Genomic DNA, 216,832 nt, shown 5'->3' on the forward strand with positions numbered 1-216,832 from the left:
TAAAGGATAAAGTTTATTAAGTCTCCCTGCAGTCAAAGTGGGGTCTTGTTACTACAGTTGAATGTTTGAGTTATTCTGCAGTGCTGAAACATCAGTTTGACTACAAATTTACTGATTGAAATTAAAAAAAAAAATTCCCCTGTATTTCCTGGAGTCAAGGTCTGCTTATATAATTTGTTTAAATATCACTGAGCCATTCCTGGTCCAATATCAAGGGATGTGATGCAGAGAGGAATTTCCTGCAAGGGATTAATAAAGTAAAATTAAAAATAAGAAAGAAATGCCTGCCATCATAAGGTAAATCCTTTAAACTAGACAGCCTCACCCTTCCTTGAGCTGCCACCTTACTGTGGTGGAGGGGTTTGCACACCCCATTGATCCTAGGAGGGGTCGAGGGGAGCTATGGAGTCTCTGCTTTTTGCAGATGATTTGGTTCTGTTGGCTTAATCAGGCCTTAATCTCCAGCTCTCACTGGAGAGGTTCACAGCCTAGTGTGAAGTGGCCAGGATGAGGATCGGCACCTCCAAATCTGAGACCATGGTGCTCAACTGGAAACAGGTTGAATGCCCACTCCATTTGGGTAATAGGTCCTGCACCAAGAGGAGGAGTCCAAGTATCTTGGGATCTTGTTTACGAGTGAGGGAAGAATGGAGCGGGAGATCAACATGCGGATTGGTGCAGCGTCTACAGTGACTACAGCGGACTGTGTACCGGTCTGTTGTGGTGAAGAGGGAGCTGAGCCAAAAAGCGAAGCTCTCAATTTATTGGTCGATCTACATTCCCACCCTTATCTATGGTTACGAGCTGATCGCAGAAATGAGGCCATAATGAGTTTCCTCCGCAGGGTGGCCAGACTCTCCCTTAGAGATAGGGTGAGAAGTTTGGTCATATGGGAGGAGCTCGGAGTAGAGTCGCTACTCCTCTGCATAGAGAGGAGTCAGACGAGGTGGCTCGAGCGCCGGGTCAGGATGCCTCCTGGATGCCTCACGGGGGAGGTATTCCGGCAAGTCCATCTCGGAGGAGACCACAGGGAAAACCCACGAGACACTGTAGAGATAATGTCTCCAGGCTGGCCTGAGAGCACCTTAGGGTCCCTCCAGAGGAGATGGACCATGTGGCAGGGGAGAAGGAGGTCTGGGCCTCACTGTTCCGCCTGCGGTCCACACAACCCTACTTCAGATAAGCGGCGGAAGATGGATGGATGGATGGATGGATGGATGGATGGATGGATGGATGGATGGATGGATGGATGGACAGCCTCAGCCTATGGAATGTATGGCATCTTATTGAAGGACAAAACTAAAAGAGGAGGTTTCTGATGATAATAATTTGATTGCTCCTGAGGAGGATGTGTGCTTCATCCACCCTCATCGTCCATACTGATTCTGTTTCTCTTGCCACAGTTAAGATTGCACGTTCTGAGGTTGTGAGTCTCCGACAGATAATACTTGAGGGACAATCTCTTGCATTTCTTAGTAAAATTACACCACTCAATTGTCTGTCATATTTGGCTTTGGCCCAGTGGCAAAGAAACATCTAAATGCACTTAGCCTTTGTCAGGGTTTTTCCACAAGATTTCACATTCTGTATGTTATTGCTGTGTTCTACCTGTGAAACAATATAAATAGAAAATACACTGTATAGTTACTAGACCTACAGGAATTAATGTGAAACACCATTTGCGTTATTTCTGGTTTAGTATAGGTATAATTTATGTAATTGAAATATGAAATGTGAAACAGGTAACTGAGATTACTTAAACCCACCAAGCTAAGGCTAGTGGAACAAGAATCTATTCAAATGTGGCTCAAATGTGTTCTAGGTAGAACCCAAATTAATGATACCTGTTGATCTGAGGCAAATCTTTGGTGGTAAATGTTCAACTCTAATTGTAGATACCATTTTGATTTCAGCAAATGGGTTCCATGACTACCTGTACTTTTCAGTTGCTACAGCACTGTCAGATGTGCTGAGTAATTATAATACATACAAATACATTTAAAATAAAAATGTAGTCAATAGGTGGACAGTGACAAAGCAGACTGAGTACCCGTTCTCACCCTCCTAGTGGTGTCAGTGTGAACCGGTTTCTGTTGAAAGGCCGGAGAAATACTGTTCTCTAACTTCTGTTCTGTTGAGGGAATTTGAATGGACTTCATGTTCAATGTTGTCCCCTGAAACAGAGTTGAGTCGAATGGAAAGGGGGAAAACAAATCAGGCTACGCGAGCATTCGTTTCAAGACGTTTAAAGTTAGCTTGTATCAATTACTTAAAAATCAAGTTCTGTTTTGTTTTAATTCAAAGCTTACCTTCGGTTGACTAAAAGGCTCTTTATTGAAGAGAAAATTAGAGAATTTTAGCGGTCGTGAATATACAGCAGTTGTGTTGACTCGGCAAAACAATTTCTTTATCTATCGTGAATATAAAAGGAATAAATGATGCGGACAGGAAAAAACACGGCATGATCATCTCAATTCAGTGCCCATCACCACACCCGTGTTAGTTGTGGTTTGTTGCCATGGTAACGTAGTTAATGACTTCTCTACAAGGTGTCTCCTGGTAGGCTGCGGGAGCCGCACAGCGGAAGTGTACGCCGAGGTTTGGAGGAACACGAAGAGGAATAGAATTAGTTATCAGCTTCGATTGACGTGTAATTGAAGCCCTCATAAGTTTAAAACAATGATTATGTGTTTGAATACAGTAAAAGTATAGTATGGTAATAGAGAAATTGCCGTCAAAGACAAATAAAGTTTCTTGGATTTGAAAGGGAAAAAAAATCTGTGCTTTATCTGATTCTGGTCCGCAATCACTATGTAAGCGGTCATTGTTTTAAGATTATTATACAAAGGAAATAACCATTTGAAGTAACAGTCTCACCATGGTTTATGATAGATATTTCAACGCCGACTACAGCAAATAAGAGTGAAGACTTGCTTTAAAACAAAGCAAACAGGAAGACTCTTGCATGTCACTCATGTTTCAATCAGCTAAACAATCTAACTGGATAAGACTGGGTTATAACATCTTCTTCTCTCCTTTCAGCTTTTCCCTTCAGAGATCACCCAACAAAATCACCTGCCTCAATCTGACCCTATTCTCCGCATCCTCTTCTCTCACGCCAACTAATTTCATGCCCTCTTTCACTGCATCCATAAAACTCCTCCCTGGTCTTCCTTTAGTCCTCCTTTCTGGAACTTCCAACCTTAGCATCTTGGCAAGGTACAGAAAACCTTCCCAATATTGCAAATTCAAATCATTGCAAAAATGAAAGAAATAATAAGCGATTTGGTTCAAACAAGCTCAAGCATTGGTAAGGAGGACAAAAAAGCAGAATAAAAGGATACACTTGAGAAAGCAGTGGATGGTGGATGAACTATGGGGACAATTATCAGGATTGGAGAGGGACATGAGGGAATGAGACTATGCAGTATTGACTGATGAAGAAGAGAGTACTAAAACAAATAAGAAAAAGTAGGATTGATGGATAGCAATGCAGCCTCAAGGCGGCACAGGCCAGTGTCTCCCAGAGCCGGTCCCCAGCCCGGATAAATGCAGAGGGTTGCATCAGGAAGGGCACCCAGCGTAAAACCAAATATGAATAAAACCCAAAAGAAGAAGAAGAGGATTGATGGATAGCTCTTTGTCAAGGTGAACAGCTCCATTAACTTGACAGAAGAAAAAAGAACAAAAAGGTAATATCTAATACATAGAGATATCAAGTACAAAAGTGTGGTGTAACTAACTAGACGTGTGTGTGTGTGTGTGTGTGTGTGTGTGTGTGTGTGCGAGCGCACGCAAGCACGTGTGAACGTGAGCCATACATGTGTAAGAGGACTACAAAGAGGACTTGAAACCCCAGTGAACATGGTGACTCGACAGGAATTTCCAATTTAAACTGCAAATTTACAACTCCACTCTTTTATCACCCTTGACTGTCTGCGGTCATGACATATGACATACATATTTGAACGGATATAGCAGCTCCTAATCTTCTTCATCCCCTATAAAGTAGGGACGTAAGAAAAGAAATTCTCACAAAGCCCAAAGTAGGATTTTCTCACCATACCACAATATTATAAAGCCCAAACCATAAAATAATTGACAGAAAATTCTAATACTTTGAAACTAGAGCCATTACTGGTCCTTCTGAACAAACAAACATTTTTTTTTTTTTCAAATATCAATTTTGGGTAACAGTGCTCAGACATACCATTTCAGTTATTTTTGCTCATTTAGCGGTTAACATCCTTTTTTATTTTGCATGGAGGTAGGCTTGAAAACAGTTTCTGTCCTTGTTCAGACAAAGATGCACTCTGCATTTCTCACAGCACACATGGGCAAAGAGACCTACGCAGTGGTTGCATCTGTGTCGTGTTTCCCATGGTTGGAAATGATCAAGGCCATCCTTTCTCACATTGGGGGGCACTTCTGTCGTTTTCCTCTTCCGGGGAGGGGTTGGTGTTGCTTTTGGAGAGGATGTGGTCACACTTTTCCATCCTCAGACACATTGAGGTTGTCCTGAAAGTGAATTGGTGTCACCAAATTCAGGAATCGACCCCGTGACATCACATTACAAACTGGAGTGTATCTTGTCTCCATCTCCCAGTAACCGCATACATTGGGCATCTGTACTAACCCCGTGTTCATGTACATACCCAGAACTTGCTCGATTTCTCAGGCATTTGTGTTCACCGGCTTTTCCATTTTTCTGTACACTGTACAAGGTTGTTTTTTCAATTTCTTGTAGCACAAGAAACACACAAAATCTTTAAAATACTAATATTGTGTCTAATCAAGCCTTTCTTCAGAGTCTTCCTCAACATATTCCAAAAACTCAACAGATACTGGTTCAAATTGGAGCATCCACTGTTGCTCCTTCCTTTTCACTTTGCCCCTTGCTGACTGCTTTGGGGTTTTGTCCTTTGGTTTTATTGTGTCCTCTTCTGGGACGTCTGGGCCTTCATCATCATCACTACAATCTGGGTTTTCCCCTTCCTCGTCATCAATGTTATCTGGGATTTCTCCAATCCTTGCAGTAGGAGTCCATTTCTCCTCCTCCATCATCATCATCTTCCCCTACCTGTTTTATGTCACTTGAATTCCCATCTATAATCCTCTTCGGACCAATCTACAACACTGCATTTTTTTACCATCGAAAAACACACATGCACACAAAAAATCCCAGATTATTGTACATTTTTTCCTTGAATTTGTCAGCTTTTAGTGAAAATCAGTGAGCAAAAGAAAATGACTAGCAATAGTACCATCACAGCACCCAACTAGTCTATAATCATCTAATTTTCGTCTTGAAATGGACAAAATTATGCAATTTAAACATTTAATTAGTTTACTTGAAAAAAAATTGTATGTTACTTGATGTTATGTATAATGCATGAAATACAATAAAATGACAATTGACTGATTTAGAGTTATATGACCTTGTATGCATGCTGTATCAAATCTGATACAGCATTTTCAACAAGGTTTTACTGGAATATATATTATAAAATATTAAGCAATTTCACATTGCATCAACTGTTCCTATTGATGTTTCACAAAAAAAAAAAAAAAAAAAAGTTTTTCTGACCTTAACTTTCTCAGAATTGACCAAGTTTTTTTTTCCAAAAAAACTTCCTGTGTCTCATTCTTTAGTAATGGTGATCTTGTAGCATCACTGGAAACCTCCCTAGACATGCACTGCATGTACCTAATTGTATACATTAGGTATTATTGGGTATTTCAGGGAAAGAGATGTCACACTTCTCATGTGGAGGGCTCAAAAACTCATGTATGATATGTTTGGCATTATGGGGTTAAGCATCTGATTCAAGACTCAAGATTCAAAATGTTTAATATCATATGTACAATATGAAAACATGTTTCCCTGTAGAATGAAATTCTTACTTTGCTGTCTGCAGTGAAAAAACCTTAGAGTGGAGGAGTCTGCTCTATTTAAAAAAAGCGAGCAAGCAAACACGTCTATCAACGAGGGCACCATGTCACAGATTTGATTATTCATAAGATACTTACCAAAATGTTATAGAAATTGAGAAATAAAACAACAATGGCCCTTCACATTAAAATATTGTTTTGGTTTTACTACTGAATGTTGATGCTTAAACATCACCTAATGCTTAAAGAATTAAATCGCGTGGTTTATTCCTTTTCTGATTTTCATCAGCTTAAAATGTGACAGGGTAGCAGTTTCATTTGTATAATACTGTAGCGAGTTACGAATGTTAATGTTACATTAAAGCTCATTTTCTGTGTGATTTTGGTGTTGCTGGAAATAATGGGGTATGGTTTGGGGGTGCAAGGAATTCTGAGGGGTTACCTGGAATTGGACGCAAACAGGTGTGTGTTCCAGGTTCGCATGGCGTGGCGTGGCTGTGGGCAACAACAGCTATCGTCATTGAACAGAATAACGTTCTACCGTCACTCAGGTATTCTCCCTGACTGCCAACATTACAATAATAAGGACAATTTAGCAGAGTAAAACACAGAGCAGAAACAATGTTTAAAGAATACATCATGATCCAATAGTTCATACTTGAGGAAAATGGCATCTACATTCCTTAAGTGACAAAGGAATAGGTACATACTATGAATTAAAACACTGTATTTTTGTATGACCGATCATAATCAATACACCAGCTTTTGCTCTTGTGATTTTGTGTTTCAAACAAAAATGCAGCTGTGAGGGCTGTTGTGTTATGTAATATATCTTTGCCTGCAGCAGGGTCACAACAGTGCTCAAATTATGAACCCAAGGAACTCAAAGTAACAACACGAGAAAACATCTATATAATAGTTGCAAACTATTAATAGTTGAATGCATTTGCTTAATACATGTATTTAACTTTTTCATTGATATTATTTTCTGTTATTGTGCTTTCCTCAATCAGAAGAAATTATTTCTTTTTCAAAACTATTTCATTTTATTTGTCACAAAAATTACACAATGCTCTAAGTGTCGTCTTTTTCAGCCATCCCACCACTTTAAAGAAAAGCATGAGACCTGAAGCCTCTCTCAGACTAGATAATATAACATTGTCAGTATCTGTTAACTACCAAGAGGAAATAATTTACAGGTTTACAACACTTAAGCTGAGATAATGTTCCTTTATTGGGTCAGGTTTCAAAAGCATAACTATTGTTTTATTGTCGTCTAACAGTCAAGCTCGAGGCTTTCAGGCTGAGTCAGCACTTTTAATGTTCACAGTGTGTGTTTTGCTCGTGCTTGTGCTTGTGCTTGTGTGTGTGTGTATGTGTGTGTGTACATAGAGACACAAAGCCTGAAACCAAACAATAGCCCTGCTCAGGCATATTTCTGTCATAACAAAGGCACCTGGAATTTAGATCTCATTGAATGTTCAAGGGCATTTTACTTTTAACTGCTCATCAAACACTGCACATTGCATATTTTGTCTTTCTATCTGTGTCCCTCTGTCTTTCTTAAGCTCACCTTTGTCCCCTCCACCCCCTTTTCTCAGTCTTGTCTCACTCAATGAGCAACCGAGACTGCTAGAAAATTGGATTTCCTTAGCTCCGCCCCCGTTAGCTTGGGGGTCTATGACGTCACTGGCTATCATGACAACCATCACGGCGTCCGCCACGGCTGCCCTCAATCTGCCGCTCAACTGCCGCCGTATAATCTTCGTCTATGACAGGGGGCTCGTCCGTCCCTCTTACAAAAAATAATAAATATTAGATATGGAAGCAGCCCTCTCCTCCAGCCTCAGCAGGTAAGATAGATTAGAGGGCCCGCGGACCGGAGGAAACCTAACATTACGGTTGTCAAGACTAGTCTGTAGCTTCAGTTAGCATCAGGATAGCCGCGCAGGATCCGTTAGGATCGCGATCAGGGCGTTATGTGTGTGTTAAGCTAAGGCGTTGAAATAGGTGTCTTGATAGGGATTCTAGCTTTTTACTAATGCTGTTATGGGGACAAAAACATGCAGGCTCCAAGCCTCAGCCCGACGTCCTCGCACGGAAGAATCTAGCCATGCCCCGGAGCGGTTTCAAACGTCAAATAGCTGTTTGTTTTTTTAAGCTTGTTTGCTTAACAGGTGCGTTCAGTGTGCTTGTATTACAATAGGAATTTTGCAACCCACGGAGCCGGTCCGACTGTGCGGTGTCACAGTCTGTGTTGCGACAGCACCAAGGACAGCTCCGCCGGTTGCAGCGCGCCACATGGATATAAAACACTCAGCTATTTTATGATTGTGGATAATGTAGATAATAGATAAACAGGTCATGTTAGAAGAAAACAATTCACGCCTGAGCTGATACCATCTTCATCCATACATCTCCTGCACTCAGGGTCACTGGAGCAGATTGGGCGAGAGGCAGGGTAGAACCCAGTGAACACACAGCCACAGGGCAACAGACAAAGACAACTGTCACTTACTCAGGGCAATTTTCCCAACCAACCTGCTGCATGTTTTTGGATTGTGAAAAGAAACCAGAGAACCCACAGAGAAAGGTCCCCTTTTCATGCTGAGGCCAAAACACTAACCACTGCGCCTATCTCGATCTACAAAAATATAATATGTGGTAGCCATATAAATGTCTTCTTCTTTCGACTCGTCCCCTCAGGGGTCGCCGAATCCAATCAACTGCCTCCATCTAACCCTATTCTCTGTATCGCTTCTCTCACATCAATTAATTTCATGTCCTCTTGTGCTACATACGTAAATCTTCTTTTCGGTCTTCCTCGAGGCCTGTTGCCTGGAAGTTCCAACCTTGGCATCCTTCTACCAGTACATCGTCACCCTCTTAAAGTAATCGCCTAAGTCATTTTTTTACAAAAGTGTTTTTTTTGCCTAAATCATCTCCTCATGATGCTGACCACCTCTGGAAAAATTGCCTACATCCTCAGTTAAACAGATTGTGCAATTCTACCCTTTAGTAGAAATTGCCTATGTTAAGAGTGTGTCAAATGGTTCAGTTGTTTGTGTTTCCTGAAAAATCTGAAAAAATGACCTAGGCGATTATTTTAAGAGGGTGACTCCACTATCCCTCCTCTGTACATGACCAAACCATCTCAGTCTGGCTCGTCTGACCTTACCCCCAAAACTTCTAACATGAGCTGTACCTCTGATGGACTCATTCCTGATCCTATCGATCCTTCTCATTCCCAAAGAGAACCTCAACATCTTCATCTCTGCTGCCTCCAACTTCTGTCTTTTCCTCAATGCCCCTGTCTCTAAACCATAAGACATTGCTAGTCTCACCAATGTCTTGTATTCATTACTTTTGATTCTTGCAGTTTTTATCACACATTACCCCTTATACTTTTCTCCAACCATTCCAACCTGCTCTTAACCTCACTTCCACACTCTCCATCGCTCTGGACTATTGAGCCTACGTACTTGAAATCCTCTACCTTCTTTAGTTTTCCTTCCTGTAACCTCACTGTCCCATCGGGGTCCTTTTCAATAGTTTTAATACAACCTGCCGATTAAACCTATTTTTATGTGAATGCCATATTGCCCTACATCTGTGTGAATCCTGCTGCACTGCAACATAAAGTACACACAAATCATGTTGTGGCAGACTGTGTAAGAGACCAAATAGTCTGATTGTGTTTATTTAAAGGGTCCGTCAACTCCACATGTAAAATGGTTTATCCAGATCTACTTTTGGTTTTACAGATCTCAGAATAAAAGCTGACCAGACATTTACCCTCAACCTGATACACCAACTGAAACTCCACAAGTAGCATCTTCAAAATGTAACCTTTGCAGACTAGGTTATTAAAATTCGCAAGGCTGCAATCTTGTTTCATTGATCCTTTTTAATCTGATATTTATTGACAGTTTTTAACTTAATTGTTTAAGGTTGATTTAGCAATGTTATAATTGAGGTGACTTAAATTAGGAGTGGGCTATTTGTAAGAAAGTTAGAAGTAGCAAAACAATTTGATCTTTAATAGACATTTTAATAGACTTTGATACAAATAATTCATTGGACCATGAGTAATGAAAGTGTCAGTTTAAAGCTCATCAACCGCATGACTTCCTTTAAATTTTTGCATTTCTCCAAATATGTACAGAAGGTTTGGACACTGAGTAACAAAGATGGCAGACCTACATTTCAATGGCATTTAAGGTCCTATTAGAAAGTTTTTCAGGATTTAAATGGGAGATTTAAAATTCTGTATAGTTCTTGAGCATCTCTAGAACCTTTTTCATTGTCCTTATGTTTGTTTTCTCTCGATAATGAATATTTATTTAACACAGCAGAAGAAAGTGTCTATCAAATAATGTATAATTGTAAAGTATGACGCTATTATTTTGTGTAATTTAAATTCTTGTTTGAAGAAGTATTAGATTTTTGCTGAAGATTTTTGCTAATGCCTGGCTTTTGGGTAAAATGAACTATGGGGCTGTCGTGCATATTTATTCTATACCCAACAACCCATTGAAATAGCGAAAGAAACATAAACAAAAACAGTTGGTACTATAGTCAATTTTATACATTTGGTTTCAGTGTTTTGTTTGTTCTGCTGTAGTTAGCAGTTTAAGTATTATTTCAGAATTTCTTCAATTTAGCAGGTATAAGCAGCATTTATACAAAATGCAAAATGAATTGATTTTTTTTTATTTTAACTCATTCTTATCAACCAAAAATACAGTTTTGTTTTTCTTTCAGACTGCTCAGCTCCTATAAATCACCAAAAAATATGAACGTCTACATAATGTTAATGATGGACTGCTGGCTCATTTTTGCGTTAGAATTTAATACAGAAACAATGGGAACATGCAGGGAGATTGAACACCCAAGGCAAGTATAATATAACAGGAACCTTAGATGGCCACTCTAAATGGGCTCAAAATCATCAGGCTCCCCTGTTCAAGATTGGTCTGGTAAAAGCTACAGCCTGAAGTGTCATTGTATTTTAATAAGAAAGCTTGAGGCAAAGACGGGACATTAACTAGATTATGGCTTTACAAGTAGATTTATTGCAGGAATCACAGATTACTTCAAACTTTGTATAATGTGGTAGCTCTGGGCACACCCAATCAAATCAACACCCCTGAATAACAAATTGTCATTATTATTATTTCAGTTTTTTTAATTTATAGTCTTTTTACACAGTTTGCCATTCCATGGGATGTTATTGAATGTTTTACCCATAATTAAACATTTTAGCTAATATGAAAAAATATTTTTAAAAATCATTGATTACTCTTGTGATGACGTTGAGCACTATCCTGGAATGCAACTAGTGGAATATTCCATTTGTGTTGGAAATTCAATATGTTTTGAAGGGCGTGGCTTCTCCTTATCGGCATATTAGATACTAAATAATGCAACTTGAATTTTATTGCTGTGTCTGAGATTTTATCTAGAGTTTTCAAAAGTATTGAATTGCTTCACCGTGGAAATAGAATTTTACAAAAAATGTTGTCAGCAGATTTATTACCTAGACCTTTATGTATGAGTTTGTTTTTTCATCATGCTATCATCATGACCAGACCGATGATGATTGACTAGACCGTTTTACCCCCAAACCAGCTGGCTAAATAAGCAAGGGATTTGAGTTTGGACTTTCCTATTTCTCAGCAGATGGACTCTTTTGACCAGTGATGTTATAGTTAAGGGTCTCAAAAAATACAGTCTTGATTGTATTGTCAGTCAGTACATGGCAGTAAGCTGATGAATTATCAACAAAAAGTTAGGCTTGAAAAGTTCAATTTTTCTTGTTGAGTCGCATTGCTTCCTTTTTGATGTGTTGGTAAACTACCAGGTGACTCTTCTTCTGAGTGTATTTACTCCACCCTAATCTCTACATTGGTCTCACAGCTATTTAGCGCTTATTTTTACTGTAAGGCCATTGTGCCACTTTCAAGCATCTAAAAACTATATTCAACTAATTCTATACAATTTGGAATAGCTATGTTATAGATTGTAAGAGGGTTGATCCATAAACCAAAAACCAAATCTTTATTAATATGGTTTACTTCTGTTTATTAGGTTTTTATCTTCTGTACTTGTGCCTATGAATTGTTACCTTAGAAATAAATTATGTCGTGTTAATCTGTATTCTCAATAAAGCATAGCTTTAACAAGATTGACACAGAAATGATTATTGCATTAATTGTAAGTTAGATACCTACTGGAAATATTTGTGGTAGCTGCCACCGTGCACTTAAAGTCCATACCCATAGTCTATATCGACTGGTGCAAATTAATCATCACACTAAATCCGTTGCGGACTGGCTACATTTATTATTAATCAATATGATTTCCATGATTTTCAGCTACAGTTATGAAGATTACAAAGAGACAGCTGACTGGCTGCAGGCCAAAACAACACAGCGGCCAAAAGTAGCCATCATTTGTGGTTCAGGCCTAGGTGGCCTTGCAGACCTGCTTGAGGACAAAACTGTGTTCCCTTATAAGGACATCCCACGATTCCCCACTAGCACTGGTAGGTTGTTATTTTTTTTAGTTTTCACGCAAAAGTAGCAGGTATTAGATGAATAATAAGAATTTATAATCAGTGGTCTAAGAACATGAGATGGTAATAGCTTTGCATACTGTTTGGTTGTTGTACAGTTCCAGGCCACACTGGTCAGCTGGTGTTCGGGAAGCTGTGCGGCTGCGAATGTGTCTGCATGCAGGGGCGATTCCACTTCTATGAAGGCTACAGCATACACACTGTAAGCCGTTGCATCGAAATTACATGACATGTACATATAAACACTGAAGGCAACTGATGGAGGTAAAGCTGGATGGACGCATATTCACTAAACAGTAATGTATTAATGAAATAAAACTGTATTACTGTACTCTGTGGCATCACAGTTATTATCATTAGACAATGTTAACATGAAAAGAAATTACATCAAATAGTTATTGAAAAGTTGTTTTTTTTGTTTTTTGTTTTTTTTCAAAAATGTAATAGCTTTGTATTTGACTTTTTTTTTTTATAAATCTTGGATTCATACGATTTTATCATTTTAAGCTGAGTAAACTTGGTGTCCCTTAATGAATTTTCAACATCAGCTGATGCTATGCCCTATAAAAACTAGCTTTGCTAAAGATTTACCTAGTCTCTTCAATGATAGGCTGTTAAAATTCAACACCATGGACGGCATGGTGTCAGCATAGGACTGGCCTTTGTACTTTTATGAAACTTGCTTTATTTTAAAGATGCGCTGTAGATGTAAAATCAAAGGTTTATGTATGCGCTAATAGAATGCCAGATGCATTATGACCCTCCTGTATCAGTTGGGAATCATTATCGACATAAACTGAGCTACACCCAGAGACATTTGAGCATGTCATCGGATGTATGTGGTCACCAGGAAAAGAATTAAATATACGTAACCATTTTCTCAGAAGTTGAGTTGGACTATGTCCTTTGTTATGACCCTTAGCTCTACCCACACAAAGGCCTGCCTGGCCTTAACCTTAACATGAATAAGAATCTGAAAAATGACAATTTTCTGCATGAGGACCGGCAATCTGAGAACTACTAGCAAGGCTACTATTTTTTTCTTAAAAATGAATTAATAAACTTCCCAAAAAATTGTCATGCATCCTATCAAAAAAACAGTTATAGAGAAACAGTAAGCTCCAATCAGCTGAACATGTTGACAGGCAATACCAGCTGGAGGGATGTTGAAAAGATATTTAGTAGCACAAAATTGGGGTAGTTTAAACATTAATGAAAACCAGCAGTCCATTAGCATATCCATATTCTGGTCTCCATAATGTCTGTCTGTAGCGTGCCTTAAAAATGTCATATGTAATACTGACATATACAAGGCTGGTAATATAATGAGGGAAAGTACTAACAGGCATCACGCTTATCACTCCAGGTGACATACCCAGTGCGAGTCTTCTTCCTGCTGGGTGTGGAAACTCTGATTGTGACAAATGCAGCAGGCGGACTCAATGGCAACTACAATGTGGGTGACATTATGCTCATTAAAGACCACATTAACATGCCAGGCTTTTCGGGACAGAACCCTCTGTGTGGGCACAACGATGACAGGTAGAGCACAAACACATGCACACACACTACTTTCTGTTTTTTCAACCTCCAGATATCTGTCCCATTTCACATGCCTTAATACCTTTTGCATGCAAATATGTGTACTCTAAATTACTTTATGAATAAATTAAACTCACAACTAAACTAAACTGAACACATCTGATACCCAAAAATTAAGTTATTATTTTTCTCTCTAAACACGTTTATAGAAATACTCAAAAGAATTACATTGACACAATGAGAAAGTAGTATCACTAGATGTAGCTGTATCTGTTTAAGTATGAAAAGCATGTGGAAATATCACCCCAGCAGTGCTGTGGTAGTTAAGCAATATGAAGGAGTAACTTCTGCAGCAATTTGAGTACTTTTGAGTTTCAATTTTTTTGTAGAATTTATTCATATTCAAGTAATTTCTTGCACATACATTTATGTAGATGATTTTTTGTTAATATTTATGTTTTTCCTCAGTCATTTTTACATATTTGCCTCCTGGTTATGTGGTGCAATTTTAGCATTTTTAATGTAATGACCAACATTACTTGTGGCATCTTCTGATGAGCTTAGAATCAGAATAACTACTAATGAGAAACTTATTCACTATTAATAGCAGCATTTGATGGACCCTTGGTATTCATCAATTGACTATCCCTTCAGGTTTGGCGCACGTTTCCCTTGCATGTCAGATGCCTATGACCGTAATCTGAGGGCCTTGGCCAAACAAGCAGCACGAGAGCAGGGCTGCGACAGCTTCCTACAGGAAGGGGTTTACTGCATGCTGGCTGGACCATCATACGAGACCATCGCAGAGTGCAAAGTCTTGCAGATGCTCGGAGCTGATGCTGTGGGTGAGTACACATCCTTCCTGTTATTTTAAAAAGATGTTTTGATGACAGAGAGTGAACACATGCCTGACAAAGTAAAATAGGAGCATGTAAAGTACACCAGAAAGTGAAATTATGAAAAGGTGTTAAAGGCCTGTCATCCCACCTTGATTAGATTTATTAAGGATTTTCAAAATAACCAAGGTACTTGCTAGTATTCCAATGCTGTGAAGCGGTGAAGCTGTTAATTTTTATAACACTCACAGCTATCCCTTGTTGACGCTGAGTCAATGTGTGACTCTTGAATTTATTCCCAAGTTTCACTCAATTCAACTCATGACCTATCTTTAGCAGTGGTTGGCATATCCATGATCTAAAAGTGAAATGTGCTATTATTTTATCTTACACATATCTCTTCACTCACAGCTTGACCTTCAGATAGCTGTGCATATTATCAGTTTTCCGAATCGTAACCGCTAATTTGCAGAGGCTTCTGGTGACACATATCAAAGTGGTGCCCTGGAATTAAGCCTTGATAAAGCTAATACAGTGCATATTACAAATTACTTAACCAGAACTAATAATTTAGCAATGTTCTATATGATCTTCATGAATGTGTTAACACTTAATATATATCAAATAGAAGTAATGTTTACCTATGGTAAATCAAATGTTTGTCAATGTTTAATGTTAATGTTAAATTGTCAGTTAATACTTAAATCTGTACTTGGTAATATTAACACATGAACCTCCTTTGAGATCATGTAACTGTTGTTCTATGGGTGAACCAAACTGAGATTAATTTCTGCCGATTTGACGTGGTGGCTCGGAAAAAAGAATGGAATGATGCAGCTGCCCAGGGCTGGAATTCTCTGATACTTGTGAAATATTGTACAGGATGGTTAAAAAGTAAACAAAAATTGCCCATTTTTATAGAATATTGGTACAAAAGCACTGACCTGTTTATTATGAGTGTACACAGCGCCCATATTATCTGTAACAGACTTTTTTCGTACTTGACAGGTATGAGCACAGTACCTGAGGTGGTGGTGGCTCGTCACTGTGGTTTGCGTGTCTTAGGAATATCACTTATCACCAACAAGGCTGTGATGGATTATGACAGCAATGAGAAAGCGAACCACGAAGAAGTGTTGAGGACTACCCAGAGCCGAACGCAGGACCTCCAGAGGCTTGTCAGCCATTTTGTCACTAAGATTTAGCACCTTCTGGCACCAGACAAAAAGGTTTGCATGGAATTTGATAATTAAAGTTTTCAGAAGAGGTAATAAATTATGTACAGATGGGTAGTTGTCAAAGCTGGCAACAGAGAGAATCCATGCAAGTGACTACAGAGGAGGGAGGAGTAAAAAAAGGAGGTAACACTTAGAAGAATGTGAAAACGAATGGACTGCAGTGCAAGCAGTCACAATGGCCATGATTATTGTCATTATTGTGATCTGGTTAGCGCCAAGGTCTTCCCTTTCTAGGGTTGAATCACAGATGAAGGCCGGAGTGCAATAGGGGGTCTGCTTTGCTCATCTGCTAACCAAGTCATATTAAATCTTGAAAAAAAATGCAACAAATGCTTCTTTTTGTATTTTCTTCCCAGATATTGTTATACATCTAATGCACAACTTTTTGTTGATTGCTTATATTTTAATATTTTGCACGATATTTCCCCAAATTTAGCAATTTGGTTCAGATCCAGACCTCATGAATGGATTTTATGAGCAATAGATTTCTCCCAATAGATAAAGAACAAGGAGAAAAATAAAATAAAATATGTGGCGCTTCAGTGGCAGCTTGCTAAATAAGTATGAGAGATTTTTCCCCGAGTTCAAACAAACAGAATGTCCAGCTTGACCTTGTACACTTGATCAATATATTTATTTGGCTAAAATGGAAGGATGTAAAAAAACACCTACTATTTGAGGGCTGCAAGAGGGTTTTCTGCTTAAGCAGTGTTGATGTAGGAAAGTTTTTTCGAGTTGGATGGCCTAGGGATGCTTGAATACCAGGACCACAGCACTATAATATCTAGATGGTGTATTGTAGTTAGGACTCCAGTTCAATTACCTCTGTACTTATTTTGGCCCCTCCTGCCAGGTTCTGTTGACCATGTCATTCATTAGAGCTGGAACAGCCTGAGCAATCCTAGTTCAGTAGTTCGTCCACCTCTTAGATAATTTGTATCAGGCTTAATATAAAATTGCTAACAGAGGTCTTAAAGAGAGATTCCACCATTATGAGAATGAAACATCTAGTTTTTTCACTCCCCTATGTGAAATATACACAATTCCATATTAATGGTCCATACTGAAGCATATTAAGTCATAAAAAGTACTGAGTTTGCATTTACTACAACATTGCAGGCCATTTTCCTGTTTGGGGAAAACTATGCTCCCTTGTTAATCTCTGTGGTCCGATTTGTTAAGTTGTCACATTTTCTGCAAGAGACTAATAACTTCTAATAGTGCTGCACGCTCATGTTAGGATTAAATTCACTGAGAATATAATAAACTATTCTGGCTTTTGACTTCAAGCATTTAACATTTATATTGAGGTTGCTTTTACCAAATAAAGACGGTCTGCTGTTATTTTCTATCGTGAATGGAAGACATGTTTACTTAGGTGTGAGGTGACAAGCAACGGGTGCTGAATTGCAAATGCTGTGCCACTAATCGGCTCCGATGTTCATTTTCTTCATTTGCTTTTTACAGACAGTCATTCAACTGCTAAGTATTTATGACATGATGCATAAACACTACATCTACACCTCTATCTGCAATTTCATTCAGCCCTTTACAACAGCACACATGTATTTCAAATACGCCCCAAAGAGATAAAGACGCCAAGAGATGGAAATGAAAAGGAAACGGCTCCTCTGTTCCAGGCTCCTTTATGTTACATAATTCATCTGTATACTGCTTGTAGAGGTGCAGCCCACTGTGGAGCTGAAATATTAATACAAACGAAGGAGGCAGCCCATCAACAAAAACACAACACCTATGCCGGGCCGGACATTTGGACCCAACTGAGCTTCACCCCAAAAAGGGAAAATAAAAATAAAAAGATCTACCTATTTGACGAAAATAACAGCTTATCTGATTCACAGTAATAATAGACAAAAAAAAGAAGTAAAAAATCTGAATTACAGAAGAATGTGTGTGACTGCGCGGTCCCCAATGGATCCCCAATGTTGATCCATCTGTTGTCGTGGCAACAGACCCACGGGCTCACTCCTGAGTATTATAGGATAAAAATTGTAGTGGGAGAAATAGAGCAGGACATTACTGCTTAGTTTACACCTCTTAACGCTGTCCAACACACACACACTTTCTCTCTGTCACACCGACACACACAGCTATAATGCGCTGTCATACCCCTGAGAGCACTATGAAGCAGCACAGCTCCGGCTGGGGAATGTGACTTTTAAAAAGACTTAATCACTGGTGATGGAACATCTCTTGACTTTCACACTGTCTTCCAAAGGGTTCAGCATCCGGCTGCATATCAACGCTGTCACCTCCGAGGCAGCTCAGGTCAAGTTCAGCGACGCACCGGGGTGCGGGCATGATGGTGCACATTCTGCTTACCCGAGCCATCGGTCTTCGTTTACAGCAGCGATCGCTCTGTCAGCGATATACAGCCGCACTTCTCACACCTTTTCTTTCGGTTAAATTACTCGGAATGGAAACAAGAACAGTAAAATATTACCCCAAAGACCGGTGGTAGGCTTCTTTGCTGTTTATATATTTGTCAAGAGTCCCATTTTCTTTCTGAAAGATAGTATTAGGGGTATCACTGACTTACCATGGCAATGGAAAATTGCCTCTAGTGCATAGATCCATCTCCCTCTCCAAGAAAGACAAATTTATCAAAGTGCAATGTCAATTTCAATATTCTCTAGACTTTTTCAGAGTGCCAAGACAGCTTAAGAGTGTTTGTGTCTGGACCCCTTCTGTACTCTTTGATTTGTTAAATTCTCAGAAAGGAGTCAGGAAACTCCCTGATGTCATCTGTTATTTAATACTCAAAGCCACTCTTTGGATGGAGAATGTAAAAAAACAAAAGAGTTAAAGGCAAGAGCTAAGAAGCCGTCCGCTCAAAGACATCGGCGTTTCTACACACACAACTACTAGAGGTCCCACAAGCTGAAGACATTGCTCACGGACCCTAGACAGGTAAACAAACTGCTTCATTATGGTTATCTAACATCTCTGGATGATTTCATATAGGAACTTTTTCACTGTAAGACTTTTTAAGAAAGGTCAATATATTCACGGCCCAAATTACCAATATAATCCCCTGTGTGTTACCATGGACTTGCTTATTACATCCTTATTAGTTTATTTAATTTTTATTTTTTCACATGTAGCAAAGGAGCTGAAGAATTATCTGAGCAGTCCCACATGTTTAGTCTTGTACCCTGAATATGAGCTGTGGCTTAAGTAAAATAATTTTTTTTTTTTTTTTTTCAGAATTTACATTTATTATGTGGGCTAATCACCAGTGGCTAAAGGCAGTGTGGGAAATGTGATTAGTATGTGAGCTCTAATTAAGTCTGTAAAGCCTCACACACTGGCAGATAGGCTTGAGGAGCTGCACGCTTAGATACACACATTGATGGGGGGGTGGGAGGGTGCACACACACACAAACACACACTGGAAGCAGAAGTATGGAAATAGTGCACGCATAGAAACAGCTGCTCGAGCTCCCTTGAAACACACACATACACACACACACACACACACACACACAAATTCGAAAGTAATCATGCAACAACAAAACAATCACCACCATCTGCATCTCGCGTCTCAATGTATGGCTCGTGCACGCGCACACGCACGCCGGCCCATGCATGATCCAGAAAATGGAGCGACATCCCATCGCTCATATATATACCAGTGGGATGAACGCTCTCTCTCTCTCCCCCACAAATACACGCGCACGCACACACACACACACACACACACACACACACACACACGCACACGCTGCGGGAACGCGCGCTTACTCAGCGCCCCCAGCGGTGATGTTGCAGCTCCCGCGCCTGGGTTAAAAAGCACCGGGCGCCGCGCAGGGGCCACAGAGAGAGGTTTCTTAAGAGGAGAGACAAGGAAAAAAGTTTGCAGCGGATTCCCCCCTTTCTTCCTCTTCTTCTTCTTCTTCTACTACTTCTTTTTCTTCCCCGACGTCTGACCTACAGCAGCCTTGGAGAGCATCATGGCAAACAAAGCACAGCAGCCTCCTCACCTGCACCTGGCCGAGGTCACCGCATCCCAGTTCCTGGACATTTGGAAACATTTCGACACTGATGGTGAGACGCACATTTTTGTTTTTTTTCTTTTATCACCCTGAAGTTTGTTCAAACTTAGAATTCAGCTCTGCTTTTAAATGAAAGGAGCGTCAGTGATTTCTCAGGGAGGGGAAAAAAAAATACAAAAATGAAATGCACTCTTCAAAAGAGTCCAGTTGAGATCAGACAAACCAGCTTGGAGCTGGTTGGAGATTGCACGGAACACGTTCAGGATCTTGAATCTTCAGGGTTCGTTTTGGATGCTCGGACATCTGACAGATCCAGCATCAGCTATTTTTAGGAACATGAGCATTTTGAGAGTAATTGTTTTTGGCTGTCCTCATTATTCCCTCAACTGGTCTGATGGTCATTAAAACTGTCAAAAGCACATTTTCATCTGAATGTGATGCCTCTTTGTGCACAGAATATTCTAATCTGCTTTGATAAATAGCTTTATAAGTTTTTTTTTTATTATTCTTAATTGTCAAACCAGCCACTCCCTGTATGGTAAGGTGTCATTTATTCTTTCCTCTTTTTCCCTTGGGTATGCTACAAATGCTCAAAGCATGTAAAATACTCATAATAAGACAAAATCAAATGAACATGGAAATAAGCTCTGAATGTGGTACACGGAGAATATTTAATCTTTTCATGTATGCTTCCTTTTCTCAAGAAAGCCCCATCCTTCAAAAGCAAAATGATTTGTGACTAAAATTTTCATGACGTTTTTATTCTTAACTCACTGCACAAGATTTTTTTTGTTCTTAAATAAATCAGGTGAAATGAAGTTTTATCAATCCGTAGAAGGTTACGATTGTTATACACTCAAAGGATAAAAAAATTGGTTCATGATTTCTTGTTATTGACAAAAATGTGTTGTATTTATTGTTATTAAATTATTCTATTTTTCATTTTTGTATTTTTTTTAAATTACTTAATGATCAGCGTATTCTCTTATTTATATTAGTATTATATAATATTATTATTTCTACTGTTATTATTGTTATAATTATTATTACTTCATTTAGCTGCCAACCCACCTACACCCAAAAAGACCAACATGCTTTTCATTTGTCCAAGTCTTTCCCATTGCAGATGCATCACACAGTCTGTGCCGTTGTCATCAAGATGTGCAGGGAGCCAACCACATTCCTTTTTAATTTGACATAATTTGACACTGCTACTTACTTCATTTTTTTATGCTCTGTTTGAACTTGATGTCCACCGTAGGGATAAAAACAAACATCTTGTTTTCCTCAATTCTATATTTAATTTCTCTCTGTGGGTGCAGCATAATAAGCATGTAGTGGCTTCTCATCCTTTATCCTTTAAGTAGTAAAAAAATAAATAAATGAAAAATGAAATGCCATGAGTAACTAAGCGCCTGATTAAGTTCATAAACACTGTCCATACTGTCCATACACCTAAAATTACACATATCATTTTCAATCATAATTTACCCGTGTGTGCAATGGACTTCTGGTACATTGAAAGGAAGTAAACCAGCCAGCTTCTACTTGCAAGGTCCAAAACACACCTGCACGCACACACACACACACAAACACACACACACACACATACACACACAACGCATATTCACTCCTGGGGATTCATTGTTAATGCAATGTGTTTTGATGCCCGCACCCTTGCTGAAATTTATTCCTTGGGGAAATCACGGTGGAATGAGTGGATGGGTGGGGTCCCATGAGCCAGGCGCTAAGCATTAGCTGTCCTACCTGTTTTCAGTTTGCTCCCTGACCTGTTTTTTTGTCCCACCACCTCTAACATGTGATTGCTTGAATCCTAACACTGAGGTATTTTACATACTCTGCTTTGCAATGAGCCTCTTTGCAAATCAAATACGACCAATGCATCAACAGATTTGGCTACAGTGTTTGATTCCTTCCCTCATTACTGTGAGTGTATTCTGGCTCTGCAGAAAGAAAAGAGAGCTAATTTGTTTGCTCATATTGAGTAAACATCTCTGAGTTGGTTAGAAAAATACACAGGAGGCAAAGCACCCAGAGATGATGAAACTACATATTCCCCTGTTGGCTCAGGATCAAGTCTCATCTGGATTGCGTCTCTCACAGCTCCTCGCTGCTGCGTCTTTCTTATCTTTCTCCGCTGTTGCTGTCAAGCCTTTACATTTCTACCAGTTCAAAGATGGAAAAGGAAGCAACTGCGGCTTCTATTGTTAATTATAGAAAATTTTCTGTCAATTATTTTTATGAACAAGGACTTAAATCTTGCATATTTATCAAAATCGTACACCCCCCTGCTATCAACCAGCTCTGTTTCTACACAAAATATCTAAATGGCAAATGGCAAAATATTCAAAGGCAAATGCACTTTATACACGATGTAATTGCACCATTAGTTTGTATAAGTGTCCACTTTGAGAGTTTTCATATGTTGGGGGTTGAGTTAAAAATCACAGCAGAAAGAGTAAAGTCCCCCTCTGGGGCTGAGGTGACAGAGTATTTCAAAGAGTGTGTAAATGGGCTTGGATTTTATCAGCTAGCCTCAAGCTTTAACAGCGTCGGGATGTCGCAAAATATCATCTGCAAAGGTACAGGAGCGCGTTGATATTAGGCTCCATTCATTATGACATATAAAAGTCATTGCTTGACATTTAAAAGCACAGAGGCAGAAGTTAGTTGAAGTCAACCATAAACATCCCCACAAGAAATGTTTTTATTTATTTTCGACATAATATCCGAACACCAACATTGTACCAACAGTGTATATCGCATCAGTTCGATAGGGAGAGAAAAAAAAATGCATTTTGTGTTTGTATGAGATATTTAAAAAAAACATTTAACAGCAGCACATTCTGCAAAGCCTGCTCCATCTAAATATTTCCAAAGCTTAAAAGCTGATTTGAAGAGGGAGAACTTATATCTGAACCCGGGTTTTTTTACAAAAACAAATTCCACGGCTTGGACAAATGCAATAAATGAAAGGGCCCAATGCTGTATTTATGCTGAATACACGGCAGAGCCCCGGCGTAATCTATTCATAAATCTATTTTTATTGTTATTTAATGCCATTTGCCTTTGTAGTTAATCACATTTCCTTGTTTAATTGTCAAGCGAGCAATTTCTCTCCAGAGTGCTAAATGTCAGTAGGACCCACAGGAGGAAGACCGAACAGCAGCGAGGCATTTCACTGTCCCACATACCGAAACCGCGGAGTTTGTATTGATGAGTTTTGATGCCATCTCTCTACCCCCTTGCACACACATGCACACAGAAAAATGTCCACAGATAGAACAAAGACCTTTAGATGTTGGTTGGAATGAGAGGGAGGCGATGACAGGGAGAGATGGTGTGCTAGAAGACAAGGAGAGGAAGTTGGGGTATAATAATCTTTGTAAGTGTTTAATGAGGCAGCTCTGCCTTCCAGGGTTTTATTGAAGCAGCTAGTCCTATCATTCAGAGCCATCTGTCCAGCCATTCAGCGAGCTTGTTGATAGAATATTGGCACAGATTCACATACTACCTGGGTGAAGTAGGCACACTCATTTGTCCTCTCCATAAAAGCTGTCAAGTCAGAGGAACCCCAAGAATAAGAATTAGGCATAAGATAAAATAACCGACTTCAAGAGAAATGGGGTCATGTTGAAACATAGGGCCAAAGAGCATTTAAATAAAGTATAACCGGTAGGAGAAAAGTGACATCTAGTTACGAAATTGTTTGGTTGACACGAAAAAGTTTAGTTATTGACAGGTTTCTCTGCACAGACTGTTGTCTTCTTTGATGGTAAGCCCAGAAAATCTATATATTAATGTCAGAAGGTTATTTTCAAGAGGGCACAATTATTTACCATTGAATTACCCTTTAATTCACATCGATTGGCCCTTTTTTCTAAATTCCCCACAGATGTCTGTATTGATCTTCATGGAATAAAAGACATCCCAGAAGTGTACTGTTCCATATATAGCTTCTCCTTGCATACAACCCTGTGAACATACAGTCTTTGTGGAGTGATCGGTTTGCATCATGTCAGTCAATAGTCTCGTGTATTGAACCAGAGGGGAAGGAAGAGAGTTACTGGTAAAAGGCTCATGTTTTAATCGATACCGGGGCAAAACCAAGCCCGGGCCAGTTTGACACCGTGACACTGTGACCGAATCGGTTTTGATGGGATTTTTTTTTCCATGTCAGCAGTTCAAAGAGAGCCTATTATGGTCTATTGTGTCTTGAATACATGACACTAAGATGTATGTGTCTTCCAGGCAATGGCTACATCGAGGGCAAGGAGCTGGAGAACTTCTTCAGGGAGTTGGAGACGGCCAGGAGAGGAGCCGGGGTGGTGAGTTGAGCTCCCAGAGATCAACCATAAATGGTAAGAAGTATATCATGCTAAGTAAATACATTCCTTAGGACCCATCAAACCCAATATTCAGAGAAAAGATGAAGGAGTTCATGCAGAAGTTTGACAAGAACAAAGATGGAAGAATTGAGATGTCAGAGGTAAGGCAATGGGGATTTCTCTCATGTTATTATAAAAAATAAAATAAATAAAAAAGGAGTAAGCGCGGTCGCATTTGAGAAATACTGTGACCGTAGTCCCTCTTATTTAGTGATGAAACTATTACAAGAGGAAAGAAAAAATAAAATAAAATAACTATAGTAGGTTTGTCCAAAGGCGACAATGTTAGGTAATTTGTGCAGCACCAAGGTATAGTTGAGATGCAGATAAATGCTATAGGGTTCCATTATTTGCCAGTGAGGACTCCAGACTTAATAACCACAGTATCTTATGCTAATTGCCTCCCACTATTATACCAAGCTATGTGACTTCTACCTGCAGTTTGTTATATAATCCCAAGATATGTCATGAATAATTACATCAACCTGCCAGTTCGAGAGCACTTTGAGTTTAATACATGTTGACTGATAGGGTAAATCTTTGCATCTGAAAAGGGTTCTGTGTTGCTGTTTTAATATTTATGTGCTTTTACTGTATGTTTTGACTTGATTGAAATGTAGTTCACGTTTTCTGTTGTGAATGGAAGGAGAGGAGGGATTTTACAAAGCTGAGAGGAGTAAACGTACAAGTGATGGGCTTCATTCGCCGTCTCAGTACCCCTATCAGTTCAGTAAATGTAGTCTTTTGGATCTCTTTAAGGAAAATCCAAAGAGAAGGTTTTTCTGAACATCAAAAAACATGACATTTAAGGACAATTCTAAATTGGGTACAGCCTGGTTCCCAAGGTTATGGGACTCTATTATTTATCCTTAAGTTGTCCATTTCAGTCTTGCAGACAAAAAGCTCCAGAGTCTATCACCTTTCTCAAGGCTTATCAACTCCACCAATGTAGTTTCTCACCACTCCCATTCCCTTGTTCTTCACTCCAGCTGGCCCAGATTCTCCCAACTGAAGAGAACTTCTTGCTCTGCTTCAGACAGTTTGTCAGCTCCAGTGCCGAGTTTATGGCGGTAAGAGTGTGTTTGTTATGGTGTCTTTATGTACAGGTGAACCCTCCTGACAAGAGTTTGTAAATTTATTTTCATTATCAGAAAACCATTAAACATGAATCTATTTATTCACCATAAGCAATAACCTTAATTGTTTTACATTTTAGTACAGACTAAGTACAGGATTTTTCATGTTCCTTTCCTACAGTCAGCTTTTTTTTTAATCTACCTATTTCTATGGTTGCATTGGTGAACAAAGTGGAATGACCTTGAACTAAAACTGTACTTATGTTTCATGACTTTCTGCCATTTGCTGTTATTCAGCAATTGCGGGACAATTTGTGCTGGTTAGTTGAAATTATGTGATTTGCATGAAACCGATTCATGTTGCTTGCATCAGGTACTACGTCTCTTTCTTTATCGAGGGTATTTGAGCTTTAGATATGTTAGCAGGCCATGGAGGAGGCACTTTGGGCCCCCCTAGTGGCATTGCTGAAAAGCTTTGTCCCTTGTCTGAGGTCTACTAAAAATCTAATTGATAAATATATATGGAATGTACAGAAATATATCACACAAATGTCTTCCTTTGAATAAGCCTTACTTTTAAGAAACAGAAACAAACTATGCAGAAAAATATCTATATGATCTAGTCAAGTGGTGATTATGTTGGTCACCTCCTTCTCTATGGTTTTACCTAGTTTACCAGTTGTTTGAAATAAAACTTATTTCACCAGAAATACCAAAAAGAAAATAGTCCGTTAGCTGATGCCTTTGTTGGCATTTTCACTTGATCTTAAATCTCTACTGTAGAAAAGAAGCCATTTTATGTTTTTGTGGCAAATAAAATGTTTCACATAATGGAAGTTTCCATTGGAAAAAAATGGACCTTCAGTTGGATCATGTTTCTACACAAAGCTACAATATGATCACACCATTGATCTGAGATGAAATACCCATAATTAGTCATTTGGTTCAAACAATTATTGATCTGAAAGTAAGTGTGTTGCCAAAACAGAGAACTTGGCTTCCAGGGAACTTGGTGTTAGCACCATGCATGGCATCATAAATCTTATGTGGCGAGAATTATCATTGATTTTGAGTAAAAACTCCCTGTCAAGTTGTATTTGAATTCCCCTCTATATTTCAATACGGTACAAAGACATTTGATGCCTCTGTGAATTATGAATAATAAATGGTAGTCAGAGTAACAAATGCTCTCTGCTGGACTTGATCTGTGTTGAAAGGTACCTGTAAAAAAAGGAAAACATATTTTTCCACAAAATATATCCCCAAGAAAGTCCCAGTAAAATGTCACATGTCATGTAAAAGCCGATAAAAGATTGAAACCAATTACAAACCAATTACATGGGGGAAAAGACACTGTTCTTGTCCCACATGTCACATTGAGTAGATGTAATGAAGCAAGGGAAGAAGAATGACTGAAAGAGAAGGTGTGGAGCGAGTAGGAAACAAAGGGCAACTGATAGGGAGCAGGAGTGGACTAATGAAACATCGATGGGAAGTTGAGAACCAGAGTTTGATAGCATAAAACAGGAGAGGGGGATTAATCGGTCTTTGTTGAAGGGTGCAAGGACTAGGAAGTGGACAGAGAGATTTTTAAAGGGTTGAATGAGGAAGCAGAACCTTCTATTTTCAGGGTCATATATAATAGATAACAGCTCTGTAGCTCCTCTCTGTAGAGCCCAGAGGAGGAGCAAAGGGGAGGAGGAGAAGGAGGAGAGAGGGAGATGGCCATCCATCTTTGATAAGGAGCCCTTCTTTGGACATGGACAGCTGCTAGATTAAAACATTCATTAAAATTACTTTCTCTCTCCTCCCTGATTCCTGTGCCTCTCCATGCCCTTCTCCCGGTTAACGGAAGAATTGCATTGTATTGAGCATTGTGTGATTACAATGAGGGTTCGGGCCTTTGTGACCCCCCCCCATCCCCCAAAACCCACATGATTCCTGCAATCCACCTCTGCAGGGAAAATCAAAACTCTTACCGTTCTTTAAGAACTCGCTCAGTGTTCGATCAGAGCGGATTTATGCGGGGAGTAGAAATGCAAATAAGTATAGGGATGTGTCTTTGTATGCTGAGTATCAGTGGTGGGAAACTGGTTTCAAATCGATGTTACTTTTGTTCCGTTTATTTTACTTAGGCATGGCGGCGATACGATACGGACCGCAGTGGCTACATCGAAGCAAATGAGTTGAAGGTATGCTTTACTTATATGTCAAAGTGAAAATTGAACTTTAAAGGCTATAAAAATGATGAATAATGAAGCCACAGCTCGTTTCTTTCTCGACATTTGGTCCTAATTTTCTTTTTGTTTTCTCCCCATCCCATCCCCCTTTCCCTCACACACCCAGAGCTCCTACCCCAAAGTGCAATGATGTGGTAATAGAGCAGTCCCAGTTTTTCCTTGTATTCATGTGCATTCTGATACTGTAACGCTTCTTTTGCTTCAATTTTTCTCTTAGCAGTAATATATTTTCCAACATTTTGATTTATTCATTCATCTAAATACAAAGTGCTGACATTGATCTAATTTGAAGGGATTTCTCCCGGGAAAGGAATCCATATGAGATTCAAGAAACTCCTCGATTAGTGTTAACCTTCATTCTGTATAACATGACCTTGGTAATGTGGGTGAGAAGGATATCACTTATGTTTTTTTTTTTTAACAACATTGCTCTAAAAGTTGATTATGGTTTTGTGACATCACATAAAGCTGTGATGCAGAAATCTCTATAGCCCAGTTTTCTATGCTGAATTTAAAGTCTTTGGTGTCAAATGTTGCCCTGTGTTCAATAAATATGATGAAATTAACTTCATTTGAATACTCATCAATTCAGACTTGGAATGGTTGTTTTAACAGGGACACTGAGTTGGTATGGTTGTGCCATCATTTACTTTTTAGATCGCAGATAAGATATTAAAAATACAATTGGATAAATGCAAAGAAGCAATATGAATGTTAGTTATACTATGTGATGGTATAAGTTTGTGGTCCTGAAGGTTTAAAATGTGGAGATTTCTCAGATTTTAATCATCATAATCATTTTAACATCTATATATGTAATTTTTATTTATATTTGAAGTTTTTATTGTTTTATGCAGACAAATCAGATAGTACCAATATAAGATACTGCCAGGTCAGGGGTGCCACTTGGATTAGACTGGAACATTTTAAAACATTCCGTCGAAAAATGGCAGCATTGCGGTTATTTATTGTATCTATCTCATGTAAATAAATGCAATGTCTGAATGTGAGCCGTCTTTTTTGCTTACGTAAACTGTAACTGATGAACTGTAATCTCTATTTCTGACTTTTTGACACTGAGAAGTCTCAGTGCTCAGTCTAAATTTATTTGATTATGGCAAAGCGAAGTGCCAGGCGGCAGCTTTGACATAGGTGAACGTCGCTGCTGGAATGGAAATCCATTTACCATTAAAGACTTTTTCAGGTGACGTTTCTGCTGCTAGAGGCTTAATCTGTTGTGCAAATTGCATTTACATAAACACCTTTTGGAAGACGTTGTGTCAAATTATGCAGAGGAAAGTGCTGGACTCTAGGGAGATGTACATTAGTAGGGTTAGAGGCCACAGCGTGCTCACATTAGGCTGCTTGGTTTGCTCTGGGATCACATTTCTTGCAGGCCAGATCAGGTGCAAATGAAATAGTCAGATGTGAGTTTTTGTCAGCTTTGAAAACATGCAGACGAGGCCACAGGCAGCGTGGGTGGGGTGGGGAGGCTCTGTACATCACTGCGGGACAATGATGGAAGGAAGCACACATCGCCTTGTAAATAAGTACATTGATACGAATCCAAATACATGGGTTTAGTGACACGTGTTGATTTAGGTTGCTTTTTCATGTCAAAATGGCCGCTGTAAAAACAAATGGTCTGTTGTGCAATAATGCAAAAACAGGTGCCAAGTAATCCAGCCAATGTATCTTCAATCCTTCCTTCTTTTATTCATTCATTCCATTTTCTTTTCGTTAATCTCTGTTTTCTTTTCTTTCTTTCTTTTTTCTTATTCAAGTGGAACCTTTTTCTAATCAAGACATAATGTTGAGTCTTTTCACCCCATATAGACCTTGAGATTGAAAGTTTAACCAACTCAGTATATATTTCATTTTTTTTATTTGATTTTTCAAATAGACAGTGTAACTTCTCTGTTCTGTCCTATTTTTATACCTGTGTCCCCCAGGGCTTTCTGTCAGACCTCCTGGAGAAAGCCAACAGACACTATGACGACCAGAAGCTTCAGGAGTACACGCAGACCATAGTAAGATAATTGTGACCCCTAAAATTGTGCAAAAGGAGCAGGCTGATTTAAAAGTAATAACACAGGCATGTAAATCAACTTACAGTTTACATGTATTAAATGAGGTAAGGGAGAGAAACCATAAAAAAAAAAAATACAAACAGATGACCTAGCATGCAAATGTCACATTTTCAAGAAGTACAGAAACCATGTAACGTCTTTACGAAACCAGAAATCTGGGGACCATCTGGCCCAGTGGCCCTCAGAGGACCATTTTGTCGGTGGCAGCTCTACTGTGTGCCGCAACGGTCGCCCCTTGTGTCCTGCAGGTTGAGTGTTTACAATCCAGATGTGATCAACATCTGCTTCATCTTGGAGGCCTCGGAGCTGACCTGACCTCATTTGCTCAAGCGGTTTCTCGAACACAGATTCAAAAGATGATCTCGATTGTTCGCATCCAGTAAACAGCTGCAGAGCAGAGCAAGACTACCATTTAAAGTATAAAGACCGATTAGTTTAATGAATCAGTAATTATTGACATCACGGATGGCTATTAATTATTGAACCATTTGATTCATAATTTTAAGTTTAGTGTTGTTAGAGTAAGATGTAAATTACCTAAAAAAGATATCCAAATACTAACAAACAACATAAAGGGTGTTCTATTGTGTCTAACACCTTGGCTTAAATGATTTATGCAAGTATTATGCAGTCCCTTTACTGGTACTGATGGAATATTTAGCTCTGAGAAACTTACTAAATTCCTAACAAAATTATTGACTTTAGGCTTGCCTATTCTTTCCCTCAGTCAGTGAAATCTATTAGATGACTGCCTTCGTTTTGACAGCTCACACTTATTAAAGTACTTCCTTTCCATCAGTTTCCCCTATTCTGATTCTGCTTTGTAGCTCCGGATGTTTGATCTTAATGGAGATGGAAAGCTGGGACTGTCAGAGATGGCAAGGTAATGTGCTGTTTAAGGGGGTTTTTTTCAGTCGGCCATCTCAATGTTGAAACACACTGGCCACTTTTCATTCACTGTCAGCGACTCTGAATAATTGAACAAACTATTGTGCCTGCTAATTAAATTTTCCACTCTCACAGGCTTCTCCCTGTTCAGGAGAATTTCTTACTGAAATTTCAGGTAGGGCAAAAACGGCATTGCAAACAGAAAGTTTTGTATATACATATGTATATATATGTATGTATGTATATATTCACACAACATACACAATTACTTGTGAGTGTTGATTGTAAAATTTGTCCTACTAGGGTGTGAAGCTGAACAGTGAGCAGTTTAATGCTATATTCACATACTATGACAAGGTAAGTGATATTTTATTTATGCTGGTATTAATAAATGAACTTTTTACACTGCTGAAGTCCACAGATCTAAATTTCTAATCTAATCTGCTTGACTAATGGAAGATTTCATTAGGAGAGGACATTTTGTTCTTTTCAGCAATATCTCATGATCCACAAGCTGGTCAAACCATGTTCTTAACACTGTTCCAATTGAGAGGGAAGACAGAAGAAACAAGGTGCATCAGAGCAGAAATTTCTCCTTCTCTCTCCCTTTCGCCTATACAAAGGCACAAATACTTGCTGCAGACTTCTGGATGGAACAGTGTTGCGTTTATTTTGAGTTTTTTCTTTTTTTGCCTTTTTTTTTTCTTGGGTCCCACACGTTTTAAATGGATGATCACGATTAGATCTCCAAAATTGAAAAAAGCATACTTATTTAAATATAATCTTCCAATTCAGAGAGTGATTAAAAGATCAAATTTATAGTAATTTGATTTTTTTTGGTAATGCATGTAAACTACTGGATTGTATCATATCTGGTATCAATTACATTTACATTACTATATTCAGTTTTAGACATCAAGCTGGTTGACATGGGATTAACCTTTTCGTGCTGGTATTTTGTACAGTTATTACCCTCAGAAAGTAGTATACCAACACTGGTTAGGCTTGATCATAACATTTAAACAGTTCCCTTCCCCCAGAATAGGAAATGGACTGAAAGCATTTCCTGTAAATGAAAAGCAGCAACATGGACTGACTGATTGAGCCTCAGCCTTTATCCACAGCATGATTACAGCACAATACAATTTTTTTCAGTGACATACACAACTGACTCACTGCCGTTGTAAGTAACTTTTCTTGCAAAGCAATGTGCAAGTTATATTGTGTATGTATATGGCTTTCTCCCAAGTAAAAGCCATTTTATTTAATTGCTTGGTGTGGTAGCTTGCTACCTATCTACAGATTCTGAAGTTTTCTTAAAAGGCAAGGAGCGTTTGAGTCTGGTTAGCTGTGTGGCTCAGCCCTGTTCATTTGGAAGTTTCCAATTCAAGCTCATAAATATGCAAAGCCCCTGCTTTGTTTTGCTTTGTTTTTTATTTTTCATTTAGATGTCCATGTGTGCTTAGGAAAAGTATGCTCTGTATACCTTTCCTTTTTATAAACACTTGAAGGAAGTTGAGGAATAGTTCAGTCAGTTGTAGTTCGGTTTATCTGTGCTACTTGGGGTAGTGACCCAAGTGTAAAGGCAGAGGCATTAAATAGCTGTAGAACATCCAGCATTTGTTTGATTATTCCTCTACTTAAACTTCTGTCAAGCCAAAATCTACATCTGTTTAAAGATCCTTATTAAACTTTTAAGGAAGAAAACAAGTCCATCACAGTAACCGTGCCACAGCCCTCTATCCTGAATGTAATGCATAATTCTTTATATATATATTTGAAATTTAAGGTGATTTACCCTGAGGAATCATCATTTTCAGGCATATAATATTCTACAGTGTCATGATGTTTGGCACCATATGCAGTTTACAATGAAAGCAGCACTTAAATGGCTTGAAACTGATTTCACGAATATATGCTTCATAGCCCATTTATTTCTCAAGTTCAATCATTCTAAAATTGATAGCAGTGGTCTGTTCACAGAACCCAGTGTAATTGTGATATATAACACCCCATTCAAGCAACACTGTATGGTGCATTAACCACATTGTATTTTGCACAGTCATCATTATTTAAAAGGAAATGCTGCCAGGCCATTGTGATTGAAGCATCCATGTGTTGTCTATTGGAAGGAGATAATGTGTGAGATAGGAAAAAAATCCCAAATCGGATTTTGTGCTAAGAAATGTCCATTAAGATTGCTAATAAATGTTGTAGTCTGGATGATGTTTGGGCTCCACGTAAATGGATAATTGGTTAAATGATTTTACAAATGAAAACAAAGGGCACTGTTGCTACTACTAGAAGCGTTGGCAAGTGAATGGACAGTGATGATTGAGGCTGGGTGATATCACACGTTGTTCCGACTTCCCGTAACTCATTAGAATCAGATTATTTTTTTCATCTGAGGATCCATATTGGTTCAAACCAATGTCTGGTTTAGACACATCAGACATCTACAAGTCTTTAAACTACCAAATCCCAACTGACTTGCAAGTTTGAAACTGTTGGACACAGCCGGACATTCTCTGGTGAATTCAACGCAGAGTGAGTGTGGGATTGGTCGAGTTTATCAAGTAGCTGGATTTAAGCACAAACAATATTTACTGAGGATGAATCATTTAAAAGACATGCCAACAAAATTCCATAATGTCTCTTGGTCGATGTAAAGTTACTGCTTTACTGTTCACTCTTCACAATGTGCACTGGGAAAAAAAAACCTCCACTGAGGCACAACGCTGAGCGGACATCAGGCACACATTTGAACCTTGAGTATAATGAGAATCAGGATTTTTTGTAAACAGAAACATCAGAGACTTAGCAGTTTCTTACATAATTTTGGCCTCGTTGCAGTAAACACAGCAGTGCAATCTCCATAGCGTACTGTTTTGAGCCCCCACCCCCACCCCACCCCCCATTTCTGCATAATTTAAAAATAATTACATTTTTTGTTCTTCTGTCAACCTCCTTCAGGATGGAAACGGCTACATTGACGAGCAGGAGCTGGATGCTCTGCTACGGGACCTTTACCAGACAAACAAGATGGTAGGATCAGTGCTTTGGTGTTGAAGTTTGATTGAAATTTAAAATTTTTATTTCACCCTTTCTATACCAACCCCATGACAAATATATCATGATAGCAAAAAATGGGGAAAAATCCATGGAGAGGAAATGTTCGAAGCATCCTTTTGGAATCCAATCCTTCCTCTTTTATAATTAAGGGACAAGCAAGCATTCTCAGCTCAATCGACTAACCTTACCACCTTTTCTCTAAAATTCAGGAGGTGGATGTGAAGAACCTGACGGGCTACAAGCAGAGCATCATGAGTCTGTCTGATGGAGGAAAGCTCTATCGTGGCGAGCTGGAAATCGTCCTCTGCAGGGAGCCAATTGTGTGATTCTTCCTCCTCTGTTGCTTATCGTATTGTCTCTGCCTGCCTTGCTCTCCCAGTAACACACCCAATTCCAGCTGCCTGGCAACAAATACCAGGTGCATGTGCCAGACACCCCTCCCCATTATTCCCATATAGCCCCCTAAAGTTACATCTTCAGAATGAATGATAGGTGCACTAAACAGTTCTTTCCTAAACCCATATTTTCTCCAACTCTAATGACTTGTCTGAAACATCTAGCTAACTCCCCATTGCCATTGCCAAGAGATGATTTAATTTTCAATGTTTGTTTAAGGCTGATACTGTCAAATGAAAATATTAATAAAATGTATTAACATAAAAGGGTTTTGAGATTTTGTTAAATAAAACCAACCATGATTTGCTTGATGTTTAACAGTCAGCAGTGGATAGACATACATCCATATAATAAGTTTGACACTATTTGCCTTCTGCAGGATTTCTCCACACACGTTTTATTTATTCAACAGCATTTCCCAGTTGAGCTCCCTGGCTTTAAGCATGGTGTTGTTAAATTTACATGTATAAATGATGGGCACAAAAAGCTTGATAATGTGCTTTTAAACCTACAATTAAGTTAAAAAACGAATCCCAATGTAGGAGGCGGTTAGTTGTCACTGGGCACCACAATACAGCAATTGCCGATGCTCTACCCTGCAGGTTCATTGCCAAACGTTTGCTGGAATAAGGAATATTATGAGAATAAGTTCTTTTTTCACCCCATTTGCAGCACAATGTTTTTCTTGGTTGCATCACGAAAATGACTTTGGAAGTAGAGTGATATTGCTGATTCTGCACTGTGAGGCACCAACTGTGTTTTACACTCGGATGAATAAATGAGCAGCCTAACAAAACATTTCCTCCTTCCATCTGACACGCTGAAGCTGCAAAAAACAGGTCTAAAGGTTTAGATCAGCTCAATTTTTAAATACATTTCTAATCACCTGACAGTTTTTGTCGTGTTGTTAAGTTTCAAGGATGTTCCTTTCTTAGGGAGAAATATTCAACTATAATCAGACAAATTCTGAACAAGAAGGTATCTGAAGTGCACAATGAGACGTGATCTTATCCACTACAGATAGCCTTATCAGCTATTGTGCTAGCACACTGAAATCATCTTTTTTTTTTTTTGGTACATGAAAATTAAATGAAAATGTAAAAAAATGCCCTTTCTCATGAAATATAAATCCAGACTTTGATCTGTATCTGTGCTCAACTCCTTCTGCCGGGACAAACCGGGCCACCATATGGCTTACATAATCTGTCAGAAGAATAGCTGTACGCCAGCATGTGCATGACCTCTCGAATGGGGGGGCCTGACACCTGACTAGTGCAACTCATAAATAACTCAAGTCGCCTCAGTCAAAAGGAATCTTATCAAATTGACTATAGATTCAAACAAATGACAACTGTCGTGTTTCTCTGGAGCTTTGAATATAAGAAACATTCATTGCATTTTCCAAAATCCAGCAATAAAACATAACCGCTTAAATAAACATAAAACTGTCTGAAGTCTTAACCTTCTCCTGATGTGCCTGGGGTTTGAGCACTCTGCTACTGAGCTTGGATTCTGGAGATACTAGGTCAGGACATTGTATTTCTAGTAAAAACCTATGTAATTGAGTTGGCATGCTTTTAAAATCACCTAAATAATACAGTCGGCAAACTCCCATCTCACAGTGAAGCTGGTGCAACCCCACATAAATTAATTAGAGGCATTTAAATCTTTATATGATATGTAGCTGTACAACACAAGTGTGAAAATACCATAATAAATGCTCCGATAGGGAAGCAAATGCTATAAAATAGAGTCCAGAGAACAGGTAACAGTTACATTTTAATGTTGAGCTGGTTTGGAAACTGAGATGCCACATGATTTCATGTAGCATGGTTAACATTGCCACTGGCTAAGGTTATACATATTTGTCAGCAAGTCTTGAAAAGACATTGCCCATTAGGAATAACTACCTATAACATGTGTCATATTAAAAATAAATGCAGAATGCCGTGCAAATGCAGAAATTAATTTTGCCATGTGGTGTATTTTTTTTTAGAAATAACGGAAACTATGGGTCAGTGAGAGCTTTTTCTTCCTAAATAAAGTTCTATGTCAGTGCAAGAAATTTGACATATAGAGTTAGAATGCTTAATTCCCTCTTGAAGAAGTTAACATCCCAGTAATATTGGGTGAGGAGTAGATCTTGTGTACTCAAATATTTCTGAAGAGACAGCTGGTGGGAGATTAAACTGTCCTCAGTGTTGTACAACATGTGATACGTGTCTGTCCAACAATATTCCATCTGTTATCCAAAAAAAACAAGAAACCACCTGTCACCAACACAACTGAGAAAACCACAGATTTGAGTCGTGCTCAGCTCAACCTCAGCTTTAAACCTTATTTACACCCGTGATTATATAACTGCTAGGATATAATTGAATTGAGCATCTGAAAGCTTTGGAAAATAGTTTAAGTACAGATCAATTGCGCAGGCAACATGTAAAAGCTACCTAGCAAAGTTTAAAATAAATAAACAAATTAAAGTCATATTGTTTGTTCAAATTTGTTCAAATTGTGGCAATAAATGACTATATGTTTCGTTGAGTAGTGTGTGTGTGTGTGCGCGTGCGTGTGCTCACACTAACATTCAACAGCCTGGCATTGTAATTAAAAATCTACATCCTAACACTACCAGTAGGTGGCTGTAGTGCACCAATAAATTGTTAATTTCTGGGCATTATAGGAAATACAAACTATTTTTACATTGGATAGAAACAACTCAAAAATTTTCCCTGCTTCATTTACTCATTTGATTAAACTCAAGCAGTCTTGGTGATCTATAGGTTCCTATGCTTTCTATGCATGACATCTCAACATATAACTAAAAGTACTAGACTGAAACCAAAAGACACTGTCCAGTTGCACGTAATACAACTATGTGCCACCTTTGATAGCACATAGTTGGGTTTTACACTTTTTTTACGCATTTTCTGTTCCTTTATCTTCTGAGATGCAGAGCATATGTTGTCATTTAGCTTTCATCTCATTTGATACTGCCTTTTAAAAGAGAGCCTTTTTTTTTTCACCACAAGCGGTGATAGCGGCCTGTTGCTCTGGAGTTTGCTCTGTCATCATGCATCTTAATTGGGTATTGGATCGGAATTGGAGGAGACAGGTACCAATCACCATCAAGGGAGGTAGTGGACTCCCACAAGTACCTTGGGGCCTGAGGTGCATCTGTGCTGCTTCTACAACCTCACTACCTTACCCCACTTACATCATGCCTGAACTCTGCCGTCTTTCTTATCCTTGACGGTCCCAGGCGGAACGCATCCTACCTATTTTTGTTTATTTTATTTCTTCTTATTGCTATTGTCACTCTGTTTATATTGTTGTTTAGTTCTGATTGTGTATTTTTCACCCTTACTGTTTCATTGTGTTGTCCATTATTATCCCTGATGTTGTTGCTGTTGTTGTTCTCCCTGCTGTCTATTTATTTGTGGATGTCTTGCTCGTCTGTCTTCTAATGAATCTCTAATTATATCTATATTCATATTTTCATTAATATTCATATTTATATTCATATCATTGCTGTGATAAAGGAATTTCCCCTATGGGGATCAATAAAGTTTATCTCACCTTATCTTATCTTATCTTAATTCTTAATTTGCACCCTTAATGATTGGAGAGTTGCATTGGCATCTTAATTTCAGCAGCTTATTCGCTACTCTTTTTGAGATAGGGGATATTGAAAATGCTCACTGCACCATTTGGGAAGGGGGAAACATGGCCAGTTCATAAAATAGAGAATATTCTCTTTTTGCCTTGACTTTGATTTCTTTTTCCAACAACACCACTTTTAATGGATTAAGTCATCTTATATCGGATTTACTGAAATGTTTTCATGACTAATCGTGGCACTAAATCATTTCAAAGGTTCCTGATTCAGTTAATTGTAAACAGTATTTACACAAATAAACTCAAACAATGCCAATGCCGGGTCGAGCTGCTTCATATGGCCACTCCTGCCCTCTCGGGTCTTCATCTGTGATTTAACTTGTTGTTCTCTCTGCATGCCGCAGTACCATGTAATACAGTCCAGTCAGTCACTCTGCTCGCCAGTCCTAGCACTTACTCCCCCTTGACATCAGAAATGCTGACTCTCTCCCTCAGTTTAAGTCGTAACTCAAAAGCCACCTGTTCAAAATGGTCTACTCCCTGTAATGTCAATTCCAATTACTGTAAAACTTGGTTATATTTTTTGAATCTTTTTTATCTTTTTCAACATTTTTTGGAAAGGGACCTTGGATTTAGAAAGGCATCTACAAATAAAATGCTATTTTATCATTATTTTTATTACTGTTGTTTGTTCAAACACGCAGTTTCTACTGTACCCACTGTGATAAATTGCCGTAGTGGCTTATCACAGGGAAGTAGTAAACTTTGCTCAACTGGAGTGAGCAAGGGAGAGGAAGAGAAGACAATATAAGAGGATAACGTCCATGATTTATTCATTGATGAAAGGCACCCTGTTAGTTTATTTATGACCTATTTAAATATGTCTCATGCAAATTAAATAACTGATTGAAAATGGGTGTGCCAACCTAGATATCTGTGTATCCAAGCCACAAAGATGCCCCTCCAAACCACATATTATTAGCTTTCAATCTTCAGAAAGGTATCTCTTAATGATTTGAAAACAAGAATGCTGAGGGGTTTTAAGGTTTGGTAATAAAGAATTCAAATGGGAAGGGAGGGGGGGTGTCATATTCTGTCTCCCCAAGAAAGAGAGATGCATTTCCTCAGCCTCCTGACTCACTTCATGACAATAAGTCTATTGTTGAGGTACAATGACTCACTGAACCACATGGATGTAGAGCCCCTAACATGTGTTAAGGACTCCCAAAATAGTATAAGCTCTATAATGTGGGTCTGTCTTGGTTACTGCGGAAGATACACTGATCTGCCCCATTAGAATCTGCACTAACTATTCTTTCAGAATAATCACCAATAGCAATCTTTCTCACAAAGACTTACTGTTTTACTTTAAAATAACTTCTCTGTGTTTGTGACTAAATGTGTTATGCGTTAGTCTCCACATAACAATCAAGTTTTCTGAAGCCACAAATAATGCTCTTGGGTCATCCTCTTGATTTGTGAGTATGAAAACAGTATTGTAATGCAAAACTCTTGAAATAAATTTTTACACAAAAAATAGAAAAAAATTACTTTTTGTTATGATACTTTTCCTGGACATGTCACACAGAAAGTTAGCAATCCGTCATTTTGATAAATAATTGCCTTTTTTCATGAGCTTCAATATCTTGATCATTGAAAGTTACTTCTCTGTGATGCCTGGACAAAGTAACTATTCCTAAATAGATTAGAACAGAGAAAGCAGTTATGTAATAATGACTGGCAAATCCTCTCCATAAAATGACAGTTACCAAGAGTCATATTCTTTCAGAGCACTTTATTGGAAATACAAATCACTAAGGAAGCTGGCTCGGTTCATGATTCTGGTATGATTGTCAGTGTTCTGGTCTTGTAATTCTACAGGGCTTTAATAATATAATCCCTTACACACAAAGCCAATATATGATGGTTCAGGGAGAACATATGAAAGATGATCCTTACTGGATACCAGAAGTACTAAAAGATCAATAATCCCATTTTTAGACACAGGCAAACCTCCTGAAAAGAGAATTCACCTCACTTTCATTCTATTTGAACAATACACGGCAAACAATAGAGAACATCTAATTGAGTTACATCTTCACTCTGCTGATATGGACGTCCACCAGGAATAATCTATGATGATTAAATTGCACATTAAATTTCAGCACTCCGGAGATGCTGACGATGTTCCCTAATCTTAGCCTATAATGATTTGATAAATGTTATCCCTTCAGATTGCTAAATTTGCTTAATTTCTGCCTGCTGTCCTAAACTGGCTTCAGTTCTGCAAGTGCTTGCAGAATGATTGTCAGTGTATTGTATTGGTACCTGTGTAGTTGTCAATCAACGCTAAAAATAGCTTGATCTCATTCTCATTCTCTTTTGCTCTCTCTCCTACTTACTTCCAGGGTCCAAAGTTTCAGGTTTTTTAATTTTGTCATATTTGTGCTTCTTTCAAAACTAACTCATCCACCCACTTGTGCAGCTGGTGTTTGTATAGGTTTGTGAAAGTGTTATCTCTCTTCAAGACCAAAAATATTTCAATTAGCAGATGAACCTGACTTGTCACACCACTAAATGACTCCCATTAATCCAGTTTTTGTGCAAATCAACACGCGAGACAACACAGGATCAGCAGGAAAAGAAGTTTTCATGCCATGCCCATGCCTCCAGTGTGTGTTTCCTACTATGCATATTTTTGAATGTCTATGAGAAATAAAAGCCGAAACTATCTTCGAAACACATTCAAAAGTAACACAAAAAAGTCTTCTGTAATGTAGTTTTCCATATTAAGTAATAAAAATTCCCCTATCAATTCATAAAACCCTAAAAGGGAGAAATATAGAGGACAGAGGAAATCAATTAAACATTTCCCTTCACTGGCCTTTTATGTGATCGATTGATTGTTATTGATTGCTAATTTTGAAGTAATTTAGCTGCCACAAACCATTACGTCCTGAAAAGTCTGTATTAATTTTTTTACATAACGTGGATTTCGTGTACCTGTCAAATACCAAGTCACTCTGTGGGTGTGTGGATTCATATTCATTTTTTGGGTATTATGTAATTGAGTGAGCAAATATTCAAGCCAGTGAGCAAATGTTTGAGGTACAACTGGCAAAATAGTGAGTAACCATCACCCGTATTTTATTGTCCCTTAGCAATGCTGAATACTGGGCACAGCAACAGCAGACTGAATTATTAACTGATTGATTTTTCTGTGAAGACAATACATCACTATTGTGTGCACTTAAGAAGGCCATCATTTGCATGGCACCCAATGTGCCAAGGTAATGAGTCTGTAAATAGAGGTACAGAAGCCAAGATCCAAATTAACTGACCTGGAGCAAACCTGGAGGATATCTGCTGTTCCCAAGCACCACAAGCTTAGAGAAAATATGGACTTGTAGGGCTGCCAGGAAAACCATCTGTGTGCTGCGACTACATACTGTAAGCTTCATCAGCTGTGCTTTCACCCTTATCTTTGCACTACCATCACAGCTTCACTTAAAAGTTAGTGCACAATGAAAAACACTACCCCTTCAACAAATGTGCCAGATTAATTAGGTATATATAACTTATATAATATATATAAATATGATCAACTCAAGCCCCTTATGTTTTAATTGTAGTTTGTTGGTCCAATTTCCGTAGGATTACACAAAACAAGGCACATTGTCATGAAAAACATAATGGAGGATGGGCAAGACAGAAATTTTACTTTTTTGAGCAAATACAAATCACAGGTGGGACGCAACATCGTATTTCTGCTATTGTTAATAGTGTGAAACAAAAAATAAATAAAAATAGGTAGAAATGTTCTTCAGGTAGAATAGATAGAAGAGGAGGTTACATTGTTCTCAAACATTTCTATTAAACTGCCTGTCAAGCCAAAATTGTCACTTCCATTGCCAGACTTTACCAGAATGTTACAGACTCATACATTTCTGCCGTGGCGCTCTAATAGGGGGCCTTTATATTGCGTTTTAGATCCAGACACTTCCAGAAAAGACACAAAACATTAGAATTTCCGGAATTTAACAAAACTCAATTTTCATGTTTTAAATATTTATGTTGGTGTCTCATGTTGTTCCTACATCATGCCTTACTTTAAGTAATTACCACCAAGATATTTACAGATTGTTTCCCACTGATTTTTATTAAAGGTATACATCTTCCCATATGAAAATATCCTGTAATAAAAACTGACGGTGCCACTTGAAGCACACTGCTTATGTTACACGGTGAATACCTGCATCAAATGTACTTTTCCTGCTGGAAACTTGTGAAACGAATGAAAATCATCTAGAGACAATTGTCATTCTTCAGAATGAGCTGGGATGTTCACCATTATCTGGATGGTTGCTTTAGCTCAGTAAGATAAATACTTCGCGAAAAGACTGCCGGTATTTTGGAAATGATAAATAAACTAGAGTGTCAAAAACGTTGTTCAGTTGCAGCAGTGCCTCAGCTTGTCTCCTTGTCCGACACACACAGCTGACAGGTGGATGACGTAAGTTACCGGCTGAAATCAATGTTATTATATAGCCGCATCTCAGATGACGCTGACAGGTGGAGGGAAAAGTAGTTCCTGTCAAGAGGACTCTTTGTGGTGCTTTAGACCAATATAACACTATTAATACTTTATTAACTGCCCAGTTATAGTGGTAAAATACCAAAATGATCACAGCAATTCGATATTCAAACGAATTCATAGCAATTACTTGGATAACGGTTTTGCTATGATAATATATCTCAATATCGCTCCGCACGCTGCTGTCATTTGGAGTACACAGTAAAGTTTATTCAATTTTTTTTTTTCTTATAGAATTACTGACACTTCAATAATGTTTCAAATGTGAAACGCCTTAATTTAATGTTGTCTTTCAGACGCGAGGAGTATTTACATTTGGTAAAATGGGTTAGTCCAACCGCTTGACGGAGGGCTGGCGGAGGAGCTAGCGATTTAAAAACAACCCCCTTCCCTCCCGGAGCTTGTCCAGTACGAGAGTTTAGTCCCTTGACGCGGGGAGCCGTCCGTGTCGGAGGCCTTCACTAACCTGATCCGAGGGAAGGGGGACAGTCAAGATGAGCGGTGTGGCGAATTTCAACAAGTGCCGCTCAGTGCTGGTGACTGGAGCCAGCCGGGGTCTCGGGCTGCAGATGGTGGAGACGCTAGCCTGTGGAGGATTCTCACCCGGAAAGATTCTAGCCACCGCCAGAGACCCCGACAACTCGCCGGTAAATAACGGAGTTCAAATAACTTCAAATAAGTTTTAATAATTCACGCAGTACGTTGACGTAACTGTTCTGTTGTTGGAGAAAAACAAAACAAAAAAAAAATTAACATGGATAAATTAAAAAAATAACGTGGATGTAATTGTAGCAGCTACGGCTAGCTAGCGTTTATGGAATTTTGAGTGACACCCCCCCCGTTTGTTTGTTTTTTTTGGCCCTCAGAACCTTCAGGAACTGGCAGAGAAACATCCAAACGTTCATATCATAACACTGGGTAAAATCAAGAATCTTCTTGTCTCAAATAATAATAGGCACCTCACTTGACACTCAAGGACGAGATGTATACAAAAAAATAAACACAGCAAAAGGGCCAAAGTGGTTAATATATATATGAATATAAAAAGAGCTCTCAGTGACATTACATCAAATAAGCCTTTATTTTGCAATGTTTTTTTCTGTTGTTTACATTTGCAAGGACCCAACTGTTCAAATACTTTCAGTGAGCTCACAGAGGCTCATCTACACACATCTACACGATGAGACAAGGGCATACACATTTTTGTGTGCATATTGAATTGAAAGATTTTTTAATTAATATTTAGCTCAGTTTTCACTCCATTTAGACTGTTTTTTGATTTAATTGTTGTGCATCTACCAGATGTCCTCAGCAGTAAGAGCATTGAGAGAGCAGTGGAAGAAGTGAGACAACTGGTACAAGAAGAAGGTTTAAACTGCCTCATAAACAACGCAGGGATCAAAGTGCTGGGCGACTTGCATACAGTTACTGCAGAAAAGATGATTGAGAACTTCCACACGAATACCGTGTCTCCACTAATGATCACCAAGGTACCAGTCGTGCATGAACAATGTGCTTCCTACTGTCAAGCCACTAACTCAGTGACATTACAAATTAGCCTTTCCTTTGCTTTAAATCAATTTAAAAATGTCAGGGGTACTATGCAATTGAAGAATATCAGCCAGAATGAAAGGAAAAGTGAACAAACTAGTTGTTAGACCAGCCATGCTTTAGGTTTGGACACAATGGCAATCATGTAAAGACAAAAAGCAGAGCTGGAGGTAGCAGAGATGAAGATGTTGAGGTTCTCTTTGAGAGTGATTAAGATGGATAGGATAAGGAAAAAATCGATCAGAAGACAGCCCATGTTGGATGTTTTTGAATAAGATCAGAGAAGCCAGTCTGAGATGGTTTGGTTGTTGGGATTGGAGCTGCCAGGCAGGAGGTCTAGAGAAAGACCAAAAAGAAGATTTATGGATGTAGTGAAAAAGGACATGGAGTTAGTTTGTTGTGAGAGAAGAAGATACAGAGAATACGGTTAGATGGAGGAGGTTGATTCACTGTGGTGACCCCTGAAGGGAGAAGCTGAAAGAAAAAGATGAAAGAAGCTTTAAATCAACTACATAGTTAAACTAAAATAGTAAAAGTAATATCACTGTTGTTTTTACACATTCAGCAGTAACCAATGGCCGAAACCAAAAAGATAACCTTGATGGACAAAACTAATATATCACACTTTGTGCTGAGACAATAGCTCCTCATGAATATTTATCAAAAGTTTTGTTCCTCTTGGCCCAGGCGTATGGGGCAGACTTCAGAGCAGCACCCTTGGCTCGTAGAAATTCTAATCAAGCGTGAGTCAGCAGGGAAGATACTTGCCAACACCAAGCAAAGTCTAACAGAAGGACAATTTCTAAATGCAAGGGCACGTTGCCTCACGTTACTGTTTTACAATACTTGAGGCAAGGTCAATGAAACACATTAATCAGAAACAGGGCTGTGCACTGAGCTGAGATCAGGGAACAGCTTCAAATGAGTTAATGATAGATTTTATTTCGACCTCCTCCAAGGAGGTAAAGTTTATAATGTCTGTGTTTAAATCTATTGTGGGAAATATTAAAAAGGAAGAGCTTTTCCATAATTGCATAAGTGCATTGCTGTCTAAATAATAAAGAAGGCATCCTTTCTCTTCATTTCAATTTTCATTTCCATAATCAAATGATTGTATTTGTTAAGCACTTGACATTTTTTGAAAATATCCATATTAGCCACATTTCTTGTGATCAAACTTAACCCTCAGCTAGGACATGTTTGTTTGTCTCTTTCTGTCAGGCCTTCCTGCCTCTGCTGAAGCAGGCTGCTCTCAAAGCAGGTGATACAGGCAGCATGGGCATCCAGAGGGCAGCCGTCATTAATATAACCTCTCACCTGGGATCTATCGAACATAACTGGGGGGATGGTGCCAAAAATTTCAAATGGTACCCTTACAGGACGTCAAAGGTAATTTCTACCTGACATGACAATTTTTTTTCTTGACTGATGAAAGAATTTGTTGAAACAACTAAGTGTCAGAGATAATAAAATGACATTTACTTCAATATGTTTTTGCATACTATTGTCAGTTTTTCAGTTGTCCTTTCAAAAAAAAAACTAATAAAAATGTCCTCAGCATCCCAACTGATTGCCCTTTGTGGTATGATATACTGCATTATCAATATATACCTGGTTATCCCAAGCAGAACATGCACATATTATTTGTCTTCATTTTTGATTAAGTGGACTATACAGCCCAGAGCTTTCCTTAGACCGCTATCCTCTTTCCATTGCAATGTGCGCACTATTCAGGATTGATGTTCAAAGATTTTTGATATTGTTTTTGATAACCAAAACATGATTAAACCCACATGTCAAAAGCAAAATGTCAACAGACTTTTGACTGACTTGTTTCTAAGTTTGCAGATATTTCAAATGTTTGTCAATATGTCTGCAGGAATAATTGTTTCTTCACACCTTTTCAGTGTGCTTTAAACATGGTGACTCGCTGTCTGGCTTTAGACCTGGAGGCTGATGGGATTCTCTGTATGGGAATACATCCTGGTTGGGTTCGTACTGATATGGGGGGGCCTGAGGTAAGTAATAGTCCAAAAACCTCTGTTACAGTCACTCCATTGGTTAGGGCACAAGCTGCATTCAGAAAACACAAAAAATCACTTCTACTCATAGATGAATCTTGGCAAAACATAATGGGAAAGAGAGACAAAGACCAGCAATGTATTTAAAAGTTCACAATGATTACTTTCAAAATTGCAAGAAATAATAATAAGTCAAAAGCCAAAAAAATCAGATATGAATTTCAAAATTCAGTCAACTGAAAAGATTTCACAGTAAGCCTACATTTAGAAAATGTATTTTATAAAAGATATAGACAGCAATATTTGCATGCTACAATAAGTTGGGGATAGTGAGGTTCCTTAATCTCTGGCACTTTTTTGTTGGTTGCCTCCAGAAGGTTTGACTTGAGACCTTCCAAAATATTTTTGTTTTTTAATACTTTATGATTTGTTTTTTGTTACACTCTTTGTACACACATTTCTTTGAATGCATTATTTTCTTTTCCAGGCTCCACTGAGTTCAGAGGACAGCGTTTCTTCAGTCTTGTCTGTGATTGGTGGACTGACAAAGAAGGATCATGGGTCTTTTCTGAACTATACAGGGGAGGTGTTGCCTTGGTGACCATGAACACAAGAGACCATCAAAATCAGTTCAAACTGAATTTAATGGCTATTTAGTAGGCCATTTGGAACAATCCAAATATGAGGGCTTCAAGTGCTTGGGGTGCAGATTTGTCATTTGATCTAGCATATACAACATATACATAACAATGTAACACTTTGCAATGCAATTGTTTCATTGTAAAGTGAAGGCTGTAACATATTTTGAAAACCATACAGTGAAAATTATGCTGTGCTGCTTAGTGATTATACATCATGAATAAAAGCAATTTTTTGAATCTGAACTTAAGTTTTTCATATGTATCATAATGTATACATTTAAGAAACTAGTTAAATGAATAGAATAATCGTCCTTGAGAGGAAACAAATTAATGAGGAAAATGAAAGGGAGGGGTAGAATAGGTGATTATTATGGACCATGAAGTAGCAGAGATTAGTAAAGGTGAAGTAAGGAGGGCATTGAATAGGTTGAAGAGAGGAAAGAATTTGGTCCTGACGATACACCTTTTGGAGGTATGGAAATGTCTAGGAGTGGCAGTTTTTTGCTAGATTATTCAACAGTATCTCAGATAGTGAGAAGATGACTAAGGAATGGTGAAGAAGTGTGTTGCTGTCCTTTTTTTAGGAGTAAGGGTGATTTTCAGAATTCCGTTATTTATAGAGGAATATAGTCGATGAGCCATACAATGAAGTTATTGGAAAGAGTAGTGGATACAAAACTGGGAGCAGAGGTCAGCATTTGTGAACATCAATATGGATTCATGCCGAGACAGAGTACTATAGATGCAGAATTTTCTATAGTAATTCTGGTAGATGAGCTCAGAGGAGCTGAATCGTGCCTTTGCATATCTAGAAAAAGCATATGACACACTGCTAAAAGAGGAGCTGTATGAGGAAGTCTGGAGTGATGGAGGCGTATGTTACACCGGTGCAGGAGATGTATGCAAGCTTTGAGACATTGCCAAGCTGGGCTGTAGGTGTAACAGAAGTTTAAGGTGGAGGTGGGGCTACATTAAGGGTCAGCTCTGAGCCCCTTGTTTACAGTGATGATGGACAAGCAGACAGATGAGGCTAGACAGGAATCTCCACGGACCATGATGTTTGCAGATGATATTGTGATGTGTACTGACAGCAGGGAGCAGGTGGAGAAAAATCGTAAGAGGTGGAAGTATGCTCTTGAAAGGAGAGGAATGACGGTTTGGCGCAATGAGACTGAATACATCCGTGTGAATGAAAGGGACCCAACAGGAATGGAGAAACTATAGGGTGTAGAAATAAATAAGGTGGAGGATTTTAAGTACTTAGGGTCAACAGTCTAAGGTATGGAGTAGAGGTGAGGAATTGCTTTGCAGCAGGTTGGAACAGATGGAGAAAAGTGTCAGGGGTAATGTGTGATAAGCGGATAAGCCAACATGAGATGAAAAAGGTGTACATGATAGTGGTGAGATGCTGTATGGTACAGAGACAGTAGCATTGAAGAAAAGACAGGAGTCAGACCTGGATGTAGCAGAGATGAAAATGTTGAGGTGTCTTTTTTGGAATGAGGATGACGGATCAGAAATGAATCCACCGGCGGGACAGCATTATTGTTAGATGTTGTTAGATAAGGTCTGAGAGGCCAGAGATGGTTTGGTCATGTACAGAAGAGTGATAGTGAACATATTGGTAGAAAGTACTGAGTTTGGAACTAACAGGCAGTAGGCCTAGAGGGAGACCAAAGAGAGGATTTCTGGATGTAGTGACAGAGGACATGAAATTGGTTGATAAGACAGATGAGGATGTAGAGAATAAGGTTAGATGGAGGAGGATGAGTCGCTGTGGCGACTCCTGAAGGTGGTAGCCGAAAGGAAAAGAAGATTGAAAAGAAGATGTTTACATAGGCCTATATGATCAAAAATTAAGTCTATTGTATTTCATTATTGAGCCACTAAACCAAAACCTCTGCATGTGAGAAACCTCTTGCTGTTACATTCATACTGGTATTTTAAATTCATTCGTTTGTGAAGTAAAAAATCTCTAATCTGAAATAAATTCCTGTCGGATTGAAACAGTGAGTGGTACCATGAGTATTAAAAGTTGCAATGCTTTGCAGCATTTTACAATTTAAGGGGTAAAGTTATTTTAATGTCTGCTATCTATTTTCATCATTTTTATTTCATGGCTATACTATACCATGCTTTTCTTATGCATTTACCTTATCTAATTTCACTCCATTATGGAATATAGTGTTTGTTCATATTTCAGTATCACTTTTTAATAACTTCCCATTCTGACACATTTTCATGAGTCAATTTTGCCATTTATAAAGCCTCCGTACATGAAGAAACCTTTCTGAGTGATAAACATTTATTTTATGTTTTTGTATAGTAAAGTAGTCCACAACATGTTTGACTAATCATATCACTCACCAAAAAGCCTTGTATTTTATTTCTCAACAAAAAGTAGCAATAGGATTTCTGCTGTCTGTCATGAGAGCCTTCTCATTGTACTCGCTTTTTTTAACAGCCTTTCATTCCATTCATTGAGTGCAAGCTTCAAAATAACATGCTGTCACAGTGACTTTCCCCCCACTGTTGCTGCAATGTTTTTAGTATTCTTTGTTAATATGACACCTTCCTATTTTCATTTGATCGGTTTTGTTTTGTATGATTTTAGTGCACAGAGAGTCTACACCTGTTAGATCATATCAACTATATAAATAAATGTGCCTTGACTACAAGGTGTATAAACAGTGTGCAGTGTCATCGATCTCCTGGCATCTAGCCATACCGCATTAAGCATTCTTGTTTTGAATGAGACATGTTGACACTACTTGATATTTGGAACCAGTATCCAGTAACCAGTTAAAATAATTATCTTCCTTGTTTTAGCAGTGGGAAGTTTTCACATTTAGTGAGTGTTTTTACAGGTCATTATGAGCATAAAGGTCATTTTTTTAACGTGTTCCTGTTTTACTGTCCTGTTTCTGCATGCATTTACATAAGAGTTTTGACTGCAATATCTTGGGGGAAAAAACAATCAAACTTGATTATGTTCTAGATGCACCTTTACAGAGATGAGTGTTTTATTATTAGTAGTTTACAGCAGCAGTGCCTTAATGTGGGTGGTGTTACGCAATTACAACCTTAGCATATAAGCAAAGTGAAGTTTAAAGTATACCCTTAATGCATCAAATGTGTCAAACCTCCATATAAAGTGTATCAACATCCCAGGAGTAGAACAGATAAACATCCACTGCTTTGTGACCACTGCAGAATTTTGATTATAGGAAGAAACCTTACAGCATTATTCCTGGTACCAAAAACAGGAGCAGGACCCCTCAAAAGCACACAATTGCAATGCTGCAATAAAATGTTTTAATACTGAATAATCATTAATGGGAGGATACCTCAGGATTATCTCCTCGAGATGTTTTGAAATTGTTAACAAACCGGTTTTCCTTGTGATGTGCACTGCTTGTCATGTGCTCTGTGTGTTTTTGGAGAGGGCTGAGAGATTGTCTCTCCATGTTGAAACATAAGGCCCTGTTACGGAAGAGAGAAGGTTCTCTTCTGTGCTTAAGGCTTATGATTGCATTGTTTATGTGTTCATTTCAAGAATTCACACAGGAAGAGGTCAAGAAATAGGATGCAATTAGTATGCTCTAAAGGTAATGATCATTTTTATTTTTATTATATAGTCAAATGTATTGATACATTATTTATGACTGAAGTAAATACACCAATGACTGTATCCTTATTATATGGGTTTTAAGCTGAAGAATTATGATACAAAAGATTGTAAAATGGTAAACAGCTGTAATCATTTCATATTAATGAGAGAGTTTATAATACTCCATTCACAGATGTTGGGTTACTGTAAGCATACAATAGTTTCAAATGTGATATATTTTCTGCTTCTCTGATTCATCACACTATTTTCCTCTTTCCTACTTGTTTGTTGTGACATTCTTCTTTACTGACCTTTTTCTTTTCATGGGCTGAGCTCACACATGACTGCAGTAACTGCTGCAAAATTGCTAGTGAGGTACCTCCTAATACTTACTAATTTACTCTGGCATTATTGAAAAAATTGCTTCTTCTTCATTTTGACATGTAATACTATGATAAAAAAGGCATGAAAAAAAAATTTCTTCATGAACAACTCTGGAAATGTCAATTAATGTTCATGTTAATGTTCATTTTTTTTCCAGTTTATCTTTTTCTTTAATTTTAATTAAACTCAAACAAGTAGGGAGTGTCATATCATTTAAGGGTTAGGTGATATAAAGCATGAGTGTGAGTGAAAAAATAATGAGGCTGTTAAACATTCTCAATTTTATTCTCATTTCACTTAAATGCTACTCTCAGCGATGAAATGAAGTTTATTGCTGCTAAGTGTGTGGGCAGACTGTAGTGTCGCTCTAAAGTTCTGCTTTACATGTGAATCCCCCTCATGTTGTTTGAATTCATTTGTTGCAGTGGTCGTCAAGGTCATATGGTCTTGTTGATTCAGATGGACCATCCTGAACTTGCATGGCTGCATTCATTTGATATAGAACTGGCAATGCCATTTTCTGAGGCAATAAAGTACTGGATCCTGGGAATATCAGTAATCCTTCTTTTGCTGTCTCTGGTCATATTGGCCTGGCAAGCCTATCGTTGCTATTTAACCAGAAGTACCACATCCACTGAGCAAGTTGAAGGTGAGTAGGGATAACATTAAGGCTTTTAAGTGGATGTATTAAGGAAAATTAATAATTATCTTGTCTCTCTTCTTTAATGCAGTGAAAAGCGATCACCTGGGTTCGAGCACTCCAAGTACTAAAGTGAGAGGAAAAGCCATTTATTTTGAGTGAGTGTGTGTGTGTGTGAGAGTGAATCTGTGTTGGCTGTCCATAAAAACTATAGATATAGGGAATGAATACGAGTTGATGTGTTGGATTTTTTTTCAATACTTTAATGCCTCGTGGGAAATTGTTAATCCTCCGTATTTCACCCACTATGGCCGCTAATGGTTCACTGTCATTCTCAACAACACTTCAAGAGGCTAAAATTCAAGGCTATACAGACCAAATCAGCAATGCTGGTTAGGCACATAAAGATTGATGAGTATATTTGCTTAAGCAAAGTGACAAAAGTCAAACATGAGACCAATCCAAAAGTGTGTGCTTTTGCCTGTGTTTGTATGCACTTGTGCTCTACAATTGCAGAATATGTGCATGAAAGTCCAGAAGGCGAGTCACTGTTTGTATCAGATCTCAGTTCCCTATTCAGAAACAAGGTCATCAGATGTGGACTTGATAGAACAGGCCACTGTTATGGTCTTTGAATCTTAAAGCAGCCAAAATGCAAATTTAATCTCTTTTATTTTGTACTCTTTGAATAAAGTTAGTACCACTTATCTTTCTGTGCTATGGGTGAAACCTTTCATTCTCTATTTCTTGTATTTGTGCACCTCTGAAACAGAATGTCCTCATGAACAGTAGACAATCTTAATAAAATAAGACTACCGGTATTTATATTTACACATTCATAGGTTGTCAATTGGTGATTGATGATTGGTTTTACTGCATGATATAACCAGCAAGTTTTTTGTCATGGTATCTAATCTAACAAACTCTTTTTTACCAGGTTGATGGATCGCTGCGTTTCTCACTATATTATGACCAGTTGCACTGCCGTCTTGTGGTCACTGTCTTGGGGTTGGAGGGGCAGTGGGCTCAAAGCCAGAATCAAAGCCTCCAGCCATTTGTCAAGCTAATACTCATCTGGGCAGGATCGCTGGACTGTATAGATAAGGAGGTGATTTATCTTTCAGTTATTAAACTACCAAAAAAAAAAAGTCACATTAAGACTTACAATGTGAACATGTAACTATCAGAAAAAACTTTGCGCTTTGATATTATCTTGATCCCAAAATTTTCAAATGAATGACATTCTCCAGTCTTTTCCTATGATCAACCACATTATCATCAGTTAGGGAAGGATCACATTACCTGGTTTTCACTGATGTAATTAAATGTCACAATGTGTTTAGCAGGTTGAACATGTTTTTTTTCGTTGCATATATAAGTAGTGTCCATCAGTTTTTCATTTCAAGCCTGGGAGCATTGTCCACCTGCTGTAGAAGCCTGTTAAGGATTACTGCTGTGATCCTCTTAGGGGGAAGGAACGCCACCTGTCCTGTGCACAGTGCTGCAGGAGTGGAGGACCCGCATTGTGAAAGGCAGCTGTAATCCTTGGTTTGGGGACCAGTTCAGCTGCACCCTGCAAGATAATAAGCAGCTTCATCACATCAAGCTCAGGATGGAGGTGTTGTTGCAAACATAAACACATTTGCCATTCTTTTCAAATTAAATGAGTACACAGGATTGTACAAGGATTGTCTAAAGTTACAATAAGTTATAGTACAAGCAGATTCAAACATCCCCTTAAAATTCTATAGAAATTATGTGCTCAAGATGTTATGCATAAAATAATGCCAAAACCAACAATAAAAAACAATTTAAAAAAATAAAATAAAATAATAAACAAGGAGTAGTGTGAGTTATGATGCTGGCACATTTAATATTGTGCCTCTGTGTGCATAATTGTGCACAGGACGTATTTATGATCGATAGCTAATACCCTGGGCGACACAGTGGTTCACGCTTCGGCCTCACAGCACGAAGGACCCTTGTTTGATTCCGACAGGAAGACTTTTCTGTGTGGAGTTTGAATGTTCTCCCCAAGTCTGTATGAGTTTCCTTTGGATTCTCCGGTTTTCGTCCAAAAACATGGATCAGGTTAACTGGAAAAAAATTGGAAAAACTGCCCCAAATGAGTGAGTGAATTGTTATTAGTCTATATATGTGATTGGTGACCATTCCAGGGAGTATCCCACCTCTTGCCCGTTGATAGCTGGGATAGGCTCCAGCATTCCCTGCACCCTGAGTGCAAGATAAGTGGTAGAAGACGGATAGAAGATGACCTAATACCCTCCCATTTCATAGTTTCATGCCAAATTTATCTTACATTAAATGTTGACGAGATCCATACATAAGCTTTGGATCGTAGCCACAATTTTTAAGGCGCTTTTAATTATACTTTAAAGATTCATAACACACAAAGCAAACCAAGAAATTACGCAACCCAGAAAGTGGTGAACAATATATATTTTCTTTTCTTTCTTACTGATTTAATTGATCTGTCTGTGTGTCAATTTATATCAGGTGATGGACTTTGATAGATACTCCAGGCATGCAGTGTTGGGAGCGGTGAGGGTTCCTTTAGGGCAACTTAACACCTCCTATCCCCTAGAGTTACTGAGGGATCTCCAGACACCCCGAAAGGTAAACTGTTCCTGAAATGAAAAACATTTTAAACATGCAGATGTTTGTATTTTCCCTTTAATAGAACTGAAATGGTCTCAACTGCAAAATCTGCCCTGCATTCTCTATCCTTAAATGCATTTTTAAGGTAGTGATTAGAAAAAACTTAATCAACATATCAGTCCATTTGTGTGCATTGTGTAAAAATAAATTGTTAGAAAAGTATAATATATATAATAATACATGGGAATCCAAATGTCAGCTTTAAAGGTCTTCCTATATGCAAGGACAAAACATTTTCATAACAACGCTGCATATGATCCTGCTTGGATATATGTTTAGGCTGTAAATGTCTGTCTTGGCAGGATCTTGTAGGCGAAGTACTTCTGTCGCTGAAGTTCCTTCCAACCTCACAGAGGCTAGAGGTGGGGCTGCTGAAGGTTCGAACACTCCTCGCCACGACATGCTCTTGCGCAGGTAAATTACAAACCCCTTCACAAATATACAGCCAACAGGTCTACAGACATGACATTGCATTCTTAATTGGGCTCCCCTTTGTTACTCAGCCATTTATGCCAGGATTGGTGTACAGTACAACCAATGCAAGTTGAACTACCAGAAGACCTCTGAAGTGGAACATGTTATGGTGACTGTCTTCAATGAGGTTCTGATTTTCCCCTTGCCTCAGACCCCACTGGAGCAGTGTAAAATTTGTGTTTCTTTGTATGAGATTCAAAAAAGTTTTAAGTCATCCAAGCAGCTGCTTGGACATTTGACAGTGAGGAAGGAGAAGAATCTAGAAGACAAGCATTGGGGTCAGATGATGAGCTCAATCCGCCAGCCAATCGCAAAGTGGCACAGCCTGCTTATCTGAGTCACAGAAAACCCCTTCCCCAGCACTTCCAGCATGCCCATACCTGCTTTTATGAAACACAAAGCTGTGGTACTTTCTTGGGGAAATGATCATTAACCCTCTGACTGCACTGTGATGTAAACAAGTAATGTTTTTAAGAAAATGTATTATTCTGCAGCAGTACATTTTCTTAAAAAAAAAAAACATTATTTGTATTATTCTGCAGCAGTATGAAGGTAGTTGGTGTGAGAGAGGAGGATACAGAGAATAGGGTTAGATGGAGAAAGTTGACTCGCTGTGGCGACCCCTGACGGGAAAAGCCGAAAGAAGAAGATTATTCTGCAGCAGAAACATTTGCTAAACAAATACACATGGTCATTCTCATCTCTATTTTTGCTGCCAGAGGCCTCTATTCACAAACTTTGGCTATTCCTCATTCCTATCTGATATATTCTTGCAATATAAAGTCAAGAGTATTAGTTGAACTGATTAAAAGGGACTTTTTTTTAAACTACATTCAAATGTAAAGGAAGTTGTTACAATTCTCTCTGAATTAGTATTTCGTAGGGGTATTAAAAGAAAAAAACCTTAAACCAAACAAACAAGTACCTGTACTTGTGCCTCCCATGTACCATCTGGGGACTGTGTTTAGCCCTGAAACCCGCTCTGCGAATAAGATAGCTCTTAGGCATCATCTAGTGGCCAGACTGGGAACACTGCCTCTAGGTTCAGCTGTGGATAAAACTCACTTCGGGATGTATTGTTTACATTTTCAAATATTTAAATGTCGTTTATAGTTTCACACACACAAACATAAATAACAGACACCTGTGACTAAATGAGAGGGGCGCGTGTCGGTGACGTTGCAATGACGCAGCGCGTCTGTACGACACAGCGCAAACTTCGAATGCAGGTTCCCAAATATTGATATATGCGGTCCAGTATGGTTTTCCAAAGTGAAAACCACACCTTCGCCGAATTCAACTCCGAAAGACTCTCTCAAAAATTGGGGGATATTAAATTGACTTCCCGCACGTCGTGTTCTCCGTATTGCTGCCGGCAAATATGAGAGGAACGTCCGGCTGCATTTCTTCGCGTCGACGGAGAGGGAGAGGAGACGACTGGGGGAGGTAGGTGTGTCGACATTTGCGTGTCAAAAGAGGAAGTCTCGCCAATTTCAAACAAAAACAAATATTTCTGAAGTAACAAACTGATATTACACAAAAAAAAATATCTTTAGTAACATTGTTTCAAGTTAACATGAATGACAAAGTAAACACCTTTAAGACTTGAAAGAAAGTAAAGTGCATAAAACCGTTTTTCCGACTTCACTGCATTGTTACAAAAATGAGAGGCATTTACAATGCAGAAAAAAAATAAATAAAAATAACACCAACAAAGCTGAAGCATTGCCATTCCATTATCCATTAAAGCGTATGAAAGTTGTGGCTGGTTTTACATGTGCCTTGGTATTACTCTTTTCTCAGTAAGTTGCTATGAAGAAATAGTGGGGGTAATCCAATAATATCATGGCCTGTGTTAATTTGTTAAGTGACTCATTTTTGCAAAACAATTTCCTCAAATTTCCATCATATTGACTTATTTTTTTATGTGATGGTACACTGAAATTAGAGTCAATGACAGAGGAAAAAAAATAGTCAAGTATAAAAGTTTTCATGTTAAATTCATAGTCTTGGCCCAAACAAGAGAATTTAGCATACATGGACATCTCAGCATTTGAAACTTTTTTTTCTTGTTCATTTAGTCAATAAATTTGTGAACTGTTCAACTCATTTTTACAGGTCTCTCACTTTTATTAGACACCTAAGTCATACCTCTCTCCTGAACCTAGGTAGATGTGCTTACCGGTCCAAGTCTACAAGTGCTACACTTTGCCTAACAAGAAAATCATGTCAAAATGCACAGGTCTGTCTTTCTCTGTCATGTCCGCTGACAGCGATAAAACCATGGGACGCCCTATCTGTTTATCAGGCTAGACTGCTTGATTTCAATCATTGTGGGGTTGTGGGGCAGGGGGATTGCCAGGGTATTCACTCTTATTCATAGTGGACCAATTTAGAGTATGCAGGCTTTTTACTTTCTCTTTATTTTATTATACTTTATCACCCTTCTTTAAATTCCTCTCTGCATTTAACCCATCATGGATGACCCATAAGCAATTTCATTTGGCGGCACCAGGGGAGCAGGGAGTCAAACCAGTAATGTTCTAACCCCCTAAACCATGCCGCCCCCAATTTGACACACAGTATGTTTTTGGATTGTGGGAGAAAATTGGAGCACCCATATAGACATCGGGGAGAACATACAGAATTGAACCAGGGTCCTCCTTGCTGTGAGACAGAAGTGCTAGCCACTTCATCAATCTAGTTTTCCAATTTAGTGTGTGACGCTATCATTTGTATGTTTAGTAGGTTGTTCTGTGGCGCCCTCTGGCGCTTTTACCTTAACCTTTCACGTAAGGAACAAAGTCTGGTCCTTTCTTCCCGTGGTGACACACAACAGAAGCTGTTGTTTATGAATCTGCTTCAGGAGTATGTTGACTCTGTAATATTCTTACATTTGTTTTGTGACTTGCCCAAGGGATCCTCATCATATGCCTTTGGAAACCTCTTTTTAATAGCTTCCAATCTACCTCAATTTTCCTTGAAATTGTTCATCTCTCACATTTAATTGGCTGTAAATAGCAATTCAGGATTCTGAGTCTTGTTTAAAAGATGATTATAATATTATGAAAAAGATGGTTCATTTTTGTGAAGGTTTCTGTCTTCAATATTCTCCTTTTGAGTTATCTCACACTTTTCATCAGATGGGATCAAGCTTCAGAGAGCTTTCGATTAGAATCAACTTGTTTCTTGAAAAAAAAAATAGAAATTGGTTCATTCATGTTTCTGAACATATTGTCGGCTTTAAAAATAAATCATCCCTGAAAGACATCACATTGATGTTGTCAGTGATCTCAATGTGAATTATGTTCAGAGATAACCACCCATCCATTATCTACTGCTTATTCTAAGGGTTGCAGGGGATGCTGAAGCCCATCCCAGCTGCCATCGGGCGCAGGGTACACCGTGGACTGGTCGCCAGTCAATTGCAGGGCCACATATAGAAACACTCACATTCACACATTGGGCAATTTTCCCAATTTTTCAGAGATAATCAATATTACCAAAAGAAGACGTGCAGAATTCAAGAAGATTAAATTATAGCTTTATTGTTCAGAATATTTCACCATCTGAATCATGTTTGTTCACAGCTTGCCATTCTGCTTTACTCCGCTGCCTCTTTTCCCTGAAACACACACACATAGCAAGATTTGTTAAGGTCAATTATTTCCTCCAAGCCAAGTTATGGTTCCAAAAAGTTCAAGTTTGAATCAATCTTGAAAGCATAAAACTTGAGGAAACTGACCTTGCTAGTATCGCGGGTCTTGGCTCTTATTTTGTTGACCTGGGACTCAGCAATGTCAGCACGTTCCTCAGCCTCCTCAAGTTCATGCTGGATCTTCCTGCACTTGGAAAGGTGAATGTTGGCCTGCTCCTCCTAGAATTGCAGATCAGATATGGTTCAAAGATCTTGAAAATTTCTCATTGGATTTTTCATAGTGGTTTAAGATATTTAAGTTAATGATAAAGAAACTATGAAAATGAAACAAAACTGCTGATACTCAGTGTTTCTTGTATATTAATAAAAAAGTGTAAACATGTATTTGTCTGAAGCCATGTTTTATCCTTACCGCTTCCTCAGCTTGCCTCTTGTAGGCTTTCACCTTCAGCTGTAACTTGTCAACCAGATCTTGCAGCCTGGTAACATTTTTCTTATCCTCTTCAGTCTATGAGAGAAATAATTGGTTTAGAATTGGTTTATTGATTCAAATATTTGTACATTTTAAGCTTGATTTGTACATGCTCATTGTTGAATTGACTGTACCTGGTATGTGAGTTCCTTCACCCTCCTTTCATATTTGCGGACACCTTTGACAGCGTCTGCTCCCCGTCTCTGCTCTGCCTCAACCTCTGCCTCCAGCTCACGCACCTTCAATAAGCGGTAAGTTATTATGCATGATACAATATATGCATATTTATTTTGTTTTTTAATGTTTTAATGAAACTTTCTTACCCGAGACTCCAGTTTCTGGAGCTGCTTCTTGCCACCTTTCATGGCCAGGTTCTCAGCCTCATCCAGGCGATGTTGCAGGTCCTTAACTGCAACCTCAAAATTCTTCTTCATTCTCTCCAGGTGAGCACTGGTGTCCTGCTCCTTCTTCAGCTCCTCAGCCATCATTGCAGCCTAGAAAAAAAAATAATGTAATTTTTGTGAAAAACTATATTGTACAACACAGATAATTTAAGAATAAATGTAGTGTCAACCTACATCGGTGATGGCCTTTTTGGCCTTTTCCTCAGCATTTCTTGCTTCCTGAACTGTGTCATCCACTTCACCCTGGACCTGGACCAGGTCAGACTCGAGTTTCTTCTTAGTGTTCAGCAAGCTTGTGTTCTAAAGTTAAGAAAATGTATGCAAGTCATAAGAGGGGTGACAATTAAGGAAACATAAAATGTAGAAAAACTACAAGGATACAATCAATGAGATTGTGATTATAAAATTACAATGATTTAAATATTTACCTGCGAGTGCAGAAGTCCAACGCGCTCACTGGCATCCACCAGCTCCTGCTCTGCAATTTTACGGCTTCTCTCAGTTTGTTCCAGAGCAGCCCGAAGTTCCTCAATTTCAGCCACCATGAGACCATTCCTGCGGTCTACCATGGCAGCTTGTTCCTTGAGATCGTCCTGGGCTCTGACAGCATCATCAAGGTGCAGTTGTGCATCCTAATGAAGATGCATCATACATATAATTGCGTTCATCCCATAATCTCTTCACTGACCATTTACTACGCCACCATTGAGTAGAATACAATACCTTCAGCTGTGCCTGCACGTTCCTGAGCTGCTTCTGAGACTCAGCTGCCTGACGATTGGCATGGCTCAGCTGAATCTCCATTTCATTCAGGTCTCCCTCCATCTTCTTCTTGATTCTCAGGGCATCATTTCTACTCCTGACCTCAGAATCCAGAGTGCTCTGCATGGAATCGATGACCCTTTGGCTGTTCCTCTTGATCTGTTCTGTCTCCTCATCTTTCTCTGCCAGCTTCCTGTCTACCTCACCTTTAATCTGGTTCAGCTCCAGTTGGACACGGAGGATCTTAGACTCTTCGTGTTCCAGAGTTCCCTAAAATTTCATAGAATAAATTATTTCTCTCCTCCTGGGGAATTTTCATCAAATTTCTGGTCTTTTTATCTGGTTGATCGTGTTTTGTTATTTAATGTTATTTATTTATACCTCAGCCTCCTCAAGAGCTGTCTGAATCTCAGCCTTCTCAGTCTCCACAATCTTCTTGGCCTTCTCTAACTCATGGATGCTCTTGCCAGTCTCCCCGATCTGTTCTGTCAGATCTGAAATCTCCTCTGTTCAAACAAGGAGAATTTGTGTTGGTATGCTTCAACATATTCCATGTAATTGAATACTTACAAAAAATAATTGGTGAGAGATCTCAAGTGAACTTACGTTGCAGGTTCTTGTTTTCACGCTTCATGGTTTCCAGCTGATCCAGGGCTTCTTCATATGAGTTCTTCATCTTGAACAGCTCTGTACCAAGAGAGCGAGCCTCTTTCTGGGCTCCTTCAAGCTCTGCCTGACCCTCTTCATACTTCTGTTTCCACTCTGCCAGTACCTAAAAAAAATCAGTACTCAAATCAGTATTCGATAGTCACATTATGTTTCTAGTTGTGTGTTTTTTGTTGGCTAATCAATAGCTGTACCTTGTCAAAGTTCCTCTGCTTTTTATCCAGATTTGCAGCAAGTCCATTAGCCCTCTCCACATCAATCATGAGGTCCTCCACCTCACTTTGGAGCCTCTGTTTGGTTTTCTCCAAAGAAGCACACTTGGAATTTACAGCCTCAATCTGCTCCTCAGCCTCTTGGAGGCGCTGTGCCAACTTCTTCCTGTGAAGAAGATTCACCATCATTCGCATTCCTCTGTGATATTTTTACCAAAATGCAGTATAAATATTTAACTATGGTTTTGGTCAACTGGGTTATTTCAAAGATGCCCACCACCTTTTCACAATATATTCACTACAAAATGTAGAATTTACATCACGTGTCATTTTCTGACACACATCACAGTCTTTTGGTTATTTTCCATGACCGTCACAAAATCTTACACTGACTGAATTCCTAAAATTGTACACGGAATGTTTGACCAATGTGCATGGTCACCACCTGCTCACACAACATTTACAACAAAATGTGGAAAGTCACATGTCATTTTGTGATGTACATCCTAGTTTTTGTTTATTTTCCATGGACCACCATGATATAATTAATTACAGATCTAATTACCTAATCTTATTACCTTATCTAATTACTAGAGTACTGAAATTGTACTCACTTGGCTTCTTCAAGCTCCTCAGTACGCTGGATGGCATCAGTTTCGTACTTGGTTCTCCACTGAGCCACTTCACTGTTGGCCTTTGACATTCCACGTTGGAGCTCAGCCTTAGCTTCCTGCTCCTCCTCAAACTGTTCCCTCAACAGGTCACAGTCATGGCGTGCTGACTGCAGTCCATGGGCAAGGGCATTCTTTGCCTGGTAAAAGAATGTTTTGTAAGTTAAGTTTTATATCACAAATATAAAACCTTAGTGCAAAAGGAAAGTTCTTACCTTAACCTCCTCTTCTATCTGCCTCTTGAGTTCTTCAGTCTGCTGAGTCAGGGCCTGTTTACCTCTGGTTAGCTGTGAGACGAGAGCTTCTTTCTCTTCCATTTGACGGCCAAATTCACCTATTGGGGAAAAAAAACAGCATCATGTATAATTGGTATGTGTAAGCATTTCCATTTCATAAGGTGGATTACAGCAACTGAATCCTGCTCCATGCCTACCATTTTCTGTGAGAAGACGGGCTTTCTGTGCTCCAAAGTCATTTAATTGACGAATATTTTCATCATACTTGGTCTTAAGTTCACTAAGTTGGTCCTCAAGAGTGCGGCACATCTTTTCAAGATTTCCCTGTGGAAATACATCATTTGGTATGTCAGCTGGTTTATGATTCTACTAATTTGTGCCTTAGACTACCATATGACTTGTTTTGTACCTTTGCTTTAGCAACAGCTTCCATGTTGCTAGAGAGATCATCAATTTCCATCTTGTATTCACTCTTTTCCTTCTCAAGCTTCTGCTTGACACGCTGCAGGTTGTCAATCTGCTCTCCCAGTTCAGCAACACTGTCAGCTTGCTTCTTGCGTAGAGCAGCAGCAGTGGCCTCATGCTGAAGGGTGGCCTCTTCGAGGTCACGGCGCAGCTTCTGGAACTCAGCTTCACGCTTCTTGTTCATCTCAATCTGAGCAGCAGTGGCGCCTCCGGCTTCCTCCAGCCGCTCACTGATTTCCTCAAGTTCCCTGGAGAGGTCAGCTCTCTGCTTCTCAACCTTTGCGCGAGCAGCACGCTCTGCTTCAATCTCCTCCTCCAGTTCTTCAATACGGGCCTTCAGAAGGGACGTTGCTGTTTTCAGTAAACCTTTGCTTACGTTTACAATGCAGAAAATGTACACACGAGTGACAATCACTCACCTGAAGCTCCTTGATCTTCTTCTGGAGCTGAGCACCCAAGGACTGCTCATCCTCAATCTTGCTGAGCAGCTGGCTTGTTTCAAAGTCCTTCCTGTGAGAATGATGTTGTGTATTTAGTAAGAGTTTGCTTTGGCCACTTGTGAGAAATTCTGCTGGAATACAAAATTGTTACTTTTTGAGTTTCTCCTCAGACTGCTGCTTGTCATTCTCAAGGTCCATGATGGATTCCTGAGCCAGTTTCAGATCACCCTCAAGCTTCCTCTTGGCTCTCTCCAGGTCCATACGAAGCTTCTTCTCTTGCTCCAGTGAACCCTCAAGCTGCATTGTAGTATTAGTCAGTAAGGAGCACCAGCAATACAACCCCTACTGCTTAATGAACAGGTAAACTTACATCATCCACTTGTTGTTCAAGCTTAGTCTTGGCCTTGGTCAGAGTGTTGACTTTATCTTCCTCTGCCTGCAGGTCATCAAGTGTCTGCTGATGAGCCTCCTGGAGGGCCTTCTTCTCCTTGGTCAGTTTAGCAATACTCTCATCCTGAGAGGCCATCTCCTCAGTCAGATTCTTCACCTTTGGGGCAAAATGGATGATATTATTGACGAGAGAACCTTAGGATGTCTGTGGGAATGTCAGTACTTGCAATGGGAACAAACCTTGTTCTCAGTGGCATGTTTCTCCTTCTCTACTTTGGCCAAGGTGAGCTCCAGGTCATCAATATCCTTCTTGAGCTCAGAGCATTCATCCTCTAGCTTTCTCTTTTTGGCAGTAAGCTCAGCATTGATTTCCTCTTCATCCTCCAGTCTTTCAGTTGTTTCCTTGAGCTTGGCCTCAAGCTGAATTTTACTCTTGATAAGACCTTCACATCTCTCTTCAGCATCAGAAAGATTCTCTGCTTCCTAGTTCACATTGGAGAAAAACAGTAACAAATCAAGACTCCAGACATACACTGTACCAGTGCAACTGTTTGTGATTTTTTTTCTTGCCTACTCACAGACGCTACTTGAAGCTGCAGGTCATTCTTCTCCTGCAGGAGAGAAACCATTTTCTCTTCTAGTTCCTTCTTCTTGGCAAGAGCAGCAGCCAAGTCACTTGTCATCTTCTCATAGTTCTCCTTCATCTGGGCTAGCTCTTTCTCAGTTTCAGCACTCTTGAGCAGAGGCTTGATCTTGTAGTAAACTTTCATCCATGGCCAATGCTTGACATTCATGAATGAACGCATGTTGTACTGAATGGTATAGATGGCCTCCCTGTGGATAAGAAATTTCAGGAATGAACAATGTTGTGTTTGTCATTGTTATAATATTAAGATGAACTTTTTCAACCAACCTCCTCTCCATCATTTTTACAAACTCTTTTCTCATGAGGTAGCCACGGCAGAGAGCTTGGGTCATTGTGACCAAAGTTGCAAGCTTTTCATCTCTCATTTCCTCAAGGGTACCAAGCAAACCAGCCTTGAAGAACACCTAGATAACAGAAAAAAAAAGTTTAATCTTATGGTGAGAATATTAATGAATGATTTAACCTATGTATTTCAACAGATCAAGTGTTAATACAAACCTTGGTATGCCCAAATCTGTACTGGTCATGGTCAATATCAATTGAGCCAAGCAGCTTCTCTGCGGCCTTCTTGTTATCAATGAACTGGCCCTCAGGGATGACGCTAGCATTGAGCACTTTGTACCTTTTCCATTGGAAAATCATCGGCAATTAATAACATTATTGTGTTATTAAATTTTGTCAGCAGTTTGATTTTGATCAAACACTTATTTAGTCATACCTCTGCTTGAAGTCCCCATAGAGGATTCTGCTGGGGAAACCTTTCCTGCAGATTCTGATACCCTCCAGCACACCGTTACATCTGAGCTGGTGGATGACCAGGAAGTTCTCCATCAGACCTACAAACAGATATTTTTTCATAAATGTTTTGAAAACATAGCTGTGATGCCATACATAATCAGTCTTCATAGATGTTGCAAAGTCTATGCATTATATGCCTTTTTTTACCTGGAGTCTTTGACTCATTGGGAATCAGGCAGCGCACAAAGTGAGGATGGGTGCTCCTCAGGTTAGTCATCAGCTTGCCCAAGTTCTCCTGAAGCCCAAAAGCAATTCAACAAGCCAGTTAAAATAGTAGTCAGAAAATGTAAGAGTGCATCGTTGTTTGAAGGTAATCCTTACCCTGAATTGTGAGGACACAGTCTGCATAGAACCACCCTTCTTCTTGCCTCCCTTCTTTCCACCACCAGTCTCTGTTGAATTTTATTTTTCAATAAATAGAATTACAATCCCTTCATATTTAGAGAGCCTCTTCTAATGTTTTTTTTGTTCTTAGTGTTCTTAGTGTTTTAAGTTCCTGTAATGGATATTTTACCCTCAGCTGGAGCAGGAGGATACAGATGACCCAGAAGTTTAACAGAGGATTTCTGGTAGAGCTGCACAACAGACTCATTCAGTGGATCCTTGTTCTTATCCAGCCATCCAGAGATATTGTAGTCCACAGTTCCAGCATAGTGCACCAATGAGAAGTGTGCCTCAGCTTTGCCCTTTGCTGGCTTTGGCTTCTCAAAGGCTTTGGATTTGCCAAGATGCTGGTCATAGAGCTTGTTCTTGAAAGAAGTGTCTGTGGCCTTGGGGAACATGCACTCCTCTTCAAGGATGGAGAAGATACCCATGGGCTGAGGAGTAGATGTTAATACTTATATGATTATTTGAAATTATATTTTGTTTCATGACCAGTGACAGATTTTCAGGAGTCAGTGTTGTTACCTTTTCAATCAGCTCAATGCAGGCAGCCAAATCCATGCCGAAGTCAATGAACTCCCAGATGATGCCCTCCTTCTTGTATTCCTCTTGTTCCAGGACAAACATGTGATGATTGAAGAACTGTTGCAGTTTCTCATTGGTGAAGTTGATGCACAGCTGCTCCATACTGTTGAACTGTGAGAATGCAAACAGTCAAATAAAAAGCACTTTGGAATAGTTACAGAAGAACAGCTGTCTGGTTCAAGTAGCAAAACTTACATCAAAGATCTCAAAGCCAGCAATATCCAGCACACCAATGAAGAACTGCCTTGGTTGTTTAGTGTCCAACATCTGGTTGATGCGGATAACCATCCACAAGAACATCCTTTCATAGATGGACTTGGCCAGGGCAGTCACTGAGTTCGCCACCTGCCAAGAGTAAAATAAAACATGTGACCTGTTAGGAGTCTGTTGTTTTAAAACGGACTTGTTCCTGGTCATCTGGACTGATTTCAGTGAAATGAGACAAGGTGAAAAAAGTTAATTGTATTTGTATTGACCCGTATAGAAGAGGTACCTGATTGAAGGGGACTTAAATTTTTGAATTACTTTCTTGAGTACAACAGTTTTCCTTCCTTGACATAGTTTATATACTTTAAGAAAAATCTAATACGTACAAACTGCATTTTCTTTATTATTTTCATTATATCTTTTTACCTGAGGTACAGTCTGTCCCTTGGTGACAAACTCATTTCCGACCTTCACTCTGGGGTAGCAAAGAGCCTTGAGCATGTCAGCAGAGTTCAGACCCAACAAGTAAGCGACTTTGTCAGCATCTGAAAACAATTAATTGATTTTCAATGAATATGCAGTTCTTTTCTGCTTCCCTCTAAGATTGTATTTATGGAGTTTGCTCACCCTCTGTGCCATCAGGCTCAGCCTGTTCCTCACGCTGCTTCTGCTTGAACTTCATGTTACCATGGTGGATCACAGCACCTGTCATTTTGTAGATGCTTGCCTTCTCTTCGCCCGTGAAGCCCAGGATATCAATAGCATTCTATATTAAAATAAGCATAAATTTAATTCTTAAGGAGCAACAGTGCATTTGCAGGTATCCCAGTAAATATTATCAAAGTGTTACCCACATCAGTGGCTTCCAGCTCGACTTTGTCATCAATGCTAGCCACAGTAATCTGACCCTGGCTGATCATTGGGAAATCATAGGGGTTGGTTGTGATGAGTGACATTTCTGCAAAGTTAAAAATGGTGACAAACCCAATTAAGGAAGAATGAAAACAGTTCATTTATTATTCAGTGAGTCAGAGTTTATACCAATCAGCTCAGGCTTGTGGTTGGTCATCATCTGGTAGAAGATGTGGTACCCTCTCTCATCAGGAAGCTGGAATGACACTCTAGACTTCTCCAGCAGATCTACAAATATTGTTCAATAGTCACTCATGGACCCTGTCACTAAGTGAGTTATTTTTTGATTTGACTTTGTTACTTACATGTCTCAATGTCAGCACTAGCCAGTTTACCAGATGTACCAAAGTGGATTCTGATGAATTTACCCTGTTTGGAATGAAAACACATGTTTTGGATACATTCCCATGAGGCTAATGTGTAGCAAGCTTGTTTATATGTGTAGAGATAGTTCAGAACTCACAAAACGAGAGGAGTTGTCATTCCTCACAGTCTTGGCATTACCATAGGCCTCCAGCAGAGGATTGGCAGCAATAATCTGATCCTCAAGAGACCCCTGCAAAGCATATTGTCAAAGAATGTTTGAAGAGCACATGATTCATATTGTTAGTAAACACATTTTTACTTGAGTAATGAGTGTACCTGCATCTTTCCTGGTCCTGCATCTTTCTTCTTGTCACCGCCAACTGAGATTGTTGCAAAGTACTGGATGACACGCTTGGTGTTCACAGTCTTTCCAGCACCAGATTCTCCACTGTGTGTAGACACAGACTTTTAAGACTTTTGTGATGATGGTTAGGTTTTAACAGTCAATTTGAAAAATATCAAAACTTACGTGATCAAGACAGACTGGTTCTCCCTATCTGTAATAACAATGATGTGGAAATCAGTGACAGTTCTTCCCTCATTGAAATCTGATACATATTAATAACTTTTTCATTCACTTCACAACTCACCAGTAAGCATGAACTGATAAGCGTTGTCAGAGACTGAGAAGATGTGTGGTGGAGCCTCCATACGCTTCTTGCCTCTGTAGGCAGCTACAACTTCAGCATCATACACTGGAAGCCATTTGTATGGGTTCACAGTGGCACAGAACAAGCCAGAGTAGGTCTGTGAGGAATCATAATGACAAAAGGGTTAACTTGATGTTTTCTTTTCCAAACTCCTCCTGTTCATTTGAGAGATAGTCTTACATAGATCATCCATGCTGCATAACGCTCTTTGAGGTTATACAACACAGAGGCTTCATTCAGATGTGTCATCATGGCCATGTCCTCAATTTTGTCAAACTTGGGAGGATTCATTGGAGTGACATCATCTTCTTTAACTGTCCTCTCCTGAAGAGGCAATTGGTCACAGTCTGAACCGATACTCCATCAAATATTTCCAATTGTTTTTTTCATATAGCATCAATTTACAACAGAGTTTCACAACACCACATGCAGACTGGTATTGTCAATACTGAGTAATAAATTCCTACCTCTTGTGTGTCCAGGACTTTGACAGTGACTTTGCCACCATCTTTCTTGGTGATTGTTCCCTTCAAGTACAGCTCTTTTGCATCGGCCACATAGCAGGCTGTCTTGGCATCAAAGGGTTTATTTTGAGCCTCAATTCTCTCCTTTTCTGGCTTACGTAGATAAATGGCAGCCTTGCCATAGACGGCCATCTCTGCGTCCGTGCTCATGGTGGCAGATGTTTTCTGTAAGATCATGAGGCAGCGAATGATTAATGTTATCAAAGAAACAAGCTTTTTAATTTTTTGGAGTTGTTTTTAAAATCTATTCAATTGTTAATTTTTCAATGCGGAAAACACAGGTATATACAATGTAAGCTTCCTTTTTTTTCCATTCAGAATTTCCATTCAGCAGAATGTGATCTGCTTTGGAAACTATGCCTGCTGAAAGTAGGAATGATCAGGGGTCTTCTAGACTGGTTTTGAATGCATTCACCACCAATGTTTTGACATAAGAGCAACTGATTAATTTCTTTAGCTTTTAACTGTAAATTGAACGTTTTACATTTTAACGTTTGAAATTTTAACTCAGACATAACAGCTTGTTCTTACCTACACCCTCTTTGTCAGCAGGAATCCTCAACGCTGTTGAAGAATATTTATCATAGGATTACTTGAAGCTAATGTTATACTTCTCAGAGAATATATTGCACATATAATGCCCAAGTTTGTTATTCATGCCTTCTGATATTGTTAACCCAAAACATGAACAATATATACAAACAATTGAGAAACAACAACAGAATAAGTAATACCAATAATAACAGATGTAAGACTACCAATACAAATCATTCAGAATGTTCTTACAGATCTCAATTTTTTTTACAACTATTACATTCAAACTCTGAGGGATATCTTACCACAAGCAGGAACTCAGGCCTTCTGTTGGACTGTTCTGTTCCACTGGGAGTCCTTATATTGTATGGGGTTTGCTTATGCGGCAAAAGTTATGTATGGTATACTTGCCAAATGTGGTAAGGTCGAAAGTGAGGTGGACATGACTTAAAATATGTGATGAAAGTGTGTGTGTGCTCTGCAAGTTCAGCCAGTTTAATCGGCTGTACTTTAATTGTTTTTCAATTAAATTACATTTAACCCATCTAAATAATATCAGTTTTGGTTTTGTAGTCTACTTTATTTCATACAATTGAGCAGTGTCTGTAGTGTATTTTTGGTTTTATAACCAGCACTTTAAGCCTTTCTATGTGTCTTTACAGTAGTATGCAAACAGTTATATAGTGTACGGATTGTGGTACTTCTATAAATTTAGCCAACATTTTCTGAGAGGCTGTTTAGTTTTGAAAAAAGTCTAATCATATATTTCCAGAGATTTAACAATTCTAACTAATAATCGGATATATTTAATTGAACCTTTATCTGCTTAAATTTGTGTTGTATTAAACACACAGGCATGTGTATCAGTTTTAAAATTCACATCATCATTTTCGAATAATTATGCATCAAAGTTTTTATTTTTTTACTTTGTCTCACCAATTACATCCACAATTTCAATTTCAAAACGAGTATGAATCAAATGATTTGAAAGTGAGTCACAAAGGTTTGTGTTGCTAAAAGTGATTTGTTTTAGAAATTTCAGGATATTTGACCCCTGGATTCCAGGCTATAAACACCCACTAGCAGCTGTCAGTCCATGTCTCGACTGCCACCACAGAATTTTAAACATTTCTTCTCTGTGTTCATACCATATTCTTTGCTAAAGTTTGGTATGCCAAACAAAATTGTTTATCTGTTTTTTATGATCATACTTTATGTGGGATGTCTTAGTCAAATATATCATGTATCTGTGTAGATGTAGAGGGATAAACATGACATGCTTGACTAAGTGATGTGTGCTTTTAAAATGCTTTACCCTGTATTATATGGGGAAAAGCACAAAAACTATTTACAAAGTATCATAAACCATGATGTATTTTAATTTTACTTGGATTATAGTATAAATTTGCCAATACCTTGTACAGAATGGTAAAAAAACTAAGGACATTTAAGTGTCACTGCTGCCAAATATACAAAAAAATGTGTATGATACACCTCATGCGTTCAGACTTTTCTCGCTATGCACATTGAATGTAGCTATTTTTGTCTTAAGTTAATTTAGTATCAATATAAACTGCTCCCAGTATGAAGGACCCTGGTTTGATATCCACAGGGGGCCTTTTTCGTGTGGAGTTTCTCCATTTGTCTGTGTCGGTTTCCTTCCGTTATCTGTGGTTTCCCCCCACAGTCCTAAAACAAGCAAAATGTTCTTCTGCTTCTTTTCCTTTTAAGGGTCGCCACAGCGAATCAACCCCCTCCATGTAATCTATTCTCTCTATCCTTGTCACACCAGCTAATTTCATGTGCTCTTTCACTTCATCCATATATATTCTCTTTGGTGTTCCCAAAACAAATACATGCACGAGGTTAATTGGAATCAATTGGAAAAATTGCTCTGATGTGTGAACGAGACAGTGATTGTCTCTATATGCGGGCCTGCGATCGACTGGCGACTGGTCGAGGGTGTAAGCCACCTCTCGCTTATTGACAGCTGTAGCCCTAAATGCAGGAAAAAGTGGTAGATAATGGATCGATGAAAGAGCTTGAGATCCTGAATATTTCCTCTCAAAGAAGATGCAATATCTTCTTCATTCAATTTTTTTTGTTCATCATTCATGCAGCAATGACTTGGTGCTGTATAATCATTTCTAGATATGGGTATTTTCATACAGATCTAATTGAAGATAATTCAGTAGTCTGGTATGTGGGGAATCGCTTCATTGATTTATTCATCTGAAATCTCCCAGACAATGAGGTAAAGGCAGATTGTGATTTGTAGTTTGCATTCACCAGTTGAAATATTTGTGTTTCTTAAAAAGAGTACAGATTAAGTAATTTTAGGCCTTAATATCTGGGAATCTGGGCACAGTTGGTAGGGTGTAAAACTCAAGTGAAACATGTGAAGAAATATTATTTCAAATCCCTCTGGACTTATATAGCGCAACATTTTGGTGTATAAAGGTGAGTTTCAGTATTTTGTGATTTGGCACTGTTGGCAGTATGTGTGGTGGTACACAAATTCTCATGGCGGATCAGAAATTTGTGTGGCGGCACGCAAGCTTGATTTTTGTGTGTGTATAGAACATGGCATAAAATTGTACTCCTTTTTTCCCAGGCAAGGTTTTTCTCGGTGAAGAATTTGATTACCTTCCTCAGCACATTCCAACATATGTTATCCCCTTTTTTTGGATTCTGTTACCAATGTATTTAACATGTTGATGCTTTTAAAGATGAACTATTCCCTCATGGCTTGACTTCACTATTTTCAAATCAAACTGTATTTTACATCACATTAACTGGTTTTACATTATCCTTATGAGATCTTCAAACATTCTCAAACTTTGAGGTTATTTCAAGTGAGCGCAGTGAATCATCTTTAGTTAATGAATATTAAAGCAAATAATAAACAAACATTTGAACCAAATTGTTCTGAAAAGTATAAATGCCAATGAAGTAAGATTTAGCAACATACATTTTGAGTGGAGGTGGACTTCAACAGCTGATGAATATGTTTTGGGAAAAATTTGTTTTTCATATTTGAATCTTTGAGAGAATATCAAGCTGTGAGGTTCCTCATTTTGTCTTAATTTTCCTTGTTAAGCATGACTATATCACACTCAATATATGACTCATCAAACATGGAACGTAATAATGATGCTTTCTACTTAAGTTTAAGATATATGACAAATAATCTAAATGTTTTATTGTATAAAACCTTTTGTACACAAAGATCACAACAAAAATTAGATTTGATCAATAAATATTTTATTGTGGTATATTTCACATCATATTATATGATTAGAAACAAGCCAGCAGTTGACGCCATTTATTCCGCTGCATCTTTACCCTTTATAGAAAAAAAGAAGAAAGAAAAATATGGTCATAAAAGTCAAAGATATTGCAATCTACAAACAATATGTGTTTTCTGTGTAGTTAATCTTGTTTTAAAATTAACAACATGTCAATTTCTTTAGTCAATGACAAAAAATCACATTGTTTCACAATATAACAACAATTAATAGGATACATTTATTTAATTACCTTGCCAGAGTCACGGGTCTTGGCTCTTATTTTGTTGACCTGGGACTCTGCAATGTCAGCACGTTCTTCAGCCTCCTCTAGCTCATGCTGGATCTTCCTGCACTTGGACAGGTGCACGTTGGCCTGCTCCTCCTGTTTAAAATTGTTAAATCATATTGTAATATTTAATTTTACTTCTACTTCAAAGGCCTGAGCCACTGCATTGAATCGTTTCAAAAGTGGTTTCTTTTCAAATGTTTAGGATAATCTTTTTGTCCTTACCGCTTCCTCAGCCTGCCTCTTGTAGGCCTTCACCTTGAGCTGCAACTTGTCAACTAGATCCTGCAGCCTGAGAGTGTTTTTCTTGTCCTCTTCAGTCTGCAATGGAATATTAAATTCCAAGTCTTAGTATAGGTTTGTCTTTTTGATTTGGACATAACAGTGTGTCAGTCAACATAAGATTATTACCTGGTATGTGAGTTCCTTTACCCTCCTTTCATATTTGCGGACACCCTTGACAGCATCTGCTCCACGTCTCTGCTCTGCCTCAACCTCTGCCTCCAGCTCACGCACCTTCATTAGGCAATAAGATATGAATGTGATTGTTTTTTATTATTTTTAATTTTTATTTTTTAAATGTCATAATGAAACTGTTACCCGTGACTCAAGTTTCTGGAGCTGCTTCTTGCCACCTTTCATGGCCAGGTTCTCAGCCTCATCCAGGCGGTGTTGCAGGTCCTTAACTGCAACCTCGAGATTTTTCTTCATTCTCTCCAGGTGAGCACTGGTGTCCTGCTCCTTCTTCAGCTCCTCAGCCATCATTGCAGCCTAGGAAAAAAATGTGTAATTCTTGTGAAAAGCTATATTGTACAACAGAGATAATTTAAGAATAAATGCAGTGTCAACCTACATCGGTGATGGCCTTTTTGGCCTTTTCCTCAGCATTTCTTGCTTCCTGAACTGTGTCATCCACTTCACCCTGGACCTGGACCAGGTCAGACTCGAGTTTCTTCTTAGTGTTCAGCAAGCTTGTGTTCTAAAGTTAAGAAAATGTATGCAAGTCATAAGAGGGGTGACGATTAAGGAAACATAAAATGTAGAAAAACTACAAGGATACAATCAATGAGATTGTGATTATAAAATTACAATGATTTAAATATTTACCTGCGAGTGCAGAAGTCCAACGCGCTCACTGGCATCCACCAGCTCCTGCTCTGCAATTTTACGGCTTCTCTCAGTTTGTTCCAGAGCAGCCCGAAGTTCCTCAATTTCAGCCACCATGAGACCATTCCTGCGGTCTACCATGGCAGCTTGTTCCTTGAGATCGTCCTGGGCTCTGACAGCATCATCAAGGTGCAGTTGTGCATCCTAATGAAGATGCATCATACATATAATTGCGTTCATCCCATAATCTCTTCACTGACCATTTACTACGCCACCATTGAGTAGAATACAATACCTTCAGCTGTGCCTGCACGTTCCTGAGCTGCTTCTGAGACTCAGCTGCCTGACGATTGGCATGGCTCAGCTGAATCTCCATTTCATTCAGGTCTCCCTCCATCTTCTTCTTGATTCTCAGGGCATCATTCCTACTCCTGACCTCAGAATCCAGAGTGCTCTGCATGGAATCGATGACCCTCTGGCTGTTCCTCTTGATCTGTTCCGTCTCCTCATCTTTCTCTGCCAGCTTCCTGTCTACCTCGCCTTTAATCTGGTTCAGCTCCAGTTGGACACGGAGGATCTTAGACTCTTCGTGTTCCAGAGTTCCCTAAAATTTCAAAGAATAAATTATTTCTCTCCTCCTGGGGAATTTTCATCAAATTTCTGGTCTTTTTATCTGGTTGATTGTGTTTTGTTATTTAATGTTATTTATTTGTACCTCAGCCTCCTCAAGAGCTGTCTGAATCTCAGCCTTCTCAGTCTCCACAATCTTCTTGGCCTTCTCTAACTCATGGATGCTCTTGCCAGTCTCTCCGATCTGTTCTGTCAGATCTGAAATCTCCTCTGTTCAAACAAGGAGAATTTGTGTTGGTATGCTTCAACATATTCCATGTAATTGAATACTTACAAAAAATAATTGGTGAGAGATCTCAAGTGAACTTACGTTGCAGGTTCTTGTTTTCACGCTTCATGGTTTCCAGCTGATCCAGGGCTTCTTCATATGAGTTCTTCATCTTGAACAGCTCTGTACCAAGAGAGCGAGCCTCTTTCTGGGCTCCTTCAAGCTCTGCCTGACCCTCTTCATACTTCTGTTTCCACTCTGCCAGTACCTAGAAAAAATCAGTACTCAAATCAGTACAAGATATAGTCACATTATGTTTCTAGTTGTGTTTTTTTGTTGGCTAATCAATGGCTGTACCTTGTCAAAGTTCCTCTGCTTTTTATCCAGATTTGCAGCAAGTCCATTAGCCCTCTCCACATCAATCATGAGGTCCTCCACCTCACTTTGGAGCCTCTGTTTGGTTTTCTCCAAAGAAGCACACTTGGAATTTACAGCCTCAATCTGCTCCTCAGCCTCTTGGAGGCGCTGTGCCAACTTCTTCCTGTGAAGAAGATTCACCATCATTCGCATTCCTCTGTTATATTTTTACCAAAATGCAGTATAAATATTTAACTATGGTTATGGTCAACCGGGTTATTTCACCAATGAGGGTGCCCACCACATTTTCACACTATATTAACCGCAAAATGTAGAATTTACATCACGTGTCATTTTCGGACACACATCACAGTCTTTTGGTTATTTTCAATGACCGCCACAAAAAAAATCTTACACTGATTGAATTCCTAAAATTGTACACTGATCGTTTGACCAATGTCATGGTCACAGCCTGCTCACAAAACATTTCCAATAAAATGTGGAAGGATCACCTTGATACAATTAATCACACTAACTAGATTACTGAAATTGTACTCACTTGGCTTCTTCAAGCTCCTCAGTGCGCTGAATGGCATCTGTTTCGTACTTGGTTCTCCACTGAGCCACTTCACTGTTGGCCTTTGACATTCCACGTTGGAGCTCAGCCTTGGCTTCCTGCTCCTCCTCAAACTGTTCCCTCAACAGGTCACAGTCATGGCGTGCTGATTGCAATCCATGGGCAAGGGCATTCTTTGCCTGGTAAAATAATGTTTTCTAAGTTAAGTTTCATGTCACAAATATAAAACCTTAGTGCACAAGAAAAGTTCTGACCTTAACCTCCTCTTCAATCTGCCGTTTGAGTTCTTCAATCTGCTGACTGGAGGCCTGTTTACTTCTGGTTAGCTGTGAGACAAGAGCTTCTTTCTCTTCAATTTGACGGCCAAATTCACCTATTGGGGAAAAAAACCAGCATCATGTATAATTGGTATGTGTAAGCATTTCCATTTCACAAGGTGGATTACAGCAACTGAATCCTGCTCCATGCCTACCATTTTCTGTGAGAAGACGGGCTTTCTGTGCTCCAAAGTCATTTAATTGACGAATATTTTCATCATACTTGGTCTTAAGTTCACTAAGTTGGTCCTCAAGAGTGCGGCACATCTTTTCAAGATTTCCCTGTGGAAATACATCATTTGGTATGTCAGTTGGTTTATGATTACTAATTTGTGCCTTAGACTACCATATGACTTGTTTTGTACCTTTGCTTTAGCAACAGCTTCCATGTTGCTAGAGAGATCATCAATTTCCATCTTGTATTCACTCTTTTCCTTCTCAAGCTTCTGCTTGACACGCTGCAGGTTGTCAATCTGCTCTCCCAGTTCAGCAACGCTGTCAGCTTGCTTTTTGCGTAGAGCAGCAGCAGTGGCCTCATGCTGAAGGGTGGCCTCTTCGAGGTCACGGCGCAGCTTCTGGAACTCAGCTTCACGCTTCTTGTTCATCTCAATCTGAGCAGCAGTGGCGCCTCCGGCTTCTTCCAGCCGCTCACTGATTTCCTCAAGTTCCCTGGAGAGGTCAGCTCTCTGCTTCTCAACCTTTGCGCGAGCAGCACGCTCTGCTTCAATCTCCTCCTCCAGTTCTTCAATACGGGCCTTCAGAAGGGACGTTGCTGTTTTCAGTAAACCTTTGCTTACATTTACAATGCAGAAAATGTACACACGAGTGACAATCACTCACCTGAAGCTCCTTGATCTTCTTCTGGAGCTGAGCACCCAAGGACTGCTCATCCTCAATCTTGCTGAGCAGCTGACTCGTTTCAAAGTCCTTCCTGTGAGAATGATATTGTGTATTTAGTAAGAATTTGCTTTGGCTACTCATGAGAAATTCTGCTGGAATACAAAATTGTTACTTTTTGAGTTTCTCCTCAGACTGCTGCTTGTCATTCTCAAGGTCCATGATGGATTCCTGAGCCAGTTTCAGATCACCCTCAAGCTTCCTCTTGGCTCTCTCCAGGTCCATACGAAGCTTCTTCTCTTGCTCCAGTGAACCCTCAAGCTACATTGTAGTATTAGTCAGTAAGGAGCACCAGCAATACAACCCCTACTGCTTAATGAACAGGTGAACTTACATCATCCACTTGTTGTTCAAGCTTAGTCTTGGCCTTGGTCAGAGTGTTGACTTTATCTTCCTCAGCCTGCAGGTCATCAAGAGTCTGCTGATGAGCCTCCTGGAGGGCCTTCTTCTCCTTGGTCAGTTTAGCAATACTCTCATCCTGAGAGGCCATCTCCTCAGTCAGATTCTTCACCTTTGGGGCAAAATGGATGATATTATTGACGAGAGAACCCTAGGATGTCTGTGGGAATGTCAGTACTTGCGAAGTGAACAAACCTTGTTCTCAGTGGCATGTTTCTCCTTCTCTACTTTGGCCAAGGTGAGCTCCAGGTCATCAATATCCTTCTTGAGCTCAGAGCATTCATCCTCAAGCTTTCTCTTTTTGGCAGTAAGCTCAGCATTGATTTCCTCTTCATCCTCCAGTCTTTCAGTTGTTTCCTTGAGCTTGGCCTCAAGCTGAATTTTACTCTTGATAAGACCTTCACATCTCTCTTCAGCATCAGAAAGATTCTCTGCTTCCTAGTTCACATGGGAGAAAAACAGTAACAAATCAAGACTCCAGACATACACTGTACCAGTGCAACTGTTTGTGAATTTTTCTTGCCTACTCACAGACGCTACTTGAAGCTGCAGGTCATTCTTCTCCTGCAAGAGAGAAACCATTTTCTCTTCTAGTTCCTTCTTCTTGGCAAGGGCAGTAGCCAGGTCACTTGTCATCTTCTCATAGTTCTCCTTCATCTGGGCTAGCTCTTTCTCAGTTTCAGCACTCTTGAGCAGAGGCTTGATCTTGTAGTAAACTTTCATCCATGGCCAATGCTTGACATTCATGAATGAACGCACATTGTACTGGATGGTATAGATGGCCTCCCTGTGGATAAGAAATTTCAGAAATGAACAATGTTGTGTTTGTCATTGTTATATGATTAAGATGAACTTTTTCAACCAACCTCCTCTCCATCATTTTCACAAACTCCTTTCTCATGAGATAGCCACGGCAGAGACCTTGAGTCATGGTGACCAAAGCTGCAAGCTTTTCATCTCTCATTTCCTCAAGGGTACCCAGCAGACCAGCCTTGAAGAACACCTAGATAACAGAAAAAAAAAGTTGAATCTTATGGTGTGAATATCAATGAATGATTTAACCCATGTATTTCAACAGATCAAGTGTTAATACGAACCTTGGTATGCCCAAATCTGTACTGGTCATGGTCAATATCAATTGAGCCAAGCAGCTTCTCTGCGGCCTTCTTGTTATCAATGAACTGGCCCTCAGGGATGACGCTAGCATTGAGCACTTTGTACCTTTTCCATTGGAAATCACAGACGATTATTAACATTATTGTGTTATTCAATTTGTCAGCAGTTTGATTTTGATCAAACACTTATTTAGTCATACCTCTGCTTGAAGTCCCCATAGAGGATTCTGCTGGGGAAACCTTTCCTGCAGATTCTGATACCCTCCAGCACACCGTTACACCTGAGCTGGTGGATGACCAGGAAGTTCTCCATCAGACCTACAAACAGATATTATTTCATAAATGTTTTGAAAACATAGCTGTGATGCCATATATAATCCATCCCAATAGATGTTGCAGAGTCTATGAATTATGTGCCTTTTTTTACCTGGAGTCTTTGACTCATTGGGAATCAGGCAGCGCACAAAGTGAGGATGGGTGCTCCTCAGGTTAGTCATCAGCTTGCCCAAGTTCTCCTGAAGCCCAAAAGCAATTCAACAAGCCAGTTAAAATAGTAGTCATAAATTATGCATTTTCAAATCAGTTATTTTTTTAAGGTAATCCTTACCCTGAATTGTGAGGACACAGTCTGCATAGAACCACCCTTCTTCTTGCCTCCCTTCTTTCCACCACCGCTCTCTGTTGACATTTTTTCAATAAATAGAATTACAATCCCTTCATATTTCGAGAGCCTTTTCCATTGTGATTTTTGTTCTGAGTGTAAGTTTTTCTTCATATTTGGATAACCTGTTCCCTTCTGTAATTATCTTAGTTAGTATAATGTTAAACATTGTGTCATGGATATTTTACCCTCAGCTGGAGCAGGAGGATACAGATGACCCAGAAGTTTAACAGAGGATTTCTGGTAGAGCTGCACAACAGACTCATTCAGTGGATCCTTGTTCTTATCCAGCCAGCCAGAGATATTGTAGTCCACAGTTCCAGCATAGTGCACCAGTGAGAAGTGTGCCTCAGCTTTGCCCTTTGCTGGCTTTGGCTTCTCAAAGGCTTTGGATTTGCCAAGATGCTGGTCATAGAGCTTGTTCTTGAAAGAAGTGTCTGTGGCCTTGGGGAACATGCACTCCTCTTCAAGGATGGAGAAGATACCCATGGGCTGAGGAGTAGGTGTAAATACTTAAATGATTATTTTAAACTATATTTTGTTTAATGACCAGTGACAGATTTTCAGGAGTCAGTGTTACCTTTTCAATCAGCTCAATGCAGGCAGCCAAATCCATGCCGAAGTCAATGAACTCCCAGATGATGCCCTCCTTCTTGTATTCCTCTTGTTCCAGGACAAACATGTGATGATTGAAGAACTGTTGCAGTTTCTCATTGGTGAAGTTGATGCACAGCTGCTCCATACTGTTGAACTGTGAGAATGCAAATAGTCAAATAAAAAGCACTTTGGAATAGTTACAGAAGAACAGCTGTCTGGTTCAAGTAGCAAAACTTACATCAAAAATCTCAAAGCCAGCAATATCCAGCACACCAATGAAGAACTGCCTTGGTTGTTTAGTGTCCAACATCTGGTTGATGCGGATAACCATCCACAAGAACATCCTTTCATAGATGGACTTGGCCAGGGCAGTCACTGAGTTTGCCACCTGCCAAGAGTAAAATAAAACATGTGACCTGTTAGGAGTCTGTTGTTTTAAAATGGACTTGTTCCTGGTCATCTGGACATATTTCAGTGAAATAAGACGAGGTGAAAAAAGTTAATTGTATTTGTATTGATCCGTATAGAAGAGGTACCTGATTGAAGGGGACTTACTACTATTGTTCTAAAAGTGCAATATTTAAATTTTTGAATTACTTTCTTGAGTACAACTGATAAAATCAGTTTTCCTTTCTTGACATAGCTTATATACTTTAAGAGTAATCAAATACCTACAAACTGCATTGTCTTTATTATTTTCATTGTATTTTTTCCTTTTACCTGAGGTACAGTCTGTCCCTTGGTGACAAACTCATTTCCGACCTTCACTCTGGGGTAGCAAAGAGCCTTGAGCATGTCAGCAGAGTTCAGACCCAACAAGTAAGCGACTTTGTCAGCATCTGAAAACAATTAATTGATTTTCAATGAATATGCAGTTCTTTTCTGCTTCCCTCTAAGATTGTATTTATGGAGTTTGCTCACCCTCTGTGCCATCAGGCTCAGCCTGTTCCTCACGCTGCTTCTGCTTGAACTTCAAGTTACCATGGTGGATCACAGCACCTGTCATCTTGTAGATGCTTGCCTTCTCTTCGCCCGTGAAGCCCAGGATGTCAATAGCGTTCTATGTGAAAATAAGCATTAGTATTTTGTTTCTCAAGGAGCAACAGTGCATTTGCAGGTATCCCAGGAAATGTTATCAAAGTGTTACCCACATCAGTGGCTTCCAGCTCGATTTTGTCATCAATGCTAGCCACAGTAATCTGACCCTGGCTGATCATTGGGAAGTCATAGGGGTTGGTTGTGATGAGTGACATTTCTGCAAAGTTAAAAACGGGGACAACCCTAATTAGGTAAGAATGAAAATAATTCATTCAATATTCAGTGAGTCAGAGTTCTTACCAATCAGCTCAGGCTTGTGGTTGGTCATCATCTGGTAGAAGATGTGGTACCCTCTCTCATCAGGAAGCTGGAATGAAACTCTAGACTTCTCCAGCAGATCTACAAATATTGTTCAGTAGTCACTCAATGACCCTGTCACTAAGTGAGTTATTTTTTGATCTGACTTTGTTACTTACATGTCTCAATGTCAGCACTAGCCAGTTTACCAGATGTACCAAAGTGGATTCTGATGAATTTACCCTGTTTGGAATGAAAACACATGTTTTGGATACATTCCCATGAGGCTAATGTGTAGCAAGCTTGTTTTCATGGGTAGAGATAGTTCAGAACTCACAAAACGAGAGGAGTTGTCATTCCTCACAGTCTTGGCATTACCATAGGCCTCCAGCAGAGGATTGGCAGCAATAATCTGATCCTCAAGAGACCCCTGCAAAGCATATTATCAAAGAATGTTTGAAGAGCACATGATTCATATTATTAGTAAACACATTTTTATTTGAGTAATGAGTGTACCTGCATCTTTCCTGGTCCTGCATCTTTCTTCTTGTCACCGCCAACTGAGATTGTTGCAAAGTACTGGATGACACGCTTGGTGTTCACAGTCTTTCCAGCACCAGATTCTCCACTGTGTGTAGACACAGACTTTTAAGACTTTTGTGATGATGGTTAGGTTTTAACAGTCAATTTGAAAAATATCAAAACTTACGTGATCAAGACAGACTGGTTCTCCCTATCTGTAATAACAATGATGTGGAAATCAGTGACAGTTCTTCTCTCATTGAAATTTGATACATATTTATAACTTTTTCATTCACTTCACAACTTACCAGTAAGCATGAACTGATAAGCGTTGTCAGAGACCGAGAAGATGTGTGGTGGAGCCTCCATACGCTTCTTGCCTCTGTAGGCAGCTACAACTTCAGCATCATACACTGGAAGCCATTTGTATGGGTTCACAGTGGCACAGAACAAGCCAGAGTAGGTCTGTGAGGAATCATAATGACAAAAGGGTTAACTTGATGTTTTCTTTTCCAAACTCCTCCTGTTCATTTGAGAGATAGTCTTACATAGATCATCCATGCTGCATAACGCTCTTTGAGGTTATACAACACAGAGGCTTCATTCAGATGTGTCATCATGGCCATGTCCTCAATTTTGTCAAACTTGGGAGGATTCATTGGAGTGACATCATCTTCTTTAACTGTCTTCTCCTGAAGAGGAAATTGGTCACAGTCAGAACTGATACTTCATAAAATCAAATCATTAATATAGTGCATGTTCATAACAGTTTTATCAAATATACAGTTAAGAAAATACACTTTATTAAATACACTTCATTATTAACATTGGTATTCTGTCTCAACTGGTTTTGATGAAAAAGAGAGTGAGGGAGAACTAGAGATAGAGGAACACATACACAGATTAAGAAGGAGAGAAAGGATAGAAGGATATAAAGCACCAAAGTTATTTCTGCTTAAAATTCCTGTGCCTACCTCTTGCGTGTCCAGGACTTTGACAGTGACTTTGCCACCATCTTTCTTGATGATCGTTCCCTTCAAGTACAGCTCTTTGGGATCGGTCACATAGCAGGCTGTCTTGGCATCAAACGGTTTGCTTTGAGCTTCAATTCTCTCCCTCTCTGGCTTACGCAGGTAAATGGCAGCCTTGCCATAAACGGCCATCTCTGCGTCTGTACTCATGATGGCGGCTTATATCTGCAAATTAGCAGTATGTTAAATTATTGGCATCAAGTGTCTGCTATATTACATTTGTGTGGATTATTTTATTATACTAATTGTATGTCAGCAGAGTGTTAAAAAATGACAAATAGAACAGGTTTCACATGTGACGTCATTTTCACAGAATTATACAGAAGCGGTAGTTTTTCATGGTGATAGCCAGTTTGAAATACACTTTCCAAAATTTGCTGTCCAGTGGGTTAAATACTTCTTGTAAATTAACTTACAAAAATGAAATACAATTTTAAAGTAGCCAGACTATCAACCTATCATACCTGGCTCTCTCAGTCTGAAGTCGGTGTTTGTGAACAGTGCTGTGGAAAACATGATACGGGTGCACTTAATCACTTGGAACAAAACAAATTTAAATAATATCTAATACATTCATCTTACTAATTTACAATAACTATTTTGAAATGCTCCCAGTTTGAGCAATTGCTTACCACACACAAGGATCTTCAGGAGTCTTGCACCGCTCAGTCCAATGTCCTGGTGGACTCCTTTATATTGACCCAAGTTTGCTTGCACAGCAAAAGTTATATATGGGACACATACCAAATGTGGTGTGGACAACTCTGAATGCAGATATCCAATGAAACTTGTGTTGTGACATCTTTAAATTTGGGCATTAGTGGGATGCCTTCCATTTGCTTTTCACACATGCACACACATAAATAAATATACATTTGTGTTTGTCTCCAAATTCATATTTATATATCTGATAATAAAATTTGTATTTTGGGGCTTTGTTTCAAGTTTGTCAATGTCACAAATGGAAAAGTATATGCTTTCATTTGAATCAAAACAGCTGTTGTCACAGGCCATGCAGTGGCTCACGTTTCATTACTGCTTTACTTACATGGCCACCGGTCAAACATCTTTTCGGACAATTTTATTATCTGCCTACATAACTGCTGTCATTATATAGTTAGGATTTTGGGATTTATGATGAAGCTCTGCACTTTAATTTTAATTACATTTTTTAAATTCAACATAAATAATGTTACTGTTTTATTATTCTGATAAAGGAGTAAGATACATAAGTGTTTTGAACTGCGAAGGGACTGTAGGCTTTTAGTAGTGGTAGTTTTTTTTTCTTCTTGTTATTGTTTAAATAATTACTATTAATTAAATTATCATTTTAGCTTTTTGATGAGAGCTTTAATTGGCTCTTTAATATGGTTATAAATACATGTGATCAATTGGTGAGTGGTACTTCAAGTTTTATTTGCTATTTTTGAGGTTAAAATTGTAAGATTGAAAAACCTTGTAAAACTTGTTATAATTTTAATTTCCCACTTCAAGTCTCCCAACTTCCTTATACCGTTTTCGCTAAAGGTTTCATTTAATTATTACATTCTTACAACACTCACCTTTCTTGGACCCTCCCATGAATCAAAAATGTCTTCATCTGTTGAATACTGTCATAGATATAGGCTGCTTAGTTTGGTTCATTGTATTATTTAACATTTTTCCAGACTTGGAACGGGACATATCAGGCCATATTCACCAAAAAAGGAACATATAGTGGTCTAAAAACTGCAAAGGTAAACTGAGGTACTTTTATATATAACATAACATAACATTATTTTCCTTATCCTAAAATTGATCATAAAAAATAATTATAAGTAACATTTTGCCATTGTGGATATGTATACTTCCCATCGTGCTTCAAATAAAGGTTAATTTTCGGACAGCAAAGTGTTGTAAACCGTTTTCCAGTCTGTGATAGTTGATGGTTAATCTTGTGCCAACCTCAGTGTTGTCTTGAAATCCTGAAGAACATGGTTTGCTTACAAAGCTAAAGTTAAATATGGGACACATGCCAAATAAGGTTTAGGACAACAGCTGATCATGACATGACTTAAACATTTGTTGGTTCTGCACACATCTTATGTTTCAAAGTTCCACTGGCAAAACAGATCCTGAATTGTGATAATCCCTCCTTAATATAGGTTGCTTTGAATTAAGGTCTTCTTGAAGATAGTTTTGTAATTGATTTGGGATATTAACCTTTGCATGTAAAAAAATAATACATATTAATTTCTTAAGTTATTCACATATTTGCTCAAAAAGAAATAAATATACCCAACAAATATCCTTGAAAATATATTTTTCTCTAATAACTGTCCCATGAAATGTGAAATTATTTTCTCAATTTTTACTGGTGGTTAAGTGTAATACATATTTGTCTGGTATTCACACCCATATGTCAAGCTATTAACACTTTAACTGACTTGGCAGTCAGAGTTTCATGTCCATTTTTGGTCCATGACCATTACTATGCCTCCCTGTTGTTGGCCAAATTCAGTTTTAAATGCCACAGTGTCTCATTTATATTTCAGCATGAAAATGCAGTGATTGGTTGTTGTAATATTTTTTATCTGACTGTTCCATATACTTTGAGTAGTGAGTAATTATTTTACGAAATTTTTATGTATCAAATTGACTTAATTTGTCTTTTTGGTGCGGTCAGTTTAAACAAAGGTGAATTAACTGAAACCAGGCTTAGTTTGACATGAGTATAATAAATTTAATATCAATATATTATGACTTAACATATGGTGACAAAATTTAATAAGTACATGAGAATGTCAAGTAGGATATTTATAAAATAAAGTCTAATTTGTATATGCCAAGTATATTTATTTTTAGCGTCTTTCAATGGAGGGTTGCTTTCAAAGAAATATGCTAAAGAGCTATCTTGACAATATGTTCCTGAGAAAAATTATTCACTTGAGCATGTTAAGTTTGCCAAGGTTTATCTATTTTTACCCTTCTACTGTTGTTGTCTATATCCTTTTCAATGTCTCTATTTATATTTATTGTTAGTGTTAATTTCTTTGTTACCTGTCCTCTGCCCTATGTTGCTGCCACAACCAAATTTCTCCTATGGGGATCAATAAATTATCTTATCTTGTCTTACTTTAGTTATTTACTGCATATTTGAGAGAGGTCTATTAGCTGCCCATAAAAACTGTCACCTCAAATTTAAAGACATTTTTGGTTCAAAAATAATTAGTTCAATAATAATGTGTTGCATATCTCAAGGATTATGTTCTTGTCAGCTGCTCTGATAAAGAATTTTGAAAGAAAAGCACATATAATTAAAGATTACATCTATGATGGTGAAAATTGGTTTCATTTGTGTTGCAAATCCCATACAATGTGTCTTTCATGGGAAGAAATGAGATGAAAGTAACACAGACAGTAATTTAAGAGCAGATGCTAAAAGTTTATTCTTTATGGTGTCATGTTTAGGAATCACCATGATGAAAAGCAGATATTGTCTACTCAGCTGCTTCTTTCCCCTGTAAACAGATGAATATTTTTTAGCTCAGAGTTCAGGAGATTGCAGTTCAAAATCATTTTGATTTGTTAAATACATGCCTACTCTTCTGTTAGTGGAACATTTTAGGCAACTTGATATGATAATGTACAGTTTAGCTCAGGAAAATGTGATGTGTTGTTACACTGCTGGTGTACTGCATCATTTTTACACGCCTGATGTATGTTTTAAAGTCTGACATGTATTTTACCTTGCCAGAATCACGGGTCTTGGCTCTCATTTTGTTGACCTGCGATTCTGCAATGTCAGCGCGTTCCTCAGCCTCTTCCAGCTCATGCTGGATCTTCCTGCACTTTGACAGGTAAATGTTGGCCTGTTCCTCCTGGATGACATTGAAAAACAGACCAAATAAAGTGTTTTCAATTTTCAAACAGATGTACTCTAACTTTGCAGACTATGCTAGATGTTGTATTTGATTTTTTGACAATTCTTTTTTGTCCGTACCGCTTCCTCAGCCTGCCTCTTGTAGGCTTTAACCTTCAGCTGTAACTTGTCAACCAGATCTTGCAGCCTGGTACCATTTTTCTTATCCTCTTCAGTCTATGACAGAAATGGAGGTTTTGACATTGATTGGAATTTAGATAAAGAGATATCTATTTTCAGATTTTAAGTTAGATTTTTGCAGGTTCATTGTTGAGTTGACTGTACCTGGTATGTGAGTTCCTTCACCCTCCTTTCATATTTACGGACACCTTTAACAGCATCTGTGCCACGTCTCTGCTCTGCCTCAAGCTCTGCTTCAAGCTCACGCACCTGCAAAAAGCAATAGGATATTAATATGCATGTTTATTTAAAATGTTTTGATTTGTTATTAGGTTGATGGAAACTTTCATACCCTTGACTCAAGTTTCTGGAGTTGCTTCTTGCCACCTTTCATGGCTAGGTTCTCAGCCTCATCCAGGCGGTGTTGCAGGTCCTTAACTGCAACCTCGAGATTCTTCTTCATTCTCTCCAGGTGAGCACTGGTGTCCTGCTCCTTCTTCAGCTCCTCAGCCATCATTGCGGCCTTGTGAAAAAAGTAAATGTTTTTTTAAAGAACACATTTTACATTTCAGATTAATTCATGTCAAAAACAGTGTGAACCCACATCGGTGATGGCCTTTTTGGCCTTTTCCTCAGCATTTCTTGCTTCCTGAACTGTGTCATCTACTTCACTCTGGATATGGACCAGGTCAGACTCGAGCTTCTTCTTAGTGTTCAGCAAGCTTGTGTTCTGAGATTAATGAAATGCAAGTCAACAGAGGGGATGTAACTCAAAAATGTATTTAAAAAATCAATTTAAAAAACATACATACGTATACATACATAGTAAGAACCAATGAGGCTCTAAAAGGACATTCTGATAATAACTGTTAACCTGTGAGTGCAGAAGTCCAACGCGCTCACTGGCATCCACCAGCTCCTGCTCTGCAATTTTACGGCTTCTCTCAGTTTGTTCCAGAGCAGCCCGAAGTTCCTCAATTTCAGCCACCATCAGACCATTCCTGCGGTCCACCATAGCAGCTTGTTCCTTGAGATCATCCTGAGCTCTGCAAGCGTCATCAAGGTGCAGTTGTGCATCCTAATGGAGATGTATCATTGGAATTAATTGTGCTCATCCCATAATGCATTCACTTAGCATTTTCTACACCATCATTGGGTATAATACAATACCTTCAGCTGTGTTTGCACATTCCTGAGCTGCTTCTGAGACTCAGCTGCCTGACGATTGGCATGGCTCAGCTGAATCTCCATTTCATTCAGGTCTCCCTCCATCTTCTTCTTGATTCTCAGGGCATCATTCCTACTCCTGACCTCAGAATCCAGAGAGCTCTGCATGGAATCGATGATCCTCTGGCTGTTCCTCTTGATCTGTTCCGTCTCCTCATCTTTCTCTGCCAGCTTCCTGTCTACCTCGCCTTTAATCTGGTTCAGCTCCAGTTGGGCACGGAGGATCTTAGACTCTTCGTGTTCCAGAGTTCCCTAAAATTTCAAAAAATAAAATGTTTCTCTCCTCCGGGGGAATTTTCATCAAATTTCTGGTCTTTTTATCTGGTTGATCGTGTTTTTTTATTTAATGTTATTTATTTGTACCTCAGCCTCCTCAAGAGCTGTCTGAATCTCAGCCTTCTCAGTCTCCACAATCTTCTTGGCCTTCTCTAACTCATGGATGCTCTTGCCAGTCTCTCCGATCTGTTCTGTCAGATCTGAAATCTCCTCTGTGGAAACAAGTAGAAATTGTGTTGCTATGCTTCAACATATTCCATGTAATAGAATACTTACAAAAAATAATTTGTGAGAGATCTCAAGTGAACTTACGTTGCAGGTTCTTGTTTTCACGCTTCATGGTTTCTAGCTGATCCAGGGCTTCTTCATATGAGTTCTTCATCTTGAACAGCTCTGTGCCAAGACAACGAGCCTCTTTCTGGGCTCCTTCAAGCTCTGCCTGACCCTCCTCATACTTCTGTTTCCACTCTGCCAGTACCTAGAAAAAATCAGTACTCAAATCAGTATTCGATAGTCACATTATGTTTGTAATTGTGTGGTGTTTTGTTTTGATGGCTAATCAATGGCTGTACCTTGTCAAAGTTCTTCTGCTTCTTATCCAGATTTGCAGCAATTCCATTAGCCCTTTCCACATCAATCATGAGGTCCTCCACCTCACTTTGGAGCCTCTGTTTGGTTTTCTCCAAAGAGGCACACTTGGAATTCACAGCCTCAATCTGCTCCTCGGCCTCTTGAAGGCGCTGTGCCAACTTTTTTCTGTTGAAGATTCACCACAGTTCTTACTGCTCTTTTGACCAATATGCATGGTCACCACATGTTCACAAAATGTTAACCACAAAATGTAGAATTTTTGTGAAGTACATCAAAACTTTTGTATATTTTTAAAAACATTGTCTTTTTTTTTCACCTTTTCCCTTCAGGGATCACCACTGTGAGTCAACCTCCTTCAACTAACCCCATTGTCTGAATCCTCTTGTCTAGTGTCAAGTAGGTTCATGTCTTCTTTCGCCAGTCTAACATACTTCTGTATTCTCAAGACTTCCTCATACAATACTACGATTCCTTTTTTCTTGATCTACAAAGGCACAGCGCAGCTCCTTCTAACCTTCTCTCTACTTCTCCATTAGCATTCTCAAAGAAAATATGCATCTGTTGTGCTCTTTCTAGGCATGAAACCATACTGACTTACGATGAAAAATGTAGGTGTACAAAATAAGAGATATGTTTACATAATAACAATAAAAATGTCTTGAGTCTTGAGAGTCTTGATACTGTTGCTCAGATATGATGACTTCTCCTCTCAGGCTAGTTTCCACTACTCTTTCCCATAACTTCCTTGCATGTCTCAACAACTTTATTTCTCTATAGTGGCAAATTTGCAATATTTCTCTTAAATATTGGCATCATCACACTTCCATATTCCTCAGGAATCCTTCCACTCTCATAGATCCTGGTGAATAATCTAGGCCAAAACTCTGTTCCCACCTCTCTCAGACATTTCCATATCTCCACAGGTACACGATCAGGACCGACTGCCTTTCCACTCTTCATTCTCTTCCACGCCCCTCACTTCACCTTTACCGGACTTTGCTACTTGGTGGTTCACAATAGTTACTGTATCTCTTACACCCTTCGCTCTCTTTCATTTTCCAGCAATATGATGCATATTTTACATCAACTGAATTCCTAAATTTTTACTCACTTGGCTTCTTCAAGCTCCTCGGTGCGCTGGATGGCATCAGTTTCGTACTTGGTTCTCCACTGAGCCACTTCACTGTTTGCCTTTGACATTCCACGTTGGAGCTCAGCCTTAGCCTCCTGCTCCTCCTCAAATTGCTCCCTCAACAGGTCACAGTCATGGCGTGCTGACTGTAGTCCATGGGCAAGGGCATTCTTTGCCTGGTAAAGAAATGTTTTGTGAGTTAAGGTTTTATGTCACAAATATAAAACCTGAGTATACAAGGAAAGCTCTTGCCTTAACTTCCTCTTCAATCTGCCGTTTAAGTTCTTCAGTCTGCTGAGTCAGGGCCTGTTTACCTCTGGTCAGCTGTGAGACAAGAGCTTCTTTCTCTTCAATTTGACGGCCAAACTCACCTTTTGTAGGAAAAAAACAAAACACCATCATATATAATTGGTATGTGTTCGCTTTTCGATTTTATACTATGGATCGCAGCAACAGAACTGAATTTGGCTCTATACATACCATTATCTGTGAGAAGACGAGCTTTCTGTGCTCCCAAGTCATTTATTTGACGAATATTTTCATCATGCTTGGTCTTTAGTTCACTGAGTTGGTCCTCAAGAGTGCGGCACATCTTTTCAAGATTTCCCTGTGGAAAATATGACATTGTTGTTCAAGTTTTATTTGGTATGCCACCTGTTTTATGATTCTACTAATTTGTGCCTTAGACCACCAAATGACTATTTTTGTACCTTTGCTTTAGCAACAGCTTCCATGTTGCTAGAGAGATCATCAATTTCCATCTTGTATTCACTCTTTTCCTTCTCAAGCTTCTGCTTGACACGCTGCAGGTTGTCAATCTGCTCTCCCAGTTCGGCAACGCTGTCAGCTTGCTTCTTGCGTAGAGCAGCAGCAGTGGCCTCATGCTGAAGAGTGGCCTCTTCGAGGTCACGGCGCAGCTTCTGGAACTCAGCTTCACGCTTCTTGTTCATCTCAATCTGAGCAGCAGTGGCGCCTCCGGCTTCTTCCAGCCGCTCACTGATTTCCTCAAGTTCCCTGGAGAGGTCAGCCCTCTGCTTCTCAACCTTTGCGCGAGCAGCACGCTCTGCTTCAATCTCCTCCTCCAGTTCTTCAATACGGGCCTTCAGAACGGACATTGCTGTTTTCAGTAAACCTTTGCTTACATTTACAATGCAGAAAATGTACACATGAGTGACAATCGTTCACCTGAAGCTCCTTGATCTTCTTCTGGAGCTGAGCACCCAAGGACTGCTCATCCTCAATCTTGCTGAGCAGCTGACTTGTTTCAAAGTCCTTCCTGTGCGAATGACATTGTGTATATAGTAGGAGTTTGCTTTGCCACTTGAGAGAAATTCTGCTGGAATACAAAATTGTTACTTTTTGAGTTTCTCCTCAGACTGCTGCTTGTCATTCTCAAGGTCCATGATGGATTCCTGAGCCAGTTTCAGATCACCCTCAAGCTTCCTCTTGGCTCTCTCCAGGTCCATACGAAGCTTCTTCTCTTGCTCCAGTGAACCCTCAAGCTGCATTGTAGTATTAGTCAGTAAGGAGCACCAGCAATACAACCCCTACTGCTTAATGAACAGGTGAACTTACATCATCCACTTGTTGTTCAAGCTTAGTCTTGGCCTTGGTCAGAGTGTTGACTTTATCTTCCTCTGCCTGCAGGTCATCAAGAGTCTGCTGATGAGCCTCCTGGAGGGCCTTCTTCTCCTTGGTCAGTTTAGCAATACTCTCATCCTGAGAGGCCATCTCCTCAGTCAGATTCTTCACCTTTGGGGCAAAATGGATGATATTATTGACGAGAGAACCTTAGGATGTCTGTGGGAATGTCAGTACTTGCAATGGGAACAAACCTTGTTCTCAGTGGCATGTTTCTCCTTCTCTACTTTGGCCAAGGTGAGCTCCAGGTCATCAATATCCTTCTTGAGCTCAGAGCATTCATCCTCAAGCTTTCTCTTTTTGGCAGTAAGCTCAGCATTGATTTCCTCTTCATCCTCCAGTCTTTCAGTTGTTTCCTTGAGCTTGGCCTCAAGCTGAATTTTACTCTTGATAAGACCTTCACATCTCTCTTCAGCATCAGAAAGATTCTCTGCTTCCTAGTTCACATTGGAGAAAAACAGTAACAAATCAAGACTCCAGACATACACTGTACCAGTGCAACTGTTTGTGATTTTTTTTCTTGCCTACTCACAGACGCTACTTGAAGCTGCAGGTCATTCTTCTCCTGCAGGAGAGAAACCATTTTCTCTTCTAGTTCCTTCTTCTTGGCAAGGGCAGTAGCCAGGTCACTTGTCATCTTCTCATAGTTCTCCTTCATCTGGGCTAGCTCTTTCTCAGTTTCAGCACTCTTGAGCAGAGGCTTGATCTTGTAGTAAACTTTCATCCATGGCCAATGCTTGACATTCATGAATGAACGCATGTTGTACTGGATGGTATAGATGGCCTCCCTGTGAATAAGAAATTTCAGAAATGAACAATGTTGTGTTTGGCCTTGTTTTATGACCAACCTCCAACCTCGACTAACCTCCTCTCATTCATTTTCACAAACTCCTTTCTCATGACATAACCACGGCAGAGAGCTTGAGTCATTGTGACCAAAGCTGCAAGCTTTTCATCTCTCATTTCCTCAAGGGTACCCAGCAGACCAGCCTTGAAGAATACCTAGATGGCAGAAAAACATTTTAATACTCACACCATAAGATAATGAATGACTTCACCAATGTATTTAAACAAAACCAAAGAACAAAGATCAATACAAACCTTGGTGTGCCCAAATCTGTACTGGTCATGGTCAACATCAATCGACCCAAGAAGCTTCTCTGAAGCCTTCTTGTTATCAATAAACTGGCCCTCAGGGATGACGCTAGCATTGAGTACCTTGTACCTTTTCCATCGAAAAATCATGAACATTATGAACATTTGTCTTGTAATCACATTTTATCAATAGTTGAATCATGATGAAATACATATTCAGTCATACCTCTGCTTGAAGTCCCCATAGAGGATTCTGCTGGGGAAACCTTTCCTGCAGATTCTGATACCCTCCAGCACACCGTTACATCTGAGCTGGTGGATGACCAGGAAGTTCTCCATCAGACCTACGAACAGAAATGTTTTAACAAATGTTTTGAGAACGTAGCTGTTGTGCTAAATATAATGAACTCCTATAGACTTTGTAGAGTCCATCCGTTATATGCCTTTTTTTTACCTGGAGTCTTTGACTCATTTGGAATCAGGCAGCGCACAAAGTGAGGATGGGTGCTCCTCAGGTTAGTCATCAGCTTGCCCAAGTTCTCCTGAAGCCCAAAAGCAATTCAACAATCCAGTTAAAATAGTAGTCATAAAATATGCATTTTTGAATGCATTATTGTTTGAAGGTAATCCTTACCCTGAATTGTGAAGACACAGTCTGCATAGAACCACCCTTCTTCTTGCCTCCCTTCTTTCCACCACCGCTCTCTGTTGACATTTTTTCAATAAATAGAATTATAATCCCTTCATATTTAGAGAGCCTTTTCCATTGTGATTTTTGTTCTTAGTGTAAGTTTATCTTCAGATTTGGATAACCTGTTCCCTTCTGTAATTATCTTAGTTAGTATAGTGTTAAACATTGTGTCATGGATATTTTACCCTCAGCTGGAGCAGGAGGATACAGATGACCCAGAAGTTTAATAGAAGATTTCTGGTAGAGCTGCACAACAGACTCATTCAGTGGATCCTTGTTCTTATCCAGCCAGCCAGAGATATTGTAGTCCACAGTTCCAGCATAGTGCACCAGTGAGAAGTGTGCCTCAGCTTTGCCCTTTGCTGGCTTTGGCTTCTCAAAGGCTTTGGATTTGCCAAGATGCTGGTCATAGAGCTTGTTCTTGAAAGAAGTGTCAGTGGCCTTGGGGAACATGCACTCCTCTTCAAGGATGGAGAAGATACCCATGGGCTGAGGAATAGGTGTTAATACTTATATGATTATTTGAAACTATAATTTGTTTCATGACCAGTGACAGATTTTCAGGAGTCAGTGTTGTCACCTTTTCAATCAGCTCAATGCAGGCAGCCAAATCCATGCCGAAGTCAATGAACTCCCAGATGATGCCCTCCTTCTTGTATTCCTCTTGTTCCAGGACAAACATGTGATGATTGAAGAACTGTTGCAGTTTCTCATTGGTGAAGTTGATGCACAGCTGCTCCATACTGTTGAACTGTGAGAATGCAAATAGTCAAATAAAAAGCACTTTGGAATCATTACAGAAGAAAAACTGTCTGGTTCAAGTAGCAAAACCTACATCAAAGATCTCAAAGCCAGCAATATCCAGCACACCAATGAAGAACTGCCTTGGTTGTTTAGTGTCCAACATTTGGTTGATGCGGATAACCATCCACAAGAACATCCTTTCATAGATGGACTTGGCCAGGGCAGTCACTGAGTTCGCCACCTGCCAAGAGTAAAATAAAACATGTGACCTCATAGGACTCTTGTTCTAAGATGGACTTGTTACTAGTCATCTGGATTTATCTCAATGAAATAAGACCAGGTGAAAAAAGTTATTTTTTTTTATACCTGTCCGTATAGAAAAGGTACCTTATCGAAGGGTACCTACAACTGTTGTTCTAAAAGTGCAATATTTAAATTTTTGAAATACTTTCCTGAGCACAATTAATAAAATTAGTGTTTCTTTCTTGACATTGCTAGTATACTATACGAATTATCTAATACCTTAACACTACATTTTCCTTATTATTTTAATTTTTTTTTTTCTTTTTACCTGAGGTACAGTCTGTCCCTTGGTGACAAACTCATTTCCGACCTTCACTCTGGGGTAGCAAAGAGCCTTTAACATGTCAGCAGAGTTCAGACCCAACAAGTAAGCGACCTTGTCAGCATCTGAAAACAATTGATTTTCAATGAATTTGCAGCTCTTTTCTGCTTCCCTCTAAGATTGTATTTATGGAGTTTGCTCACCCTCTGTGCCATCAGGCTCAGCCTGTTCCTCACGCTGCTTCTGCTTGAATTTCATGTTACCATGATGGATCACAGCACCTGTCATTTTGTAGATGCTTGCCTTCTCTTCGCCACTGAAGCCAAGGATGTCAATAGCGTTCTGCATTGAAATGATTTGTAAGTACAATGTTTCTGAGAGAGCAACAATATATTTGCATGGATCAAGGAAATCTGATGGAAATGAATGTCACCCACATCAGTGGCTTCCAGCTCGACTTTGTCATCAATGCTAGCCACAGTAATCTGACCTTGGCTGATCATTGGGAAGTCGTAGGGGTTGGTTGTAATGAGTGACATTTCTGCAAAGTTAAAAATGGTGAAAAACCCCAATTAAGTAAGAATGAGAACAGTTCATTCATTATACAATGAGTCAGAGTTCTTACCAATCAGCTCAGGCTTGTGGTTAGTCATCATCTGGTAGAAGATGTGGTACCCTCTCTCATCAGGAAGCTGGAATGACACTCTAGACTTCTCTAGCAGATCTACAAATATGGTTCAATAGTCACTCAATGACCCTGTTACAAAGTGAGTTATTTTTCGATTTGACTTTTTTACTTACATGTCTCAATGTCAGCACTAGCCAGTTTACCAGTTGTGCCAAAGTGGATTCTGATGAATTTACCCTGTTTGGAATGAAAACACATGTTTTGAATACATTCCAATGAGGCTAATGTATAGCAAGCTTGTTTTCATGTTCAGAGATAGTTCAGAACTCACAAAACGAGAGGAGTTGTCATTTCTCACTGTCTTGGCATTACCATAGGCCTCCAGCAGAGGATTTGCAGCAATAATCTGATCCTCAAGAGACCCCTACAAAGAAATTTGTCAAAGCATATTAGAAGAGTACAGGGTTCATATGGTTAGTAGACACATTTTTACTTGAGTAATGATTGTACCTGTATCTTTCCTGGCGCTGCATCTTTCTTCTTGTCACCGCCAACTGAGATTGTTGCAAAATACTGGATGACACGCTTGGTGTTCACAGTCTTTCCAGCACCAGATTCTCCACTGTGTGTAGACACAGACTTGAAAGAGTTTCCTGGGTGATTGTTAAGTTTTAACAGCCAATTGAATAAAAATTCAAAACTTACGTGATCAAGACAGACTGGTTCTCCCTGTCTGTGAAAACAATGATATGAAAATCAGTAACGGTTCTTCTCTCCGCAAAATATGATACATGCTAACTTTTTCATTCACTTCATAACTTACCAGTTAGCATGAACTGATAAGCGTTGTCAGAGACTGAGAAGATGTGTGGTGGAGCCTCCATACGCTTCTTGCCTCTATAGCCAGATACAACCTCAGCATCATACACTGGAAGCCATTTGTATGGGTTCACAGTGGCACAGAACAAGCCAGAGTAGGTCTGTGAGAAATCATAATGACAAAAGGGTTAACTTGATGTTTTCTTTTTCAAACTCCTCATGCTCAGTTGAGAGATTGTCTTACATAGATCATCCATGCTGCATAACGCTCTTTGAGGTTATACAACACAGAGGCTTCATTCAGATGTGTCATCATGGCCATGTCCTCAATTTTGTCGAACTTGGGAGGATTCATTGGACTGACATCCTCTTCTGGAACTGTCCTCTCCTGAGGAGGTAATTGATAAATGTAGAAACTGATACTTCATCACTGAACTCAGTATCACTTTATAGATATCTACCTCTTGTGTATCCAGGGTTTTGACAGTGACTTTGCCTCCATCTCTCTTGATGATAGTTCCCTTCACATACAGCTCTTTGGCATCAGCCACATAGCAGGCTGTCTTGGCATCAAATGGTTTATTTTGAGCCTCGATTCTCTCCTTTTCTGGCTTACGCAGATAAATGGCAGCCTTGCCATAAACGGCCATCTCTGCGTCCGTACTCATGGTGGCTGCTTATGGCTATTAAATAATGTACACAACAGAAAAGTAAAATTACTTTGTGTCCTCTTATCATACAGCATTTGAAGAAATTAGTTAAAAAAGAATCTTTTAAATATTCAAGATATCTTAAGTATGTGATGGCCGATAAACCTTTTAACTACAGCCATACAGTGAATTATTCCAGTCTTGGTGGTAGACATTTATTTGTGATTCTACTCCTTTTAAATTTGATTAAGTCTGAGAATGTCTGCAGGTTTTCTTTCTTTTGATTATTCTCTTTGAATTCAATATTTCCGCAGCAATTGAAAAAAACTGAAAAGGTGTAAAAACCTTAGACCTATTTACTTTACTGAACATGAAACACAACAGATATAGAGGATACAGCCACAGTCACAATAGCAAAAGAAAAACGTAATTTAACAAGGTATGCATGCTTAGATGGACATCTAAGTGGTTAATCAGTTTCTGTCTTTAACTTGTATCTACTTTAGGCAGTATAATCACTTTTCTCTAGTTGAACATTTGTAGTTTAACTCTAAATCATTTTTAAAATTGCAAAGTTCCTTGAAACTCTGGAACAGCATCTTTTTTATTATCTGCAAACTGACATTTTAAATAATTTTTCTAGTATTGATTGGTCAGTAGTGAATATTGCCATGCAGTTTAAAATGTTATTTTGGACATCCCCTATCAGGAAATTCCTTTCAACCACCTTTGGTAGGATGGTCAAATAATTTACACTGAAAAAAGTCAACGTTTCTGGTACGGAGAATTTAGGCTTTTTATTGTCGGTTTTTCACTACCCTTGTTCTTATAACAACTTTGGTAACAATTTTGAAAATTAAAATTATAAGCACCTTACCCTTACTTGCTGTGTATTGAATATTATATTCCAGAGTCCTGTGAAAAATCCAGTTGTAGTTCGACAGATAGAATAATGAGTAAGATTTGATCATGCATAACAATTTACATAAAGGAAAGAAATATGCTTGGAAAATACACAGACGTGCACTTTCACTTATTGTTTTATCTGTTTTTTAATTATATAGCAAATTAAGAAAACAAATTCAATGTTCAGTGTCTAAGAAGAGAACATCTCACCACAGGCACTAACTTCTCTGGTCCTCTTCCACACACTGAAGTGACAGTTCCTCCCCTTATATTGGGTTTGGGTTGCTTACAAGGCAGGGGTTAAAGAGAGCTGGCTTGCCAAAGAGGTTCAAATGACAGCTGACTTTTTAAGCATTTGAAATTTTCTTTCTTCCTCTTGCAATCTGAAAAATGCTTCTTTCTTCTTTTTTTCTTTTTGTTCTTTATTTTGATTTGAAATGATCAATCTTACATACAGTTAACAAATGAGTGGTTTCAGCAATCAATTTATACACCTTTACAATTTTAAAGCATATTTCATTGAACCAAGAATATGGGTTTTCATTTTCATAAGACTGTTATTGCAGTTTTATGATCAAATGAAATGCTTTAAAACTATATTTTGTGAAAGTATTTTTATAAGAAATCTCCTGTTTCTTTATTTCTTTCTTTTTGCCAGAGGATTTTATTTTGTATTTATAATTACTTGGTTACAGTTACTTTGACTTTAATTTTAGTCATCCTCAGCGTGACTATGGATTAAATTGTCATCGGCATCTTTAGCAGCATCTTTGATATGCCAAGTACCCTAGTTTCATGTCAAAAAGGATCATTACATTTTCATGAGACATGAGTTAAAAATGTTTTTCACACAAATTGAAAAAAAAAGAAGTGATACAGTTTTCTGGTCAAATGAAATGCTTTAAGTCAATATTTTGTGAATGTATTTTTTTATGAAATCTCAACTTTTGAGTTTTTTCTTTCTGTCAGAGGTATTTATTGTGCACTTATAAATACACTATGATGCAACATCTTCATCACTAGGTTAAGTTGTATTCAGTAAAAAAAAAAATCAGAAAAGTTAATTTAGAAAAGTAAAAAATGACATTTCAGCGAAGACTATCATGTGTCATAATGCCCCAAATTAACATGATTTGCAAGAATATGACAGTCTTCAGCTATTCTCCAAAATTACATTACATTTGATTGAAAAGGATCACAGTAAATGTGCAATTTTAAAAAGTGGATGATTTCTCAGAATCAGTCTTGTCAGCAAACTTTGTGTCGGATGGTAATCTTGAAAGTTATCGAAGAAGAAACAGGGATGTTTTACAAGGCTTTACTGATAGTGATTTTTTAAAGTAATTATCAAAATAATCATCAATAATGCAATTGAAAGATATGAATAGATTACCGTACAGTAATTAAAATACTAAAAGGAATTGAATGTCTTTAAGGAAGTCTTTCAGAAGCATGTGACATTGCACACATGAGGCTGATCTTATTGATTTTGGTTAGACCATCATTGGACAGAATTTTTTGATGTTCAGATGACAATGTGCCCTTTTCTTTATTTCAGAATAATTAATTAGCGTCAAAGCAAAGGCTTCATACTGCTGAAGATGCCTTGGGCACTCAGAGCTTTGGTCATTTTTCCTGGATTCAAAAGAAAAATAAATACAATCAGATCTGTACACTTGTTGCTGAAAAACCTAACATATATTATAAGACTTTTAAACATTATTTTAACTCTTTTTCTGTGAAAAATTAGATGTAGAGAATTTACAGTTTTTCTTATTTCGTGTTCCTTCGTTTGGGTTGCTTTTTTTTTGTTTGTTTTGTCTTTCTCTCAGGCCAACTTACATTTGTTACCCAGCGTCTATCTAATTACACTAGCTAAATGTAATTAGATATGTGTCAGAATGCTTAGAATGGAGACGGATAGAAGGGGTCAGAGGTTAAGTGTCAGGAGTTAGCGTTTGGACACAAGGCAGTTGCTGAATCTTCTGTGAAAAGACAGAGGCGGGCTCACCAAACTCAGCAGGCGCAGAATTGTCAAGGTCAATCAGTCCCATCACCAGTGATTAAATATGGTATCATATATTTGTGCTGAGATGATAAAACGATGTCTAAGTTTGAACGTACAGTTACTTTGACTTTAATTTTAGTCATCCTCAGCACTGGGGTCTCTGTCTCAGTCTCTGGATCAAATAGTCATTGGCATCATTACCAGAGCATCTTTGACATGTCAAATTCCCAAGTGGCATGTCAAAATGGATCATTACAGTTACATGAGATATGAGTTCTTATCACCGAAACAAGTTAAAAATATGTTTTTCACACAGAGTTTTACATTTTTTTTAGAAGTGTGCTAATTTCATTTACTTATCTCCTCTTGAGTCTGCCCCGGATTCAAAGTGTTTATTGTCATGAGCACAGTAAGGAAACTTTTTATCCTTGTACAATGAAACTCAGACTGCCAGATAAAATAATAAGATCCTAGTAATATGGAAGACCCATAATACAAATAAATAGATAACAGCACAGGGGGAAGTGAATGAAAGATGCAGGGGAAATATAAACGTTGCAATTCACTAGGCATAGTGATAACTATAGTGTATGGTTTTGAATTAATTCGCTGAGGCTTTTACAAATCCCATACAAAAGCATGTGTCCACTGGTCTTGACGGCGCATGATAAAAAATTTGGGGCTCTGTACTTTTTGGGCGGATAAACCTGTCCCAGGGTCTTCAACTTGGCACCTGACAGAGCCTTAAGCACGTTCGAAAGCCCGCCACATGCATATTCCGCTTTTAGTGCAATCCCGCATACGTACAGGTTTTATCTTAAAGAAATAGGGTAATCGCACTTGATTTAAACGTAATCAATCCAGGTCTTCACTGAATACCACGGTTCAGTTTCACCTTATTGAAGGACTCAGATCCCTCTGTCGAAGTTGCGTCCTGACAATAGCCCTGCGCGTGTGTAAATGTGTGTTTCCAACACGTCAGATCCACGCCACACTCAAGTTTGATATGATCCGCCTCGATCGCTTACAAAATATTGTGTCCGTTGCATCACCTTGCGCGGTTAATAAACCGTTTTTTATTTTTCTAAATGGTTAAAATGAACGATACGAGCGCGAAGCGGTCCATCCATTCTTTTTCGCTCGCCAAAAGCGATAGCGAAAGTAAAAGCTCGTGTTAAGGTTTCGTTTTCAAAAAACTAGACTCAGTTGCCCAGAAAGGCAGCGAACAATGGCTCTTGTTGCTATAGGTGAGTATTTTTCCTTTCTCCGCGCGTATCCTTTGAGAAAGAAGCAAACACAGCGCGGTGCGCGTACGTTCTGAGTTGTGGGGGATCAGCGCTGCTGAGGAGCAGATCGTGCTCTACCGTGAGCTGACCCCGACGAAGTGAATCATCGATGGGGCTGCAAAAACGCAACCGCGGCGTTCATCCACCCGTTATGTACACTGTTTACATCTGTGATTATTAATCTTTAACATCATCTTGCATTTGGATTAAGGGATACAATAATACTTATGCAGATTTGACCAATACTATTCTTAGCACCATCACATTGGTGGCCCTTCTTTGTCTTGAGTAGCATTTACTATTCATATAGCTTTTCTTGTTTAATGAAATTATATTTTATTGGTGTTTTCTGCAGTTGCACTTGCTGGAAATGAATCCACTTTGGATTAAGCATTTGCAGGGGGCAACCATTGAACAGTCACCCAAGGAAGCAAGGGTCTTCTGTAATGTTTTGCCAGGCTAGGAGGAGCATGGGAATCCAACCAGGAAGTTTCAAGTCCAAGATGACCACTACCACCTGAGCAGGACCCCAAAGTCCTCTTTTAGGTGTAGGTTTTTTTTTTGTTTGTTTTTTTTTTGGTGAATTTATTGGTTTTCATGTGCTCATGCTTTCTTTTACCTGATGGAGTCAGACCATGGATGAGAAGAGTGGCCTAGATGACAATGACGTGAAGTTGGTCTTGGATCGTGAATCCAAAGAGCTATTCCACATCATCAGTGGTCAGAATCCCATCATTCTAATGACGTTGCTTGAAATGATGCCCCAAGATGCCACTTTGGACATCGGAGAGCTTTCTGACTCAGGGACTGCAGCAAATTACATAAACATGATGTTGCGATACTTCAGTCAGGCCGAACCTGAAATTTGCAGTCGTTTTCTTCAAAGAGTGTGTATGCTGTGTGAGAACATTCCGATGCATCTGGAGTCAGCGCTCATGTCAGTGGCTGGATACAACACCTGTAAGTACAATTTATGTTATAAATGCTAACTACTGATGCAAGTAGTTGGTTCGAGGGTATATACCCATAACAGTTCATTTCTGCATTACAGCTGCAGTCTGAAGTACAGCTGCCTGTCAGATGAATTGAACCAGATACTTAAAAAGAAGAAGACTTTACTGTTTAGTTTCAAATAAATCTGACATATAAGATTAAAATTGAAAGGATAATTTGACTGAATCGGGTAGGAGATAAAGTGCTATTGTTTCATACTGATCGAAATACAACTAATGTTTTTTTCACTTCGGCCATCGCTAACACTTGTGAAGAGCACCTTCTGTTGAAAGAGGTGCGGCCAGGATAGGAGCTCCTCCCAGTATCTTTACTGGAAAAAAAATGCTTGTTGGAATTACACTACAAATATTCAGTGACATTGTTAATGACCTGATTTCATCTAAATGTGCATTTACATGGCTGTTCATGTTGTAAGATAAAGTTTGGAGAAAGTTCAGCTTCTAAAGTGTTACAGGAGTTGTATACAGCAGAGCCAAGCATCTACAGCGGTCTTATATGTGTTCAGAATCTCAGGGTTTTGATAACCATGGGTCAGAGATGACCTGTTTCCATGTAAATGTGTGGCTGCTACTTCACATGGCTTCAAGCATGAGCAATAAATTACAGGACACTAATTTATTGCACTGTTTATTTTTAGAATACTTTTTGCATATTATCTGAATGAAGTAATGTGTATTTCACTACAGTTGAGTTGAATTCAAAAAACTTGATTTGTTCGTCAGTGATTTACTGAATGAATCAGTAAGCAATTACATAACACAATTTATGACCTCGTGTTCTACATTTTTGGAAAGATAATATGTTGTTTTATTTTGTGAAGAAAACAATGCTCTCCACACAACTAGACTTGACTTTCTTCACTTAAAGACTTTTCACCCCCATTTCAACATCTTCAAGTAAAGAAAATTAAGTCCAGTTGCCACCACAAGAGGATTTTGACAAGCATTCACCATGACCTGGATGACTGAGAACTTCCACAGACACCAATGCTATTAATGTTATTGAAAATGTTATGGTAGTTTATATCTTATGCAAGGCATTTTATTTATCATGCCGCAGCCTCAGAGCGGTACATGCTAGAGTCTCCCTGAGCCAGCATCGGGGAGCGCACAGGCCAGTGTCTCCCCAAGCCCAGATAAATGCAGAGGTTTGTGTCAAGAAGGGCATCCGGCGTAAAACTTTTGCCTGAACCAAACATGCAAATCAAACCTAATAATCTCATATCAGATCGGTTGAGGCCCGTGCTAACAACGACTGCCACTGGTACCGATGACCGATGACAACAGGGGTGGGCAAACTTTTAGGCTCAGGGGCCGCATTGACTTTCAAAATTTGACAGACGGGCCGGGGTAGCACAAGATACGATACATATAAAAAAAAAAAAAACACACATTTGTTAACAGTACATATCAGACACGTCTGACATTTGTTTGAACATTGTCTGACATTTGCTTTGAAAATAAAACCAGCTTGGTTTTGAAGGCTCTGACGGTTGCTTGCATTTCATGCACACTGCTATCAGTTGATGGCTCACTGTCGACAAACACAGAAAATCTGTCAATTAGAAATCCCGGTAAATAACAGTTATTGGATCTTTACTTCTCATCAGTATCTCACTATTAGTCATTCAAGCCAAACTGTCTTTTCCTAGTGTAGTTAATATCTGTCCCTGTGTTGTTGTCTCTGCTATCAATCGATGCATTGCCCTTTCCAACCACTGAAGAATTGTCCATAGTAAAAACTGGTTCGTAATATTTATTTGATTCTTACTACTCATCTGTATCTTACTAAAAACCCTGCAAGTCATACTATCATTTATTCTAGCGTGGCTAATATCTGTCCCTTTGCTGTTTTTGTTTCTGCTCCCAGTTGATGATTTGCCTTCTCCAACCACAGAAGAATTGTCCAGAGTAAAGTCTGGTAAATAACATTTATCTGATCTTTAATTCTCATCTGTATGTTTATATACATGTAATTTGGTATATCTGTATGTTTATGTTCTTCAATCACCACAGTACTTTTTAAATGCAAATCTCCGATGACGTGTGAATATATTTTCAGTGTTTCATAATGTGTCTTGGGGTGTTGATAGTTTGTTTCAAGATACTATGTGTATTACAATACTATGTGTTTTTATTTTGTTTATATATTTATTCACCTGAAGCCTTTTTATGTTCAATTGGTTGTTAAAATAAGCGCCATATCTATCTTAACTTTCCTTGTGGTTAGATGGTTCTGTTACATTGAACACTGACAGAATATTTTTTTAACTTTATTTTCAACTGCAATCAGTGCTACACTGAACAAATGAACTTCTGCCATCCAATTTGCTTTGAGTATGTGAAGGGGTGTGAATGGTTGAATGTAATCCAGTTTAAAGCAGTTTGAAACAGCAAGGTGATGAAAGTGCTAAATAAGTAAAGGTCATTTACTGACCACTGATAAATCACTCCTTCTTTGTAGGCTTTTTATATGTTTTCCAAGGCCCACTTTTGATTCTTTTGCAGTTTAACTTGAAATATATGACTTTTAAGAAGGGGGAAAGACATGTATTATCACATTCTGTGTTAATAGAATAACTCAAGCATGATTACACTGTATCTGTATTTGTATGCGATTCTTATGTACCCCTACCCCTTGTACCCCTGCAGCATATACACATATGTCTTATGTGTATTTTTCTTTGTAGATGCTTCTGTAATTTCCAGTGTCAGTATTCCGGAGGAGAAGTCCTTATCACCCTCTTCAGAGCAACAGCTCATCAAGCGGCGAAAGATTGGTAAAACATTCTTCTGCTGTTGCTATTCAACACTTATGGTGTATGATGTTTCAAAAAAAAAGAATTTGTCTAAACTTAAAATTTTGTTTTTTATTATTTTGTGGCCTATATTAAATTCAGTTATTAAAAAATGAAAAACAAATAATAGAAAATGAAGCTGAAGGTAACATTATTTCGTTTTTTTTTAAATCTCATTGTTTTATAATTTGAGCTGCGGAAGGTGAAAGATTCAGGCTGCTCTGATTGTACTTTTTTTTTTGTGCTGCAAATTTTCAGTAGCAGTGGTTTATGTAGCTGCTAGCAATGCCAAGACATGGCCATTAAACTGCAGGCCTTGTTTGCAAAGCCATTTAAAAGGAATGCTATGTATTCATTCCACAGCATGTGTTTACTGCAGTAATAAAGCCATCATCCTTCCAATCACAAATGCTAAACCTGATGTTTTAATAACTTTATTGAATGACAAACTGTTTCTAACATGGAAGTAGTGCTATCAAAAAATCCCTCCAAGTCTGTATTTAAAAATACTGCTGTTACAGAAGAGATTTTCACAAGCTACTGTTCATTTCTTTTTCTTCAGTCATTATTTTATTTGTGATGGCAGAAAATTTGAATATATTGAATGCAATTTACAGTTTGCAACTTGTTGCACATGATCATCACAACTGCCATTTTCTGCGAAATTTTGTGTCATGTATGTCATGAATTATAGTGTAAAATAATTATGGAGAATGTAGACTGATCTAGATTTCCTTAGCTACAGATTACTTGGGACAATACATTGCTGCAGTGATGAACTTACTGCTGAAGAGGTGGGAGCAACTGACAAAATGTCTGGTGACAGAGGTCCACCTGGAGAATGTCTGGGTCAAGCTACATACTTCAAGCAGACACAGGGAAAAACCCGATCAGACCCCTGCATCAGCAGAAAGGGGAAGCCAACCATATGGTGAATATAACTTTCACAATGAGAACACTTTTTCCGTCACCCAAAAAAGGCCACTAATCACATTTTGGTAATTGAATGATTTATAGGCCAAAACAAGCCAGTGTGATCCAAATGTGTTGAGTAACTCTTTGCTTTAAAACTAGACAAAAACTAGAACTTACATGACGAGGATAATTTCCTCTAGTCTTCTTATGTTCATGCAAATCAAGAAACAATATTACAACATTAAAGTGACTCTGAAAATAATTTTGAACTTTCAAAATGCTAGCTTAAAATCAAAAGTATAACCATATTAATTCTAGAATGAGTCATATAAGTGGTAGATCAGATCAGATAGATATGTTCCAACTCTGACATTTGAGACAAGGAGCTCTCACTTTCTACAGATCCACTCCTGGCTTTCATCTCTTTAAATTTCATCAGAATTACGAAATTTTGGGTTTCAAAAAATGATCAAATATAGTCATACTGCTTGTTATTCATACATTTCCTAATATACCTGATTGAGAGAGGTTGCTGTTTTTTCCCAATCTGCAAAGCCACTAAATGCCTTCTTATTTGGATTGTCTTTGCAGATATTGAGAAAAAACATTCCCACAAATACATGATTATACATCCTTTGTTCTGTTTTCTACGTTTTCCACAAAACACAGATTCTGATTATGGATTCATGGAAACACGAGTCACTTTAGAGAAGTTCCTCCAGGGATGCACTGGGCAGCTAACTGTTCTCCTTGGCCAGTCTGGATCAGGAAAATCCCTACTCATGTCTTATTTAGGACAGCTTTGGGCACGTGGCCTTGTAAGTTCATATCGTTAAATATTATATAAATTAATTTGTGTTGGTTTTTGGGGTGATATCTGAAAATGCCTTCTTAATAAGCAGAAAATAAGCAGTTGCAGAACATTTCCACAGCTTAAAATTCCTGTAATAAATTGAATCATTTGGCAAAGCTAGTTAAGGCAAAACTGTTGTCTCGTATTGATTTTTTTTTTTTCCTCAAAGTTTGTGTCTAATTTGCCTCTTTCTCTTTCCTTCTCTGTTTTCATAACACAATCGTATTATCAAGGGCCCCATCCCTTCTGTGTGTACCTGAGGTCAGGTTTTGTTGACTCAACATTGACTAACCCTTACCTAGTCGGATGCACCTGATTGTTCACCTGCTTTACTTAACTGTTTACTTAACTGCTTACATCCAACCTGCACTTTGTGAATTAGGACACTCACAGCTAAAGTTGACTGTTTGCATGTCAGTTTGCCCTTTCTCAACTTGCACATCCAGATAATATTAATTTTTTACATTTCAATTGTACATTCCCAATTTGTACCTCATCATTCTATTGTTTATTGTTGTCTTAACAAACGTACACATTTCTATCAAACTATCTGGCTTTACTGTGGACAACAAAGTCAAAATTTAATTGTAAAGGGAAACATTTCCTTTACTGTGCAGATTAGATTAGATTCAAATTTATTTGCATTACACATGTACAAGTACAGGGCAATGAAATGCAGTTTAGCCTCTAACCATAAGTGCAGAAAACCAGAAGGTGCAGGTATAATTAATAAATTAACAGTATATGCATGATATACTATATCAATACTTTACAAGTGATTTAAAGATAGGGTACTATGAAAATATCATACAGATGGATATGTGCCTTGACTATGCCAGATTATAGACCGGAATTATGGACATAATTTACAGGTGGAAAAACAAATCAATATGGACAGTAGCTGCCAAGGGATTCTAAACTAGTGTAGTATTGTGGGGGGGTACGTGTGTGCAGCATACTTCAGTAGTGTAGTGGTAGCAGAGCACAGTCTTTGATGGGGGAGGAAGGAGGAGGTGGGGGTGTAAACTGGTGTTGAGGGGTCAGCAAGAGATCAGTAAGGACACAGTTCTGGGGAACAAGCTCTTCCTCTTAAGCAGGGGTCACCTACCATTTTGGAATTCAGGGCTACTTCATGGGTACCGATTAACGCAAAGCGCTACCAATTTGATACATACGTCTGAATTAACAAATTTGCTCAGTTTACCTTTAATTATATGTTATTATTAATAATTATTGAAATTCATCTATGTGTTGACACTGATCATGTTAAAGATTTCTTACAATAATTATCAACAGTGATTTAACAAGGTAGGAGACAGATAAATATCAGTATGGAACACTTTATTTCGATGAATCTCTGCAAGTATTTACATTTTCAAATGATCACTTCTACAACATTTTCACTTGCCACTAACAATTTTTAACAATTCATGCACTACATTGCACCACGTTTGTACAGATTTTCAATTATGTAACATACAAAAATCTTTCTGATTTTACTGAATGTATCATCATATCTACAGCATTTTTAACAAAATTATCACACATTACATTTAACAAACACATTTGACATGATTTTTCAATAACTGACTTCAACTACCATGTTGTCACTTAGGACATCTTGTATCAATTTCTTTGCCTGTCAATGCGAAGCCTGGCATTGCATGCTATTTACCACTGTTATTGTAGTCCGGGCTATAACTTGACACTGCAACTCTGTATGAGTCTTGACGATGTGCATTAGTGAGGGGTGTTCTGTGTTTGGTCTTGAAGTTAATGTCTGAAAAGGCTGATTCACAAAGATAAGTTGAACCAAACAGGCTGGTAGCCTTCATAGTACTGCTGTGGATACACCAGTATACTTTCTGTGTCAACAAGGCACCAAAAGTTTGGTGTAGCCTGATAGGCTTTGAGGTTGATGCCATTTTGCAATGTTAAAATTTTGATTCCCACCTGTCCAGCATCCAAGCTGAATGTTGAACTTAGTTGCTCAGCAATGCATGTTGTGTCCACAATCATGAAAGGATCGGAAATGAATGACACACATGGCTCCATATTTCTTGTCTTTAAGCACAGTTTTTGCAATTATCATCATTGCTTCTTTGAAAACCTCCCTATCTGAAAATGCCTTCTTAATAAGCAGAAAATAAGCAGTTGCAGAACATTTCCACAGCTTAAAATTCCTGTAATAAATTGAATCATTTGGCAAAGCTAGTTAAGGCAAAACTGTTGTCTCGTATTGATTTTTTTTTTTTCCTCAAAGTTTGTGTCTAATTTGCCTCTTTCTCTTTCCTTCTCTGTTTTCATAACACAATCGTATTATCAAGGGCCCCATCCCTTCATCTTACCTGTTTATCCTGTTGGAGTTTCGTCAGCTCCGCCTACTGACCAAACCTCTTTCTCTGTTTGAGTTGCTTTTTCAACACCATCTTCCACTAGGTGGAGAGAATGATGAAACGGTATGTAAGACGCAAAGCACAATCAAATGATTTTCAATACAGATGGCAAATATAGCATATCCTTTATTTAATTCATAAAGGTGCACTAATGCATTACTGTTTTGTAACTTGATGTTTTAAAGCGAGGAGCCATTTTGGATTTCATCATTTCCAGTCCAGAGCTAATCTGCTGGGTACTGGATGGCTACGATGAATTTAACTGCAAGCTCACCAATAAAGCCAGTCTAAAAGAAGTGATGGACCCTGATGAATCTTTGCCAGTTGCGGATCTTATCTCGGGATTGTTATATCGTCAACTTCTACCAGGATGTACCGTGATTGTCACTTGTCGAGAACGAGATAAAGGTGATTTGGAAGGAATCTCGGATCAACAGGGGCTGCTACAAGGATGGGACCGCCATGAGATCAAGAACTATGTTGAAAACTTCTTTCAAGGAAAAGGTGAACATTTATATTTTTATGTTTTTTGTGTTACTGTGATTATTTTTCCCAAACAGAGAGGAGATATAGCTGGATGGAATGTTTCAATATAATCTCAGTCAAAGTGTAGGTATTTGGCTGACTGAACATGTTGTGCAGAACATAGTATTTGTATTATATACTTTTTTTCTATGATAAAGATGACAGAAGGTTTAGCTGCTGCTTGTTCTTAAACAGCTTTAATGTGTTTCCAAGCAAACCTATATTTACTTGTCTATCAGCACTTGCAGAGTTTTGACATTTTATTTGTAACATACCCAATTGTGTGCTTCTAATTAGAAATATTTCTTTAGAATCACTTTTGAAAATACTTGTTGCATATATTATCCAACTAGACCAATATGAAAAAGAAATTTGAATTTGGCTATTGACTGTATTGACAAATACTTACAAAAATATATTTGTCCCCACTCAAATGGTCATTCAGGAAATGGGCGACAAGCAGCTGATCTGCTTCTTTCTAATCAACACCTTGTGGCAATGTCATCCAACCCTGCACTCTGCAACATCTGCTGCATCTGTGTGGAGTATCTATTGCTGGATGATAAAGTGGCAAAAGTTAAATCCAGAGATGAAGGGAAACAAAGTGAAAATGACACAAAAGCGCAAATAACTGAAAATGATGTAAAAGAACCAAAGAATCCAGAAGGAATAAGAGAAGGGAAAGGGATGGAGACTGCTAAGTTACCCTCCACAGTTACACAGGTCTACCTCTGTCTGCTTGCTGCATTTCTGTGCCGTGACCATGATTCTGGAAATACGGCCAAAATAAATTCAGGAAATCTCTCACAAAGGTAAGCACCATGTACAACACTTATTGATCAATATATTAGTATCCCTTATTGTGATTAGCTGATTATGTTGATTTACTACTACCGGAGCACATGGTTTATTTACTTAATTTATAATCTCTGTAGATATGATTTTTTTTCCATTTATCTTGTAATTCTTGTATTTCTTGTGTAGCAATTTACTGACCATGCTGGGCAAGTATCAGTCTGAGGTGTGCGAACTGAGTCGACTAGCCTGGCGAGGTTTGGAAGAACACAAGCTTCTGTTCCCGGAAGGAGACATTCATCCTGATGTTTTGGCCTTTTCTGTCAGGATAGGGCTTTTTTCAGAGGTCAGAAATTGTACTAATGACTTTAAGTACTTTGTGTGTATGTGTTTTCTGTGTACCTTCTAGCTGTGTTCTTTATTAGTTTCCTATGGTGTCTTCCATGTTTTTTTCCACTCATCCTTAAAAATCGTGTTCGACAATCAAGTGATTTATTTTTTTATATATTCAACATTGTGGGAAAAAACAGTTTTGCATGGGCAACTGCATGCAATTTTCTAGGAATTTGATACATCAGCTTAAATACTACAATAGTTTGTCTATTTTTGTAAAATTCCATCCATCCATCTTCTACTGCGGAGTAAAGTCATTTTGGCTGCTTGGTTTGCTTTTTTGGTAACTACTTGAAGCGCATAACCACAAGTGAGGGTCGTACTGTAAATTGGCCGGTAAATTGAGAGCTTCACCTTTCGGCTCAGCTCCGAACCAGTGCGGAGTCTGCATCACTGCTGACCTGTCTATCGTGCGCTCCATCCTTCTACCACTTGTTAACAAGACCCCAGGATACTTGAACCCCTCCACTTGCGGAAGGAGCTCATCCCCGACTCAAAGGGGAACTCCACCTGTTTCTAGCTGAGAACCATGGTCTCAGATTTGGAGGTGCTGATCCTCGGTGATGCTGGCGGTTTCGGTTGCGAACCACTCCAGCGAGAGCTGGAGATCACAGACTGATGGAGCCAAATTCTCGTCAATTGAGAAATCAAATAGGGTGCACATTTATTGGTGTATATCCCACTGGACTGCAAAATAATTCAGTCATATATTCCATTTTCTAAATGTTACATCACTACTAATCATTTTGACGGATGGTGGACTTAAAAGGATGGGATTTGATTTTAAACAGCTCAATGCAATTCTGTATAGGCAGAAATTAAACCGATAAGAAAACAAAGCCAATGTATTTTTTGTGTTTTTCTGCCAGGTGGAACTCAAGCTGGGGAATGGAAAGGTTGTCATTGCCTACTCTTTTGTCCATCAGTCTCTACAGGAATTCATGGCCTCGCTCCATGTCATGATCAGCAAGGATATCAAAGACATCCAGCTTAAACAGAGGTGATGGACCATGTTAAACAAAACTGCATAGTAACAGAAGAGGCTGTCATTATTTTTAAATAAGGTTATTAATTAATCTTGCCTCAGGAGAAAACGCCTAACTGACTATTCTAGCGTAATAAGAGGTGAAAAAATATTGTCACTGTTGCCCACTTGAAACAATTTTCACATTGTGTTGGTCTAAAACTAATCAGCTACTGTATAACAAGCTATTTTTAAATTGCTTAAATAGTGGCACAACAAAAACAGTGCTGTGAAACATGCTGTGTCAAGTCACACTGCATTGTGGCAATAACCTAATCAGGAAAGCAAGATGAGCTGTGTAATTTGAGTGCACTGTGAGACATGTTTGCCCTTCATCCAAAAAAGGAATCAAGAAATGTGCAGATGCAGTCACAAGGCAGATGGTCCTATCAGAGGAGTGAGGGTCTTGATGTCAGTGTCAGTTGAGGATAGCACAAGGGCAGGGCAATTACTCTCGCTCAGTAATCGTCCTTGTGTGTGTGTGTGTTTGTGCGTGTGTGTGTGTGTGTGTGTGTGTGTGTGTGTGTGTGTATACTGTATATATGTGTGTGTGTGTGCGTATAGATATACACGCACACACACACACTGAGACTTCGAAGCAGGGACAAATAAAGACAGCAGGAACACAGAAAAGTCAATCACCTATGTGTCATTTGCTTTTGTCTATAATTTAAAGCCAGAAAATATTTTCTTCAATCTTAAGCGACACCATCTACTTTAGTTATCTACATTTGTTTAGGGATAATTGTTACCTTGTGGGTGTTGAAAGAATTTCAAAAATGTGTACGGTAATATAATTTCATAAGAATTAATCAGAATAAAATTTTGACTTTTCCTTATTCTCCTTAGGTTCACTCTAACAACACGCTGGACAACCAAGTTGGAGCAGAAAACCGTCTTTAGTGACTCTGTCCAGTTGTATGTATGCGGTCTGGCATCCGCTCATTGCACTTCTTTACTCATTCAGTTAGCCAGTATTTCTCCTGGTTATGAAAATCAACTTTGGGTGTCACGTCGACAAGATCTCTTTCTGAAACAGTTAAAAGGCCTTTGCCAAAGTACCGCCCTGACTGGACCAAAGGTAGGATGAATTCAAGTGACTCATGATAAACAGAGATAACTCACATGACATTTTGTGTCCCAGCTCAACTTTTAATTCTGATGGTATTTTCATTTTAATTTTGAACTTCAGTCCACGCAACCAACTCACAATGCCTATCATCTACACAGATACTGAAGCTTTGCCATTGTGTTCAGGAGAGCCAAGACCACAAATTAGCCAGCCATATTGTGGGTACAAGATCAACACTTGAGCTGTACAACATTACGCTTTTACCAAAGGATATAATTGCATTGGCTTTTGTAGCACAAGCAGTTGGAAATAATTCCTTTGGTTTAAGTTTCGGAGCATGCACGATGGACAGAGAGTGTTTAAATCTTCTTCCCAATTGCCATAACATTCATAGCCTCAGGTGGGTGTACAATCATCACATACTTGTGAAATCATATGCCATACATTAATTTCTCCATATCTACCACAGCGCCAAAATGACCTTTAAGATCAACAGAATACATTACATTTATTACTAAAACTCATATAAAGGAGTACAAGCGCTATCTTGTGCATGGTACTTTGGTAAAGATAGAACATCTACAAGGCATTTGATGTACTATACTTATGGCTCAAAGCATGGCGTGAAATCGAGGCAACTGCTGAAAACTGCTACTGTAATGCATTTAGATGACTAAGTTGATTGTGTTGAGCTGTCATTAATATGACATGGCCTTCTGAACATGTTGAATGGTATCAATGGCTGTTAATTTGGCTCTGGAAAGAGCCGCTGCCGCTTGCCTTTGACATTTTAGCATATCTGATGAGCTTTTCCTTCACCTTTGTGTCCTTATGGTTGTCTTTAAACCAAATCATTTTCATTTATTACTTACCATAAGGGACAGAGACTTGTGAATGACATAAGAGAATGTCAATTTGAAAATTAAATTAAGAATATCTTCACATTGTTTTTTTTTTGTTCAGGGCCCTTTGACCTTTATCATTTACTCACATAGGACTAGTTAATTTAAAGGATAGAAGAGAGCCCTGACCTACTCCTAAGATTAAGAGAAGTGTACGTTATTGATGTAGCAAGGTTATAAGATTGTCTCCTATGGTTTTCGGTCACTCACAATTCGCCCATGACAGTGATCCATATGTGAAGTAACTAATGTCTTGCCTGAAAGGAAAAAGGCTTACAGATAGCTCTGTTCTGTTATTATTTAAATAAGCATGTGAATATTATGAAACTTTATTGGAAAAAATCCATCATGTAATTTTGTGATTTAACAGGTAGACTCAAGCGCACTGTAGCATCTCTACTTCAAATATATTACTATTGGATTACAACAGAATATGTTTACAATAAAATTTTGGATTTGGAATTTGGACAAAGAAACTCCTCAAACACAATTTAATGTGACTGTCTCCTAAATTTACTGACACTAGGAATACAAACAACTAGTCTTATATAGCCATTTGTTACTTTGACTTATTACCTTCGTATTTCTTCTAATGTTAGAAATTCTATTAATGCCCTGTTTCTGTGTCAAGATACAGATTTACCTTTTTTCTATTTTTATTTCCCTGTTTTTTTGTGTGTGTGCAGATTGTTTTTTCATAATTTTACTGAAATATGTGGTAATATCTTGGGATTCAATTCTGAAAAAAAAAATTATATCATCCACAGTGGGACTGGTGTACATATTCAAAGCAAGATAAGCCTTTGTGTTTTGGCACTTTGCAATGTATGATTTAAATGATTTTAATCTGTAGTATGAAGATCCCAACAGTTGAGACAACAACATCTAAGAAAAAGTAGATCTGTATTCATTTCAATTACATTCTCATTGTCATGTCATCAGGATGAATTTAGGAGCAAGTTGATATGAATGCCGCAATCTTCTTTTTTCAGTTTCCGCAACCGAAAATGTAATGACAAGTTTATGAAGTATTTGGCCCCGATTTTGCCCCTGTTTAAAAAACTGAGAAAACTTGAGTAAGTCTAGATTTTTTTTCTTTTCATCTTCTCTTGCTTTATTATCAGCTCATTGGTATTGCAATGACTTTAGCCTTCTACATATTAAACCTGTGTTTCAATCTAATTGATATCCCGGATTACCAAGCACAAGGAGACGGTTGTGTCTTTGACTTTAGAACTATTGAGTATCTTTAGCTTCTACTCTGTCACTATATGCCTTGAAGGAACAAGTGAGAGGTACAAGTAGCTAGAGAGCCTGAAATGAAATGCCTTTGATTTTTACCACCAACTGCTGGGTGGGATGTAGTGCATACACGTGCCCACCATAATCGTTATCAAAATGTGTGCATTGTGCCAATCCAGCTTTCTCAATTGTACATGTGTCCACTCCATTTATTGTCTAATAGATATAACATCACTTACTAACATAATTTTTTTTCTCTGAAGGTTTTGTGGTAGCTCTCTGTCAGCCTCTGGGGCTGCCATTTTGGCTTCTGCTTTACAGAATTGTTCAGACATCACGGAAATCAAGTACATTTTCCTAATTGTTTGTTTGTTCAATATGATTTCTAAATATCAGTTTATCACATTTGTTTGCACTTACGTGTTTGGCATCTCTGCATTTGAAATAGGAGTTCATTCTAAAGATTAGTCTTTGTTTTTGTAGCTTGACTAGTAACAACATGCGAGACAAAGGAATCAAACATATAACCGAAGTCTTTACCAGGCTGCCACGACTGCTCTCTGTAAAGTTAGTTTCTGTTTTCTTTTCATTCTAAGTTGATGTTATGTTATTATTGTTCATTTCCCATTTGTGTGCGCTCATGCATGCATGCCTGTGTGTGTATGAATACTTTACAGGTTGGGTGGAAACAAGACATCTCTAATGACTGTTTACCATCTCATCAACAACATGTCTTCATACAACATTCAGCATATTCATGTGGAGTAAGACCACAAACACACAAACAAACACACAAACAAACACAAAGGAAATGCAGCTTGAAATCACTTCCTGTGTGAAAGTAACCCTTGTCAATGTCCAGATCCTTAGAAGTCAAAAATGACTTGTTATGCTGGCTCACACTGGTTAGATTTTAACACACATCTGTGATACTGCAGTTAAGCAAAAAAATTCTTAAAAAAGGGTATCAAAACACTCATCCACCCAAAAGCCCACAGCATAGATAATGTTACTACAACCTCCCAACACAAAATAGCATGTATTTTTCTCTAGATGCTAAACATTAATTTTTGATGAATTCACATGAACTATTTTGTGTGGAATTACAGCGCGACCCTCTCACAGTGTTTCCTTATTTTGATGACTTTGGAAAGAGCCCAGAAACTAATTCCATAAATACGTCCTCTCAGGAGATACCACAAGCATTTCTGTTTTTTTAACTTTTTTTTTCAGTTATTAATCAGTTATTAGCTTTGTAGAAACAATATTTTCTTCAATAAGTAATTTGATTATTTTATCAATCCTTTGTGGAGAAGTTTGTTCTCCACATCATGGATGAACCATGAGCAGTTGGCTACTGCCCGTCAGCACTAGGGGAGAAGTAAGGGGTTCAACACACTCAGAGGGGCAGTGAATCAAACAGGGAACGATCGGTTTCAAAGACAATTGCTCTACCTCCTGCACCACACCGGGGCATATATTTATCATATATCATATATTTATCATGTATCTTGTAAATGGGGGTCTTCAAAAGTTGTCAAACATGTAAACAACAAGATTTTTTTACAGTGGAAACCGAGAACTGAGACTATCTTTCCATGAAAGGTGTGACAACAAGTAAGTTTTTTAAGATATGAATCAACAGAAATCATACTGTTTAAAATGATCTTCAAGAATAGTGTACTCATGTGAATTTTCTTTCCTTTGGCTCCAAAAAGGAATTTGGACGAATCAGTGAGGTAAAACAATAAACCATGGTATCCTGTGCTGTCAGCCTTTTTTTCTTTGATTAATTAATAATCATATGACATAATTTTCTTCCAGCTTGTTGAACCAAAAATGGACATTGCTTGATTTAGAAAGACTTGTGAAATCATTGGCACAGTGCTCTGTACTGTCAGTCCTAGAGTAAGTAACAATACACACATTTCGTAAAATATTTCAAATATTAAAAATAAATATAACATGTTGTATTTAATACTATATCATGTGATGTGCGTTGTTGGCAAATGATTTTAACATTTGACCTGGTTTCCTAATCCAACACCCATTTTTGTTGTCTTGTTTTTGAAGAGCTGTCAAATTGTTAAGAAAAAGTCCCAAAGATGCAAATCTGAGTGAAAGTAGTTTACATGTGGAAATACTAATGCGGTGACAGTTTTGTAAAGATGCTACAAAATAATGTAATTAATTTTCATGTGACTAATTTTTGGAAAAACGCAGGGGTTTTGATGGACTTAAATGTTTTTCTTGACTGCAAAGGATGTTTGTCATCAATTTTCATTAAATGTGTTCTAACCACTAGCAACAATAGCACAGAATGTTTATGGGCATCTGATGACTGTGCATGTGTGTTTTTGCAGTCTGTCTGGAAGCGAGTGGGATTTCAAAACTTTGAGGACACTGACCAATTTTTTTCCCAAATTAAGAATCAACAAACAAATAATGTAAGACAATACAGTTTCTTACTGATCTATTCTACTCTCTATTACTAAGAGTACTAATATTTTTAGGGTGCAATACTGATGTAAAACTTCATCTTTTCAAACTTCAAACTTTTGTTTTCTTTTGCATGAAAGTTACTTGTACTTAACATCTGTTTTGGGGTTTCAAGAGTAGATGAAAATAGATTCCTTAAGTTTATTTATTTTCAGTTGTTTTATTTCAGCATGAACAAATGCTGCTTTGCAGTGGAGCACTTACTGATACTGACGGCACTTCTTTCAAAGTGCCCTTCTGTGAAGGAGCTTCATGTCAGGTAAGACATACCTGTAACGTATTGGAAGTAATTAATGTTTGCATCATTTTTTTGTCTAATGCAATCTGTTTTACCAAAGTGTAACTTTATGTTTCTGTGTATTTCAGACTACAAAGTCCTGCTGAGGTATCAATAATGTTCAGTGAAGATAGACAACAGCCTGGAAGTGAATTGTCAAAGATTCTCTGGTATTAAATGCTATTCTAATAGTTGTAGAATTTAGAAGAGAACGATTGTGTATTTGCACATGAAGTCACTGTGGTTGAAGTATTTTTGATTCATTTGTCTTCATTTGAATGAGACTACAGTAATACAAATTGTGGCATATAGGTATTTGACATTAATTTTAAGAATGATGGGAGTTTTCATGAACATTCTGATTTTGTCAAGTGTCAACTGCTGTGATCTGCTGCCTGCTGACATGGATCGAGTGTGGAGTAGTTTAACAACACCCTCTGATATCAGAGTGCTAGAGTAAGTTTCATACAAAAATCATGGATCAGAAAACACACATTTCATTTCATTCATTTACCACTCTACTAAAAGTGTTTGAACGTGACAATTATATAAGTGATAACTGTAATTCTTTATGCAGACTTCTATTTTAAGCTTATATTTGCCTTGCTTTTTTTCATATTTAATAAAGTATAATTACTATTGATGTGATCAATATATACTATTATCTAAGTTTTCTTAAGAAGGTGATTTTTACCCAGTCATAGGAGTCTGTAATTGCATGGGCATCTGGTATTCTGCAGGGTAAACCCAGATGTTGTTCAAAGTGATTGTGCTGTGTGCACAACCTGATGTTCTTTACCCAAATATTTTTGAATATAGGGTTGCTTAAGTGGTTTATTTAGTTTTTTCATCATTTTAATCTCACTGTATCACCTTTCAGTCTGTCCAATAATACGTTGGAAAACAAAGGACTGATGAAACTGTTGACTTTCCTGAAAGAACTCTCCAGAATTGAAGAGATTAAGTAAGATATACTTACTTGGATCTTATCTTATCTTATCTTATCTTATCTTATCTATGCTTTACTCCTATACATGTGCATAGTATAATGGTTAAAACTGTAACTGTATTTCTGGTTGTATTCCAAATAATTGAAGAGGTTTTTTTTTATATTTTACATTTACATAGATATATTTTTATACAGGATAAAAAGAAAATATCAGTTTAGAAGTTTTCATTTTGTGTGTTGTCAAGTACTTTTAATTTCACTTCAGAAAGAATATTGCTGGCATCCACCTGCTGCAGGAAGTATTGCTTTGAGGGTTATGTGACATTGTTTTCCAGTTATACTCATCGTTAAATTGTCTCGATAAGATGTTATTTGGATCAGTTTTAAAATATCTGAAAACAAAAGCCTTGGCAAACTAGTTTCTCCCTTTGTGTGTGTTTGTTTTACTTGTTGCAAGGGAGTATTTGCATAGCTGCATATTATATTGTTGCTAAACAAGTTCCAAGTATTAACCCATAACTTGTTGTGTTTATACTGGTGTTCAGTGTCAGTCGGAATGACATCAGCATGGAAGGAGTACTGATGCTGGCTGGGGCTTTGTGTAACCATAGCAGCTTAACACAAATTGATATCAGGTACTCCTTGTGTTTGAAATTTGAAAATGGAATTGTTTTTCAAATGGAAATCGAGTTATGTTGAATTATGGAAGCAGAAAGCAGACTCTGCACTTTTATCTTGGTCATATAAAAAGCAATGAAACATTTGATGAGACATGTGATTTGGTTTTTATAGTGACAGAGGCAGGGACCAGGTGATCCTAAAGTTCTGCCCAAACAAAAGGTAGAATATTTTTGTCTGATAATATATTACTGGACAGTACTATTTTGTTTACATTTTCATTTAATGGAAATGAACTGTTTATTCATTTCAGTGACAACACACTGCAGCTAAAGATATTTAGGTAAAGATGGAAAGTTTAGTAAAATACATATGACATGTTTTCTAACCTCCACAAGAGTAAGAACACTAAATAAAAATCTCTTTGTTCATGTTTAAGGGTAAACTATAGCAGCCTCCTGCCCTCTGAAATAATGATGCTGTGTCAAACTTTGGTCCCATGTCACTGCCATTTGGAGTTAGAGTAAGTTTCGCTCTTGTGAATTCATGAAAATGTTCTTGTCACAGATGACCAACAGTCAGTACTTAATATAACTGTGTTGTCAGTTTTTCTTACAGCACACTGAAAGATGAGGCTATGGAGACACCAACCAACAAAGTGAATGTATTACTGCAGAGACTCAAGTAAGAAAGATGTTTTAATTAAATGGGGGTTGATTTTTTTTTTTTTTTTTTTTTTTGATGGTGCAAAATCAAAAATGTTTTTATTGAAATTCTATTTTACTCTGAGGTAAAATAACAGTTTGCAGTAGGTAAATGGTGCTTGTTTAACTAGTTAGCTGCCAAATCTGGAATTACAATGTTTACCAATGTCCATATGGCAGAAATTCATGACCATCAGCTAAACCGGCTTTTCACTACACTGGGCATGTGTTCTAATCAGTGATCGTTCCTGTGATCGTTTACTGCCAAACCTTTGATTGGCAATGTATTAATTTTTGGTAAAATTTGAATAGCATTGAAAATCTCCATGCCCTGACCTACTCTTGTCCTGGCTACTTTGTCAAACTCTTCCAGGGGAATCCACAGGGCATTCACAGGCCAGCTGAGAAAAATAGTCTGTCCAGTGTATCCAGGGTTTTCCCCCGGTCTTATGCCTGAACATAGTGTTTGCTATAGACAGTCTGTGATTTGCACAGAAGTCCAGTAGAACCCTGGTATCCCTCAAGTTCTGAAAGAAGGCTAAGATAAAGCAAAGGGAGAGAGAATATTGAACTATTGAAGCAAAGTTCATCCATGCCTGACGGATATGTATGAAGCAGCACTAATTAAGAGTTCTGAATAAAGAACAAAGCTGGTGTTTTTTTACCTTTTATTTTTCCCTCTGAATGTTAATCCATTCAAGTCTGTTTTACTACATTTGTGCACAGTTTTACTCATTGCAGCCTGAACAGTAACAACATTGAGAGACTTCTTCACATCCTTCAGCATGGTCCTCAGCTGTCTTACTTTGAGTATGAGCCACAAGAATATGCACTTGTTCACATGTACACACATTCAAAAACTCTGTCAATGGATGGCTACTCTTTCTTTCACTGTAGTATCTCTTCAAACCAACTTGAAGATAAAGGAGTTAAAAGTTTGATGGATTCCCTCCCGAAGCTCCAAATTGCTGGATATATGAAGTAAGACTATAGTTTTGAAAAGGTCTGATTTCACTTTGGGTGATGAGTGAAATATCAAGTAATTCCATGGACTTTATGTACTTTCAGTAAAACTATAGAACAAGAGGGAGCTTTGAACAAATTGTAATTGATTTTCTTTAAATGTATTATCTGTCCTAACTTTTGTCTTCTTCCACAGTCTGAGCAACAATAAGCTGAGTCAGAGGGGGTTGTTTGATGTGGCCAGCAAAATGTGTGCCTATGATAATGTCAGTGGTGTTGAGGTTTGGTGAGTAAACAAATACAATTATTAAAACATTTATAATTGTGGCATTGAGAACTATTAGAAAGTAAAGTTCAGTTGTGAGTTCCTCCATCCTCTGATTGAGTGTTTTTTATGACAGTTTGGAGGCTGAAGAGACGTGTGTTGTCTGGTTTGGTCAAAAGGGAGGTTGTGAAAAAACCCTGAGGTAATACAAAATAATACACATGTATCAAAAGAAATGTATTAACATATGTATACAAGTGCAGGAAGTTAGGCATGTCTAAAACACTAAAAGTACAGCCTTTTCTTAATTCAGGAGTTGAAAAGGTTAGCATAACACCATGAAGAGGTTTTTGTGCAATTTTCAGTTTTACTTCACACATCATGTGTTACGAAGTCATTGTGTGGAACATGGCTCTCATTTCACACCAAAAATCTCTAACATAGTTTAAAATCAAGCTTTGAGAGATTTTACTCATCCGGCAACTCCACATCTGCAGTTGGCCCTAAACTTAAAGAAATTAGCAATTTTGTCTCAAACATTTTATCCCTTTTCAAAAAATTATTGTGACAACACAGATTTACACAATAAAGTGCAGGTTGTGTCCATAAAAACAGTACCTCTTTTCAGTATGTTCAACATTTGCTAATTGGTTCTCTTCCTACTCATTTCCTTCCCCCTTTCTTCAGTATCAGAGAAAGTTGTTTGCAAAACAGCCACCTTGACATATTAGCACAGATCCTGTGTCATTGTCCCAGTCTCAGCAAACTGAAGTAAGTGTGTCTTCAAATTTAGGCCATTAAATACCTTTGCCCAGGAAAATGAACACCAGATGGCTGTATTAAAAAATATATAGTACAACCTACTTTGCATTAAAACTTTTCTATATGAAATTGATTTTAAAAACACTCTTAAGCTGTTCTTGAGACAAAATGATACCTCAAAAGATTTGAAACTTTTTAGAATATTTTTTTATGTTCTTATGCACAGGAAAATTTTGAACACATCAATTTTCCCCCTTCAATAATCATTTATCATTTCTTATTTAATCATAGATTGAAGAAAAATTTGCTGAGGAAAGATCAGATTATATATTTTGTTCAACATTTGAACAGCATTCGGAGTGAAAAAGGAAGGGTTGTCAGGTAAGAAGTACAGTAGTAAAGTGATAGATTGAATTTGTTCATAGATTTTGTGCATGATGTAGATATTGCTCTCCTGAGTAATTTAACTATTCATTGCTTTTTAATGTATCTCTTCTTTTAATAATTTTGACTGACTCTTACCAACTTTAGTTAAATCATCTGAATGGTCTTTGTAAAAAAATACGCTATACTTCTGAAATAAAGCATTGTCCTTGTCAGTATTGAGGAGACTTGGATCCAGTCTGCAGAAGCAGTTAGTTTGGTATGTTCCTGTCTGGATTCCAACACTAAGATCCAAGCTATCAGGTGAGCTAAAGAAACATGCATATGCACAACTGTCATCAAAGACTAAATAGTAAACTTCACATTAGCTGTTAATTTACCAAAATAAAGCTATATGTATACATTCCCTTTGCAGAGTACATCGCACAACCCTTTACCTGACATTGATCAATCCTAGTGCACAGACTTCATTTTGGTACATCCCTTCCTTTCAATCATTTGAATGAATTTGCTTACCTGAAGTATTTACTTGGATGTAAATTGATTGGTGTATGCTTTTTCTCTGCCCATTATGTGCATGATGGATTATTTTGTTGCATGTCTTTATTCCAGTGATAGCGCTGCAGATAAGGCCCGTTTAATGGTCCTCAAGAAAATAGGGTAATTTCTTATTGAAATATGTCTTCAAACATAAGTATTGTAAAGTTTGACAAATCACAGCTGGGGGATTAGAAAATTAATTTCTGTCTCCATAGCCAATAAAAGACAGAAGGAATTAAACTACATATGTTTCTTGCAGTTGTCCATGTTATGTTACAGCAGGTGTTGACCTCTCTTGTCTCCCCTACAGGCTAGTAGACTGTGGGGTTACAGGACATCACGTTGCATGCCTGAGAGGTGTCATCGAGAGGTGTCGTTTCATAACTGAATTGGAGTTAGTTCTCTCTCTTTTCTGTATAAGCATAATGACTTCAATGTCCCAACACAGCTTTAAAAATATTATTTTCTAATCATCCAGTTTTTCCGACAACAACTTGGATGCAGAGGGAGCTGAGTTTATCCATTCAATTCTACCCTTACTGTCACACCTCACCTCTCTCAGGTTAGACTTGTTATTTGCATTTGTCATTTAACACAAATCTCTGTTGACTTTGAGAAGGGTGTGGAGGTCACACTACTGTCCGAGCATTCAGAATTTTGAAGTGAGCATCATTCAGTCGCAGCTTTTTAATAGGCCATGTTTTCATCTCCTGTCACTGTCTTCACGCAGTGTAAATTAAAACTGGTTTCCAGATTATGGAGTGGGTTTTTAATGGAGCTTCGGCCTGCTCAAATCATAGCATTGACAGTTTGAGGCTTTTTTTTTTTTGACAGATTCTGCTCTTATATAGCAAGTTAGACACGGTGAAAATACATTTCTAATGCCATCTGGCAGCAGTGTACCAGTCAGCATTTGCGCTCTTCTCTAAAGAGTGCTGTCTATTCCTGTGACGACAGTTATCAATATCCTCTTAACTAAAAATGTTGGTATTTTATTACATATAGTGATAGCTAATATGACTCAAAAGATGGCTGTGTTGTGTTAACATCACTGATAAACCTGATGATGGTATATTTCTTTCAGCTTCAGTTCTTCAAAGTTTTATTATATTTATCACAGATACTTTTTTCAGATTGGATAGTTATTAATTGACAAACAGCTAATATAGAGACACTGAAAACGACTTCTTTCTCTGTCGCCGCCTCTCTCTCAGTATATCAGGCGATTTCAGGAATGAAACAACCATCTCATCTTTGATCAAATCATTGCCCCATCTAGAGTCAGTCAAGTAAGTATCAAACATTTCATCCAAGAGAATGAATATTTTGAAATGTGTTCTCAAGACCTCTTTATGTATGATATACATTATTTAGACAAATACATATTTCTCCATGATATTTTTTATTTTCTCCAAGACAGAGACATCATTAAAAATACTGTAGCTCATAATAATAATACTACTAATACCACTACTACTAATAATAATGATATTAATGACGGCATGAAATGTTCACATGATATTACAAAAAAAAACTATGACCAGTGTAAAAGAACAATAGTTCTGCCAGTCATCACTGGCTGACAGTGTATCACTTCTATAGAAGTATCTACATTTATGAATTTGTCCAATATAAATGTTGATAATGATTCAATAATGTGATATGGTATGTGTATGAGTATTGGAATACTTTAAATGCTTCACTTTTCTTGTCCAGTTTCTCCCATTGCACCTGGTCAGCCGTTGGAGGGCTTCAGCTTGTCAAAGCATTGAGACGATGTTTCAGTCTGTCATGCCTTTGGTAAACACACACAAACTGTGTAAACATGCAAATAAATATGCAACTCAAAAAAGACTGAAATACAGACCTGTCTGTATAATCTGTATGTGTGTGTGTGTGTGTGTGTGTGTGTGTGTGTGTGTGTGTGTGTGTGTGTGTGTGTGTGTGTGTGTGTGTGTGTGTGTGTGTGTGTGTGTGTCCGTGTCCATATATATATATATATATATACATATATATATATATACTTTTGTCTTTATCTTTCTGTTTGTATTTGTCTATTTGTACATAAAGTCTGGACTCAATGCACCTGGATGAAGACAGCAGGGTATATCTGGCTGAAGCACTAAGAAAAATCCACTCCATACACTGTCTCAAGTATGAAACACCATCTGCTCTGCTGCCGCATTCTTATTTAGCTGTTCTTGGCTTTAGTTGTTTCAGTTTACATAGAACACAATCCCTCACAGGGATTATTATGATTAAAAAAAAAACTTTCACAAAAGGTTTATAGTTAATGATACAGTAGCTACTTATTATAACACACAGATATTTAATATATGGAATAGAATACTAGTCGAGCTATTTTTAGTAGACATTAGCTGTTTGTTACTGAAGTAACATTGGCACACTCAACATAAAAATATTTATCGCCCCTATAATAATGTGGTGTATTTATGAGGCAATGATTTTACTTACTTACTTCTGCAGTTTGCCATTCCAGCATGTCATCAACGTCACATAAATTTTGGCATGAATGAGTCTTGGGTCTTGTTCAGGAATCCCCACTAACCACCCCTCACCAACTGTACCATGGGGTAAATGTATCATCCCCAAATGCCTCATAGTGCAAAGCCGTAAATTGTTCCACACAGACAAGTGTGGAGGTCAGAACATTGATGGCAAATATCAAAGCTACTTATACCATGTCATAGTGTAATATTACACTGTGGTCACCGTAGCTAATTAAATCATTTCTCATAGGTATCTGAGAAATCCATGACCATGAAACATTGCTATTAGCTTTAAGTTGTGGAATAAAATAAACTCGATCAAACAACAGTCAGATAAATGAGGTCGACATGGTGGATTACTTGCATCGCTAATTTAGAACATTTAGGTTCTGCCACTCATGCCTAACCAGCTCATGGTAGCTGGATATTGAGCCAGCCTCATTTTAAATTGGGCAAGGTCAGGGCCGTTCCTGGAGTTATCGCTACAGGCCAGGAATACACTGCAGATTAAGACAAATGTTACACCCACAACCAATTGGCAGTCTTTGCATTAAGTTACAGATTGACTCCATGCACCAGCTCCCAGGTCAGAGCTTGGGGTCTTGTTGTGAGGTGTTAACCATTTTCCATGTACCTATTTCTGTCATTTATCATGAGACATAATATTGTCATAAATTGCTCATAATTAATCATACCCCCTAATACTACTTTGCTCACACCTATGAAGCGAATGTCTTAGATGAAGCGATTTACTTAAATGGACTCAAAAGTCTTAAGATAAAGTACATTACTCGTGTTCAAATAATTAAGGAATACCAACGAAAGGTAAATGTGCATTGGCATTGCAGTGAAAATAATCATCCATGCTTTATATATACATGAATATAACTTATTTTACATAATCAGTGGAGATTTAATTTTTAGTCTCATCACTCTTCCTCTCCTGTATTTACAGGGATTACTTGATTCAAGCTATTCATCCAAATAAATGCAAATCTGTGTTTGACAGGTTAAATAACATTTCTGAAGTGACAGAAACAGGCGTGATGCTGGATCTTCTTGCGGCTATGGATGGACTCAAACAAATTGAAGAAATTGAGTGAGTTTTGGACCACGGAATATAAAATGATGTATCGAAGTATGTCATTGTGCACCAATTTGGAATTTCTGTTTCATCGTATGTTTCAGGTTAGAGAGATGGAAGATGGCTGACACAGGAGTAGAGCGCTTGATAAGGCTCATTCCAGTCTGGACTGAGCTTAAAAAGATAAGGTATATTATGTTGTTACCAATCTTCTCTCTCTCATTCATCAGCCCTTAAAATAAAATCCTTCTTTGTGAAAACACTGCAGTTATCGCGATGGATTTCTAAGTTGCTTTTTACATAGAAATTACCTTGAGGTGACAAGAACCTCTAAAAGTGCTAAATCCCGTACTTTTCATTTCCCAACTCTCAGTCTAAGTTAAGAATTGACTCATGTCAGTGTATGTTTTGGTTTCTTCAATTTGATGATTAGAGCCTTCCCCTGTACCATGCTTTAAGTTACCCTAAAGTTGGAGCCGCCCAAAGTGCACAACCTCCTCTTTGGGGCAAACAGCTGTTCCCATTTGGCCCCGTCCAGCCACCAAAGAGAGTGGGACTGACAGACACTTTTGGCTTAATGACATTTTTTGTCATCATCTTATTTGTCTGTTGCTGCTTCCTCAGCTGCAAATGGCACTTAAAATGTCATTCACAATGTTAACTGCCGTTAAATGAATATATTAGTGATCCAACTAGTGCAAAAAAAATACACAGTGTCGCAAAAAAAAAAAAAACAGAATGCACCAAATAGTGACATCCTTACACATATTAAACTTCATTAGAACATCAATCTACAAACTCTTTACCCCATGACTAAAGATGTTTGATTGTGTGTATTTGCGTGTTTGGGTACATGTGTCCACATTCGTCTACATGTGTTGCAGTCTATCAACTAACCTTATCAGGGATCAAATGGGAGACAAACTAATGCAGGCTCTGAGTAGCTCTAGCTACCTCCAAGAGCTCAGGTGAATAAAAACCTTTTTTCCATGTTGGTAAGCCTGTAGATTGTATTTAATGTAACATTTTGTCCATTTTTTTAACTACTCTTTGTTTTATTGTTGTACTTAAACCTCTACTTTTTAATAACTGTCTTTTCCCTGAAGTGCATTTTTCTTGACATATTTAACCTTTTCTAATGCATTTGTCTGATAAAAATGCATGTATATTGTTAGAAAAGAAGAAAATGGTGCAAGCAGTTAATAACATAGAGAATTAGAACACTTACCATATTTTCTTTAGTCTGCGCGGGAATAGTCTCGGCAATGACACGGCGGCCAGGATGGCACTCGTTCTCCCGTCACTAACACACCTTGCTGTGTTAGAGTAAGTCTTGGAGGCACTATCATGTTTCTCTTTGCATCTATTATGCAAGTCAGGATTACCCAATGTTTATTGTTTAATGTACTGCTGTCTTTTCCAGTATTTCAGAAAACAGCATTGGATATGAAGGGTCAATGAGCCTATCCAAGGCTATCATGGGGATGAAGAACCTCTCAAAGATTTAGTAGGATCCATTAGCTCTTTCTCCACACAACTAAAATTAAAGAATAGGTTTTTGTGTAATGAGTTCAATTTGCATTTATTTATCCATGTATGTGCTTTTAGTTTGACATCTGTTGGGACATCCAAACTATGTGCAGTCGTTGCTAGTTTGTCCTCATGCACTCAACTACAGGATATAGGGTAAGTGACACACAAATAATATTTTACACATTTTGTAGCAATTAGAGTTTGTATTACACTTATCTATCATCAAATAAAACCTCAAATTATTTAACTTATCTGTAGGCATCGAACATTACCAAAAGGGGTTCTCCTCATAAAAAGACAAACTAATTAGACTTTATTTTTACAAAAGCAGATATATTGTATTTTAAGTTATATATGTATTGTTTAATAATTAGACCTACCAGCAATCATACAATATGTGACAGCACACAGCTTACTAAACAGGTTTGATACATTTTTTATGTTTTTATCAATGTATGTTCAAAGGTGAATTCAGCCGGTCCTGGTGTAAATTGTTTTGAAATTCTGTTAACCGATCACTCACTCTTTTAGTCTGGGATGGAATAATTGTGATGACGATGTGGCGCTGGAGTTGGCCAGGATTATGCTTTTCTGCCAGAAACTCACCAGAATAGAGTGAGTTTCTTAACAAACATACAGACTCAACACTAAAGTGATTGCAATTGACTTGTAAATATTATTGTCCAGCATTATTTTTTTTTCATTGTTTTTATTATTTTTTTATTTTTGTTTTTTCATTCATTGCAGACATGTTTTTTTCAGTGCCTGCTATTTCTTTCCTCTCCTTCTTCTAATTTTCTAACTTTTTTTTTATTTGCTTGAAAATTATAGGCTGATTTAGGCTGATATATAGGCTGTTATAGGCTTATTTTTCAACTTAACTGCAATTGAGATTTTAGTAATGTATGTTTTTCTTCTTCAAGTCTCGAGTCAAATTGCGTGACTACTCGTGGAGCGGAGGCCCTTATCCGAGCCTTGCAGACATGTCCTTCTTTGGAGCTTATCAGGTAAACCGGCACCTGTGGATCATTTTTTTTTCCAACTAACTGAAAAAAGATTGTTCATGGTATCGTTAAGTTATATGACACTGCTTTTTATACATGTTATTGCTTTAACACATAATTCAACGGATGTTTATTTGAATGTAAAGGCACATTTTTTTAATAAGGAATATTCCTTTCCATGTTTTCAGGCTTTGGAGAAACAAAATGTCTTCCAGTGAAGCTGAGAAGCTCAGTTTATTGAACAGGAGGCTGAATTTCTCATCGACCTAATATAATGTGCTCTGTGTTTTTGTATGCTGTGACTAAAAGTATTGGACTTAATTTGATAAAAGTTGAATGTGAAAGTATGGTATTTTATTTATTAAACTAACTTAAAAAGTAGGATGGAGTGGTTCTACACTGGATACCCTATTATGAATGACTCCTTTGCCTAAAATAGTTGATCTTAAAGAAGTCACTTTGCACTGCCTTGTATTTGCCAATACATATTGTATAAGACGGCACATCGGTCACAATAGCATGACTACTATCTTTGTATATTTGTTTATGTATATTTGTTAAAACTAAGTCAATCATCTATACAGTCCTGATAAAGGAAGTTGGCTAAAGTTGAACTGCATTAACAAATTTGTTGTGTTTTTTTAGATTGTTTTAATCTGATTAAGATGTACATTTTTTGCATGACTGTCATCAGTGTGAATTGTATGTTTAGTGAATGAAAGTTGTTTACAATGATGTTTCCCTCTTAAGAGAGGTTCTCTCGATCAATTCAGTTGAGTGTTGTGCAAGACAAGTGTTGTGCATTTCTTGACAAAATCTTTTTGTGGCAACTGTACTTGAATTTCTTCCTTCAAAGACTTTTCACCTCTCAAGAGGATGTTTCACCTCTTAACCAAGGAGCTTCTTTTGTTCAAAGATATTTAGTTCTATGGCTTGCAGTGGATAACAAAAAAATTAACTGGATAAGACTTTAATTTTGGTTTGTATCCATAAATTTAGTTATTTTTTTTCTTGTGACATACCTGTGAATTTATTTGACTGTCATACAGTGGCTGTTAGAGTTTCCAGGATGTTTGTATCCATACAGACGCAGTCATTTGCACTTCTTTGGCTCTCTCTTGTGGTTGAGACTGGTGGTGTGAATGTGATTCTGTTTTAGTCCTATGTTAATAACGCTTTTCACTCCACCTAGTTGTGATACCTATGAGAGCCACAAGAGAGTGCCATTGCTACGGGGCATCCTTTTAGATTGAAGTTTATAAAATACCAGCTTTGTGTTGGAGATCAGTGAGTGGTTTGTGGACATATAGTTGTACCACTTGTGATTAGGCATTTACACATGAGATCTTATGAACTGCCAGGAGGGGTCAAAATGTTCTGCCTCAGGTATGATTGAATCTGCACAGAATCAAATTTTGGTTTGATATTGCAGGGTCCCCACCGTGTTGTAACAGCGGGGATTGCAGATGTTCCAAAAATATTTTTTATTGACTCTGTAAATAAGTGGAAAATGTTGAATAAATACTTTTTCATGTTTTCATTATGTCTTGATATAGGTCTTAAAGATAGCCATCACTTGAGTGACTTAAAGAACTCATGTAGCTGATTTGTTTTGACTCCATGCTGCTACAATTAGGTAAGTTATACATGGTAATACAATATGTATTGCATGCAGTTCCAAGTGAGCACCAAGTGAGCACCAAGTGAGCAAGTGTGGTGTAATAGAAACAGAATCTTAAATGTAACTAAGAAATGTAACGTTTTTAATTACTTCACTACTAGAAATATTGCTGGAAGAAAACTCCAGGATTTGGGATCATTTAGGCAGTCTTGTTAAGGCTTGGATGTGTGCAACTCAGACTTTTTGCTTGAAGGTTGTCGATCGGATTTTACGCAATTGATGCTCACGTACAACTCCTCAAACTCCTGTCCGCCGTGTTTTTCTTTTAAGGGCCAGTGATGAATGAGGCCCCTGGACTTTAGCTTATACCCATACACCAGGGGCACCACTGGAAAACTGCATGATAGATTTAAAGAAAATATATGCCTCGCTCAATATATGCCTCAATTACACGGGGGGGGACGATACTCATTTTGGCCGCTTGTAAAGTGTTAAAGGGGACCATGGCGTTGAATTTGGGCCAGAAGCCACCTCCCAGCTCAATCTGGCAGTGACTGTTTCACATTACCATAGCTACTGTGATTTGGAACAGATCCCCCAAAAAACGCTATGGGGTTAGTCACATGCGCACAATAAATACAATAAAGTCAAGGGGAGTATGAAAACCAACATCCGGTCAAAACTTTCTTACGAAAGTACAACACCGGAATGTAATTGTAAGCGTCCCCGTTAAAGCTTGCTTTTATTTTGAAGGGTTGAGTAATCAACTTCCGGTTTGGAGATGGCTGTTTCCGATTAGCTTGACACAGCTCCTTACCTTTGTGGCACCGGGAAGGGGAGCTTGCCATCCTCCGAGGATGCTGGCTCACTTACTGTTGCGCTTCTCAATTCACTCGTGATTAAAAAAATAAAATAAAAAATGGCAACACCAACTTCAGTTGTTATTCCCGTGTGAGAAAAGAAAAAGTGAAGACGGTGGATTTGTTTCTCGCTGAGCACAACAGTTTAAGAAACTGACCACTGAAAGCGGCGAAGAAGTTCATTTTTACAGAGGTAACAATGGCATCTATTATTTTCATTTTTGATTAGGAATATAACAGTCATTATTTTTAAATGTTGGCTCGGTGGTGTTGGCAGTGATTTTAAAATGGGACGGCGACGGCCTGCGGTCAAAATGTGCGTCCGTTTCAGAGGTCTGAGAAAGGAAGTCCGTTACTCCGGTCTCTGGTTCACGCAGAAACACGCAGAAGTGCATGACAAGAGTTACCGCTCTCCCCTCTTCTTACTTCGGAATGAAGTGTCAAGTGGTGTTGTCTGTTTTGGGTCATATAGATACAATTTCATGAAATTATAGTGTCTGTGCGTGTGTGTGGGGGGGCAACTCCACGGTTAACAAGTGTGGGGAAGCGACCATCGAGGTTTTTGCTAGTCTGTCAATCACAGCTACTTAACCCGCCCTCTCTGTCAGTTCTCCAGCTGAGACAGTGTGATTAGTTTGACGTGTCACCTCCACCTGCCCTGGACTAACCTTTAAGGTTCACACATAATCCATAATGCAACCAAAACATCCAGCATAATGTTGCTCCAACCTGACTTGCAAAAAGGTGGCCATCAGGGAGGTGATATGGAGTGAAATGCAGGGTCAGTGATGCAGGCAGTGTAAATCTGGAGTGGAGATGGCACAGAAAGGGTCGGCAAATCTTTTCGATTTCCACCGGACAACAACTGACTTTACTGCTAAAAGCATTGAAAGTATAAAATCCTGTCATTATTTTTGATGGATTGAGCCAAAATTCTTGACAGAAAAGGCGACACTTTTTTGCCGTAATACTATTTTCATTGTTTTCTACTCTTTTTGTTATGTACTGCAAATTCATGCATACATGCATACTCTGTTTTCAAAGTAATTCTACTCATTTATATAGCTGTTTGTGCGTTAAGTGAATTATTTATGTATGTATGTTTTTTCCTGTTGAATTCCTAAAGGACTTTTTATCTAGTGAAAGGGCACAGGGGGACTTGAACAAAGGTTGGATTTAAATCTTTACAATTACGCCGTATGTGATTGACTGACAGTTTTAGTAAAATCGCAGTAAATGACAGTGTAATCACCAGACATTGAGTAGAATGAACCCACGGGAGATGAGAGGGAAGTATTTCATGCAGATTCATTAAATCCAAAAAATGCGCTTTTTGCCATCTCTGAATAACAATGAAAATGAATGGAAATACAAGACTAGTTTTCTCAGTAAATCACCACCACCAGAGTGACATCACAGGACCCGAATGGGAGGTGCATGCTGCTTATGACACATTAGTATCTTAGCAACAGGCAACATCCTTTTCGTTGCCACTTTATGAACAAAACCACCCTGTTGGACACAAGCTGTTATGCTGTTTTTTTGTTCTTTTTTTGTTTGTTTGTTTTTTGTTTCGGAAGAAGATTCTTTCAAATATGAAATATGAATTTCTTACCGGGAACAACATGTTCAGACACACTGATTATGATTTTAGACCGAAACAGTTACATGGTGCATTGTCTTTTTATTCTTTATAATTCGGGTCAATTATCTTCATTTCAGGGCTTCTATGTTGGCTTGGGTCTTGCCACTGTATATGTTTCTGTGTGTGTGTGTGTGTGTGTGTGTGTGTGTTGTATTTTTGATAACTATTAGATGTTTGGGTGGCCTGAGGGCAGCTGTGACCTAACCAGAATTGTTTTTCATGGCCAAGGCCAAGGTTTGATTGCGTGTGTTCACATCTATGTTTAACTCAGCGTGTATCTCGAGGCGGACATTGTCACTATTGTAATTAAAGTGGAGTCTTGATGGCTGAAAACCACAGGTGAGATATTATATTTAAAATTAATTATCCATCCATCCATCCATCCATCCATCCATCTTGCCCTGCTTATCCGGAGCTGGGTCACAGGGGCAGCAGCTGGAGCAGTGAGGCCCAGACCTCCCTCACCCCTGCCACATGGTCCAGCTCCTCTGGAGGGACCCCAAGGCATTCCCATGCCAGCCAGGAGACATAGTCTCTCCAGCATGGAGAGCATCTCCAGCATCCCCTCATCTGACTGCTCTATGTGGAGGAGCAGTGGCTCTACTCCGAGCTCCTCCCGCATGACCAAACTTTGCACCCTATCTATAAGGGAGAGTCCGGCCAGCCTGCGGAGAAAACTCATTTCGGCCGCTTGTGTCCGTGATCTGGTCTTTCAGTCACTACCCACAGCTCCTGACCATAGGTAAGGGTGGGAACGTAGATCGATAGGTAAATTGAGACCTTCGCCTTTTGGCTCAGCTCCCTCTTCACCACGACAGACCAATACAGAGTCCGTATTGCAGCAGACTGCACCGATTCGCCTGTCGATCTCCCACTCCATCCTTCCCTCGCTCGTGAACAAGACCCCAAGAAACTTGAACTCCTCCACTTGGGGCAGGACCTCTTCCCTGACCCGGATTGGCCATTCCACCTGGTTTCTGGTTGAACACCATGGGCTCGGATTTGAAAATGCTGATCTTCATCCTGGACGCTTCACTGTAGGCTGCGAACCGCTCCAGCGAGAGCTGAAGCTCATGGCCTGATTAAGCCAACAGAGCCACATCATCTGCAAAAAGCAAGAGACTGCAGCCACCAAGCCGGATCCCATCGACACCCTGGCTGCGCCTAGAAATTCTGTCCATAAAAGTTATGAACAGAATTAGTGACAAAGGGCAGCCTTGGCGAAGTCCAACTCTCACGGAAACGGGTCCAACTTACAAACGGCAATGCGGACCAAGCTCAGACACTGATCATACAGTGAGCGAATAGCCCGTATGACGGGGTCCAGCACCCCATACTCCCAGAGCACCCCCCACAGGATTTCCTGCAGAACACGGTCGATTGCCCTCTCCAGGTACACGAAACACATGTAGACTGGGTGGGCAAACTCCCATGTCCCCTCAAGGACCCTGCTGAGGGTATAAAGCTGGTCCACTGTTCCGAGACTAGGACAAAAAAACACACTGCTCCTCCTGGATCTGAGGTTCAATGACCCGGCGGACCGTCTTCTCCAGCACTGCTGAATAGACCTTACCAGGGAGGCTGAGGAGTGTGACCCCCTGTAGTTGGAGCACACCCTCCGATACCCCTTTGAAAAAGGAGGATCACCACCCCGGTCTGCCAGCCCAGTGGCACTGTCCCCGACATCCAAGCAATGCGGCAGAGTTGTGTCAGCCAGGACAGCTCTACAGCATCCAGAGCCTTGAGGAACCCAGGGCGGACCTCATCCAACCCCGGGGCCCTCCTATTTCCTCATTGGAAGGTGTTTCAACGGGGTTGAGGAGGTCTCGGAAGTATTCCTGCCACTGATCTACAATGTCTTGAATTGAGGACAGCAGCGCCCTGCTCCCACTGTACACAGTGTTGACGAAACACTGCTTCCGTCTCCTGAGCTGCGGGATGGCGGACCAGAATCTCCTGGACGCCCACCGGAAGTCGTTCTCCATGGTGTCCTTGAAATCCTGCCACACTCGAGTTTTAGCCTCTGCAACCACCGAGCACCATGCTTATCTTCATAATAGTAATAATAAATAATAATAATAATAATAATAATTCAATATTTTTTTCAAATAATGAAAAAAATAGACAGTCATATATATATATATATATATATATATATATATACCATAAGTGTACCTTGAATTTCGGCAGGGATGTTAATTGTGTCGATGGGGGGGCAACATGTTGATAAATTGGCGAGAAGTTGTTTTATGAGACATGTTTATTAAAGCTGTTTATTAGGTTGTATATCTAGGGGAGGAAAAAAGAACATTTTTGTTATGTCAGTAACGCCTTTGCACTTGGCTCTGTGGCCCACTGAAGATTACATTTTTCCTGGAACAGATTGATTCTCTGTTTTTGGAGCTGTGCTTTTATTGTGAATGACGGTAGACATACAAAAATTACAATGCATTATCCTGTACCTGCTCGCTCTGCAGAAGTGTTAACTTAATTATTCAGAATTGTTTGTTTGTGTATTTTGTTCCCTCCTTTTATTTATTTCAGGTTTTACATTCTTCATAAAAATGTACTCAGGGGCACATTGCTTCGAAAAAACAATCACCTTGTATCCAAATTTCCTCTTCTGAAAAATAAGCACACCCAGCTTACATTCACTTAGCCCCCCTGTACCTCTGTAACTTCAAATTATCGCACTACTCCAACTTTTAATTCATTATAAGTACACTAGACGTACTCTACGACTACAGCCTAACAGGGCTGACCTTAAATTGAAATGCTTTTTGGTTAAACATACTCTAAAGATAGGAATAATTTTAATTGTGATAAGGTTAAAAAGTTTTATATCACCCATACAGTCAATTTTCATACTGATGTATACCAGCTGTACAAGAGGTAAAAGCCAAGCACTTGTTTTGCATGGCTAGTTAGACATTTTTTTTTTATATTTTCTGAGCATTTTGACAACTTTGACAACTCACCAGTGGATGAAGGAATGATAACTTCAAAACTTAGAAATGGTTTCTCATACAGTTCCAAGGTTTGAAAAAATCACCAGTTTGTGCCAAAGTAAATTCAAGGTAAATTTGAGTTCCTCTGAAGTCTGCATATATAATTTGTTGTTTCCTTCCTGTAGGGTAATCATTTGTAACCTTGGATCATGGCCTACACTCTAGGCTCAGCTTCTGAGGGCCAGACACGAGGTGTTGGACCACAGCACTGCGTCACAAGGGTGGAGCTGTCTGTTACTGCAACAAGCCTACTGGACCGTGACGTCGCATCAAAGTCTGACCCGTTCTGTGTTCTCTTCCATGAAGTGGATGGAAACTGGGTTGAGGTAATTTTAGAGTAATGACAGAACGGGAGAAAGGACTATTAAAGGAGATAGGTAGAGGAGGAGATGTTGAAAAAGCAAAGTGAAGAATAATGTGTTAAAATAAGTGGATCCCGCAGAGAAATTAGTGATGAATGGAAATACCTGATTGATGATGAAACAAGGAAGACAGAAATGCATATGCAAAAGAATATACAATTTAATAATATTTTATATCCTTAGTCTGGAGTAAAACCTTTTTGATGCTTTTATATACTGCATCTCAATTACCAGAAGATGAAGATAAGTGAGTTATGGGCAATCAGTCAATGAGGAGATGATTTGCTTTTTAACTCAGTGATAAATATAACATAATATACAGGTTCCAGGTAAGTATGGAATTGAGCGTTAAACGTGTATCATATTTTCTCTACTATACTTTGCAACAGGTACATGTTGAGAATGTAAGATATAGGTCATATTAGGATAGAAAAAGAAAACTTTTAAATACCATTAGAAGATGTTTTGAGTTTGCACTGCACAAAACTACAAAATATAAGGTAAGCCATACTGTTTATTTTGTATTAAAGCTCCCACTGAGTTGTGTTCATGCTGTTTAGTTATATATATAACTGCTTGAGCATGTTTTAGTGTTCATGTTGTTGATTTTTGGTTGCTGGTTTTTGTTTTTTTTTGTTCTGTTTTCTTCAGTTCTTTTTTTCAGTAGCAGTCACAATGTCAAAATATGCAAAGTTGTAGTACTAACTTTCATGATTCAGATGGCTACAACAGGCTCTGAACCTAAATGTGAAAATAACCCCCAAAAAACTGCCCAGTATACTTCAACCATGCTGTGACCATAGAAAAAAATAAATGAAACAAGATATGCTGTTACTCTTTTTGTCACTTCAGTCAGCAAAGAATACTTACCCAAGTCAGAACAGGAATATATAAAGACTGAGACCACTGAGTACTATCAACAATGGGAGTGTTATCAACAAAATCTCAGCAGTTCCCATCTCTATAAAAGATTGTACATTGAGCCTCATTCACAGTTCATATTGCTTGGCCAACACTCCACTCACCTCTGTCTGCCCTAACAGTAGTCACGTCACCACCTCTTCAAACTCACCTGCCCACTCAAGCTCTCAACTACCTTACTGTCTGATGCTTCAGCTAAAACATTACTAGAACCTAAAATTAACACAACATAAAAAGTAACAAAGTGTTGTTCAACCCAGTTGCAAAAAACATTTTGCTGTTGCATATTACTGACTTGACTCTGATGAGATTAGCCTGGCTGTAGTAATGCTTTCACAACATATCTAGACCTCACGGCCTCAGACAGACATTATTACAGGACCACAGAAAATTGAGTGACAGCTGAAGTTCCAGTTCAGTTTGATCAAACCATTTTTGGCAAACATGCCAATGCTGAAAAACACCTTTCATTCATGTTTTCTCCACCTCAAGCTCACACTGAAAGTAAAAAAGTAAACTACAAAAATATTTTCATTTGGTAATCCAGTGTTTACATGATTCGTTATTCAACTTTTCAGTTGTGTGATTTAGAATTTCCTTTAGAATTTGTTTTTAATATAGATGAGGGTGCAATTCCAACGTGCTCATTGATAAATCCTATTCGGCAACTTTGGCTTAATTTCGTCAAGGCATTCAGAGAGCTGCAGAAGCACTCTTAAAAAGCCTCTTGGAGTATAGTTTCCACAATAAGCGTTATCAATGAGTACAGACTTGGATGACTGACATTTCTCACTAACATGCTCCTATGTACTATTGCCAGTGCCTCCACATCTGGTGGCAGGGTTGATATTTGAGATCTATAGATGCTCAAAACCCTTTTATAAACTCAAATTATATACACATGTAAATTAATGTTTACATTGAAATAAAACAAAGGATACTAGAATTAATTAAACTAAGGTCTTGAAAGTTTTTTTTTCCATTTCTCATTCCCTTCTTTTTCCTTTTGTTGTCAACTAAATATGACTGTAAATTAAAAGGTTTTTCCAACTCAATGAAGAATAGTGAACCTCACAATGAACAATACTTGATGCCTTATCCATTTTACAGCTTCTTGTTGCATATTAATTCAAGGATAGAATGCAGTTTTCATGCATGTTTACTCTCTACTGCGTGGCACAGGAGCTGGCATTGAGTAGATGAGGTTATGCTGAATTTTAGAAACTGTTATCCAATTATAACATTGCAACACCCATTGCATTCTTATAGTTGAGCAGTCACGTCGTGTCACATCCAAATTAGAACCTGGTGTCCATGGATCAGAGTCAGAATTATTTGAGAGTGAATGATAGAGAGTAAACTCACTGCTGAGTAATAGGTAGAGAAATGGCACATTGCAGTCTTGTGACATGGTTGTTGGTATGATAACCCTCAGCTTTACTCTGGCTAACTGTTTGAAGTTGTTCCTGATTTTTTTGTCTGTGTGCAGAAAAAGAGACAAGAAAAAGCACTAATGAAGATGTTAATGAAGAATCTGGTTATGAAGTTTTGGTGTGTAGGTTGCTGCCTCCAGACTTTTCTGCAGTGAACAACTGGTCAACAGGGCAAGCTGGCTTTTCTGTGTGCATGGCTCCATGTGTAGGCGAGTGCCTCAAGTAGTATCTAGCTGTCGGTCAGCAGGGCATGTGGCTCCAATGTGAAATTGCCACCAGTTACTATGGTAACAGGTAGGGAGAAATTCTTAGGTCTCCTGAAGTGAGGGAACAACGGAGGAGGCTCAAACCTTTTCCGAGATTTTATCCATTGCTCTCTGTTTCTGTCTTAACAGGGTGACTTTTCTCACTTGCTAGAACCCCACATTTGGCTTGATTTTAGCTTTTTTTCCCCCTCCTTTCTCAGATTGTATCATTTCTGTCATTGGTTTTTCCTCCTGTGTCTCATCTGTCTTAGTTTGCCTGTAAGAGTTGTGACAAGCAACAGCAATTATCTGGAGAAAAGAGTGAGAGGGTGCGACAGCGCAAAAGTGTGAGAAAACAGATCTGTGAGAAAGTCGAGAACAGGAGGAGGGAAAGATGAGAAGAGAAGGAAAAACTGAGGGAATGATTTATGGATAATGCAGTTAGGAAGATAGGAAAGGTTAAAACCAGAGGCCAGAGACAGAAGATGAAACTGAACTAAAAGATACTGAAATAAGGAAGTGAATGAATGAAAATGACAAAGAAATTTAAACCTAGTGTTAAAGAGGCTTAAACAGACAAGACAGGCCTACAGAAGCATGGATCTCAGTCATATCAGCTAAATAATGTGGCACAGAGCTAGCAGACTTCTTGGCTATTTTCTAAATCCGCTGATTTTTTTTTCCTCCCCAAACTGCAAATCCTAATACTAATCTTGACATGTGTTATGGACACGGAAATATGCCTCTGACACCGCAAGTCTTCCCACATACAGCAGAGTTCCTGAAATCAGTTCAGTTTAGACCAATTTTCTAAAGATTCATTGCTAAATGTAGAATATTGATGAAGATTATGGTACACAGAAATTATCTCGGGCAGAGTGGCTTATTTCCAGAGCTCGTCTGTGTCATACAATGATATATGTTCATAGAAAATTAAGTAACATTAGTCTAAAAGCCTGGAGTAATCATGATATGGGTATGTTTATAGTAGAGTTTGTGTCTGTGGCTCATTTTTTGTTGTTGAAACGACAACAAATAGGATATAAATAGAGGGCAGAAAAAGGATGCAGTGCCACAGGGGTCTGATTCATTTCCATGATCTAGTAAGCCAGGTTCAAATCCACAGTGACATAGATTTGGAGTATGCATGCAACTGTAATGCCCCAGGTGTATTATTTGTTGAGCTACCAAGTGCAGCTTTTCTCTTCTCCTCTCACGCCAAGCATTAGACGGATGGATACGACTGAAGTTCAACATATTTTTGTTGCTGAAGTACCTCCCAGGTTTCTCCTCATGGTTACTGAAATACAAAAAATACAAAATTATCTACATCTCTTTCCTACAAATTTCCATACATTGTGTTTTTTATAAATAAGTGGAATAGCGGAACTAAGATTGGTGACAGGGGAGGCATATAGTGACCCTGCGCAATGGATAAGTACATTATACAGTGTATTTAGGGTGAGTCAGACTTAAAAGTAGTACTGTAAAGGGTATTAGTCATCCAACTACTAAAGCACATGACATTTACACACACACACACACACACACACATGCACACACACACACACACACACACACACACACACACACACACACATGCACACACACAGTTCTTTTTCTGTGCTTGCTGGAGTATAGACTAAGAACCTAGCCCATGTTTCAAAGCTAAACCCAAATGGAAATATCTCGAAGTGAATGAATTGATTATTATGGTATTAAACCTGAAATAATCTGCATTTGCAATGCAATTTTATTGAACTGTAATGTGAAAGATGCAATCAGCACGGCTAAGGTGGTCTCAGCAAAAGCTCCTGGTTCAATTCCTGAGCTCCGCCTAGCCTGTCAAAGTGTTGCTGAGAAAGACAACGATCCCCTTACTGCTCCCCAGGCGCTGCAACAGTGGCTGTCAACTGCTCTTTGTCAATCCATGATGGGTAAAATGCTGATAACAATTTCCTGCAAGTGACTAATAAAATATTCAAAGATGAAAAATGTCAATCAGAGTGCAGCTATATGAACCAAGATTTTCAACACTTTTTGTTTTTTGGTTTTTACTGCTTCTTCCAATTCATTTTGGTTTGCGGTTTATTTTGTGCTGATTGTAGCTATGGGATCTGAGATTCTGAAAAATATCTTCCATTATGATGACATTGATGGTCTTATATCTGTTAATAAGATGTATCACCATTGAAAACAGTTCATGTCTATTACAAGAAAAAAATCTTCATGAATTATTCATGTGACATGAGAATTTTTTTTTTATTAATAAAAAAAATGCCTCAAGGCTGTATTTTATATTTTCTGTTAGTTAATACAATGACAGACTTTATTATTTTTTTTACATGTTACTTATGTACTTATATATTTATTCACAGACCTTACCTAACATACTTTCTCTGCTCTAAATATGGGCACTGCCTAATGTGAAATAGTGCTTTTGGGCGGATGTGCTAATTTGTGCAATGGAGTGATAGAAACGAGAGTGAAGTCTCTATTGTAAGGAATGTACATTTTATAGAACAAGTGCAGTCTTAAAGTCTGGAATATTCACTGGATACTCCCACCACGATAAAGCAGGCAAACCAAGCGACTATGAAAAAACACAGTTCCAGACCCAGGCATCAAAGAAGCTTGGGGGGAGAGCAAACATGCAGAAATTGCTCTTACTTAAATACTAACCCCCTAGTGATAACTCATGAATTCCTTCATTCTATATTGTTAACTTATCAGATTTCATGGTATGGAGCCACTGTCTTAACTTTTTAATGCATGTAAGTACAAAGGTTTTATTTAAATGTTGATCACTGGCTATCCTGGAGAAGTGAGGAAGACAAATCCAGCGGTAAATTCTGCAATGTTCTGATGGAGTGATTCACTTGAGGAAACTCACTTGATAGAAAAAAGAATTGAGGAGGAACAGAGGAGTGAAAATATAAGGATAGAATTATTTGAATTCCGATGTAGCAGGAGAGTAATGTGATTTATGCCATGGTCTCTATTTTATAAATAACACCTTATTGGATTTATGTACATCTAAATAATACCAGGTTAAGTCAACAGCTACTCATTACAGGGCTGTTAAGCAACTTTTGTTGAAAATAATTTTTCAAAATTGAAACTTAATGTCATAATTTCTATTTGTTTTAGCTTGGCCGCACTGAAACAGCTGTGAACAACTTAAACCCAGTGTTTGGAGTGAAGTTTCAGGTGGATTACCACTTTGAAGAGATCCAGAAGCTACGCTTTGCCATGTTTGATGAAGACAAGTGTGCCACACAGCTCTATGAACATGACTTCTTGGGAGAATTCATTTGTACACTTGGTGTGGTAAGAGATATTTCCAATTTCCACACAAAGCATGCCTTGCATTTTTTTATTTATATACTTATTTATTTTTTTATTTGAAGGGTCTAAAATAGTTAACCCAGTGGTTAGGAATGTGATTTGCTGTACTGTGATCAGTCTCTCATTATTCCTAAATAATTCCTGTCCTGGATATCTCCATTATTCTTTCGTAGATTGTTTCCAATAAGAAACTTCACAGACCATTGATCTTAGCGAATGGAAAGCAAGCTGGCAAAGGATCCATTACAGTAAGAATTTTTACATGTCTATTAATCAGTAATCTTTTGGGTTACTTGTATTTTTGACTGTAATGTGATGCTTTTTTGTTGTATATGTTTAAGATGTTACTGAGGTCACTCTTGTTTAAGAATGCTGTCATCACTGTTGTTCTGGCTGATGTTAGTAGCTGCAGTATTTTTGTTGCAGCTGATGTTGGGCTGTAATGTTATTTTAGATAACAGCTCAGGAGCTGTCTGACAACAGAATCATCACATTGACCTTCAGTGGGCGTAAACTGGATAAGAAGGTAGGTGGTTGGACCCACACACAATCAGAATGCAAATGCAAAAAAACAGAAATAGTCAGAGCAACACACACCAGTCTAAGGACATATAAGTCATGCCCACACAAACATGATAAGATATAAATTTTTCCATATTGAACACATTTTTACCATCCCATACAATCAATCAGGTACATTCAGAGTTAGAGAGGATCCAAGTTAATATTATCCCCTTACAATAGTTTGCTTTGATTTTCAACCTATGGAGATGTTGCTGTTACACAGCAAAGCGCAAAATGACAGTGGGTGACAGACAGCATAGCTTACTTTAACATTTAACTAATTCGGTTGTGTGTGCCAGCTGTGTACCCTCTGGGGAAATTTCTGGGTCCTTTTAATGAAAATATTCACTAATTGAGATAAAAATCTTCAGTGGGCACATTATGATAATACATGTGGAAAGGAGAGAAAGATACGATTATGCCTTAAACACTTTTTTTTTTCTGCAGGACTTCTTTGGAAAGTCAGACCCATATCTGGAGTTTCATAAACAGGGAGAAGATAGCAAATGGATGCTGGTGCACAGGACAGAGGTGGGTTGAGGTCGGAGATGAAGACCAACATTTATAATCTATAATTGACTTTTGCTCAGTCTTTTTTCAAATTGTGTAGTAACTGACAGACTCTGACAGAAACCGATTAAAGCCAATGTCATGTAATTCTGCTGGCTGTTACAGCACTAAGTCTATGCTTGTATTATTTCATTATTACATGCCTATTTCCCTGTCTTACTGTAGGTCATAAAGAACACTTTAGATCCAGCATGGAAACCTTTTACTGTGCCTCTGATTTCTCTTTGCAATGGAGATGTGGACAGAAATATCAAGGTTAGCTTGTGATGTGTAACGAAAATGATGGTGGTGGCATGTTTCTGCTTAATTTGGCTTTACATTCACGACATTTCATCATGTTGCTTCATTTGTTCATTTACTACAAGCATAAAACTGGCCTTTACCAGCAATAATACAACCGATACAATGCATGTTTTGACATGCATTGAGACGTATATAATGTGTTCAAATATTATAATAATAAAATTATTTCAAAACCGATGTTAAACATCCTTCATGATATCTTGCCAAAATCTTCTTGTCTTGGCGACTGGACTTGAGTTTCTTCACTTGAAGACGTTCCAGCCGTCATCCCAGAGGCTTCTTCAGTTCTGAAGATTTCGACAAAAATTGTCAAGAAGATTTCGACAACAATTCACCATGACCAGGATGACTGAGAACATCCACAGACATCCTTTATGAAAATGCTGATGATACCCTCTGTTGTTATTACTGACAGGTCCTTTGTTATGACTATGATAACGATGGAGGCCATGACTTCATTGGGGAGTTTCAAACCACAGTTGCCAAGATGAGTGAAGCCCACAACTCAGTAGAGGTAAAAATATTCATCAATAAAATGTGTTTGCCCATTGAATTAAATATTAGCCCATTAACAAGACAGGTGTACTTTAAAGTGGGAGACATGTATCACAGAGGGTTCTTGTAAAGATTGCATCAGGTACAAAAGGCTAATTTTCTTTTACTTACTTGGCAATTTCAATCCATTATCAAATAAATGCAGATAAACAGCCAATTTTATTTAAAATGATAGAATAAGAACACAATTATAGTACACGTTGTCATAGAAGCTTTTGTAAGCCTCAAGCGTGCCATTATGTGTTTTTCTTGATGTGCCCTCAATACCATAATTTAAGGAAGTAATTGGACAAGGTAGTTTGTATGTTTTCACCTATCCCCCTTGAAATTTTCAAGTGTTGAGGGCGTAGATCTGGACAGTCTGATTACGCTGAGCTTTTGGATGCCGATGAAACACTTTTGTATCCTGGCTTCAAGATTGTATTTCCCTTTTGGGAGGTTTGAAAGAAAGTGAATGACCATTAGCCTCAAGTCTACAGTGAGACACGCCACAGACAAGCATTCTTCAACATAATAATACCATGCTATTATGTTTGCAACATGTACCTATGCTGGCAGGTTTGTACGCAAAAAGTTATATACTCAATAACAGAATACGCCCATTTTTTATTGCACTTTCCCTGGGCAGTCACTTGGTCTCTTATATTGATTCTTGTTTTCAATCAGTCAATGGGGTCGTCTGACTTGAGTGTAGGTTGTTATGGCATCCACTTCATAAAGTTACACCTAAGCTGCTGAAAAAATGTTAAATAGGATCATTTTAAAAAAAATGAAAAACATTTATTTTCTAAACTTGAACAACCACTTAAACGCACGGTCCTGTACTTGTCCCTGTCTTCTATTTTGCATTTCATATGAAAATATAATGGGACATCACTTGGTAAACCTTTCCTATTTTGGGACAGCTGCTAAAGTTATATGCTCTGAATGAGAAATTTATTTCTCAGATTTTTATCCTCAACCATTTGTCTTTGTCATTATGTGGATTGCCTAATGTATGCGAAAGCCAAGCCTCACAGGTTTTCTTTGCCTAATTGTATGAGGACCACCCCCTACCCACCTATCCAAGTGTGATGTCTCTACGGAGCCCCCTTCCTTACACCTACCTAACCAAACGTTTGCCTCAGAATTACAGAGGTCATTAACCAATATTTTGCAGTATTATACATATCTGTAAGCCCTGTATTGATTAGGCATGAAGGTTGTCCTGCACTTATTAAAATGCAGTTAAATACATTTAGTTGCAACTGTCAGCATCAAAGCTGAAATAATTAGATTTTGTTATGTATTACCGCTCACATGTTGTTATCCCAGATCATTTACTTTGGCCTTTTAAGCCTCAGCTGCAAATAAATAGATACTTTTGAGTTTGCTGTGTTGTTTGTCTGGCACGCTAAAGAGAAGTAAACTAGAAATGTGTGGTAATGATGTGGCAGGACGGGGGAGGGCACATCAAATAACAAATGAAAATAGACTAGAGCAATATGAAGAGCTGTTGGAAAGAAATGAGAGGTAATTTTTTCAGTTGTGAGGCCTGAGTCCATGTACTTTTATTGATTCTTTTGGCACAGAAGGGCAACAGTCAATTTGTGTGTCAAACCAGTGTGTCATATGTGGCAAACAATATCACTAAGAAAACTAACAAAAAAAACACAAAAATTCAAGGAAAATGGTTGAACCTATTTGAAGGTGATATAACTATAATCCAGCAATTACATAAGGAAAAACATGATTTTAAGTATTACTTTCTGTATTTCCATAGAAGAAGGAATCCTTCTAAATTGAAGGTTCCTCAGTATTTGGATAAAATGCAGTGGAACAATTTTCTGCCTGTGTAAGCGTGTGACGAGAAATTTTCTCACTTCATTGAACTGCTATTGAGGGTAAATAAATTCTATATTTTTACATGAAAGTCAAAAATAGAGAGAACATGTCAAGCAAGAGGCCCGTGGGCTAAAAAAACAACAGAGCAAGGGGACTGGCTAACAAGAGACTCAAAAAGGATTTGCAAGATACCTTAGGGCAACCTGAGGGTAAGGCAGACAGGCTCTCAGGTGGCTGCCCAAAGCCATATCTGGTGCACGAAACCGAAACTGAAGTGGTTTGCAGGAGGGGCTTCCCTGGAGGCTGTCACGGGTGTACAAGGCCCAAGATAGAACACTGCTAGATACCAACAGTCAATGCAAAACATCTCTAGAAGGCAGTGGAAATAGGTACTTTGCTGACGACTGACCATCTAAAAACTGGTGTTAGTTATTCTACAGGATTGTAGCTCCCCTTAAACCTTAAACTGGTTTGGCCAGCAGCACCAACTGAGACTCAAGTTCTTTCGTAGGCATGAGCAGCAGGGATACTGGACTCTACGCTATTTCATAGTGCACCTTACCTGGAGATAAGATGTACAGATTTTTTTAGTATTGCAATTGGAATTTTAGGTTTTCCAATCTGTATTCTTTGGTTGTTTCTAGGAACAGGCAGAAGACAAAAGTACACTGCTTTTGGTGTTTGGGGAATTTTCAGCTTGATAAATAAAAATTTGCTGAAACAGCATGTGACTGATTGATATTTTCAGTCTTTTGCTTGCAAATCCTTTTTTTAGTTTTTGATTTTTATTATGAACACATCATAGGCTATGTTATCTAAATATGATCTTAATGAATTGCCATACAAACTTTCCAAGCACCTTCCAGGAAAATAACATTGATGTAATTATCACACTTTAAACTTTTTTCTCCCTCCTCTGGCTAATTTTGCAGCCAACTTTTGCATTTAAAAGTGATTATGGACGATTAAGCACCACGTATGAACAGGACAATCTTTTCCTAAATCAAATTTGAGTTCTAAAAGATCCTGGGCATTAAGCATTGATGCTGCTGCATTCTCTGAGTGCAACTTTTTGGGGATGTTTACTTTGAGATGAAAACACTACACGAAACAACCACTTGATAATGAAAATGAAAAGTGAAAAAAGAAATGCTAAGTATAAATTCCACATCTAAGTTGAAGTGGCGTTTAAAACCAAATTAAAAGACATTTGGGAGAGGACCAGGAAAAGTTAAGACAATATTTAATCGGTTTGTCCCTGTTTTTTGAGGTATTCTCAATCATTTCTTTATTTGTCTCCATGATTTATCAGGTGGAATTTGATTGCATCAACCCAAAGAAACAAAAGAAGAAGAAGAATTATAAAAATTCTGGAATCATCATTGTCAAGTCATGCAAGGTGAGGATGGGGTAGCGGATAACTGAATCCGTGTTTGATTTAGTTTAAATACCACATGAGCCAAACTGCATTGAATTCATTATCATTCTAAACAATGTTTGACCGTGCTGTAGAATAATCATGTATTTTATTTAGTAAGGGAAGCTTAATAAGGAGATTGTATGAGTTGTACATACTTTCTGAGTAGAGTGGTGCTTCTGACTTTCAGTGCTGTGGGTACCATTTGATTGATACTTATAAATAAATAATGCATTTATCAAGTTAAACTGCTCAAATGGGAAAATATTCAAACTGAACTTGGAGCAGAAAAACAAGTAGAGAAAGAAATTTGTTACTTGACACACTTGACTCAGTGAACTATTTGATTAAACCTTAGGGATTTTGACCAGCGGATATAGTACTGTATACTGCTTACTGTATATTATTTTTACTGTGTAGAGTAGATTAATTAAGGGGAAAAAAGTGAAAGTAAAATTTGGATCCAACAGCACGTCAAATTTTGAGGTTCAAATAATTTAATTGATTCAGTGACTCATCCCTCACCCCTAATTTCACTGGCTCCAACCTTGTTAATTCCCTCCTAAATGTGGTTGCCTCTAGATTACAAGGGACTATACTTTTCTGGATTACATACTTGGAGGATGCCAACTCATGTTTACAGTGAGTAGGATATTAGCATGCCTGTTTTCTCCTGCTGAAATGTTTTTATAATGAGATATATGTTGTGCATGGGAGACATTGTGTCTATTTTTATCTGCCAGGGTTACTGTCAGCACACAGTCATTTACATAATGAAAGGAAAAAGTGCAAGGGACAGGGAGTAGGCACTGACAATAAAATAAAAAAATGAGCAATTGAAGACAGGAGTGGCATTTCGGCACAGAAAGGCAGTCAATTCCTCTGAGTTTTGAAACCGTGAGATAAAGGAAAAGACGACAGGTATAAACAAGAAGATGTATACTCTCTGATGATATAGTCAGATGACAACAGTGAGTTTCAGATGGATATTCATAATAGAATAATAACAATTATTATTATTATTATTGTTGTTGTTGTTATTATAGTTATTATTATGAGTGCCAGAGGACAGCCCATTTATATTGATCTCTTATTATTTTTCGGTGGTAGCCAACAATATATATACATGCATGCACATTTGATGTTTATTACTTTTAACGATTTGTGAACCTGAAGTGGCTCAACATATACAGTAACACAGCACAGGTAATGGTGTTTGTTCCAAGCTTGATTTTATGCTTTTAGACTGCATCTGTAATTTTGCATTAAAACCCTTGGTAACAATCGAACAAGCTATCATTCCACTGCTAATTATTATTGTTGGTTTTTTTTGAGATTTTGCTCTTGGCTGTTTATTGTACTTTGTAAGTGCATCAGAGCAGTGTATAGTACTCCACAAATATTTGTGAAATCAGTTTGAAAATTAGCCTTTTTGCAATTTCAGTATCAAAGTTCTTGGACTCATTTAAGAATCGCTGTCTTTTTTTAACATTTAACATACTGCTCCTTTTTATGATGATGATTCAGATCTTTTGTGGTGATCTTGGGTTTGACATAAAAGATTGTATATCGTAAATAATTTCAACATGTCCTCATGACCCCGTGGATAGTTGCTTACCCTACTCTAATGCTATGTTATTTATAGCATCTTGTCTTTTGTACTCTGGTCTTTGTATGGAGTGGTTCTGTGGATATGTGGATTACCTCTCCAGCATTTCTAAGTATAACAGGGTTTTTTCGAATGAAGGTGACTTTGCCTGCACAGTTGTTCTGCTTCTCTTCTGTGGTCTCCTCTCCTTTGCTTCTGGGGCAGGTAGCTGCTCAAGCCTCTGTGTAATCCAGGACATTGTTAAGGGGCATACATGATGACAATGACAACCTTTTGTGAAATTCTCACTGTATCTTATTTTTGGAGATAAGACTTGAAAGCAAAAATGCAGTTGTGTTTTTTTTAATCAGGATTTTTGAGCATTTTTGTATGTATTGTTGCATATTTGTAATGACAGAACAATAAGAGAGCTACTGACTTATTTAGAAAAACATTTTATTTTTTTTATCTGTGGGCAGTTGTTCAGAATCTTCTAATTGTTGATGCACATAAAAAGCCAAAAAAGACCATGGTGAGTACATACCATTATGACATGAGGGAATAATTTTGATGATGTGTGATTACTCATAACAGGGATTTTAGCTCTTTAATGATTATAGATTTACTAAATGACTTTTTAAACTTTTGGCCAGTAATTTCCTGGTCACCTCTGAATGACCAATTCAACCCAAACTGTGGAGGCGTTGAATTGTCCGGTGGTTATGAACTTTTATGAGCTTTCCATTATGGTTCTCCACATCCAGCTGTCTCTCTTCTGAATGTCCGAGGTGAATCAAAAACACTTAGTTAAGAGCCAGCAGTCAAGTGTCGGTTAAGGGTTGCCCGGTATTGAACAGCTCTCGGCTTTAGAATTTTTTCCTGCTGAATCAGGATATAGCTGCAATCCTACTATCTAGGTAAAACCGAAATATAAATGAAGAATGTGTGAGAATGACAGTTTGTATTTTGCTAGACTGATTGGAATATTTTGATTATCCTCACTCATATCTTAACTTGTTTTTAATAAGTGGAATTTATGTGAACATTTGCCAGTTTTAGTGGTGATGAGATGAGCAAATTCCAGGCAGAATGGGGAGTCTTAAATCCTTGCTGTTCCCTTATAATCTTTTGCCTTTTGTCACAGACCTGCAGCTCTTTCAGTTATGCCAGCAGGCACACACACACACACACACACACACACACACACACACACACACACACACACACACACACACACACATATATACCTAATACTGTCTTAACATAGATACTTCCTCTCTCCTGCTTGCAGTCTCATTTACATACACACACGTGAGCACAAACATACAGTAACATCATCACACTCTTTGCTTCTTTCATATTCATATGTGGCTGATTTACATGCAAACTCCCAAGCCACTACTGGCACATACATACATGCACACCAAAATCCAACATTGTTTTCATCATGGAAACATGCAGAAGAGGACACATACTATAGGTGCACTCACAATCATTTAATATCCACAAAGGTATACCACTGCTGACATACACAAACTGATTTAGACATACATAAACACACATAATCTCATCCAGATGCTCATCACAGCTGACAATCTTATTTTCACTTACAAGCCGCCACTTATATGCACAGATTTTACACAAACACCTATAGGGTGCAATATACGCACATGCTCAGACATGCACACATATGCAGATAGGGCTGTTCTGCAGTGTTCAATCAGACTTAGTATAGCTCTAATCCTAATCTCTCAGAACGAAAAGTCTCTCCTCTGGGCTGTGAGAGCTGGAGGAGAGAGCAACATTTCTCTATTAACACAACACAACACAAAGTGACAGGCTGCTACTGCTGATGGGCTGTTTGTGAAAGAATCATTTCAACTGAAAGACACTATTATTCATATCTTATGTTTGATACAATTCAGAGCTGGATAGAGCTGTGGCTATTGGGATTTGGGTGAGTGGAGAGTAGACGTATATTGTGCAGAAAGTACAAAAAACGTGCATCTTCTTTGGGGGATTGTATCCACACACTCTTTTTGAGGAGCAAGGGAATAGTTGTTGAAAGAAACACACACCCAGAAGTGCCAAAGGAGAGAAAACAATTATAATAACTTAATCTATAAGGTTGTGTATTTTCACTCTCTCACTTGTCGTTTCCAAAAATCACAAACACAGTAGCCATTTGTCTTGTGGATATCGAAAGGGAATACATACTGTACATACTTAAATGCTCTAAGTAAATACACCCACATCTGATACAGATAATCAGTTTTGACTTATCACTACCTTTATGGAAATCTATCTGGGTTTATCTCTTAATTGCAATTTTGGCCTTTAGCAATTCTATAACAAGGGGAAGTATATCTTTTTTCCTGTTTGTTTTTTTTTTGTTAGGCGCAGTGCTTTCATTTTGTCGGTATCCTGCTTCCAGTGTACATCATTGCATTTTGCTTTCAAGTATTTAAATATGTACATATATAATACATAATGTAAATGTATGCATTGAATAGCACTTACTATTAACCAAACCAATTTCATGATTTAAACTAATGTCTCACTGAGAGAATAATGATTTTGTGTGTCATCAATATACTGTACAAGCCTACTGTATTTTGTCCACATATTATTGAAAGTTCTCACAATAAACTTCATCAAATTCCTATGTAGCAATTTGACAAACTTTTCATATCTTTTGTCTTTTGTATCTTACTCTGTTTTCTCAATAATTATGACTTACTGCTCATATATAGAGACTGTTTGTCTGGGCTGCTTATGGTAACAGTAGTATATGATACTAGTCAAGGTAACATCTATTTTGTCAAAAACCCAGCTAATCAGTGTGTTGCAAGTTCATATTTAAAGGGTTACAACACTCATACACTACTAAGCTATACACTAATTTAGAGTATATTATTCAGACTAGGGTGTTACGATTGACGATTGACTTCCTTTGCCAGATGAAATTAATACGTTTCCATAAATAATTGCTGAGTCCTCTTTTTTTTTTTAAATATGCATTATCTGATGCACCGAATATGCACAGTAACTTTACAAAGTTGCTTAGAGTCTGGCAATGGATGGACAATGTGTGAACCTTTCTAGGTCCTGAATGAACCAAATTCTTGTGCTTACAAACTTCAGTGTGACTGACAGTTATCTGATAGTTATTTGGCTTTTGTGGATTCTGTGATTTATTGTGGCCACAGACATTTTCTGCCACATCAATGATTTTAAATACTCAATTGTTCTTACCCCCTGTTTATTCTAATTCTGTGCTGTTAGTCATGCTGTGGTAATCTATTTTGTGTTTGAAAGCACTATAAGAAGAAATGAGCTGGAAACAGAATGGTGTCATCCCCCACTGTCATTGAATTCTCTGCCTCCAAAGTAATAACAAGTGTCAGCAGTAATAGAATGGAACAATCTTTTGCCAGGGACTTTCTCAAAGTTGATGTTTTCTAGTAACAGCAGAAAAATGGACACCAGGGTTGAAACATCAGCATTAGTGATATCATCTAAAATAAAATTACACTGCTTCATAACACGGTTAATGTTCATCCATGTATGGTTGTGCAGAGAACTGTGTGCAGGCTGCAGTTAAGCTGCAATAGATAGTTACCCAGTGCAAGATGTGAGCCCCTTAGCATCTTAACTCTGGATCGTTAACACTTATTTTGTAGATTGACTCATTAAGTAGTCATTAAGTTTGTGTGAAGAGTTTAAAACTATTCTAAGTGTAAGTTTACCTGTGTGATTAAAAGGGAGCAGTAGGAATGTATTGTGGAAATTCTAATCATTGAAGAGTCTATCGCCAGCCATTGAAATCAACAGAAACACAAAATTACATTCCCAATGCATGTTGATTGTATTAGCAATCATTGTTAGCCAATTGTTGTCCAGCTGAACAGCTGTACTGCTGTTATTTACATGAAAGGAAATACTATTAAATTACATTATCATATTTAGCGGAAAAGTAGTTCTGTCTGTCTTTTCAAAAATATTCTTTGATGCAATCCCAGATAACCTCATCAGAAGGATAACATGGTGATATTCCTGACACCAAGTTTGAAATACCACAGATGGAGCATATAGGTTTTCTTTTTACACATGTAGTGTATGAACTGATTTGCATAATTTATCTCAAAGTCCTAAAAACTGTTTTATTGTTGTTTTCTTTTTAGGTCTTTACCGTGAACAGACTAAATTCTGTTGTAATTTAACGTCTTTCTTTTCAGTCATGTTGCTACCAATACCAGTGCCAGTAAGCTCAAAGAAGCACCGTGCCCCTTAGTTGAACCTGATTAGTGTCATCTTGTATTTCTATGGTAAGTAGGGAGGGTACGTTGCAAACATAAGTTTACATGAGCTCCTTTGTAAAAAGGATAGAGTTGCAGTGCAGACATTTTGAAAGGCACCTTGGCTGAGCATCCAAATCTTGGTTTTGCATTGTTGAAGCAGCTTGTATTCTCACATTGTCAAATATTGCAATCTTGCAGGTAAAATCAGCATGTTCTTTCAAATCATTATTAGTTATGCAAACAAATGAAAGGAATGATTTAGAGTCAAGAAAACTTTTTCACAGCCCTTTGAAATTAACTGTTTGGCTTTCAGAGGTGTCCAACATTTACTCATGATAGGACAGCAGACATTATATACGGAACACATGAGGGACTTAGACTGAATCTCTTATTTCCCAATCAAGATAAGTCCAATAAACCTTCAATATTCATGCAACATGAGTTGTATATCAGTAGTAGTAGTAATAGTAATGGTAGCAGTAGTAGTGGTAGCACTAGCATTCAGGAAATGGATGTAAATGAAAAAAATGTGCACGTTAATAATAATTATTCATCCTTTATGTATTCCTGTTGTAAATTCGTTCTCTGCAATGAACCCATTACGGATGAACCATGAGCAGTAGGCTGCCATCCACTAGCGCCAAGGGGGCAGTTAGGGGTTCAGTGTCTTGCTCAACAACACTTCGACAAACTAGGAGGAGCCGGGAATCAAACCAGGAATGTTCCTTTCTCAAGACGATTGCTCAACCTCCTGCACCTCGCCGCCCCCAGAGTCTTTCTTAATAAATCCCTCTCAGTATCCACACAGTGAAAGTTAAAGCTTGAACTTCTGTTCATCAAAGTGTTTTTCTTTACATATCTGCATCACAAATTTATTTTAGATCGCTGGTGTTTTCAACTGTGAGATAGACATTAAACATACATATTTAGTCTCTCCTCACATATTCTCTTACGTTTCTGTAAGAAGCCTCCTCATTCCCTCGATGCTCCTCTAAATGCATGTGCATAAGTAGGGAAAGTGTGATTTGCAATACTTTGGCTCTCAAGACGGGCAGAATGCGATTAAAGCTTACACACTGACGTGTGTGCACTTACCTTGCCCTGTCTTTATCCTCACATTGTGATGAAATTATATTTTAAACTGGTGCTGACATGTTTACACATTGGGTTTCTAAGTAGCTGTAATAACCGGGGAGGTCATTTTAAAACTACTTAAACCATGAATGAGTAAGCTTAATGTGTACATGTTCTCACATATTCCAGGACTAACACACATATTTACACATCTTCAAAATAGGCAGCAGTACCCTAATTCTGTCATCCTGCATCTGTATGTCCGTCACTCCTGTTGCTCCTGCTGGTTGTGTTGCTCTGGACTCTCTCGCTTTTTCCTTTTTTCCTCTATGTTTCTGTCTTTCTGGGTCTCTGTCTCTCTGTCACATTATACCTTATCTGGCCAAATTTGTTTTTCATGGCTATACATCTACCATTGTTTCTCCCTCCTCCCATTTGCCTATTCCTGACAAAAAAGGAGGGAGAGGGTGAAGGGTAAACAGAAGGAGAAAAAGCAGGGTTGTAACAAAGAAAGAAAGAAGGATGAAAGAAAGAAAGATAGAAGGCGGACAGAAAAGATGATGTAGAGTGCCTTTTTATCCGATAGGAGGGAGGCAGAGTTTCTGGGTCGGGTTCTTGACAGCACACAAACCACTGTTCATTGCCTGAGGAAAAGCTTGTCACTGTTAATCTTGTGTGCGTGTGAGTGTATGTGTCTGTTTGAAGGTGTTTCCGTGAGCAAGACTGTACCTTATGTGTTTGCCTTTTTAGTGCATGTGTTGAGTATCATATTCCTCAGATAATGCATGGCAATACATTTTACTCTGTGGTCTCCTGATGGGTTCAGGGCTGTTTTGTCTTTGGTCAACAATAAATCAAGAGGTTCTGACAAGCTGAACTGCTCTGCTACGATGGAAGATTAAACATTATATTTACCACCAAAAACCATCCCGTGTGTGTGTGTGTGTGTGTGTGTGTGTGTGCGTGGGCGTGCATGTGCGTGCGTGCGTGCTTGCATGCGTGTGCGCATTGGTATGCACCCTCTCCAACATGGTATAGAGGACAAGCAGTTAAGATAAGGCTTGAATAACCATATACAGTATTTTAAGCGTTATAACATTTTTTTATTGTACTTCTCTGTATTTTCATAGGTTGGTATAGATTTCACAGCATCCAACGGAAACCCTCGAGAGCCGTCATCCCTTCATTACATCAACCCACTGGGCAGCAACGAGTATCTTGCTGCAATTTTAGCCGTGGGACAAATCATACAGGACTATGATACGTGAGTCTTATATTCAGTCACCTTGGGTGTGTCACTACATTTCATGTGTGACATGAGAGTGCATGAGGACCCTTGAAGTATATATATTTTCAATAAGGAGGGAGTCATACCTTTTCATTTCTAGGAATCATTTGTTTTTCTAAATATTCATTCTCGTTCTACCTCTTATTGTAAGCTTAATGGTCCTTGTTGATTTTTCAAATCTGCATTGGTTGTTTTTCCCAGCCCTATTTAAAAGTGTGGAATTTGTGTCTCTCATGGGACAAAAATCTCATTTGCAGTTTTTAACCCCTCAAAGATTAAGTCATTGGAATCTGGGGCAGTTTGTTGTTATGTTCAGTGTGCCACCATCTCGTTTCATATTTTTGTTTTGTAAAAAAAACAATGAAGCGCTGGCCCAGCTGTCATCGCACCGCAGTGGCATTTGTGTAAAGCATTAACCCAGTCTGTTCCATCCCTGATATCGATATTAATCCATCATTCCACTAAATCCTCATTGTGCAGATTTTCATCATCAGTCTACATGACTGAGCCTACATAACTGATATTTGCATTTTTTAGTGACACCGATTCATTAGTAAATGAGAAAAAAAACAATGTTCTCAGTGTCAGCGGGTCAAGTTTCTATGTAGAGTGTCAGTTATATTGCAGTGTCTGGTACATTGTTTTTCCTATTTGCACAAGACTGGGCGTAACATTACCTTGATGCAAATACTCATTCATTGTACAGGGCTGAAATACTTCGATGGGTCAGCATGTGTTTATAGTGAAGATTTTTGCAATTATATAAGGAAAAAAATTGTATCAGTAAAATCAATTCTCTATCATTGATTTTATTATTGTAATTTTTAAAGCCCCATATGATATCCGTTGACTTAGTCATAGCAAAAAAAAAAGCAAAAATGGCTTTTTAGTACTACTCCCTTGGCATCAAAAAAACAGAACTGTGAGCTTAAAACCACGGCAGACACAAGGCTTATATCCATCAGGTGTCACAGTAAAGTCTTTTTACCTCTCATGCTTCTGCTCCTCTCTTTGCACACTTCATTCCTTATATTAGTTGTTTAACTCTTGAATTAAGAGGTTTGATCGGACCAGTTTTAAGCCTTCAGTAAAATCTTATATCGCTCAAATAATATACCCTATGTGTTTTGCTCAAATCAGTTATTACCTGACAATTTTACATGCATTTTATTGATTCATCTGAGGGTGTCATGAATAGGTGTAGGTTGAAGAGACAGCATCTCATTATTCCTCTGTATTGTGTCTTCAAAAAAAAATTCTGTCTTTTATAATAAGCCTTTTTCTCTCTACTTGTGTCCCTGGAAATGTCTATGATGGAGTTTTTGTTTGTGAAAGAGCTAACAGGATTTCCAATTTTGTCCAGAAATGCAGCTTGTTAAATTTGGATGAAAAAAAAAGGTTTAACTAAAATTCCAATCTGTTTTCATGGTTTCCTTTTCAGTGACAAAATGTTTCCTGCTCTGGGATTTGGAGCTCAACTCCCACCCGACTGGAAGGTACATGTGTATATTTGCTGGTTCTGTCGTGTGCAAATATGTGCGTGCGCGACTCATGTGTGAAACCTTAATGTTTATAAAATACAGAGTAAAAGAGAAAATAGGATAGTGACAGGTGGATAGTTATTGCTAAAGCAAGGCTGCATTTAACACACACACACACACAAATAAAACTGTAACCATTATGCATGCATATTCACATGATTACGCAACTGTCAACCCATCTGTGTTGCCATGGCAGTGAGCTGATGAAAAGGACAAGGGAGAGAGAGGATTACATGGAAGGGTGGGATGGATGAAGTGTGGGAGAAATGGACATTATGTCCCAATAATATTTGGAGTGAAATGAAAGATGAATTTTGGGTTAATATTTGTGGTTCTTCTATTTTCAGGTGTCACATGAATTTGCAATCAACTTTAACCCCACAAATCCATTTTGTTCAGGTGAGCTCTCTTGCAGCGGTTCCAAAATGTCATGGAAAACTGCAACAACTGAAAATATTAATATTTTACTGTTTGTTTCATGCCTATGCTTTGGATTTCTTTATCACACTAGCATGTAAAGCTTTGTTTGTGCTTTGTACCCCCAATAAAGATCATTTTTTTGAAAAAAGCAGATGCAGAAGCAGATACAACATCAGCAAACATTGCAAATATATACAGATGTAATAAAACTAATATAGGCAATCAAACAATACATTAACTGGGCAGCTGTCAGAGTGTCTGCTAGATCCACCATGTAGATGAGCTGAGGTCAATAGGGAGAAGGACATGACACAAAGGTTCAGGAACTGAAAGGGCTCCAACAATGTACCACAGGGAGTTAAGTCAAGCACTGAAGGCGTAGTGTAGGTTTTCGGGTAAGAATGGACACAGGGAGTAGACAAGAAGAGAATCAAGACAAAGAGCGTTGTAGCCTTTGCTGTGACAGCAGCATAGTCACACAGTCAGTAATACATTGCAGTTTGGCAAAGTGAAACATTTTGTTTTCCAGACACAGACACTTAAAACAAGACCATGCATATTTTATCAGCCAATTGATTCAAGTGCTTTTATTGAAATTGAAGCTTTAGCAATGCAAAACCAGCCAAACCTTTGTCTGCTCTCTCCAATGTCTCACAATATTCTTTCTTGCTTTGAACATTATACTATTTATAAACTTGGCTAAAATAAATGCGTCTTCATTGAAATAGCAGGACTTTAACACACACAAAACTCAAAAATGATTAGGGGGCTATTGGAAAAAAGAAAATCTTAATACAGTTAAGATGATTGATTTCAAGAACTTCTGCAAGTGTGACTTAATAGTTTAAATCCCAATAGTTGTTTCCAAATCAAATGGTTTGTCCATATATCAGCAATGGGAATTCTTATATTAATGCTCAGTGTGCTTGATAGGTCAAGGACTGTGACCAAAGATAAATATAAAACAAGAATATTCCAAGGCTCATGAAAAATGACATGTTAAAATACTTCATGGTCATGAAAAAAATCAACAATGACTCCAAACTTATTCACCTTTTGCTGAAATCAGGGGTTTAGGGGGTCAGTTATAATGCAATCACATGTGTATAGGCCCTATAACTTTACTTGTGTAAAGTGTCCCTTGTGTAAGTGTACAGTTCTGGAAATATGCAAAAAAGAAAATCATGCAAGTGGTCGATACAGGAGCTAACATTGCTGTGCTGACATAAACTAAAATATATTTTCAGGGACTTCTGCCCTCCAATTTGGAATGTCCCATTTTTTTAAAACTGAAATCATGTCTCTTGATCTCCAGGTGTGGAAGGTATTGCACAAGCCTACTCAGCCTGCCTCCCTCACATCCGATTCTACGGACCAACCAACTTTGCTCCAATCATCAGCCATGTAGCACGTTTTGCAGCCCAGGCTCTTCAGCAAGAAAAAGCTGCGGTAGGTCAACAGCAGTATCCACAGCCGCTATATGCCGCTTTAGTAATTTTATTGTTGAAAAGTGGGAACTTATGTAAAAACATAGATAAGTCTATTCATGACATTACATTTCATACTAATAACATTCTTGGTAAAATTCCAGAAATAAATGAAAAAGAAATTGGAGCGCGTCTTGGAATGATGTGATACACATGAAATTTGCAGGATTGTTTTGGGACAACTACAGATGTCTTGATGATAATATTTTAATTCCTATTATGAGTGTTACTTCGTCCATTAGAATTATTTCAGAAACAAGTTTTCTAAGTCTCTGGTGTCTTTTTTTTCCTGAACCTGAAGAAGGCCTCATTACTGAAACCAGCACTTTGACCTTGTTTTGGTAGTAGCTCCTTTATTATTGAAATAATACCCATGATAAATAAGTGCATGGACCGCATGATGGTGAGTCTGACTGCAGAATAAGCAATATGGATAATAATTGCTTTTGCCTCTTGCACTACTTTTCTTTATTACCAGTCATTTGCGTGATCACCAACTGTGCAATTTTCTCATTCGCTCTTTTATTTCACAATATCTTAGGATTTTTGATTGTCTTAGGGAAATTAAACCTCTTCCAAGGTTTCACTGATAATCCCCCCGTGCATGAATTATTGGCATGCAGACCAGGTTGACAGGCTGAAGTGACATCTTCTAACCCCTCCTCATCACTTTTTCCCATGATTGTGACACCTGCCAGTCACTTCACACTGTTTCACTTTTACTATTATGACAGTGAAACACCCCTTCATCCTTTACTCTTTCTCACTGTGTTGCTTTATTTCCATTTCATCATGTTTCTCCACATTTACTCTTTTCTCCTCCCTTAATATTTTTTCCATGAATTGTTGATGGTCAGAAAAGTTGTTTCATTCCTGTGAATTGCATTGAGGTTTTAGAGACTAGAGATCTAAGTGAGTGCTGAGAAGACAGTGCTGTTGTTTTTCGGGTGGGGGGGTGGGGGTCTGTCATTGGTTATGGTGGATGTGGATGACGAAAGTCTTTTGTCAGCTGACTCTGCAGGTCTCAACTCTGTTGAGTCTTTTAACGTAAATCACCTCATTAATTTTGAGCTCATATTTTTCACTGAACTTTTACTGCTCCCTTTTGCCTCCCTTCCAGCAGGAACAAAGGGCTCAACAGTAAGTTCCTCAAATGCTGCTCCGCCTGCCACCGTTACAATCTTTGCCAGCTGGCACAACCAGTCTCCTTTGCGATCATTCCTTGTTCCCCCTGTTTGGTGGGGAGTAAACCATAATAACCTGCAATACAGCTTTAAGATGGACCAACCTTATAGGTGGACTTGGTATTGCGATGAGCTCCATACACTTCCATGTCCTTTACTTCTTTTATGCAGAAATACAGCAAAGGCCTGGGCTAGGAGTAGGACTTACCTGTGAGTGTCAGATGCTTATTGGATAATTCTTGCAAAAAGACAACATAAATGTTAGTCTCAGCTTTGGACCTCCAAATTTGCATCCAATGATTTACTGCAAGTCTTCAGTGGTACTTCTATGCATCTAAAAAAGAATGTAGTATCTGGGTATCATTATACTCCCACAGTGCTTTTTGGCTTTAATTGTACCCTATCACCCTGTGGTGAACAAACGCATGCAGAAAATTAAAAAAAAAAAAAAAAAAAAAAAAAAAAAAAAGGGAAACGGAAAACATATTGCATTTCTTCGGCCTAATTCTCGGGCCTTTTATGATATTTATGCAGATCCATGGAGTTTAAACATGCTTGTAACATAAGAAGACAGTAAAAAACAATCAAATGTAACAGTTAAGCTATATGTGTGTGCACATTTGCATGAGTGTGAGTGTGTGTGTGGGGTAGGTAGTAGGCTATGAAAAACTCTACTGCTCTGCTTCAGTGTTCCTCAAATAGAGTGAACCTGCCACTGCATGCAGACTCTGTGACTGGTGAGTGTGTGTGAAAAAAGTCAGCTACTGACACACGCATACTCACACGCACACTCACACAGACACACACACACACAGACACACACACACACACACACAAGCTGTAGGCAGGTACTGTGTGCATGTCTTTGTGCGTGAAAGATCCTTTCTGTTGGCATGAGAATGATTCTCTAATGAACACTGCAGTTAGCACATTAAAGAAACAAGCCTTAGAAGCTCCCTGTGTGTATGTCTGTATATGTGTGTGTATATATGGATGTGTGTGAGTTTGCCTGTGTAATTTGAACTGTTCTTTTGTCAAAAAGGAATAAGTCAGTGTGCCTTTTTACCAGTGTGTATATTTACCTTTACAGATTGTAGTACACAGAACCAGTGTTTTTACACACAAACGCACACACACACACACACGCACACACACACACACACACACACACACACACACACACACACAGCCTGAACACATATGGTGTGCTTCTTCTTTTCCATCTTTTCTGTGAAAACATGAATTTCCCTTAATGCTCAGTAAATGACTGCAGTCATGTCAGAAGATTGTTTGAGGCAAGGAAAGAGATACATCATGTGTGTTACTCATTTGATACTATGAATAAAGACAGGCGTGAAATGATGGAGTGTCTCCTGCAGGCTTGTCTGCTGTCCCTATACATTACAAACATACACACACACAGAGTGTTAGTGCTGTAAGGTTTTTGTGATGTGTGTGTGGGCCAGGAATTGATTAGCTTCTAATGCTAGAGATACAACCAATTTTTCTGAGCCAATTTTGTATGGAGAAATTCAACCTAGGTTTTAACAATCAATACAGCACAGTATTTGTTTCTGAGTCAGATGAATAACCTTTTAAAAAGGGACTGTGACTCTAAGAGAATATTGAATGTATTCTTTCTAGTATAAACACATCAATTCAGAGAAGAATCAGCTCACCTCAAACAGTAAACAACATTTTAAAAGCTATTATCAGTAATTATTTGTTTTTTGTGGGTTCTTTATTCCCAAGATTTTGAATACATTTACATACAACAGATTTACAATACTATATTCTGCAGGGGTTTTTGTTTTTGTACATATTTTATTTGACAGATGATGTCCTTTGTTATGAATTTGTTTTGGGATTAGCGTACATGTTTTCAGTTGGAACGACATAGAATATATTTGCTTGTTTTGGTTAAGAGCAGGAAAATTAGAGTTGGCCAGAATTGACAGCTGGTACAAAATATTAACCCTTCAAAAAGCAATGGGTACATATCTTTTGAACATATGTTCAAGAATATGAAAGGTGGTATTACATTGGTACTTTAGAACTCAGTACTTTGGTACTCTTTCTTGCACGTCCAAATAAGCAAGTCATTGGACAGCTTGGAGAAAAACGTCTGTGACTGACCAGCAACCAGTTTCACTTTGATGTCTTTCATGTCAGAAATTTGGCCAAAGTTTATTTGTGTTTACTCCTGTTTGTTCTGGCAAAAATAAATGACAGGCAGGGGACATGATGCAGACCATCTGTCTACAAATCCTACCTTCAGACTTCTTTTCTACATTAGTGAAGATATTAAGTGTTCTCTTGTGGCATGTAAACATACATTATTTTTTTTAAATTCATTTCATTTCAAACAGTTGGACATTTCAGAAGCAGGATATTACACTTTTACACTCAAGCTTGCTCCCTTTTCTTCCCAAATAGAGGTTTTATTCAGTTTTTGTTAATAATTTGGACATTGTATCCTCTTTCTCTCCTTTATGCCTGTTGCTGTGGTCATCCATTGCAAACTTAGGTGGTTTTACTGTATTGAGCTGTAAGAGATCAGTCCTCAGGACAGATAATATTTCATCTGAACTCATTCAAACTTTTCTTCTCAAATATTTCAAAATTCACTTATTTATTTATTTTTAATTTGGGGAAAAATGACATGACCTTTGTTATAAATGTCCCACAAAAATCACAAATAATATGATAATTAATATGGATGAAGTGCGCCCCAAAATTGCCAGAGCTTGGAGAATAAGTGATAAATTATTTCGTAGGATATCATGCTACTCTTCCTTTGCCATATCTTCTAAATTTTCATCTGGACAAACAAAGTCAGTTGCGTCACTGCGGTTGGCTGATGAAAGCATTAAACCGTATAATTGTTTCAATATTTTCTTGTTAAACTTACACTGTCATTCATCATTAACTTATTTTTTGTGAATTTATCTCTGTTTTTTTTTCCCTCTTAATTCTCTGTCCAGCAACAGATGGTATGGTCTCTCAGATGAATGGAGCTCCACATGCTGTACTACAGAGAGCCTTTCATTCTGGTTTTGTCTTTCTCCCCTTTATCCTGTGTTCCCTCTTTCTAAGTCTTCTCTCACAACTGTGGCTCAAATATCCCATGTGCTTTTTATACTTGTCCATGCCATCAGTTTGTCCATCCGTGTAGCACTGTTGCCATGGGCAACACGATCAGCGACGACCACTGAAAGATTAACTTTCTAACATTCTCTCCCTCTTCATCTCCTCCCCTCTGCAGCAATACTTCACTCTCCTCATTATAACGGACGGCGTCATCAGCGACATGGACGAGACCCGTCATGCTATTGTCCAAGCGTCGAAGCTGCCCATGTCCATCATCATTATTGGCGTTGGCAATGCAGATTTTGCCGCCATGGAGTTTTTGGATGGAGATGCCAGTGTTCTGAGGTCCAACACCGGCGAAGAGGCCGTGAGGGACATAGTGCAATTTGTTCCCTTCAGGGATTTCCGCAATGTGAGTTCATTTGGCGCACGTGAATACACAGAAGTAAAACATGAAAATCATTTGACAATTAAGACATCATAGATTCAGTTTTGTATTGAAGCCAAATGTTTTTAAGCCATTAGAATCCACATTATAATTTGAAATAGTTGTACATCTCAGAAGAAAGTAAAGATAGGTTTTAAAACCTTCAAGGTATTCTATAGTTTTTTATAATCCTAAAACTTACCTGATTATCAGACCAGCTGTTTCAACCATTCAAGTTTTGTTTTCTCCAGATTTGATGGCTGCACTCATTAACAATGCAGCTCTGAATTCTTAGATTGAAGTGAGCCAAGTTAAAGCCCTGTGCCACCATTTCAAACAAAACATATTTTGATTCCCAAAACCCACTTAATCTGCCTCTGGTGTTCTTGAAGAATCTCATGGGCAAACATGACCTTGACCTTTTTTTAATCTGTCAATGTATGTCTCTTGCAATTGTGGGAAGTATTGATATTTTTTTGTCTCTACCAATGATTATAATAATAATCTATAGTGTGTTCACTTTCAAACTCTGAACAGTCACTGATCATTATTTTTGAAATAACCTTTGACCATGTTGCCAACTTCTCATGCAAACTCCTTTTTCAATCTCAAACAAGCTAACTGGCAGAAATGCAACATATATACACTCATATATTTTGACGACAAACATAAAGTGCGGAATAGGAGAACAAGAGCTCAGATCAAATGTTTGAAATTCGGTAGCACATTGGAGCAGCGATTATACCTTCCACGTCACAGCAAGAAGGTCCCTGGTTCAATTCCACACAGTCTGATGACATGCAGTTGACTCATTGGAGACCCTAGATGTGTGAATGAGAGAGGGAATGGTTATATGTCTCTGTGACCTGGTGATTGACTAGCATCTGGTCCAGTGTGAATCCCACCTCTTTCCCAGTGACAGCTGGAATTGGCTCCAGACCAAGTTTTCTTTGTATTCTTATGCTCATGTTGTCATTTTTTTTGCTGTTGTACACAAGAATGATAGAGTGGATAAGGCTCCATGAAGTTTAACAGGCAGAGAGCTCATGATGTTAATCACCGTGCGTAGGGATGCCACTTCCACTCATGTTTTGTCTGGCTGATGAGATCTGCCGCATCAACCTTGGTTCTTCAGGCGAAGCTTTACCTACTGACACTATGTCATGCTGTGTGAGTGTGAAGGTGTTACCAATAGCAGCCTGTTGCTTCTCAGATCGTTGCTTCTCACACGCCACACACGTGGTATGATGAGAAGACCTGCCTGCTTGTCCTGACTTAGTATACCAGTTTGTTTATAGTCTGTTTAATGTACACGCATAGAGTTAATATTCATACTTGTGGACTGTAAGGTACCTGACATTTTGTGATTCAGTGAATGTCTGTGTGTGCGTGTGCGTGTGCGTGTGCGTGTGCGTGTGCGTGTGCGTGTGTGTGTGTGCGCAGAGAAACAGGCAGTTTTTCCTGGACAAATTCCAGTTTGTTGGTGGGAGGCTGAGAGGGACAGGCACAAGCAGACATGGGACATAATTGTTTTTTAGCGATGACATTATCTTCACAAAACCAGAATACCTGTGGGGATACAAAAGAATAAGGACTACTAATTAATATTTTACATGATAGGTAACAGAGTAATGAATATAATAGGTTCTAAAACAACTCTAGTCTAATTTGTGATATAGAAATTAGTGAGTGATTTCTTCAAGAAACAAGTCCATTGGCCAGGAAAAAGTGCAATATATTATCATATTCAAGATTCAAAGTGTTTATTGTCATATGTACAGTGTGGAAACATGTTTACCTATTCAATGAAATTCTTACTTTGCTGTGTGCAGTGCATTTAGATGTGTATTGATAAGAAATAATGATAAAGTAAACATTATTATAAACATGAACAGTGTTGACTGTGCAGATAAGACATTTGAGTGGAGCTTGGTGTGCCTCTCACAAAGTGCAGGTGCAAGGATTATTATCATTATCATGCACTGATAAGAAATAGTGCTGCCTTTACATCCTCCCCCTGGAGTCAGCTGGCCAGCTTCCATTTTTCATGTCAGCAGTATTTAGTATAATTAAGTTTTCACATCCTAAATACATTTACACTGACAGATAGAGTTACAAAAACTAGCAATTCAGAAAACACATCAGTCAACACAATATATGGACAGCTCCCTGGTTTAGAAAGAAGTGTTGTGGCTTCAAAGTTGAAAAGGTACAAGAATTAAATGCGGCTTCACTAAATTCGGTTGATGATTAATTCACCCGCTCTTTGGTTCCGGTTTGTGTTCCAGGCCCCGAAGGAGACCCTTGCCAAGTCGGTGCTGGCTGAGCTGCCTCAGCAGGTCACCCAGTACTTCAAACAGCGGAATCTCCCACCCATCAACCCCGCACCCGAGTGAGAGCCTGTGCGACAGAGAGGCCCAACTCTGGTTTACGGTAAACTATATGGACTGAGTAGTGTGTACGTCAGCTGTGGATTTAAAAAAAAAACAAACAAAAAAACATATGAGATCTCCCTGTCATTATTATTACCAATTTTCACTGGTTAAAGAATGTTTGGTGAATCCTTAAGAAGTACAATCTGTTTGTGAAAGCTTTTGACAACTGGCCACATGACAAGAGAGTAACCCGTGCATGTCCACAGTGTATGAGGATGTCTTGGAGAGTTATGTGATCATGAAAGGTTGAGGCAACGGCAGGTTTTTGATGACCAAGTTGTTTCCTTTGTTTTTTGTTTTGTTTCCCCTTTGCATGAGTGTCTTGTGATTGAGACCACGTAATACATACGACCTCTCGGTGTAAAGCCCCTCTGAGATGAGACGAATCCGTGCTTGAAACCAGTATTTTCATACGGATCCTCTTAGGGTTGCGGCTCAGATGAAGGCTGTTCGTTGTTGGAGTGAACTCTCAAACTGAGTATGACCCCTGCCTCAAGTAGGGCAACACTTTTATTTTGAAAGTGGCTCGCCGGTCACCTAAGAGGCAGTTTAACTGCTTGGTTTTGCTTCCTTAGTCAAAAGGACAGACTCGGAGGAGAACGGGGCCGCGGCCGCAAGTCCAAGGCTGGACAAATGTGGCGTAACGTATGAATTCGGTATCCAGATTTGCTGTTTGGTTTGGGGCCATTCTGCTGGCTTTTGCAAAATCCTTGTATTTTTCTATGACTTTGGTTCATCCTGCATGTTGCCAGTAAGTGCACACTGTTTATGGTGATAATCACAAATGCATGATTTACTTATTCCTTTATTTTCAAATTATGTATTTGTCTGAGACGGTGTAAATATTTGAAAGAGACATAGGAAGGAAGTGTGACAGTAACACACTCATCAAGAGTAGCAAATGATGTTTCTTATGCATAAATATCGAATGTATATTTTGATGATGATGCCATTCATGTTATGATAAGCCAATTGTTTTTAACGTACTTTTTATGCAGTGCGATGTTGTATACTTATACTACAATGAGTGATGATGTGTATCTTTGTACTTAATGTGTTGTTAAATACATTTTTTTTTAATTTGTGTGTCTGTCCACACTCAGGATAATAAAATGAAAAACTGTCCAGTGTCGGGAGTGTATTTGCGGTGCGGGTGTGAGAAAAAGATGGACAGACAGTGGTGGGCTGTGAAAGGAAAAGAAAAAAAAAAGTCAAAGTCTCTAAAATGTCACATTATCCAAAAAAATACTTTTTTAAACTTTGCATGAACTGCAGACATAATGAATCCCAACCTACTGCTTCCACTGAGACTCTTGAGCAGAGATCGAGCAGAGCTCAGGCTAAATCTGGCCAAACGAAAGGTGACAGGGAAGGAAATCTATTTTTGAAAATATCCAATCTGAGTTTCACTATTTCAAAGACAAAGTCGATGTTCGAACATTCTCCATCTGTAATAAGTAGCATGATGGAGGAAAAACAACAGGGAGACTGGTTTGGTCCACCTCAAAGCTCCAGTCCTCCTTTCTTATGTCCGCTTGTTGTTGTCCCAGCAATCTTTTTTTCTAGCTGCACCAGTGATACTGAGCTTCAACTGTCACTTTAACAATATTCAGGTTTTCATCTGCAGGATGAAATCCAATTCTGGGATTAATCAAATCCCAGAAATGCACTTTTACCCAAACTGGTTTTATGTCAGTCAAACCCTGACAGCTACATCAGAACATTTTACCCAAAATAACACAATCTTTAGGAAAAGTATAATGGTGGTGTTATTGTCTTGTTCTTTTATTGCTTAAGTCTAATTGTTCAGATCATTTCTGGGTACTAATCTCTAAGGTTATTCTTGATATTTAGTAATTAAACTTTTGTTCAAGTCGTATGCATCTCAAAATGTTGTCAAAGGCTGAGTTAAAGATAATTTTTGCCTCATTTTCCATGTCTCATGTGCATATGTGGGAACTCTTGTCATGAATCAATGTACTTTTAATCAACTGTCCCAGTTAAAATTTAAAGGGCCACGGGATTCAGATTTCCAACTCTTGGGTAATGTGCACACGGCCATTTATTATGGGGTAATAGATTTTAGAAAAAAAAGGAACTTTTTCCTTTCCCACCTGTGATTACTGTCTTCCTGCAACAACTCACATATTCCAACATTTTACATTGAGACGTGTTACCATCGAGATGATTTTTCCTTCAAAATAATGTAGGACCACTGGGATGGTCAGGTCAGTCGTACATATGAAATGACTGAAACATTTTCATGTAAAAATTTGCATGCTTTTTAAGTCTGTTGTGGATCCCACAGCTCCAGCCCTCTGTAACACACACTCTCACTACTAGGGAAAGCTCTTTATTTCTCTTTGTTCAGAATTTGAACATTACAGAAGTTTCTCCAGTCAGCAAACAATACAGCATCTTTTCCAACACAGATGAGAGAGCACATTACATCACAAACATTTAAAACATTTTCCAAACAATTTTAGACTCTGCATTGAACCCCAAGATGGAGAGAAGTGTGTGTCCTGCCCGGGCTTTCCTTTGCAGCTGATTGTTACAAAGGTGCGAGTCATGTGACACAGTCTAAGCAGACTCTCTCTCGCCACTGCTGTCAATCACTGTTCCCTCAGCCAAAAGCACAGCTTGCAGTCACTGTGGCTTGGGTTAGGAGGGGGGTGAAGGGGGGGCGGGATGTCATCGGGATAGGCAGTGCGGGATTGGATGCTCGTCTTAAACTGCATGAGATGTGATTGGGGAAGGAAGGGTGGAGGCGTCATGTTTGATTGCCACAACAGCACAAGCATAAATAGATGCACAGATTTAGTCCAGAAGAGAATTATAATGCTAATATTTGTCAAGGTTATCGTACTGAGTTGCTCTTTCGCTGCTGACAAAGAGCAACAGTTGAACTCACAGCTGTGAAACACGGTCTCCTTTGTACAAGTGTGTTGGCCCTGTATGACTTGCTGCCTAAAGTTTTGTGTGTTTGTGTGTGTCTGGGCACTATAATCTGTGTATGTGCATTGTGTCAGTTACTATTATGTAGCTGTTTCCAAAGCAGTGAAAGCATACCCCTGGCTATGTGTGCGTGTGTGCGCGCATGAGTGTGTGTCTCTATCTATCTGTAGGTCCTGCTGTGCCGAGGGTACGGCAACATGATTGCGCCCACACTACCTTCGCTGTCCGAACTGCTGTCAGAGTCGCTGCTGCCAGAATAAACGCAGAGTCCCGGTAAAACACCGACGCACACGGCTGCCGAGGGCAGGTGAATCACCCCTTGACTGGAGCTCAGGGGGGCCGAGTGGGTCTTCGGTGTCAGGCCGGGGACTTTTTGTTGATCTTCATTTCCCCCTGCTCCGCCTCCGGCTCCTCCCTCCTGTTCTGAACAGCAATAAAATGGTGTCAGCTGCAGACGTCCTGCTGCTCGGGTGCATAAACTACTTCAAAGTTAGAAGCGGAAGTTTTGTCCCTGAACTCGAGGCTGCGGTCTGTGGTCTGTAGTGGGCCTTTTTAGCTGGTCCCTTGGTCGACACCTGTCTGAATTGAGGCTGTTGCACTAGTTACTTTCAAAACAAAGCTCATGTGCTCTTTAGTTACCATTAGGCTTCGTTAGACTTTGATTGTGAAAACGTGCTCCCCCCCCCGAATTTTGGCTGAACGTAGATCGAGAAATGTCAGAGACATATACTGTGACTAAGGTGGCCTAAATATCTTACAATACAAGTCAATATCACCTGAAGGTGATAAGTAGGATAATCATATATTTTCTGCCAAGGTTTATTTAGGTAGGTTTAGCCAATATGCAAATACAAACTTTCACACACAATTACTATGGACTATCGGTTTTGTGTCTGGACTTTGTTCATCTGTTTTCATTTACTCAGGTCCGGTATGAAAATAGTTAAGGACTTTTATTTGTCTAAACCAATATCACAAAGCTGAGGCTTGTAGCTGACCAATTCTAATTCTAAGAATAACTTTATTTATCTCAAAGGAAATTGTTGTGCCAGAGTTTCAAGTAAAACATAACAATAATAAATAATAGTAGGAATTTGTGTAAACAGTATAAAAAGGGGGGAGAATAAGAAATACAAATAAAACTATAAAGTGTCAAGGTAACAAGTCAAGGCTATAAAGTGTTTTAAGGTCTTAAGTACAAAGATTTTGAGATTGTCTAATTTTATCACATTATCATTGTTAAATAAGGTCTTCTACTTTAAAGAATACATTAAAAACATTCTTTGAGTGATTATGTCAAATCATGAGCTATTATTGGACCAAAGGTCAAAAGGATAAGAAGTCAGAGATGGTCCTGTTGGTCTACAATTTGAACTTCTCCTTTTAGGTCTCATGCTGGTGCCCACCTTTGGATTTGTCTTCTTCTTGAGTCGTTGCCGTGACTTCAACTTTCTGTTTCTTGCTGCCGTCTGACGACTGGGAGGAACTGTGTGAGAGAACCACAACATCCATGGCTGAAACACTTAGGAACATTACTGTGTTGCCGTATCTGTGGAGCTATGGGAAAGTGATTGACAAAGCGTTTAGATCCTTCCTTCGAAACCACTTTCAGCTTGTTGTTTTGGTCAAAGGAATCAAGCCCCTCTGCTCACGTCAGTAGTTTTTTGGCCATTACAGGGCCGTTGCTTTCAGGAAGAAAACTGTTACAAAAACACAAAACTTTTTTTTTTCTCCAGGGGAGACAAACAAGGACAGGGATGAGCCAGTGGGAATATTGGAGCCTTCATGAAGGCTAAAATGGTGCTGGTAGGCTTGGCCAAAACCAGATCAAGTTACAATTTTAATAATTCATTTAATGTATTTTAATTCAATGCAGCCAATCTAAAAAGTTGTGGTGAAAGAAAGAAATAATTCTATATTTGGAATCACACTCAAAATTAAAGTGGGAAAACACACTACAGGCTGATCCAACTTTGATGTAATGTCTTTAAAAACAAGTCAAAATGAATCAGTGTTGCTTCCTAAGTGGACAGTTTGATTTCACAGAAGTGTGATTGACTTGGAGTTTCATTGCGTTTTTTAACTGTTCCCTTTATTTTTGTGAGTGCACACATGCGCACACACACACACACACACACTAGGATTGTCTGTACTTCCATATCTGTTGGATGTAAAAATGGACCACATGGTTTTGTTTACAACTGTTGAGTCCAACATTAATGCTAAGCACTTGGTAAGTAAAAGTGTGTGTGTGTGTATTTGTGCACACCTACCTGCGTCTCTTGACAGCTCCAGCTAATAAATGTGCCTGAGACAGGTGGCTGCTTCTTTGCTCTGCCCCTAATTGTTTAGGTACCGCCTTCTTTTCAGGCTCTTGACGGCTGTCGACGGATGCTCGTCTTGCGAGAGCACTGTGACAGCATGGAGTTAAGGTGAATATATTGTGCACACAGGAAGGGGCCGCACTCGGAGCAGGTGAATTCAACAAGTCATATTCTGTGCTGCAAGGGGTGGCACAGTTTTATTCGGCTGCAAAAGGAGAATTTGAGGTGACGACAGGAGGAGGAGCGAGGAAGTGACACAGATAGAGGCTAAAACAAGAACGTGATGGACGCAGCTCAGGGGACGTGAAATAGGGCCAAGATGCAAAGACAGGATGAAAACACATACCCACACCCATGCTTTAGATACTGCTAACGTGTATATGTGTGATTCAGATGCACAGTTATGGGGTTGCGGTGCATTTGCCAAAGTCTGCATCTGTGTGTGTGTGTGTGTGTGTGTGTGTGTGTGTGTGTGTGTGTGTCTACTTACATAGGTCTCAGAGCAGCAGACGACTGCTTTAAATCGTCACCGTAGTTACCAGCCAATGATACAGTTTCCACGACAACCCACTAAGTACTTCATGCGCAGACAAACCTTTCTTTCACACTCTTTGTTTTCTGTGGCCAGGCAGGTTTTTGATGGAAAGAAAAGGCCCAGGAACCAGAAGCAAAGCATCTGGACGTGGAAGTTAAAAATGACCACATCTTGTGGCCCAGCCTCTACATGTAAAGTAAGTGCAGACAATGAGAGGTTTTAATAGGTAGATGGTGAATTCCTCCACAGTATTTATCTTATCAACATTTGATGCTAAGGGTCTCTGCACAGAGATCAGCATCAGAGATCAAACATGGTCTATGAGCAGGAACTGTCAATAGCATGATGTGATGCTGTGATGGAATAACAGATTTCAATTAGTGCATATTATTAATTTAAAGGGAGTGATCAGATCTGAGTTGTTAACAGTAAGAATTACTATGGCAAATTTAAAACGATTCTTTAATCATCCATCCATCCATCTTGCCCCACTTATCGGAAGTCGAATCGCGGGGGCAGCACCCCGAGCACCCCACCACATGGTCCAGCTCCTCTGGGGGGACCCCAAGGTGTTCTCAGGCCAGACTGGAGACATAGTCTCTCCAGCATGTCCTGGGTCCTCCCTATGGTCTCCTCCCAGATGGAGATGCCCAGAATACCTCCCCTGGGAGGCGCCCAGGAGGCATCCTGATGAGATGCCTGAGCCACCTCATCTGACCCCTCTCTATGCGGAGGAGCAGCGGCTCTATGCGGAGGAGCAGCGGCTCTACTCTGAGCTCCTCCTGGATGACCGAACTTCTCGCCCTATCTCTTAGAAAGAGTTCGGCCACCCTGCAGGGGGGTTCTGCAGCCGAGGATCAGACCGCCAAGGTCTCCCACTCTGGCCACCACCCAGCTCGCACAACCTGACCCCCCTGGTGAACCCAGGGGAAGAGGGACCCATGTCAATCCTTCAGGCTGTGCCCTGCCCAGCCCAATGGGTGAAGGCACGGCCATCAGGCGCTCACCATCGAGCCCTGTCCCCGAGCCTGGCTCCAATCAGGGGCCCCGACAACATAGTTCCCAGTGATCACTGGGACGCGCGAGCCCCTCTACCATGGTCAGTTGGGTCACATAGGGGCCTTAATCTTTAATCCTCTTTGAAAAAACTGACATGCATAACTTGAAATGTACCAGCTATATTGCCCTAGATCATTTAAAAATTACTCGTGGGTACGTTTGATCCAAGTGGAAAAAGTTTCGGGTCACTGATCTGGCAGACTCATTCAAGAAGGGGCAGCTCAAGTGCGTGTTAACTGCCGGAAAGACTACATTAATTACACAAAACAGCTTCACAACTATAATAAGAGATTGAAAAAAAAATTTAGGTTAATGTTTTTTTTCTTGGGTTGTTAGAATGTTATCTTTAATACTACAGGGTTTGTCACAGCGGGAATAACTATAGTCCTGATGCAAGAGGGTTCCTGATAAGAGTCAGGACCTTCCATCTTTTCACGGGTTCTCTTTGGGTGCACTCGGTTCAAAAAATACAGTAAATTAACAGGGCAGGCAGTATCACTCATGAATAACTACTGACTTTCTGCTGCATTCAACTGGATCGGTTTAATTTTACGGCCAAAAGGGAAAAAAAAGGTTGCTTGAGAAACGGAAAAAATAATTTGAGGATGCAAAAATGTGTCTCTTAATGATTTACCCAATATATATTTTCCTTTCCACTGCAACTCAGTCGACTTGCAAGACAGCAGGAACTTAATTGCCTGTGTGTATAAATCCTGATTCCTGAAATTAAAAGGTTTTGTCTATTCTTGTGGCGCGATCAAGATCTTGCAGAAGACACTAACAGATAACCACAGCCCAGATCCTCAGACTGTTTGCACTATTACACACACGCACTCAATAAAGTCACAGTTCCCCACATGTAAGTCAGCGGGTAAATTAAAGCTGAAGTCCAACAAGCAGCGTCACACAGGAGATAAATAAATAAATGTCGCACAAAAAAAAAAAAAAAAAAAAAAAAAAACTCATTATCCTAGAAAGGAACTCCTGACTGATGTGCAAACAAAACACTGACTAGTTTGCCACTCGATAAAACTGCAGTGGTAATTCACCATTTTAGGCCAGCTTTAGTGGAATATGACTGAATCTGGATTATTCAAATATGTTAATGAACCATGCTGACTCTTCTCACATAGATGGCCAGTGTAACAATAACATTAATTGCTCTTTTTTCCATTCAAATGAATACATTAAATGTATAACTGTGTGTGCCGGATTGGCCCACGCAATATCAGAACCACATAATCCTGGCTCCATTCAAAATTTGTTTTTGCTGCAGTGCATGAGGTCTTCCTGCTAATTCCATGACAAGTCTCCTCCAATCGTCATGTCATGAACAAAACAACCTTTGCAAACGAATTGGCCCTGCTGGGAGCCCGGTTCCTCGCAGTGCTTGTTCTGAAGATGCAAAATTAGTAAGCGCTTACTAAAGTAAGGGATAACAAATTAGCATATTCAGGCAAATAATCACAGGGTGATACTGGATAATTAAAATGTTTCTTTGTGTAAACAAACACATGATAAAAGGATATTCTGTATTCAAGCAGCTCCCTCTGCTCTTCATCCCTACGCTGCTTCTCCACCAGACTCTGTTGCCGGGAGACCTCGTCCAGGAAGCTGGTCTCATCATCGTCCAATCCCCTCACCATATTCTCTGTCACCATGGAAACACACATACTCACAACTTGTGGCAAAAGGAAAACATTTTTTTCTGAACAACCCATATCAATGTTGTGCAAATCCACATTGAAGTGGCCATCATCTACACAGAAAACCCTCAAATCCTCAATGAAGATAACCTTTTGTTGTGTTAAAGAGATATTTACCAGTTTTCGATGGCAACTGTCTGTGCGGCAAAACTACAAGAAAATGAGCTCAAATCACAGTGATAATTAAGTAGTTTATCCTCTTGCAACAACCAGAATGCACTGAAAAAGCCGCCCTTCAAGGTCACTCCCAGGTCACTGCGTACTCAAAGAAACTGCAGTTCAATCTAAACTCCCATTATGTGGGTGCAAGACAGGGCTGCATTCAATTCTAAATATGAAAGTAGACAACAAAACAAATACACTTCATCCAGTGGATGGACTGCTGCCAGTTTGAGTGGAAAGAGTTTTTGGTACATGTCAGAATTTTGTTTATTTGCATAAAGAACTCGCACTAGCTGATTTAAGCTGGCAAGGTTTCACCAACATGGGTGACTGACAGTTGCTTACTTGAGCTCAAAATGTGAAGTTCTTTCCAATAGCTTAGTTTAGAGAGACCGCTACAAAAAAATCAATAATAAACAAGGGAAGATACGATATGGTTTTGCATGTCAAAAAAATATGAAGGAAATGCATGAAAAATACATTTGACCCTGCATTTTCAAACAGTAACAGCAGGAAAGAATAGAAACTGATGATTATACAAAGACATTTGAAAACACAACAAATATAGAGCCCTTAAGGATAAAAAGTTCTGATTAAATTGCTGAGGACTGTAGTAATTAACCTCTTTGGACCTCATTCACAATTGGCACTTAAATACATCATATATGGAGATAGTATCTAAGTATATTTTTTTCATGTTTACATTTAAATTGCTATTAAGATGCAGACTTTAGCTAATATCTGACAGTTTTGTCTCACTTGTTAGCGCAGGTCAAAAGTTTGACTAAGGGATTTGAAAGTGTAAGAGTATCAGACACCCACTGAATTTAAACTGCTCCTCAAACTCCTCTTGCTTCTTTTCTTTTTGCTCCTGCAGTCGTTCATAGAGGGAACGAGGGTCATATGCCTCCTCGGGGGCCTCTGAGGAGGAGAAACAAAGTGCACGAATGCAAAGCTAAGTATATATTCGAGATCGTCTCTTCGGCCTCGTTGAATCTTTGGGCGCCCTTACCCTCGGGATCTTCAGGCTTCCTGACTTTCTCCCATTCCTCCTGTCGCTTCTTCCTCCTTTCATCAAGTTCTGCCTCGGTCACGAATTTCCTGCTAAGGTCGATGCCTGCTTCTCCTCCCCCTGCCATTACAACTGACCTGCGGGAGAGCATAGAGATCATTTGACCAAACATCCAACAATGTTACGAGTGAATTCCTCCAGCACCCTCATTGACTACTTGTTAGAGCAGTCAATAGGGTTCTCACTCCTTTGGGTACAATAGCTGACAATTTAATTGATTTACTCTTGTGCTATGCAGTTCAATGGGAGACTAAACTAATGAAATGGATTAAAACACATTTCTGTGCCCAAAGCAGCACCATTTTAAAATCCTCTAAAGCCATTATAGACGTTGGTATAACACAACAATAAATTGATGGTAATATTGTGGGATAACAGTGATACTGCTGTCTACAAAAAACTAGTTAGCCAAATAACGATCCTTGTTACTTCTTTATTTTTTTCATCAGCCGAGTCTTCATCATTCTACTTTTGAAAACAAATTTGACTGGTCCAATGCAAATTTTTTATTCTGACCTTGTTTTATCTGAAACAAGAGAAAACTGGTGATTGAGATCATACTTATGGATGGGTTTGTCTGCAGTAAATGAGACAAACATTGGCAAAAAGTGGACGGCCCACAAATGACAGCATCATAAATATGATTAAAATTTCATGAAGAATTAACAGAGATAATAGTGTGTCAAGAGGTGCCAGCTCTAACTGGACAGATGAATAAAATGATACTCCCAGTCTAATTCAGGATGAATTTGTCATGCAAGCAGGGTAACGTCAATGATTTTGTGCAGACGAACTGTACTTTCAAAGTAAAAATAAACAAAAGGGCCCAACTGGGGCCATGGGAAATTAGTCAATATGACTGTTAATACAACTGACTGATATTGGAATCCTAGGAAAGATCATTTTTTCACTGGCGAAGACAGAAAATAGTAAATAAGTAGATGAAAAATTTGATTAACGGTGGCATTGATCAATAATAAGAACCCATGCCAAAATACATCCAAAATCCAGAACATCGCCAATATCAGTCAGACATGTCCCTGCTTTAAAATAATGCTGAAACTCATGGTAAAACAAATGGTTGTATTTTTATTTCTTATTTTAGCGCAGCCACACTGCACCATCAGTAAAATGTACAGTAAGTTTCCAGTTCCACTGACGCCAGTTATGGATGTTTCGCGCCCCCTTGTGTTTATCATACGAAATTACGATAATATCGGATAGGAAACAAACTTTTCCTCCAAAATGAGAGCAAATTATCCGGTCAAATGATCCACGGCCTATATAGGAAACAATGGGAATGTTTTTAAATAAGATTTGATATTTAATGGTGACAGCTTTGTTTTTTCTGCAAAGCAAGGACAATAAGGGCAACGTTAGCCACAAGACGACACCGCTTTTCGGAGCAAAAATGTACTTTAGCGTCTGACGACCGATTCAGACCTTATTTTGCAACAGAATGATGTGACACGTCTGTGCAGCCACCTGTGTTTATTAATAGGCTTAGAAAGAGTGCATGTGGACGTCCGTGTACGAAGACTAGCATTAGCTACATTAGCAATCAGGCCAGTCATCACCGCTGTCAGTAAATTTAAACAGTCATTTTGAAATACAGATACATGCATATGTTGGGAGGACCTGACATCAATCATAGGACCACCGATCGGGAATATAACTCTTTAAAAATATGTAATTTGAACTTACCGAACTCGGCTCCGCAGCTCTCGCAAACCTATGACGTTTTGTGTCACCGGTAAATATGTCCCCGCTCCTCAAGCTACTCCGTGCATTAGTTCCGGCTTCGGTGTGTCTGTTTGTTGGACATATTTAGAGAAGGTTATGAGAATGCAGCCTCAGGGTGTCTCCCTGAGCCGGTCCCAAGCCCGAGTAAATGCAAAGGGTTGTGTCAGGAAGCACATCTAAAACTTTTGCCAAAACCAAACATGCGAATCAATCATAATAACCGGATCATACTGGATCGGTCGAGGCCCGGGTTAACAACGACCGCGCCCTGTAGGTCATCGGTACCAAAGGAAATTGGGCTACCGCGGGTCGAAGATGGAGAGGAGGAAGGCGTGTTAGGAAGCAGAGAGAGAAGGAAAGGAAAGGCAAGAGTCTGGGACTGAGAGTAGGGACTTTGAATATTGGGATGATGACAGGAATAGTTAGAGAGTTGGTTGACATTATGCAGAGAAGGATAGTGGATATACTGTGTGTCCAGGAGACCAGGTGGAAAGGTAGGAAGGCTAGCAGTTTAGGAGCAGGCTTTAAGTTGTGCTATCATAGTACTGGCGAGGAAGAGAAATGGAGCAGGAGTTATCTTGAAGGAGGACTTTGTTAGGAACTTTCTGGAGGTGAAAAGAATGTCAGATAGTCTTTTGAGTGTGAAACTGAAAATTGGAGGTGTGATGCTCAATGTTGTTAGTGGCTATGCCCAGCAGGTGGGATGTGAGTTAGAGGAGAGGGAGAAGTTCTGGAATGAGCTAAATGAAGTGCAGCAGAATATCCCCAGAGATGAGAGAGTGGTAATTGGTGCAGACCTCAATGGGCATTGTTTGTGCAGGGAGCAGAGGGGATGCAGAACTGATGGGTAGATTTGATATATAGGATAGGAACGCAGAGGGACAGATGGTGGTAGGTTTTGCAAAAAGGATGGAAGTGTCTGTAGTGAACAGCTTTTTCCAGAAAAGACAGGAAAATAGGGTGACTTATAAGAGCGGAGGTAGGAGCACGCAGGTGGACTACATCTTGTATAGACGACATAACCTGAAAGAGACCAGTGACTGCAAAGTGGTTCTATGTGAGAGTGTAGTCAGACAGCATAGCATGCTGGTTTGTAGGATGACTCTGGTGACAAGGAAGATCAAGAGGACAAAGGCAGCGCAGAGGACAAAGTGGTGGAAGCTGAAAAGGGAGGAGTGTTGTACAGTTTTCAAGGAGGAGTTAAGAAAGGGTCTGGGTGGTCAGGGTGAGCTTCCAGATGATTGGACAACTACAGCTAGTGTTATCAGGGAGACAGGTAGAAGAGTACTTGGTGTGTCATCTGGAAGGAAAGTAGATAAGGAGACTTGGTGGTGGAATGAGGAAGTGCACGAGTATATACAGAGAAAGTTGTTAGCAAAGAAGAAGTGGGATACTGAGAGGACTGAAGAGAACAGACAGGAGTACGGGGAGATACAACATAAGGTAAAGATAGAGGAAGCAAAGGCAAAACAAAGGGCGTACAATGACCTGTATGCTCTGTTGGACAGTAAGGAGGGAAAGAATGATCTATACAGGTTGGCGAAACAGAGATAAAGATGGAAAGGATGTACACCAGGTCCAGGTGATTAAAGATAGAGAGGGAATTGTATTGACAGATGCTAGAAGAGTGATGGGACGATAGAAAGAGTATTCTGAAGAGCTGATGAATGTGGAAAATGAAAGCGAGGCAAGGGTAGAAGAGGTAACTTTTTTAGATCACAAAGTAGCACAGATTAGTAAAAGTGAAGTGAGGAAGGCATTAAAGAGGATGAAGAGTGGAATGGCAGTGAGTACTGATGATATACCTGTGGAGGTGTGGAAGTGTCTTGGAGAGGCAGTGATAGAGTTTCTGGTTGGATTATTCAACAGGATCTTAGAAAGTTGAAAAAGATGTCTGTGGAATGGAGAAGAAGTGTGATGTGGCCATTTTTAAGAATAAGGGGGGATGTGCAGAATTGCAGCCACTATAGAGGGATAATGTTGACGCGCCATAATGAAGTTATGGGAGAAAGTAGTGGAAACCAGACTGAGAGCAGATGTCAGCATTTGTGAACAGCAGTATGGCTACTACAGTACTACAGATATACTTCAGATGCAGTATTTGCTTTGAGAATGCTAATAGAGAAGTATAGAGAAGGTCAGAGGGAGCTGCATTGTCCTTTTGTAGACCTCGAAAATGCACATGACAGGTCGTCAAGAGAGGAACTCTGGTATTGTGTGAAGAAATCTCGAATGGCAGAGAAGTGTGTTAGACTGGTGCAGAACATGTATGCTGGCTGTGAGACGCTGGTACGGTGTGCTGTAGGGGTAACAGAGAAGTTTAAGGTGGAGGTGGGACTCCATCAGGGATCAGCTTTGAGCCTCTTCTTGTTTGCAGTGGTGATGGACAGGCTGACGGATGAGGTTAGACAGGAATCTCCATGGACCATGATGCTTGCAGATGAAATTGTGATCTGCAGTGAGAGCAGAGAACAGGTTGAGGAAAATTTAGATAGGTTGAGGTATGTGCTGGAAAGGACAGGAATGAAAGTTAGTTGCCGCAAGACAGAGTATATGAGTGTGAATGAGAGGAACTCGGGTGGAATGGTCAGACTACAGGGAGTGGGGATCAAGAAGTTGGAGGATTTCAGGCACTTGGGGTCAACAGTCCAGAGCAACGGAGAGTGTGGAAAAGAGTTAAAGAGACAGCTTCAAGCAGGTTGGAATGGGTGGAGAAAAGTGTCAGGGGTACTATGTGATAGAAGACTATCAGTCAGGATGAAAGGAAATGTGTACAAGACAGTGGTGAGACCTGCTGCATGTGTATGACCTAGAAACGGTTCCAATTACAAAAAGACAGGAGGCAGAGCTAAAGGTTGCAGAGGTGAAGATTCTAAGGTTCTCTTATGGAGTGATTAGGATGGATTGTACAGTACTGTCATGTACAGAGGAGGGATAGTGAATATATTGATAGATGGATGTTGGAATTGGAGCTGCCAGGCAGGAGGTCTCGAGGAAGACCAAAGAGAAGATTTATGGACATAGTGAGAGAGGATATAATGTTTGTTGATGTGAGAGAGGAGGATTCAGAGAATAGGGTTAGATGGAGAAGGTTGATTCGCTGTGGCGACTCCTGAAGTGAAAAGCTGAAAGGAGATGAGGAAGAAGAGAAGGTTATGAGGTATGTTGTTGTTTTGATAAATCACAATCAGACTTTAATTTCCCCTTTTGTGTTAAAATGTTTGCTGACACCCTTGTTTCATTATATGAATCATTTCCAGTTTGTCTGTGGAGGTTCTCAGTCATCCAGGTCATGGTGAATTCTTGTCGTAATCTTCTTGTCCGGACTTGAACTTCTTCACTTGAAAGTGAAGTGAAGAAATTCAAGTCCAGTTGCCAAGACAAGAAGATTTTGACAAGAATTTTCAGTCATGTCATTCATTGGATTTCCATTTTCTTCCCTCTAATTAATATTTGCATCCTTTCCCAGGTATTTCAAATAGTCTCTGACATATTCCACTCACTGGCTACATATTTTATTTTTTGTGTTATCTGCAATTTATCTGTCAAAAGAATTGTCAGATTCTACTTAGGTACTGGGATATCTCATTATGAATGCATATTTTTTGGTTTTGATTTATTTTTCTTCATCCCATCACCAAACATAGATGTAATGACTCTTGAACTAAAATGTATGTGAAAACCTGTAACAATAGTACTGTATTACAGTTTGCAAAGCTTTTTAATATTGTAATAGGTTTTTGCCAATTTATATTTTCCACATATAAATGGCAGTTATTTGCACACGGAACAGGAATTATAACAGCAATAATAATCATAATAGTCATAAACATAACACATATATTCATAGAGAATTTTCCATCAAAGTGCTTTGAAAAACAGAAATGTCTTTATGTTCCCAGAAAACAATTATAGGAATGCAACACTAATGTAAAAATCTAAGGAAATAAAATGTTTTACCGCATTATAAGCCATTATTTCTAATATTTCTGCAGATATGTAGGGGACTAGGGGAAATGTCAAGGGTCAAAAGGAACACCCAGAAAGGGCTTGTTGATAGGAGGGTTTGCAAAGGAGGCAAAGTACACAAACGAAGGAGGCGGAGCTAAAAGCTTTCTTTTAAAGAAAGTTGACTGGTTTCCCCTTTTCAGTAAAGCTCTACATTCAACAATGTTTTCCTTCATCATCATATTTATTTGCATTTTCCTCATTATTATACAAACCACAAGCCGGAGGCCTAAGAACTTTCCACCAGGACCCACCATCCTGCCGGTCCTTGGAAATATCTTGTGCCTGAGCTTAGAGAACCCTCTGAAAGACTTTGAGAGGGTAAGAACATCCCTGATTTGCTTTTCCAATTCCTGATTCCAGTGTCCTATTATTGCGGCTCAATCTTCGTCTAGATTTCATAGTTGTATGACAGCCTGATTGCTCAAGCATTTATTGAACGGGACAGTAAATATGTAAAATCTGCTAAAATCAGGGCATACAGAAATATGCACGACATGGCTTGGTTTGCTTAAACATGCTTTTGCATTCATTGCACAACACATCGTTATTGCCTGTTCAGAGTTGAAAATTTGCACTTTGACTGTGCATGACGACTATCCGCTAGTGGTCTCTTATGTGCAAAAGATAACTCCAAGGTTAAAGCAATATTTCAGGAGATTTATTAAGGTGTGGCTGGACACAGGGAAACTTTGCGGTACCTGCTGCTTTTAGATGGCAAATACGATCAAACTGCTCCACATAGCTGGAAACCATCAAGGTTAACAATTAAGATATAAATCTTAATGTATTTGCACCAGAGTAAGGCATAAAGTTGTGTGTCTGTTTGTCTCAAATATCAGAAAAAACAGTTTTTCACAAATCTCTTGTGGAAATCTCACTCTCGTACTGCCCTAGTCTTAGACTTATAATAATAGTATTTCAAATATCTCAGTGGTTAGTATCATAATGTCATGCCCTATATTGGGAACTAAAATAAAACCCATATTGGGGTCAATGAACTTCTTCGATTATTTTGACATTCTTCACAAAATTGTTCACAATGACCACTAACCAAATTTTTTTTTCATTGCAGCTGAGGAGGGAATATGGAAATGTCTACAGTTTGTACCTTGGTTTTAAACCTGCTGTTATCATCAGCGGCATGCAGGCCATGAAGGAAGCTTTGGTGACCAAGGGCGTTGAATTTGCTGGACGACCTCAAGACCTTTATGTCAACGACACCTCTGAAAGAAGAGGTGGGCAAGATGTGAGAGTGACAACAGACAAAGTCAGCTTTTTATAAAAATCATATGTATCAAAATGAATTGCATAAAAATGCAGTTAAACAGTATTATTACTTTCTTGACAATGCACAACACCAAAAATTTTATTTAATGAATCACAAATTATGGTTCTCAGTAACTTATGTCCAACTAGTTTACATTTACCACAAAGTAAATTTTGTAGTCTCTATCTACAGCCAATGTGTTTTAAATAACATAGATAGAACTGGCTTCTTACCAGCTATCACATTTTTCCAAATTCAAATTAGTCATGTGAAAGTACAGGAATCTTTATGCTCACTCATGCAATTTATCATTCAGTTTATATAATATTGAGCATGGTGGTGACGGTAGTCAGAAAATGTAATATGAGACAACATATGAGCTCTTACAGCTTTTATACATGTTTATATACATATTGTAGGAGTGATTCTGGCAGATTATGGTATAAGCTGGAGGGAACATCGTCGCTTTGCACTGATGACTTTGAGGAACTTTGGCCTGGGAAAGCAGTCCATGGAGGACAGGATTCTCGCAGAGATACAGTTCATGATGGAAACCATAGAGAAGAGCGTAGGTATGTCCAGTGTGGTCTCCTCAAAAACAGGGTTAAAATGATGCAAGCATTTTACAAAAAGATCCTCAAAAATGTATGTGATTGTACATTTCCATTGAAAATGGTGTCCTTCAACAATGACTTCCATTTTTTTCCTCTTTTATCTAATTATTTTACAATCCTCTATATTAGGTGCCTGCATTTCCCAGAAGAACTTTGCATTGTCACTGAACAGTGTTGCGTCATTCTTTTTCACCTTGAACAGGGACAACCTTGAGTCCTCAAATGATGTTTCATAATGCGTCCTCCAACATCATCTGCCAAGTCCTGTTTGGTAAACGCTACAACTATAACGACGAGTTCATCCGAGTTATTGTTCAGTGCTTCACTGAGAATGCTAAGCTAGCTAATGGGCCTTGGGCTATGGTAAGTTACGACTAGGGCAGTTTAATTGAGTTACATACTACATATTTTACAGCCATCTAATCCCTTGGATGATTCAAGGAAAGTACATTAATGCAAACGATGGTATGATTAAGGATGAAAGGTTGAGTTGTGTGTATTTAGAGTTCAAGGTGATACATTTACTTCACATCATACCTCTCTTAATTATTAATTGATGAAGCTCTGTTTATCTCACTTACAGCTTTATGACTCCTTTCCCATGATTCGTAAACTGCCCCTGCCATTTCAGAAGTCCTTTAGGAATTTTCAGGTATATTTAGTGCCCTTTATTGTACTAATTCTCAATGGAAAAATACATAAGTATAATACATTTACAACATGTATCAGTTCTGTGATATTGTTTTTTTAGAGAAGGGTTTGCAATGAAAAGTAAAAACAAAAATATTCTGAATGTGGACTTCAGACATGTCAGGGTCTTGCACGCCGTGTGATGACGGAGCACAAGAATACCAGGGTCCCCGGGCAGCCACGAGATTTTGTTGACTGTTATCTGGATGAAATGGAAAAGGTGTGTATGTGTGTATATGTGCAAACAGGTGCTGTTTACAAATACACTTATATCTAATAAGATAGAGAATTAGTTCCTTGTTTATTGAAACACCTGCTTACTGACTAGTGTATTGACAAACATTATATTCTTTTTTTTTTTACTCATTTTGACCCTTGATAATTAATATCAAAGCTGAAAGTTGCACCTTAGAGCACCTACATTGGACAAATGCAAAGATAACTATAATGTAGATAATGTAGATGACAATAGTATGAAAGTATACCATCACTTAATGTGATGGTATACTTTCATTTGTAATTATGTTATTATGTTTCATATGTAATTACCTTATAATTTAATTCAATGTTTGCTTTCTTTGAAACGCTCACTTCTGTTTGTTTGTTTTTTTTCAGAGAGGCGATGATGACTCTTCATTTTCTGAAGCTCAGCTCCGGGGCTATGCTCTAGACATTCACTTTGCAGGGACTGACACCACCTCCAACACTCTGTTAACGGGATTCCTTTATCTCATGACGCACCCACTCGTGCAAGGTATTTGTGCTTGTCATTTTTTAATGAATGCATTTCGATGAAAAGCATCTGCTGCAAGGAGCACCTATTGTTGATGTGAAATGACTTTAAAAATGATCCCATGTTGTAAATAAAATGTTGCCTGCATGCACTTCCTATCAATCCCTTCATCTCTACCACCTATTACATTCTGAACAGATGTGATTTACATGAATGAAGTTTATTGTTTCATAATTTCTGCCCCAAATTTGAGACTTGAAAGTCAACTATGACAATGTCCCTCCCTTGAGAGAAACATGCAGCTGAATTATTTTGCCTTGCAAATATCATATCATTGAATTTTCAGAAAAGTCCTGTTTGTACTACAAATATCTGAATTCTGTATTCTATGGTTGGTATTTAGTTGGCCATAAAGTAACGCAGAGAGAGCTGTGAATGCACATAACACATGTACTGTACTTGTATAAGAAGCCGGAAAGCCTTAAACACAGCTTGCACCATAACAAATCTCAGGCCCCTCACTTGATACTTCTGTCATTAACAAATATTCAGATAGACAATCATTTTGTATCCATTCTGTAATTCTCTCTCCTCGCCTGTTTCGCCTTACCTATCAGAGCGTTGCCAGGAGGAAATAGACACGGTGCTGGAAGGGAAGGATAAAGCCAGTTTTGATGACAGACACAACATGCCATACATGCAGGTAAATCATTAAACTGTGTGTGCACATGTGCGTGTGTGTATTTTTTGTTTTATTTGATTTTTTTGGTGGTTATTGCAACATGAAGTTTGCAAAAAGTGTCTGCTTGGCCATTAATTTGATAATATAACCTATTTAGGATTTTATTGGCCTGCAACTGTAAGCAAACAGTCAGATTGATCCGTTGAGCTTGTAATCACTGCATCTGAGTCAAGTCCTTTTTTTTTTCTCCTTGCTGACAGTCCAGTAAAGCACTGCAATGAATTTATCCCCTCACAGGCTGTGATCCATGAAATGCAGAGGATAGCAAACACTGTGCCACTAAGTGTCCCACACTGTACAACAAAAGACACAGAGCTTATGGGATATTCTATTCCCAGGGTAAGAAGCAAATCATAATCAACTGTGTTACCACATGGGGAAAAGTCGTTTGAATTCAAATTTAAGCAGATGAGTACCAAACATACCAAACCATAATGATGTTATTTTACATTCCCCAGAGAAATAGGAGAACATCTGAACTAATGTACCTTAATTTTCTTCTCAGGGAACAATGATCATCCCTAACTTAACCTCAGTGCTTAAGGAAGAAGGACAATGGAAATTTCCTCATCAATTCAACCCTGAAAATTTTCTCAGTGAAACGGGAGAGTTTGTTAAGCCAGAGGCTTTCATGCCGTTTTCTGCAGGTATGACAAGAATTCAAAAGTTAAAAATCAAATTAATATTCAAATGTCATCATCCTGTTATATGCGCAGTGACATGCACATGAGTTTCTGAAATCCTACTACATATAATTCTCATGTGTGCCTCTCAGGTCCTCGTATGTGTCTTGGAGAAGGTCTGGCTCGTATGGAGCTCTTCCTCATTACAGTCACGCTACTAAGAAAATTCAAATTCATCTGGCCTGAGGATGCTGGGGAACCAGACTACACTCCAGTCTATGGAGTCACACTTACTCCCAAACCTTATCGCATGAAGATCCAACTCAGAGATGTGCAGTAAAACTGTCTGCAGACACAGTATTTATAGATATATTACATTGTAGTTTAAATTCTACATATGTTTTTACGTAGTAAACAAAAAAATGAAAAATAAATATCTGAATGGTTTCTATCAGCAGAGGTTCTTGAGAAAATGTGCTGATGTAGTTATAAGAGTAGGACTGACTCAGCATATAAGTTGAGTCTCTCCTCTGAGCCAGCACTACAAAAATGTAAATGCAGCTGGATAAGCATTTAAGCAGCAATATTGGATGTATTTAATTATGAAAATATTTTTTTGAAGATAGATTGCTGTCAAAACATACTATTTGGCTGAGGAATGAATGGTTTGTGAACAAAGGTGGATGGGGTCACAAGTGTCAAGGCAGCAGTAAGCCCTGAGTGGCTTTGGTAAGCTTTGCTTTCTCTGTCTCTCTTTATCTCCCTCTCTTTTTCTCTTTCTCTGTTTCTCTCTCATACACACATACATCAGAAGAGGGTTATGTGTTATATTCAGCCTGTTACATCACCTACTAAGACAATGTCAGCCCACAATATCTTGAGTGCTCTGATGATTCTTTCACTAACAACATCCTTTTCTTTCACCTACAACATCCTGCTCAACCCATAAAGAAAACACCAAAGAAATACAGCAATAACAAGGCTAAGCTACAAAATAACATTAACATTCTTCTTTTTGAAATGATAATTACCTTCTGAAAAATCCCCATGTATTCCAGTTGAATATTTGACAGTCAAACTGTTTATTGAATGTCTAACATGTCTTACAATGCCATATTAATATTTAGAATGTTAGTTTAAAGAAATAATTCACCATATTAAAAAAGAAAATACCTCTAATGTCTCTTTTTTACCTTAAAGTGAGCTGGACATCTGTTTTCATAAAACATTTTTAATGCTATGGTCGATATTGCAAAACAACAATGAAGTACAACCACTACATTTAGTTGATTTTAAACTACACTTGATGTCATCAATATGGTTTAAGCTGCATTTGACAGGGGGATGTAATATCTATACATTTCACCATTGCTACAGCCAAGTGACATCCAAGGTATCAAACAAATCAACCACACGTGAGAGGGCAAACTGACCCACTGAAACAGTATTTATGTATAGCGCTTGCAGAATCTCTGCTCTACAACCCTCTCAATCATTGTTTGCTCTCCTATTAGCCCTCTACCTACAGACTATTCACCTAAATGAGACCCCAGGGGGAGTCAGAGACGGCTATTGTGCCGTGTTTTTTTTTTTTTTCTGCACCAACAGGGGTCTCAGGCTCAACCAAAAGAGGCTGCTGTGCCACCCTTCCATCACACAGCCACCTGTATAGGGCTGCAGAGCATAGCCTTGATGGCATGACAAAGATGGGCGCAACCTTTGCTTTGTTGGCAGGGGATCCATCAGTGCAGTATTCAACGAACTGGACAACAGGCTGGTCGGTGCCTGGCACGGAGCCACACATTAGTAGTGTAAGCACATTTGGATTCGCTGCGGTTGCACCTGAACACCAAAAAGAGCTACTGAGGTCCAGTTAGGTCAGTGGAGAATATTGAGTTGGTCCTGAATCCTACAAAAAATGCTTGTTCCAATAGGCTTGTGCCCCCCCCCCCCCCCCCCCCCCCCCTTCCCCCAGCTTGAACTGCGCCTCATAAATAGAAAAGACCTTCTGGGAAAAAAAAAACAGCTGACCACCTCCTTCACCAATAAAACAGTAACCAGCTTAAGAGGAAACCTGATAACCGTGAGATAAACTCGGGCCAACCGACTTCGCACGGGTCTCAGCCTCACAGTGCAGAGATCCATGGACCCTAATTAGAAAAAGCTGAACAACTTGGAATAAGAAGAAAGTCAACTCGAGGGGAAGATGGGGTGTAATTGGTGGAGAGAGAGCAGAACAAGGAAAGGAGCGATCAAAAATCACTAGATATGCTAATGAGATTGTATTTAGGATGAAGGCATAAGAAATCGGTGTTCTTCTGGGATGGATGGTTTGTGCGTTGGTTTGTGGCACGTGCCTGCAAATTTACTAAAATCTGAGTTCTATAACCAATTCAATTGTCAAGAGTCTTCCTTCGAGATTTTACGGCACAACGTTTCAGCATGCCACAGTAAGACCCACACAATAAAACCTACCAATTTGCAAACAGACGCACTAAAATATAATTTCTAGAAACTGATTTGGTTATTTTGATACTCCCTGCCATGCGCCTGATTGTAGTCTATATTTGTGAAGTATTTTATTAAGCTCACCTCATTTTTTGACAGATCCGAACACACCAGTGTCTAGTTAAAACATGCAGAATCTCATTAAATAAATGCTGTCAACTGACTTGTTTTTTTTTTCCAAAGAAAATTTATCAACTAATTCAGTCATTGTCCCACCACTTACTTGGGGCTAGGTTTGGGTTGCAACAGATCGATGTCAACCCAGACAAAATAGGATGCATAATCCTTCCACCATTTTCAGGTCAAACACAGAGCCTGCTACTAGGTATACATGCCCCTACCACCTTTAACATGAGATGGCAAAATCATAAAAAATAGATTGCCCCAGCTGCTGTCCCCCCGGCTGTGTCAGATAGGGCAAAATTTGAAATAATTTTTGAACCCTAATTTTTGAACACTTTTGTTTGTCAGTTGACCGATTGACCGTTGAAGTTACAACAGAAAATGGTAGCCACGCTCTGGATAAATATAAAAGACATAAAACAATCTATTCAGCCAAAAGTTACCGTAGGAATACTGGGAAAGAGGGCAGTGGGTGAAACTTATTATGGATGTCAGAATAAATAGTTAATGATTTCTAGCATGATATTGATTGGTGCCATTGTGGTTTGGAAATCAGTCCAGTATCAACAAGATCTCAAATTAAGATTTCAACCTTTTAGTTACTTACTTCTCAAAGACAATGACAGGACGGAACATGTAGACTGCGAAGGGAATCAGATTTTGGTAACCACTGACAAACTGTGTTCCACCAACAAATAATTATGAACTTGTGAAATGGAGACTTTCCTTTTATGTAAAAAGGGCTTTCGAAACCCTGCTGTTGACAGTCACAGTTTTTTTCAGCTTAAAGGGCCAGAATACAACTGAACAAAGATTAAATGCCACTAAAATCTTCAGAGAAAACTACAGTGACGGGTTCATTAGCATGACCATGGCCAAGGCTGACTCAGTTTGATGTACTTGAAATTGATGAGGTCAAATCGCTTCTTCATTTAGGAACTTCAACATTCAAATGTGATGAGTTTATCTGCTTGGCAAGCTTTACTCTGTTGGGAATGCAAACGATGTGTTGAACAAACTGATATGAAGCAGCAGATCATCAGGTCAAATCAAGGTAACCGCTGTGGTTAACCTGGTTCCAATGATAGGAGGCCACATGACTGAGCAAAGGTTCATGTAAAAAAAAAAGAATAAAGTGGCAGAGACACCGATGGAACGAAACAGGCTCGACACAACTGAAATATTTAATCATGTTTGCATCTGTAGCTCTGGTCCTGGTGGGCACCTTGCTTTTCCTGCTGCTATTTCGGACCCACCGGCCCAAAAACTTCCCTCCGGGTCCGCGGCCCATCCCGCTTTTTGGAAACCTGCTGCAGCTCAATCTGGAGAGTCCGATTGCAGATCTGGAAAAGGTAAAGTATTCATAAGACTTTGGTGAAGTTGTTTACTGTTCATTATGGTAATTTCACTCACTGTCAGACTAAATTTCATCATGATTTTATGCAATTGCACTTAATTGATGCAAACCTTTATAAAAATCTGTTTCTGTAGTTATCATTGCTAATATTTGTGAAAAAAATTCTTTGACATTTGAATCAGTGATACTCTTTACTTGCTGCCTTGATGTATCTGATGAATGTTTTTGTCCACCTACATATGATATATCAGCAATGACGTTCAAGCAAACAGTAGGTTATATTATGTGTATGATATTGCTGTCACATTGCAGTGGATAATTTTTGCCATGGATATGAGTTATAAAAGCCAATACCCAGTTTTCCTGTTAACATGCATGATGTCTCTGTCATTAGTTGGCCAAACGTTACGGCAACGTCTACTCCCTTTTCATCGGTTCTAAGCCCGCCGTCGTCCTCAACGGTCTGCAGGCTGTGAAAGAAGCCCTTGTAAACAAAGCATCTGACTTCTCTGGCAGACCACAGGACATGATGGTCAACCATGCTGTCCAAATGAAAGGTACATGTTTTTTTTTTTTTTGTTTGTCTTCCTCATTGTGACTTAAAATTGCGATTGTGATAAAAAAGTTGCTCTTGACCCTGTTACAGTAATATGTCTGGTCATTCAGGATAAATCATGCATGATATACTAAAAAGATCCATAACACAAGGTTGACTTGACAAATATCGTGTTGTAAAACTGTGCTTTTTTTTCATAATGACCTCTTTGAGCTCACATTTTACTGCCCAAAGCTTCAACTAGAGATGAAAATGTTTTATGACCTACCAAGTTCTCAGTTGGTGTTAGTAGATACCGTGTTTGGGAGAGCACAAGTGCCCCCATTCTTTCCCCCAAAGATGTTTTCTTAATGAACCAGCAATGCAGGATGAAAGTCCTCATTCTCAAAGAATGCCCAGATGTGTCCTAATTAAATCAGATTACATGCGAACTTGCTTGACAAACAATCATTGATGGATATGATCTCTAAAATAACGGTATGTGCTTTGCTTTTAGCAAATGCCCCAGGTTTGGTACTCGCAGATTATAGCCCTGGCTGGAGAGAGCAGCGACGCTTTGGTCTTATGACCCTGAGGAACTTTGGTTTGGGCAAACAAACCATGGAGCACCTGATTCTCGGAGAAATACATCGTGTCATGAAAATACTGGAGCAGAGCATAGGTATGTCTGATTTCTATGTCAGTGATGAGGACAGAATGTCATGCAAATGAATACAAATCAACATTTTATCATGAATGATTTTAAATTATTTTGGTCTATTTAAATGAATTACTTGATATGTTGACATTCAAAATTATTTGTTTATTTTTTTCCTTTCAGGTACAACAATAAAGCCTAACTTGGTGTTCCACAACGCAGCCTCCAATGTCATCTGTCAAGTCCTGTTTGCCAAGCAGTTTGACTATCAGGATGAATTCATGAAGTTCTATGTTAACCTTTTTCATGAGACCTCCAAAATAATCAACGGCCGTTGGGGATTCGTAAGTCGTATTTATGATTACAAAAACACATTTCTTGTCAAAATCTTCTTCTCGTAGCAACTGGACTTGATTTTAAACAAAGAATACCACATAATGTTATGGAGTGAATTTAATTTAATGTATTCATTTAATTGATTACTTTTTCTTACAGATTTATGACTCAGTTCCCATGGTACGCTACCTACCTCTTCCCTTCCAAAAAGCCTTTAAGCTGTTGAGGGTATGTATTTGACAAACAAGCAATACATTGCACTTTATAGAACAGAAACTGTTTAGCACAGTGGTGATTTTGTAGGGTAAAATTTCCGCTACAATGCAGGACATTAACTGTCTAATTTAACTGTTCAGACCTTGTTAAACATTGGATAACAAAGATGGGCAAGGGGGCTCTTAAGTAAGTGTAGAGTTACTGTTTAACTGAATGATTCAACTGAATATGTCACTGGAGCAGGATAAAAACATCTCTGGATTCTTTCCCATAGACGCATAACACAACAAAAGAACACAAGAAATGTGATCCAATTGCCTTTCATATTTTGTTATGACATCCAAAGAAAGGTCAAACACATACTTAGTGAAATAAACTACTTGTGTCCGTTTTGTGCAGAAATTGATTTTTTTACTTTTCTTGATTTGACAGTTTTAGTTGGGATGTCACTATAAAGGGGGGGGGGGCTTGCCTTTTTTTAAAAATAATACCAGCCTTGAGCAACCTTTTCAATATTGCGGTTTTCTCTGCTGCTAGGCTTCACATGAAAAACATATGGAGATGCTGAATGAGACCAAAAGGACCAGGACTCCTGGAAAACCAAGGCATTTCATGGACTGTTACCTGGATGAAATCGATAAGGTGTGGCTTTCTTTTTTTTTATTGTAGTTGTATGAACCGTTTTGTGTTAGACCTCTGAAATAACCTATGAAGGGTTTTGGTTCTTTGTCATATTCCCTTTCTTTTTCTGGAAAAAAGAGAAGAGATGATAAGTCATCATTTTCCGAAGATCAACTATGTGCATCTATTTTGGATCTTCACTTTGCTGGGACTGATACAACTGCCAATACCCTTCTTGCTGCTTTCCTCTATTTAGTGAATTATCCAGAAATACAAGGTAAGTCTTTACCTTCTGTGCTTCAATCCTTAACTTTTCCCCTTCTCACAAAAGTGAACTGATGCAAAAAAGTCTCATGAGATCCCATCATTGCTTATTATGCATTTGTAGTTTTTCTTTAACTCTTACTATTTGGGGTTAATGGGATATATTATATATATCATTGACAAATTGGCAGGTTTGTAAAAAATACAAAAAAACTGGACCGTCTTATATTCTCATATTTTGTCTCAGGTGCTGACATATCCAAACCCCGGTTTCCCCAGTTTTGAATTTTTCTTTGAATGCGCTGTTTTATGGCCAGAGAAGTACACATAGACTGTACGGCATTACGTATATTTTTCCTCTACTTATATTGTCAAATATATTCCAGCTTTTATCAAATGCTGTTTTTCTTCTATATTTTTCAGAGCGCTGTCAGCAAGAAATTGACAGAGTTCTGGATGGAAAGGTTGAAGCCAGTTTTGAGGACAGACACAAGATGCCCATCTTGCAAGTATATTCACCGGATATTGTCATTGCATCTTTATTTGTTTGTTTATATTCTGTTTCAGTCAATCATAATGCTTAATGCATAATGGCTTTGTGTGACTTTACAATTTCCATATTTTTATTACTAAATTCTACACTGCTACATCAGGAGTCACAATTCATACAGTCAAGTAGTATGTTAAATAAATTTGCATGTATGTATGTATGTGTTGTTTGTAGGCGTGGGCATATATACATGTATTTCAACATATACACACATGCACACACATGTATTATTAATATTAGTCCTATTAACTTACTCTAAATCTAAAGTCTGTGCGCGAATGAAATGAAAAGGACCAAATTTTAAAATATTTTGATGAGTCTTTCTGTCATGTAGGCTGTCATTCATGAGGTCCAGAGGGTTGCAAATACTGTTCCTCTCAGTGTTTTCCACTCAACGACAAAAGACACAGAGCTCATGGGATACTTCATACCCAAGGTAGGGTATGAACATATCTTTAAAAAATAATGATTCAACATGATTCAAAAAAAACTTCCAGGATGTTTGTATGATGTTTTGTCCATAATATTGATGAAACAAAAGATCTTTTTATCCTTATAAACTTTTACTTGTGTCCAACCTCCTCAGATGCGCCATGTTCCTCATTGTAGATGAAAACAAGTTGAAGGGTCGCTCATCTGTCCCGCCTCTAAAATAGCTTAAATTAACAGATAAATACAAGTTATTAATAGCTAAATCATCCTTAAAAACTTTGACATGAGTCATTATAATTCAACCCATTGAATTGGAGGTTCTTCATTTAAATGTTCATACATTTTGATGAGCCATGCTGTTTGATTTGTATTTAGAAATCTGCTAAAACTCAATTTTTCCTTTGTCATCAATACTTAAGGGAACCATCATTATACCCAACCTGACCTCAGTGATGGCTGAGGAGGGAGAGTGGAAATACCCCCATGAATTCAACCCTGAAAACTTTCTCAATGACATTGGAGAGTTTGTGAAACCAGAAGCCTTCATGCCTTTTTCTATAGGTTGGTAAAAATAATTTTTACATTCACATATACAGATAAAGACTTAGGCTGGAACACCATAAGCACACAATGGCTTTCTGCCCCTCTAAACCACAGGTTCACGCATGTGCCTCGGAGAGAATTTGGCCAGAATGGAGCTTTTCCTTTTCCTAGCAACGTTGCTGAGGAGGTTCAAGTTCATCTGGCCTGAAGATGCAGGAGAACCAGACTTCACCCCTGTTTTTGGGGTGACCCAGACCCCCAAACCTTATCGCATGGAGGTTCAGTTCAGGCATGTGAACTGAAATTTGTGACGCAGCCATTTTTAAAAACAAAAGTTGCCCTCAATTTCTATCAATTTTGCTGTGTTTTTCTGCTCATCACTTTTATTTTATTGTTATTTTTTTATTTTACAAAGTCTGCTGTCAGTCCCATCAGCCTAGCTTCCAGCAGAGCCACGCTGCTCTTGGCCTGACAAACACCAAAATGCAAAGTCAGCCACCAGTGGTTTTGAAATGTGCTGTGGAATCATGCCCCCAAGTGACTGAAAAGGATCGACGCAGCTTTTCATGACAGATAAAATCATTTTCTGTAGCTCACTGTGATCTTTATTGGCAAGAAACTGTATGCTATTATTGTTCGGGTCCCAATGCATCAACACTTGGCCTGAAAATCTATCTTAGAAGCCGGCTTTCAATACAGAATGAATACATGGTTTTATGATGAGTTAAAGCAGTTTTGCACAAACCATGAATGTGGCTGACTGTTTGTCATGTTCAATCAATAAATTGTGATTTCAAAATTGTTTACTCAGCAGTTCTAAAAATCCAAAGTACAATATCCCCTCTCTACAATTAATACATTTTGAAACTCATATATACTTTTAAGTGTTATTTTCATAAAAGTCTAAAGGAGGATTCACCAATATGACTATTTGTCCTGAAAATGTCATTCTACAAGCAACATCATGTTCAGATCAATCATGTCCACAAAAGCTATTCAGCAGTCAGAAGCATGATGTGGAAAATGGATGGGTCCAAATTACAACCTATACTTGTTAAAAATGCCCTCATATCACTAAAGGGAAGTGTGACGTTCGAGAATTTTAATATATAAATATGTATAAATACATGTATATTAACATATTCTTTCCTTAAAAAAACTTCAATATATTGGCTAACATAGTTGCCATTTGGTCACCTCATTCTATTCATTTACGACATCAAGATATTTATAATCATTCTCAGAAAAAAAATAAGGGGCGCCGTCTCTTCTCCCTGAAATTGAGTTACACTGAAACAAACGTTGTTCAGTTCAAGCGGCGGCCCTTTGATTGTTGCACATTGGTGTATTATTAGCCTTTGTGCAGTTGTTGCATTGTTTCACCGGACGGCCTCTTGATTGTCAGTGGGAGGCCAGAGGACGGGTGTGTGTATGTGTGTGTGTGTGTGTGCATATGTGTGTGTGTGTGAGAGAGAGAGAGAGAGAGAGAGTGGGGTGCGGTGCGGTGCCTGGGTTTGAATGGTGCGTATGCTGACATAGACCTTCTGTGAGCACATTCAGTTTGACAACCAGTGTGACAGGAAGGACCAAGAGAGGAGAGCAAAAAACGGAGAAAAGAAATTGCCACTAATTCAAGACCAAATTTTAAAGAGGATATAGTTGACACAAGTTTGGAGACCAAAGCCGAGGTGAGATTACATTGATGAGGACGGTTTCACTGAAATGGAATCGAAGACACTGAGACAAACTTGGGATTATCAGTAACGGATTACAACAAGAGGAGTTCCTCAAACATGGACTAGTCTTGGCGTTTGCATACACTCTCTGGCTCTCTCTCTCTCTCTCTCTCTCTCTCTCTCTCTGTCTCTCTCTCTCTGTCACACACACACACACACACACACTCACACACTCCACGCTTACACACACACACACACACACACACACACACACACACACACTCACTCACACACACACAGACACACAATTCTCCGGCCCTCACACACACTTTCAGTTTCCAACTGTGGCCAGTCTTGGCAGAGGACGGGTGTCATTATGCAGGAATCTCCAGGTGCCATGGGTGTAGATGGCAGCTACACAAGCAATGTTCCCGCCTTTCTCACCAAGCTGTGGACGCTGGTGGAGGATCCTGACACCAACCACCTCATCTGCTGGAGCGCTGTGAGTCAAACGCTCCCTGTTCAGTACACGTGCAATTAATGCCACCGCCATAGACACCGGGATTCGTGCGATGCCTTTCCAGTGATTGAAAAGTCATCCCAGAATCCACAATAGTTGGATTAGATGGTTTCAAATCAACTCTTTATTTTCAGTTACTGGGAAAACTTACTTTCAGTGCAAAAATGTTTTGAATACATGTTTAATTATTTTGAAACTGTTGTATGAACTCAAAAACGAGGAAGATGTCTAATGAATTTTGGATGTTTAATTTGGTTGAACTTTCTCCATCAGTGTATTGGATTACTTCGGGCATTTGAAGATACCTACAATAATTTATAAATGTTGAAAAGAACATATGACATGTTAGATCTTAGAATGATATTCATGATGCAAACATACGGGGTATATTCTTTTCGAAATATTCTCTGTATATTGAAAATTTCACTTGACATGGAGATGATATTTAGCTTAATTAGACAAAAAAAAAAAATATTAACATTTTTTTTAACTTTTTTTCTTATAAAGGGAAGCAGATAGTCCCCTAATCTGGATGAATGGAACCTGTAATCCATTTCGCGTTGGTTCCAGCTTTCCAAAAGTCACATTGAAATATTTATCCATGATCTCAGTACACACTTTGTAAAACAACAAAATGTGGATGATCTGGACAGTTTAACAGGATTATAATTTAATGAAGGCAGCCCTCCAAACTTTAATGAACAGATTAAGCTGAACTGGAGAATAACTCAATAAACCCAGATATTCGATTTCAAAATTCCTTTCAATTCTCAGGCCTGTCACCTTCTGTAAACTCTACCCTCAAAATCATAACATGGTCAGCAAAATGAAAATTATCTTTCTCTGTCATATGGTGAATATGTTAGTATTTAGTACATTGTGTGTTGTTATGATACGACTGCCCCGATTCAACCTTAATGTTCATATATATATATATATATATATGAATATATATATGTTTGTTTTGTTTTTTTCTTCATTTATTTTATATTTTTAAATTGAATCACACTTTTGATTTAATCTGGGCCTGGGTGTTTAAAATCCTCGATAAAATCCTGGAAAAGATAATAGACACCAAACTTCTGTGAATGGTATTTTTATTGGGATGAAACACTGATATTTCCAATGCCTTCTGTGGAGAGTCTTGTGTTCTCCAGACATGAAGGAGCTCGACTGACAATCAACATCTGTTATATAATATATATAACATTTATTGGTTAAGAAGAAAAATTTCCTTGGGACAATTTATGAAAACGGTATGATCAATGAAATAAACTAAAGACACGCCCCTAAACCCTGGATCAGCCACAGACTACCAGGGATTATAGATTATGAAAAAAGGGTTAACGCCATAAAGATGGATCGTCTGATGCAATTACTACTTGGCAAAGAGATGCTGTCGGATAGTGGCAGAATGATTGAACAGGTCATTCATTAAAGACATTCCTTACATTAATGTCATAGTTGTGTGTTACATAATTTATCTGGTTTAAAAAAATTCTTAAATGAAATTTAAATTGAAAAATACAACATGGTCTAATGTTGTATAATTTAATTGTCCTCTTTAAAAGAAGAAAAAACACAAATTCAAGACTCAAGACATTGCTGGAAAATGAATAAGAAATACCTGGAAAATAGCTTGACTGTCATAATTGAAGTGAAGCGCTGTTATTTTGTTGTTGGGGGACTTGAGGTATCTCATAACCCTCTGTCAAAACTGAACATATTAAAAAGAAGAGTTCCTGTTTGTGACACAGAGATGGAGGTTTCTGATAAAGCCCTTTAGGGCAGCTGTTCTTTACCTGGTCACAGAGACACGCGGACAGATGTGCTCTGGTCCCATGACATCTATAGTTAAAGTGTGCAGCATCAGCTGTTACATTGTCTCACCATCACTGTGTGTAAACCCACGCGCAGAGGAAAGCAGCGTTTAATTAGATACGTTTGAATCTGGTCGTGTCACTTCTGTTTAAAATTCACAGCTAATGCTGTGGTTTCCTCTTAAAAATGTATTTTATGGGTCATTTCAAAGTACGGATGTTTGAAGAGAGAATATGGCTCTCCGTACTCGTCTACTCTGTTCAATTGAGCTGAGAGTCAGTGATGAAAAAGTCCTGCTCTGTGGACACAATTCATCAAAAGCTGAACTTTCAACTGTAATGTTCTTAATTATCTTGGTGTAATATTTGCATGACAATAAAAAAAAACAACAACAGCTGTTCTAATGATGTCACCTGTACATTTGAATTTGAACACATATCAACTAAAGCTTAGAGAACAAAATTTCTGAAATTGACTAAGTCTCTTAATTGTCTTGCCTTTGCTTGAGGACCCTGGTCCCTTTATTGATTATTATTTAAATTAATGAGTATTTTATTGAAACAGACACATTACTTTGGAATACCTAATGAATCCAATTTACCTGTCAAATATGTTAGAAATAAACCAATAAATTTATATTTAAACAATAACATGCCATTAAAAATCATCTATTGTTATTTAGAGATGGTATTAACATGGATTGGTATTTTGCCATTTACAAAGTCAATCAGTGATTAAATGCAGATGAATTCACTGATGAGATTAAATGTTTTCATGTTAATCCATCTGCACACCCCCAACCAAAATGAGGCAAATAGATAAGAAAAGGTGTTTTTTTTTCTCTGGTCAGCTTTCTTTTTTATTTTTAAAATCAAATTAGGCTCAGTTAATATTTTAGAATATAAATCTCCTAAGTCATCTTCCCATGCAGGAATTTTTAGATTAATCACATTTTTCCCTTCGTCGTTCCAAAATGCTTTTTAACTAATTCCTACACCTGTGTCCTCTGTTTCAGACCGGAACTAGTTTCCATGTCTTTGACCAGGGACGCTTTGCAAAGGAAGTTTTACCAAAGTACTTTAAACACAATAACATGGCCAGCTTTGTGCGGCAACTGAACATGTGTGAGTCCTATCTTCTCTTCCACTCTCTTTTCTTTCTCTCTCTTCTCTTTCTTGCTCTCATCATCTTCCGCGCACCGGTCATCTGTTTGTTTGACGCTTCTCTATCTGTAGACGGATTTCGAAAGGTGGTAAATATTGAGCAGAGCGGCCTGGTGAAGCCTGAGCGAGATGACACAGAGTTCCAACATCTATACTTCCTCCAGGGACACGAGCACATGCTGGAGCACATCAAGAGGAAGGTATGGACACACATCCAAGGAATGAATGAGCACAATGTCAAGAAAAAAAAAAAATTACACTTCTATATCTGTATTGTGTTTACATGTTGGATTCTTTGGTACTGATTTTCAAGAATGACAAAGCTAATTTTGTGATTTAAAAGCAATTTAGAACCATGTTGCACAAATGCCATGCAAAATATTGAAATACCTATATCTATAGTCATATTCTATATTAATGAATAGCGTTTGGCCATGTAGTTGATGTTTATGGGATTAAAGGGTGTCAAATGAATGTGCCCCATTTCCACTGACGATGTGCAAAAGACTGAATATAAGCCTAAGTAAAATGTGAAAATATCCTTCAATGGTTTTTGTCTGCTTTCTTCGCTCTTGTCTAGACGATTGTTAAAATTCCTTCCGTTGTGTGTTCAGGTATCCATAGTGAAGAGTGAGGAGACCAAAGTTCGCCAGGAAGACCTCAGTAAACTGCTGTATGAAGTCCAACTTCTCAGAACGCAACAGGATAACATGGAGTGTCAGATGCAGGATATGAAGCAGTGAGTGGATTTGATGTGTGTGCGTGTGTGTGTGTATACATACCTCACATGTACATTCTGTTCTGTGTTTGCATGACTGACAAAAGCAGAGAAATTATGTTATTCCACTTTTAGTTGCATTAAAGGGAAGATATCACAGCTGGATTTGCTGTGGATGACATTTTTGATGTCTCTTTTTCCAAAAGCATTACCTTACATTTAACTTGAATTCACAAAATGGTTTTGGGTTGTTTGGTAATTGATATAATCAATGCATCCACTATTTTAGCAATTTTGGGAAAACATCAAAATGGTGAAATCAGTGAAATAAGCAAAAAACACTTAGCTCAGTAAATAAGCGAAAAAAGGCTGAAGGATCACAAAACATAATCTATGTCCTTTGGGTCGATAGTACATTTTCAATGAATAAAATTGAAATAAAATTCAAATATTACATCTAGATTTCTTGCAATAAAATTAATTTGAATTGATTGTAAGAGATGCTCATTTTACTTGCTCATATATTTAAGTTATCTATTATTGGTTCGCCAATAATCCAACAAGCCTGTACCAGATCAGAGTTTTGGAGCCCCCCTTGGGTCAAGGGGCAATAGGTGAAAACAACCACCATCATTGTCGATCCTTTCTTGGTGAATTTTTTTTTTTTTTTTTGACGTGTTATGATATAAAATCCTTTATCTGAAATATGGAAAAACTGATGGCACTCACATTTCCTACTGTGTGAAGAAATAGACTTGCTTTGCACAGCCTGCAATTCACCCCAGTCTTAATAAGAGCCCGATATGACAGCTTACAATATTTCAAGTCAATTTGTGGAACATATTTTCACAGTAATAAAAAGGGTAACTTCTATCATGGGTTTATAAGATTAGAAAAAGATATTAATGGTTGGAAGAGTCAAAGACAGTAAATTACATTCCTGTTACTCCCCTTGCTATTTTGGAACAAATCAGCCAGTGGGAGTTTTTCTCTAGAGGCTATTGTTGCTGAAATAGCTACTGTGTGTTCATTGTGTGACCCAGCTGCTTTGTGCTCAGTATTGTGTGCTAATGAGAGCAGAGAATGTTCACCTGCTCACCTGACTCACTCACAGCCACACACACACTGACACACGAGCACAAATACACACACACACACGCGCGCGCACATACAATTGCAAGCACATGCACACAAAGATAAATGACTAATGGTATTAGAAGGAATGCCTACATACAGGACCCTATAACTAAAAATACACAAAACAAGTGTAAAATGTAATCCTGTACCCCGCTTGTTCTCCGCTGTCACTCCCCCAACTTATCATCACAATGATTTTTCATCATCTTTCCTCCCGTGTTTTCAGGCAGAATGAGGTCCTGTGGAGAGAGGTGGTTTCACTGAGACAGAACCACACGCAACAACAGAAAGTCATGAACAAGGTTAGTCTTTGTGTGTGTGTGTGTGTGTGTGTGTATGTGTGTGTGTGTGTCCTTGTACAATGCATGAAATTAATCCCGGTCAGAGTAAAACCATTATAAGTGCAACTTTTGGGGTTTGAAACATTTCCTTCGTATTAACCTCAATACCAGTTATATGGTTACAGTTATTCCCCAAATTCTTCTTCATAAAACAAAGTAGCTACAACACCTGAAGTAAAACTTGGAAAATGGCCATAGATACTCTGATATGTACAGATTGATATTCATATTGCTTCACGAGGAGCTGAAAAGAGTACCGATCAAGTAGCAATACAATAATTTAACATTTGCAAAAACTATAATGATTGTATAAGATCAATTTTTTTTTTCCTCTGTTGAAAAGCTCCAGAAGAGCTTTGAGAAATGTCCCAACATCAAGTCCACAACAATTTCGGGGGGGGGGGGGGGAGTCTGAAACCACTGCAAAAAACCTCATTTTTAACCGAGTCAAAACAAGAATTGAGTGCAAAGACTTTCTTCAGGCACCACAGGCTGACTCAGATGACTGTATCTTGCAAACAGTAATGTTTTAAAATTTCCAAGGAAGGAAGAAAACACCTACTGTATATGATACATTGTCTTAAAGAATCAGGGATACCTGATTTAGTCTTATGTGTTGTGGGCCCCTAAGGGCAAAACCACAGAGATTTACACCACTTGTCTTGCCTTGGAGGATACTCTTTTCAGATTTGTTGACTCATAACGTACTTTTTGCTCTCCTTACATCAATCTTTCTTAAGTTGTGGGGAAACCCAAGATGGTGATTTAGAGCCCCTTCATGTGCAATGTCGCTGGCAAAGCACAACGTGGGAAGAAATATATCTTGCCCTCAAGATATTCTCTCTTTTTAGTTTGACAAACTTTAAAAATGTCTGTGAAGGTTTTCCAGTCGACTGGGGAGTCTTCAGCTTTGATGAAGCCTCTCAAATGAGTGCTAAAATTTCTCCAAGGAGAGAAAGTCCATTCACCAAGATAAGATTTGATAATGACTGACTTTACTCACACACTCATTACTGTCTGCTTGTGTGAAAAAATCCAATCCAATAGCTTTGGCTCTCAGTCAGTGGTAAAGTGATGTGTGTGTCATTTATAGCACAAGTAATGAGCCAGGTTTGACTTGGGTCAGATGTGGGCCGTACAAGACTGACGTGTGGTTAGTTTGGACAGGAACACTCACCCTGAAATAATGCTATTATTCAAGGCCAAATAGGGGGATGCGCTCTGAGCAGATACAGGACACATTTTGGAGTGATGATATTTGGGTTGTGACTGTTTATCTCCCCTTTGTGTGGCTCCCCTGCAGCACCCTCATTATTTAGCTCCATATAAGTTGTCTGTTCCTCAAATCTGTGAAAATAATCCCTTATAAGGAACACCAACTGTTTATAATAATCAGAAAACTGACATTGAAATTGTACAGTTGTGTGGAATTGATTTTAATTTTCCTGTCAAAAAATTGATCATAGTTCTATGTATTTTTTCATTCTGGGAATGACACTGGTAAATGTATCCATTGTTTCATGGGATAAACCAATGCCCAGTGTTCAGTATTGCTGGGCGGTTAAATTTCATATTGTGTCACGCTACATCATATATCTTGGTGCTTTCATTGGAAGAAATTAACTGATTTTGAAGGATTTCCACCATCATTTCTTACAAAGAGTGACTCTGGCCCTGAAAATGGAAATTCACTTTGTTTGTGGCAACAGTAACTTTGCAAGCCATGGTATTTTGTATGTATTCTTTGTTTCAGAGGGATTGCAAATGATATGTTTTCTAATCTGTGTGTGTGTGTGTGTGTGTGTGTGTGTGTGTGTGTGTGTGTGTGTGTGTGTGTGTGTGTGTGTGGGTCTGTGTGTGTGGGTCTGTGTGTGTGGGTCTGTGGGTGTGGGTCGATGCCCTTGTGCATGTTTGTGTGTGAGTGTGGGTGTGGGTGTTGAGGGGTGTGTTCATGAATGTGCTTATGGGTATGGGTGTGTGTGTGTGTGTATGTGTGTGTGTGTGTGTGAGAGAGTGAGAGAGAGCGAGAGAGAGAGAGAGAGAGAGAGAGAGAGAGAGAGAGAGAGAGAGAGAGAGAGGTGGGGGGAGTTGCTGATTCATGCTGTGTTTTTTCTGTCTTCTCCAGCTGATTCAGTTTCTGTTCAGCCAGATGCAGTCCAACACACCCAACACTGTAAGCCTGAAGAGAAAACTGTGAGTACACACTGACACACACACACACAAACACACAGGAGAGCAATCAACAAAAGTTAGACAAACAGAATCACAGCCGGGCAGAGGAAGGGCTGGCTCAGCTGACAAACTGAACAATCTAACTCAACAAGCTGTGTGAATGGAGACAAGTGCTGAATCAGTCAGACACACACATACACGTATGCACACACACAAGCTTGCGTGCACGCGCGCAAACACACACGCACACAAACACATATACACACACACCCACACACGATCACACGCATACATATACACACAATCGAACACAGTGAAGGCAAAGCGGAGTGCATGACCCTACTGCAGCCTGTGTGTGTAAAACGCTTGTTCAGCTTTGCTGCTGAGTGGGAAGAGCCGGCATGAGAAAGGAAAGGCACGTTCAAACACAAAAGTCCCAAAGAAACATTTGGTTCAGTGTGTCAACTGGCAAAACTGCATATCGCTTATTCCATTTTAAATGATGATTTTTTTGATAATTTGGTTGAAACATAGACGTACTGCAACCCAGCTATAAAAATGAAATTCAAGCATTTAGTACCTCTTCAAATAAGATATTGCTGACAGAATAGGTCAAGCTCGATTCAAAAAGCACATGCTATGAGTCCAAATGACTGACAAATGAAAGACCTGCAATCTTTCCAGGCCCCTGATGTTGGATGATGGCTCTATCAGCCCTCCTGCCTCCAAGTTCAGCCATAGTAACCCAATGGAGCCCATGCACGAGCCCTTTTACATCCAGTCGGTGAGGAAATATAAAAATTAAAAATGTTCAGAAATGTACAGTAATATGCTTCCACGTCACCATTCAAGTCTAGTTTTTCTTTTCTATAAAATTGTTGGTGTTCTGCCATCGTTCACATTGACATACAGTCATTTTGCTCTGAACAGTACTGTATACTAGCAAATTGTTATTCTTTTAACCCCATTGTCAGATGCTGCTTGCAGTAAATATCAAGCCTTTCCGGGGAGTTGGGGGGTTACATTTTATCACATCATACATAATACTGTGGGGTTTTTTTTTCTCAAGATTTTCACCACAATACAAATTCATATAGAAATATATCATATGTGAAGCATCATGGGTGGATGCATCTTCTATGAAAAATTTACTTTAACACTAGAGGGAGGCAGAGTGTCTTGCATGAGATTGAACTACTCTACGGGTCCTGGTACATAACAGGTGCAAATGACTTGTAGTTGTATTTTATGAAATACATGTTTTACATAATTTAATGCTGAGGACCAAGACTTGCACGTGAGACATCGTGAGACACGTATAGTTTGACTGACCGATTAAAATGACAGAGAGCAGAAGTCACACAAATGCCAAAAATATAATTTTGAACCTGTATATCAAAGACTGAAGTATATCCCTCAGTAGGCTAATATTATAGCACTGTGATATGTAAAGTATGAACAGCAATACACACCTACATACATAATGAAGAGAGAAAGGGAAATGTAATTCGAAATGAAGAATTACAATGTTTACAATTATGCCGGCTCATGAAGCATAAATGCACACTAGTCTTTAGCTACATCTAACCCATCTCTTACAGCTGTGAAATTGTGTTTTTGGGGTTACTGAAAGTGTGATATTTTTGCAGAGTGTGTGATGTAGGGATGTTATGTAACCGTTTTGACATTTAAGATGTCCAACATGGCCCAGTGCTTTAGTGCATGTAGCAACATTTACTCAGAGACAATCCCATCTTTGCAAACCTGAGGAAAGCTATCATTATTGTCTGGACATGTACTGCAATCTCATCTATATGCTATTTTAATTTCTATTGCAAAAATTCTAATGATAGTGATATAGTTATGTCATCAATTTTACAACATGACTATAATGATAATTGTACTGTCATACGCAATTTTCGAATAACAATTTTCCCTGATGGGGATCAATAAAGTAGTATCTTACATTATTGATCTACTGCCCTGTGTGTTAAGGGACAATGATAGACACTGATCTTTTACATTTTAGATACTGTTATTTTTACCCTCCTCTTCAACAGAGTTCAAAATGAATGAATTAATAGATAAATAATTCAAAGAAAAGTCAAAAATAATTTATACACCTCATGGGGCGGGCTGAGCCATGACTTTTGTCTCCCATTCCTCCCTAGCCATCCAGTGATGCTGCCTCTTGCTCAACCAGTGGTCTGACAGGAGGCCCAATCATATCAGATGTTACTGATATGTCTCAGGCCAGCATGGCCCTCCAGATGCAACCAGATGAGACAAGGTGAGTGATGTCAATACAGCATTATCAATAAAAAAAAAAAGAAAAACTACTGCTGCTACATAACATTGCAACATTAAACCGTCATTATGTTTAGGGGATTGATTTTCATATTGTAATGTGGGAAAATACTGCCCTGTAACAATAAATATTCGTATGTATAAGTGTACATTAGACATCATAATATGCATTAAATCTAACTGGTAGCAGACCCGATATTCTGTTGCTTCATGCTAACTGGAACTATGACTCAGTTAAACATACCTGCAGCATTTTGACGAAAAAATGTACCCTTATTTTAGTATCAGCTGTTTGCACTATGTTTTACTTAAAGTATTCATCACAGGGAGAAATGTCTGATGCTTATCAAAGAGGAGCCTGTGAGCCCAGGAGTTAGGGGGGGAGGCAAAGGAGGCAGCGTTGGGGGAGGAGATGCTGTAGGGATGGCTTCCTCCTGTGATGTTTGCTCCTCCGAACCACCTGTCCTGCCTGTTGCTATGGTCCAGTCAGTCCTGGAAGGCAGGGGTTCTACAGCCTCCATAGTAGAGAGGAGGAGCAAGCGTGCTGCCCTGGACAGGTATGAGCTCGCACACATTTGGACATCCACAGATAATTTCATGCAGGAATAAACAAATGACCTTTTGGCCCTTTTGTTTCTGTGTGTGTGTGGGTGTGTGTGTGCGCGTGCATGTAAAGAGTGGAAGTTTCAGATCCAGTTGAAAATGTGGACATGAGCCTTGAGGAACTGCAACAGCTTCTGCTTAGGAGCCATCAGCAGAGTTCTGTGGAAGTTGGAACCAATGCTGTCATGGATGTATGTTGGCAGAGAAACACACACACACACGCACACACACGGAAAACACCGTGACTGGCAGATACACAACTTGCTCAAATCTAGTGAAACTGAAACTAGCAACGCCTCACAATTTCTACATTTGATGGATTGAACTGCATGCATTTATTGTTGCTCATTTCCTCTTTTCTGCATGACAGCCCTTCAGTTTAACCCTGCCTCTGACGGAGTGGAACTTCACGGAAATGGAGTCCAACCTCAAATCTGTAAGTTGTTGAGCGTGAGGGCCACGCATAGATTATCAAGAATCGTAGCTTCAAGGCGCTTTACTCCAAATCACTGCACAACGTATCCCCAGTGAAAACCAAACACGTATTCGTGGAGCATTTCCTTTTCTGGAAGGAAGGTATAACCCTGGGACAGGGTTTGAAATGGAGCGAAAGTATTTGCAACACTGACGTTAGTGCTGTTCCTCTTTAACGTGATGTAATTTACTAAATAGTTTTTTTTTGGTTTATTTTTAAAGCATCTGCCTGAGGACACTTTAAATCTCTCCCTTTACAGGACGGCTCCAGCTTCTCACAGCCCTTTTATTAGTCATCATAGAAATCCACTCTTAATGGCCATCATCTCGATTTCTTGAAGCACAAAACAGTGGTGGTTGTATTCACTGTATCCCCTCCATCCTATGATTTGTGTCCATAATGATGGTACCATTTATTGAGCCAATCCATCAGACTTTTGTCAGAACTGTCAGACACCCAGTCTGAGCCTGTTGTTAGATACAGTCTATATGGGCATTCTGACTATCATTGTATTTCTCATTATTTTTAATGACTGTAATCACCACAGCATTATCCAGGGATGAGTGTTAATGACATGCTTTTAACAAAGCTGTAAATAATATTATTTATATTTAATGATGAGTGTCAGTGATAATGATACCTTGAAAAAGAAATTGTTATATAGCACCTTTCATTTCATAAAATACAGCTGAAAGTCATTGCTATCGGACAAATGTTTGATAACAACAAAAATAATTAAAAACATCGTTTAATGAAACGAGTTTATAGGATATAGAAAACATGAATCAAAACAATGAGAAATGAAAACCGGAATTTATTGACAGTTTTCTCAGGTCAAAGAAAAATACATACAGATTATAAGAGATGAGGTGACGGATAATTATCCTCGAAAACAATGTTTATGATACACTGTTTCGCTGTTGCTAAAAAGATTAGAAACTGTGTATGGGGCCAAGATATCTCAAAGGAGCCACAACCATATAGCTGGGAGTCTCCCTCCTCAATTTGGTTCCTCCCCTTACTCCCTCACTGAATGCTGACAGAATAAATATTATATTTCATTGAATACAAGCAGGAATTCCAAATGAAATACCAGTGTGTATAAGGGCAGTGTAATTATCTTTAAAATTGGAATTTTGTCATCCAAAAAAATTGCTTGTCAAGTCTTCCGTGATTAATGAATCGAGAGATATCAGAGGGTCTGGGAGTGCTGAAGAAAGCAGGGTCAATGGTGATAGCAGTAGACGCAACATCAGCAGGCAGGGTTCAAAATAATGGCTCCCATGGGTTCTGATTCATTAAAAAGTTTGTTAGAGAGAAAAGACAAGAGAGGCTTGATCCTCAAAGGGGCTCCTTTAAAAGTTCCCATTATGTCTAGTCTTCCCTCAGGTTCTGACTAGCAGGTTGGGGAGCCGGTGTATTTCCATCCTTAGAGGCAAGAGCCAAATACTGGGTGAGGGTGCTGCAGGGGGTCAGGGGACATACGTAATGAAAAAGAGTTTTCCTCATCTTTTTTTTTTTTTTAAATGTACGCAGTAATACCAGTAGTTTCCAGTAATACCAGCACGCTTCTTCTATATCCACATCCCTCGACAGCCTTACAGGAATTTAACTATAAAAAGCAGAATCCATTCAATGAAGTAATCAAGGCCATTAGCTGTCCAAAACTGACAGTGGCGAAGTGACTGTATGTACGTGCAGAGTTCAAACATCGTTTCACAGCCATTGGGTGTGAGAGAGGGAGTTGTCTAAAAGGGAGAATATATTCTGATTTTTTTTTCCAATTCCCTTTAATCCATATTCCTTCCATTCCGATTGCTTCATCTTAACTTCATTACGGTGTATTTTTTAAATCTCATCTTCGCTCCCCTTACCGTAGTTGATGTAACTGCTGAAATATCATTTTAATTCCTGACAAGAAACTTTTCCTAGGAAGCAATTCCTCATCATCTGTTGAAAAGTGTCTCATTTGAGCAGGAAGCTGTAAGATTGCAACTATCTGTCAGTAAATTTGCGCAGATATATATATTTTTTTATCATTTTCAAAAAAGATGTGCGTCATGCATTTTTCTTAAGTTATGTGATATAATTGAACCTTGTTAAAATAACAGTATTAAATGACTTCACACAAGTGCAATCAAGTTTTAATTGTCAATTTGAAATATAATCTACAGAGATACCTCATTAGAAAATGGGATTTATTTAATGACCATGGACACACCATGCATAATGCATAATAAACATAATTGATAAAATCAATAAAGTAACACACTTAGATGTTTTGATGCAATGTACAATGGAATAGTACTTAGCTTAAGTAGTAAATGAATAACAACAACCTTAATTTCTTGACATATACAAAATTAACAAAGACATACATAGCATAAAACTATCCTCCCTCAGCAAGCGTTATAAAACATTTCTGATGCGTTTCTTCTGGTTACAGGAGTAAACCAGGAGTAAACCTCCACCTCACCTCAGAACAAGCAGATTTAGCAAAACTGGCACACACTAATAATCTTTATATTCCATCTCTGTAGTGTGAGCATGAAATATAACATTGATAATATTGTAGCGTTTTAGTCAGGGAAAAACCCGGGTGACTGTAAAACATCTGTCTAATGAGCAATAGCTGTTCTTGGCCTCAGCCACGCCACACAAGTCTGCAATACCACTAACTTTTCCCGCTCAATTCCAGGTAAAAAAACCCAGAATTCATTGCACCCCAAACCTCACCCACAAAATTCCCAGCAACACCCAAATCACACAGAAAACAATCATCAACATAAACCCCAGCATTCGGGACTTGCTACAATATCATTTATTTAGCACTCCAGTTGGTGGATTGTTTTAATGTTAAACCTTACAAATCACATCCGTAAAATCTCAGCAGTCAGTTTATCCTCAGGTACAAACAGTTATAGAGCTCAGATTAGATTACATGCATCAGACATCATTTGATGAATGTTGCACTCAAAGTAACTCATTTATTTATTTTTAAAAATGCTATCCAAGTTGAGGCACCAATTGTTTATCCGTCATCATGTCTTTCAAAGTACATGTTCCAGAACCAGGAATCAGAGGCCTTTCCAGCTTCGGCTTGCGAGGAACAGTGATTGTTCTGCACCATGGACTTGAAATGGAGGGTAATTTCACATTCCCACTGCTCTAGGACATAATAATCCCATCAAACTGAGCTTTTAAAGGGTATAAATTGTGATATTCTGGGAGAAACAGTGCAAAGTCATGGCATTCGCACGGCCAGGTAATCATGAAGCCCAGCTCCAGCGTTGGTTATAGGAATTTTCATCATTTCTAAAAGCCAAAGTAAGAATAGTTAAAAAGAAAATAAAATTACACATCATGCGTGTATATTTTATGTATTTATGCGTAGATTTGTTTATCCACACACACAAACACATTTATGAATAACTTTTATGAATGGATGTATATCTACAGTACATAAAGTAATTAGTGACACAAAATAATAGCTTGAAATGAACCACACTGTTTTAAAGCATTGACCGTATTTTTCACTGCAGGCCACTGAAGCGTCCGATCCCTCTGCTCTGCCAGGCTGTTTGTGACACATGACTTCACTCTCCTTCTTTGGATCCACAGACAAGACAAGACACGGCAATCATAAAAGCCCGTACAGATAATGTGGATTTTTTTTCCAACATTGAGTTATAAAAGTTCTTAGATCAAGACTCCAGTTAAAGCCTCTGGATGCAGATTTTGCATTCTTGGCTCCAGCACTTTAGTCTTTGAGTGAAAGGGAGTTCCTGCTTGTAGAGGTGACTTTTTCTTCCTATAAAGAAACTTTTAGAGATGTGTACAGGTGAATATATTTATTATTTTATCCTGAAGACATACGAAAAATGTACTTGTACTCAAACCGAGACTCACAAAATACTTGCAGATGAAAAGAATGGTTGATATGGGGGTGGGTGTCAGGGTTATTATGTAGCAAATACTAGCCGAAGTTATGTGATTTTTTTTTTTTAGTCTGTGTAAGAGTGTAAAAAGTTAAAGCGCTCCTCATATACTTCACATGTTTGAAATCCTTTTCAATGTATGAATATTAACAAAAGGTGAGTTAGCCTTCAGTAAATGAAAGGTTATTCAAGCAAAAAAAATGGATTCAAGCCACTCTAAAATCCATTGTGAAACATTTAGTTTTGAAGAATGACGTATTAGGAAGTTTTACATGCTTAAACACCCATCTAATGTATCTTTGCACAGGCCTGACATGTAGCCAGAGACTAGTTATTTCTCTTTTGTCCATTTGAATGTGAGATTTTAAGGAAATATCAAAATATAGACTTCTTATTTGACAAAAAAAAAAAGAAAAAAAAAAGCTATAAAATAAAAAAATAAACAAACAAAAACTACAAACAAACAAAAAAAAACACCAATGCATTTTTGCACAATCTTTATTGCTGGTATTATACAGTTATGACAGTAGCTAATTTTTATATATTTTTTTTTTTATTTGTAAACCAACAACATTCTACACCCAGTTATAGACACACGAGCGTTAATGGCTGTGTTAAACACAACTCAAAATGAATTTGTGCATAGAAGACAACAAGATGCTGCCTTTTGTACTTCAATCATTAACAGAAAAAAAGGGAAAAAAAGACAGAATCAAAAACTTCTTATGGTTGACCGTGTTTAATCAAATGTACCGTGATATGGTTCCTGGAGAATTTCATATATTAACTATGAATATCTGCTTAAAAAATGCAGTTTTATTCTCTGGATGAATAAAACTCTAAATTAGTCATATATACATATGCAATGCCATTCAGTGTAAATATTACCCCTTAGCAGTCCCTAGTTTAACTTGATATACTTTTGGTAATCTTCCTGAAGATATGAATTGTGCAATACTGTACAGAACTGTGAGAACTCACAAAATTGCAATACATGGATGACCATAGGAATGTAGGAAACAGCAGCTGTGAGTGGTGGACTGAGAAGCACCACAGAAAGATGCACCACAGAAGGATGTTTGCTTGTCAGTCTGAAAGCTATGCTGGCTTTTTTTTCCCTGACTGAGAGGAACCAAAGACATTGGCACCAACTCAGTGAAGAGCCAAACAGGCTGTTAGACCCATATATTCCTGGAGAAGAATCAGGGCAAGGTTTGCATTAGTTACAAACCACAACATTGACAAACTCTTTGATCGTGTCCAGTAATACGGGATTATGTAATCCCCATATTGAATATGACATAAATGAATCTGGAGCACAGTGAGTGTAATAATCCTCGCAGACTCAACACACATAATATTCTACATATTTTCCAAGAAACTTGGCTTCCTCCATTACCTTTAAAAGCAAACAGTATCCTTTCAAAGAATTGTCTCTCCAAATATAAAGGCATTCCCTCCTTCTCTGTGCTTGTTATCTGTGGTGTATGACATGTGAAATTGCACTAAAAATCACAATTGTATATTTAAAAGTATAGAGTACATATTAGGCATAGCATTTATTCTTGTTCCTCACTATAATATGAGTGTTAGTGATTTCTTTTTTTTCTCAATGAGTGATTGATACACACATTCAGTTGCTGTTGTTTTTGATATATTCTGTTTTACATTTTAATTATTTGCACTGGAAATGAATGGATGTGTGTTCCAATGACATTTATGCTTGTCAGGTGTGCAGATAGATAAGGGACTGAGTGAATAGATCTCTGCTGTAACAAAGCATGGCATCCCAAAAGCATCTTTGCATTATGATCAGATATGTGTAGCATAATTGCACACAGCAAACAACACATCATTTATACAAACAACAAAACCCTATCTGATGACACCAAAATAAGTCAGAGGTGTTCTTAGTGCTTAGATGCTTTCAAAGTGGGCTACAATCTGCTTAAAATGTGAATTGTTTTATAAGGCTTTTAGCAAAGACTAAAGTGTAATGTTACAGAGAGTCAAATAAACTGATTACGTACTTCTCATGTGAATGAAACACTGACAGTTATGAATAAAATGAGAGAACACAGACTCGGAGAAGCTACTTTGTGTTTTTGTCTCAAGTACAGGAAAATATATTCAAACCAAAGCACGATCTAAAAATATTTAATCACTTAATGGTTATTTGCTTCATCCAAAACCTAAAGAGTACATTAATTTCCACCTCATTCTCTTAAAACATTGAATTAATAATCATGATATAGTTATTAGGTAAGAAAAAAAAAACTTTTTTTTAATCTACACTCATCGCAAATCAATGTATGCATTTCTAAATGGGGTATTTCATTTATTTCACAAACTAAGAGAAATCTGCTTTTTTTTTCATTCTAGAAAAACAACACATTTCTTCACAGGGGTGTACTGTATATCCTACATTAAAGTTCACTTGTTGAAATTGCTCATTTATAGTAATATAAGTAATTCAATTCCAATATTTTTTTTAAGTTGTTACATTGTTTAGCATTAACATTGTAGTGATCATGCATTTTAAATCTTACAACTCTGTGAGTATACTTACCACAATAGATATACACACACACACGCTGACACACCTCATAGACACACACACACTGACAAGAAAATATATTTGGTTTTTGGGAGTCGAATAAGTTATCTTTTTTTTCAGCAGACAATGTCACTCTTTCTCTTTTTATCTACGCACCTTTTACCATCGTTTGTTAACCTTCTGCGCGTTTTCTTGCACCCCATCCCCTCAATTATTCCTCTTCTTCATCAATCTCCTCCCACTGCCTCTCTCAACCACATCGCTGCATTATTCAGACTAAGTGCTACTTGGCATGGGCTGTGTTGTCCCCCGAGAAGTTGTTCTCTCATCTCTCAACATGATATATCACTCTTAGAGAAGCCTCGCCCAACCTTGCTGACCCAGGTCAACGCAGCACATTCATGTACGTGCATTCTCGAAGTACAGATGTATATGTTCCTCAAATACGCAGACCTAATGTTTTCCAACGCGCGTCATGTCAAGCATGTTCCCTTTTTCTCTTTCCTTTTCCATTTAATGAAAAAATCGGTAATTGGTTCAGTGATCACTGACTCACCAGTGAAACACTGAGACTAAAGAATTTTGATATTTATTTATAAGTACTACCAGTACAGAGATGAAATGCTCAAGGGGAGTGCCACCACCAGCTGATCAGATTCTGCATTGATGCATATATACTTACTTTCTTAAATAAGGGTGTTAGTTTGACTTGCAATACAAGAAATTTGAAATTGTAGCAACTTAAGTTTTAATATGAGGTTGAAGAGATGTTGAATGGAGGTGGTCTACTGCTACAATTTTCAAGTTCCCTAGCATCGGGTGTTTTTTATCTATTTATTTACATATCCAGTTATCCATTTATTTATTTCTACTGAAAGGGAAAATGTTATGATATCAAAACCATGAGAATAAAAAAAAGATTTTGCAGGAGTGGTGGTGTGACAGCGATTTGACTGGGGCATTTGGGTTGAAACACTTTTGCATTTTTCATGTAATATTCCTTTTTATAGCAGCCCTACAACTGTGGAGATCCAAGCTGGCTGTGAAATGGAGTTATTGACGTCAATGATGACTGGGGCTCAGATTCAGCAATAATTTAAATGCAGACACAAAACATGACAATAAAAAGGTACAATCTATAAATAAAATTGACATACACGTTGGACAACTGAAAAAAGACTCTCGATGGAAAAGTTACATCCAGACTATTGGCAGAAAATTATCATTTTTCCATGTGAAAATTTTATATTTTATACTTAATTATAACCCCATATTGATCCCAGGGGGGTCAATATGTTGATCAACACTTTGAAACACTAGGATGAGCCGTGAAAAGAATTGAAAATGTTCAGTTCCAAGGACGATCGCTCTACCTTGTGCACCACACATTCCAAATATATGGTGTATATATACTCATAAACTATTCCAAACATTGAACAGTGTTGCTGAAAAATAGGATAGTGACTGCCAATAGTCCTAATGAAATATTTCAGACAGGTGAAATTTAAATGAGCAGTTTTCACGTGCCTTAAAATATCCCCCGTCAATGGGACACAGGTGTATATCAGTTGAAATCTTTTTTGATGGAATATCTATATCCAAATTCCTTCCCAATGACATGAATGGGAAGAAAAAACAACTGTCAAATATAAGAAAATAAGAATGTTATTTCCTGTAATATACAAAAAGTAGGGGAGATATATATATATATATATATGTTGTATATGTATATGTAAACGTGTGACATACATGTATATGTATGAATATAGGTATGTTTATGTATATATATGTCTTCTGTGACTCTCACCATATTCAGTTGTAGGAGATGTTGGAAACATGAAATGTATTTCATATTTGTTTTGAATACATTTTGTGGATGTGCATGTGTGTGCCTGTGTGTGTGTGTGTGTGTGTGTGTGTCATAGCCGTTAGCAGATTACATTAGTTGCTAGCAATGCAGACTCAAGGCTCTGTATCAAAATATCTTTTGAAAACTCACCCACGATGTTTTTCATTGTATTTTACTCAGGAAGCAGAGGTCAGGGACTGATTTTCAAAGACCTACGCAGTTCAGTGCATGAAAATCAATCCGAGCTTTTCTTTCTGTTTATTTTTGTCTGTTTTTTTTTTTTATTCATTTTCAGGTGACTTTTTATTGCTGTTGTCATTATTTACCCATATTGAAGCTGGAACCCCAATACCTCAAAACAATTGGGCGAGAGGAGACAATTACTTTAATTATAAAACATTATTGGTTTGTGGCTATTATTAATGTGTAAAATATTCCTACGTGGTGCAGGAGGTAGAGCAATTGTCTCTGGAACCGAATACTCCTGGTCTGTTTCCAGGCTCCTCCTAGTGTGTTGAAGTGTTGCTGAGCAAGACACTGAACCCCTAAATGCTGCCCCAGCGCTGGTGGACGGCAGCCTACTGCTCATGGTTCATCCCTGATGAGTTCATTGCAGAGAATGAATTTCCCTGCAGGGATTAATAAAGGATAAATTATTATGTTATCGTGATGATATTTTATCACAATTATAAATGTATTTTCATTCTTATTGTATAGAGAAATGTATCTACCCCTAATTAGATAACAAACAGATGTTAGAAATTGCAGTATACAATTAAACAAGTCTTTAATATATAAAATAGTTTTAAGAAAATATAAATATATTTTTATGAATGTATCCAGTTTACAATATTTTCTGTGGATATTAGCAGTTCAACACAAAATCCAACTTAAGATCTCATTTCTTGTCAATAACAAATGCAATTGAATTCAGGAGAATTTGAATGACACAACCAATGATGATGGGGGTTATGATGACGGAAATGGTGCTGATGATGAAACTTTGTTGCTTGACTGTTGGTCCTTCCCAAACATGATGTGTTATACAGAGCAGGGATGGGACATAAATATAAGCTGCTTTAGCAGCCCATTGGCACAAAAGGACCTTTTCTAGCCACATCAGACCAGCACAGATTAAACTTCATCTGGAATCGGAGATCTCAAGCGACCAACAGATCCTCTGAGCTAGCTTCTCAAGACAAGTGAGTCTCTTTGTTTTCTTGATTTTGTGAGGATATTTTAGTTTGCACAATAATCAACAATCACAATAATACAATTAATTGTAAATCATAGACAGAAAACACCAAGGAATGTTGATTTTTTTTAACTGTGTCACATTAATTCCTGGTTCTCTTTTCTGATGCAGTGCATTGTAGACTCCTGTTTGTGCTGTCATTGGGTTTGTGGACTGAGCTTGTTGCAGGGCATGCAATAAGACCAATCCCAACTTTCTCTAACCTGGATAATATCATTGGAAAACTTCTGTCAGCTCTAAATATGTACAGTAAAACTTTGGTAGAGGGGGTGAGTGAAAATACAGCATAGCTGCTTTAACTTTTTTTGCAGA

At 38.5% G+C, this 216,832-nt stretch overlaps 13 protein-coding genes across 16 annotated transcripts; 9 read left to right on the forward strand and 4 right to left on the reverse strand.

The window, feature by feature from the left end:
* The first annotated feature begins 7,583 nt into the window (after positions 1–7,583).
* On the forward strand, positions 7,584–16,409 carry pnp6 (purine nucleoside phosphorylase 6). The gene is made up of 6 exons (XM_086162971.1): positions 7,584–7,745; positions 12,270–12,439; positions 12,568–12,671; positions 13,836–14,011; positions 14,666–14,856; positions 15,856–16,409. The coding sequence occupies exons 1-6, from the start codon at positions 7,714–7,716 to the stop codon at positions 16,050–16,052; spliced, it is 870 nt and encodes a 289-aa protein (XP_086019097.1). The 5' UTR covers positions 7,584–7,713; the 3' UTR covers positions 16,053–16,409.
* Positions 16,410–19,889: 3,480 nt separating this feature from the next.
* On the forward strand, positions 19,890–34,538 carry calb2a (calbindin 2a). The gene is made up of 11 exons (XM_086162972.1): positions 19,890–20,153; positions 24,374–24,450; positions 24,522–24,611; positions 25,500–25,580; positions 27,722–27,778; positions 29,779–29,856; positions 30,744–30,799; positions 30,940–30,979; positions 31,108–31,161; positions 33,778–33,849; positions 34,086–34,538. Exons 1-11 carry the CDS (start codon positions 20,060–20,062, stop codon positions 34,200–34,202), a joined length of 816 nt encoding a protein of 271 aa, XP_086019098.1. The 5' UTR covers positions 19,890–20,059; the 3' UTR covers positions 34,203–34,538.
* An 8,308-nt stretch (positions 34,539–42,846) lies between these two features.
* On the forward strand, positions 42,847–46,940 carry LOC147224964 (uncharacterized). Its single transcript, XM_086163128.1, has 6 exons — positions 42,847–43,131; positions 43,351–43,402; positions 43,787–43,974; positions 45,257–45,424; positions 45,943–46,053; positions 46,544–46,940. The coding sequence occupies exons 1-6, from the start codon at positions 42,979–42,981 to the stop codon at positions 46,655–46,657; spliced, it is 786 nt and encodes a 261-aa protein (XP_086019254.1). The 5' UTR covers positions 42,847–42,978; the 3' UTR covers positions 46,658–46,940.
* A 3,233-nt stretch (positions 46,941–50,173) lies between these two features.
* On the forward strand, positions 50,174–55,994 carry syt19 (synaptotagmin XIX). Of its 3 annotated transcripts, none has more exons than XM_086163560.1 (8): positions 50,174–50,305; positions 51,117–51,340; positions 51,423–51,463; positions 52,269–52,439; positions 52,800–52,949; positions 53,849–53,968; positions 54,313–54,424; positions 54,514–55,994. In XM_086163560.1, the coding sequence occupies exons 2-8, from the start codon at positions 51,133–51,135 to the stop codon at positions 54,819–54,821; spliced, it is 1,110 nt and encodes a 369-aa protein (XP_086019686.1). In that variant the 5' UTR covers positions 50,174–50,305; positions 51,117–51,132; the 3' UTR covers positions 54,822–55,994. The 3 variants fall into 3 exon arrangements, with proteins under 3 accessions (XP_086019686.1, XP_086019687.1, XP_086019685.1); XM_086163561.1 differs by having other exon boundaries at positions 51,151–51,340; XM_086163559.1 differs by lacking the exon at positions 50,174–50,305 and adding an exon at positions 50,466–50,682.
* A 2,094-nt stretch (positions 55,995–58,088) lies between these two features.
* On the reverse strand, positions 58,089–68,082 carry LOC147224966 (myosin heavy chain, fast skeletal muscle-like). Its single transcript, XM_086162761.1, has 39 exons — positions 67,876–68,082; positions 67,589–67,732; positions 67,349–67,505; positions 67,228–67,255; positions 67,035–67,146; positions 66,856–66,948; positions 66,698–66,761; positions 66,522–66,620; positions 66,335–66,438; positions 66,108–66,246; positions 65,907–66,025; positions 65,469–65,618; positions 65,214–65,384; positions 64,819–65,122; positions 64,626–64,696; positions 64,452–64,539; positions 64,225–64,342; positions 64,005–64,128; positions 63,774–63,910; positions 63,439–63,694; positions 63,101–63,343; positions 62,841–63,017; positions 62,622–62,767; positions 62,450–62,540; positions 61,975–62,364; positions 61,763–61,889; positions 61,545–61,663; positions 61,273–61,469; positions 60,641–60,824; positions 60,387–60,552; positions 60,162–60,286; positions 59,742–60,050; positions 59,447–59,650; positions 59,193–59,318; positions 58,938–59,108; positions 58,749–58,853; positions 58,555–58,650; positions 58,230–58,361; positions 58,089–58,109 (listed from the first exon to the last, which is right to left on the reverse strand). The coding sequence occupies exons 1-39, from the start codon at positions 68,080–68,082 to the stop codon at positions 58,089–58,091; spliced, it is 5,814 nt and encodes a 1,937-aa protein (XP_086018887.1).
* Positions 68,083–71,713: 3,631 nt separating this feature from the next.
* LOC147224967 (myosin heavy chain, fast skeletal muscle-like) lies at positions 71,714–82,453 on the reverse strand. Its single transcript, XM_086162760.1, has 41 exons — positions 82,428–82,453; positions 82,260–82,298; positions 81,739–81,960; positions 81,313–81,456; positions 81,073–81,229; positions 80,952–80,979; positions 80,759–80,870; positions 80,580–80,672; positions 80,422–80,485; positions 80,246–80,344; positions 80,059–80,162; positions 79,829–79,967; positions 79,628–79,746; positions 79,146–79,295; positions 78,891–79,061; positions 78,499–78,802; positions 78,257–78,327; positions 78,077–78,164; positions 77,850–77,967; positions 77,632–77,755; positions 77,401–77,537; positions 77,066–77,321; positions 76,730–76,972; positions 76,470–76,646; positions 76,251–76,396; positions 76,079–76,169; positions 75,604–75,993; positions 75,394–75,520; positions 75,176–75,294; positions 74,904–75,100; positions 74,345–74,528; positions 74,090–74,255; positions 73,865–73,989; positions 73,445–73,753; positions 73,150–73,353; positions 72,896–73,021; positions 72,643–72,813; positions 72,454–72,558; positions 72,268–72,363; positions 72,007–72,138; positions 71,714–71,812 (listed from the first exon to the last, which is right to left on the reverse strand). The coding sequence occupies exons 3-41, from the start codon at positions 81,943–81,945 to the stop codon at positions 71,792–71,794; spliced, it is 5,814 nt and encodes a 1,937-aa protein (XP_086018886.1). The 5' UTR covers positions 81,946–81,960; positions 82,260–82,298; positions 82,428–82,453; the 3' UTR covers positions 71,714–71,791.
* A 2,751-nt stretch (positions 82,454–85,204) lies between these two features.
* On the reverse strand, positions 85,205–99,921 carry LOC147224968 (myosin heavy chain, fast skeletal muscle-like). Its single transcript, XM_086163197.1, has 40 exons — positions 99,685–99,921; positions 95,687–95,908; positions 95,470–95,613; positions 95,230–95,386; positions 95,112–95,139; positions 94,917–95,028; positions 94,738–94,830; positions 94,580–94,643; positions 94,404–94,502; positions 94,216–94,319; positions 93,982–94,120; positions 93,785–93,903; positions 93,305–93,454; positions 93,050–93,220; positions 92,655–92,958; positions 92,413–92,483; positions 92,233–92,320; positions 92,005–92,122; positions 91,785–91,908; positions 91,549–91,685; positions 91,216–91,471; positions 90,878–91,120; positions 90,618–90,794; positions 90,399–90,544; positions 90,228–90,318; positions 89,753–90,142; positions 89,523–89,649; positions 89,295–89,413; positions 89,022–89,218; positions 87,892–88,075; positions 87,632–87,797; positions 87,407–87,531; positions 86,987–87,295; positions 86,691–86,894; positions 86,421–86,546; positions 86,169–86,339; positions 85,982–86,086; positions 85,778–85,873; positions 85,524–85,655; positions 85,205–85,295 (listed from the first exon to the last, which is right to left on the reverse strand). The coding sequence occupies exons 2-40, from the start codon at positions 95,891–95,893 to the stop codon at positions 85,275–85,277; spliced, it is 5,814 nt and encodes a 1,937-aa protein (XP_086019323.1). The 5' UTR covers positions 95,894–95,908; positions 99,685–99,921; the 3' UTR covers positions 85,205–85,274.
* A 577-nt stretch (positions 99,922–100,498) lies between these two features.
* nlrc5 (NLR family, CARD domain containing 5) lies at positions 100,499–129,629 on the forward strand. Its single transcript, XM_086163681.1, has 52 exons — positions 100,499–101,035; positions 102,959–103,009; positions 103,779–103,868; positions 104,626–104,817; positions 105,471–105,619; positions 107,982–108,113; positions 108,236–108,554; positions 109,021–109,387; positions 109,560–109,716; positions 110,633–110,763; positions 111,637–111,868; positions 112,018–112,259; positions 113,754–113,837; positions 114,267–114,350; positions 114,487–114,570; positions 114,681–114,767; positions 115,573–115,620; positions 115,722–115,742; positions 115,828–115,911; positions 116,367–116,450; positions 116,672–116,761; positions 116,869–116,949; positions 117,152–117,235; positions 117,660–117,743; positions 118,274–118,363; positions 118,521–118,568; positions 118,660–118,689; positions 118,786–118,869; positions 118,953–119,030; positions 119,777–119,860; positions 119,948–120,031; positions 120,210–120,299; positions 120,415–120,480; positions 120,966–121,049; positions 121,332–121,421; positions 121,641–121,727; positions 121,840–121,899; positions 122,037–122,084; positions 122,275–122,358; positions 122,443–122,526; positions 123,179–123,253; positions 123,681–123,764; positions 124,035–124,118; positions 125,484–125,573; positions 125,663–125,746; positions 126,443–126,526; positions 126,801–126,884; positions 126,982–127,065; positions 127,167–127,244; positions 127,623–127,706; positions 128,015–128,098; positions 128,284–129,629. Exons 1-52 carry the CDS (start codon positions 100,711–100,713, stop codon positions 128,363–128,365), a joined length of 5,490 nt encoding a protein of 1,829 aa, XP_086019807.1. The 5' UTR covers positions 100,499–100,710; the 3' UTR covers positions 128,366–129,629.
* A 916-nt stretch (positions 129,630–130,545) lies between these two features.
* On the forward strand, positions 130,546–166,731 carry cpne2 (copine II). Its single transcript, XM_086162675.1, has 16 exons — positions 130,546–130,769; positions 135,355–135,555; positions 141,341–141,520; positions 141,712–141,786; positions 141,993–142,064; positions 142,550–142,633; positions 142,838–142,927; positions 143,391–143,489; positions 146,667–146,753; positions 147,354–147,413; positions 154,865–154,998; positions 156,464–156,518; positions 156,911–156,962; positions 158,299–158,432; positions 162,920–163,156; positions 165,460–166,731. Exons 2-16 carry the CDS (start codon positions 135,379–135,381, stop codon positions 165,565–165,567), a joined length of 1,644 nt encoding a protein of 547 aa, XP_086018801.1. The 5' UTR covers positions 130,546–130,769; positions 135,355–135,378; the 3' UTR covers positions 165,568–166,731.
* A 1,215-nt stretch (positions 166,732–167,946) lies between these two features.
* psme3ip1 (proteasome activator subunit 3 interacting protein 1) lies at positions 167,947–189,137 on the reverse strand. Of its 2 annotated transcripts, XM_086162679.1 has the most exons (10): positions 189,084–189,114; positions 182,285–182,399; positions 177,127–177,232; positions 175,363–175,499; positions 175,173–175,271; positions 174,011–174,133; positions 170,838–170,976; positions 169,971–170,050; positions 168,781–168,987; positions 167,947–168,341 (listed from the first exon to the last, which is right to left on the reverse strand). In XM_086162679.1, exons 4-10 carry the CDS (start codon positions 175,487–175,489, stop codon positions 168,337–168,339), a joined length of 780 nt encoding a protein of 259 aa, XP_086018805.1. In that variant the 5' UTR covers positions 175,490–175,499; positions 177,127–177,232; positions 182,285–182,399; positions 189,084–189,114; the 3' UTR covers positions 167,947–168,336. The 2 variants fall into 2 exon arrangements, with proteins under 2 accessions (XP_086018805.1, XP_086018804.1); XM_086162678.1 differs by lacking the exon at positions 167,947–168,341 and having other exon boundaries at positions 168,592–168,987; positions 189,084–189,137.
* LOC147224972 (cytochrome P450 2F2-like) lies at positions 181,267–187,019 on the forward strand. Its single transcript, XM_086162677.1, has 11 exons — positions 181,267–181,494; positions 182,249–182,411; positions 182,863–183,015; positions 183,260–183,420; positions 183,641–183,709; positions 183,863–183,967; positions 184,363–184,501; positions 185,098–185,183; positions 185,460–185,561; positions 185,728–185,869; positions 185,998–187,019. The coding sequence occupies exons 1-11, from the start codon at positions 181,336–181,338 to the stop codon at positions 186,183–186,185; spliced, it is 1,467 nt and encodes a 488-aa protein (XP_086018803.1). The 5' UTR covers positions 181,267–181,335; the 3' UTR covers positions 186,186–187,019.
* A 423-nt stretch (positions 189,138–189,560) lies between the features above and the next one.
* LOC147224973 (cytochrome P450 2D15-like) lies at positions 189,561–194,787 on the forward strand. The gene is made up of 11 exons (XM_086162676.1): positions 189,561–189,828; positions 190,228–190,390; positions 190,886–191,050; positions 191,210–191,370; positions 191,522–191,590; positions 192,116–192,220; positions 192,338–192,476; positions 192,887–192,972; positions 193,348–193,449; positions 193,865–194,006; positions 194,103–194,787. The coding sequence occupies exons 1-11, from the start codon at positions 189,667–189,669 to the stop codon at positions 194,288–194,290; spliced, it is 1,482 nt and encodes a 493-aa protein (XP_086018802.1). The 5' UTR covers positions 189,561–189,666; the 3' UTR covers positions 194,291–194,787.
* Positions 194,788–195,968: 1,181 nt separating this feature from the next.
* Positions 195,969–210,048, forward strand: hsf4 (heat shock transcription factor 4). The gene is made up of 12 exons (XM_086163468.1): positions 195,969–196,166; positions 199,021–199,129; positions 199,241–199,368; positions 199,783–199,907; positions 201,250–201,325; positions 203,490–203,557; positions 204,221–204,320; positions 205,708–205,826; positions 206,170–206,400; positions 206,520–206,637; positions 206,817–206,882; positions 209,978–210,048. Exons 1-12 carry the CDS (start codon positions 196,041–196,043, stop codon positions 210,035–210,037), a joined length of 1,326 nt encoding a protein of 441 aa, XP_086019594.1. The 5' UTR covers positions 195,969–196,040; the 3' UTR covers positions 210,038–210,048.
* The last annotated feature ends 6,784 nt before the right edge of the window (positions 210,049–216,832 follow it).

The sequence above is a fragment of the Fistularia commersonii genome, chromosome 17 (assembly GCF_037954325.1).
Source record: "Fistularia commersonii isolate RoL2024-O1a breed Wild chromosome 17, RoL_Fcom_v1.0, whole genome shotgun sequence".
In the NCBI taxonomy this organism is placed as follows: Eukaryota; Metazoa; Chordata; class Actinopteri; order Syngnathiformes; family Fistulariidae; genus Fistularia; species Fistularia commersonii.

Coding starts and splice junctions, on each gene's coding strand:
- hsf4 (XM_086163468.1), top strand. CDS start 196,041: ATGCAGGAATCTCCAGGTGCCATGGGTGTAGATGGCAGCTACACAAGC. Junction 204,321..205,707: donor AGCCCTTTTACATCCAGTCG/GTGAGGAAATAT, acceptor ATTCCTCCCTAG/CCATCCAGTGATGCTGCCTC. Junction 205,827..206,169: donor ATGCAACCAGATGAGACAAG/GTGAGTGATGTC, acceptor TATTCATCACAG/GGAGAAATGTCTGATGCTTA.
- cpne2 (XM_086162675.1), top strand. CDS start 135,379: ATGGCCTACACTCTAGGCTCAGCTTCTGAGGGCCAGACACGAGGTGTT. Junction 142,928..143,390: donor ATGTGGACAGAAATATCAAG/GTTAGCTTGTGA, acceptor TATTACTGACAG/GTCCTTTGTTATGACTATGA. Junction 154,999..156,463: donor ATCATACAGGACTATGATAC/GTGAGTCTTATA, acceptor TTTCCTTTTCAG/TGACAAAATGTTTCCTGCTC.
- calb2a (XM_086162972.1), top strand. CDS start 20,060: ATGGCAAACAAAGCACAGCAGCCTCCTCACCTGCACCTGGCCGAGGTC. Junction 24,612..25,499: donor GAAGAATTGAGATGTCAGAG/GTAAGGCAATGG, acceptor TCTTCACTCCAG/CTGGCCCAGATTCTCCCAAC. Junction 30,800..30,939: donor GGACTGTCAGAGATGGCAAG/GTAATGTGCTGT, acceptor CCACTCTCACAG/GCTTCTCCCTGTTCAGGAGA.
- syt19 (XM_086163559.1), top strand. CDS start 50,648: ATGACTGCAGTAACTGCTGCAAAATTGCTAGTGAG. Junction 50,683..51,116: donor GCTGCAAAATTGCTAGTGAG/GTACCTCCTAAT, acceptor CATTTGTTGCAG/TGGTCGTCAAGGTCATATGG. Junction 53,969..54,312: donor ATCTCCAGACACCCCGAAAG/GTAAACTGTTCC, acceptor CTGTCTTGGCAG/GATCTTGTAGGCGAAGTACT.
- psme3ip1 (XM_086162678.1), bottom strand. CDS start 175,489: ATGGCAGGGGGAGGAGAAGCAGGCATCGACCTTAGCAGGAAATTCGTG. Junction 170,977..174,010: donor GGAGCTGCTTGAATACAGAA/TATCCTTTTATC, acceptor CATGCTGTCACA/GTGCTCTCGCAAGACGAGCA. Junction 168,988..169,970: donor AGAAGAAGACAAATCCAAAG/GTGGGCACCAGC, acceptor ATTGCTGTTCAG/AACAGGAGGGAGGAGCCGGA.
- pnp6 (XM_086162971.1), top strand. CDS start 7,714: ATGGAAGCAGCCCTCTCCTCCAGCCTCAGCAG. Junction 7,746..12,269: donor CTCTCCTCCAGCCTCAGCAG/GTAAGATAGATT, acceptor CATGATTTTCAG/CTACAGTTATGAAGATTACA. Junction 14,012..14,665: donor TGTGGGCACAACGATGACAG/GTAGAGCACAAA, acceptor CTATCCCTTCAG/GTTTGGCGCACGTTTCCCTT.
- LOC147224972 (XM_086162677.1), top strand. CDS start 181,336: ATGTTTTCCTTCATCATCATATTTATTTGCATTTTCCTCATTATTATA. Junction 183,710..183,862: donor AGTCCTTTAGGAATTTTCAG/GTATATTTAGTG, acceptor TGTGGACTTCAG/ACATGTCAGGGTCTTGCACG. Junction 184,502..185,097: donor GACGCACCCACTCGTGCAAG/GTATTTGTGCTT, acceptor CTTACCTATCAG/AGCGTTGCCAGGAGGAAATA.
- LOC147224964 (XM_086163128.1), top strand. CDS start 42,979: ATGAGCGGTGTGGCGAATTTCAACAAGTGCCGCTCAGTGCTGGTGACT. Junction 43,403..43,786: donor CGTTCATATCATAACACTGG/GTAAAATCAAGA, acceptor TGCATCTACCAG/ATGTCCTCAGCAGTAAGAGC. Junction 46,054..46,543: donor CTGATATGGGGGGGCCTGAG/GTAAGTAATAGT, acceptor TTTCTTTTCCAG/GCTCCACTGAGTTCAGAGGA.
- nlrc5 (XM_086163681.1), top strand. CDS start 100,711: ATGGATGAGAAGAGTGGCCTAGATGACAATGACGTGAAGTTGGTCTTG. Junction 109,388..109,559: donor TCAGGAAATCTCTCACAAAG/GTAAGCACCATG, acceptor TTTCTTGTGTAG/CAATTTACTGACCATGCTGG. Junction 123,765..124,034: donor TTCAGTCTGTCATGCCTTTG/GTAAACACACAC, acceptor TTGTACATAAAG/TCTGGACTCAATGCACCTGG.
- LOC147224973 (XM_086162676.1), top strand. CDS start 189,667: ATGTTTGCATCTGTAGCTCTGGTCCTGGTGGGCACCTTGCTTTTCCTG. Junction 191,591..192,115: donor AAGCCTTTAAGCTGTTGAGG/GTATGTATTTGA, acceptor CTCTGCTGCTAG/GCTTCACATGAAAAACATAT. Junction 192,221..192,337: donor ACCTGGATGAAATCGATAAG/GTGTGGCTTTCT, acceptor TCTGGAAAAAAG/AGAAGAGATGATAAGTCATC.
- LOC147224968 (XM_086163197.1), bottom strand. CDS start 95,893: ATGAGTACGGACGCAGAGATGGCCGTTTATGGCAAGGCTGCCATTTAT. Junction 95,614..95,686: donor AAACCCTGGATACACAAGAG/GTAGATATCTAT, acceptor TTACCTCCTCAG/GAGAGGACAGTTCCAGAAGA. Junction 93,455..93,784: donor AGGGACAGACTGTACCTCAG/GTAAAAAGAAAA, acceptor TACTCTTGGCAG/GTGGCGAACTCAGTGACTGC.
- LOC147224967 (XM_086162760.1), bottom strand. CDS start 81,945: ATGAGTACAGACGCAGAGATGGCCGTTTATGGCAAGGCTGCCATTTAC. Junction 79,062..79,145: donor CTGGCTTTGAGATTTTTGAT/GTAAGTTTTGCT, acceptor GCATTCTCACAG/TTCAACAGTATGGAGCAGCT. Junction 72,364..72,453: donor TAAAGGAACTCACATACCAG/GTAATAATCTTA, acceptor ATTCCATTGCAG/ACTGAAGAGGACAAGAAAAA.
- LOC147224966 (XM_086162761.1), bottom strand. CDS start 68,082: ATGAGCACGGACGCAGAGATGGCCGTCTATGGCAAGGCTGCCATTTAT. Junction 66,247..66,334: donor TCGAGCTGGAAGCCACTGAT/GTGGGTAACACT, acceptor ATTTTAATATAG/AATGCTATTGATATCCTGGG. Junction 60,825..61,272: donor GAGGAGCTTGAAGAAGCCAA/GTGAGTACAATT, acceptor TCTTCTTCACAG/GAAGAAGTTGGCACAGCGCC.